The 288,358-nt window shown below is 43.8% G+C and overlaps 7 protein-coding genes across 16 annotated transcripts; 4 read left to right on the top strand and 3 right to left on the bottom strand.

Moving 5' to 3' along the window:
• Positions 1–36,079: 36,079 nt before the first annotated feature.
• LOC133135880 (dual specificity tyrosine-phosphorylation-regulated kinase 2-like) lies at positions 36,080–49,560 on the bottom strand. Of its 4 annotated transcripts, none has more exons than XM_061253206.1 (3): positions 49,506–49,560; positions 48,058–48,188; positions 36,080–41,521 (listed from the first exon to the last, which is right to left on the bottom strand). In XM_061253206.1, the coding sequence occupies exon 3, from the start codon at positions 41,498–41,500 to the stop codon at positions 39,926–39,928; it is 1,575 nt and encodes a 524-aa protein (XP_061109190.1). In that variant the 5' UTR covers positions 41,501–41,521; positions 48,058–48,188; positions 49,506–49,560; the 3' UTR covers positions 36,080–39,925. The 4 variants fall into 4 exon arrangements, with proteins under 4 accessions (XP_061109190.1, XP_061109191.1, XP_061109188.1 ...); XM_061253207.1 differs by lacking the exon at positions 49,506–49,560 and adding an exon at positions 49,275–49,313; XM_061253204.1 differs by lacking the exon at positions 49,506–49,560 and adding an exon at positions 48,926–49,014.
• A 2,241-nt stretch (positions 49,561–51,801) lies between these two features.
• Positions 51,802–58,000, bottom strand: LOC133135466 (zinc-binding protein A33-like). Its single transcript, XM_061252492.1, has 6 exons — positions 57,582–58,000; positions 56,731–56,826; positions 56,363–56,593; positions 56,146–56,168; positions 55,942–56,060; positions 51,802–53,370 (listed from the first exon to the last, which is right to left on the bottom strand). Exons 1-6 carry the CDS (start codon positions 57,987–57,989, stop codon positions 52,814–52,816), a joined length of 1,434 nt encoding a protein of 477 aa, XP_061108476.1. The 5' UTR covers positions 57,990–58,000; the 3' UTR covers positions 51,802–52,813.
• A 15,320-nt stretch (positions 58,001–73,320) lies between these two features.
• Positions 73,321–75,467, top strand: smim20 (small integral membrane protein 20). Its single transcript, XM_061252759.1, has 3 exons — positions 73,321–73,492; positions 73,795–73,851; positions 74,559–75,467. The coding sequence occupies exons 1-3, from the start codon at positions 73,384–73,386 to the stop codon at positions 74,594–74,596; spliced, it is 204 nt and encodes a 67-aa protein (XP_061108743.1). The 5' UTR covers positions 73,321–73,383; the 3' UTR covers positions 74,597–75,467.
• A 27,387-nt stretch (positions 75,468–102,854) lies between these two features.
• rbpjb (recombination signal binding protein for immunoglobulin kappa J region b) lies at positions 102,855–159,782 on the top strand. The gene is made up of 11 exons (XM_061252226.1): positions 102,855–102,940; positions 140,323–140,361; positions 146,366–146,461; positions 150,084–150,249; positions 152,778–152,952; positions 153,870–154,007; positions 154,845–154,957; positions 156,255–156,395; positions 157,582–157,737; positions 158,792–158,895; positions 159,407–159,782. The coding sequence occupies exons 1-11, from the start codon at positions 102,921–102,923 to the stop codon at positions 159,702–159,704; spliced, it is 1,446 nt and encodes a 481-aa protein (XP_061108210.1). The 5' UTR covers positions 102,855–102,920; the 3' UTR covers positions 159,705–159,782.
• An 11,205-nt stretch (positions 159,783–170,987) lies between these two features.
• cckar (cholecystokinin A receptor) lies at positions 170,988–176,619 on the bottom strand. The gene is made up of 6 exons (XM_061253037.1): positions 176,493–176,619; positions 174,672–174,923; positions 172,758–173,019; positions 172,099–172,226; positions 171,535–171,634; positions 170,988–171,495 (listed from the first exon to the last, which is right to left on the bottom strand). Exons 1-6 carry the CDS (start codon positions 176,617–176,619, stop codon positions 170,988–170,990), a joined length of 1,377 nt encoding a protein of 458 aa, XP_061109021.1.
• Positions 176,620–181,859: 5,240 nt separating this feature from the next.
• On the top strand, positions 181,860–207,067 carry tbc1d19 (TBC1 domain family, member 19). The gene is made up of 21 exons (XM_061250833.1): positions 181,860–182,043; positions 183,041–183,113; positions 183,676–183,721; positions 185,034–185,109; positions 187,032–187,106; positions 188,673–188,736; positions 189,414–189,460; positions 189,827–189,937; positions 191,020–191,092; positions 191,492–191,530; positions 192,735–192,847; positions 197,453–197,527; positions 198,360–198,422; positions 201,050–201,134; positions 201,264–201,308; positions 201,519–201,551; positions 201,859–201,968; positions 202,287–202,378; positions 203,815–203,930; positions 204,434–204,504; positions 205,635–207,067. The coding sequence occupies exons 1-21, from the start codon at positions 181,945–181,947 to the stop codon at positions 205,707–205,709; spliced, it is 1,581 nt and encodes a 526-aa protein (XP_061106817.1). The 5' UTR covers positions 181,860–181,944; the 3' UTR covers positions 205,710–207,067.
• Positions 207,068–210,061: 2,994 nt separating this feature from the next.
• Positions 210,062–262,127, top strand: stim2b (stromal interaction molecule 2b). Of its 7 annotated transcripts, XM_061252595.1 has the most exons (13): positions 211,180–211,260; positions 211,368–211,476; positions 238,308–238,438; positions 249,729–249,840; positions 250,262–250,373; positions 253,134–253,249; positions 254,129–254,306; positions 255,302–255,479; positions 256,538–256,699; positions 257,720–257,820; positions 259,896–260,134; positions 260,613–260,799; positions 261,314–262,127. In XM_061252595.1, exons 2-13 carry the CDS (start codon positions 211,455–211,457, stop codon positions 261,771–261,773), a joined length of 1,998 nt encoding a protein of 665 aa, XP_061108579.1. In that variant the 5' UTR covers positions 211,180–211,260; positions 211,368–211,454; the 3' UTR covers positions 261,774–262,127. The 7 variants fall into 7 exon arrangements, with proteins under 7 accessions (XP_061108576.1, XP_061108579.1, XP_061108580.1 ...); XM_061252592.1 differs by lacking the exon at positions 211,368–211,476 and having other exon boundaries at positions 210,062–211,260; XM_061252596.1 differs by lacking the exon at positions 211,180–211,260 and having other exon boundaries at positions 211,457–211,574.
• Positions 262,128–288,358: the final 26,231 nt, after the last annotated feature.

The raw sequence follows: 288,358 nt of genomic DNA, 5'->3' as shown, positions 1-288,358 counted from the left end.
GTTGTTAACCAACTGCTAGGTTAACAACTGAATGGGAAGGTGATATGGACAGCATTGTTAATGTATTTGTACATCATTAATTTATGTTAACAACTACATTAGTCATTGCCAATTCATATCGGAATATGTCAGTTAATATATTTGTTAATGGTTATTATGAGTTCTTATGTATAAATATCAAGTAACAAATACGTTGCTTAATTGTTAACAAATGCATTAGCTATTGAAAAATTTGTTCTCATGCTTAATTAGTGTATTTGTCCATTATTAATTTATTAATTCAACTACATTTGTCAATTCATGAACCTTATTGTAAAGTGTGATGTATTTATTTGCTGTATTTAATAATTTATATCATATTTATTCAATCAAAAAACACACAAATGCATTGCAGAGACACCATTGTCATTTTAAATGTTTTTCTGTATGGCCTATGATTAAATGCATTAATGTGAAAATATACTCCTGGTTGTGTTTGTGTGTACATAAGCCTGCTGTGTGTGTAGGAGAGAGAGTTGTGAAGAGATACATAATATAAAATAAAGACACATATGGCAGCAGGCCCCAATGGCATAGACAGTGTTTAGAAACTAGAGAAATACTGGACAACTGGAAACAAGATAATATTATATGAATATATAAAAAGGGGACCTGACAGATCCAGGAAACTACAGGCCAGTTAGTCTAATTTGCATCACATGTAAAATACCGAAATCTATCATTAGAGACAAACTGGAATGTTTTATTGAATGTAATAATCCTAAGGGATAGCCAACATGGCTTTTTCTGGGGAAGGTCATACCTGACTAAACTTTTGGCCTTCTTTGAGGAAGCTGCCAATAACATTGCCAAACAGGCGAATATATATAATAAACATAATTTAACAAATTATGTTTTACCATCCCTGTGGAAGGCGGCACAGACAGTGCAGTGGGTAGCACTGCCACCTCACAGCGAGGAGGTCCCGGGTTTGAATCTGGGGCCGGGGCCTCTCTGTGCGGAGTTTGCATGTTCTCTCCCACAGTCTGAAGACATGCAGGTTAGGCTAATTGGAGAGTCTAATTGATGATTGTTGGTGCCCGACAGGGTGGCTTGAGTATCTCAGAAACTGCCGATCTCTCTGGATTTCCATGCACAACAGTCTCTAGAGTTTGCAGAGAATGGTCCGAAAAACTAAAAAAATAAGCATCCAGTGAGCAGCAGTTCTGTGGGCAGAAATGCCTTGTTAATGAGAGAAGTCAGTGGAGAAGGGCCAGATGGGAAGCTGACGGGAAGGTATGCAGAAGAGCATCTCTGAACACACAATGCGTCAAACCTCTAAGTGGAAAAGCTACAGCAGCAGAAGAGTAGTAAATCTAAAATAAATGTTTTGGTTTTTGCCCATCTTTGCCCACCTGGTATATATCCCATCTTTATACCTGGACAAACAACACACACCAGACTCCTGCCATATATATTTTCAGCTGGGGAAGGAAGCTGGGGGGGGGGGGGGTGCACTCTTCCAAACAGAATGAGAGCAATAAATCATTATTGTTTAGCCAGTTCTCATCATTATCCAAATTCCTCTACAACTGGCGATCATTTCTAAATCTGCCATGAAGCCTGGTTGACAAACTGAAACCGAAACTATCTTGTTTCTAGCCTTTCTGTTATGAAACAAACATTTGATGGGATCCCCACAATGTGCTGCTGTCTACATGAAAAATCACTACACAGTAATTTACAACAAATGTATAATGTCGTTATTAATGATTAATTGAACATCTATAACTGCATTTAACAACTTATATAACACATATCGCAACATGGTTACAAAGTGCTTCACAAAATTAAAATAACAAAGAAAGGAATAAAGAAAAACCTGGAGCAGATTACAAAGGGGTTTATGGCTTGTGGTCCCGACTGGACGATGTAACGTCTGGGCAGAGAAATTGACTGAAGAAATGTTGCAGTTAGTTTTGAATGAATTGGTGTGACAATGAGTATCCAGTCCAAACTCAGTTCTGAGGGAAACCCATTCCCCTACTCCTCCTCCTATCCAACAGCGGCCAACCACCCTCTGAATTTTGTCTGCGACAGTGCACGTTGTTTGATATTGACAATTTCCAAATCCAGCAGCCGTACTGGTCTCGGAGGAAAACAAAGGAGAATTCTAGAATCCCCTGATGCAGCGCTACAGAGAGAAAGGAACCTGAAAGAGTTCTAGAACCCCCTGATGTTGCACTACAGAGAGAAAAGAACCTGAAAGAGTTCTAGAACCCCCTGATGTAACACTACAGGCAGAAAAGAACCCAAAAGAGTTCTAGAACCCCCTGATGTAGCAATACGGATAGAAAATAATTTGAAAATGTACAAGAACCTCCCGATGTAACGCTACAGAGAACACATCCACTTCTTCTGAAGCTCCTTACCCGTATCTACATGATTGTATTCATTGCACTTATTTTTATTTGCCAGCCACTAGAGGCAGTAGATTTCACTTTGCTTCAAATGCAGTTATAGGTTATAGGTAGAGGTTGAAAATCCAGTTTCAGAAAGTAAAAGGCCTCCACAGTATTTTGTTCCAGTCACCTGGATTTTCAATTATTGAGCACACATACCTCAAGTCAGGCAGCTGGCAGGGTTAATAGGTGGTACACAAACACTGGACTTACCCCTGGAGTTTCCACCTCCAGTTTCAGGTCATTGGCTTTATGCCAGGATTGAGTTCAATCTTTCAGACTGACACTGCTGCCATCTTGTGCCTCAAAACAAGGAGGAAATAAGGAGCATATGTCGAATTAGTTTGAAGTTAAATGGGTCTGTAGGTATGAGTGCATTCGATATACATAAGCAAGTAAATTTAAGCACACCAGTGGTGGAGATTCACTCACTCCAATCAGTCACTTCACTGCTTTAATTTGAAGAATATAGCTACAGGACATCTGTGATGCACGAAAATGATGAGTTGTCTGTCTTTTGCGATTATTCTGATGGTAGTTTCACTTCAGTGCGCCCCTGTGCTTCTGCTCAGTCTAGAAACAGAAGCTAATAGACACACCTCTCCTGCAAGACAGCAGTTGCCTTTTTTTTCTTTCTTTTTTTTATGTCCCGGAAACCCCCTTCCCCTCGACCTTTCTGGTAAACAGGGTTTGACTGTTTATGGTAAGCAGTGTAGTTCAGACTGAGCACCTCAGGCCCCGGTCTGCGGATGGCACACGGCCGTTCATGGTTGCTGCAGAGTTCCTAGAAACACTATTCTCACTTGGCCTAGACTGCAATTTACCCACCCTTACGGACTTCATTTCACACTCTACTTCACAAATATACCACCCATTCACACTGTAACTCTCAAACAGAGAGTGAAATACTCACATATATACTCAGGAAAGATGGCATACTGTGCATACAGTGGGATACAAAAGTTTGGGCACCCCTGGTCAAGCTACATGCAGAGCTGTATCTCTAAATGAACAGTAGTTTGCAACCTTTGCAGGGTACATCAGCCGGAAGGGCTATTTTTGCATCCACAAATATTTCAAGCCAAGTAGCTTTTGATCTGTTGGTTAGCCTCTCACAATAAATGTCATGACTGAGTATGATAAATTTACAGTACACTGTAAATGAATTAATGTTTTACTATATTGGAGACCCAGAATAACAATTTTTACTGTGTAATGTAAAACAATATATGATCACAAAAGCAACAGTATTCTTCAGAGGGTTTACAGTATTTTGACGTTTTTTCTCACAGTGCAATATACTGTAATTCAGAAAATAAAAATACAATACAATAAATTACTCAAAATACATTACAATCAATAACAAACACATAATACACAATATTTTCACTATATACAGTAATTCGCACATATATTGTCTGCCTATCAGTATCAGAAGTCTACTGTTGGCCTGACCTATCCATCCTGTCCTCTGCATTTGGCCATAGATTTTCATCAACATCACTCCAAATGTTATCTCTTGCTATACACCGAGGAAAAGATCTCTTTGCGTGCCTTTTCCAGCCCTGGATGTGTTCCACTGTTATGTCCATACACCCAGCAGCCATTGCATCTAGAAGTGACATCTGTTCATGTGGGTGGTGGTCCTAAACCTTCACATATACCTTCATAAACTTCATATTGGTATCTGAGTTCCTTGACACCCTCAGAATTCCTGTCAAAGGGGACAGTGTACAACTGTTTCATCCTGATCTGATGTTTCTGTAGCACTCTTGAAATGGTTGTAGCGCTTACACTGTCAATGTTTGGAAATATGTTGTTGTCTGCGATTATGTTGTTGCATATTTCTCTTAGCCTGATGCTGTTGTTGACAATGACCATCCCAACTATTGTATCCTCCTGTTGAGGCGTAAACATTCTTCCCCTTCCCCCTGTGTGACTGTGTGAGGTGACCGCTGGGTCCTGTAGTGAGTCAAAGACAAATGTGCACTGATACATCTGCTTTTTCTGGAGACTTCTCAAATCACAGTACTGCTGTAATATACACATCAATTGAACTCCTTCAGTCAGAATGCTGTAAATACTGTATAGTACCTGTTGGTTTGCCTGAACATCCTCAGTATTGAAGCCACTGTGGATCTAGGCAAGTTTGGTTGAACCCTCAACCTGCTTCCCTCAGGGACAGACCATGATTTACCACATGATCAATGACTATGGCTCTGATTTCATCAGACACAACTGTTCTTTCTCTTCCGCGACATCTTCTTCCTCTGCCTCTGGCTGCATCCATTTTCCCTACCAAGGCTAAAGAATGCAAACGGTGGCCCCTTTCATATATGTGGTAACGGGGCACAAACAACAAACACCTGGGTAGGTTGTTCACTGAAATGACAGCCAGGTGTTTCAACAGTACATATACAGCAGTAATAGTGGAAAAATCTCTTCAGTGACAACTACATCTAGATTTAATTTTACAGAGACATTTTTGTATTTAATTAAAAAAGTAACATATTACTGCAAGCAATTGACTACGTTTTACATAAAAACTTGATCAAGGCTGTCTGAGATCAGAAGCAAGGAGCCAACTAAACTCTGCAGAAGAACTGTGGCAAGTTCTCCAACATGCTTGGAACAACCTCGCTGCTGATTGTCTTATAGAACTGCAGGACAGCGTTGGCTATCGTGATAGCCAACGCGTTCACTTTGAGTGAACAGATTAGAATACAACTTGGTGAAATGTTAATGATGTGTGTGGTGCCAACTCACACAAACCACCAGACCTGCGCATTCTCTGTGGAATTGATGAGTAAGAAGAGGGCATGTGTTGAAGCACACTTGCAATAGCAGGAACAGGAGAGGAAGAAATAGCCTTTTTTTAAATATGCCACTAAGTATTTCTTTAACTGCTTTTCTGTTTTGTGTTTAGTCTGGATTTGCTGAGCAACAAATATATGCAAGTGAGAGATTTAAAGCAATGTGTCTGCTATCATCTAGGTGAGATACTCATAGACTGCCAACATACACTCACTGAGCAGTTTATTAGGAATTTTTTTGGCTTATTGGTCAAAAAATATTTCTCTTAGCCTGATGCTGTTGTTGGCAATGACCATCCCAACTATTGCATCCTCCTGTTGAGGCATATATATTCTTCCCCGTACCACTGTGTGAGGTGACCGCTGGGTCCTGTAGTGAGTCAAAGACAAATGTGCACTGATACATCTGCTTTTTCTGGAGACTTCTCAAATCACAGTACTACTGTAATATACACATCAATTGAACTCCTTCAGTGAGAATGCTGTAAATACTGTATAGTACCTGTTGGTTCTCCTGAAAATCCTCACTATTGAAGCCACTGTAGATCTAGGCAAGTTTGGTTGAACCCTCAAGCCTGTTTCCCTCAGGGACAGATCATGATTTACCACATGATCAATGACTGTGGCTCTGATTTCATCAGACACAACTGTTCTTGCTCTTCCATGACGTCTTCTTCCTCTACCTCTGGCTGCATCCATTTTCCCACCAAGACTAAAGAATGCAAATGCCAATCCAAAGATGGCCCCTTTTGTATATGTGGTAACGGGGCACAAACAACAGTAGGTAGGTTGTTCACTGAAATGACAGCCAGGTGTTTCAGCAGTACATATACGGCAGTAATAGTGGAAAAATCTCTTCAGTGACTATATCTATATTTTCCCTATATACATGCACATTTCAATGCAAGTATGATCACATTTTTGTATAGATGGTAACAAGACTGCTAACAAAAAAATGTAATAAACTGAATAAACTTTCTGCTCAAATCAGAATGATCTGTCTTACATATTTCAAGCATATAGTTTCATTTTTCTGTCAAAATGCAACATATTTCCATCCACAGTGATCAGAATTTTATTGGGTTTTGAACTGAAAGTTAACTGTTTTGAACAGAGTATCTAAATGTCCGCAAAATGTGCTGTATTTGTACAGACTCTTGCTGGTAGTGAACACTGACTGAGAGAGGTATTCATGAATTTTGGAAGAAGTGGTGATTGAATGCCTTTAGTATGAAAGCAATGCAAAAATATCCACAGTTTAGTTCACATAGTCTAATGATATGGTGAATGTGTTAAGTGTTTTGAAAAAGAGGACATGGTATTGAGACAAGTGTGAAAACGATTGTAAAAAACTGTAACAAAGCATTTTTGCCTGCAGAACTGGCACTCAATGGATGTTTTTTATTTTTCGCACCATTCTAAACTCTCAAGACTGTTGTACATGACAATCCCAAGAGATCAGCAGTTTCTGAGATACTTAAACCACCCTGTCTGGCACGAACAATCATTCCACGATCAAAGTCACTTCGTTTTTTCCCCCCAGTCTGTTGGCTGAGTTTAAGCCACAAACCACACAGACATGGTTTTATGCCTGTTTTCGTATGTCACATCTAGTAGCTCCCTGAAACGAAGTCAACAGCATCATCGGCTTTCATAGATAAGATAACCCATCTGTCGGTGAATAAAATTCTGCTTATTTTGCTTCAGTTTGAATATTTTTCATTTGTCTTTGAAAACAGCATTTACCGTCCACAGATGTGTTGCTTAATGCTCTGTCAATTGCTCAGGAAAAGGGTGTTGTTTAAAGCAAACTATGAAGACTTGTCAAGACAAATATTTGGTTATGCTGGTAAGTGTGACAACACTCGTGGGGTGTTATTAGTATTTGTGGTGGGAAATTCTTATCTTGTAGCTGTGACAAGAGATGCATTTAAAAGGTGTTGATTCGCTGTGAGGCACAGGAAACGTTGACTTTGTACATTGACAATGATTTTTTTTGTCAATGGCCCTTTGTAATGATGGTTTGCTGAATAAGCATGGCACGTGTTTGCAATCATATTCTAAATGGCAAAAGATACTGATATATGTCAAATATGGAAATGGTCTATTTACAGTTTTTTACAATCGTTTTCACACATGTCTCAATACCATGTCCACTTTTTCAAAACACTTAACATTCACCATATCATTAGACTATGTGAACTAAACTGTGGATATTTTTGCATTGCTTTCATACTAAAGGCATTCAATCACCACTTCTTCCAAAATTCATGAATACCTCTCTCAGTCAGTGTTCACTACCAGCAAATGTTTGTACAAATACAGCAAATTTTGCAGACATTTAGATACTCTGTTCAAAACAGTTAACTTTCAGTTCAAAACCCAATAAAATTCTGATCATTGTGAAAGGAAATATGCTGCATTTTGGCAGAAAAATGAAACTATATGCTTGAAATACGTAAGACAGATCATTCTGATTTGAGCAGAAAGTTTATTCAGTTTATTCTATTTTTTTGTTAGCAGCCTTGTTACCATCTATACAAAAGTGATCATACTTGCATTGAAATGTGCATGTATAAAGGGTAAATATAGATGTAGTTGTCACTGAAGAGATTTTTCCACTATTACTGCTGTATATGTACTGTTGAAACACCTGGCTGTCATTTCAGTGAACAACCTACCCAGGTGTTTGTTGTTTGTACCACATATACAAAAGGGGCCACCTTTGGATTGGCATTTGCATTTTTTAGCCTTGGTGGGGAAAATGGATGCAGCCAGAGGCAAAGGAAGAAGACGTTGTGGAAGAGCAAGAACAGTTGTGTCTGATGAAATCAGAGCCATAGTCATTGATCATGTGGTAAATCATGGTCTGTCCCTGAGGGAAGCAGGTTGATCCTAGATCCACAGTGGCTTCAATAGTGAGAATGTTCAGACAAACCAACAGGTACTATACAGTGAGAAGTCTCCAGAAAAAGCAGATGTATCAGTGCACATTTGTCTTTGACTCACGACAGGACCCAGCAGTTACCTCACACAGTCACACAGGGGGAAGGGGAATAATGTTTATGCCTCAACAGGAGGATACAATAGTTGGGATGGTCATTGTCAACAACAGCATCAGGCTAAGAGAAATATGCAACAACATAATCGCAGACAACAACATATTTCCAAACATTGACAGTGTAAGCACAACAACCATTTCAAGAGTGCTACAGAAACATCAGATCAGGATGAAACAGTTGTACACTGTCCCCTTTGACAGGAATTCTGAGGGTGTCAAGGAACTCAGGTACCAATATGAAGTTTATGAAGGTATATGTGAAGGTTTAGGACCACCACCCACATGAACAGATGTCACTTCTAGATGCAATGGCTGCTGGGTGTATGGACATAACAGTGGAAATTGTTATTCTGTGTTTCCAATATAGTAAAACATTCATTCATTTACAATTTACTGTAAATTTACCACACTCAGTCATGACATATATTGTGAGAGGCAAACCAACAGATCAAAAGTTTCTTTTGCTACTTGGCTTGAAATATTTGTGGATGCAAAAATAGAGGAAAGGGAAACACATAGTATATGTATTTAGTAATGCTCCATGTTGTTTGTGTTTTGTAGTTCATTGAACATTGAGTGACAAAGTAGTCTTATGGGAGAAAGCATGTGCTATAGTTATGGCAGCAAGAGTCACTTTTGGGTGATTGAAGTGTTTTGGTGGTTGAAGTGCATTTTGCACCAAATGTTAACTGATGTGCTCAGGTGTGTGTTTCAAAAGCACACTGTGTGAAGAGTTTTGAAAAAGTGGACATGGTTTTGAGACAAGTGTGAAAACGATTGTAAAAAACTGTAATGCAAATATTTATTCAGCCAATCATGTGGCAGCAACTAAATGCATTAAAGCATGCAGACATGGTCAAGAGGTTCAGCTGTTTCAGACCAAATGTCAGAATGGGGAAGAATTGTGATCTAAGTGACTTTGACCATGAAATGATTGTTGGTGCCAGACAGAGTGGTCTGAGTATCTGAGAAACTGCAGGGATTTTCACGCACAACAATCTCTAGTTTGCAGAGAATGGTGCCAGAAACCAAAAACATCTAGTGAGCAGCGGTTCTGTGGGCTGAAATGTGTTGTTAATGAGTGAGGTCAGGGCGAAGGGCCAGACTGGTCAAAGCTGGCAGAAAAGTGACAGTAATGCAAATAACCACACATTACAATAGTGATATGCAGAAGAGCATCTCTGAACACACAAACAACGCGTCGAACCTTGAATTGGATTGCCTACAACAACAAAAGACCAATAAGTCTAAAGAATAAATCAGTAAATACCTAATAAAATGCTCACTGAGTGTACAGCGTACAGCATAGAGTAAAGTGAGGTTTTTCTTTGCTCCATTCGTTAACTCCGCTCCTTTTCCAGAGAAGTAGAGGAGTGGTAGTGGGGGAGTTGAGTGAAAAATAATGGGACGAAACTAGTAGTTACATCGACTTTGCGTTGACATTTCACCGAGCGAGTCACTTCCTGCGGATGCTCTCGACATGTAGCGCTTGCAAAACCTCTGTGGTTGTGCATGCGGGGGTGCAATGGCAGCTATGAGTATGGACCAGAGAGACAGAAAACATGAAATTTGACTGTAGTGACTTGCGGAATGCAGAAAGCATTATTTTGTTCGACACAATGCAGTCACTCCACAAGAAATTTATTGCGGTTCAACTTTTGTTTAATGAAAAATAATAAATGCACACTATACTCATGTATATTTTGACATGAATAAAGTTAGCGTCAGAGGGAAACTGAAGAGGAGCTGTGGGGAAACACATCGGTGTGACGAGAAACGCTGGTGGCTGTGCGAGGGGAGGCGGGTCACACGTCGACCGCAGCGTGAGTCAGTGTCAGCACAGAGTGCAGAGGCGGGGGTCGTAGGGCTCCGTCTCTTCATCAGAATTTCCAGCGCAAAAAGCACACACCAGTGCACAGAAATGCCTAACCCTGGATTGATAAGAAATTAGTTGAATGCTTGGGATGCAATTGCTATTTTATTTTAGTTATTACATTAACTAACCCTCCCTCCCCTGCTCCCCCCTTCTTTAGAGGTAAATGTTATTTTTATTTAGACTCATAATTCACAAAAATCAGGGAATGGTGTCTATAACACAAAAAAACATTTCAGTGCAGACTGTGATAAAACTAGACTAAGTACAGACATGCACAGACAGGATACTAATGGCTAATGGGGAGACAGGAAAGGGGAGAAGAGGAGAGAGAACAAGAGGAGAAGAAGAAAAGCGGAATAAGGCAACCTGGGGCATATGTGTGTGTATTTCAAACTGTGTGTGCAATGCTTTCATGCTCAGTTTACATTTTTATATTGAATGTTTTCAATGCATTCTTCTTCTTCTTCTTCTTCTTCTTCTTCTTCTTCTTCTTATTATTATTATTATTATTATTATTATTATTATTATTATTATTTTGCTCTTAGCCACAAGGAATTTATACTCGTTGGGCTTTGCATGCTCAGTCAACCTCCCCTGTATAAATAAAGGTAGATAATCAAAAATAAACATTAATTTCCTGTGCATTTCTTTTTATTCACCCAGGATATTGACTCAACTGTCGATGTTGCGAATGGTGCTGACTGTAATTCCCATTAATATTCAATCTTCTGCAAATTAGTCAAAATTTGAACCAATTGTTGATCATTCACTTATTTTTTAAAGGGCCTAACAGCTCTGCGGGACTGATTGTGGCTATATTGAACCACCAAACTTCTGGGTCTCAATCAAGCACCTTAGCCAAGTGGTGACAGGCACCTTAGCCGCTAGGCTACAGACACCTTAGCCATAAGGCTACATGCACCTTAGCCACTAGGCTACAAGCACAGTCACAACAAATTCTATCTCCCTTACGGCACCATTGCAACAGTTGCCTGGATCTAATTAACATTTTGCATCTCTGGAAAAAGCGAATAGTTGTATCTTTTCGTGAGTCAAAGTAAAGCATACAAATAATTTGTTTGAATTCAGGAATGAGTAATAGGTGTTAGGTAGTGTTGATTATTCATTCATGACTCTCACTTTTGTAGCTTTCAGGACAATAGAAAAAGTGAAAAGACAACAGTAGCAGACAATGCATAGTGCCATGGCAACCTGATTCATTCTGAAAGTCTGACAGGTTTTTACATTTTTCAATTACTACTTAACAAAATGACTGCTTATGTATATTTCTTTGTCTGTTCTGATCGCACCCACCCATGACACATTACTTTTTCCCTGTGCCTCTTACTGCCCACACGACTTCAGGTTCACTCAGAGTATCATCTCTGCAAGGCTGGGCATGGTGAGAAGGAAGGTGGATCAGGCGATGAAATAGGTTCAAACAATGTGTGCTGGTGTCAGCTTCATAAACAAACACATTGTTTTCATCATTAGCATTATTGTCTTTGCTGCCACTCCTAACTTCACTACCAGGTCTTTGACTACTACTGAAACTAGCGATCCAATGCTAGCACGAGCTAGCTGTAGACCGGCTAGGTCACATGGCTGCTGAGTGCTGTGCAGGTTTGTTTGTATACACAATTTATCCAGACTAAATTACTCATTAACAGGATATACCAAAGCCATGGATTTTTACTTTTGGATTGGACAACAATCAACCAATTCACACAGGGACATTTCACACAACAGTGAGGTGGCCTTCATGAACTTGGAAGAAATGTTGTACAAATGCAACAACAGTAAATAAAGTAAAAAGTCATTTGGCTATGGAGACCTGGGGCCTGTATCATGAAGCAAGCTTACTAAGCTAGCTGTGCAAAACTCTGGAACATGTACTGGAATAAAAAGAGCGGTTCTGGGTTTTTCTCAGCGCAGTTATCCAGCTAACTCAGCAATCCTGCTTTGTAGGTTTTACTTGGTGCACATATCCAGCTAACTCAGTAGCCCTGCTCTGAGGGTTTTACTCTGACTTTGATGCTTTTTTGACAAGTTCTAAACTGCACACCCTGCCAACCCATTGCTTTCATGGTTATGTTTTTAAAAAGAGATGGAGGTGGAGGGGGAGGTGGGGACAAAGCATGTAAAGAGCGAGTAAACTGTGCTGTGGGAGATACACATTGGTGGTATTTGAGGTGAGTTTCATCCTCACCACTGTAAACAATTTGTGTGTCTAGAAAAGCACTATATAAAATATGTTTAAACTACACAATTCAGTAGCCCCATCGAGTGGAATGAATGGAAGAAACATTGTCAGCATAGAGTAAATCTATCATGGTGTCCAAGATGTGAAACAATAATGCCCCCTCGTGGCTATTGTGTGTGGGTCTCTCCAGTAAAATGCAGGATATTCTGTAGAATTAGTCACATGATCAGTTCCACTCAAACCGCTCATTCTGTGCAGCCCTGGAGCAACCCAGAAGACTCAACATCCCATAATGCAACAGATTTGAGAAGGAAGGCCTGCTATAAGAATGCATACAGCAAAATAATTAGATATAAATAACTAAGTAATGTTTGACTCATAAAGGTAATTTTATTAAGGGCCAAGGATAAAAAAAATTCTGATGCAATGCATCAAAAAAGTCAATCATTTGTTGCATTTCAAGTTAAGCAACCGAAACACCCATGCAATTATACTGCAAATTTAGAAGGTGTATATACACTGCAACTAGTGTGTACAGACAGTGGTTAGATCCAGCTTACCAGTTCCACTCCAACTGTAATCAAATGGGCTGGGAACATTAATTGAAACACAGTCTCAAAGGTAAAGTTCACTGTCTGTGTGGTTTTCTTTCCCTTTAATCATATGACTACAATCTTAGTTTGTGGTCTTTATTATTATAGAAAGTGGTGCAGTGGGTAGCACTGCCGCCTCACAGCAAGGAGGTCCTGGGTTCGAATCCCCGTCGGCCGGGGCCTCTCTGTGTGGAGTTTGCATGTTCTCCCCGTGCCTGTGTGGGTTTCCTCCCACAGTCCAAAGACATGCAGGATAGGCTGACTGGAGAGTCTAAATTGCCCTTAGGTATGAGTGTGTGAGTGAATGGTGTGTGTGCCCTGTAATGGACTGGCGACCTGTCCAGGGTGTATTCCTGCCTTTCGCCCAATGTATGCTGGGATAGGCTCCAGCCCCCTTGCGACCCTGTTCAGGATAAGCGGGGTAGGATAATGGATGGATGGATGGATGGAAATTGCAAAAAGTGTTCCCTATAAAGGTTAGATGGTGGAAAACATGTAAAATTACAACACAAGATGAGCAATGTACAAACCTACCACTAGAGGGCAGCAGATCATTCCCTCAGCCCCTATACTGTACAGTACTTTACATACCTGTATTCATTAAAACTCATTAACAGACATATTATGATATGCAATGATTCCAACCCCATAAGATACAGCTAAATAAAACAGATAAATGCATTTCCAGAAAATGCAGAATAAATGATACTGTACAGTATGTGCAATCATCCACCACACATTATGGAGCACTTTAAGTTTGATACCAGACTGCTGCCAACAGTTAGAAACTCAAACTGTTGAAGATTGTTTTTGAGAGAAAGGCCTTAGGCAATCTGCTGTTTGATTGGCTGATGAAGGAGTGCAGGATTTGGATGGCATTTTCATGACATTTGATCTTGAGAAAAAAAATACACTCTCTTTCACTGCCTGGTAACAATGCTGAATCCTCATTCAGTGCAGTCCTGTACAGAGGCCCAGGTTAATCTTGGCTTTAACATGCTGGTCAGAGAGGTTCAGGAAGCACTATCAAGGGTTTGGTACAGTCAGTTATGTCGTGCTTTTTCTCAAAGCTTTACAACGAATGCCTCTCCTTCACCCATTCGAAGACACTCGCACGCCAACAGCGATAGGCTGACCACGCAAGGCACGAACCAGATCGTTGGGAGCAATTGGGGGTTAGGTGTATTGTTCAGGGACACTTCGACACACCCACGGCGGGATCGAACCGGCAACTCTCCGACTGTCAGACGACCGCGCTAGCCTCCTGAGCTAACGAGGCCCCCCTCTCGAACACGGGGCGTACGAGCACAACACCCCCATCATCTCCCAGGACAATCACCTGATATAACCACCAACTCCATTGCTAGCTGCCGGGGACACACCCTCTCGTTGGGTGTCACAACAGGGACCAGTGCGATAACAAGGGGATCATTTGTCCTGACTCACCGCTGCACTGCGAGGCGTTACACAACCGCCGCCACTCGCTGTACGGGGAGCGGCTGGGCCTCAGCGCGGGCGAGGAGTCAGAGGACATTCGACACGGTCGGCGGAGCGGCAGGTTTTTCAGCGAGGAGTGGTGCCACGGGACGGACCCGTCTGACCCAACTAACTGACCCGCAAACTTTTATCGCCTGAGAAAGTCTCCAAATGATGATACTGCGCTGTTCATTTTTCATATGTTTAATTTGACCGATTTTATGAATTTGGATTGTATTATCATTGAACTCATTTTATGTTGTTTTGTAATTCCATGCTTGCGTTATATGTCCCCTTAGTCAGGTCGCTCTTGTGAAAGAGATTTTAAATCACACTGACTTTTACCAGGTTAAATGAAGGCATAAAAAATTTAAATAAAAGGGCACTGCAAGCCAAACAAAAAGTATCATATCACCAAGAATTTTGGAGCCTAAAAGAGGAAGGCACGCTGGGAATGTAATAACAATGGGCTGGCTTGGCTTTGTCTTGGAGGGCCATTGCAGCAGCTAAGGCTGTGTGGGACACAAGCAGCTGAGTCAGCCTTTCTGAGGCAGGAGCAGAACACAGAGCATAATCTCTTTCTCTGAACAGGCACAGTCAGGCACTTCTGCTCAATGAGTCAGATGATGGCACCAACTGGATTTCACTACTCTGGTGGACATAGTTCCTCGTCAAAGAGTCAAAGGCCTACTGCTGAGCAGGAACTTATGGATGGGATTCCAATTGTAAATGCTCTGTAAAATTGTAGTCATGGGTGTAGGTCTCATCACTGCTATGTACGTACATCTTCCATTGACTCGGAGGTCAGAGGAGTCCTATTAGCACATACCACGTCCTGTACACGGTACAGTACAAGGACAAACCTGAGGACTGAAAGCCGACCTCCGTGGGTAATGTAGGGGACAGTGACATGATGCCCAATCCAGCATATCAAAAGTGCATGAAGGTTGTGCTCTGAGCATCCTCTGGTTTCATTGAATTCTGCACAAAAATGCGTTCTGCAGAAGTGCAGATGGTGGAGCACAGTACGATCGTTCCCGTGCAGAGAAAGCTTGTATAGATATAAGCTGACCTCTGGCATTTACGGGATGGGGGTATAGCTTTCCGTGTCTAAATAAAGCGGCTGCATGTTTTCTGTACATACAGTACAGGTCAGACTGGATCTCGTAAACTGTGTGTTCTGCACAGTGGGGATACTCTACTGCCTACGCACGTCACAACACACCTCACCTGTACGCACTGCGTCCTCTAAAATCAAGCCATGGGCTTGATTTTATCTTGATGCAGTGGCCTGCATCAGATACCGCCCAAACAATCTTTTCATCATCGCATGAAGCAGTAGACTTTGAATGCGTTCAAATTTAAAAATTCAGAGAAGAGATTTTCAAAGACAATTTTATAACCACAGTTTAGAAGTATAACTGTACTGTAATTACACAGAAATGATTTTTTAAACTTTTCATGGCATTGCAGTAAAGCTGTGTAAGGATCCGGTCGCAGTTTTTTATTCCCATAGTAAGATGTAGGAAGGATGTGCTTGTTATCAGGATGTGCTTGGGTTAGAGTTTTTTGGCGAAATTGCAAGAATTCAGTATCCACAACTTACGACAAAGCTGTAAAAATGGTTGGGCTAGCTATGTGGGTTCGTACAACTAACACAATATAATATGACAGTTAGGTTTTTTTTCTCTTTATGTGGTCCTTCAGCTTATAACCTCTGTGGCATGAAGGGTATTTTGTTTACTTCTGAACAAAGTACTTTTGAAATTGTATCACTTCTGATTATGACACTAAAACTCCAGTCCTGGAGGGCCGGTGTATATGCAGGATTTTGCTGCCACCAATTACCCTGGCTCAATCAGCTAATTAGCCATATGCACTCTAATTAGCCATATGCACTTTATGCACTCATAAAGCAGTCCACAGCAAAGTGCTACAAGACAAGAACATTTATCAGCTGCTGTTTATATCACTATAAATGACAGATCACGTAAATGATTGGGCTAATTACATAATTAAGAGCAGTTGGTCAGAAATCCAGAAACAGATACTGCTCGCCTTGCCCATCCCTGAACTAAAGAGAATTTTGTTGTTGGAGAAAAAGGCAAAAAAATTTAAAAAATTAAAACATTTTAAAAAGCAACAGAAAAGCAGGCAAGTGTATGAGTTGGTTCAATATCTGATTTCAAACAAGCAACACAAAGGGCACAGAGAATGTGTAAACCCGTGTAAAAACAACAATAGCATTCCTGTAAAATGGAGAGTGAAGGGACATTCTCTCATCTGTAAATTAGTGCCCCAGGATGATAAATCTGTCCTGGCCTATCTTTCAAAGCTGCCTCTTAATCGCGGGTTAGTCTCCACAGCCAGCTTAGGTCAGGCGCTGTGGTTGCCTGGTAACGATGGCACAAAAAAAGCAAAAAAAAAAACACGATTGTCCGACCCCACTCAGCTCACAGTGTGATAATGTTGGCATTACACAAATCTCTCTCTCTCTCTCTCTCTCTCTCTCTCTCTCTCTCTCTCTCAGTAAATCTGATCATATTTACCTTATTTAGGAGGCCATTGAACATAACTATTGATGATTTGCTAAGCTGAAGGTGACTGTTATAAATGCTCAGAGCGATGACTCCCCTTCTGCTTCAGACTGGTGGCTCAGTCTCTCCTTGGAATCTAACAGTGCTGATTGGTCAGTTACCACTCCTCTTAATACTGGAAATGGAAGCATCACTGCTACAGGACCACTGGTCAGTATGAAGGACGTAATGATATTACCATGGCCTGGAAGAGATGTCTCATAGTCAGTCTGCACTTTGAGCTCTCTGCCACGGCTCCAGCCTTTATCCACGAGAGGCAGACTTACAGTAACGGAGAGATGCGAGATATCTCTGGTGAGATATGCCTCGTTGTCCACCGCAGAATTCTGGAAAATTCAAGCAGAACATAAAGCTCCATAGAGGATAAAGCCCCCCTATATCCATTATATAAGGGCAGCCATTTTGAAGCACACTCCTGACAAACCATATGCTAGCATTTTACATACAATAACTTTTCCCAGTGTTGTAACAGACATTCCTCTCTTATTACCTCAGCTTGGAGGAGTTAATCTGTTCTTCCTTGGCCCATGACCACGTTTCATGCAAATTCATTAATCATTTTGGAGATATCCTGGAATGGGACAAAAAAACAGCCCCCATCAATTATTTTGGCAACAGCAACAACATAAACAACATCATAAACAACTACAGCAACATTAAAAACATCAATTCTACTCAAAAGATGGTTCTTAATCAACTTCCGAGTTAGTGACACTGTGGTTTCAGTCTGCTGGCTTAGCAGGAAGAACGTGGGGGAAGAGCGCTTCCATAGGCTAGAATATCTAAGTTATCTATGCTTTTAGCCGTAGTGATAATGTGACTCCCACAGTGCTGGGTTTAATTAGGACCCAATAATTCAATTGCAATTAATATGTTTTGTGGACAATAAACAGAATCAAACAGCACAACCCAAATTAAAACAAATCAGACAACTATCTGATGCACCATTCCATGTTCCTTGTTGACTGTTCTCATTCCACGAACCCCTTTTGAGATACTGTTTCATAGCCCTCAGTGGAAGGAATTTTAGTTGTATAAGATGTGGGACTCTCAAAGGGTATGGACGCATTCTGTCAGGAAACAATGTGGGCTAAGGGAACTCACACACACGCACAGGAAGTTAATCTGAGCTTCTATCCATGGCTTCTACAATAACTACTGCCAGGGAGAATGCTCCCCTCAATCCTGGACCCCAGATTTACCCTTTGGATTGTACAGGTAACTATGCCTGTGGTTTGACCGTTGTTTTCCCTGAGAGGGCTGCCCAATCCCATTCCAGGAGATCTATCGTCATAGGATTCTTATCGCAGCTACATTGGGGCTTGAACCACCAACCTTCCAGGTCCCAGTCATGTACCTCAGCCAATAGGCCACACTCAATTTCGAGTTCGGGGGTTGGGAACCATGGGAAAAATGAGGGATAAAGTATAATTTTAAGAAAGTGTTAGCCAGTCAGGAGGCTGGAGGCCCGGCTTGAACTGTGTAATCAAGGTCACGAGGTTTATCGCCGAGTTGGGCTGGGAGGGCCAATCCTGGTTATCACGGCCGGTTATCACGGCCGTGACATCCAGGCACTCCGATCATCCAGCAGCCACCCGCAGCTCATTACGGCTCCAGTGACACGATAAACAAGCTTTTAAAAGTGTATTTCAAACCCGTGTGTCCTCCATCACCACACGTATGAGTGACACTCCAGTCCCAATGTGCACTGGCTGCCTCAGCTCAGCGTTAACTTCAATGCCTGAAGGACCTTTTGCCCTTTCTGCAAACGGTTAGCGTATCTGTAAAAGCTAAAAGCAGCCCTTTACTGCAGCTCTGTTACTGGCTTTTTATTACAGGTTAATTACATCTGATTACTACCTACCTACCATTTCGCAAAGTTACTAGACCGTACTTGTCTCTGCATTTAAATTACAAATATGGGAAAATGCCTAAGAAACACATAGCCCTTTCTGGCACCTAAGACAAAGAATATCTGCTCTTAAAAAATCGCAATATAAGGCAATTAAGTTTTCTTAAGCGAGTGTGATGGACAGAAGGGTGCAGAATCAGACGGCGTTAAAGATAGACTGCACCTGCTTCAGATACACAGGGACCGCGTGGTAGTGGTGTTAATGCTGGTGACAATATTTAGTTAAGCTAACTGGGTCACTTGGAAAAGGGTAAGTGCTCATGTCCTACCCATTGTAAGTAGGTCACAGGGTCTCTCCATGTGAATTTTTACTTTAGCTCGGGTCACTGGCTGGTACTGTGTCAACGCAAACGCATTCGAGGGGCAACGCATGCTCTTTGACCTGAATCCAGCCCACGGGGTCTGACCTACATACCCGATACAGAAGTACATTTTGACCACTGTATTTAAAACGAGCCATTGGAGTGTGAATTTCTACGTAAAATATATTTATAAGTGGCCAACAAACATGCGCGCACACACATATGTAAATCCACACATACGTGTGTACAAGTGAGTGTGTAATCACACACTGCAGCACGTATCAAAGCGGCGTCTTTTTATAACCTGAGCTTAGACAGGCCAAGGTTATGAGCCTGAGGAGAAGGGGAGAAGAACGTCTCTGAGGAGGGAGAGCTTTATGGCTCTTAAACGGGTAGCTGTTTATGTGGTGCCATAGGCCTGTCTGGGCCTGCCAGAAGAGCTGGGTGCATGAATAACAGCACTGGGCTCCGGGCCCAAGGCCCCAGTGCCCTGTGTGCTGGCCCACATGCACCCAAGGCATTCCTCAGTACGTCGTCGCCACGGCGACAACGGCCCGCTCCAATGAGCTCACACAGTTTCACTCCTTTAGAGATTTGCCAATTGGGGAAAGACACTATCACCTCGTATTTCAACAGACCAGTTTCGTGTCCATTTCGTGCTCAGAAAACACTGCGTAACAATCAACCCCGTGTCACAACAGACCCTGCTCTCCCCCTCAGCAGCGTCATTGCGGGGCCTAGCCACGCTGGGCTATTTGCATATTGCGTAATGTCCTGCCGATTAAAAATGACACCATTGCCATGTGATAACATTGAGTGTAATCATCTAATAAACATCATAAGTCACGCTGGATGAGAGTATTTCCAGCCATGACTGTGTGGGATAATGTTCAGGGACAATGACTTCTGTCACGCAGACAGAGGGACATAGGTGAAATATTTATCATGAGAAATATCCTGCGAGGATGTTTCTCATAGCACCGAGGGCACTGATTTGACAGAGCGGCCCTTGTTGAATGAGGCTTCTCCAGAACCCACGTGTTGTCACAAACCGGGCTCTCATCCCAGACCGCACCAGCACCAAGCTCATTCCAACCTGCAGCCATTCACGTCAAACAATACAGGAACAGGGCAGTTCATTTCCAACAGACAATGAGACATTCTGAGTATGCATTGAGTCGGGTTAAATATACTCCGCTCCAGCTATCCTGGAACAGCAGATCATTGTGGGCTAATCCCTGTACTGTAACCTAATGCCATGTCGGGGATTGACAGTATGGGTCTTACTGCGCAGAATCTTTTTGGTGAAACTTTTCAAGACATTGCCCTAGATAGCTTTGTAACTGATGCTGCCCTTAGTTACCGGCGTTTAATATAATTCAGACGTAACGAACCTGCATGAAATGTCTGGGGTAGATAACTGGGATCACAACTACTGTCTGTGAAAAACAAGCACAAAAGAGAGATTAGATTCTCAGAACCTGATATGAATCGAAGCCCAAGAAGAGCATAATGTCATCTTTATTTTGCCTGTGTAAAAAAAGAACTTAAATGCAGACAAAGTGCAAACCAAAGACCAGAACAGAAAACACATGCTTTCACTGTCTGCTGAATGTGTAATTATTTTCATTATATATAGTGGTACAGCTGAACATATTGCCCAAAATGTCACGTACATGGCTCTGTAAGACCACGGTGCTACATTGACCTAGTTCACTAACAACCCTTCATTAATAAACATTATCCGCCATGGAGCTGAAACTTATATTCTACCGACCCGGAATAACAGAGCACCCACTCCAGTGAATCTGCAACGATGCAGTGTGTTCTGTGACAGGAAGCTCATGTAGTACACTTGTCTTCTGCGATGAATGTACTATTTCTGCCCTCACTCTTAGGGAACTTTAGTGTGGTCTCTCGTGGCTTTCTGTTTCCCTGGGGTACACTAATAAGGTAACGCCTGTCTGGGGGCAAGGGGGACAAGGACGCAGTTGCGCACCCTGGGATTCCACAAGTTGAAAACCACTAAAATTGCCAAGTGATAGAAAGGGACAGGGGAAACACAAATAGAACTAAATGTTTATTAAGCGCTCCCCTGGCTCACTGAATGTTCTGTCAGTGGTCTATAAAAACAAGTAAGGAAACGCTGTTATGGTGTATCTAATAGTAATATTGATAATAATCTAATAATAAACTGAAAGCCAAAAAGGGCAACCAAGCCGTGTGCTAAAAAAATGACACGCAGTAAAGCAGGTCTGATGAAACAAACAAATGAGGCGAGGACAAACTGCCCTCCACCGAGCTCAGAATCGGTCCACTAGGAGAACCAAGGAAACAACGCCCAAATCTCGCAGATAGGATTGACATGGTAACTTCTGTGGACCTGCGTACCCGTACACACTAGAAGGACACCACAGTCTGCACTGGGCCCACTATTTTCTTGACATCAGCAGGAGAAGCGGAGGGAGGATTAATGTAAACTGGAGGCATTTATAATGTAATCCTACATCATAAAAACGCCGGGCTTCCTGGCACACTAGTTGACTGTCACACAGCACGAACATCAATATCAAACTCCCCAGCAAATATTCCTTATCACCTGGTTAAAGCCTGGAGCCGGAGATTTATTCCAAAATAAACTCTTCCTCCTACAAGGCCGCAGAGTGAGATGATAAATGACCCACAAACCTCTGAAGGAGTTTTCACATTGAGGTCAGAAATACGATCCCATCACAGCAGCCCAGTAAGAGCTCCCAGACACATGCTCAGCCACCATGTGCATATCCCAAAACCACAGTGCGGTTTGGGAGAAGGGCGGGAGCGGGCAGATAGGGGTTGAGATTTGAGAAAGAGCCTTCGCTAAACTGCTAGAGTATGGCTTGAAGATGGTGTGATGTGTCTTGTGAAATGATCAATTCTGTGCCAAATGCAGACCACAATCATTGGATTTACTTAAAAAAATTCTGGAGCAGTCATCTGGCAGTCATAGAGTTGGTTTGATTCCCACCCTGGGTGTGTCGAAGTGTCCCTGAGCACGACACCTAACCCCAAAATGCTCCTGACAAGCTGGTTGGTGCCTTGCATGGCAGCCAGTCGCTGTTTGTGTGTGAGTGCGTGGATGAATGGGTGAATGAGAAGCATCAATTGTATAGCGCTTTGGATAAAGGCGCTATATAAATGCCAACCATTTAGCATGCCATAACTTTACTGACTCAGCCAATGCTGACCTTGTGAACCAGACTTAACTGATAACTGATACTCAATGGGAATTGTACTTTATCTGACCTGTGTTTTGCATCTGTTCCAGTAACCTTTGGTCTGTACTCATTGTACGTTGCTTTGGATAAAACATCGACCAAATAAAATGTTAGGTAATGCAATATCACATTCATACCCACCCACACAGCCATAAGTACACTGCCACAAGCAGGGTCAGGCCTGGTGTTTGATATCAATTGTTGCTTGATGTCTGGGGGGTGGTGGTGCGAAAGGTGGGAGAGGTAGGTGGGTCCTCAGCACTCCTCAGGCCAGCCATCTTCTCTGATCCTCGACAGAAGTACGGCAGGTCATCCATCTTCTCTGATCCTCGATGGCAGTACGGCAGGTCATCCATCTTCTCTGATCCTCGATGGCAGTACGGCAGGTCATCCATCTTCTCTGATCCTCAATGGCAGTACGGCAGGTCAGAAGCAGCTGTGCTGATGTCCCCACCACTGGCAGGGCCCAAGATGAATGGAAACATGAAATAAACGCTGGGGAGAGGAGGCTCTTTCCATAGTTGTTCATTAATGCATTCATTATCTCAGCAGCAGTATTGAGGCCCTGTCCTCTTAGTCTCTGTAGGATAGCACAAGCAGATTTCATCCATTAGACAACATTAGCCCGTCCGGTCTGTTTGCAGATAAAATAAAAATAATTTGTCATTTAGTACTTTTATCTGAAGTGACTTACAGTTGACTAGGCTAAGCAGGGGGCCTGAACTACCAACCGGGTCCCAGCCATGTACGTTAGCCACTGGACAACAGGCTGCCCCCTGGAGCAGACCTAAACCCAGCTGCTGATATCTTCACCGTCCTGTACAGACTGGAATGGAATTGCTGTTCTGGTGTGGTGTTGTTCAGCGACCACTGAATATCTTCTTCTTATTCTCTCCTTTACCATGTGAGCAAGTTGGCCAGAGGTTAAGAACCATCAATCAAGACCAGGGCATCAAGGCTGCTTGGTTACCAAAACCCTGGCAACAGCCACTCGGAAAATGAAGAGTAAACACAAGCACCCTTCAGCTCTCTTGGAGGGTAATTACATGATGACCTACAGTATCTTATAATTTGGTATCATTATTACATGATGTCTCAATAGCTCTGACTGGCAGTCCATTATCACAAAACAGTTCCAGGGGGCCCTAGTGTCTGCTGGTTTTTGCTCTAGCCACGTACTACACCAGCTGATTTCAGTAATAGCCTAACTTCCTGAAGCAAGCAGGTAAAATAATTAGTGAAATCAGGTGGTGCGTTGGATGGTTGGAGCAAATACCTGCAGACACTGTGGTCCCCATGACCAGGTGTTGAGTAGGCCTGCTCTAAAGCTGATGTCATTACGCTTACACTTCAGGCTCACTGGTAAATGCCAGTGCTGGTTTTTGGTTTTTCTTTGTTTTGAATAGAATAGAATACTAGACAAGCCTTAAATTAGACTAGTGAAAGAAAGCCTGTCTGAAAAATATGATGCCTTCAGCACCCATAAGGGCACTGAAACTTGTTTACAGGAAATACTGCACAGCCCATGTCGTTCTAATTGTAAGGATCAGAGATTTGAAAACACGCATACATATTTATTGACAGGTCTGTTTGAAAACAAACAGAAATATTTATTGACAGGTCTGTCTGAAAACACACAGAAATATTTATAGCTGGAAATTATTTATTTATTTATTTTCCACAACAGCAGCTGCGTACTGTACTGTCTGTCCTTGGGCGAGGAGGACAGGTAAACACTAATTCCATTCAAAACAAGATTTCCATGGCGACCGGAACTGGCCAACTGCCAACTGCCAACTGCCAACATCACGGGGAAAACGTTCGCCCCGGGCCAAGATATCCAGACGATGTGGTGTCTGCAGCCTTTTTCACTCCCCGGCCCTGCGGCCAGCCAGCCTTGGGTCCATCTCTGGTGCAGCATCATGGTACATAAAGCACTCCTGTGACACTGGAATTTCTGACATCCGATGACAGACGGAGAATTTTTACAAGACGGGCTATCAGGCCAAATCTACTGCCAGTTGTACACAGAAACACAGCAACACTGTCCAAAGACATGCAGGTCAGGGACTACAGATGAAAATGAGCTCTAACTAACTCTGGCACATTTACACTGATGTGGAAACTTTAAATGTTGATTAATTGGCACTGTCCCGAATAAAAATGAATAAAAACAAAAAAAGGAACTGTGACCAGTGCCTGTGAAGTCAGACTGAGGATGTAGCGATGACATGGAAATTCAAAAGGTTTGACAAAGGTTAACTTGTTAAAATCTTTATTGGTAAATGGTAAAAAAGGAACACTACAAAAGCAATATATAAATATAAATGTAATGATCTATCTCTATATGAATAATTCTGTATGAAAGACTGGAGATCACGGCTCGTACAAAGAAAGGCCTGCCCCTTCTGCCCCTCGCGGTCACTCCAGCTCAGATGCCCCAATCCCACAGGCAGCTTGGACAGGTACAGGAACAATAATACACAGGATAATCCACTCCAAGGTGGTCTGCTATCAAGAAAGTAATGACCTCTCCACTGGTAATTATTTTTTGTGGATTGCCCCTTGCACAGTATACAGTCAGCTGTGTCTGCAGGTATTTGCTCCTACCGTGCATAACACCATCTGATTTTGCGAATTATTTTACCTGCTTGGTTCAGATAATAAGCGAATTATTGAAATCAGATGGTGTGGCGCACGGTAGGAGCAAAAACGTTTAGTTTAGTAGCACTGTAGTATGTAGTGTGAATGGATTCTAGTGAAAAGCACTGATCCTGGATCAGTTTATCTCACAGTAGAGGCCTCAGCTGGAGCCCACGGCAGGCATCACACACGGGGCAGGGGGGGCTAGTGTAGCGGGGCTAGCGTTAGCGCAGTTTACCGTGACAACACTCCCTGATGACATTACCCTCACATTCAGCTAGGGGCAATTTTGCCTTTGGTGACTGGTATCGCATTTGTCTAAGAACTCTTTGAACGAGTGAGAGACAGGGGTTCAGATCCCACCTCGGACTCCCATCTCTTCGTCCTTACAACGAGCCTTGAGATTTTTGGGCGTTAGAAGCCTTCTGTTAATGGCCATTCCACTGGAGATATGGCCAGTGGTCAGGAAAGGCGGATTCACAAACTGTCTCTTTGCGACAGGTTTTTGTGTGCTTTTCTCACTTTGAGCACCCACCCCTTCAAAGATCTCTGCAGTGCCTTGCATATTATTATATACTGTATAACCACAGTGTTAACATTGGGTTATACAGCAACCCAATTAAGCCTTCTCTCCCTTATATGCTAACGTAGCCATACTGATCTATAGAGGGGCTTGGACAATACAATTTTACACTGGACTTTTACAGTATGTAGAGAGTATGGCAAGTGTACCGAATTGTCGATGGCCCACGCAAGACTAAATTATTAATCATGTGTATGTCCTACCAAACCTGTGGGAAGCCTATAGCCTAGTGCCCCCTACTTAGCCTACTGAACTGTAAGTCGCTTTGGGTAAATGCAGCTAAATAACTGTAATGTAATGAAATAAAGAGGCTGAAGAAACCTACATAACCTGCTGCACATGTTGGGAATGTCTAGTGCTCACCCGTTCCCCTCTGTTCCTCCCTGCGCGCAGGGATAAAAATATCCCCCTTTCCACTCCACTGCTTCCCGCACCTCGCCCCGGTTTCCCCGAGGTCCTAGGCCTCACTGGCTCCTAACATCCCCCGCAGGCCGGTCAACTTGGCAGCCTCCAGATTAATGTGACGAGTTAACTATCTTGTCAGCACTCAAACAAAGTCATTCGGATTGATGACCCGAGAGAGAAGCGGATCTCAAGGTCCGCGGATCGTAACCCCGGTGTCGTTCTGGATTATGTGATAGGAGTATAACCACTTACACGCAAGGTGCAAGATTGACTTATTATCTCGCTGCGGTGCGATTATGAGAACCTGCACTGAGAACGCTGGACCTTATGTAGAAACACAAGGTATGTGTCCCAGTCAGGCCATTTGTTCATGGCCCTCACGAGAATAAATTATTCATTATTTGCATGTCCAACAACCAAACTTGGAGTAAAGAAATAAAACACCTACATGCGCAGGAATCCATTTTTATTTCAAGACTGAAGTCTTGCCTTAGCAAGAACCTTCAGAAACAAAGGCTGATGGCCTATTTAGATGATATTTATCCTTAGGTTAAATATTTTGTGAGAAAAAAAATAAAAATTAAACATGAGCAGTACTGTTTGGGTGTATAGAGTATACATGTGTACATATATTCACATTAGATGTAGGTTGCACATGTGTGACCACCTACATCTAATGCTTAGTAAGGTATTGACCTTTTGTTCGGCTTGGATTCAGGGCACAGCAGGGTGTAGTGCAGGGGGAGGTGTAGAATATTTTGTAGGCCACAGATCTACTCACAGCCCCCCTAACGTTCCCCTCCCTCCCCAGTTGCCCTCCCCTATGAGTGCAGCATTCTCACGTCAGCTGGCTACGTCAGGAGACCGCCCCTCCCGTCCTCTCCCGTACATTTCTCAATGTTTACGGCATGCCATCGGTAAGTAAAGCAGGGGGACTCTTATATTTGGAGTCTCTGTGGCTGGTGGCTGAAGGGGGGGGGGGATCTTTCTTCTCTTCCTTCCTTCCTTCCTTCCGTTGTAAAAACAAAACACGACTTGAAGGTGCAGTAAATGTGCTGTATATAATAATTGGCACTGTTCATAACTGCACATTGAAGGCTCTTTGCACTTTGTAGCTGTCCCTGAAATGAAGGCTCTTACCTGAGCTGGTCATAGGCTGGTCTAGCTGGATGTAATCTGTTCAACCAGCTAGTGCTGGTCAACCAGCTACCAGCTGTTTCAAGACATAGCTTGAGATGTTTTCTTCAGCAGGGAGCCCAACACCAAAGGAAGGCCGAACGCTATAGGTTGTCCAAATATTCCAGGCTGCCAAAACATTGTGGGTTGTCCAAGTTCTTTGACGGATTTTCAGTTTTTCTGCAAATCACGAACCATTGACCAACAGTATCCACCCGACACCTATGTCTCACTGATTTATGCCTGTTTAACATTTCATGAATAAAATGTTTGCATGCACAGATTTGGTCCTCAATTCAATATACTTGAAAATCAACAGACAAATTGAAATGTATGAACCTTGAAGCTGATGGGCAGACACCCCAGAGAATGCGTGCAAACCTTTCCTTCTGGCGAGGCAGCTGGACTTCAGGCTCAGCACATTTTTCAGATGTGTGACCATTTCGCCAATCCATTCACGTATGGAAATGTATAGGCTATGAGACCAGGCATGCATTAGATAAAGGAGATCGGTATTATACAGTAATCAAATATTCATATATCATACACGCATCAATACACCCAAAACCATGGTCTAATTCAATGCTGGTCTAATTGAGCACATGGTAGATTGAAATGCATGTAGGAATGTAAGGCTAAATAAATAGGGCAGGTGTACAATATATGTAATACAGTATATGTTTAAAGAATACACATAAAACTGAGAATGTGATGCATTGCAGAGGTATTTTCCATGCATTCTGACATGTATTTACACGTGTATGCCTCAAATTGTGGATTTAAGCTGTGTGTATACACCTATTGCATTTCCATGGGAGGTGCAAACTCAGATGAAAGAGAGGTGTTGTCTCTGCCAAGCCCTGTTTGGTTTGTAAATACCGCACAGATGTGTGGCAACCACGCACAATTCTGCTTGCATATCTGGCCCGTGTTTGCGGTTTGGAGACACAAGACTCAAATCACCTCCTATTGCTTCATTCATAATGACCCTTCTCTGAGATCAACAGCAGAGTCCCTGCATCGGGCTGGTGGATAGGGAGGGAGAATGCACACAAAAATGTAGCCTAGCCTGAAGAATACATTTTGTGCCAAAACAATTGGGAACATGATTAAATGGGGAAGCCTGTAACCTAGAGGCTGAGGTACATGACTGGGTCCCGGACATTTGGTGGTTCAATCCCCAGTGTAGCCACGGTAAGATCCACACAGCTGTTGGGCCCTTGAGCAAGGCCCTTAACCCCACATTGCTAGAGGGGCGATTGTCCCCTGCTTAGTCAAATCGACTGTAAGTTGATTTGGATAAAAAGCGTCAGACAAATAACAAATGTTATTAAATAAATACTGCAGGAACTAGTGTTAAGACAGTAATGCCAAGCTCATATCTGCCAGGATTGGGTTGAGCAGACTGACTGTTCTGGTTCCTGTGGCCTCTCAACAGACGTGCTCTTCAGCTTTGCTGCACAAGGCCAGCACGGTGGGGCAGTGGTTACCACTGATGCCTAGCAAGAACTGTCGGAGAAGTAGAGAAAAATCCACAAAGGCGAAAACAATAAACCGGGAAACCGAACCAGAACAGGAACAGAAGGGGCTGACGAACTCAGGAAGTACGAACAAAGACTAAATGAACGAAACACGTGGAGAATGAGGGGAACTAATAATCTACTTAAGACAAACAATGAGCTGTAATAAGATAGGAAGACAAGAGGGAAGAGCTGGCGGAAGGACCCAGGTGATCCCTTAAAGCAAGGGCTGATCCGTTTCAGGATTTTGTGCCAACATCTGTTATTCATTATTTAATTAGCTAAATCATATCTTGATGGGATATTTGTATATCCGGCAGCTACAGCCGCTCATTCCACATGTGTCCTAAAGATTATACGGTGCTCCTGCACAGGAGTGAGCCAGCATAGTTTATACAGCTCTGGGAAAACTGCTAAATGAAGGTAATTGGTTAGGGCGGCCTGTAGTGTAGTGGTTAAGGTACATGACTACGACCTGCAAGGCTACACCGGGGGGTTCGATCCCCAGTGTAGACACAATAAGCTCCAGACCCTTGAGTAAGGCCCTTAACCCTGCTTAGTCTAAATAAGAAAGTCGCTTTGGATAAAAGCATCATGTAATGTAATGTTGGAATGAAAACTGCCTCGCCGACCAGCCCTCCATGACCGGAGTTGTGCACCCCAGCCTACAAAAATTCTGCCCCTGACCCAGATCCTCTCTACATGGAGTTCGCATGTTTTCTACATGTTGCGTGGGTTTCCTCCGGGTACTCCGGTTTCCTCCCACAGTCCAAAGACTGCCCACACAGCCCAATTACTCTCCCTGGCTAACTGTTATTGAGATGCATTGTTCCAGAAAAACAAATAAAGAAGAAATCATAATAATTTGTTATTTAACTGACCCTTTTATCCAAAGTGACTTATAGTTGATTAGACTAAACAGGGGCCTATTCCCCCCTGGAGCAATGTGGGGTTAAGGGCCTTGTTCAAGGGCCCAACATCTGTACGGATCTTATTGCGGCTAAACCGGGGCTTCAGCCACCAACCTTCCAGCTCCCAGTCATGTACCTTAGCCGCTAGGCTACAGGCTGCCCCTCTTAAACTAAATCAGCAGCAAGCTTGGCTGGCATGTGGCATGTGCTGGGCTTGTGGGCCTGACAAGCTGGAGCAGTACAACCGAGACAGACGACCAATGCTCCCACATCCAGCACAACACCCCATGAAAACGTTGGGCACAGAGCTCTAATTCTGCACTCCAGTCTGTTCGCTCCTTATCAGCAGGCTCCAGGTCAGCCTGGAAGTGTGAAGTGATGAATGCAGGCCTCACAATCCTCTCCCCAATAAGCAGTTTCAGTCTCCACTTGGGCCCTCTTGGGACTATACAAGAGATTTAGGTTACGCAAAGACCTCTGCGGTCATGTAGATTGATCTCTCCCTGGAGTACTGACTCTGGATCAGTTTAAGCTCTTTCCACATAACGCTTAGGGTGAGGCTATAACAGGGAAAGCTTGTTTTGACTTTGCAAATAGAAACAGAGGGAGCTAGGTCCCTGTAGTCAGCCCCATGGGCTTGTTTTTTTTTTAATCCGGGGAAAAATTCAGGGGTTCAAAAACATTCAGGGAAATCTCACAGGAGAGAGGAGAATTTATCTGTGGTTCCGGCACTTTCTTTCAAATGATAGCAATTGCTGTTTACCTTGAGGTCTTACTGCTGATACCAAAAACTGTTTTGCGTCCTTCAGCTCTCACCTCTATGACAGCCTTGTTAGCCAACTTCAAAACCTCAGGGAAAACTCATCGACTTGGAGGACATGAACAGAAGACGTATTTAGTGATCCCAGGATGAGCTAAAGGCTGTTATCTAGCATTTCTCTCTGATTTCCTTGTTGCATTGCTGAAGAATATAATACTTCCCGTGCCTCGAAAGCTCAACGTCACATCATAGTGTAGCCTGGAACCATTTTCTGACAAAGGAGCTGGTATAGTGACACGCACTATGCAAGCAGAGCTGGCCGGGTATTTTAGGTTCCCGTCGCTGCCTGTTTAGTCAACTGTGGTTCATGTTAAGCATGTTAGGGAGTAGGATTGCGGGGTGTTGATATTATGAATGTGGTCCAACGTCCAGAGTATGGAGATGGTCTAAACTGGTCAACCAGCTACCAGCTGTTTCAAAACATAGCTTGAGCTGTTTTCCCAGCGGGGCATCCACCTGGAATAGGCCACGAAGACGTGAAAATGACTCACACATGCGCGCCGACCCTCATCCCGTCAGATGCTCGCTGTGTCTGCTGGCGGCACGTTCTAGCTCACGGAGTGCTTTAAAGAATGTTTTTGATGCGCTGACTTGAGAAAACGATCTCCAACATACCGTTCTGAAAAAGAATGCTGTCACGTTGCCATAGGCGACATCGTGGACAACGCGTCCAAACCAGAGCTAACCCAAACAGCTCCCGGCTAAACTTCTTGAAAGGTGTCCATTCACACACACATACACACACTCACGCACACACACATAAACACACACTCTCACGCACACACACACAAACATACACATGCACACACATACACACACACACTCATACACATACACACACACACACACAGCACAGAAGAAACCCCCACTGGTTTCCACACCGGGTTTGGAAAGATCTTGAAATCATATCTGAAATTTGCCTTTTCTGGAGGCAAGCTAATTATGGTTAGATGAGTATTTCATTTAATATGTGCTATTCTCTTCATTATATTTACAGTACCTATACAGTAGCTGACACTTTTATCCAAAGCAACTTACAGTTGACTAAACTAAGCAGGAGAAAATCCCCCCAGGAGCAATGTGGGGTTAAGGGCCTTGCTCAGGGGCCCAACAGCTGTGCAGATCTTATCGTGGCTACACCGGGGCTTGGTCCACCAACCTTCCGGGTCCCAGTCAAGTACCTTAGCCACTAGGCTGCAAGCTGCCCCTGTTGACCTTTTGTACTGTAAATGTGTAATCTGTGCCTTCAGTAACTTACACAATGCAGTGTTTTTCACCAGGCTGTCTGTAATGAATGCCAGCAGCTGAAGGAACACACCACCTGTGTGATCTTTTACCCTCTCCGTGGGCAACCTGTCGTACTACATTCTTGAATAACTGTTGTTTCTTTCCTGTTATGCTGTTACATCATTTCAGGTAAAATCACATATTTTATGTAATGCTCTTACATAATTTCAGGTAAAAGCACATACTGATCCTGATATTTTTAGAGTGCTCAATAGCTGCACCTGCAGCTTTCGGGGTGGCCTGATTGATTATCGTAGCCAAAATGCCTTTGACACAGACAAGAACTGCACACGCACTGCTTGGGTATAAATATCAACACAGTCTGAATTAAAGGTACAGCGGAACTAAATTGTATGGAACAAATTTGCCAAATGTACCCTGAAAGTACAAGTAATATTCTATTCGGGCGGCCTGTAGCGTAGTGGTTAAGGTAAGGTAAATGACTGGGACACGCAAGGTCGGTGGTTCTAATCCCGGTGTAGCCACAATGAGATCCGCACAGCCACTGGACCCTTGAGCAAGGCTCTTAACCCAGCATTGCTCCAACTGTACGTCGCTCTGGATAAGTGCATCTGCCAAATGCCAACAATGTAATATAATGTAATGTATTCGGGTATGAATAAGTATGTTTTACGAGCAAAAAGGTACCAATAAACTCTTGGAACTTTTTCAAACGATTTTTTTTCTGATTGTACTGTAGACATGCACTGGCCTGGGTTTAGCTTAGCGTTTTCTCAGAAAACAGTTGCTGTCAGGAATAGGTTTGGGTAAACTGATCCTAGATGGGTTGCTGGGGATGAGGAACTGCATACAAAGAAATCTGTGTGGGTAATCCTGGATCATCCCATGGACTTTTAACCTTTCACCCGAGGTTGAACTCTTCTTTCACACAGTGTCTGGAAATGGGGGTTTTTCCATGGTGGAAAGATAATCAGGCAATTTCAATCATTCTAAAGTGCGCTGGATTATATCCTCTGGGACTGGAGATGGATGAAACGTCCTTGGATTTACATACATTTTACATAACTCAAATCTTACCGTTACTGCTTCTGTCGCAGATGATTAAAACACATTTCACTAAGAATGAAGAATCTAGCAAGTGCAAATAGCAAGCTAAAACGATTCGTCCTCATAGGATATTGTAGGTAAATTCTATTCACAAACAGCAGGATGATGTAAATAATAGGAGGCAGCACGTAGCCTAATGGATACGGTACATAACTGGGACTCAGAAGCCAAGATAAGATACACACAGCTGTTGGGCCCTTGAGCAAGGCTCTTAACCCCACATTGCTCCAGGGGGGATTGTCCACTGCCTAGTCTAATCAACTGTAATTTTTTTTGGATAAAAGCGTCAGCTAAATAACAAATCATTAACATTATTATAAATAGTGATGGCAAAATTACAACACCTGCATGTATATAAAAATATATGAAACACAAAATAAATACATAATTAATGTGTTGTTGCAGATTGTTTTCATTACATTACAAGTCATTTGGCTGACGCTTTTTATCCAAAGTGGCATATAGTTGATTAAGCAGGAGACAACCCCCCCACCCCTGCAATGCAGGGTTAAGGGTTATTGTGGCTACACCGGGGATCAAACCACCGTCATGTACCTTAGCCACTACCCTGCTGGTCGCAATGATTGCAGATTTTCAGATTGTAAATGGGGCCAACAAGAAAGCCAAGGTTCAGTATCAATCCGACCAGACCGAATCTGAGTGTACTGTATATTGTTACAGTAATTCTGAGCGTAAAATAAAATCCCATGGAACCTGCTGGCAAGAAACAGTGGCCAGATTGTGTATCACCGTGGAGTCTGCCACAGTGGGATCAGATGCTCTCGCATGTGTGTACGAGGAAGAACAAACACAGCCGTGGACTTAGCAGGGGAGGAGCGTCTGATCGGCCGGGGGAAGGGCACCTCTGAGATTACCGTCTACACTGCGTCTCGTCTAAATAATAGATCGATATAGACTGACTACACACTGAGGTCCGGGTGTTTACTGTAGATCCCTGTTCCTCAAATACACGGTCCTCAAGAGCCAATAACTTCTGGTTTTCCGCCAACCCTTTACCTGGGAGTCAGGTGTAATGACATTCTGGCCAATGATTAGCACTAGTTGTTCAGTTAATTGCCTGGGAGGAAAGAAAACAAGGGTCGGATTTGGATTCAAGGATACTGCAGCTGTGAGCCACAGCTTTCAGTAAATCTCATAGCGGAGAATGAATGTCAGTAAATCTCATAGCTGAGAATGAATGTCAGTAAATCTCATAGCTGAGAATGAATGTCAATAAAACAAAAAAATGGACAAAGAGTTCATCGGTGACAGAGACCGTTGAGTCTCTTGTGGAAGATGCACTAATGAATGGAGACTGCATAGTGGTTGTGAAAATACTGAGTGCCCTCTATAAGGTTTGGCACAGACATATCTTTGTTAATTGTGAAAATCAAAGTCTAGAGCCAAATCAATGAGAGAAAATGTCTGTCAGGCACATTATGGAGGTTTACATGATTTGATCAGTGTTTACACAGGCGCGGTGCACTGACAGAATTCAAAGTAAAAACTTTGATAACAAAAGTCTAACTCTTTAATGTAAAATGGTAAATGGTTGGCATTTATATAGCCCTTTTATCCCAGGTGCTGTACAATTCATATACACACTCACATACCAATGGCGATTGTCAGGAGCACCAACCAGCTTGTCAGGAGCATTTAGGGGGTTAGGTGTCTTGCTCAGGGACACTTCGACACACCCAGGGTGGAATCGAACCGGCAGCCCACCTACTGCCAGATGACTGGTCTTACTGTCTGAGCCAAAGTCGCCCCCAAAATGAGTGTAACAGTTAGCCGGAATGTTTCATATGAGTTTACAGGAGTTCATTATGTAATCTTCAGCGCAAAACACTCAAAGTGGAATGCACTTTTTACTGATTACACTGGCGTGTTTACTGGCCGCACTGTTATTCTGCTGTGTTGAAGACGCCTATATTCTTCAAACAAGTTGGAGAAAAAAGGCCACTTTCATTCAAACTTTTTTGCTAGAATTAGTTATTCCCCCCTCCCTATCACTTTTTTTGTTTCTTTAGTGGAAAAGGTGAACACAGGTGGCAGACAGCTATTTCATTGCGTTTTCATGATTAAATAATTTCCAAGAAGCATGCCGAATTAGTCCAACCAATTCTCCTTGCTTAATTTGTCCAATCCATTATTTACTTGCACCTATCTATAATTAAACAGTTCTTAAGTAAAGTGGAGTGAGATAAACATTCCCTGGGAATCAACCCTCGGTCAGAGTGAGGAGCACAGGCGAGTCCAGACACATTCACATCACCCAATCACAGCGAAGAGCCCAGGAGAGCAGACACATTCACATCACCCAATCACAGCGAAGCGCACAGGAGAGCAGACACATTCACATCACCCAATCACAGCGAAGAGCCCAGGAGAGCAGACACATTCACATCACCCAATCACAGCGAAGAGCCCAGGAGAGCAGACACATTCACATCACCCAATCACAGCGAAGAGCCCAGGAGAGCAGACACATTCACATCACCCAATCACAGCGAAGAGCCCAGGAGAGCAGACACATTCACATCACCCAATCACAGCGAAGAGCACAGGAGAGCAGATACATTCACATCATCCAATCACAGGAGGGGAGAGCAGACAGATTCGCATCACCACTCACTTGGACTGCATTTCACACTGCGTTTCTGTCGTCTGCTGCTAATACATCTGTGCTACCGAACAAAACGCACTGTCAACAGCGACATCCATTAGCTCCCCTAACTGTCTGCAGTTAAGTTATGTTACTGTCAGAATTATAACAGTATTACACTGCACAGACATTTTGATGACACACTAACTTATGAAGCGGTAAAAGTTTACAAGGAGGCAAGTCTCACGGTAGTAAAATGTAACAATAAAATTACATCAATTCAGCTTCACGGCTTCATTTATCAACAGATGGCAAGCTTGGAAATGTGTGTAAACTGTGTTAATTCCACACCAAAACTGACTTATCAAAACTTGAAAATTGTTCAAAGGCAAATTTCAGATAAGACATTGGGCATGTGTACTGTTCAAAGGAAATCAGTTTAGGCTTATCGGTCCGTCTCAACAGGAAAACAGGTTTGACATTACTATCAATCTAAAGTTATTTATAAATAAAAAAAAACACTGGGAATATTGTATCTGATGGACATTAAAGTTTTTTATTAATATTTTCTGGCCACAGCGATAAATTTAACAAATGATCACTAGAAAAAAGTTTATACCATTCCATTAGCTGTACAATACATACAATAAAAATGGTTGCCAAAATTAAAAATGCACAACAGTGCATATGTAGAATTTTGAGCAGCATTTTAACCAGAGGGGAAAAAAAACATTACATACATATGTACACATCCACACAAAATCCTTTGTAAATTTCACAAAATGTACAGTACATGTCCCTGTGGCAGAATACAAATACAATGTGGGATTTGTTGCTCAGTTTATATTATCTTTATTTTTTAGTAAAAGTTTTTTTTATTTTTTTTTAGAAAAGGCATCAGGCCTTTTGATTTTTTTTTAAACACTCTTTTAACGGACAGCAGCTGACCTCCAAATATTATCAGGACTAATATATTAACTGGAAGTAACAAGAAGCACAAGCTTTGAAACTGCTAAATCTTTGCCAGTTCTTTAAACTTATTTAACCAGTTCACTACAGCTTCGCAGACAGAACTGTTGTGTACGAGCCAAATCCGGACTCTGTTCTGACTTGTGGGCAGTAGGTTTTCAGCTGTGTCCAGCTACAAGACTGATGATACGCTACATACCCCCCGCCCCCCCCCCCAAACCATTTTCACAGAGGTAAGAACAAAGCCCTAGACCAGCATACCAGCTCAACTTTCCTTGGTCTCCTGTTGTACTGACAGGGCCAGTGACTGACAGTAAAAAGTGGGTTGGGTGACACTTCTTCTTCAGGTACAAAAGACAATATGGGCAGGCTAACATTTCCTTGTAGCCACAGAAATACAAAGGAATGCACTTTCGTACCTACTGAATCCCCTGGGTTTTTAACTGCCGTAAAAATATCTCACAACAGTATTGAGGTAAAAAATTGCAGTAGCTCTTTTTCCCTTTGTACAAGTCATGAGTGAATGAAAGAATGAAACATGCCCCCTTGAATGGGCTGATGGTGAGACAAAAAGAATAGTGAAAAAAAAGTAATTTTTCACCCTGTTAGGACAAAAACATGATTAAAAATACATTTAAAAGAATACACTGTTAACGGAATTGTATTGTCAACAGAGCAAATGGCACCCAAGTGGTTCACATCACAGGGAAATGATCCTCTGTGTAGTCACTTCCTCTTCCTGTGCAGTCACTTCCTCTTCCTCTTATCCACCATTTTGTGTGTTATGGAGAGAGAATCTCTTTGGGTGCTTTACTGCAGGAATGTGCACTATATGTACTATGAGGAGCACCGGGGGGTCTTAGGTCACCGTAGTAAAGAGCGGCATTGAGAACCAAAGGCACATTATTTACCTAAGAGCAATATTTCTCCACTATGGTGAATACGCAAAATAACAACAAATAACACAAAAAGTAAAAAGCTTCCTGTTTGTGCGACCATGTATGAATGTGGGGGGGTGGGGGGGGGGCGGCAGTGAGCAGCGTTTGGCTATATCTTTGCCCTGAACAGGGTCAGACGGTCGTGTCAAAAGGGTTGTATCTCGGATTGTAATCTCACCCCCGCGTGTTGCTCGTCAATCAGGGAAAGCATTTATTTTTTAAAAAGAGAGCAGCCTCGTATAGCGAAAAGGCGGCTCTGATTCGGAGTTGTGGTTAGTGCGATTGTCTATCATGCAGAAGACCAGGGTTCAAGGCTCTCCTTTTAAAAAACAAATGATATTGGTGGGTGGGGAAAGGAAATATTAACTGAAATAGGTCCATTGGAGAAACTCTCAGTTAAAGGGCACAATGGAGTTCGCTTCGGTAGGAACAAGAAGCAAAAGACGACCGTGTTCCCAGGCTGCTGGTAAGGGCAGAGAAACGCATTGGGCGTGTTTGGCGGACTGTTTGCCACCCAGCACCACTGGGGACGGGGGCGGGGGTGAGGGGAGTGGAGAGGGACACAGGAATGCCACGCCCTTGTCGCTCCCTAAGAGGCCTTTCCTATCCCCACATGCATGCAGGTAAGGCAAGCGTGACTCAGTGGGTTCTTTCCCTTCTCAATAACAGAGTGGCCTCGGGCGTGGCACCGCCAGGTACTGTAGCCCTGCCCAGGATTCCGTATTCACAGGGCACACCTTGCGGTTTCCAGGCCAACGCACAACATTCAGGCCTCAAGTTTTCATATTAGCTCTTCACGAAACATTTTTTTTAAGGAAAATTTATAAATAAAAAGTCCCATAACTCCATATAAAGATATGTTTAAAATGCTCCTTCAATTTGAGGCTTGGTGGTCTCTGCCCGTTCGCTGATTCCTAAGGACTGGGTTTTTGGGTAAAAAAAAAAAAAAAAAGAGGTGTTTCGGTCTCAAGAATATCTTCTTTTTTTTTTTTTTTTACCTCCACCAGAGACAAACACTACTTTTTTGACCCAGCTAGGGAATATGCTCAAAGGTATTTTAACTCTCGACATACAATTACAGGCCCACTCCACTGCTCTAGTCAAGCACATGGTGAGAGCCAATGATACGGCTGCTAGTCAACATGTGAACCAATGACACAGCTGCTAGTAAACGTGTGAGCCAATGATATGGCTGCTAGTCGTAACCCGTGGAGTGAGTAATCCTGAGTTTGATTCTGATATACGCTACACTGGACAACTCCAGACACACGCCACTCTACTGCACCACTCCATCAACCTCCTTCCCACACAGGCTACGGTATGACACCTCCTCTAAAAACTGAAAATCACACCGCGCTCTTTCATTCATTCTCCATCCCTTCTGTTTAGCAACGTCTCTGGTCATATCGTTTGGCTTCTACAACGTCCCATAGTTCACCTGCCATGCTCCCTTCCTCAGAATTAAAAGTAAGTAATAAAATCTGTAAAAAAACATAAAGCACCATAGAAGTATTTTTCCTCTGACAGAAGGAATTTCAGCACCTCTACCAACTGACATTCTCAAGGTCACATGCCATGATTCATGATATGCACATTCAAACACCGATACCGTTCCTCTGAGGAACCCATGAATTAACCTGTGATGTAACACCTGAGTCCTCTCAGCTGTTACCTGTACAGGTAGAGTAGGTGGTTCCAAGCTCGTTCATTTCCTTCAACGAATAAGGAATGTGGAGAATTTTAGGCACGTGCCACATCCCCTGGGTAATCTTGCACAAACGTTCGCAATCTTTGCACTTTTCTCCTCGGTCACCGACTTCTCTGTTTATCACTCAAGACAACATCCTCCACATTTTTTGATAACATTTGATAACACAGACTTTTATGCTGTTGAGAGTATATTCATTGAAAAGCACAAAACGGCTATAAAATTGCACTGATACAACTCTGACCTCTCCTTATCGCACTGTTGATGCAGACCTGCAACACTGAGGCGAAGAACCAGAGGTCCCTCAGGTGCTTCTGAGAGTGGATATCTGTGGTCCATCCTACACTGCCTTCTACACTACAACACTCAAATGTGAGAATTATACGGGTTTCCTAATCTATTCAGCCAGGCGGCACAGATGTTGGCGACTAGCACGTTGTCCTGAGATAAAAAACCTTAGAGCACTGTTCCCTTTCTTCCCCATTTTGCCACTTCAACAAATTATATTTTCATATATAAATGCTTGTAATATTCTTTTACAGCATAAAAGTGATACAAAACCCAACAATTGTGTAGTGATTTCACATTTTAAAAAACCATAAAAACCTAAAAACCTTCACACTTGAACTGGAGCGAGGACGTTCAGCGACGGCGAAACCGTGCCACCGTTGCGTTTTGCACAGCCTTCTGATGTAGATGATCTCCCATTTTTTTCAAAAAACCATTTAAAACAACGGGGAAAGAAATTCCCCCGTCTGAGATCAGCTGACCAGTTTCGGCAAAACCGTCCTCTGTTGTAAATTCCCGTTGGCGTCCGTCATCTGCGCCAAGTTGGACCTCAGCTTGGAGGCCGAGCCGGAGTTCGGCGGCAATCTGGAGATTGACGTCAGGGCTGCGGAGGTGTCCGTGATGCGTTTGGCGGCGGGGGCGGTCTTCTCCCCGGCGGGGGGTTTGGGCAGGCGCCTCCGGAGCCAGGGGTGACGCAGGGCCTGGCTGGGGGTCATCCGAACCGCCGGGTCCCACTCCAGGCACTGCTTGAGGAAGTCCAGGAAGAGGGCGTCCTCGCAACCCTTGAGGGCCGTCGACAACTCCTTGCTGCCTGGCGGGCCCCGCAGCTTGCCCCTCCGCGACCGACCCCCCGTCAGTGCCGTGGTCCCGTCCGGCAAGGCCGTCACCGTGCAGTACCGCGGGTGGCCCTTGGAGCTCACAAAGTTCTTGGCTCTCTTGGAGGCTTCCAGAAGCTTCTGGCTCGGTACTCCCAGGAGCTCCATGATGCAGGCCAGCTGGTCGCCCTCGTCCTCCCCGGGGAGCAGGGGGTACCCGCTGAGGAGCTCGGCCAGGATGCAGCCCAGGCTCCACATGTCGATGGGCATCCCGTAGCGGCCTCCAAGGATGACCTCGGGCGCCCGGTAGAAGCGGGACTGGATGTAGGTGTAGACGCGCTGGTGCTCGTAGCAGCTGGAGCCGAAGTCGATGACCTTGATGCCGCTGCGGCCCTGCTGCTTCAGCAGGATGTTCTCGGGCTTCAGGTCGCAGTGGATGATGCGGCTCTTGTGCAGCGAGTCCAGGCACTGGAGGATGGAGTGGGCGAACTTGCGCACCAGCGGCAGGCTGAAGCCCTGGAACTTGTTCTTCTTGATGAGCTCGTACAGGTTCATGCTGAGCAGCTCGAAGGTCATGCAGATGTGGTTGCGGAAGGAGAAGTTCTCCAGCATGTGGACCACGTTCATGCCCGCGTCCTTGTCCTGCTTGCGCAGGTGCTCCAGGATTTTGATCTCCTCCGCCGCCTGCCGGTGGAAGCGCTTTTCGTTGCGCACCATCTTGAGAGCCACGTGCTGCTGTGCCTTGTGGTCGTAGGCCTTCACCACCTGGCCGAAGCTGCCCTTGCCGATGACCTTGAGGACCTCGTAGCGGTAGGCGACGTGGTCGTGGGGGACGTGGACGTAGGATCCCTGGTCGTCGTCGTAGCCGCTGTTGCTGGAGCCCCCCACCACGCCCGGCCGCTTCTTGGCGTTGGGACCGGCAAAGTAGATCTCGGGGTAGTTGTAGATCTCCTGGTGCTCGAACGGAGTCAGCTTAGACATGTACTGCTTCGTGGCCTGCTCAGGGGTCACGGGGCTGGGCTTGGCTTTGCCGTCGGCGGACTTGAGGGAGGTGGAGCTGGCCTGCCGGCCCTGGCTGCCATCCCGCGGCCTGTCGGGCAGCGGGAGACCAGGCCGGCTCGCCGGCGTCAGCCCGTTGGGCTGCGTGGTCAACACCGTCCGTTTGTTACTGTTCTCCTCGAACAGCTGCTGAACGTGGATCTGGTGTGTCCCTGTGTGCGGCTGCTCGTTCATTCTGTGCTTATTGCCTCCGAGCTGGAAAACAAAAGATAAAAAAAACTGCAATTTAGATTTCACCGCTTTTGAACAGTCGTTTCAAAGTCAAAACTGGGGAAAGCAAAAAGAAATAAATCTCACATAATAATTTGCTGTTGAGGTGAAATAAAGACAGAGATATATCAGTGATGCAAAATTGCTTGTGAACTTTACGCTCTAATAAGACTCTGCGCTATGCGCAAAATACCTGTTTGTATCCTGGACATAATATTGTGAGGCACAAAAACATTTGTTACTCATACTGTACTTGTTCTACATGCTGCTACATGTCACCAGATCAATGTGTGCATCAATATACACTCACCGAGCACTTTATCAGGAACACCTGTACACCTACGTATTCATGAGATTATCTAATCACTCAATTGTGTGGCAGCAGTGCAATGCATACAATCATGCAGATACGGGTCAGGAACTTCAGTTAATGTTCACATCAACTATCAGAATGGGGAAAAATGTGATCTAAGTAACCTTGACCGTGAAATGAGTATTGGTGGCAGACAAGGTGGTTTGAGTATCTCAGAAACTGCTGATCTCCTGGTATTTTCACACACAACCGTCTGTAGAGTTTGCAGAGAAGTTCTGCGGGCAGAAACACCTTGTTAATGAGGGAGGTCCGAGGAGAATGTTTGCAAAACCGTGGCTTTTTGCATGTTTGTTTCTCAACATTTATCAGTAGACTAGAGGCTATTTAGAGTACCAACCATAAATATATAAATAATATACAAAATGCAAAATATGCGGTAGAAAACAACTACAGGTTATCTTAATCCAGCCTTGGTTATAAATCCTTGGTATTCTGACCCATGCACAGAGGGGTGGGCTGAAATTCTGTACACAATGGGTTAGGTGATGTCCGATAGACAAGACACCTAAAGTATAAAATAACACAACTGTTATCCGATACGGTCAACTGTTTTAGATGAGTCATTCCACAGATGCTAGGGGAGATATTAATCAGGGTTTCAGTGTTGTTTTGTTGTTCATTGCAGTCAAGCCAACGGATTAAAAAATAAATAAAAAACAATACCATAAAAGATAAGCAGAAAAGGGCGGTCTTGTTCTATTGTTTCTATACTGCACGATTTATTCTAAAGTAAGTGGTGACACTGCATGAAATTTCGGAAAAACCTCATGCACAAGTTTCTGAACAACGAAAATCACACACAGTAAAATGTTCACTGTTAAATCAACTCCTGCAGAGTAACACAGTCCTGAATTGGACTTATGTACTCTGGTAGAGTTTAATTAGAGTTCGGAAGATTAGCGGTCACCAAGGCGTCAGGTAATGGGGATCCATTTAATAAACAATAAACAACGCTGGAAATTCTACTAGCAGCTAGCCTAACGTGGATGACTTTAGCAGTAAAACATCCAACAAAACCTCAGAAATCCTTTGTGGAAAACTATTTGTGGAAAAGTCCATGAAATTAAATAAGTTGATGAATGATAGAGTTGATCTATCAATTATTGAGTTCACCACATAAAATCTCTCTCACAGATGTATCACTGCTATATGCTACACTTTTACACGATCCCTGCTGACACTGAGCTGCGTGTGTGAATGAAAATTAAATATGGGGAATTCGCTGCTCAAGTTCAACACTGCTCGTCCCCTGAATGTGTAAATAATGAACTTTTGTCCTTTGATGAGAGTGTTTTTTTTAAACATCTCTCAGAATCTCCAGGACTCCACACGCGAGTCTTGAGTGCCCGTAAGATTCCACCAGTGGTGCCAGCAGAAAATATGGAAATATTTTAAACCCCTACATTTTTTTCGTCCGTGTAAAACCAAAGCATGTTTTTCCCGTTTTACTGAATCTTCCACTTCCTCAAACTCTAGTTTCTTGATGCTGTGATTATTATCTTGACTGAAGCATCTTGTTACTCCAGGTCAGAGTTTCATCCAAATAAATAATTTACAATAGGTACAATAGGTAATTTTGGACTTCTAATGGTCAAGAGAGTAATAGCAGCAACAAACACCTTCAAACCACAACACTGTTTATCCCTCCCTGTAAACGTGCTGATGTTGAAATGCCATTGGCTGTGCAAATTAGAGCCAATTGTCAACCAATGAGCTTGAAGTACTGTACATTTGTACAATGTTTTGGTACAGGGTGTCGGGCCATCAACTTTATATTTTGAAACCCAAATTTAAGGACTATAAACACAGGCAGAGGGTGAGTCAACACATCAGTGAGCCTTTTTCAATGATCGGAAGGATTTACAATTGTCTTCTAACAATGTTTTAATACAAAAGTCTTACCTATTGTACCTTTAAGTAGGCAGAATAATAAAGTACTACAAATGTCTGCTCCCAGTCTAGAGGGACAAATTGCTAAAAACTTCTAACGCTCCCAGGTGTTTTCAAAGAGCCATTTCATGTAGCTATAGTGGCCCTTTGCCTGAATACTTTCTGCATTTTCCCCTCTGAAAAGGGCCAAAGTGGGTGCCTAATTCACTGAAAGGTGAGGTCAAGGGTCAGCCTTAAGATTGGATCATATGTAAACATTACAATTAGATAAGCATTCCTGAACATAGCCACAGTCCAGTAACTGTGTAACTGTGGCTATGGTAAATAAGTATAGCCTAATTATAAAATTTCCTGTGTCTAAATACACATTTAGGCGAGTGAAATAGGAACAGAGCATAGCCTATAACACAAAAACATTTTCCCTGGCCGACCTTGGGCGTAGGTCGACTAAAGTAGGTGCTTCTCCGGCAAATTGCCACTGCCAGAAACCGCCTTTAACAATGTGAAGCCTGCTCCTAGCCAGTTAGGATGATCTTGTTGATACGTTATTGCCTATTTATGCCAAGCTGTATCACATCTGCATAGAAACTAGCGACAATCTCAACCATGGGCACATGACATTACTAACCGAAGTGGTTAGACCCTTAACTGAGCCATTTGCAGATTCAAACTCCCACCCACCCCACCGTACCCCATAACACCGTCTCTCTCCTTCCTAAAAAGAGCAAAGCATGTGGAGCCCAGCCTGTTACCAGAGTGCTGGGCTGTTGGCCCGCTAATTCAGACCCGGCGGAGGTATTAAGCAAGACCTGTGGGAGGACGGGGTGACAGACAGCCACAGAGGATGCAGCCAGAGCCAAATAAAGGCATGCACCAGTCCAGGGGTGGGAGCAGAGTCTCTTCAGCACACCTCTTGTACAGTCTGTCTCCTGCCTGTGGCTATAGCTACAGGGCAGCTGCTCGTGGCTGTTCAGCAAGGATCCTCAAATCTGGCAATCAAATCCAAATCCGGCCATGGTTTCCTTTTTCTCCTGGGTAATTACCTGAACAATTAGTGCAGGGGTCGGAAGGGAGAGGCGGTGGGTGTGCCGGTTTTTGTTTACACCTCAAAATCAGCAACCGATTCAGACCCAAGAAGCAAACTGAGGCGGGTTAACTGTGTGACTGCTTTCACTGATCAATTAAGTGCTGAGTAACAATGAAAGCCAGCACACCCTGCGGCTCTCCAGGACTATGGTTGCCGACCCCTGAATTAGTGGTACTGATTGGCCAGACACCTGACTCCCGGGTAAAGGGAGGGTGGGAAAGCAGCATTTCTCTGCCCTGGAGGACCGGGATTTGATTAACTTTGCAGGACAGCCATCCCCACCTACTGTACAGCCATCCCAAACACTTCTGGATAACCCACAGGACACTTTCTAAACGTTTTTTGTACTTGTTTACAAATTAGTATTATCATATTTCAGGTGATAAAAAAATATATACAAGGTTTCAGTTCAGTCAAAGACATTAATACATTATTTTTCCAAAGCTTACACTAATATATGAGTGACAGCTGTCAATATACAACACATAAATTGCAAAGAAGCCAGAATATGACTCGACAGAAGATAGGTACAAGGCCATAACTGACCCTGTTAATTTTATGGGCCCATTTACTACAGGGAATAAAGTTTGCTATCTTCTCAGCTGGATACATGAGACATGCTAGTTTATCACATAACCCCTGTCTTGATTTGATTACTGTTGGCTCGAAGTACATTACAAAGATGAATCACAGCCAACTTAGTAATTACAAGAATGCTTTTTCAAGAAAATGAGCATCAATACTCTTGCATGATGGATTTCTTTTAACAGTGAACTGTGTTATCCAAGTAATGTCCTTTTTTCACACTGTGTCCACAGAAGTAAACCCTAGTGAAAGCACATATTGACAAGTCTGGAGAAGTCACTGCACCTCCTTTAACAGTTGTTTGCACATCTTCTCATTTATGTTTTCTTTCTCATTTCAATCTTTCTCTCTGAAATAATCTGGTAGCCTGACGAGAAAGAAGTGCCCTCAAAGACCTGTGATCATTTGAAAGTTCCGATGTGTGTTCCAGCTGGAATGTATCTCAATGTGCAAAGATAAGATAGTCTCGCCTGGTCATTGTATGTTGGATGAAGTCCAAGTAAAGTGGAGCTCATTAGTGTCATTTGCCATTAAAGACATGAAATGAATGACTGCTTATTCTTGGTAATTCAGCACATGACTGAAGAAAAACATAAATTAAAATAATTTCTCAGTGAGGTAAAGCTGACCCCCAGTGATCCTTTTCAGAACTAGTCTTGTCTTCACAGAATGTTTTTGTTTCTTAAGATGAATTGGCTGGGGTGGGGATTGGTGTGCAAATTCAGGAGACTTAAATCGACTGGCGGCCTGTAGCGTAGTGGTTAAGGTAAATGACTGGGACAGGCAAGGTTGGGGGTTCGAATCCCAGTGTAGCCACAATAAGATCCGCACAGCTGTGTGTAGCCACAATAAGATCCGCACAGCCGTTGGGCCCTTGAGCAAGGCCCTTAACCCTGCATTGCTCCAGGGGAGGATTGTCTCCTGCTTAGTCTAATCAACTGTACGTCTGCCAAATGCCAATAGTGTAATGTAATATGGTTTCCCTAAATATTACCAGCACAGCTCAGTTCCTGAGAGCAACAGTTGAAAGAGCAGGGTTTTACTTTTTGCAGTTATCCGGCTAACTCAGTAGCCCTGCTTAGTGGAACAGGCCCATGGTCAACAGAGTTGCTGGAGATGGGCACAGATCTAGCGGTGGACACAAAAGGTAGAGTTCTGAGTGCTAGATAGGACAGTGTTGCTGTCAGGCACCATTAGTCAAGGTCCATAATGCAGTTAACCCAAATTCCCTCTGTGAAAATCCAGGTATATGAATAGATATGGATAAAGTATACAGTAATTACAAATTAACCACAGAAATATGTAAAGCGATGTCAATTAACATACTTGAAGCTTGAAAATTGTGATTCCTGATGACCAAGCTAAATTAAGACACATGGACATCGAGCACATGTTTCTGTTAACACGTGCCAGTTTGTTTACATTTTGATAGCTACTGTTCAGGGGGCACACAGGGAACAATGCTTCCATGTTTAATTTCTAACTCTGGTCTGTGGCATTTGTCATCCTTTTTGAATTAATATTCCACAATATATTTACTTTTTTTTTTAAGTGTAAACACTGCTAATGCAATACCAACATATTGTTTGGGAGTCAAACTATAATCACCACCTCCTAAGCATAAGCAGAGGAATAAGTGAAGCAAAAAATCTTTAGTGTCTAGCCAAATTCTAAATGCAAAATACACTCGGAATTAAGTGTATTTCTGCTAGGAGGTTTATCCAAGAGACATTATTTTAGAAATGTGTTAACTTCTCAGGCCAAACAACCATCCAGATTAGCCTAGTGATTAATGCTATTTCTGTCTATTTTTGATGTTTATCACATCGTCTTTGCTGGATCAAGTGCTGACAATCGCTTGTAATCACTTAGCCCAAGTGTGGTATAAAAAGCTTAAGAATTCTCTACATTATTATTATTACACCATGATATATGATTTACAAGAATCTATCTGAAAACACCAAAAAGATAAAGCCATTATCGCTGCAGGAGCGTGTGCATTAGTTGTGTGTGTTTGTGTGTGAGAGAGTGAAAGAGAAATATGATGACAAGCAGCAACTGACAGCAACTCGAGTTTGCGACGACAGACGCTTGTATGGTTTTGGTTTACCTGGGTGCCGTAAATAGCATAGCAGCAAACGTACAAAACACAATTTGAAAAAACAACCAAGACGTTTTTCCTGCCCCCAACATGACATACAGTACACGGCAGACACAGGATTAAATTAGCATCGTACAGCTGTACAAGCGCTATGCCCAAAACTGCCAGTCTCACGTGACTCAGACTGTGACAACGTGTTACGAAGCAAGTTACAATAACCCCGAAACAAAGAACCCTACGCGTGGGCCAGTGTCAGATATGCAAGCCGTAGGCTTGTCAAATCAAAAAGGAAAATGCGAACACGATTTGGTCATCGTTTTCGCAATGGCACAGTCTTTTCGGGTTATGGAATTCAAACGATAAAATGTAGCCTGCTCTGATTTAGCCACCTAAATCTGTAGGCTACTTACATGCGGGTTATTTTAAGCGTTGCCGGACTAAAGAGAGATCTCTCAAATTGCCATGGGCTACAGAAGCTATCTTACCGTTGGAGAGTTATTCCTGAGGGGTGGTACTGTCACGGGTGACGGTGGGTCGGACCCAGCTCCGTCTAGGGGACCCCCAACGCTGATTCCGGGGGAAGACTGTAGCTGACGAGCAACCTCACCCCCTTTGCCTACGATTTAGAAAAATAAAAGAAAAACAATCAACATATACATATAGCGTGACATTTCAAGGTTAATGATGAATGTTTAAGCAATAGCGTTATAGCTTACACCGGGTATTTGCAGCATTAAGCCCTTAAAAGGCACCAGTGGGAAAAAAAACAGTAAACTAGGCTAATTTACAGTAATGCTTCACGCCAATCCCAATTTGCAATTCATTTGCAAATAAAAGACAAATTGTCTAAACCAGAACATAAGTTGAATCAGTGCATTTGTTGGTTAACGTTACGTAAAACTGTACAAAGCACTCTAAAAATGCATCACAATAATGCAAAGCTATACGATCCGCTAAACGCTGTTGGCAGTAAAAAGCTATCAAACTGAGATGACACAAGAGACCGTTTAATGAAAAACATTGGCACGCCCTTCAACCATTTACACAAAATGTTTTTCTCAGAAAAATAGCAATCGCCATTAACAACCTACTGTATGTTCCTCAAATCATAGGTAGCTAACGTTAGCTTGTCTAGCTAATATGATATCTTAGCTACCCACACCATAAAAAACTACGGGATATGAAATTCATAAAGGTTTCGAAGATTAACGTTAGGCAACAGACTTACGATGCATACACTAAACTATTAGGTCCAGTTGAAGCACAATTAAACGCATGGTTATATCCAGTCGGAGACCGAAACTCATTGGGAAAACGCATTAAAAACGATTCCTTTGCTTCAGGTTTCCTTACCAGTCGGGTAGACGGCAGTACAGGGTTTCTTGGTTAACATGGCCGCGGGAGAGTCACACACATACACACACACATACACACAAACCCCACTTTGGATTCCTCCCTCCTCCCCTTTCCACTCGCTGATACCTCCAATCAGCTACATCAGACTTGGCCTCTCAACCTATGTCGCAAATTTAAGGACAATGTCCAAAACCACCCGGGAGTTCGCCTAGAAACGCAGAAGTAAATAGCAGGCAATACATTAGTAATACATTAGTCGGTGGTCCACAGAACTCCAGAAACTGACCCGTCGCGACATTCGAGCATTAACGGTTGTCTCTCGTTTCCATGCATGATCAGCCTATACCTGTACATCTGTGTCGCGTCTTTGCAGTTCTATGCAGCGTTGACTTTAACGTGAGAGAGTGGATAAACGTGTAAGACCAAAGCTACCGGACCAAAAACCCAACCATAAGTCAGTACTCGATGATGATAGGCTGATTAATAATATGCCTTATAATAATAATAATAATAGCAGCTAATGCCAGCCGATATTATTATTATTATTATTATTATTATTATTATTATTATTACTTACTTTTATCTCTTTTTTCATTCTTTGTCGTCCTAGGACTGTACGATGTTACTGTATGTCAGGCATCGCGCTATGGATTATGGGTTGTTTTTAAAGATAATAGTAACTTTCAGCTCTCATGTTGGCTCTCATGTTGGCCGAACAACCCCCTGGATCAGCGGTAATCATACACCCGCTAAAATTACCACATAGCTCCAAATCATAGCATACAGGTCTAGGAATAGAACCGCTGCAGTTTTCCAACACAGTCCACACAAGCACTTTTCCATACGTAGACTAACGTGTTCAGATGCGGTAGCCTGACAGGTCTGCAGATTAAGGCACGCAGAATGAGCAGAACGGATATGGTCTTTGAAATGTCTCATGTCAGGTGCATAATCGGACAGATGCAAAGTAGGCCTGCATTTGAGTTCCATTCAGATTTATGGGGAATGATCAAAGCACACTCATGTTTAAGCGGAACACTGCTGGCGGAACAGGTGAGACAGACGATGGCCATCGTGAGTTTTGCATTGGATCATGGGACTGCCCAATCCTCATTGTTGTGTAATCATCATAAACAAAGATATGACTTGTGCCTATTCTTTGGTGGTGTCTAGCTTTCACATCTGAATCTTTGAATTCCATTGTCAGGAATTGTGAATATTGCCAAACTAAATAAAAACATATTACTCTATCCTTGACTCAGATATGGAAACATGAATCTTGTAATTGAATATGGCTCTATTAAATTACAAGTTTTTCTGATGAAATTCGGCGAGACATATCAGGAGTGCTGCCCTAAATTGCCTGAACTATAAAAGCATGGTATCTCTAACAAAACATACCTCTCATGCCGCTCTTAATACATGCAAAATCTATTGATGTAAGCATTATTGTACTTCATGAACTAGATCTTCAGTATGTACCTATTATATTATTTGCTCATAATAACAACAAAAATAATAATACAAATAATATTAATACTACGAATATTACTACAAATAATAATAATAATAATAATAATTAATAATAATAATAATAATAATAATAATAATACATTTTATTATTATTTAAGAGTACTTGCAGCAATCTCAAATTCCTTTGCTGTGGGTGAGATAAAAAATATCTTGACTATCTATGGAAGTTTCAACTGCCAGTTTTACAAATTCCTGCCACACCTGTGACAAATAGCAGTGGAAACAATGCACAGTCATGGCCTAGCGGAGTGCTTGCTGTCCGACCACTGGGAGGATGAAAGTTGAGCAGTTGGTCCAAAACTTCTCTTGTGTCCTGTCCGTCCAAGATGTTTTTAGCAGTGACAGTAGGCACTGCTGAACCCACGTTAAAATTGATTTGTGGTTGGATTTGAATTCCTTAATTGAAATGAATCACTCTGAGTCAGTCGGAAGAGCTGGAAAAGCGGTTGACTTAGCAGGTGAAAGGAGAGTAATTCTGTCCTCGATTTGAGTCACGCTGTTTTCCTGTGGGCTTTTGCTATAGCACGCACTGCGACTGGGGGAAAACTGTTTTTTTCAGAAGTGCTGGAAGCTTTGAACTGGGAAGAAAGCCACAATGATTAGTTTTAGAAATGTTTAGAAGTTTCTTAATCTGTGTAGTACAAAGCATCATAGTATCAGGAAACAAATGCACTGCAAGTGAAATAATTGTATTGGAATATCAGGTATACCATCTCTCAACTGATGCCCCAGCAACCTAGTTGAGTGATGGCATAACTGATATTCCAATATAATTATTTCATGACTATAGAGGACTGAATGTTAGGACTTTTCAGGGTTTCCCTCAATATAATTACTGTACAATTACCACAGACTCCATCAGAGGGAATCTCTTCACTGGAAATGTATAATACTCATAAGCTATTAACTGTTATAAATAGGTGCCAGTCTTTCAGAGCTGTGTGATAATATGATAATAGATATGAAAACGGGTATGAAATATGAAGGTATGAAATGGGTGTGCAGTACGTGTTCATTAACACAATGCTCACTTTCTGGTCACCGACTGTCATCAAGTGGATGCCAAATGCCAATCAAGTCTGTTCTTCCCCCATGGACTTGGGACTTGTGGTTGCTAGGTTGCACACTGTACTTCTCTGCAGCCAAAATAATATAAATCAGTTAATACCGAGTAGTAAAATAATATAGAGACAACAAATAAAAAACTTTAACCCTTTCCACTTTGGCCCCCTAGAAGCCTATTTTGTACTAGTCCTATAAAAGTGTCAATATCTGAAAAACTATTTACTGCACACACATGATTGAATGCTTAAATTAAGGAAGAGGCTTGTACCATTCCATACCATTTGAGACAGAACACATTTATGTCAGAGCATGTACATACAGTGTACACAAAGGATACATACAAATGCAAAGCCTTATGTTTTTTATAGTTTTAGACTGATTATCTGGTGTATATAGTGGACTTGTTTCCCATACATCATCATTACATCCGACATTCAGTATAAACATATCATGCATATATGAAAAGAGTTTGAGACCAATGGCAGGTGTGCAGGTAAGGCTACTGAAGCCTCAGATGTAAATTCTACAGAGTGAACTTATTCTTCATTGCATCTGCAAAGTACAATCTGAAAAGAGCCCAGGAGACTGATGGAGTCAAACTAACAAGAGCTCACCATAATCACAATTAAAGCTTGTACATGGTCTCATGAATCCAGTTCAACAGGAATGACATCTATCAGGTATAAAATTGTGAGTTGATTTACCCACAAGAGTGCATCTGTTTTATGTATAAACACTACATGAAATAAAGTTGAAATGATTCAAAACAGAACCCAAAAGATACAGCCTGTATGTACATTACCAAAAATGCATGTACAGTTGAGTAACTCAACAAAATAATTGGTGATGAAAATAAAATGAATGAATTGAAATTATGAAATGCATATGACCTATAATACGCCATAAATGTGAAAGAATTTGGTCCTTTGTAAAGTAACATTTTTGTAAAGTAACAGTTTCCAAAGTTTAGATTTAGAAATACATTAACAAGAAAAAATGGTCTCCTTTACAGCATAAAACACACCAGGTAAAAGCAAATAACCAAATTGTCATTACTCCCTTGTGCCAGACACCCCCCTTTGTACCAGATTTGTGTCCCTTTCTAGGCACTGACAGTGTACATCTGTGTGTGCCTGCCTTCCATTTGGTACTGGTACACCATCAACCCCCCCGATCATCTCCAGCAAGTCTCCCACTGTTCAAGTCAACAGCCAGACATGCTGAGGCAGATCAGACACATCCTAAATCTCTGACTGCATTTCTCGTTTAATTTTTAAACAAACACCCTCACTGGGATGATGTCACTGTTACAGAGACTTTCACTGGGCAGATTTGCAGGGGTCCATCATTCTTACCGCCATCTCTCAAACAGGGACCAAAGTATGGGAACACCCTCTCAGTAAATGTGTCTTTAAAAGTGTGAATGAGTGACATGTCACTGGAGTTGAAGAAGGACACCTCCCCCCTGTTATAGTCCAGCTGCACCCTGATGATCTGGGGTTTCCTCGCCAGTGTGAGGTCAGCTGCTCCAGATGCATAGTACTCATCACCATTCCTCAACATTATGACCCAGAATCCTGTCTTTGGGTGGCATGTTATATCTCCCTTCCTGTTGACAGACCCTTTCACCACTCCTATAGTCCATTTAGGTTTATTCCCAACCTTCACCTCCCAGCTGTGTTTCCCTGAGGTAAACCCCTCAGATCCCAGCACACACGGACAGCAATTAAACCTCTCTGGGTTGTCAGGACAGTTCTGCACTGTATCTGTGTCTCTCACAGTGGTCAGATCATCAGAGAGAGAGAGATCGACACGTGCAGTGTTGGGGTCCAGCATCACAGGAGCTGAAATATCAAGAAGAGAGATATTTAAACAGCGAGAAAAAGAGGTACTGGAGAGAACACACGCACCTGGTGGAGGAGTGGACGTTGTGCCTCCTACCGTTGCTGTTAGGGGAGGTGCAACTGGCAGTACAAAATATACCGGCCGGGACCCTGGCCGACTACGCCATCAAAACAGACTGAGGGAACTTTCCTTTAAGGCAGTTATTCCTTTAAGGCAGTCGTGTAAGTGTTTGTCTTGTCTTGTTATTTGTTTCTTGAGTGAATATATTTCCACAATCACAGTGTTTATTATTTTTATATTTTATCTACAATGTTGTTTTTATCGCCTCACAGCAAGGAGGTCCTGGGTTCGAATCCCCGTCGGCCGGGGCCTATCTGTGCGGAGTTTGCATGTTCTCCCCGTGTCTGCGTGGGTTTCCTCCGGGTACTCCGGTTTCCTCCCACAGTCCAAAGACATGCAGGTTAGGCTGATTGGAGAGTCTAAATTGCCCGTAGGTGAGAGTGTGTGAGTGAATGGTGCGTGTGCCCTGCAATGAACTGGCGACCTGTCCAGGGTGTATTCCTGCCTTTCGCCCAATGTATGCTGGGATAGGCTCCAGCCCCCCTGCGACCCTGATCAGGATAAGCGGGTTCAGATAATGGATGGATGGATGGATGTTGTTTTTATAATTATTTGTAATTGCCTGAATGTTAAACATTTTGAACTACATTTGATGGATGATGTATAAATAAAGCTCATTATTATTATTATTATTATTATTATTATTATTAAACCGTCATTCATCCTGCCTGACGTCTTGTGTTTCTGTATCGTAACTCACCCCGTTCTTCGTATTCGTGTTGTTAAATGTTCCATTTCATGTTTTTCTATCACGTTCCATGTAATTTCCCTGTTTCTCCTTTTCTATGTATTTTGTGTCAATATTCCGTTCCATGTTTTCCCTTTCTCCTGATTACCTGTCCACGATTGGTTCTCACAACAACCTCGCTGTGTCCATCTCTTCTCTCCGCCCATGCCCTGTGACAGGTACTCAAATACTCTATTCACATTAGGTCCCATACACAGGAAATTGCATATACTAGTTATCGATAATAATATACTGTAGTTATAGAGATGTATATTTAAAATATAAAACCTATTTTCATTATGAAAATGAATGAATCAATGAATGCATCATAGCAAATTATGAAAACAATTCTCACAGCTAATAAAGGATATTATTCATGAGGTTTTACATTGTGTGTTGATTCTGTGTCTGCGTGTGTTTTGATATTAAACTGAGAGCAGAGCAGTGCAGCCCTTGGGATCTTCCTACTCTTGGAGGAAACTGAGACTGGATGACTCTGTACTTTTTATCTTCAGCACCATTTCAATATACTGTTATGTTCCTGTGTTCTGTCCTGTGTTAGTTTATCATTTTTTAAAATCATTATTCTTGTAATTTATTATTTTTCATATTCATGTCTGGTGTTCTGTTTATATTCATTAGTCTTTGCACTCGTCTTCCCCTGTGATGTCTGAGTCTGAATGTTTACTAGCCCAGTCACTCCCCTGTCTGTGTGCCCCACTATTCGGGTGTTTACAGTAGTTCCGGGGTTCAACCTTCCTTCCAATCTTGCATTCCTTACTTCCTGCTTTCTCTCCATTTCATGTTTGTACATAGCACTAATATACTAATCCCAACTAACATAGAAGTTGTACAGTACTGATTATACTAACAAACTAACAAACTAACATTCACTAGTTTTGGGTATTTGTAATTTAAATGACTTAACTAACTTACTAACGCATCTCCAGTTTCAATTCTGTTCTGTCAATTCAATTCAGAACTCTGCCTCCCTATTCTATCACTGATTACTTGCTTAGTTTCAGCGAAGTATTCGCACCTGTCTCTCCGTATCTCTGCATCTCCTGATTCTCTGCAATTGTCTACTCCCTCGTCCGGAGCCGTTTGTATTACATGTGTATCTTTGTGAATCCAGTCCGCGTTTTCGTTTCCCCCTCGTTATTGTCCTATTACCCTTTCATGTGTCTCACCTGATGTCTATTTGTTAGACCGCCCTCACTCCCATGCCCCGCCTAGTTTGTCTCATTCCCCTATGTATTTATACTTGTCCTTTTCAATTGCACCCTGCTAGTTTGCCTTGTCCTGTTTTTTGAGTCCCGAGCCCTTTTTTCCTTCCCCCAGTTCTAGCCTCCTTATCCCTGAGTCTTGTTTCCTGAGCCTTGTTTGTTTTCCCATGCCATGTTTGTTTGCCCTTGCCGTGTTTCTGTTTGGATTTCCATTGTTGGACCTCTGCCTGCCCCCCGGAGTCTTCTTCGGTTGTTGTGGATATCTGTACCTCTGCCTTGCTGGACTGACCCCCTGGTTTTTGACCCTGGCCTGTTTTTTGACTCTGCTCTGTCTGCCCCTGCTTTTGCTATTAAACCTGCCATTTTGTCTTCACCCCTGTCTGCTTTTGGTTCCTCTGTTCCCCCCGGAGTAACATATACAGCCTGTTTCTCCACTTTCATGCGTTCATTAAATATTTGTAAAGAACATGACTTTAGCATCTGGCCCAGATACTCACTGTACTGCACCATCCCCAGCATCTTCTCCCAGACTCTGAACTTCAGGTTGCCCAGGTGTTTGGCCACATCTATCAGCGCCCCTGAGAGCAGCTCTGGGTCTTGCAGTGTGCACTGGGCTCTGTAACAACAGGCAGGAGACAGTCAGGCTTGGTAACTGAAGAGACTTAAACACACAAGATGAAATGAGCTGAGAGTCTACATACCTTTCCTTGATGTTCTTGTAGCTCTGAAAAAACACATAATAACAACATAATTGTGAGTGTATAAATGTATTCAGTGCATTCCATTATGAGAAACAAAAAGTGAGAAATAACTAGAGCCATGTTAATGAAAGTCAAGCAGATGATAACAGTCAGTACACATGACGTTACTTTACTGAGGTTAAACAGTATAAACTCGGTCAGTAAATGAAGCTCCTACCTTTAAAAAGGAGGTGTCTTCGGTCTCCATGGCCGTCTCTATAGCAGTGATTTTGTCTGTAAGGGTGGAGATGTCTCTAGTGATATGTTCCAACTTCCTCTCCATTATCTGACTCTTCTTCTCCTCTTCCTCTTTCAGTGCAGCTAGTCTGGCCTCCTCTTCCTCACGCAGGAACTGGTGGAGCTTCTCAAACTCCACCTTTATCTGCCTCTCTGTGTCCTGGGCTTGACTCTGTAATTCAAACACAATTAGACCTGAAGAGTGTGACTAGACTTTGCTATTTATGTATGGCAGTCGGTGTGTGTGTTATCCATGTTACACACAACATAAATAAAAAATTGTATATATTTACTAATTGAATTACTCACCCTGATATGTTTTGCTGTGTTTTTACATCCTTGTTCAACCACATTAAACTTCTTCAGTTTTTCTTCAATAAGATTAAGTGCAGGCTTGAGTTCCTCCTGGAGTGATATGAACCAGTTATCACTTTTCACAAATAGCACAGTATTACCCCTGCTACAATAGTGACGGTCAGTGTAACTTTGTAAGTGTAAGTACATGGGAAATCTAGCAGGGAAAATACTATATCGGCTACCACCAGATCAGTGAAATATTCTTATAGGGCATCATAACATTGTATGTTATTGTGCATTTTCAGTTTTTTAAGGATTATAAAACTATTATTTTACTAGGTTGTACTTCATTTAATTTACAGCCTGTAATTGTAAGGAATGTTGAAGAATTCATAGAACTGTTTTGACTTATTGTGTTCGATATTAACACATCCATTTTGAAAGAGTATATACAGCTCTCTCTCCACTGGTTATACACTCAGTGTAGATTTCTGCACTTCCTGGTTGTTGCACAGTTCTCTTCTAAAGCATATAACAGTTTATATGACAGTAGTTGTATCAGATCTTGACCTTTATTTTGTTAGAGTAAAGGTCTTGTGTTATATTTGTGCTGTCAGTATCTAATCTCACACATCATTGCTATCTATGTATGAAATCACACTGTATTTCAATGTTGCATTTATTCACTACAAGCCGTATTCACGAGAAAAGGCCCACAATCACAACTGTGAATCAGGACTTAACCATGCCCACATTTTATTCCCCCTGAAATAAAAAATACTTGATGTTTTGAGGCTTTAAAACAAGACTTTCAGATACAATGCCGACTTGAATATTAAATTCAATCATTTAAAACAGAATACCTTCAGCTCTAGTGCAGCCTCTTCCACTGGACAGACCGGGTGGTTTCTGTGTTTTTTTGATGTCTGACAGATGACACAGAGAGGCTCTTTGTCATGTTCACAGAATAAAAGAAGTTTCTCCCCATGAAGGCTACAGCGAGCCTCAGTCTTGTCTGTAGTTTCTCTCTCAGTCTTCTGCTTTAAGTAAGTCTCCACAATGCTTCTTAAGGCCAGGTTTAGAGGTGGTTTCTCCATAGAAGCCTTTCTCCTGCAGATGGGACACTCTCGAGAGCTATTCTGTACCCACCACTTCTGCAGACACACTCTACAGAAGCTGTGGCTGCATTTCAGGAGAACAGGCTCTTTAAAAATGTCACAACATAGAGAGCAACAGAGATCGTCCTCAGGAAATAAAGCTTTAGCCTCCATGTTACAGTCTCTCAGTCTCTCGGTTTGATACTTTCACTTTCACTTCTGCTGAACCTTAGACAGGACACACTCTATGTACTTCAAAACAAGAACAAACCTACAGATCAGGCTTGTAGTTCAGTGGGAGATTCTTGACTGTATTTGTCCTCTCTTTCTTACAGAGATGGTCACGTGCCTAAACTGGATTGGATTTACAGGGTACAGTAATGTACCACTGGATCCATATATGTACCATTTATGAAAATAAATTAAATTAGATAATTTGAATAGCAAGTCCAATTCCATTGTTGTTGTAATACACTGAATACATTTGGGATTGAGATAAAAAGATGAACTAATATAATAATATACTGAACATAATTTCATTTTTTATTTCATGAGGAAGTTCCTCCTAATTAGTTTGGACGCCTTTCTCAATAACTTTTCAGACAGAATGTTTTTGTAGACTTCCGCATTCATCCTGCTGCTACCATCATGAGTTACATCATCAAAAAAGATTAGTGAACCCAGTCCATGCAGTATGCCAGCGGTTTATTTATTTTTCTTCGCAGGCAAAACCCAAGGCTAAAACCAAGAGTAGACATTCAGAACTATTTAGTCAATATAACAGGACACATCTGGGCAACAAGAAACACCTGTCAGTCACAATACTTTTGCTCACCTACAAATTGGGTGGTCTGATACAAAAGGTGATATGTTCTAAGTTGTTGAACAAATCTAGATAAAAAAATACCAGGAAATAAAAGCTGAAATTGGATCTGTCATCTCATTTACATCTGTTGACCTCAAACTCTATTGTCTTCAGTATATAAGATTAAGGTTTTAATGTTGAGTAATTAGCAATATCCTTGCATTAATTAATGATCGTTTGCCAGGCTGTGAGAAGATACACACCATGTTGGTGTGGAATTGATTTTCCACTATGTGAGAAATCTCTCTTAGCACAGAGCACAATACATTTCCACAGGGATTAATTCATTCATTATCCTAACCCGCTTATCCTGAGCAGGGTCGCAGGGGGGCTGGAGCCTATCCCAGCATACATTGGGCGAAAGGCAGGAATACACCCTGGACAGGTCGCCAGTCCATCACAGGGCACACACACCATTCACTCACACACTCATACCGATGGGCAATTTAGACTCTCCAATCAGCCTAACCTGCATGTCTCTGGACTGTGGGAGGAAACCGGACTACCCAGAGGAAACCCACGCAAACAGGGGGAGAACATGCAAACTCCGCACAGAGAGGCCCCGACCAACGGGGATTCGAACCCAGGACCTCCTTGCTGTGAGGCGGCAGTGCTACCCACTGCACCATCCATGCCGCCTTCCACAGGGATGGTAAAACATAATTTGTTAAAGTACATTGTAAGTAAGTATAAATTATGAGTATTAGCCGTAGTGCTTATGCAGCATAATTACCTAAAGGACACTTCAATGGGTTCCATGGGCGCATCTACCGTATAACTGACTACAGAATTACCCAGGGTTTGACTTGGCCAGGAATCATTACATCTTACTGTTAGGGGTTGACAACATACTAAATACGTGGTCACCAGTGTCATTAGTAAATGGTTAAATGGTTGGCATTTATATAGTGCCTTTATCCAAAGCGCTGGAAAATTGATGCTTCTCATTCACCCATTCATACATGCGATTGGCTGCCATGCAAGGTACCAACCAGCTCGTCAGGAGCATTCAGGGGTGTCTTGCTTCGGGACACTTTGAACCGGCAACCCTCCGACTGTCAAACGACTGCTCTTACTGCCTGAGCCAATGTCGCCCCTCTAAAACTCAGTCCATGGTTTTTTATTCAAACCTCTAAATATATAAAACATTAATATGATCCACATATTATGAGTCCTGTAAATGTCTTATGTATCCTCCATGTTGCTGACCCCTGGATTGCTGAATTTCCTGTCTGATTTACCAAATTTACCCTTGGGTACGAATAAAATAACCTTGAACCTTGAATATGCTGTAGATACAGTACATACACAAATACACCTTACACATGAACAACACGTACATACATACAAAAACAATGTTGAGTCTTCTGGTGAAATGGCTGTACAGATCCGCTGGTGAACATTACATTACATTATTGGCATTTGGCAGACGCTCTTATCCAGAGCAACATACAGTTGATTAGACTAAGCAGGAGACAATCCTCCCCTGGAGCAATGCAGGGTTAAGGACCTTGCTCAAGGGCCCAGCGGCTGTGCGGATTGTGGCTACTCTGCGGATCGAACCACCATCCTTGCAGATTCCAGTCATGTACATTAACCACTGTGCTACAGGCTGCCCATATAGCAGAAGTACAGAAGTGAAAGAAGTAGCAGAAGGCTTCATTTGAGGTAAAGCCTCCTGGACTTAAAACTCCCAACTTCACACAGGATGCTGCCATGGTGGAACAGGCATAAAAATAAGATTGTAAAATTATAAAATGGAATAACAAGTCCTTCATCATACACCATTTCCTTCAATACTGAACATATTTTGCCTTCATCTGGAGGTAGGGTAACAGCAGAAAATCTTGTTTTGTTACATAACGTAAAAAAGGTATGCAGAATCTGGACTGAGTGCAATTTCCTTTTGCGAACCCAATCCAAAGTTCCTTTTGTAAATGTAGCCATGATGTTTACATTTCAAACTTGGTTGAACTGTGATTCAACTGCGATATACCTGTCACAGGTAAGAGGTATTTCCAGAAAACTGATCTGAGAAGGGCCTTGACCCAGGATCCTTGAATTTTACCCTACTCATTGGGAAGGTTTTAGTTTCTGAGAAACCTACAAATTATCAGTCACATGCATTGTGCCAACCTTACCAAAACAGGACTAAGAGGCCTAGTAGAACAAGGCCTAACATTTTACCTCTATAGCTCTACCAGCTAACAGGGAATGTTCTGAGAACATTCAATAATCTTGTTAGAAGGTTCCACTGTAACATTAGAAAAATAACGTTCCTGGAAACGTGATTTAAGAATTATTTTATTTTTTTTACAATGTTTTTATAACGTTGTACAGAACTTTCCCCAGTTGCCCAAAAAAGAACATGTTCAGGTCACAGACAGTAAGGTTCATATAATACTGTAACATTGTGAAAACTTGAAACAACTTTACACACAAATGTTCTAAGAAAACTTTAAAACTTGACTCCCAGAAAACTTCACATACTGAACAGTCTGGGAATGACAACTAACAATCAGGAAATGTTCAAAGAACCTAAAATTGTCATATGGGCTGTAGCTACCAAGCTAACACATAGTAACAGAGTGATCAAGCATAAAATAAAGTAAATCATAAAGGTTTTTGCATATTGATGGATGTACTGCACTCTTGAAACCAGTCGAAAGATGTCAGCGGGGTTAGCATGTTAGCCGAGTTAGCGGCTAAATGCGCCGTGCTAATTTGGGACACAAGGGAGCAGTACATACTGTATATACATTGACGGTGAATAACATCCCCGGGCTATAATATCAGGTCTGGACTTCCCCAGGGTGGAGAGTACTACTTGCTGCAGGGTGCAGGCCTGTGTCTTGTCTCTGTGTGTGGAGGGGCTTTCCAGGCAGGGGACACAGGTGTTGTCATGTCTGTGCCCCTTTTTCTATTGTATTTCCTTCACTGCTTACCTCTCTCCCTATTTTGTGTCACCGCCCCCCACTCCTTATATGCATTTTCTTCCTGTCTTGTCCCAGCTGTTTCTCGTTATCTGTTCCCCAGCACTTACACCTGTTTATCGTTTAGTTAATTGGTTAATGTTTTGTTCTTTTGTTGCTAGTTCATCAGTTCTGTTGTCTTTGTGTGAGGTTGGTCTCTCTATTCTAGCCTCTTGCCTGTCCTGTTATCTGTTGGTTTTCTGTTCTGTTTTTGTATTTCTTGTTGATGACCCCTGCCTGGTATTTGGAATCTCTCATTGGACTGCGGTTTCTGTGCCTCTGCCCTGTCTTGACTGACCACCTGATTTTGGACCTCTGTTAGCCTGGATCTGCCTTCACTATTAAAGCCTGCTGTTTTTTTGTTACCCCTGAGTCTGCGCTTGGTTCCTCTGTCCTGCATACCTGACAGGTGTTCTGTGGAAGGGCCTAACTTATGGTCAGCTGGGATACTCCATTTTCCGCTGTCTCAGTACCATACTAATCAACCTCACCTCACCCCACCCCTCCACCCTCCACCCCTGTGTCAACCCGCTAATACCACTCTTCTAAGAACCACCCCCCAAGGGACCCCCCAAGGGGCCCTCAAAACTACAGGAATAGCATTGGTGGCCCATCTGTGTTTGTATGGGGGGGGGCTTCATTCTCCTTATGTTTATAGAAGTAGCAGTGTATGTATGGTTTCGCTAACCAAGTGGGTAATATTTATCAGCTAGTGTTCGTAGATGTAGTACTTGAAAAAAAAAAAAAAAAAAAATATATATATATATATATATATATATACACACACTCACAGAGCACTATTAGGTATTTATTATTAGTCAGCTTTGACCTGTCTAGCCATTCTCCTCTGACGTCTCTTATTAACAAGGCATTTCTGTCTGCAGAACTGCTGGTCACTGGATTTTTAAAAAGCTTTTTTAACCATTCTTTGCAAACTCTAGTCTGCGCAAAAATCCCAGGAGATCCGCAGTTTCTGAGATACTCAAACCACCCTGTCTGCCACCAACAATCATTCCACCGTCAAAGTCACTTAGATCAAATTTATTTCCCATTCTGATGGTTGATGTGAACATTAACTGAATCTCTTGACCTGTATCTACATGATTGTATGCATTGCACTGCAGCCACACAATTGGCTGATTAGATAATCGCATGAATAAGTAGGTGTAATAAAGTATTCCTGATAAAGTGCTGCTTGGTGAGTGTATATATATATTTGGCAGCTAGTTTGTGTAGTGTGGCGAGAAGGCTGATAAGCCCATCCAGCTGCCCCCCCCCCCCCCCCCCCCCCCACCCCTGCTCTTTTATTCTGGGGGGGTGGGATTATTTTACCTCCACTGGGGGGCAATGTGCTTCAGGCCATCTGATACAGAAGTCTCTGACAGTCATCCTCTGTGTTACAGGAGGGTAAACAGGGTTACTAGGGCATCCCAAAAATATTTCCCAAAAGACGTGCATTTATGAGCTGAAGCACTTCTCATTGGCCTCCACTGGCTTCCTATTGCCGCACGCATCCGATTCAAGGCCCTAGTGTTGGCATTTCAGGCTGCTAAGGGGACTGCCCCACATTACATACAATCCCTGATCACTCCCTACTCCCCAGCTAGACCACTCCGGTCTGCCAGCTCTGGTCGCCTTACGATTCCCTCTCTACGGGCACCTGGCGGTCGAGCTGCACGTTCACGCCTGTTTTCCGTTCTGGTTCCTCAGTGGTGGAATGACTTGCCTACCACTGTCAGGACAGCAGAATCCCTCCCCCTATTTCGACGCAGACTCAAAACACACCTCTTCAAACTGTACCTTAGTCCTCCCTCCTGATTTACCCCGCCCCCCCCTTCTGATACCCCTATCCCTGTCTAACCCCCCCCCCCCCAAAAAAAAAAAAAAAAAAAAAAAAAAAAATTGCACTTATGATGACGACTATATGTTTAGAACAGCAGTCCAGGTGTATTTTTCTAGTTCTGGATGTGATGCTTTGACTTGTGGTAGAACCTATGCACTTGTAAGTCGCTTTGGATTAAAAGCGTCTGCCAAATGACTAAAATGTAAAATGTAAATGTAAAATGTAACACTTTCTTATATTTACTAGGGAGAATGCACTTTAATAAACATTTTCAGTTTCCACTATGCAGAGTATATAAGAAGGCTCAAATAGGAATTCAGTTATTGTGTAGATTTAATTTCATAAAATCAACAAAATAATATTTTTTGCACCTTTTCAAACGTTTTTCCAGGTAGTGGAAAGATCTGAAAGATATTTTTGTGTTATTTTTCTAAAATCACAGGGATTTGAATAGACTTGAACGAATGAATGAATATGAACAGTCAGTTTCCATAGGGGAGAAAAGTTTTTCGACATGTTTATGCTCAAAAACAAAATGGGTTTTAATGCATGTGATTTACAACTTACTTTACATTTCCCATATGGTAATAGACCAGAACACACCAACGTTTCTCCTTCTAAAGTCTTCACGGATTCCATGGGCCTTTTTCCGTGGCTAAAGAAAGACCACTCTATCTCTTGTTTCCTTCTGGCTTTTACCAAAGGTATGATGGGTATTCCTGTAGGTTTCATTCTTTTCCCACCCATAAATGTGGTGCGCGCTGACCTTCTGAGATGTTGCCACAAGTGACACCTGGGGCCTGTATCACGAAGCAGGATCAATTACTCAGTTAGCTGGATAGCTGCACTGAGTAATACCGGGAACCCCTCTCAAATCTGGAACATGGACTGAAGTAAAAACAGCTGATCTAGGCACAGCTATCCAGCTAACTGAATATTCCTAGTTTGCGATACTGCTTTAGATTTGTGGGCTAAATGCATTAATAATCAGCCATCAAAGGGGCATTACAGTATGTGTACTGAATTTAATGAAGCTGATACATACAGTACAGTAAACTCTAAACACCACCGTTTGACCACCCAGTATGCACACCTCAATCATTTATCTTGTGTGATTTTGTGATTCTGAATATGAGGCTTTTATTTTGCTGTTTACAAAGCAGGTCAGGATTCCATTTGATCAATGCCATGGCGCATTCTTCATTAAGGTGGGGCTAGTATTTTTAAGTAAGGGGATCAGGGCAAGGAAACTTACAAACCTAGATACAGAATGTTAGAATAGAACCCATTCGAATCTCCCACGTTGTGGGAGGGCTGGCATCAACCGACAAATAGATATTCGGGAGGAGGACACTTGCAGTCATGCAGTAACATTGTTGAAGCTCAATGATTTTTTTTGCTGTGAAACCAAATTTTCAGAAAGAATATTTTTAAAAAGCTAAGGTAAGAAGCATGAAATTGGAAATATAATTTTCAGCGATGGTACCCTTTAACTATAAAAGCCTCAATTTTCTTTGGCACGCTTCTCCGTGAGTGTTTGTAGCTCCTCGTTATGGGCATGAATTAGCATTGACAAGTCTTGAAACGGCATGTTGAAACTCATGCTATTTCAGACTGGCACTGGCTGCTCCATCACTAATCCTGCAGTGAGAGGTGACGGGTATGTTCTCACCTGTCAGGGTGTGGAAGGGTGTCACCTGTTCTGTCGACAACGGCCACAGACGTGTGGAGGGGGGGGGTTTATTATGAAAGGTTAGCAATCTGTCAAGCAACTAATGTGTGTGGGCAGAGTGGATTCCTTGCATGGAAGTCCTGGCCACCAAATGAAGGGCTTCACCAACAATTAATTTAATTTATATGTAATAGCCACACTATATACAGTGGCGGGTGCCAAAAATCATAGAGGGCCCACAAATCATCTCTGCTGCCGTGTTAGTGTGTTGCTGCTATCCCTGGTACGCTAGGAGCAGGGCTAAGTTTGCTGCGGCTGTCTGCGGCTGGATGGTGTACATAGTTGTCAGTGTTTTGAAGGTGTTCAGTTGCCATTTTGATTTTTGATAGGGCCACAAACAGTCCTAATGTTTAAAGGGCAGCCAGCCTGACTCTAAAGAAAGAGCAGTTCTTTACGTTTCAGATACAATTCAATACTTGCATCTAATTTTCTGTAAGAAATATACAAAAAATACCCAGAGAAAGCATATAGTTGAAGATACCAAGGGACTTATGGTTGACTTATACATACAACTTTCCCCATGTCGTTTTTATGGAATCACCCTGGCATGAATAATGGTCTTTTATTCGTATTTTAGTTACAGTGTATACTACAATTGATTTTGGTAATTTGATGGATTCTGCCAACTTTATGTTAACTTTAACTTTTGTTCATGTGATTCCTGTGCAGTTCTGTCACTGATAGTCCAGCAACTACAACTGCAGAAACTGAAAAGCAGGTCTAGCAAAGGTTGTTGAATATTACGTAGTATCCTTTGTGATAATGGTTTCTGACCACATGATGTGAAATTTAAAACCAACAAAAGCAGTTGCTGCAAGAAAAGTATTCTAATAGGCATTTCTTATATTGTGTTGCTATGGTCAGGAGATGTCAGTGGCCACTGCAAAAAATTATTTGTTTGGTGGACACCTTAACAGTGGAAAACTCCTTCATGTGTAGCACAGTGTGTGATTTTCACTCTTATCTTTGTACCCCCCCCCCCCCCCCCCCCCATATGCACCAAGCTCTCTGTGCCGATGTTCAGGAAAGATGCTAAAATATTTGCATTTGGAATACAGCCTCTCTCCAAAACCAGGCCAGAGACCAGAAGCCATCAGAGATGACCCTGCAGGGTCAGTTCAGTACAGGGGGTCATCAGGCCGGTTTTAGCCCCTGGACAGAGTCATGCATGTGGGCTGACTGTGTGGAGCTGGCCTGGTTCCACCCAGCGGACAGGCAGGCCGTTTCCCCCGGCCCAGACCCTGGCAGCTGAGGCGCTCTGAGGCAGCTGCCAAGCAGAGAACAGGGGGGTCAGGCACAGATTCGATTCAATTCAATTCAATTCAATTCAATTCAATTCAATTCAATTCAATTCAATTCAATTCAATTCAATTCAATTCAATTCAATTCAATTCAATTCAATTCAATTCAATTCAATGTCATTCAGTTCAATTCAATTTCATTTGTATTGCCCTTTTCATAGAAGACTGTCACAAAGATAATTTACAGAGTAATAGGAGAGAGAGAACAAATGGGAAACACCAGCCCTGAGCCCCCAGATAGCACAAGGTAAAGCAAAAACCTCCCTAGTGGGGAGAAAAACCCTCAAACAGTGGCGAGAAAAAGCTCCCTGTGGGAAGAAATCGGATATAGAGGGGGAACCCGTGTGGCCCGTTAGTCACTGTTTACACACACAACACTTCTCTGGTCTGGTGGCTAAAGCTTAGAACTGGAGAGGGCAGGTAAATACGGCTCAGAGAACAAAACCAGCATCTGAAACCAAAGACGTGGCCTATTAAAGCTCAGACGCGCTGAGGTTGACAGATGTGGTGTAACGGGAGTAAGACGGACTAGCAGGCATACAGTAGATCACGTGTGGGGGCTGGCTTCACTGAAATAGCTTGGTGTTGGGTTCACGCAGAAGAGTGGAAATGGATCATGTGGGGAAGATGGCAGTATGTGTCGAGAACTGACCCTGGGACCAGAAGGTTGCCAGTTCGAGTCCTGTGTGAGTGAAGGTACTCAACCTCAGTCGGTTCAGTAAGTGTGCAGCTATAACAGTGGACTTTACCATTTTCAAAAAAGAAGTCACTTCAATACTAAAATACAAGTGAACCATCGTCCTTTTTTTGTAATTGGTCCCTCCAACTACATCCAACATGACCATAAATAAATTGGTTGACCATCAATATCAATAATGGCTGAGACCATTCCCTTTGTAGGGAAAATAAAATAAAATCGGTTAAATAGAATTTCCTCAACAGCAGGCCCCACAGTGCAGCAGGAGAGCTAGTGCTGATTAAGCTAAACATTCTAATGCTGATGTCACCACTGGTAGTTCTAGAACAGAAAAACTACTCATCAAGGGGTCAAATGAAATCCCTCACTGATCACAAATGTCGGATCACAAACTTCTCAATCTGTAATTCTTGACCTGCCCTGGTGTGGGACCCAGCCTGTTCAGATTTCTGCTGGGTGGAAGACTGTGTACTGTACACTTAAGGGATCATTTGTCCGTTATCACGTGTGTGTCTGTTTGTTCATCAGAAGTTAGATAACGTTGTTTTGCCCCGCCTTAAGATAAAGATGCTCAGCGTAAGAGCAAATTCAGCAGGAACTAAGAATGTAAGATATCTGCATGGCTGGATCAATAGAGAAAGTGATAAGAATGTACTGGAGTTTTGAGGTAAAACAGTGAGTAAGTATACTGTATATCAGAGAGCTTGCATGGGCGACAGTGGCTCAGGAGGTAAGAGCAGTTGTCTGGCAGTGTAGAAGTGTCCCTTAGCAAGACACCCCAATTGCTCCTGATGAGCTGGTTGGTGCCTTGTGTGACAGCGAATCAATCGCTGTTGGTGTGTGAGTGAAGGAGAAGCATCCATTTGAGAAGCGCTTTGGATAAAGGCACTATATAAATGCAGACCATTTACCGTTTGCTGCTTTGTTTCAGAGAAAGCACTGTGCTGATGTGTTGTGAATTCTCTCCATGCTGCATGTAATAAAGAGTACCTTATCACACACAGCATGGATTACTTCCTTGCCAATTTGGATCTTTTTTTTCCTCCACACATTCATCCTCTGAAGTTGGGTGTATACTATACCTTGCACTCAGTACCTCATTACAACAAATCAGGGCTACTCTTTAAGAGCAGAGTAATATGTCATTTAATGCTGCAATAATAGTTTATTTCTCAATTACACAGAAAGGCATTACCTGTAGCGGCTGTTATTCTGTTGTTATTTTATTGTGTGGAGGATGCATATCATAGGATTATTATACTCTTCAGATAGATGTAGTATGGGTGACATAACACTCACTGTACGATGTGAAATGTCCGGTGCTCTGGTGTCAAGCGCTGCAGAAATACTGTTATGAGATGGAGGAAGCTGGAGGGACCATGGTTGACCTTGGGAAGACTTCGGAATAACCGTGTTTCTCTCATTTGAGCCAGGCACACTATTCAGAGCGGCATTCTTGTATCGACGAGCCCATCATAAATAAGCTAAAGGCACCCATTTCTTGTTCAACATATCGCAACAGCACCCTCTCTTGGATGTGTGGTGAAGTTACCTCAAAAACTCAGACCTCTGCACCCGTACTGTAACAGACACATTACATTCATGGCATTTTGGCAGACGCTCTTATCCAGAGCGACGTACAGTTGATTAGACTAACCTGGAGACAATAGTGCCCAGGAGCAATGCAGGGTCAAGGGCCCAACGGCTGTGCAGATCTTATTGTGACTACACCAGGGATCAAACCACCGACCTTGCGGGTACCTTAACCACTACGCTACAGACCCCCCTAACAGATACTGCAGATGCACCTGCAGCCGAATGGGGAATAAGGCGGGTGGGATAAGGCAACCAGGTAAAGAGAAAGTTGCATTGCTGGGAACGGGGGAGTGCGGAGATGCAGGGAGTCATCCACTGATAAGGAGCCACTAGGGGTGGGTAGGACCATGTTACTCTGCAGCTGGAAACTTGGGTGAGTTGGAATCATCACATTCGTGCTGCGTGCACTGCCTCCCTGTGGCCTCGCCACTTCTAAGTTTGTATTAAAGTGTTCTTGGCGCTAAGACTGGTGCATAAGTTCCATTACGGAATGGGGATCAGCTGTCCCCCCTCTCTCCTGCAGGTGGCGTGAGACCAGCATCAGGGGGAGAGGAAAGGCAGAAACCTCTTCTGAAGCCCCATGTCCCTCAGAGCTCAGATTGGTGCTGCTGGCGAGGAAGGGGGCGGGGAAAAGCACTGCATGAAATACCATCGGCGAGGGGGGGTTCACCAGCGGTTGAGCACGTAGAGAGGTGAGCCTACGTGGCTGGAAGACGGGTGATCATTGTGGACACCCCCGGGTGGGAGTGGTACTACCCTCTCAACGGCGCGCCTGAGTGGGTTAAATGGGTTAGAGCAGTGGTGTCCAATCTTATCCTAAAAGGGCCGGCGTGGGTGCAGGTTTTTGTTTTAACCCAGCAGTAACACACCTGATTATACTAATGAACTAATCGTGGTCTTTAATCAAGTCCTTGATGAGTAGAATCAGCTGTCTTAGTCCTGTGCTAAAACAACAACCTGCTCACACACCGGCCCTTTCTGGATAAGATTGAACACCCCTGGGTTAGAGTCTTGTTAAGACAGAAAAATATATATTTTTTAAATTACAGAAATAAAGGAACTGAATCAATTGACTGAAGAGAAAGAGAACGAGCTCAATGACCTGGTAATGGAATGCCGCAAAAGTCAAGAGGAGGTGGAGAACCTGGAGGAAAAGAAGAAAGAAAAAGACTTAATGTTGGATAAAAAGAAAGAGTTTTATGAAGAGCAGAAGAGGAAAAGAGAAGCTTAAATCAAAGCATATACAGAAGTGTGACCTGGAAATAGAAGAATTAAAACATAGGAATGCTGCAAAAGAGAGAGAATTGTGTGACTTGCATCAGATGTGTAAGGACAAAGAGAAGGAGGTGGAAGAACCACAGCACGCAATATAGGTGGGAGAGCAAACCACCTATAGCGGGATTTTGAAAAGAAACAGCGACAGAGAGAAGAGGTATGGAGAGTGGAAAATGAGAAGATGAAGAAGCTTATAGAAGAGACAAAAGAGATGTTTGAGAAGAAGAGAAAAGGACGAGAGAAAGAGATTGGAGAGCAGAGGGAATATTAGGAGAAAATTAGATACATTCACACAGAAAATTAGGGGAAACTAAGAGAGCAAGAGTTAGCATTCAGGGAAAAAGAGATGAAAGACATAAAACATTACCAAATAGCATTATGAAGAAGAACTGAGGAGGATACAGTTGGAGATTAAACTAAAGGATGAAGAGAACAAGAGGGAGGCAGGGAGAAGCGGACAGGCTTTGGCAGAAAGAGAAGCACAACTTGAGCTGAAGGATAGACAAATTTCAGAGCTGATGCATCAAGCACAATAAAGAGCAGGAGCGACAGAAAAGAGACCGAAGGATGAAATGAGGAAAAAAGAGAAGGAGCTGGGGAGGAAAATCAAGGAGAAGGAGGTAGAAGAGATGAGAGAAGTATGAACATAGTCAAAGGCAAACAGCAAAACTAGAGGTCATGATTAAGCAGCTAAGGACTGATACCGCAGAACTGGTGGAGAGAATTCACATTATTCTGAAAGAGAGGGATGAGGTTATACAGCAACGTGGACAGAAAGAACTACAGAGGGAAGAAGAGATGGAGGGACTGGTCAGAGAAAAAGACAAAGAGATAAAAGACATGAAGAAGAAACTGAATTAATTACAGAAGAAACGATATGAGAAAGAGAGAAGTGGACAAACTGAGATGCATCGTTGAGGAAAGAGAGGAGAAAATATCAGCTTCTCTGCAGAAATATGAGGACGAACAAAAACAGAGGGAAGCAGTATGGAGAGATAAATACGAGAACATGCAGAATGAGATGGACGGTACAAAACAGATGGATGAGGAGAAAAGGCAGATGAGAGAGGCAGAGATAGAGTCAGTCCTGGAGGTGAAAGAAAAAGTGATTAAAGAACTAAAAACAAATGTATGAAGAGAGCAAGAGAAACTAGACCTTCCTTAGAGAGAGATATTAAGCACTGAGCCTGGAGAGTGATGGAGTGATTGAGGAGATAAAAGAAAATAAAAGTGTGAGGACTACAGGAAAGACCACAGGAAGGGCACAGTGAGGTGAGGTCAGGCAGCTGGGAGGCGGGTCGCTCTGGTCAAAGTGACACGGCCCAAGCGGTGCCTTGGGGATGAGGCCGCAGGTCGCGCCCTGCAGAGGGCAGCTCTGTGCCCCCCAGGCTCCCGCGCCTCCCTCCTGGTCTTCCCAGCATGCCTCTCTTTCACCGCCAGCTACGGCCAGGCAGTCAGTGCTGTTCTCCTGGGCGGAGGCTTTCGGGGGAGAGCATCGAGCAGCACATTCTGAGGAACTGAAGGGCCTCCGCGGGAACAGGTACCACACCCTACACAGCTGGCAGAATGCCAGTCAGGTCTCCCAGCTGCTGGAGAAGGTGGAGAAGATGGTGCAGGTTCTACAGCCGGGGGGGGGGGGGGGGGGGGGAGGAAGGAGGAAGAGGATGAGGAGGAGTCAGAAGGAAGAGCTGAGAGAGAGAACTGCACAGAAGCAGACTAGAGAGCCGGAGAAAGGAAGGAATGGAGTGAGAGAAAATAGGGAGAAAAGAGAAACAAAGGAAGAAACAAATGAGTACAGGAGGATTGTGGATAACTGAACACAAGTGTGGAACCAGAGACGCAAAAAAATCAGCAAAAAATCGGTTTCTGGTGTTATTGGTTAGTTTTGATACAGTTCTCTAAGATACTATGCTCAACCAATTTTAAAGCTCTATGTACTACAGGCTAATTTATTCAATTCCAGTTTCTTTCAGTGTGTATTTCTTATTGTTGCCAAATAATTGTATTGTTATGCTCATTGGTTATTTATTGTAAAAACTAAAGGATTTTTATTTTGTCAAACTGATAAAAAAAAACCCTGCATTATTTCTGTGAAGATCAAATTCAGAGATTGCATCCACAGATGTGGTAGCTCTTTGAATCAAGTGTTGTGAAACCAACAAAGCTAACTATTACCATCTCACTGAAGTTGTGTCTTTTCACTTACTGTAACCTGAAATATTTATAATTTCCGGGTGCAATATGAAATGCTCTGGCATTGTAACTACATACATAGTGGGGCTTGCACTGTTGTACCATTAAAGAAGATCATTAACATTCATTTCCTTGGTAATTATACAGCAGACAGTGTATAATTGTATTATTATTATTATTATTATTATTATTATTATTATTATTATTATTATTATTGTAGAAACAACAAATAACATTAAAGAAATGTAAAGTTTAAAAGTTTCCCTAGATAAGAATGCCTTCCAAATGAATAAACATTTGTTTGAGTATAAGACTCAAAATGTTGTAACGTTATTGTTTTTCAAGAGGAGTGGTTCAATCGGACACAGTACGGTCAGAGGCTCTAAGATTTTATGTGCAAGCAGCAAGATTAGACATGCCATTGCACATGGTCAATTATATGTTATCTATATTTAATAAAACGTAAATAACTAAACACACAATCTTATGAGAGGATGTATAATTTAAAATATGATTTTACTGAAGTTCAGGGAATATTTAGTCATTCTATTTGTAATAAGGTGTCAATATACTTCCTTATAATTACTATACGTATTATGACACAAAAAGACTTTGACTGTTTTGCAGCCTCCTACTCTTGGCCAGTTGTCGTCCTTCGTCATCCACAAGAGACATTTTGGGGGCGACATGGCTCAGGCAGTAAGAGCAGTTGTCTGGCAGTTGGAGGGTTGCTGGTTCGATCCCCCGCCTGGGCTGTGTCAAAGTGTCCCCGAGCAAGACACCTAACCCCCAAATGCTCCCGACGAGCTGGTCGGTGCCTTGCATGGCAGCCAATTGCCGTCGGTGTGTGAGTGTGTGAGTGTGTGTATGAATGGGTGAATGAGAAGCATCAATTTTACAGAGCATTGGATAAAGGCGCTATATAAATTCCAACCATTTACCATTTACATTTTCCTCATCTAAACTGTCCCTCATATCCACCACTAGAGGGAGACTGTAGCCATAGTGTGTGCACTTTTACACAGGAAGCAGTTCAGTACTGTCAGTGGTCGGTGCTGGTGTCCTTTGAACTACCACAACCTCTGATCAGGAAAATGTCGCGGAATAGGAGAACCGTGATAATATTCGCAGGTTTTGTCACAGCGGTTGCAGCCGCTTTCTATCCGATATTGTTTTATCCTCTCTCACACATAAATGAGTACAGTAAGTCGCCAATCTAAGTTACTAATTTAGTTTGTTGTGCTAATTTTGATGGTGCGCTTGCTAGCATTAGTAGTCATAGCGAGTGTGTTGTTTTACCCTTTTAGGCTATCCAGTTAGTGAACGAGTCAAACAAATAGCTAACCTGACATATAATTTTTCTGTAATCCATGTTGGAATTGATTAAGAAGCAGCCACAATTTATGTGATTTCTGGATCGCCAGATTGCTCAAGTTAGCTACCTGCCTGACTATCGTTCTATGAGTCCTCCCTAGCATGTGTGCTTTAAACCCCCTTGTAAACAGAACAAGTTCAGACGGTAAACCGAGCTGGGATCAATCAAGCGGATGTCCAACCTGTAGGTAAGTTGACACCTGCGGAGCCAACTGCGCAGTGACAGCACGAATGTCACGATGCAGCGCTGGTACAGCGTAATTTCACAAATTTGGTGGCCAGTGCTACGTTGCGTTTGGTGAAATTCACTTCAATTAAGTAGTGTAGTAATTGTTCTTGTAATCATTTAATTCTTCCCAGCCTTACAAATCCAAGTACATCACAACACTTCCACACAAAAGTGTTGGAATGAAAGCAGGCTATATGACATAAGTAGTGTTCGATCATGATTATCTGCAGGACAATATAGACAAATAATAACACAATCTTCAAATCTATGTATCTTATTAATATAAACCTGAATGAGCTGTTGCACTGATAGCTGTGCATCAGTGGAGTGTTATTTAAAAAGTGACCAGTTAAGGTATGCTCACATACATAGGTGTGTTTAATCAAAAATGCTTTGCCCTTGGGAAATCTCTACTGCATATCAGACCTACTCAACCCTATTCCTGGAGATCTACCGTTCTGTGGGTTTTCATTTCAACCTTAATTTGCCATGTTATGGTTTGCAGCTGAATGATATCTCTAGCTGTTGAATGAGGTGTGCTTTGTTATAGGGTTGGATTGAAAACTTTCAGGATGGTATATCTCCAGGAACACGGTTGGGGATCCCTGTTCTGGGCAGTAGGGTACTGGTCACCCACAGTCACCTCTTTGTATTTGTGTCGTGCAGGTGTAAAGATATGGTCTGACCCATATAAGACCAAGTGAAGGCAGCGATCGCTGGTGCTGGGATGAGGAAGAGATGAAGAAAGGCAGAAATCTGAGTGGTTGCCCGGTCTGTGTTGATTTTTAATCAGTGCAATGGTGCTTATGGGAATCAAAGCTCTTTTTTCAAAAAAGAGTCCAAGAGCCATGTTAAAAACAACAACTTTGTTTCTGCATCGGACTGTTTCAGATTAACTGTTTCCCAAGGGTCAAGGGGCAAGCAGAGGATCAGAAAATGGATAGATTGGTATTATAGTGTTTACAGTTTGTGGAGGGTGCACCGATTTAATTAGTTGTCCCTGTTCAGTAAATGATGGAATTGTAGGATTCACTACTTTCTCCAGTAGACTCACCCCTTTATTTGATTGTTTTAGGCTGTGACTGAGATGGATCACAATTTACTAAATACCTTGTTCTCGTGTCCAAATTCCAGAAATAAAATTTTACACATTTTAGGACACTGGAAATATCCCATAATCCTGTTATGAACAAAGGACAGTAGTTATAACATTTTATTCACTTCTCATGCCCATTGTGCTCTCACACACTGAATCAAAATCCAGGTTAAACATTAAAAGAATAAAACCGCAAAAATGAACCAAACAGAAAAGGATTTTTTTTTTAAATGTTAATGACAGAGATGTATATATTATCACAAACATGTTTTTTTCTGTTTTCACATAGTGGATGAAGAGATAACTGAAATCAAGTAGCTTTTCAGAATAGAAAGATGATTGTATAAGAAGTAATTAAATCCTGGTGTTGGCTATAACATACTCAGCCACCAGAGGGCGGTGTTTGACCAAAGATGCAATGGGATGAATGTTTGTCTGTTGTTGGACAAGGTTTAAATAAAACCCCAAATTATGGGTTACAGCTTTTTCCCAGGCTCTTTTCTGTTGCACTCCATTGTATTCCTGTATAAATGAAATATGCTACGAGTATGTGTTTAATCTTAAACTCGCTTCTCACATTAATCTCATAAAGGCGACTTCATATACCGGGCACGTAATTCATTGTTATATTTCCTGTCTGCTTCTTTTTATCTTTTCTCATGTCTGTCTTTTGTTTTTGTTCAGTTCAGACCAAGAAAAAAAACTCACAAACTCAAAAGAATGAAAAATGTCACAACCGTAACATGGCTTTAAATTTCAGTCACGGTTCAGAAAAGCGAGATTGAGATCTGTTGATTATTGCAAGCCTGGGGAGGTTTTCTCCAATTACTTCCTGTGTCACTCCTGGACCACCAGACACCCCCAAGTACCCCCCCCCCCCCCCACTAGCAGTGGAAACGGGGCCACAGGAGATCAGAATGGGCCCTCTAGAGAAACCCTGCATGTCCAGGAACTGACATCATACCTCAGCAATGCCACAACAAGGACATTCAGGGCTCAGCTGAACCTGCCAAAGACCCTTTCCTGAAGCCAAGATCCCTCAGTGTCCCCCCCCCCCCCCCCATCTGCCTGAGTGTTGTTTATGGGATGCTGTTATTGTTGGTTACGGCTCAAAAAACTCTGAGCAACGCAGAGACTTCCAAAATAAAGATTTGAGGTCCGGAGTGGAGGGAGGGGGGGGGGGGGTGATTGGGTCATAGAGATGGTGGTGGTGGTGGGGGGGGGGGCGGTGGAATTCTTTTCATACTCCCTTGTTTTCCAAATTATACAGCAGAAAGCATGTGGGGCTCGAGTGAAGAAAGGAATTTGCTATTTCAACGAGGAGAAACTGGCTTGCGGCGAAGATGGTCGCACTTTGAATCCGGTGTTAATTCCTGTGTTTCTTTGGGTACAAATCAACAGATCGTTACGGAGAGATTACAGCGCCGTTAGATCAAAGAGCGTTCACAGGCAACTGATGTACTGCTTGATGTTTGATGTGTTGTAACCACATTGTGTATTTTGCCTGTTGAAATTGATGAGATTAAAAAGCAAGGCATTCAATGCAGAACAAGTTGACTATCTGCAAGGGCGAAATTCAGAAGTGCTAATTTTATAATGCTCTTCATATTATTGAACATGTTTCTCTCACACCAGGGGGACATGAACTTATTTGTGATTCGGCTGAAATGTGTCTTGTTGCAACCAAGCCAATTAAATTTCTGTGTGTACAAGAGATGTAGGATCTGCTAGGGTTCTTAAGAGGGTTTTCAAACCGCACCAAAACCTTATCAGAGGGCTTATACGAGCTTGTATCACCAACAGCAGTTTGCTTAGGCGAAGCATTCCTCTAACAAAGATGGCCATTAGCATGTTTTAACAGTCTTTGTTTCCTCAATCCATTCATCAAACAGCAGTAGTTTCCAACTTGTTTGAGGGATGTTCTAAGCCAAGAACTTAGGACATTCCTAAGTGAGGCAGCGATACACTAGGGTGCTCTCTCTGATTGCTATGGGAACTGAGGCTACGGCAGACACGCCAGTAGGATTGTGAAACAGCAGGACGAATTTCAAGGCGGAAAAGGAACAGTGGAAAGTGGGGGGGGGAAAGTGTGACCGCTGAGAAGAAAGCGATCGTGTTTGTAGACTGTGACAGAAAGACCGCTGGATACATAAACAACAGCGCCGCTGAGGGCAGGTCGTGGCGGCGCTAGAAACGAGTGCGCTTTCAGAAGAGACATCGAGCGATAATTAAAGACAGGGAAAGTTACGGGGGCATGTCACTTCTGCTTTTATTTATAACCTTCTGCTCTCTTCTTCCTCTTCTTCTCTCTCGGACTGCGGGGAGCAACGGAAAGCCGACACTGAAGCTAGCAGGTCAAGAGGCGTCAGTGTAGCATAATGGCTAGGGAGTTGAGCTTGTAATGCTAAGGCTTCTGGGTAACAGTCACAGCTGAGGCACAGCCATTGTAGCCTTGTGAAAGGTACTCAGACTGAATTGCTCCAGTGAAGTAACAAGCTCTCTAAATGAACTGGACGTGAAATCTATTTAAGTTTCTCTGGATAAAAAGCAGATGGAGTGTCTGGTAAATGCTGAAGTGTAAATGTAAGACCAGATTGTTAGCACACATGATGCTAATATAGTTTCACAGACATGATACGACTTTGAAGTGGAAGAAATGGTTTACGCTCAACATCTCCCTGTATAGCCACATTACTGACTCAATATAAGGTGATAAGTAGGTTTTAACTAACATTAATAGCAGGTGTTAAACCGCTAATCTGGATATATATTACATGCCCCCGCTCACATGTGAACTCACGGTCAGTTCTACACAGGCACATAGAGCTGTGTGTGTGTGTGTGTGTGTGTGTGTGTGTGGGGGGGGGGGTAAGGTTGGGAGTGGAGGAGTTATATTCCTCTTCTCAAACATGCTTAATTCTTCCACTATAGAAGAAAACATTCCAGTGACGGTTGCATTCTTGGGTTACCATTGCCAGGGCTTTGGAAGGAGATAGCATAAATGCTCAGCAGTGTGTGGAAACGTGAGGAGGGGGAGGGGGGTTAGGGGTTGGGCAGCAGTTGTCCTGGCAGTGCAGTGGAAGCCAGAGCTGAGCTGCACGTGTTTCTGCATTTCATTTAGGCATACAAAATTAACATTTTTACAATGAGAAACCATTTTTAAATGGAGGTTTGTATATGTGTGGAGACCTGTGCCCATGCATGTGCCTGCAGGTGTGTATGCCTGCTTCTCTGTGCATCTATGTGTATGTGTGTGTGTGTGTGTGAGAGAGGCTAAATTGTAATAGCCAGGCAATGGGGAATCTGCTGGAGTAAATAACCAGGCTTTGAGCAGATAAGAGCCTGAGGTATTACATTTTTAATAAAATAGGTAATTTGTCAATTGAAGCGGTTGATTACAGTTCAGTAATTTTACCTGGTTTCCCTGTGGCTCTCCAGGACTGGGGACACCTGTGGCTATCCAGAACCAGGAATCAAGACCCCTGCTAGAGGAGATAACTCTGGAAATCTGGATCAGTACTGAATTCAGTACTCAGTCATTCAGCCGCCCACTGTAGTTCACTGAGCGCAATCGAGACAAAAGCAGGACAGGACAGGACAGTGGTGTCTCAGGACCAGGGTGACCAAACATTGCCTTTGACCCAAACCCTGCTGATACGAGGCTCTGGGCACAGTAAAAGGAAAAAGTTGCAGTTGTGTACCTTCTTGGGATTTGGATCAGGTGTAAATTTACCCGATAAAACTCGCCAGTGAACCCACACATTGCTCCGAATTTGAATAAATGTATTTGCTGGTATTTTAATATCTTGCTCAATTAAGTCTAATCCGAATTAGCTGTATTTTCATAGTGACTTTCATAAAAGAGATGGGGTGGCTAACTCACTTGAACAGCCACCAATGAGTGATTCAAGGCGGCCATTTTGAGAAGTTCTCGGTCCTCATGATTCCTGGCATAGGAGCAAGCTTTTAAATTTGCCAGCCACGCCCTGCCTCGGCCTGTGCAGGCATTATGCCACCTTGAGGTCATTCAGAACTTGGGTCTTCAATGAGGGACTGGCAACATGAACATTGTCCCTTCAGAGTGGACATTTTATAATAATAATAATAATAATACATCTTTATTTATATAGCACTTATCCAAACAAAAGTTACTTCACAAACAAAAAGTACATCACAGAGATACAACATCATTAAAATAAAATTAAAACAGCAAACAAAATAATCTAACAATATAATATAAAATCAAAGATGAAACAAAATAAAATACAGATGGTAAAACCAGAATGAGAAGACAACTTACAATTAAAATAATTTCAAAAGTTTTTCAAAATGCTAAACAGAAGCAGATAATGGATGTTGTTCCAAAGGGTGGGTACTAGAACAGCAAATGCACAGTCTCTCTGGGTGGCCTGTAGCGTAGTGGTTAAGGTACTTGACTGGGACCTGCAAGGTCGGTGGGTTGATATAGCCATGATAAGATCTGCACAGCTGTTGGGCCCTTGAGCAAAGCCCTTAACCCTGCATTGTGCCTGGGCAGGATTGTCTCCTGCTTAGTCTAATCAACTGTACGTCGCTCTGGATAAGAGTGTCTGCCAAATGCCATTAATGTGATGTGATTTTAGTGCCCCCTTTTAGGAGCTTCCTCACAGCCAACAACCTGCTGCTTAAGGGTGACGGTTGCTTTGCAGGACAGACTCCTTCCCTGTCCAACAGAAATGTATGAAGACTCAGTGTCTCAGTGTCTACAGTGTCGGGGTCAAAAAGTCTGAGACCACATTCAAAATCAGGTTTTTTAAATGTAATCCTGGAAATAAATAGAACGTTTTAGGATTTTGAAAATTTTTATACAAATGAAAGTTACTTCAAAGCTTTGTAAGAACTACCCAAAGACCAAAGAAGAGCAAGGAGTGCTGGACAATCCACAATCACCTAACCCCATTGAACATTTATGGAGGCACTTGAAGACTGACAAAAGCCAAGCATTCAGTAACATCACAAGATGCTCTTTGGAACATTGTCAAATAATGCTGGGATAACATGAATCATCAGGTTTTGCACACATTTCTGGAGTCCATGCCAGCTTGAGTGCACGTTTCCATTAAAGCAAAAGGCGGACATACCAAATACTAAGAAATTCTTCAACTTTTCACTCAAATTGTTATGCTGATAATATAATTAGTGATGAAAAAGGTTGTATTAAATAAGAAAATAATGTCAAAACAGAAGCATTTTCACTAGTGGTCTCAGACCTTTTGATCCCACTGTACATATTGTTTTGCATTCATGTGCTGTGAGTATTTTCTGAAGTGAGCTGAACATATTTCATATTTCAGTGATATGTGTCTAAAACACAGTCTTGGACAGAAATATTAAAATCATTTTTGGAACTGCACTGAGGAGATGAAACAATGCAACTGCAAAACTTGAAGCCGCTTACAAATATTTATAAAACAAGTCATTTGTAAAGAAGCGGAGGTTATGATTATTGGCCTTTTGTTCGTGCCTAAGAGGCTTGATTATGAAACGACTGGTATGAGTAATAATGTTAATTACTGCATGTTAAATCTGTCGACTTATGATCAATGATGGGTGACAATAAAAAATGCACAGTCCATGGCGTGAGAAAAATAATGAATGAAACATTTGCATTTAAGTAAATCATATTTATTTTGTCTCCACTTCCTCTACTCTACAACCCCCCCCCCCTCTCCTTGGCTTTTAGTTCCCTCTCTTGTATGTCTTCAAAGTATACCGAGTGTTAAGTTGGTGTGTATGAAACTTGGCTGGGGAAACAAATTCTGTAAAAGTAATGGAACTTGGAGCAGGAGATGGAACACTATCTGTCTGTTTAGCTTCCTCCAGGGAGAAGTCTGTCTTTATTAGCTAGTGGAAGTGCGCCATGTTATTTTTTTTTTTTTTTTTTTTGTCGAACCCTGACATTTGCCAGCCCCAGAAGACTCACCAACTGATGAGGCGTGGTCCCTGCATACCAGTTGGGTTTGGGTCATCCCGGTACTGACTTTGTGGTCCATAGTGGAATCGTGGGAGATTCTGTGATAGCAGAGATTTGGTGGACAGGTGACCGCATACACTTCTCCCCCAAAAAATAAAAATAAAACAATTATTAATAAAAACAGGAACAATCTCAAAAGGAGAAGTTGCAGTTCTGTCCCTTCTTCAGTTTTGGATGTACATTTGGTGTAGTATTATTGGAGTACATTTACCCAAAGAAGATTGTTAGGAGGTGCCCTGTAGCTTAGTGGTTATGGTACATGACTGGGACCCGCAGGGTTGGTGGTTCAATCCCCAATCCCCTTGTGCAAGCCAAATTACGTAATATAGCCAGTCAACCCACAGATAAACATTTATTTGCTCTATGCAGTCTAATCTGAACAAACTTTATTTTCATTGTGGCTTTCAAAAAAGGGCTTCACAGTATAGAGATGAGGTGGCTAACTCACTTAAACAGCCACTGATGAGTGATTCAAGGCAGCCATTTTGAGCCAGAACCTCACCATGGAGCAATTGGAGGTGGGAGGTTCAGGATTTATATATACAATTAAAACAAAGGAAAACGACTGGCCAGAGAAAGCCAGTTCCTTGATATCCCTGCTCTCACACCTAGGAAGCTTTTTATGGACGAAGTGTCAGGACCCTGGGTTAAGAGAATGGCTGGGTAATTTGTAAATGCCTTGGGGTATTTACAGGTCTCCTGGGTACCAGCCCTGGATTTCATTGTTGTGCTGAACAAAGTTTCTACATAGGTTCTCTCTCAGGTATATGGGCTACTCTGAAGCTAAGACGGGAAGGTGGTGAGAATGAGTGGATAAAAGAGAGGTTAATATGGAGGCAGAGAAGTAATTGGGAAAGAGAGAAGAGGTAGCAGTGGGGACAAGGAGAAGAGAAAGATGGAGAGATGAGGAGGACAAAAGGCAAGAAACAGGTGCAGAGAAAAACGTTTTTTTTTGGCGATTGTATTCATGAATTCTTTCTATTGCCATTTTGAGGTAACTATGTTACAGTTTCACTCTAAACCTGAATCTTCCCACAGCGTAACTCGATCATCGATTGCTTATTCCTTCATGTCACTTGACTACATTTCGAACGCAAACCTGCGCCGCGTGCCGAACGCCACAGATGCGCTCAGGGTGACACCCAATGCGGTCTGCCTCACAGTGCATCATGGGCCTGGCCGGGGAGCCTTTCATCGCAGACGCCAAGATCTGAGAGGGTATGCGGCCCAGCTGTGGCCAATCAGGCGGCCCCGCGCAACGGCCAAACATCTGTCGTAATCTCCTCCAGCTGTGTTCCAGACGCACCGGGGTACCAGGTGGCACAGGCATAGACCAAAACCCAAGGTCTCCCCTCTTCTGATTATGCTATGTTATATTGTTCATGTGCTGGTCCCACTTCAAACAGGGGTCCCACCTGAATGTAAGGTATACCAGGGACTCAAATAAAATAGAATCTGGCCTTCGAGGGCGGTATAATGCCCGTTTTCATTCTTCTCCGCTATTCAAGACTAATTGAATCCTGGGACACCAGGTAAGTCAGTGGCATTAATCGATCAATTAACTACCAGGCAGAAAAGAAAATCAGAAAGTCAAAGGTGGAAAGTCTAGGGGTCAGAAAGTAAAACTCCTGCCATGTGTTCCTCCCATGAACTCAGCCTGCTGATTTCATAAATTAGTTATACCTCCTGACTGAAGTATTGTGTTAATTAGCAAATTCAGGGGATTGGAACAAAATACTGGGCAGGACTTTTACTTTCTGAACCTGAATTTTCCACCTCTGAACCGAGTATACAAGGTGTAGATATTATGTATACCTATACATTATTCACGTTCTGTGTACTGGCGCGGCTATGTAGCACAACGGTTTTAGGGTTTATTTCCATGTTACTGCTTTCGAAAGTGTTTGAGCAACGGGCCTGCCTGGTCGCTTCAGTAAATATCAAGCAGTATAAAGAGAGTATATCTAAAGCGTCTGCTAAATTCCTGAAATCTGGGCCATTCTAATGTGTGTGCCAAGATATTTAGGCCCATTAATGGAGTAATGTATGTGCGACCAATGTACTAGTTTAATTTGAATGTAGTCATTTGAACCACTCTCTGGATCTGGCAGCCTTTTTTTTAAATCCCAAACTTTGGTGTGCAGTAAGCAGGGAAGGAGTCACTCTCAGGTATCTGTTGGGGTGTTATTACTGCTACAGAATTGAAACTAGTGTAAGGGGAACCTCCACAGCCTGCTGTATGGGCACTGTTAGCTGCCCTTGTGGAGAGGGTCTAGCTAACAAATACGAAATAATTGCATTCGCAGTGGCCAGTGTCAGTGGTTCTGGTTAACTTCTCTTTTTCCTCTCTCTCTCTCTCTCTCTCTCTCTCTCTCTCTCTCTCTCTCTCTCTCTCTCTCTCTCTCTTTCTCTGTGGTGTGTGTGTCTTTCTCTCTGTTTGCTGAGCCAAATGTTCTCTTGAGGAATTCGGAGCGAGGCGCATGGCCCACGTGGCCTGTTCTGCTGCCCGCATTTCTAAAATAACCCCCTAATTACAGAGCAGCGTTCTGGACAATGCTCTGCTGAGAGAGCCAGGAGGGCTGGAGCGATATTTCAGCCTCTCTGGAAAGCTGCGGTCTGTGGCTGTGCTGTTCGGTGTGTCCCATTCCCAATGCTCCACGGAGCTTCCTCTGCGCATGTCCGACGGAATTGCATAGCACCACCGAAAGAAAGCTAAAAGGTTTCTCTCCGCTTCTTTCCACAACCCCCCTCCTCCCCCCTCCACTGAGAAATGCAAAGTTTAGCTTTATCTTCAACTTGTTTCAAAGCTCCTTTGACAAAACTTCTGTTTTCTTTCCTCAACAGCTTGCTTACAGATGTTAATGAAGTGTCCTCCTTCGACTCATGTCTGTGCAAGCTTGGTGCTCAGCATGGCAACAGCAGTGGGAAAGAAAATGGTGGCTGATCGGCGCCTGTTTTGAAGGAGTGCGCACACTTATTTGCACTCTCCTCAACTGATATCAATGAGCATGGCTAGTGAATGTGATTGGCCATTTCAAAAAAGGGGGTTCAGTTAAGAGCTGTACGAGATGCATCATGCACATATCTACCACTTTATATCCTGTGTTGTTGCACAAAACTTTATTGTTAGTATTATTGCATAGTTCCAATACATAATATTATAATAAACATGTTTATATGTCCATTCATTTTTTGTGCTATGCTTTTGTGGGTCATGTCATATTGGTATTTCCTTCTCTCTCACCCACCATGTCACATGACTTTGACACCACAGCTAGAATGATCCTGCAGTTAGCCCTTTCTCCTGTAGAGGGCCACAGTGAGCCAGAACTAAGTCTGGCAAGTTGCAAGGAAATACAAGTAGAACCAATGACATTGTACAAACTCCTCAAATGCCAATCCAGACTTGAGTACCTTGGAGCTGTGAAGCAGGGTTACCCGCTGTACTGCTCTATGTGAAGTGTTCTCCAAAAAGGGAAATGGTGTCTTTATTTCAAACTGGTTTGAGTGCCGTATTGGGTTTTCTGGAGTATATTTATTTTTTTAAATGTCAACTATTTCCTGCTCTTTACTGGCAATTAGAGGGAATTTGAAAGTTCAATGTGGTTCTGTCATTATCTGGACCGATTATGCAGCTTGCATCATCAGAATGAGTAACGCAAACACCACAATCCTGGCTGACTATCTCACTGTTATCACCGTACTGGCTAACCTGGAGCCACACTTCCCTCCATGGGTGCTTGTGCCCTTTGGTGAGCAGAATCTGGAAAGTTCCCCGTCCTCTGTCCTGAACCAGGTCAAACCGGCTCGGCGAGTGACACAGTCCATTTTCACCAGAGGTGGAAAGTCCAGGGGTCAGAAAGTAAAAGTCCTGCCATGTGTTTCTTCTCAGCCAGCTGATTTCACTCAATAGTTTGACCCCCTGGCTGAAGAATTGTGTGAATCCAAGAGGTTGGAACAAAATACTGGGAGGACGTTTACTTTCTGAACCTGGATTTTCCACCGTGCAGCCAGCTTCAGCGAAAGACCAATAGGCTGCTGCACCGGGTTCTGGAATGTTCTGGGAAGAGGCAACTCAACCAACATCGGCCGTCGGCTTGCCCTCACCGCGTTGCGTAAGGTGAAATCCGAGCATCGCAAATGTATTTATAATGCAGCCGTTATTTATTTCCATAAGAATTGAATAATATTTTGGCGAAATAAAAAACTGATCTGTTAAGTTCCGTTAAGTTACAATAACAGAGATAAATAGCACTGGGGTAATTTTTGACGTTTTTGAGGAGAAGGAATCTGCCCAAGTAAACTGTTTGAGCAGAGTGGAATTGCTGTTGGAATGAGATGGTGTAATATGAAGACTGTTTGGGGAATAGGGAAGCGGAACAGGGCCTTGTTTCCCGGGTTGTTATCTGCTGGGCTACGCTGATTTACGAATCGACCCCAGAGGGCTCTGCTGGGGCTCGGAACCGGACGTAGGCCAAACAAGCAGTGAAAACACGCGGCCGTAATCACCTGCGATCTGCAGGTTTCTGGAACAACCTCTCTATCTCTCTTTATCTCTCTCTTTCCCTCTCTTTTATTCTCGCTTCATCTGCTTTTCTTTTTATTCCTTTCATTCTTTATCCCTCTCACTCTTTTTTTCTCCATATATCCCTCACCTCTCTATATCCCTTTTTCACTCATCTGTGTACCTTCAGCTGTCTATTTTTCTGTATGGACTGTGGGGTCATGTGGAGGTCAGTAAGTGGGGTACTCAGGTTTGGGCAGAGGGGCTGGTGGAGGGGGTTCTCACGTTTGTGGCAAAGGGGGTAGTAGAGGGTGGTCCCCAGGTTTGGGGCAGAGAGGGTGGTGGAGGGGTGTCCCCAGGTATGGGCAGAGGAAGTGATGGAGTAGATGCATTCTGGCAGGGAGGAGACCTAAACTCCAGATTTGCACTGGCTGTCTGACCAAAGACCCTGGTGATTCCAAGCCTGGAACAGCGACCTATTGTCAACTTGACACTGACTGCCCAACCTTTGTGTGTGTGTGTGTGTGTATGTGAGAGTGTGTGTGTGCTTGTGTGTGTGCGCACGCATGTGTAAAAAGTGAAATAATAAAATAAAAATGGTCTTCTTTTAAATGTATTAATTAAATAAAGACTTGATTATGCAAGAATGTTTATTTTGTTTTTGCGCCCAAAATTGGAGCCGATTGAAGGAAACAAGCCTTATATTTCATTAAAAGGAGGGAAACCGGGAAGAAATCCATTCCTTTGGCAGTGTTGGAATAGGCCTGTCATTTTTTCCATGTTATGGTTTACACCCCCTTCCTCTCTCTCTCTCTCTCTCTCTCTCTCTCTCTCTCTCATACACACACGCACACACACACTCACACATTTCTCTCTCCCTGTTCATCTGTGATTTCCCAAAACTTAGATTACTCAAAACAAAACATGAGCAGTATCGTTTTTTGTTACTTTTTTTACTCTTGTGTTACTGTCTTGTTTCCCATGCACCTGTGCAGTAGGCATCAATACCTGTTAAAGACTAAATTCAGTCATATGCTATATACTGCACACTCAGTGATCACTTTATTAGGTAGACCTAACTAAATGCATAAAAGCATGCAGATGTGGTCAAGAGATTCAGCTTTCAGACCAAATGTAACATTGGGGAAGAAATTTGAATTAAGTGACTTTGACCGTGGAATGATTGTTGGTGCCAGACAGGGCAGTTTGAGTATTTCAGAAACTGCTGATCTCCTGGGATTTTCACGCACAACAGTCTCTAGAGTTTGCAGAGAATGGTATGAAAAACAAAAAACATAAAGTAAGCAGCAGTTCTGTGGGCAGAAACATATTGTTAATGAGAACGAGCAGAGGAGAAGGGCCAGACTGGTTGAAGCTGACAGGAAGGTGACAGTAACACAAATAACCACTCATTACAACAGCGGTATGCAGAAGAGCATCTCTAAACACACAGCGCGTAAAACCTCAAAGTGGATAGGCTACAGCTGCTGAACACCAATAAACCTGAAATATAAGTCTAATAAATACCTAATAAAGTGCTCATCGAATTTAACAAATGGTACTGTGTGGCAGCCAATCACATTGCAGAAATGTCATGGTATTGCTGTATTATTCAGTTCAACTATATTTTATATTAAATGTGATTGTGAAGTCTGAATGCCACTGATTAAGCAGCAATGTAGTCGATATCTAGGGTTTCAGCTCAGAAATGGCAGTATTGATTCATTTGTATGGCATTGCTGTTATGTTCTTGAGCAAGGTACTTAACTCCAGCCACTACCAGCAGGGGGAGCGCTACATTATTTTGGGGGTAAAGAGACCTTTCTCATGGGCCTAGATATCATGGAGGTGAGTGGAAATGTTGAATTAAAAAGTTATGGTCTCTTATAAATGTGAATTTATTGACACTAAAAGTAATGTTGTGAACCCCTGACTATTCATCAGCTTACAAACATCTATCTATGATTTAACAGTCCCCGTTATCCAGAGAAATTGACAAAGATTACAATAAGCATATTTTCCATCCTTACCGCTGGATCTCCACTCCACAGGTTAAGAACCTTACTTCTGGATACAACCACAACATGCATACCAGGACTTGAACCTACCCCCGTGTGTTTTCCAGTCCCTTAACCGCTGTACCGCATTTCTGCGGCACAGTCCGTGCCAGAAAAAAAGGAACGTTCTCTGACACTTGGATGTCATCCATTGTGGTTTTTCTGAAAGAAGCCACTTAAATAAGGCATTACATCAACATGGGGCCAGCGTTTGGCTTCTGTCCACCGCACAGGCTAAAACCAGGAGCTCAGCCCCCTCCCCGCCGGAACGGAGATATAAAGAAAAAGAAAAAGTGAGGGAGAGATGAAAATGTGTTTTTGTTTAAGGGTTTTCTTTAGAAAAACGAAAAAAGAAGAAGAAGAACCGAGCGATCTCCGAACACTGGGGGGAAGGAACAGGCCACAGAGACAGGCCAACGCAGAAGGCTTCCTGTGTTGGTGTGCAGTAAACTCATCACTATCACACATCCCCTTCTGCACTTCTGCTGTGCACCTCCCTGCATCAGCTGAACTTTGTCCATAGTGCCAGGCACAAGGTGCTTCTTTGTTCAGCTTTGCAACTTAATAATTTCAGAGCAGTCTCTCCAGTCACATTTGGCCTTGTGCGAATTAGCCCGGCCTTTTTAAATCATGATAATATTTATCAATTCTTTCTGTCAACACTTCCATTTTGCTTGCTTTGTGGATTTTTCTTTCATTTTTGGCCTCGTTTGATACTTTGTGGAAGGTTCTTGGTCCCGGCTGACTTTCTGACAGCTGTCATCTTTATTGGTGGTTATCTTACTGTGTCAAAGGCCTTCCTTGGGTGAAAATGAACTTTCAGAGGAAAACAAGGCCTGCTTCTTCTTTCTCCATAGTAAAAGTCAATAGAGAGAAAGCTTTGTCTTCGATTTGGCAAAAGCCTGCTGTGCAATTATAAAATGGCAGAGAATGTGCAACCTGACACTGAACTGCAGAAAGATCGGATAAAACTTTATTAACAATAGTGTTATTATCATTACATTCAGTATTATTACCATTACTTTGAGTAGTAGTAGCAAAAGTGATATTAACAGTAGTAATAGTACTACTCATTTTTTGCTGTAATAAAAGCATATATACTTGGAGTACAGTATAAATGACATATGAATATGTCTAAAGCAGGATATTTACAGACAGTATTCAGGTTGGACAACTATGGCTGCCGAACACTTACAGTATGAATCAAACCTGTCATGATCTGGCTAAGTGGCCAGCTCCCCTGCACTGCCCCAATGCCAATTACAAAGATGTCATTAGCATAGCCAGCATTTAGATATCCTTCTGGCTACGTTTGCCAATCTCGATAACCCTGGCAGTAAGAAATAATAAACATACAGTAAATATGCACAATACATTGTTTAATACAATGTATTTTACAGTTCTCAGTACAGGTTTCCTGCCATGAACAGCCATTTGACTTGCTTATACATATATTGTATATTTACTTTGTGTTCACAGTGTTAATAATTAGACATGATCTCATAGTATTGGAATTTGTTTAAATATATACAGTAAGTTCATATGTGTTGAGACAAATAAATATTCTTTCAGAAATTGGCTCTGAACTGATTTCACCATGTAGACATTATGTCACTTTTTATACAACATGTCTGTTCCTTTTGGCCTCCATGTGTTGCTCTTGCCATCATTATGATAAAAGTCAATCTTGGTCTCATCTGTCCACTATTCAAGAACTATTTGCTGCAAACTAGTGTGTTGCATCTTGCAGGGTACCCTCTGTATTTCTGTTCATGAAGTCTTCTGTGGACAGTAGTCACTGACAGATCCGCAGCTGCTTCTGACCCTCACCCCCTACTTACTGGAGTCCCGCAGGGCTCAGTTCTTGGGCCTCTCTTCTTCTCGCTATACACCATGTCTCTTGGTTCTGTTATCTCTTCCCATGGCTTTTCTTATCATTCTTACGCTGATGACACCCAACTCTTTATTTCCTTCCCCCCCGACACCCAAGTCACCACACAGATCTCTGCCTGCTTGGCTGATATCTCTGCGTGGATGACTTCCCACCACCTGAAGCTCAACCTTGCCAAAACTGAGCTTCTCTACATCCCTGCTAAGTCCTCTCCGTCAGTCGACCTCTCACTGACTGTTGAGGACTGAACCTCCTCCCGTACGGCAAAGAATCTTGGGGTGACTCTTGATAACTGCCTCACCCTGGCTCCACAAGTATCCTCCACTGCCAGAACCTGCAGGTTCTTTCTGTATAATATACACCGTATCCGTCATCTCCTGACGGAGAAAGCCACCCAGCCACCCAGCCCAGCCACCCAAGGCCCTAGTGTTGGCATTTCAGGCTGCTAAGGGGACTGCCCCACCTTACATACAATCCTTGATCACTCCCTACTCCCCAGCTAGACCACTCTGGTCTGCCAGCTCTGGTCGCCTTATGGTTCCCTCTCTACGTGCACCTGGTGGTCGAGCTGCACGTTCACGCCTGTTTTCTGTTCTGGTTCCTCAGTGGTGGAATGACTTGCCTACCACTGTTAGGACAGCAGAATCCCTCCCCCTATTTCGACGCAACCTCAAAACACTCTCAACTCTACCTTAGTCCGCCCTCCTGATTTTCCCCCGCCCCCCCTTTCTGATATCCCTACCCTTGTCTAACCCAAAAAAACAACAAAAATATATATATATTGTACTTATGATGACGACTATATGTTTATAGTCGTCATGTGTATTTTCCTAGTTATGGATGTGATGCTTTGACTTGTGGTAGAACCTATGTACTTGTAAGTCGCTTTGGATTAAAAGCGTCTGCCAAATGACAAAAATGTAAATGTAAATGTAAATGCCTTGTGTAGACTGGTGTTTTGGGAGTTTCTTCATTGTGGTGATAATTCTTCAGTCAGTAACTGTACATGGCTTCCTTGGCCTACCAGGTTCTTTGCGATTGCACCAGCGCTGTCTTTCTTCGACTGATTGTTCAAAACAGTTGATTTTGGTAAGCCTAAGGTTTGGCCTATGTCACTTTTTTATTTCTCAGCTTAATAATCAACAAAAAAGTCAATTAAAATCATAAGTCTACCTATGAAGTAGGAATACCTATGAAATACCTATGAAGCCATTTGTCCAAAATATTATGGTGCTGTGTAGAGAAAGTGCTATAGTTTCTACATGGTGAAGCTAAAATGTATATTAATACTAAGCTGACAAATGAGAAATTATGGTTCTGTATAACATATTATTCATGTTTCATATATACAGTTAGTAATATTTTTATTTATATAGTTTCTGTTGAGCATATTAAAGTAAATTATTCAAATAATCATAAAATATCATAATATCATAATAGACAATAACTGGTCACAGAACAGGAGTGAGACTTACATTTGTGACAGTCCAGACAGATTTTAGAGGCTTATTCTTAAGCCTATCAACATTTATGGTCACAAAAAAATGAATATGAAAAAAGCTTCAAAATGTCATTTGGCCCACATTGTTAAGGATGTTAATCTTCAGATTAAAAATGGGAATAATTGCAGGACCTGACAGAAATTCAAGCAATAACTTGCAAACAATGAAATGAACATACAGTATAATAAACACAGTTACAGTATACAGTTTTTACCTCATTTTTTATATTTATTTATCATTTTGGCTCAGAAATGTCCAGCTACCTTCGTTTCTGTGGTTAAATTTCCACAGCAGGTCCCCTTCCTTCTCAGTTTAGATGGTCGCAGTGCTACCCCTGCCCCCTGCTCACACACGCAATCTGCTACTTTGACATATCAACCAAAATGAATATGTTAAATCACATCAATGTAAAAAAAAGAAGAAGAAAAAAAACCGTCAGCCTCCTTGCTTCCGAACCCAGTGTGCGTGCAGAGGGAAATGAGCAAACGGAAAGCTCAAACACCCCCCCACCCCTCACACACCATAAGCCCCCACCCCCACCCCCCAGCCCAGCCACCCCCCCTCCACCATACTCAGCGTCACAGCCTTTGTAATGTATATCCCTTCTGGAGCCTTTTAACCTGACAGTGCATTGTTCCCGGGCTGCGTGCGCGCTGGGGGTGGCAGGTTGGCTGCATTGTTTATGTAAATGCGCGCAGGGCAGGCTGGGTGTCTGCGGGGACGACGCCGACCCCAGCGAACGCTCTGACCCCAGCAGATGGCCGGGCAGGGGGTCTGCTGAGCCAGAACTAATGACGTGTGCCATGTCACATTGTCTGAGGCGGGCGGGCAGGGCGGGGTCCTCAGCTGGATGTGCGTGCAGTCTGTGCAGGCCTCAGCCGCGGACTGATTTACTCATTCACACTCTCACTGAGTCACTCCTATAATCGCCTACAAACTCATTCACTCACACACTCACTAACTCACACACTCATTCACACACTCACTGAGTCACTCCTATAATCGCCTACATACTCATTCACTCACACACTCACTCACTCAAACACTCATTCACACACTCACTGAGTCACTCCTATAATCGCCTACATACTCATTCACTCACACACTCACTAACTCACACACTCATTCACAAACTCACTGAGTCACTCCTATAATCGCCTACAAACTCATTCACTCACACACTCATTCACACACTCACTGAGTCACTCCTATAATCGCCTACATACTCATTCACTCACACACTCACTAACTCACACACTCACTGAGTCACTCCTATAATCGCATACACACTCACTCACTCACACACTCGCTCACTCATTCACTCTGCCACTCACTCGCTTGCTCACTCAGTCACTCTTATAAATACTCACGCACTCACTCACACACTCACTCACTTGCTCATTCTGTCACTCCTATACTAATTCACACATTAGCTCATTCATTCAGTCACTCGCTCACTTTTCGCTCACTCAGTCACATGTTTAATCACTTACTCATTCACTCACTCTTATACTCATTCACACAGTACCTCACTTATTCAGACACTCACACACTCATTCACTCATTCAAATACTCTCTCAGCGACTCATTCACTCAATCATTTATGTATTCACATGTTCAGTTACATCACACACCCAATCATTCACCCAATCATCCACCTCTATACTCATTTAGACAGCCAATTTAGACAGTCATTCACATGATCCCCATTATTTTATTCACCTACTTTCTCATTCACACACTCATTCTATCCTTCATTCACATAATCACATACATATTCATTCACTCACTCGCTCATTCAGATTTTCTGTCCCTCATGTCTGTTCTCACTCAAATTATATTCACTCCTTAGCTATTCTCCATCTTTATTCCATTCCACACACATCTCTGGCCACTTGGATTAAAGTTCATTCATCGAATATTTGGAGAGATATGACTCCTCTGCTTGAACCCTTGAGTTTAACATTCAACAGCGTTTCATGGCTTTTTGCTTAACCCTCCCCCCTCCCCCCTTTCCCTCGGGGGAGTTGTTTGATTTTATGTACTCTCTGCGTGTTCTTTCTATTTTAAAAAAATCCAGGGGCCTCAACAGAGCTGCAGACTGGCTGCCAAAAAAAGAGTAGGGGTCAAAGTCTAGCCACCCCGAGAAGAGAGCAGTCCCACCATCCCCTTCTCCTCCCTCTCCAAAGAGCTTATTCCTCAAGCCACAGGCCTGGTCAGATGTGCTCTTGGCTGAACCAAACTCTGTTTCACTACAGAATCTGCTGCAACAACAGTTTAAGCCACATATGTAAACATTATCTGCAAGGGACAGGAACTATGGCGGGGGTTGACTTCCAACAAGACTTGGAATTGTTCTTCTGGGCTTATTTTACCTCATTTTACGATTGTTTTCTTTAATGCAACAATGTTGGTTACGGGTTTAGTCGTTAGATACACAGCGCTCCTCTGAACTACGGTAATGATACATTTTTGCCGCATCCACTCAGTTTCCCGTCACTGTTCCGCATGAATACATCCGGCAGAAGGATTTTGTATTTCACCTCTCAAGGAAGGCTGTGGGATTTTCGTTAATTGAGACAGTATTGACTAACAGAAAATAACTATTTTTATAGCATTAACGTACTCAGTGCAGTCGGTTTTATGGGGGTCAGAGAAACTGGCCACAGTTAGAAAAATAGTCATATTTATTAACATGAATGCTTATTAAATGTCAAACACACGACATGTTTTATGACGGTCCATAAAATTCAGTCTTTGCTGTCAGTGCGCACTGACAGATTTGCTGTGGCGGAGGTGACATATCGCTGAAGCGTGCGGTGATGTTTATACAGGCTGGAACGAGCTGAGACAGAATACCGCACTCTAATCTAATGTAGATTGCTCTGAGAATCAAATGCAACATCTGACTCCTGCCTTACAAATTGCCTGTCTTGCCTTTATAGGTTATTTTGCTATTTGTTTGGCAATGCTGTATGCATTTGCTTATTTTTTTCTCATCATTTTCTGAAAGGCTTTTAAATGTAAATGTGCTGTTTGTGTATCTATGCGAATAAGGTCACATCAATAGAATACAGATACAATATTTCTGACGTTAACTCAAACAAGCTCTTCACAAAAGCAGGACAAAGCACTCTTGATGACAATGACAATGACACTCACAACAATAATATGATATGAACTGATAGAATATGATAGAATATAATATGGTGAGGGGATATTTGTGTATGTGTATGTGTGAGCATGTGTGAGAATGTTTAACATTGATCACTGTCATGCACCAATGGCACTACTGCAAGGCACTGCTTTCCTTTCACATATGCACAAAAGTGAGTGATGTGCAGACAAATTGATTAATTGATTACACTGCAGCTTAAACAGCATCGAAGTGAAGCTCATTGGAGAAGCTCAATTTTTAACAGGCGAATGTTTGAACAGCAAACGTAACTCACAAAAATCGAATTATACAAATGAAGACCTCTTCCCATCAACTTGACAGGCCTAAACCAGCCGAGAGTGATTCTCAGGGAATAATTCACCATCCCATTACACACGCAGACATGTCCGGGCAGGAGGGCTCCGGCACGTGGAGACCAAAACGTACACGAGCGCCGGCTTGCCCTGATGCTCACGCCACAAGGTGAGCGCCTGTGTTTGGACCTTTCAAATTTGCACCCACATCACAGCATTTTCTGACCAGCTTGAAGGAGGCTTCCTTTACATTTTCAACTGCTACAAAAGACCAGGAAAGATCGGCCAATGGATTCCAAGTTAATGTCGCAGTAACTGAGCTGACATAAAGCTGAAAGGCCTGTTGCTGCTAAACTATAACATGTAGCTCAAATACTCCACAGCCCCTGATTCATCCGTTTGGTATAAAAGCAATAGCACGTAGAACCAGGAAGAGACCTTGGCACTGTATTTGTCATCAACAATGAAAAGCCTGACTAAAGGAAAAACCCATCTTAGTGATGTCACAAGTGAAGTGACATATTCAGGCTGATGGAACCAATGGACTGCAAAAAACAACCAGCGGCACTCCTTTGTCTAAACCCGCCCTCTACCAGAGACCTGTCCCCCAATGAGGACCCCAGGGAGAAAATGAACCCCCGTGCTTTGGGTTAGATTGACACGTGCCACATTCCTGTGAAATGGCCATTGTGTCTTTGTGGCATGCCTCCATAGGTGTGATGCATTGTTACCATGGAGATCACTAGATTGGTGAAGCAGATATTACGCATACAGTGTTTGGGAGGGGGGGGACGGGGGGGATGTGTCAAAGGAATGTCACTCTGTGGGTTCAGGCCCTGCCTGTGCTGGAACTATTCACCTATGGAGCCAATCATATTTTTTTGCTGTCAGGAGCAAATAGGTTTGATTGGTTCAAACCCTTCTGTGATTGACAGCAACTGTAGTGTTACTCATTCATTACAAGGGTCATGAAACTGAAAATCACTTAGCTTGGGCTAATGCTGAGTGACTGCAGCCATCGATGACATGCTGAGGCAGTTGAATGAAGGCACCGTGTTCGCATTTCACTCCGCAGCTATGAAGGCTGTTGCGTTTCTGTCTGTTTGCCCACTTGTCTGTCTGGTGCCCTGCAAATCTTTCTTACTGTCTTCCTACCTCTGTGCCCTCCTACGTCCTATGCAACTAAAACCCCCTTGGATTAATCACAAATGCCTGTCTGTCTGGCAAGGTCTGCCAAAGCTCATGACCTCTAATGTAGTTACCAAGCTGGTTTTAGCCCCCTCCCACACAAAGTGAAACTACAGTCAAAACTGGAACCAATATATACACAAACACCAATCTTCTTTCTGGAATTTCCTTCTTTTTTTTGGTTAACATTTTTAAAGTTATGACAGTTATTGTTATTGACAGTAATGACATCACAGGTTGGAAATTAAAAAGAAAATATTTTTTGTGATCAGGCAATTAGTGCCAGTTAAAGTAAATTAAAAGCAGTCAAATACTTAAGTCACAGCACCTGCTTTTGATCGCGTTTTTATTGCTGGCCTTTTGGTTTTAAATGACTTTTAACTAGCCACCTTGTAACAAATCTTGTTTTAGGGGGAAATGTTTTTTGGCTTTGCTACAACCTTAGCTAATGCATATGACCTTGTCATGTAATGTGCTCTTTCTCCCCTCCATTTTCTCTGCCTCCATTTAATTGGTACTGAGTTGTATTTACAGGCATCCATAAAACATGTGCTTATTTTGATAAACTGGTCAAACCATTGGTTTGCACTGAAAAAAATAAATAGTATGATGTCATACTGTTTTTATTAATAAGACTGTATCTTATGATGATGGTTGATTTGTGCGGTTCAAAGAATTCAAAAGTCAGGTGAAGGCAATGGCAAAATATATATATTTTTTGATATTCCCGGATTCGTTGGGATAAAACTGTTCTTACTGTGGCCAGCTAAACTAAACCCTAAGATTTACTACCATGACGTTTATTTTAAATGAGGTCAGGGGGATACAGAACAAATTTTAAGCTTGTTGCAGCCCTCACATACATATCATAATTCAGCCTTTAAGGCAGACTTTGTACTATTAGAATTTCTGCAGTGGCTACAAAACTATCCCGCATTCTAGCACAAGTTCATATGAGCTCTGAGATGTAATGTAGCTTGATATTTATCTGGTGCCGGTAAGAGAGGACCATATTTTGTCATATTTTCTGTGTCAGAGGGGGAAGTAATTTCCACATAGCAGAGTAGGGTAATTTGATTGATTTAAATTGCTCTCTTAGGTTATGCTATTCATATTTTTGCCTTCTCTTTCTTCATTAGCTCAGAACTGCTGCAGTAGTTCCATACACGTTTGTTGCCAGGTCCAACCGGTCATACATAAAGCGCATCCTAATAATGTAAATAAATAATAACAGCAACAACTTAATAATAATAATAATAATAATAATAATAATAATAATAATAATAATAATATATTATTATTATTATTATTATTATTATTATTATTATTATTATTATTATTATAACATGTGCTGGCAATTAAAGATGAAAACATTGCATACACATCAATATAAATCAAATAAATCTTCTTAGTATAACATCCTACAATTAACAATTAAAGTGTGTTATATTTCTGAATAAGAAATGGAATGTCTGTTGGGTTGCAGCATTTGTAATTGTTTAGCATTACTAACCAATCTTAAGGATTCAAATGTTCGCTCACCCTCTGATTGGATGGCCACGTGCCAATAATTTAGATTTGGAAAGAGAATTAGCTGTTGCAGTTTTATAAAGCTGTTCCAACTGGTCCAGTTGCCTCCGCTCTCTGCAATACGGCAATGACCCCACAGGGCAGGACACAAAGCCAAATTACCGACTGGAATCCGCCCCCCTCCCAGTTTCCTCACTGCAACTCAGAGGCACTCATTACAATCAATGTGCAGAGGCAGTGACAGATTTCCCACTAGAATGTAAACACAGGTTCACCTACAGATGGTGTCATATGTATGCTTAGTGCGTGAGATACATAAACAGTACGGTGTTCAGTCTTAAACAAACATTTACACAGCGCATTATTGCCCCAATTGGACTCATATGTACTCTGTTAGAGTAGAATTGACACTGGACGTTGTATTATGTATTAACTGGTCTTTTATAATCGCAGGTGAAGGATGTCGCTTGTCCACTCATGTAGCAAGAAATGTACACTCGAGCTTCAATGCTGATTGAACAGGGGAGCTGCCCACTGCTTCTGATTCCTCTGTCATTGTGCATACATTATCTCAGTTTAGGGCATGGTTGTCGCCATAAATATAGCCAGGTGGTAGAGGGCCCTTCCACAGCTCATAATTGCTTTTTCCTCACGCCAGGTCTAGATACCTAAAGAGCCCCATGGCACAGGCCAATCATAGCTTTATTCATTATGAAAGGCAACTGCTCTCTCTCTCTGTTTTCCTTATTCATGACTCATCCAGCGAAGCCATAAAAAATATATTAGATGATATATTACATCTGCTTCAATATTTATATAATCTCCCGCTGCCTTTTCACTGTAGTTGAAACCCTTATCAATTGCTACACTCTTTGTCTGTGACTCACAGATTCATACCACATCAGTTGTGTGAGTAAACGTGAGAAAATTTGGCCTTAGTATACATGGTGTCAGGAAGCAGAGAAGCAATTAATATAAAATTGCTTTGCAAATATAAACTATGTATTTGCCAAGCAGATGTATGTATCCAAGGTTGCACACTGTAATGAGCATGACGTGTATTTGAATGCAACCTGCGCATACAAGAATCCTGTGTTGTGCTGGCTACGTGTGTGAGGGGTAGTGCGTAATGGTGGACGACTTGTATTGTGTAACACATAGTTATCAAGCTCCCAATAAAGTACCTATTGCCAAGCTGCCCCAAGTTTGTGTTCATCTCCTTTTATGTTGGTAGTACTGGTCTAGTTACTCCACATCTCCTCATCACCCTACACTGACGATCCAGCTCGCCACTTGCGTAGTGGTTAAGGTACATGACTGGGACCCACAAGATCGGTGGTTCGGTCCCCGTAGCCACAATAAGATCCGCACAGCCGTTGGGCCCTTGAGCAAGGAGGATTTTCTCCTGCTTAGTCGAATCAACTGTACATCGCTCTGGATAAGAGTGTCTGCCAAATGCCATTAATGTAATGTAAGCCCTTTCTACACTTCTAAACCCAGGCCCATAGCCAATCCTCACACCGTCACAATGCACAATGTCGGAATAGGCATGACAAGGATTCCAGACTTTGGGTGCAATAAGGATGTATTCCTCGTAGACCAGGGATTCACCTGGTCAGAACTTGTGTTTGAAAGGAAAGCTACAGGGAAAGTGGATGAGAAGGTTATTAGTCACCCACTGTTTCAGATTTATCCTGTAAATGAACAGGATATGTATCTTTCCATGTTTCAGTCCATACAGACTGGAATATTGTGAAGTCAAAAAGTGTTCCCAGTGTTATTTTTTAATTCCTGTAATAATATGAGGTACAATACATAATGGTTGCTCATTATTCAGTACAATAATACAATATATATTTATTCTAGCATTATTTTGTGTTAGAATAAGTAACCACTTGCTCAATGATGTAAATTTAGGACTATGTGTCTCAACAGGATTTTTTAAGATTTGTCAGTTTTTCCATGAGGGTTCTTGTTCAATTTCAGATGCTTGCACTGTACAAAAAGGATGACTCATGACAGTCCGCACTGCCCATCTGTAAAATTAACCCAAAACAAACACAAAAAAACAGAAAATGTGGATGAATAACAAACATGTTTTCCATCTTCTTAAATTACATTTTGTTTTGCTCAGTGGCATTTTTTTTCTTTGAAAAGATCTGACTCACAAGATTGCACACATGTCTCCTTCCTTCGTTTCTGGGCCTTTGAAGAGTACTTATCTTCTGATAATTTTACTTTAGTCTCTTATTCATTTTGAAACAGCTAACACCCCGAGGCCTTTGTGTTCCGCAGCACTGAGATCATTGAGGCCTGTAACGAGTCGTGCATATATGGACACGTCACACAAAATTTATGGGGAGAGTACTTGTGGCTTGGTCGTGACTGCATGAATTGGCAGATTAATCCCTCTTTTCATTGAGCTCTAGAGACAGTTCTTTTCCATTAAAAATAATAATTTAATTACTAGAGAAAAAATAATGGCTTACACTCTCTCACATTTCCGTAACAGGTTTCAAGAAAAAATTTGAAAACAAGAACTATTCTTGACCAAACTGTAACTGCTTTTTAATATATTTTTTATGACCTTAGTCTTTTTCAAATTTTGATTGTATGTATGATAACCTCAAAATGTGACAGTGACAGGTGAAATATGAGTGAGATTGTGAAAGGAAATTTTAAATCATCAGTGAGCAATTGTTAAAACGTTATGAGTTTTGTAACTATTCTAGCTGCCAACTGTGGTATGCTAGTTTGAAAGTTGATTGTACTCTTCAATGGTTCTGATTTTCTGTATGTTTACACTAGGACTCGGAACTGTACTGTCCTCTCAGGTCCTCTTTGCACTTGTTCTTGTGTTTGATTTGCACTTTGTTGTATGTCGCTCTGGATAAGAGCGTCTGCTAAATGCTATGTAATGTAATGTAATGTAGTGTAATGTAATGTAACACTATGAGGTCAAAGGTTAGCTCCAGTTTATAAACTTTCAATGCCCCACTTCAACACTTAACATGCCACCATGCTTTAATAGCCATAACTTGGTTTATTTTATTTTTCCTGTTGCCTTTATATGTGAAGTTGTAGTATTTTATTGTTTATGGCTGTAAAACATTTAAGGACATTTTATGCCTCTTATAAAATAATCTCTCCCTCTCTTTCTCGCTCCCCCCTCTCTCTGCAGGGATGGAGAGAATGTTTTTGTGCTCTCACCTTACCGGCTTTCAGCCAATCACTTCCTGATGCAAAGGTTGCCTTTTTTCTCTGACAGATTTGTGAAATGCTAATAAAAATGAGTTACGCAGCTGAAGGATATGAAAAGTGTGGATTTATAGGGCACATTGGACGGGTTCAGCCTGGAATTTGTCTCTCTCTATCTCTCTATGTGTCTCTGTCTCCAGGGACACAAACAAATCTTGAGACCTGGAAAATTTACTCTGCTCTCACTCCTAACTGTACACAACACAGAGCCAGTTGATCCAGCTCTCTCTCTCTCTCTCTTTCTCTCTCTCTCTCTCTCTCTCTCGCTCTCTCTCACACACACACACACACACACACACACACACACACACACACACATACAGACCTTACTGCAGCCTACTCCTCATTATCATAAGCAGAGGAAGTGAGAGAGGCAGCTGTGATGTAAAACCACTGCACTGAGTCTTTGAAGTTCGGGAAAGTACAGGCAGTCCCAATGGGAGGAGGGACAGAAGCACAAAGACATTTAAACACCTACTAGAATGAGAGTGCCAACAAGTCCACATCCCTCTTTTATTTCAGGCCAAATATGTCACATGGGCTTCAAACTTTAAAGGTCTTTTTCCTTGTCTGCCCTCAAACACAGCACTCATATTGCAGCAGTTCTACTGTGGGAAATTTGTCACCATTAGAAATATGTAATGCTTTATATGAAAACAAGTGTTATTATTGTCGTTGTTAAAGTGGTCACACATCAATGAAATACAGTTTACACTGACATGCCTAGTTGTATTTTACTGTGAGTCAATGTGGCAGGGTAAACCTCAGCCAATGAGGCTAACCACCTGCTCATAGGGTTTATTTCTAAATATCTGAACAGGGTCAGTCAGTGGTTTCTCTGGAGAGAATGGATTATACTTATGGACCCCACATATAACATGTATATTATACAAGGTAAAATGGCTATGCTTGCTTTCAAGAACAAACGTATAATTTCATGTGAGGAAGTCCTTAATATCACGCAAGGGATGGGCAATGAGCTTTATTCTGACTGTGCTGTTTTGTAAGCTACAGGATAAACATGCCTACTTCCATTTAACTTGCCTGGGCTCTGGGCCAACCCACTATTGAATCTAAGCATGAGCAGCCTACAGTCTGCCAGGGCCAATGTGTTAATGCCTTCAGCTCAATTCAGGTACAACCGGGTGACAACAAAAGCAGGTCACTGGAAACATAGCCGTCAGCCCAAAATATCCGATCATGGTGGACAGAACTGACAGGGGTGACACTCCACTTACAGGTCCGTTCTAGGTACAATCATACCTTCTGCGGTTCATAATTACTTATTTGTTTTGTTTTCATTTTTCATATTGCCCGTTTTTAGGGCTGGCAATTTATCTTAAATAAATCATGGTCTGTTACTTTTCTTCAGCAGTAGGGCTACACCTCCAGCTGTCCTAGTACAAACCCAGTTTCTTGACTACATGGCTGGCTGTTCCTGACAGGCAGATTGTATTGTATGCTTTTTTAAATCTTGTATTGTAAGACAGTCAATTGTAATCTGGCAGCATGAGGTGGTTTTCCACAGCAGATCACTCTTCTTCCTCCTCCTTTTGGGGTAATTACAATGCCCTTGTTACACCATTGTTTTCATACAAGGACAAATTCTGGCCACAACTTTTCCTCTATCCTGTCTTGGAGCAAATCAAATTTGAGGAAGTGCTACTTCACACAACTCTGCAAACCATGTCTGATTATTGTTATTGGGTTACATGTATTATATTATTTAGAATGATGTGGATTTTCCAAATACTACAGTCAGGGTGCATAATAAGGTTTACATGAACGAGCAAACAGTAAACTGGAATAAAATAGCAAAAAAGTGTGTCAGGACATCGCAAATGAGAACATGAAACCTCAACGTACAAATGTTGTTATAGATAATACATCGCAACCGATACCTTCTTGTGTTGTCTTATTATAACCATTAGCTAATAATAATAAGCAGTCAATACGAATAATAAGCAGTAAATACGAATAGCGCGTGAATATATTGTTTAATCATCGACTGAAATTATTAGGCGAAAACAAATTTAAGCCGTCAAGAAAATGCGTGTATGTTCTCAGTGTATTGTCTGTGTTTGGCCTGGGAAAAAGCAAGCTTTTTCGCTGCGTTGTGCGAAATTTCGAAGCACACTACGCCCAAACAAGCGTTGTAATTTATAACCGAGTAAACACGTGGGAATACAATTATAGCACCATAAAATAAGCGACAACTACGGTGTGCGCACACATCTCGCGATGGGACGAGCCCTTCTCCATTCTTGTCTATTGTGAGAGTTTTCCTGTTCTCGCGTGGTTTCCGAAGTTTCCCACGCCTGTTGTTGTGGCGTCTGCCCTTTTCTCTCACTCTCCCTGCCCGACGCCCCCCCTCCTTCCTCCGTCTTCCTCACCCGCCCCTTTCTCTCTTTCTCCCTCGCTCCTTCATCTCCAGTCTGCTTCTGTTGTCTCGGCAGCGCGTTGGTCTGGGGAGGAAGGATCTCGCGAGAGTTGGAGTTTTGGTGAGAGTTTGTGGAAGATGGCGCCTGTTGTGACAGGGTAAGTCTGAGATTCAGAGCTGACGGTGGCCGAAGAGTTAAAGTGGAATTTACTAATTGGAGTTAGATTAAATGCTTTCTCTTGGGCTCAGACCAGTTGGCTTCCATGCGCCTTTTAGCCTGTTTTTCTTCATAATGGTTGTAGGCTTCCCCCTCTCCTATAAATGTATTGTGTGTATTTCACTGTATAGACTGTGCCGTGTTGTGGGTTTTTTACGGAGCCCGACGCCAGTCCGCCTGCACTGGAGTTCAGCCTGGCGTCCACGGCTCTTTTTGTACACCAGACAACGACACGAATGCAAAAAAAAAAAAAATCACTGTTTGTTTTTCCCCCTTTTTGTTAACCGTTTGGTAGTTAGCCAACAACAATGGGTTTTAATTTCAATTGATTAAACGACGGGAATGTTTGTTTTAAAAAACATTGTTTTTTTTTGTTTTATAGATGGCCAGGTTTTCCTTTTTTTTTTGGTCATTTTTTGAAGTCCCAGTCGCTTTTTCTGTTTAAACTTTGCCTGTATGCTCATGGTCTCTTGCCTGCTCGCTAGCTAACGTTAGCTAGCCATCTTCTCATCGATTGTGTGGGAACTCTTGCATACGTTTTCAGAAACAGTGTTTTGACACGCGTGTGTTTGTGTTCTCCAATGTTTAGCTAGCGTTGTTTACCAAACAATCCCTTCGCTTTTCGCTTACTGCTTTCCTCGTGAACGGTGCAGACAAATTATTATTTAATGAGGAGTGCAACTAAGGACATTAGCTAGCTAGCCAGCTAAACACAAAGATGCCGAGTCGGGCTGGAGGGTTTTCGTTATTGTTATAATAAATATGTGTTTTAAGAACATAAAAAAAGCTTTTATTAAATGAAACTTGAATTCGTATAAAATGTGCACGTTTTGTTGGATGCATGTAGCTTGTAGTCGATTACAGAATAATCTTCATGTTAGCTAGCCGACTTGATGGAGGAAAACCAAAGTGCACAAAATGTGAGGTTGCTAGCTAACGTTAGCTGTTTTTGGAAGCTCGTGTATCTTGGCGAGATAGCTACGCTAGCCAACTGGGTCCTGCATGGCGGAATAGTAGACTATAGTCAGCAACAGTAGTTGGCGAGCTGCCTAGCAAACGGGCACGAAACGTAAACTCGCCAAGTAAAGTTGAAACCTTGGCAAACGTGGCTAAATGGCATTTTTTTCCGGCAGTCGTCTGGATACTAGAAAGAATTCCCGCTGGAATTTGGTACAGATGGCCGTTAACGTTGCACAATATATTTTACTTCTGTCTTTCTTTGACAGTGGGAGATCAGAACGGTTACATTGCTTTTAACCTACAACATAACTAAGTTTGCTTGCATCCAGAATTGCTTATCTTTTTCTTTCGAAATTGTTTCCACATTTCATGAAAAGTATGTGCGCAATACTTAAATTTAATTAAAGTTGTCCATCCAGTCTCATAATGCCATTATTTCAGAATTGCATCGTTTCTTCATGTTATGTCGAACTTATATTTGTGTGTATGAAAAGTTATATTTGGTAAGTTAATGCTATGCACAGTTTACAGCTGGACTAATTATTAGCAAACTAAAATGAATACCATCAAGAAAACTCGTTAAAGGTTTGAGTGTGGTGGGTTGGTAAATATGTGATTAGAATAGACAGCTCAGTGGGTGACGGATTCTTTTTTTTTTTTGGGGGGGGGGGGGGGTGAATGAACATTTGGGGGCTTTCCGTGGGGATAGGATTGGTACTGTTTCGATAGAGAAATAACGAGCTGGCTGCCTGGCCACCTGTCCCGATAACTTGCTATAGTTTTGGGGAGTAGGGAGTTGGGAGAGGGGCGGTAGAAACTGCCATAAGGACGGATAATTGGCACGTTGACGGCTGCGGTGGAGATCGTCAGTGTCAACGGTGGCAGCTAAAAATCGTTGACCTACTGCTCACAGCTGTAACTCCATCTCCCGCAGCGCCAGCACAAACTTACTATGGACACTTCTTAGGGGCAGAGGCTGGGGCCTCGACCCGGGCAGGTCACTATGAAGTTGGGTTGGGTACATGATACGTGCGTTTTGTACTTCTGTCCAGAAGATCCATGGTTAAATTGCAGAGTGAGTTCTGTTCGTGTCTTTACATCAGGTGGACCTGTAAAATGTAATTTGCATTAAAAAGGTCAGGATTAATTTTCTGTGCAGTGCTGGTGTTCCATGCGGTAGGATATTTGTATAATTTTAAATGTTTTCAAAATGATGTCAGTAATTTTGTTTTATTTTTATAAATGTGTATTTCAGTAGGCTTATTAGTTTTTTAACATTGATTTTTTTAAGTGTTTGAGTAGTATGGGTGCACGTCCCTCAGGTGATTCTGGTCTTGAATCATGTTGGATTGACTTCACGCCCATGTTGAAACAACACTTGGCTACATCATGAAGAAATCGGGACAAAAACTATACCATTATGTTTGCTCAGCTTGGCAAACCTTCACTTGCCCTAAACTGGGTGTGTGTCTGTTCAGAGTGGGGGTTTTTGTACTGTAGCAGCACAAAGCACAAGACCTTTCGCTCCATGGTCACTCTTCATTGGTCATCACCACATGAGCAGAAGCCTGTGCTGAAATCAAGGTTTCGGGTTATTCATTTTTGGTTTGGCGGTAAGGTTGGCAGGCTCCAGTAGCTAACACTGGCATTCGTTTGCTCTCCATAAATTTCCCATCCTTGCGTGCCAGTTCCACGCCTCTCTCTTGAAAATAAATACAGTCCGACTTTTTTTTTGCATTGTAGTCGGATCGAGAGCCGAATCCCGTGTGCGCTTTTCCCCAAACTTGTACGATTCCTTCCCCTTTAAGATCCCTCCCCGGCGCGGTCGTTCCCGACGAGTTCCGTCGCTCCCCTTTTCCCGACGTGCCGGAGATTTATGTCAGCGGGAGCGCCTGTGCCGAATGGGGAAGACGTAAGCTTGCGGGCAGGGACTCTGCCAGAACGCGCTGGCTCCCGGAGAATGAGCTCACGGCTCACCTCAACACGCCGCCAGACCGCCTCACCAGGGGTCGAACGGGGCCCTCGGGAACAGTGCCTCCCGAATTGGCCCCGTCCCTTGATTTCCCCGTGCCGCACTATTTGAAAATAAGAGGGAGAAAAAAAAGGTGAAAAGTATATGCTGCATGAACCTCTTTTTAAAAGGGGGGGAAAAAAAAATCCCTGTGCTGATGCCAGGACTTGCAGACTCGGTCAGGGGTTGATGGGTAATGAGTGTATGGAAGTGAGCGCATCCATACTTGGGAGGATAGTGGTGTGACTAATGCACTCAAACTGGTTTCAGCCTGGCCCGCAGGATAGGTTTTTATTTTATTTTATTCATGTTATTTATTTATTTATTGTCAATTTCCCCCCCCCCCCTCCTCCTTTTTTATTTGTCCTGCCAGAAAAGGATGCGCCGCTCATGCGAGATTGAGAGCAGAGCTGAAGCAAAGTCCCCAGTGCGTGTAATTACGCCATTAAGCCTTCTTATTAGAGAGCGGGGCTTCCCTGGGAAAGAGACGAGCCGTTAAATGCAGGGTGGCTGAGGGGATGTCGCGTTAAAGGGCGGCCTGTAGCGTAGTGGTTAAGGTACAGGACTGCCATCCCCGGTGTAGCCACAATAAGATCCGCACAGCCGTCGGGCCCTTGAGCAAGGCCCTTAACCCTGCATTGCTCCATTGGAGGATTATCTCCAGCTTAGTCTAATCAACTGTACATCGCTCTGGATAAGAGCGTCTGCGAAATTCCGTTAATGTAATGTAAAGGGAGTGTAGGTGGATGTAGAGATGTCCCATTAAAGGGAGTGTAGGTGGATGTAGCTGTGTCTGGTTAAAGGGGGTGTGGGTGGATATAGAGATGTCCCATTAAAGGGAGTGTAGTTGGATGTAGGAGTGTCTGGTTAAAGGGGGTGTGGGTGGATGTAGGAGTGTCTGGTTAAAGGGGGTGTGGGTGGATGTAGAGAGGCCCCGTTAAGGGGGGTGTAGGTGGATGTAGGAGTGTCTGGTTAAAGGGGGTTTGGGTGGATGTAGAGAGGTCCCGTTAAGGGGGGTGTAGGTGGATGTAGGAGTGTCTGGTTAAAGGGGGTGTAGGTGGATGTAGGGGTGTCTGGTTAAAGGGGGTGTGGGTGGATGGATCCAGGGTGGGAATGCAGCTCTGTAAAAGAACCCGGCTCCATCCCTCCAGCCCTTTATCGGACAGAAATGAGCAAAATGTAAAATAAATTCAGAAAATGCGGTCTTCCAGGACGTCAGATGGGAACAGCTTGTGCCGCGGCCTTTTCTTGCCTCGTCGAGAAAAGCCTTCTGGTCCCTTGTGAGCGGTACAGCGATAGCCTGGCTGTGCTTTGAGCTCTTTCGCTGGGGTAGACCGTGTTAAACGGGAAGTTTAAGTGCAGGAGACAAGCCAGCGGTGGCTGCGTCTTAGAGAGGCGCTCCCGCTGATGTCATGTCTCTGAAACACACAGCCAGAGGCGGCGGAGGAAGACGGGAACGCTTGTGTCGCGCTGGTGTTAACTTCGGTCAAACCATGAGAACTTCATCTTTCACTCGGTCTTAAAGCCACAGTCCGACACGGGGGGTATCCCACGCCTTAAGCTAGAGTGCACATGTGTGCACGTGTGTGCGTGTGTACGTGCGTGTGTACGTGCGAGTCTATATGCGAGTGCAGGTGTATCTGTGCGTGTGTACGTGTGTGTGTATGTGTGTGTCTACGTGCGAGTGCAGGTGTATCTGTGAGTGTGTGTGCGTGTGTACGTGTGTGTGTATGTGTGTGTCTGCGTGCGAGTGCAGGTGTATCTGTGAGTGTGTGTGCGTGTGTACGTGCATGTGTGTGTCTACGTGCGAGTGCAGGTGTATCTGTGAGTGTGTGTGCGTGTGTACGTGCATGTGTGTGTCTACGTGCGAGTGCAGGTGTATCTGTGAGTGTGTGTGCGTGTGTACGTGCATGTGTGTGTCTACTTGCGAGTGCAGGTGTATCTGTGCGTGTGTACGTGCGTGTGTACGTGCGTGTGTACGTGCGTGTGTACGTGTGTGTGTATGTGTGTGTCTACGTGCGAGTGCAGGTGTATCTGTGAGTGTGTGTGCGTGTGTACGTGTGTGTGTATGTGTGTGTCTGCGTGCGAGTGCAGGTGTATCTGTGCGTTTGTACGTGCGTGTGTACGTGCATGTGTGTGTCTACGTGCGAGTGCAGGTGTATCTGTGCGTGTGTACGTGCGTGTGTACGTGCGTGTGTACGTGCGTGTGTACGTGCGTGTGTACGTGCGTGTGTACGTGCGTGTGTACGTGCGTGTGTGTGTCTACGTGCGAGTGCAGGTGTATCTGTGAGTGTGTGCGTTTTTACGTGCGTGTGTACGTGCATGTGTGTGTCTACGTGCGAGTGCAGGTGTATCTGTGAGTGTGTGTACGTGCGTGTGTACGTGCGTGTGTGTGTCTACGTGCGAGTGCAGGTGTATCTGTGAGTGTGTGTGCGTTTGTACGTGCGTGTGTACGTGCATGTGTGTGTCTATGTGCGAGTGCTGGTGTATCTGTGAGTGTGCGCGCGCGAGGATGCGTGTGCAAGAGCGCACGTTCATCCGTGCCTGTTGCTCATTTTCCCCTCAGATGCCCCTACCCACGGGGCTGATCTGACGTTTCTCGCACATACCCAGGCAGGCAGCTGCGTATTTACCGAAGCGGTGCAGGTTAAGTGCTTTGCTCAGGGATACGGCGGCACCTGGGAATCCTCCGGCCTCTGGGAATCCACGGCAAACTCCCGCAGACGTGCCTGGCTCCGGGAAGGCCGCTCCGCGTCGCCCGCGGTGCTGGCAGCGACCGCACAGGCTCCCCGTTACGCGTGCCGGCCAACGCAGAGGGGACCGGCCGCAAGATGAACGCGCGAGATTAACCAGCACATTTTTCAGCCGTTTAGTTTGGCAGGCTGGGAGCTTGGCAGCCGTGGCCTTGCTGGTGCTTGCGACACTGTGTGTGTGTGTGTGTGTGTGTGTGTGTGTGTGTGTGTGTGTGTGTGTGTGCGTGTGTGTGTGTATATGATGTACATGCATGTATGTGCGTATGTGAGTGTGTGTGTGTGGGTACATGTGTGTGTTGCGGTGGGGGGGTTTGTGGGTTATGAGTGAATCGCTATTTTTTCTTTTCAGTGTAGTTTTTGCAGGGGATTAACTGTCATTCTCTTGATTTTGGGACAGCTAGTCTTTAGATATTTAAAGTTTTAATGAGGGATTGCGGTTTGTCGATAAAATCATAATTGTGTTATTTTTTTTATTGCGGAACAATGAAGAGACTGGTTTAAAAATGACGCATAATTTTCCTTCCCTCCACCAGCACAGAGTATTCTTTATTTGGTGGGAAGGCACTGCCAAGCTGTCGGAGATGAAAGAAGTTCTCACACAAACTGTTGACCTGTACTTTTGGAAGAATCTTTTCAATTCCTGATTGAGAGGTTCTAAATACTTTGTGGAGGTTGTGACTTTGGCTGTCCAATTGGCTTCCAATGAATACGGTGCTCAAGGTTTGCTTACGCAGGGTTTCCTTGTTCAGGGAAGCCATGCTCTGTTGTTGATAGCGATTGCATTATCGTCAAGGGAACGCTTGTGTGTTTTTTTTTTTCTTTTCTTTTTTTAGTTTTTTTTTCGGCAAGCATCAGCATTTTTAGGTTTCAGGATGTTTCATTGAAAATATGCGGGCGATTCCATTGGCTAATTCTTCTGTGCTTTCATTCAGCAAGTTTTCAGCCAAGTGCAGTGTTTTACAATGTGTACAGTGGTGGGCAAAGAAACAGAAACAGAAAAGAAAAGGAAAGGAAAGGAAAGGAAAGGAGAAAAGCTGTTGAAACCTTCATGAGTGACACTGAATTTTTCTCTCAAATTTCTGTTGGAAGAAGCGGGGGGGTGTTCTCCAGGGGTTTTTTTGGAGGGGGGGACTAGGAGGAATTAAACGGAGAGGGTGAGCGAGAGAGAAAGCATCGCTGTGGTTCGTGAAAAGTGATATGTGCATTTTACAAACTGCAGGAATGGTCTTTTGGCGTCCGGCCCACCCAGAACTGAGCTCTGCGGTTATTGAGCGATCCATGTTTCAGGGTGGGAAGGGGCCTCGTTGTGGGTGGAGCTATGTCCGGTGATGTCACCCGCTGCACTGGGCTGGTTTGAGCTCACCGGAGACGGCAGAGGTCTGTCTGTCTGGACCTGTTGGACTATCGAGTGAGGGCCAATGAGCTACCCTGGGGAAGGCGAGATCCAGCTTAAACCAAAGAAAATGCAGCTTCCCCCTACAGAATGACACCATTTCCTCAACCAATCGCCACTCGCTTTAGCAAGCAGACCCATCGCGCGTGTCACTGAGTGGATCAATCACCCATCGCCGTAGTGTCTGACTATAACAACACTTCAGTCCGTTCAAGTGTTGCCGCCTGAAGCATCTCACTAATCTCCACCCAATAAATAAAAAAAACAATCACGGTAAAGGGTAGAACTAGGAATGGTTCCAAAACATTTGGAAGAAGGAGCTCCTACCCGACAACATATTAAATTACATTACATTAGTATGAACAACCTGTTGGCATATGCCTTTATTCTTGTCTAAAGCCTGCATGGTGGTGATAACTTTGTTTAGCTTTGTGTTGCTACATTACACGACTTTGAGTGAATCATGTTGCTTTGCCTCCCAGCTGTGCTTTTTTAGCCGCTGATTCATGCAGGTGAGCTTGGGAGAAAGGCAGGTTGTTGTTTTTTTTCCCCTTTCAGTGCTGAGAGGATTCGCCCTTGCAGCTGCTGAGCTGCAGTTTGTCTGGAAGGAGAGGCTGGGTTTGTTAGCTTTGGTTCGCCTTCTCTCCCATTTCCTTCAGTGGGCCAGTTCCTCTTCCAGCTAGAGCGCTGGTTCAGTGCGGGCAAAGCACCTTGTGATGTGGTTTCGAATCCCAGCCACATCAGCGCCAATTGGCCAGAGGCCCAGCGGGGCGGTGCACGATTGGCCGCGGTGTTGCCCGGGGAGAAGGCGTTTCAGTCCAGCCGCGACCGACCCCATTTTCACAGCACACCGTTGACCCAGGCAGGGCGCCTTCGCCGTATTCCACCGACGCGGCGACCACGCGGCGCATTCCCGCACTTCCGTGGCAACCGGAGAACCTTAACGCGGAGAGACGGGCCTTCAGATATCACCGGCTGCTCCACGTCGGGAGAGAGGGCGAAATCGGAGATTCAAAAACGGGTTAAAAAATATTCAGCTGGTTTGTGTGCGTACCTCGCTTCAGTGCAAGTTTGGGCAGATTTGGCTCTTAGATGCGTGTAGATTAATAGAAGATTTCATCACATGACAGTGGGTGCAAGAAACAAGGCCTGAGGAAATGGGGAAACTCAACAGTCAGAAGTTTCGGTGGAAACTTGACTTCGGACGGCGAGCTTGATCTGATTTCAGGGAGAGCTGAACTTGCGGTTTGTCGCGGTGTGTTCTGGTTACGCCGCCACGCTGGCTGGTTCCTCTAAAAACACTTTCAAACGTGTGTAGGGCAGGGCTGGGTGCAGGTTTCTGTTTTTGCCCGACACTATGAACATTGGTTCTGCTTATCTAGGTGTTGATTGAAGACCATGATTAGTTATTTCGCTAAAGCCAGTGTTTTAGAGCAGGGCTTTACCATGCACAGTGTACCATGCCGTTTGCCTATCAGCTACCAGGGACTCTTTATGGGGAATGAAAATAAATATTTCTCTATATCTTTACACAAATGGATGTTTTTCTTTTTTAATCTGCCGGTTATTATGCTTCATTAAATGATAACCCACTGGCCATTGGGCCCCGTCTCGCCTTATCTATGAGAAGAACCCACCGCAGGAATCCCACAGCTGCACACACCCAATAGATACACCTGTAGGCCATCTATCCTTAGCCTGTGTCAATGCACACCGTAAACCATTTGCAAGGGAAATGGGACATATTTATTTTAAAAAGAACTCAACAGATCATTGAAGATTCATCGCAGTGTTTATGAATAATTCACACTTCGCTTTATCTCTTGGATAGTCAGATTTGTCCCTTGAGGTAGTACTGCTGGACTGATTTAGACTGGTAGAAGCTGACATTAATGAGTCACCCTAACTATGAGGTAGAAATGAAAACTGGAGGTATTGCTGGCCTAGGGGATCAGATATGGGAGTCCCTGCTTTATATATTTTATTTGACATTGTGCAGGTTAATATTGGAAAGGGGCCGGATGTGTGTTCTCTGATAACCTTGAGCCACGGTTGCTTCTTGCATGCAGTCCCGTATATAAAACAGACCCACGTCATTTGTCTTTTTTTTTGGATTCAAATGCTTTTCTGTGCTCGATTGATCTTGCCTGGTCCAATTGAGTTTGCACTTTTTGAGAGTATTTCATAGGTTTCAATCCACCAGACAAGCTCAGTAAAGCATCAAGTTTTTGAATGCAAAACCAGTACTTGACCCAGGTCTGATATAGAACACACTGCAGTGTAATGGAGAAGGAGGTACTGTTAAAATGCTTTACATTAGCGCTACTCAACAAGCAATGCCTGCAGGTATTCGCTCCAACCATGCGCTGCACCACCTGATTTCACTAATTATTTTACCTGCTCGGTTCAGATAATAAGCTAATTAGCGAAATCTGGTGGTGTGGCGCACGGTTGAATCAAACGCCTGCAGACACTGTGGCTCGTAGTACGTGGAGTTGAGTAGCGCAGCCTTAAATATTGTAGTTTTGTGTGCGATTGTTACTTATTTGTGTGCTGACAGGTTCATTGCCGGTATATTATGCTTTCGGGAGCAGGAGTGCGTCTTTACTGCGTTGTGCTTTAACGGAGTTCCCCTGCCTGCGGAATCTGCCTTTTATTCTCTGGGCTGAGCACGATAATTGGGTCTGATCGAGCCGCGATGCCTTTTGGCATCTGTGGGTTTAATCCGCCGCGCGGCGTGAAAGGAAACGCACTGTTCCAAGCCGTTTCGTGCTAGCGTGCTAACGTGCTAAGTAATTTATTGAGCTTCTGTCACGGTTTTCCCCTCGACCAGTTTCATGGACGCTGTTTCAGTTGAGCCTAATTTGCTGATCAATTGATTGTTCCAGGCCCCATCGAACAATAATTAAGACCCCTCATTCATTAGAGGTGAGCACCTGCCTATATTTTACTAATTTGTTTGCAGATGCAACAAATCGAATCGCCTTCGAGAAACGGATATACCTTGGCGCCCGTTGCTTTGACAGGAGTGTCCGCTCTTTTCCGAAATCTAATCTCACGGAAGTTGCGCTTGTTCTAAGCCATCCGAAGAGGGCCGATGTGGGTGTATGTTTTTATATAAGCCCAGCACTACGGCACTGAACTCAACAAATTAACTAATCATCGTCTTCGGTCAAGACCTTGATGAGTAGAATCTGGCGTCTTAAAAAAAAAAACCTGCCCCCACACTGGCCCTCTTTGGATAAGATTGGACACCTATGGCTTAGAACAAGCACGACTTCCGTTAGAAAGAAACCAGGGCTCAGGGATCTTTCCACAGAAAGGGCGCAGCAACACTGTTTTACAGAGACACGGCTTAGGACCCGTCTGTTGAAATCTGTTTGCACTGTGGTGTTTATTCAACGGAAAAGCCCTTGCTTATTGTGACTTACCGCAGATAGTAGTTATTACTATGGTTATTTATTTAATTATACAACTGCCGTCCTCTACCTGGGAATTTAACCTGCTGCCTCGGGAATACACGCAGAGTTCCCTAACCGTCATAATGACCTGGCAACCTCGTTTTCCCTAACCGTCATAGTAACTTGGTAACCACGTTTTCCCAAGCCTTTATATTAACCTGGCAACCCCATGACACTTACAGGGCCATCATGTTACTTGAGTATGCATCGTATTGTCAGGGTGTGGAATTAACATCGGCCGCCAGCCAAGCACTGGACACAATTTGATTGCAGCTGCTAAGGTTTTCTTCTCTAGCAGCCACTTTGGCAGGTAACCAACCAGCCTCTGCTACACTGCAAAAGGTACTGCATCTGGTAAGCTGTCGAAAATAACCGGTGATCTTTTTTCAAGAATCCACAAGCCACTCTGCCCAGCGGGTAAAAAAAAAAAAAAAGTTAATTTAACGCCCTGGATCGTAAAAGCGACGCGTGAAGTGACGAAAGTCGACGAGTAACATCGAAAGGGCTGGGACAGCGGCCTAAGCGCTGCCGTGCGGATTGAAGAACGTTCCAGACCGTTTCCAATCCCCTGGAGCTAAGTATCTGCCAAGGAGGTGAGGAACGAGAGAGAGGAGCTGCAATAAAAGGTGGGGGGGGGGGGGAGCCCAGGGGTCTGTAACAGTGCACGGCTGGACTTCCCCCGCTGGAGGAACCAGAGAGACAGAGGCAGAGGCCCGGGGTGTCGCTCGACGGGGGCTGCCGATGCGTCACGCCTTCCCGCTCGCCGCCGCGCCGTTCTCAGAAAGCGGTGACATACACGGTGATGTCACCGCCCGGCGAGGCCCTCCCAACCCCTGCGTCGATCTTAAAAATGAGAAGAGGTTCCGCCTCGTCGTGTCGGTCGCTTTCTGAAGCGGGCGGCGGGTCGGTCGTATCGTTCCTGTCGGTCGCTTTCTGAAGCGGGCGGTGTGTCGGTCGTAACGTTCCTGTGTCGCCCCCCCCCCCCCCCCCCCCCCCGGCGGCTCGCTCGTGTCATCGGGGTGAAGCGCGTCGGGGGTGAGAGGTTTCGCGACCGCGTGACGGTTCACACCGCGTCGTGAAGCGGGCGCGTGCCGCGTGGCCTGCCCTGTGTGACCGTGGGAGGGGTTCCTGGATGCCCCCAGTGTGTGAGTAAGGTGTGCCAAACACCCCCCCCCTCTCTCTTTTACCCCTCCCTTCCCCCCAACTGAGGTTTGTTTTATCGCATTAGAAGTTCAGAAAGCGGGTAAAAGACCTGTGTTGTTGACGCACACGATGTGGATTTCACCCACACAGTCTCGCTCGCACACACACACACACACCCACACACACACTCTCGCTCTCTTTTCTCACATACACCACACACTCTCGCTCTCTCTCACATACACAGCACACACATACTCTCTCTCACATACACAACACACACCCATGCACACACACACTCGCTCTATTTCTCACACACATACACACACACACACACACGCGCGCGCGCACACTCACTCGCGTGCACACACTCATTTCCCACCTTGCCGGTGAAGTTCAGAAGTAGGCTAAAGTTCATGGACTGTTTCAGGGTTTCTCATTAGCACGTGTGACTTTGCGGGACGGTTCTGTGGAAGGACTGGCTTAAGGTCGCCTGGCCGGCTCTGCTCCGCATGTGGTTTGGCAGTTCTGTGTGTACGGGCGGGTGGGCGGAGACTCGGTACAGGAAGAGAGAAGCCGACCTCTGACCTCCCGGAGGATTCTGGATGGATGAGTCAGAGGCAACGTGGCCGGGGAGCAGGGAGTTTACAGAAAACGATGTTTCTGGTCAGGCTTTACTCAGCCAAAAGCTGAACGGTTTGATCTCCGCGCTAATGAATCATAGCTTCTCATCGCTGCTAATGACTCACTTGCTGACCCCTGTCATGCAAGCGTAATACAAAAGAATGGCAGGAGTTTTCAGGCAAGTCTTCACACTGTGCACACTGCTATTACTGAAGAATAGAGGAGTTATTGGAGGCTGTTTTATTAATAAATCAATCGGAGCAGTTATCTCCGGCCTGTCATGTCTGGAATTTGTCACGGTTACACGTTTAAAAAACACCTCCAGAAAGGAGCGGTTGGGAATAGGAAAAAGGAGGGATGAAGAGGTCAAGGGGGAGGGAGCGAGGGGGGAGGGAAATAGCCGGTGCCTGAAGCAGGTGGCCCATCCCCCTCTCTTCTCCTCAGTGTTTTGTCCCAGTCAGGGAACCGTTGGGGTTTTGGAGTGTGAGTGTGAGTGTGAGTGTGAGTGTGAGTGTGAGTGTGAGTGTGAGTGTGAGTGTGAGTGTGTGTGTGAGTGTGTGTGTGTGTGTGAGTGTGTGTGTGAGAGTGTGTGAGAGAGTGTGTGAGTGTGTGTGTGAGTGTGTGTGTGTGTGTGTGTGTGTGTGTGTGTGTGTGTGTGTGTGTGTGTGAGTGTGTGAGTGTGTGAGTGTGTGAGTGTGTGAGTGTGTGAGTGTGTGAGTGTGTGAGTGTGTGAGAGTGTGAGATACAGAGCGCTTTTAAAATGGCTTTGAAGAGCAGGGAAGCCCGGGCCTTTGTTCTGCAGGATCAGCGAGCTGTTCCCTAACGGTGACTGCTGAAAGGCATGTGGAAAAAAAACACCCAGAGCAGGTCAGGAAGACCAGCTGGGCACCGCTGTGACTGTCTGTCTGTCTGCGTGTGTGTATGGGTGGGTGTGTGTGTGTGTCTTTGCACACGGATGTGTCTGTCTGTCTGTCTGTCTGTGCGTGTTTGCACGTGCTTGTGTGCATGTGTAAGGCCCTGAGCCTGAAATGCCTGGCTGTGTGAACACAGCTCCATCTGCACTGGAACTATAAGTGACCACAGCCATGTCTGCTGAGAAATAAGTAATAAAAAAAAATACAAAAAATGCAAACGCAAAGTCACCCAGTGGGCCGTTGCAAAACAACATAATGGTATTGATCACAGTAAATGGGGAGTACTCCCATTGTACGCTCCTATGTTTTTTCCCCTGCATGTTTGTAGCAGGGATCATCAAAACACAGTCCTCTGGGGCCAGGAACTGCTGGTTTCCCACCCTCACCTTTGCCTGGGAGTCGGGTGAGAAGACAATCCACAGCACAATCCACAACACTAATTGTTCAGGTTATTACCCGGGGGAAAAGAAAACCAGGGCTGGATTTGGATTCGAGAGCCAGATAATTCCTGGTTTATAGCATTGCCGCGTAAAGCTACTTCTCTGTTTTGAAGGGTCAGGTCCACTCTGAGCGGAAGGGATGTGTTATAAATGCATAATAAAATCCAGTTTGACTGCATTCCAGCCCTGCGATTTGTGCTAGTGTGCATCTGGTTTGGCGCCTGTAGTGAACTTCCATTTTGAAATGGGACCCTGGGAACGGTCGACGTTGGCTCTCACCTCCGCATTGACACTCATTTATGCGCAGACATTTAAAATAAGACTGATGCTGCGGACTACTGTGAAGCCTGGCAAACTGTGTGTTCATTTCCAGCTTTTATTTTCACACCCCTGGTGTGTAGTGTATACTACGGACCAGTTTCCTGCTAATGACAGAAGTGTTTTGTCATGTCCAGATATCTTCAGTTTCTGAAGTTCGCATGCGGGTGTGCGTGTGTGTGCGTGCATGCATGCGTGTACAGTGGTGTGAAAAAGTGTTTGCCCCCTTCCTGATTATTATAATATATATATATATATATATTTTTTTTTTTGTCACACTTAAATGTTCCAGATCAAACAAATTTAAATATTAGTCAAAGAGAACACAAGTAAACACAAAATGCAGTTTTTAAATGAAGGTTTTTATTATTAAGGGAGAAAAAAAATCCAAACCTACATGGCCCTGTGTGAAAAAGTGATTGCCCCCCTAAACCTAATAACTGGTTGGGCCACCCTTAGCAGCAACAACTGCAATCAAGCATTTGCAATAACTTGCAATGAGTCTCTTACAGCGCTGTGGAGGAATTTTGGCCCACTCATCTTTGCAGAATTGTTGTAATTCAGCCACATTGGAGGGTTTGAGAGTATGAACCGCCTTTTTAAGGTCATGCCACAGCATCTCAATAGGATTCAGGTCAGGACTTTGACCACCATATTTTACTGTTAGTATGATGTTCTTTTTCTGAAATGCGGTGATACTTTTACGCCAGATGTAATGGGACACACACCTTCCAAAAAGTTCAACTTTTGTCTCGTCAGACCACAGAGTATTTTCCCAAAAGTCTTGGGGAACATCAAGATGTTTTCTGGCAAAATTGAGACGAGCCTTAATGTTCTTTTTGCTCAGCAGTGGTTTTCGTCTTGGAACTCTGCCATGCAGGCCATTTTTGTCCAGTCTCTTTCTTATGGTGGAGTCATGAACACTGACCTTAACTGAGGCAAGTGAGGCCTGCAGTTCTTTGGATGTTGTTGTGGGGTCTTTTGTGACCTCTTGGATGAGTCGTCGCTGCGCTCTTGGGGTAATTTTGGTCAGCCGGCCACTCCTGGGAAGGTTCACCACTGCTCCATGTTTTCGCCATTTGTGGATAATGGCTCTCACTGTGGTTCGCTGGAGTCCCAAAGCTTTAGAAATGGCTTTATAACCTTTTCCAGACTGATAGATCTCAATTACTTTCTTTCTCATTTGTTCCTGAATTTCTTTAGATCTCGGCATGATGTCTAGCTTTTGAGGATCATTTGGTCTACTTCACTTTGTCAGGCAGGTCCTATTTAAGTGATTTCTTGATTGAGAACAGGTGTGGCAGTAATCAGGCCTGGGTGTGGCTAGAGAAATTGAACTCAGGTTTGATAAACCCCAGGTAAGTTATGTTTTAACAGGGGGGGGCACAATCACTTTTTCACACAGGGCCATGTAGGTTTGGATTTTTTTTTTCTCCCTTAATAATAAAAACTGCATTTTGGGTTTACTTGGGTTGTCTTTGACTAATATTTAAATTTGTTGGATGATCTGAAACATTTAAGTGTGACAAACATGCAAAAAAAAAAAAAAACCTTACATAAATAAATAAATTATCAGGAAGGGGGCAAACACCTTTTTCAGACCACTATGTGTGCATGCGTATTTCTGGTTATGTGTGTGCACGCATATACGCGCACATGTGTTTGTGCGCATATGTGTGTGTGCGTATGTGAGTGTATTTGTGCGCTGTATTTCTCTATGTGTAGCCGTAGTAGCGATTGCCGATAAGTGATCAACCTGCTTGAGCCGGACTGCTTCACTTTGCATCGTTACAACAGGAAAACCACTGTGTGTGTGTCTGTGTCTGTGAACCACCAGACTCCTGAGGTTATCACGCATATAATCCTCAAGCAAACATGCCAAAGCCAAAGAAAACAAGTTGCATTTTGAAAGTGTAGTCAAATGCACTCATGGGAAATGCTGCCCTTGGGAAACTCTTCAGTTTATAGTACTTTTATTTTTTCACCCGTTTAAGTGCTCTGAACACTGTAAATATTGAACTGTTGTGTGTGTATGTTTGTGTTTGTGTGTGCGTGTCCCTCTGTTACATTTTTTCAGTTGTCATTTGGCAGACGCTTTTAATCCAAAGCAACTTAAGTGCGTAGGCTCTTCCACAGGTTAAAAGCATCAAATCCATAACTAGTAAAATACGCATGAAGGGCTCTTCTAAACATAAAGACAGTCATCGTAAGTGCAATTAAAAATGTTTTAGTAAAGCAATGCATTGTGAACCAGGGACCTCTAGCAACCCTTATTGCGTCATCCATTCAGGATGATTGACAGGCAGATTTGGAAGAAGTAGAATGATTGAAGTATGGCCGTTGTTCTTAATACAGCCGGAGTTCATGCCAAGGTGCTGTTACACATGCACTTTCCCTGTTATACGCACTCACATTTTAAATCAAGGGGAAATCAACACGGGTTTCGTGACTCACCCTGAGAAAAAGAATCCTCTCCCTGCTCAAAACTAAACAGACGGGTAACGGGCCGACGTTTCAGGGGAGCCAGAATCACACCCTGCAGCCGGGGCGATTTTATCTGAACGTCACATGCCTCCAGTTCGCCTTCAGAGATTCACACCTCGGGGGAGCCAGTGTTTTTACTGAAGCGCGCCGCGGCCCCGTTTCCTTTCAGGGCTTTTATTAGCGCCGCGCAGATGCGCCGCAGGTGTAGCAGACGGACGGCAAGCCGCTCGCCATCGTTTACCGGCGGGGTCACCTGTTTGATGTCGGCGCTCTATCGGCCGGCCCGTACCGGCTGTAAACATCGACGGGTCTGCGCAGCATATGCGCGAAAGCATGCGGAGCCACTCCGTGAAAACAGTCAAAAAAATAAAGCAAATAAATAAAATTACGGTCCATCGGTACTCCGTAGCTCTCAAAACTGGACTCTGGAGCCGGTGTGAGGAGGTGGCGAGTCGGAAAACGTAGTTTTCTCTACCCGTATCTGGGCAGGCTCGGGATTAAGAGAGGGCAGGGCCAGGCAAACGAGAGGGTTGGAGCCACCCTGGTCTCGGAGAGAGGCAAAACAAGAAATGAAAATGATTTATTAAAAGGGGTGAATCGGTTTGTGTTTCGCTTGTTCCGTAGCAGTTGGGGCAGGGAGGGAGGCAGTGAAAAGAACGGTTGCCCACCTACCCGAGTGCATTTCTTTGTTCAAATGACCCTCGATTTAAAATGATTCGGTATTTTTATGAATGAGTTGGAGGGTACAACCCAATGAAATACAAAAAGGTGGGTGGAGGTGGTGTCTTCGTAGTAAACTTCAGTTCACTTTGCATTTTTCAAAAATATTATTTCAGTTTCGTTGTGTCTTTGATTGGCCCAGACCGTTTTAGAGCATGGTTTCAATTGGCCCAGACAGTTTTAGTGTGTGATGAAGGATAGTTTGAGATTTTTGGAGAGGCTTCTGGCAGCCGGCCAGCTTTACAGGGCCGGGTATCGGGACGTTTGGGGGTTCATGCTCTATTGCTAAAAAACACACTTCAACGAGCTGCAGAGCATTACGCCAGCAGAGGCTGTACGTGCGTGTTGTACCTGACTGTTCTTCAAAAGGGTGCTTTCAATATTACTTTTTGGTTTGAACTGTTTTGTATGGGGCGCGCAACCTGAGGCATTGTTGGCGCGTGCCGCATTGCAGGTTGGATTCATCGGTGTGCAGTGTGACGGAACAGCCCTGTAGTTGTCCAGTCTGTATGGTGCGCATGCTTTGTTGTAAGCAAATTAGTGGGTACGATAAAAAAAATACCTGTATTGCTTCAAGTCATAGCTTATTTCATCATGTCTGTTCCACAATGTACATGCAGAGGGTTATGCAGAAGTGAAGTTGTGCCCTTTCTGTGGAAGTGAAGTGAAACATGCTGCCCGTGGTTTATTTTAGTCTTTTCCTCCCTGTAGCTGAGTTGCAGGGAGGATGCACAATGAGTGTTTCTTTTGCTAAAGATCGAATGTTCAAGAGGGGCAGAGTGTGTGTGTGAGTGCGTGTGAGAGAAAGACTCCGTGTCTCCGCTTGTGTATCTGTATCTGCAAGTTTGGTGCAAAGCGTTTGTCGGAGGATGTATGCGTGTGTCCTGTTGGTTAGTGTTTATCTGTGTGTGTGTGTGTTTGTATGGTGCCATGTTGGTTTGTGTTTATCATTGTGTGTGTATGTGTGTCATGTTGGTTAGTGTTTATCTGTGTGTGTGAGTAATGTTCTCGGCCTGTGTCCAACAGTAAGCCTCTCCAAACGACTCCATATGGTGGTCAGATAGAACCGTATCTGCTTCTGCCTGTGTGTTTAAAGCAGATGAAGTGAAAGATCCAAGTACTGCTTACTTATGGGGACCATGCTGGCCCCATACAACCACCTGATGACTATCTTTCAGACTCCCTTCTCTCTCCCTTCTCCCTTTTGCTCTCTCTCACTCATTCCTTCTTTTTCTCTCCCTCTCCTTCTTTCTCTCGCTCACACACACACTTTCTCTCTCCCTCTCCCTCTTTCTTTCTCTCGCTCTCACTCTCGCCGTACGCAGTTTTATATGTCGTGGCAGGCGGAGGCGGTGGGAATGTTTTCGCGCTGGCGTTTCTGAGCCTCAGAAATGTGATTGTTGGCTCTCGCTCGCCCAGGGGGCGTTCACACGCCCAGCTGATTGTGCGCGCCCTCGGCGTGAATGAAAAGGTACCGACTCGGTCGACGCCCTGCGTTTTTGTAACAGTAAAAGCGAGCGCCTCTCTCTCTCCGGAGTGACCGAGCAGGCGGAGACAGTGCGTGGTCTTACACCGCAGTGCCACAGAGAGCCTTTATTCCAGCCTCGGGGAGAGGGAAACCGGGCCAGGATACTGTCGCACGTACGCTAATTTATCGCCTTGGCGGACGCCGTTATCCTCAGCGACTTGCGGCGCTTATGTATCACGCCTTATCAGTTTGTACAGCTGCATATTTAATGCCCTGGTCCCGGTTAAGCACCTTTTTCCATTGGTTGTGAGGGCGGTCCTCACAAGTGGGGCAAAACACATCGCACACACATTAGGCTGTGTTCGTTATGCAGAGCTGAACCCTGCACACCTCCTGGGGTTTGGGGGTGGGTCTCTGGGTCAAAGACTAGAGTCACACAGCGACAGCGCTTCAAGCACTGCCTGTGGATTTCCTCTGCATACAGTGCTTATTTATTTCAATGCGTCCCTCACGCGATACTGACATAGACCTGTTTGCAGGAAATGGCTTTTTGCTTCTTCGCAGAGAGGGTGAATACATTGCATATAAATAGGTTTCAGTATATTTGTATCCTTATCAGGCTTCCTGGCTGTCTTTGCTCATGTTTGACATGTTGCCCAATATAACAGAATGGTTCAGGTTAAGACCCTTGCCCAAGAGAACAATTTCACAGTGTCTCCATCTGGGAATGGAATCTATGACCTTCTGTTTAGAAGCTCTGCTCATTTAGCCACTTTGCTAACATGCCACCTGAAGTTCTGGAACACCTTTTCTCAGCTCCATGGTGACTATATCCCGATGATTAGCATTCTGAGCGGGGCTGTAGTGTTGTATGAGTTAGCCATGCTGTATTTGGGGCTTGTAGCTGTCGTTGTTGTAGCTGTGGGTGTGTTTACTCTTCTGTAGATGGAAGGATAAGCCTATGTTCAGCATGCAACTGTTAGCTGTGCTCCATCAGTGTGAATTAGCTGTGCTCCATCAGTGTGAATTAGCTGTGCTCCATCAGTGTGAGTTAGCTGTGCTCCAGCAGTGTGAATTAGCTGTGCTCCAGCAGTGTGAGTTAGCTGTGCTCCATCAGTGTGAGTTAGCTGTGCTCCATCAGTGTGAGTTAGCTGTGCTCCATCAGTGTGAGTTAGCTGTGCTCCAGCAGTGTGAATTAGCTGTACTGTGACTATGTATTAGCAGTGCTGTTGTAGTTGTAGTGTAGGTGCATCATCCTGAACAGCGGCAGGAGCTGTGGGCTCTGACTTTCGGAAGGTGACATCAGTCTCCTGGTATTTCACAATAAGGTGCTCATGTAAATGTAGCTACTGCAGTACTGGGCCCTGAGGTGTCTGTCTCACACACGCACACACATACACAAACCACACTTCACCCTGCACACATGCACACACCACACACACACACACACACACACGCACACACACACACACACACACACACACACACACACTACCCCCAGATCAGAGGAGTCTCTCTAAGTAACCAGGGGTGATGTCATCAGGTGCACCCGATACGGTTTTATGAGGGGGTTGCAGCAATGAGATCAATGAGGTGCCGAATCCACCCCCACCCCTGTTAAGATGATGAGGCCTGGAGGGCACGTGGGGTGTGAGGGGTATGGTGGAGGAGGGGAAGCTCAAGCAGGTATATAGAAGGTTTTTCGCCTCGTTCATTTCCGGGGCTCTGTTTGCTTTGCATTTTACCGCAGGGCACCACAGTGGGACAAGATGATTCTCTGAACACTTGGTTGCTGTGGACTGGGGTTTCGCCGGTAGGGTCCGTACTGCGATATACTGCGGCATTTGCACCGGAATGGCGGGCACGGTCCCTCTTTGCGAAGGGGTATTTAGTCAAACCGTCCTGCAGTTACTCAATACCCTGGAGAGCCGCAGTGCCTGAGTTTCCTTTCAATAAGCAGATTCGATTAAGGTCTCGAGAACAAGGTGTGCGGACTCCTTAGCCAGTCGACGACTGGGAGTAGTCGCTCGGGCTGAAGAACCAACGTAGACCAGCCGGCACGGTTTCACACCGCCGCTGTATGCAGAGGAGCCCGGAGCTGGGCTCAGAAGCGTCTGCGGTTCTGCCTGCCGGAACAACAGAGTAACCCGTCTCCCAGATAACCCAGAGTTCAGTGGGAATGAAAAGCAGATCCCTTCCCGCCCTGGGGGCGCTGAAACTGAACACCTTCTTCCCCCCCTTTTTTGCTTTGCTAATCCTCCTTTACTTTGGAATACCCCCACCTCCTCCCCCACCCCCTCCGTCCGTTCCTTCTCTGAACCGTCCGACGATGATGTTACATGTTTTGAAGCGGAGCAAAAGGCGGTTGTGTAACGCCGTCCAGGTGCCTCCAATCAGTGCGGCGGAATTTGACGACGGATAAAAAAAAAGATAAAGAGAAAAGACATTAACTTTTGGGCCAGCTCAGCGTGAATGTGGAGGGCAGGCTGAAGTGTTGAGTGTTGAGTGTTGAGTGTTGAGTGTTGAGTGTTGAGTGTTGAGTGTTGAGTGTTGAGTGTTGAGTGTTGAGTGTGCGTCTGTGTGCGTCTGTGTGCGTCTGTGTGCGTCTGTGTGCGTGTCAGAAACAGCCCCGGCCCCGGCCCCTCCTTAGCAGAACTGTCTCTATTAGCCCACAGGCTCTCCTCCTCTTCCCCCCCTGTTCTGGAATGACCATTGAAGCACATCCTATGGTCTCCTTTATCCATTCTTCATATTCGCTCTGAGGGTGGAATGACGCTAGTTCTTTTTTTGGGGGTGGGGGGGTGGGGGGTAGGTTTAGGATGACTGACATTCCTTGCTGTTATCCAGTTTCTAGTACAATGCTTCCTGTCGGGACTGTTCATTAGCAAAATGACATTCTCCTGGTTTTGAGGTCCGACTGGTTTTTCTAACTGCCCACCACTACAGACTTGTGGAGTCATTTCATACACGCTTCATTTTACTCTCGCTCATGGATTCAAGAGTTGGCTTTCTATGCATTTCCTGGATGGTTACATGTAGCTTTGGCTTTGGTGATTATGGGGGGTGTGTTTCTGTTGGCTCGACCGCTGTGGTTCTGTTCAGGTCACGCTGAGGGATGGGGTGTTTTGTACCGTCCTCAGCATTCATCTCTTCTGCCGTCATGAAGGGAGCTCACTCAGTTTATCATTTTCATTCACACTTTTAAAATGTTTTTAGTGAAATGTTTGCATTTGTTGAAAGCCTCAAAAGACAGGAAATTAAATTGATCAGCCCTAAGGCTAACATCAGCCTGCTCTCCATGAAGGTGTATCAGCACAGATCTCTGACAACATGCTACAGCCATGTACAATCTCTACTGTACGTCGAACAACATGTCCTTACGGCTGGGCAGACTGTTTTAAGATTCAAACCTCAATGATCTTAGTGCACTGGCAATTTTGCATGTTAACGTTAGAGGCAATATACTTCATTTGCATTTTTGTAAAGCATGCTTATTTCCAACATTTCCAGTGTGTCCTATCTACCATTTTTTAAACATAGTAAAAACTGGTGTTTTGCAATTCTTTAATGATAAATTAAGTTCTGAACTAAAGGTTTTGTTTTTATAGCTAGAATGCATAACAATGAATGATTTAAAAGTATAGTCAGCATCATTGTTTTCCATTTCAATTATAATTCTGCTGTCTGATCGTATCATTTCTTCAGTCAAATCTTAAGCTGACACCCGTTGTCTGCCATCAACACGGTATTTGCACAGTATCTTGCTAGCGATAGTGCATGTTCCCATGTCATGTGCAATGAGACATATCCTATATGAGCTATCCAGGTAGATCGCAAACTACGAAAAGCCTAACTATGGGTTAGCTAATTAACTAGCTAGCATTAGCTAACATTGTCACTGCCATTGTTCTGTGTAGCTAGAGCTAGCTGGCCAGCCTAGTGAACTCACTTTGTTCACTGAAAAGGCTGAAAAAATAAATCCCACAGTGATTGGTTTAAGATGGCCGACTGCATTAACCATGGAGCATTGTCGTCAGGCAAATACGGATTAGTTTGGGCTGTGAAATCTAGCCCCAAAGACTTAAGTCTCAATTTTTGTTTGTTGTACTTTCTAACTCAACTGCTGTACGAGAGACGTGCCCGCACGCCTTGCGCTTCGGAAACGTTCATTCGCAGTGTAAAATTGAAAACCCGCCGGGAGAAATTAAGTGAAATATGGACAGGGTTGCATTTTGTGTGTGGCTGGGCTTGAATGGAACTCTTTGAGGGAGAATACAATGCGGGAGAAGGATCTCATCCATCTCCCGGCTGACCCTTGTACATGCGTATATGGGCGTAGTCTGAAAAGGTAATACAGTTTGGCTCCATAATACAGTGTAACTTGTGACCGTAAGTTTGTGGGTTTGATTCCCGATTGGAGCATCGCTGTAGAGTAGTACAAAATGTTAAGTTGCTCTAGTGAATATCCACCTAATAAATATCCAGCTGTTTGAATATGTAAATTGCACATGCGTTTTATCCAAGAGGCCAAAACTGGGCTTTGTTGTTGAGGCTCAGTTCCTGGTCTTGTTGAGAGATGCTGAGATGCTCACCAAGCGTACTCAGTCGACTTCATAGAGGTCCTCCCTGGCTTAGAATTCTACAAAATGGCAGCACACCAAAACCTCACTTTCGGGATTTCAAAAGCCCACGGAAGTTCATTGAGCTACGTCACAGGCACTCTGTACATATTTCTTCTACAGTCTATGGTTTCATCCTGCCAAGCAAGTCTTTACACACGAAGTGCCATAAAGTGTATTAGCCGTGGGTTTTAGTTCAATTATTTAATTAAGAAATGTCAGTGTAACTAATACAGCCTTGTGTCTTATCTTACGGATCTTGCGGTAATTACACGCTGGTTTCCTGAACAGTGTAATTGTGTGTATTCCCGTGTGTGTTTTGTCCTCTGGCTCAGGGACCTGAGCTGGCGCCTCAGTTTTACATGCATTTTGCAGGAACACACACACAATTATGTACCATTATGTATATATAGTCCCCTCCAAAAGTATTGAAAAAGCAAGGCCAATTTTTTTTTTTGCAATACACTGAATACAATGGGGGTTGAGATAAAAATATGACAAGAATTCTGAATTTCAGCTTTTATTTCCTGGTATTGGTAGATGTGTTAAACTAATTAGAACATAGCACCTTTGGTGTCAGACCACCACATTTTTAGGTGAGCAAAACTATTGGAAAGTATTTAAGTAAATGAAGGTGAATAACACTTAATATTTGGTAGTAGCCTATATCCTTTGCTTGCAGTAACTGCATCAAGCCTGTGACCCATTGACATCACCAAACTGTTGCATTCTTCTTTTGTGATGCTTTTCCAGGCTTTTACTGCAGCCATCGGTGCCTTGGGGAGATTGTTTATGATGTCACTGACTGATGTTTTGGGGATTTTTCTTCACAGCTCTCACAATGTTTCTGTCTTGAACTGTTGTTTTTCTTTGGTCAACCTGTTCGATGTCTGTTGCTCAGTCCGCCAGCGTTTTCTTTCTTTTTCAGGGCATTCCAAGTTGTTGTACAAGGCTTGCTTTTCTCCCAAAGACATCTCTCTGGTCTTCATGTTGGTTTATCTTTTCTTACAGACTGCTTGTGCAGTCTTCCCAAGCAAAAGCCAAGGCTAAAATCAAGAGTAGACATTCAGAACTATTTATTGTTTAACCAATCAACCAAACAGGACACATCTGGGCAACAAGAAACGCCTACAAACACCAAAAAAAATGTGTGATCTGATACAAAAGGCGAGATGTTCGAAGTTATTTAACAAATCTAGGTACAAGAAAAGTTCAGATCTGTCATCTCATGTACATCTTATAATCTCAAACTCAACTGTCTTCAGTGTATAGCAAAAACTTAAGTAATTGACCTTTATGTTGCAATACTTTCGGAGGGGACTGTAGGTGAATGTATGGCTCTGTCCAGGCCATAAATGAAGAGAACTGAGCGACAAGTAGCGCTAAAAAGAATTCACTGCAGTGGCCCTGTGTGGGGAACTGGGCGGCAGTGTGACATGCAACAAACAGTCTGTTCCTCTTTGTGTGAATGGTGATGGCCTTTGGGAGACGGGAACATCCGTCAGTCGCGTTTGCTTTTGAAAAGGGAAAAAGGTGAATTTCAATTGTCTGATTTATTGTGTTTTTTGGATGGGAGGAGGGTGGTGTTGTGGGTGAGGTAATGTTTTGTGATGTCGCAGGTAGATTTTTGTATAATGCGGTAAGCTTAAAACACCGGTAACTGACGGTTTGTTTTTTTAATGTGGTTTGAGATAGGGCTGCACGAAATGAGGAAAATATGCGATATGCCATAACGTTCTTGACTATTGCGATGACGCTATGACTTGCGGTAAATAAACAAATATTAATTTATTTTATAATGTTTCTTTCTGCTTTAGGTACACTGCTAACATAGACCCCGGACAAGGAATAGCCTATGCCCACTGAATGCAAATAATGAAATGCATTATTTCCAGCATGCTTTTATTGAACCAATTGCACATGAACAGCCAATCAATATAACTGAACATCAATTTGAATGCCGTTCAAGTCTTTTGCGATGTGTGTATCTCGTGTGTTCATATCTCGATGAGGATAAATATACGATATGTCGTGCGGCCATAGTTTGAGGTTTGAGACTCTTTCGATGACAGTCGTGTGTGTGTGTGTGTGTTCATGTGACGGTTCTACGGTCGGTGTGTGTCCTGGGCGGTGCTGTTTCTCCTTCGCCTCAGTGAGCGCGCTCATGGGCTGATCATCCTTACGGCCCTTACTCACGCCTTCCTGTCTCTATTTCAGCTCATTTCTGCGGTTTACAGAAAAGGTTCCTGTCAAAGTTAGCGTGAGTGTGTCTGTCAGCTTGTGTGTCTTTGTGTGTCTGTGTGAGACTGTGCGTGTGTGTGTGTGTGTGTGTGTGTCAGAATGTGTGTCTGTGCACGCCCGTGTCTTTGTGGGTAACTTTGCGCTCGTGTGTGTCTATCTGTGTGTGTGTGTGTGTGTGTGTGTGTGTGTGTGTAACTTTGTGTGCATGTGTGTGTCAGAATGTGTGTCTGCGTGCGTGTCTTTGTGTGTAACTTTGCGCTTGTGCGTGTCTGTATCTCTGTGTGTGTCTTTGTGAGACTGTGTGTAACTTTGTGTGTGTGTGTTTGTGTGTGTGTGTGTGTGTGTGTGGAGACTTGGACTAATTCCTCTCTCTTGAAATGAACACCCCGTATGATGTTGTATTTTGTCGATGCGCCAGCTCGTGCTGTGAGCCGCATAGCAGCTGTATGTTCTTTGAGGATGTTTCCCCTCAGGGAATCTGAAACTTAATTTAGCACGTCCATCTTAATGAACCCTGTACTATTACACTGTGTATATGGGCATTCCTCAGTAATTAAGGAGAGGAAAAAAAAAGCACTCAACATATTTTTCCTGTCTTAGGATTCAACTTGGAACCGTACTCGTACAAAGAGTACCGAAACAGTTTGCACGCGTCTGATTGGCTAGCTAAAGCCTCGAAGGGGACGGTTGTTTTAACCGCAAACATCGTTCGTTTGAATCGCGTGGTAGATTGAGCTGTCGGATCGCTAAATGTAGGTACGTCTTTGCAGCACGCTTCTATTCACTCAAAACTTTTTTTCCAGACTGTCAACTTGCGGTTTGTGAGGCTTAGTCCGTTCTTATGAATATGTTCTTCATTATAAAAGGGGAAGTATGACTGATATTATTCAAGGTTTTCCATGTAATTAAACTACAGATAGTCATATTATAATACCCCAGTAGTTGTAAAGTTAATTGTTCACATATGTCTGGCACGCCGGCTGAGCTTTATTTCTTTTCGAGATGCGGTGCAGCGTAGCGGAGTATAGACCGCGCGTGGTGAAAAGGCCCAGGATTCACGATGCAGGCTGGCTGGTCTAGATTTAGTTAAATCTGTGAAATTATGTTACGGGGTCGTGAACTCCCGTGACAGAGTGGCCTGTCACAGGTGGATCGGTCTGGAGCGTTTCATACACAGTTCCACATGCACACAGTTTCAGAAACGCTGACCGTTTTTTCACCTCATACTTTCATACTTTCAAAGTAGCTAGCGTTTGCTCATTTGCAAGCATTGGGTTATCAACTGGTAATTAATTATTGGGAAGCCCATGTTGTACTTGATATCCCTGCTGAAAAAAAAAAACTGCTCAAGCTAGGATTGAAACCGCTGGTAGCTTGTTGACCAGTTCAGACCAGCTCCCAGCTGGACATGGTTTGACCAGCTCAAGCTACGTTTTGAAACAGACCGCTACCAGCTGCTTCACCAGCTCATACCCAGCTAGACCAGGTTATGTCCAGCTTGACCAGCTCAATTTTCTGGCTGGTCAAGCGGACATAGTTGCATTTTACAGCAGGGATGTCTTCCTGGATGAAGTCACTGTTCCTCCAGTCAGTAGACAGTCTTGGTTAGGAACTCAAACACTAAGGCCACATTCACTGTAAGTAACGTGTTGAAATGGAAGACCGTGGCTGCGTTGACCGTATTTGAACCTTATACCCTGTGGTAACGCAGAGCTACACATACCTTTAACCATGGCAGGAAGCGACAACTCCCCTCAGAAGAAAGAATACCACGAGTTCCTGTTGTTTTATTTATTTGCCTGCGAGCACCAAACAAGCATTGAGCAGATGCTCTTATCCATTGTTTGAATTTTTAAAAATGTAGTATCCGTTTATACAGTTGGAGATACACTCAGTGAGCACTTTATTAGGTAGACAGGTTAAGCATCTTGCATAAGTGCCAAGGGTGCAAAGACTGTGTTCTACTTACACTGCTACCCAGTGGTTATGATTTAATAATGGTTCATTGTGTCATGGTCAACAGTGGTCACACTATACACGAGACTCCTTACCCGGAAAATCACAGGGAAATAAGAGATGGCGGAGCATACTTGGCTCAGAGAAATGCACTCTGTTTAATGTAAGACTGATGTTTCAATGTCAAACGACATCTTCCTCAGAGTCAAAAACCAGTGGGCCTCACTTTGCCTGTGTGTTGGAGTGTCAATCTCCAAACTTTAACTACAGTCTTCGTTCACTCTCAACGCCAGACACCTCGCCGTCATTGAGGTGAATGGCCACTTGCATCATAACTGGGGGGCATCCAATCTTTTCTTAAAAGGGCCGGTGTGGTTGCAGGTTTTTGCTTTAGCCCTGCACTAAGACACCTGCTTCAACTAAATAACTAACTGTGGTCTTAAATCAAGACCTTAATGAGTTGAATCAGGTGAGTTAGTGCTAGGCTAAAACCGAAATATGGCCACACCAGACCTTTTGGGATAAGACCGTACACTCCTGTAATTATGAGCCTGTCTGTGGGCCCTGTCCAGGAGAGAGAGAGGCCACAATGGTCTTACAATAGTTTTTCCCTGCTGGGGTGCTAGGGGGCGCACAGCATGTGCTGGAGTTAATTACCGCTGAGCTCTGTATTAATTAGGCTACGCTTGACTTGGCGGCTAATTGGACACTGATTGGGATTTCATATCAGTTAAGGAGTTGGCCCGTCAGGCTCATTGTTACAGTATCTGCCGTCACGCATTTGAGCAGTCAGGTATTGAACATTATTTGGAGTAATTAGTCGTTTCATGTGGCCACAGAACAATTAATTGAATTACTAATTAGGCTTAATTGAGGCAGCTGCCCCTTATTTGTGTGAGTGGCAAATTGATGAAAGAAAAAACCTGAGAGAAATGCACCATTGCTCATTTCTAAGAGTGTGCCGTAGATGAATGTGGACTTGTCGGTTAAAGGTTTACACTCGGTTAAAAGCTCAAGCTGCCATAGTTGATTTTATGTAAGCTCTCAGTCGGAGTGGAAACCAGGCAGTACCCATAATGCCCTGGGACCAGGGAGGCCAGCGAGGACCCGCTAGTATGAGAGCATCTACTTGGTGGTTTTTCTGTCCAACTAGCTCTCAAGATCTTAGTGCTGCTTTTAATGCTCAGACGCTCCTCAAATATTCATGTAAACGTTAATGTATTATTTAGGTTTGAGATGTTTGGTCTCTGTGAGCTCCCTGACTGACTACATTCTGTTTGCAACTTGCAGACACCGTTCTCTAACTTGCATTATCGCATCACTATCTATTAGCTTCTTCCAGTCTTCAAGGAACACCGATGTTCTTGATGCTATCCGTCTGCCCCTTAGCGATTGAGATTTTTCGCTGGTCACGGGGCCTGACTGTGCACTTTTAACCCTGACACGGGAGACTCTGCCCCTCGCCCTTTCAGTCGTAATCTTCGCGACTGATCTCAGGAAGTTCTCCTGCATCGACACAAACCTGGTCTTCTCTGCCCAGAATATTTACCTTACATTAACAAGAGGCTGCCTGTAGCCTAGTGGCTCAGGTACATGACCGGGACCTGGAAGACCTGCTGTAGCCATGATAAGATCTGCCCAGCCTTTGGGCCGTCGAGCAAAGCCCTTAACTCTCCACTGCTCCTGGGGGGATTGTCCCCTGCTTCGTCTAATCAACTGTAGGTGGCTTTGGCTAAAACATCTGCTAAATAACTGTAATATAGTGCTGAAACACTCCCATGTGGCAGGCTCATCGGCCTAGCCCCGGAGCAGAGGTGACCACGTAGAGAAGGGCTTAAAGTATGGCTTTTTCACGCCTGCTAATTTGTTCCTCTTAAAAAAAGCTAGCGAGTTAGCTACAAGGAACATAAATCCTCAGTGTTCAGTGTCAAAATAAGACTTTGGATACTTGGAACAAGGGACCGCAGAGATCATAATCACTTAGTTGGATCAAGTATTTGAATGTGTTAATAAAGATGGGGTTGAAAATTCCCAGAAGTTTCATTATTTCTTTGGGAAGGCTCAGGGAGACATATTTTTAAGTGAGATAATGGCCGTTCATTGGTTTTATTAATTTTTCTTGCCTGACAGTAAGTGAATGCAGACCTTTCTCTCTCCAACAGGCCATTTTTTACACAAGCATCTTTTTGAGGCGGAGGAAGAAAAAGATAAAGCTGGATTTGATTGTTTAAGTGTGTGTCTCTCCGTCCGCGTCTGGAGCAACGTGTGCAATGTCGAGTATATGTAACAGCAATCTATGTGTATAAGTAAAAATCTACATTTCGTTGTGAAATAAAAATCAGAAAGCGGCCCGCTCGCCCATGTATTGCGGAGTGTCACAACAGCTTTTGTTATCTTGACATTACTGTATATTGCGACACGTACAGGGGGTGAGGGTTGGGATGTCAGATGACGGAGACCGCGTGTCTCTGCGCCCGCATCCGAGCCGCGCCGCCCGGCCCTCGTGGTCCGGGGGTCCGGAGTCAGGCCCGAGGACGGAGTGGGCGTCGGAAGAGGAGGAGGAAGGGGGGGAAGGAAGGGAAAGCAGATTAAAAAACCGAGAAAAACAGATAAAAATACGCCGCTACACGACTTCCTTTTCCTCTATTGCGGCATTCGCGCCGGCGCTGAAAGGGAAACGTCACCCCCGCCGCGTTTCTGCTGAAGTCTGCGTTTGTTTCGTCGCCTTTTTTTCCCCCCCTCCGTTCTTTTTTTTTTTTTTTTTTTCGTTGTGCATCAGGGCGCTTGCGCAACGCGTCGTGTTGTCGGCACTCAAAGTTGAATTGTTTAAAAAAAAAAAAAAGGATCTGTCAGACAATATTTTTAGCACGCAGGCACTGCTGGGCCCCAGAGGACATGAAATTGGCTGGCCGTCGTGCAGAATTCTGGGTATCATCTTCACACCTCGTCTCTGGGCTGGAGATCAAAGTCTGCGGCCAGTTGGGGTTGGCCTGGCAACGCAGACGAGCTGTCAGCGGCTTCTTTCTTTTCTCCCCAACTTTTATTATTCTTCCCCTTTTATTACCCCCCCATCCCCCCCAGAGTCATTCAGTGCCCCGCCCTCTGTAATCCCAGTTCAACGTTTCCCTTCTCTGGTCATAGAAGGTCAGGAAGTTTATGGTCTTCAGTTTTGGTTGAGCACTGAGTTTCTGTTCCTGAGCCACAACATTTATTTTCCTCGCTTCCGCGCGGCGTCAGCTTTGCCTCGGACCTTCATGTGCCAGCATGCTTGTCGCCAAAGCAGAGCTAAACCGATATCGGTGACGTCAGAACCTTAGAGAGCCCCTGCCCGCTGTGCGCGGTTGCGGTCGGCTTTCATCGGCCTGGAACGATTCATTTCGGTTCAGTTCAGCGCGGTTCACTGAAAACGTAGCTAGCGACCGACTGACATGCTTGCTGGTAAAGTACGCTCCAGGGCCCGTGTTCATTAAGCGTTTCAGAGGATGACCGCTGATCTCGGATCAGTTTTGCCGACCGGCTTATATGAGTTGGGTGTGGATATGAACAGGAGATGCCTGACCCTAGATCAGCGTTCCTTCGCTTCATTGGGTACGCCAGCAGCGTCATCACTGAAAACGAGGGGAAGCACTCGATCCCTCGGGTGCTTTGACTGTAGGAGAATACGGGGTAAATGTGTATATGAGTGTGATTTTGTAGAATAGTGTGTGAATGCGGTGACAAGGCTCTGGATGCTCGAAGCGCAGAAAGGCTGGGGTGTTGTGGTTTCAGCGCACAGTGGCTTAGGTGTGGAAACCAGCCAAACAAACAAACAAGCAAACGAACAAAAGAGCGCGGCCTGAAAATATCCTCCCTCTGCGAGCCTGGGACTCATTTTAAGACGGTGGTCCATTTTTATTTGGCTTGAAATGTTCGCAAAAATGTGAGACATTGTTGGTTTTTGTATCTCCCAGGGATCTTGAGGCAATGAAAAATGGTGAATGTCCTTGCTATACTGTTCCCTTTATTTCAGCAAAATTAATTGAATTTGCATCTCGCTGGCAAATTAAATTATTTTTCTTGTCAGTGTCTTGAGTGCTTGGAATTTATGGATCCGGTCCACGTAGAAACTCATGTTTTAATTCGTCACAGTAATCAAGAGTCTTCAACAGTCCCTTCTGTTGTAAGTTGCAACCGGATAGAACGGAGACTTCTAGAACAATCCGCTGTCATCGGTCCCAGACTGTTTGCTGCTGCATCTTTAAAATGGCCCCTGCCTCTCCCTCGCTGCCTGCTGGGTGAACGTTTTAAATCCCAGGTTTTTTTAAACCAAGAAGCTCCGCTATAACGGTGCGCCTTGCGAAAGGACCAGAGTGAAAAGTTCACTCGCAAAAGAATTCCTAAAACGCCGTTACCAACATCGTCGAGCGAGATTGCCCTCCCCGGTTGCTACGGCGATGTTTGTCTGCTTACTGGAGACCTCACAAATCGGCCGGGTTCAGCACAGGTTGCTACGGGCAGCTGATGACCTATTGTGACTTCTGAGTCACTAAATTTACACATTGGCGGAGGTTTCCGTGGTAGGCCAACCGGGCACTTTCTGTGTGGAATTCGTCAAGGGGATCCACTTCGTCTTTATAGTTAAATTGGAAAATGGATCGAGTGTGCTGCGGAGTTATATTTAAGGTTTCGAAGCGCTGCGCACTGATATCCAAACAATGCGCTGTTTTAAAACGGGGTTTCAAAATGACAAAGATAGATGGTGAATCATCTCTGTCTCTCATACGCCCTCGGTCTCTCACACTCTCTCACACACACACACACACACACACACACACACACACACACTCTCTCTCTCTCTCTCTCACATTCTCTCACTCTCTCTCACACACTGTCCCTCACACACTGTCTCTCACACACTATCTCACACTGTCTCTCGCACTCTCTCACACACTGTCTCTCACACACTGTCTCTCACACACTCTCACACACTCTCACACTCTCTCACACTCTCTCACACTCTCTCACACACTCTCTCACACTCTCTCTCACACTGTCTCTCTCTCATACACTCTCTCTCGCACACTCACACACTCTCACACTGTCTCTCACTGTCTCTCTCTCACACTCTCTCACTTACTGTCTCTCACACTCTCTAGCACACTCTCACACACACACTCTCTCTCACACACACACTCTCTCTCACACACACACTCTCTCTCGCACACTCTCACGCACACACTCTCTCTCACACTCTCACACTGTCTCTCTCTCACACACTGTCTCTCTCTCACACTCTCTCACACTCTCTCTCACACACTCTCTCACACTCTCTCTCACACTCTCTCTCTCACGCTCTCTCACACTGTCTCTCTCTCGCACTGTCATTCACAATAAGCATTGTTGTTATCATATTCGATGGTAAACACCTCATATGGATATAAACATGGAGGTGTGGTGTAAAACCAGGCTTACTAAATGACCGCTCACCGAACAGAGTTGACGGCAGGACCATACAGACGCGCATTTCGCTGCGAGGCCTGTTTGATTTGGTGGCGTTCCGCCGCCTCGGTCCGCCGCTGCCTGACTGCAGGAGGCGGGTATTCTCCGCTCTGAGGCGGGTATTCTCCGCTCTGGGGCGGGAGCAGAGCGCATGCGGTCATTCGCGGAACCGGAGGCTGGCTTTCTGCTCTCTCATACGCGAGGGGAGCGGGGACTCGTACGCGGCCTGATGCGGTTTTGGGTTTCCCAGCTTTCCCTGCGCTGGGCCTGAGCCTTTCAACACCGAGCAGCAGGGAGAAAAAAAAAAAAAAAAGGTGGTATTTTTCCATCTGTTCAATCCCCAGTCCTTCATTATTAAATAGACTTGTGGTGTTGAAGTGACTGGAGCTTTTCTCGGGCCGGTTCGAAAAGGCGCTGGCAACAGAAGCTTCGCTGCTGCCTGTGTGCGTTTTTAGTTTTCCGTGGGATTTGTGTGGCAGATGATCAGCGGGTGAAGCTGACGTTCGCATGGCAAGATGGAGTCTTCTGGAGGTGGACGGCTTTGTTGGAATTTATGCGGAGTTAGGGAGGGAGGGCCTGGTGGGTTTCAGCTTCCGTCACCTGCTCTGAGGCTTTCCATCAACTCCCTGTCCTTCAGCAACTATTCTGAACATTACAGTCCTTTCTATTTAACATGGGCGCCTTACATCACTTTCTTCCCTGCTTAATATCAGTCTGCTCCAGAGATCAGTCTTATGTGCTTAAGTCTTTGCTGCCATATTGCTATAGAGGAAGGTCTTCATGGTAAAGATCACACTCTTCACTGTAGATCAGTGCCCTAGATGAAGGTAAAGATCACACTCTTCACTGTAGATCAGTGCGATAGATCAAGAATGTCATGGTAAAGATCACGCTTCAGCGCTGTTGATCAGGCCTATAGATGAAGATCGTCACGAAAACAATCACACCCTTCCCTGATCTAGATCAGTCGGCTGTTGTCACGACTGCTCTTCATCAGTGATCACTGTCTTCACTCCTCTAGATGACTCCTGCAGATCTTATCAGTCATTGCTGCTGAAGTCATCTGACGTAGTTGACATTCGCCACCGCTGTAAGAGACGGTGCTGTAGATCACCTGGCACATCACTGCTATAGATCACCGTCTACGGTGCTGTTGATATCCTGAATACAGCAGGCGGCCATCTTGAGTGCCGTAGGCCAGTGTTGTGTGTAGATCTCCGTTGTCAGCGCCATAGCGCAGTGCCACGTGTCACGTGGGCGGCCTGTAGCGTAGTGGTTAAGGTAAATGACTGGGACTGGTTGGGGGTTCGAATCCCAGTGTAGCCACAATAAGATCTGCTCAGCCGTTGGGCCCTTGAGCAAGGCCCTTAAACCTGCATTGCTCCAGGGGAGGATTGTCTCCTGCTTAGTCTAATCAACTGTATGTCGCTCTGGATAAGAGCATCTGCCAAATGTCATTAATAATAATAATAATAACATAAATGGATGCCCGTCTTCATTGGCGGGGATTTCTCGAGCGCAGTCGATGGCCGTCTTCAGCGCTGTGCATCAGCACTGTGCCGTGTTCTTCCTCAGGCGGAGCTGACTGTAATCATTATCCTTCCCGACCCGATGTTTCGCCGTGGGAACCGCATTGATTTCCTTCCTCTGTAATTATTTCCCCTATTTTGGACAAGCCTTCTTTTACTCTCCATTACAGTCCATTGTAGGTGAACCTGCCTTGCTTGTTTAAAATGTATTCTTCTCATCTTTCGCCACTACGTGTTACGGTTGTTAAGGCTGCTTTGTGCAAAATTTTATTTGTCCTGAATTTTATTAATACAACGTGTATTTTCAACCAAAGAATCTCTACAATCAAACCATGTTTATTGAAGAGTAAAACAGTTTGGCTTCTTCAAGCCAGACTGTGATGGAACGCTAACGTTAGCATCACCCACGTTGGCACAACCCAGATGAAGAATGTTACCCGATCCATCCCAGCTAGTTAGGAGTTGTGCAGCTCCCAGAGGCAAACTCTATTTCTGAGCCCTGTGTCATGGTCAAGGGCCCGGCACGAAGGGCATAAACCTGACATAAATGTCTTCCGGAGTGGGAGGAAGCCCACGTGTGTACAGGGGGGGGAACGTGCCGAGAGATTTCGGCTCGCCCGGGAGTCTGACCCAGAACCACACCGACATCGATAACCACATTGCCACTGTACCACTGTAACCTGGCCCCATGTGTTGCCAGAACCTCGGTTTCCAGGAGAGAAGATTCTCAAAACGCCAGCGTAGGCAGGAAGGGAAAGTTTTGCTGTGGCTTTGACGTACGAACACTCATTCGGGGACAGTTATCGTATGTGACCTTTTCCCCACTGTCTGCTTGCGTTCATTTTTACACGACGCCGGGTTGAAGAGAGCGGAGCATAAACGTGTATTGGTGGAGGTGGGTTTGTTGGCACGTCTAAGTGGGTGTGCTTTAGTGCGATGAGAAATTGGGACTTTCACATCAATTGAGCGCTATAAAAAGCGACTTTATGCTGTCCATACAGTTAAAACGAGAAAGCGGTGAAAAAAGGGAACTCCAATTGTGTCTATCGATCTGCTTCTCGTGAAATTAAACCGTTAAGTAGCGTCGAGTGGAAAGCGGTATTTTTGACTGCGCAGACTTCAAAGCTGCGCCGAGCAGGAGCTGATGGTGCTCTTCCTCTGTGATTCATCTGCTCTTCAGACTGCCACTGGCAGCATTCTCTGCGGGTTTCCGAGAGACCGACAAACACTACTGCTACCGAGAAAGCGGTCGGTTTTCCCAGAGCGAGACTCGTCTTTTCATCTGGAATTTCACACATTTCACTGTATCAGAGTTTAGTAAATATCCTCCCCTGGTAACAGTGAACTTTTAAAATGAGAGGGTGTCATTTAAGCTGCTTGTGCAGATTTGGTCACGCACGATGGTCTTCATCACGCTGTCCGACACGCAATTGTGACCTCTTTGAAAATGGCAGTTTGTGACAGTCGGGGCAAATACTCTGTCGCAGTTCCTGTGACCTTCATACTCTCTCTCAGACTCCGTGACTTTGAGACTGTTGGCTGTAATGGGCCACATCCAGCTCTGCCACTGTCAGACATTGCTGCACGTTACAACACTGTTGTAACTTCGGGGCACTTTGTCTGTCCATCATTGCTACCAACGGACACATCCTGTCCATCCCTGTGACTGCTGGGACACTCACAGAGACTACAGAGACTACGGGAGCTGTGACCATGAGTGACCGATCTTCTGTGATACCACTACTCGCATCCGTCAGATGCTGTATGCCGCCCCCGGGTGGATGGATGTCCTTCCTTACTTTCTTCAGTTTAACTATGGCTGAGTGCGAATGCAACAATGCTTGAATTGAGTTTTGAAATTGAGTTTTTTGTTCATTTAGTTATGACAGTGATGGAGGGGAGAGAACTGGTGAAATCGCTCTTCACTTGCGTGACCCCGTGGCCTCAGTGGCGATTTTGCTAGTTTGTGCAAAAAACGGAGATTGCCAAGCGATAAGATCGGTCTTATTTTTTATTTCTGAAACGGGAGGTTTAGGTTACCAGATGGTGTTGGGGATATCTTATCATGCCTCAGTGTGACGGTCAACGAAAATATTTCTCAATCCCATCGAAGGGCTTCCTCTGTTTGTTTGTGTGATTGCAAGGCAACCACTGTAGCTACCAGCTCCTCTTCATGACACCATAACACTTGTGACCCGGCGGTATCAAACTGTAATGTGGTTGCTGTGGCCCATGTTTGGTTGTGAACGGCAGTTAATCTCAGAACTGAGATGCTGAAGCTTTGACAGGGTGTGGTCCACATCTGTCATGCAAGAAGCAGGAGTAAACCAAACTGCTCTTCTGTGTGTGTGTGTACACTTGCCTGTGTGTGTCTTCAAGTTTGCAGTGTTCCTGTTGTGTTACCAAGAAAGCAAGAGTTCTGGGTTCTTTCTGTCTCTTATGTCTGCACGTGCGTACTTGTCTGCGAGTGTATACGAGCATGAGTCTCTGTGAGTGCAAACTTTAGCCTAATGTGAGTATGTCTGTTAGCGTGTGTATGCTAACACACATGCTCACAACATACGAGCATGAGTCTGTGTGAGTGCAGACTTTAGCCTAATGTGAGTATGTCTGTTAGCGTGTGTATGCTAACACACATGCTCACAACATACGAGCATGAGTCTGTGTGAGTGCAGACTTTAGCCTAATGTGATCATGTGTGTTAGCGTGTGTGCATCTGTGCGTACGCGCGTGTGCATTACATTCGTGTCTCTCAGAGTCGAGAGTCGAAAAATCGAGAGTAAACTGAACTCTTTCTCTTTTGTTTGTCTGCAGGAAGTTTGGGGAGCGCCCTCAGCCACAGCGCCTGACGAGGTAAGGCCGCGCCCTCTCGCCCTCAGGACGAGCCTGCGCTCTTAACACCCCCGCCGCCGCACCCAAACACCTCTGCAGGCCTCAACACGGTCGCTTAACACCCCGCTAATGTCCCTTTAAGGAGCCTGGGTGCTCTGGGACACCCCGGTGTGAAACGGCACCGTATAACATGCAAATGGAATTGATTCATTGATTGATGCCCAACACATGTCTGACACAGATCTTATAATATCACATCTCATTTTAGATGCGTCTCCATGTACTTGTATGCCAAGTCCCTCACTACATTGCAGCCGCTAATGGGCGTTTCGAAAAAGGTTACAGGCGTTGAGGTGGGGGGCGTTCAGACTAGGGGTGTTAATATTAAGAGGTCTTGTGTTTGAAATGACTGGTAGTTGAGCCTCGTCTGTAGGGTGCTGAAGTTTTGTCCCGCCTGGTAATTCAGGGGCGTCATTGGCTCAGGCGGTAAGAGCGGTCGTCTGGCAGTCGGAGGGTTGCCAGTTCGATCCCGCCCTGGGTGTGTCGGAAGTGTCCCTGAGCAAGACACCTAACCCCCCAAATGCTCCTGACGGGCTGGTTGGTGTCTTGAATGGCTGCCAATTACCGTCGGTGTGTGAGTGTGTGAGTGAATGAGAAGCATCAATTGTACAGCGCTTTGGATAAAGGCGCTATATAAATGGCAACCATTAGCTGATGTAGCTAGTGATTCATTCCTGCTTGGCGATTTGAGCGTTAGCTGTGTGCGGACATGACTAGCGTGTTTTGGGGTGCGAAACGGAGAACGTGCGCTCTATTAGGTGCTCCCCCTCACGCCTACAATCCCCTTTTTTCCCACCTTAGGGACGTCAACACCTTACCTTAGGGAGGTTTGATGTGTACTGCTCTGTGTTCTTTTTGTGTGTTTTTTTTTTTTTTTTTGTTATTTTTTTCATGGGGGCTTTCTTGTGGATCTTTTGAAAGCCACTGCAGTCATTGGGAATTTGTGGGGAGTCTGTTTAGAAAGTGCTCCACTGTAAAAGTTTGACTGTCTGCCGATGCATGTATGTGATGTACACTGTGTGTGTGTAATTGTGTGGTACACTTTATATTTCTGTGGTGTACACAGTTTGTGTGGTTGTGTGGTATTCACAGTTTGTGTAATTGTGTGGTACACCATATTGTTTTGTGCTGTACACTTTGTGTGGTGTACACTGAGTGAGGTGTACAGAGTTTGTGTGGTTGTGTGGTCCACTGTGTAGCTGTGTGGTGGTCACGGTTTGTGTAATTGTGTGGTACACTGTATAGTTGTGTGCTGTAAACTGTGTGGTGTACACTATTTGTAGCTGTGTGGTGGTCACAGAGTTTGTGTGGTGTTCACAGTTTGTGTAATTGTGTGGTACACTGTATAGTTGTGTGGTGTTCGCTGTGTGTGGTGTAGCTACACTGAGTGTGGTGTACACAGTTTGTGTGGTTGTGTGGTACATTGTATAGTTGTGTGGTGTTCGCTGTGTGTGGTGTACACTGAGTGTGGTGTACACAATTTGTGTGGTTGTGTGGTACATTGTATAGTTGTGTGGTGTTCACTGTGTGTGGTGTACTGAGTTTGTGTGCTTGTGTGGTATATTGTATAGTTGTGTGGTGTTCGCTGTGTGTGGTGTTCACTGTGTGTGGTGTACTGAGTTTGTGTGGTTGTGTGGTACATTGTATAGTTGTGCGCTGGTCACTGTGTGTGGTTTACACGCCGTGCCTCTCTCTGTGTAGCCTATATGTTCAGCAGTGAACTGTGTCTTCTGGTTCTCTTCTGTATGGGAAGTGATACCTAATTTATTAAGATAAGTTACCAACCATAAATATGACAATACATATTTACAATACAATGTGTGGGGTGTGTTTGTGGTGTGTTTGTGTGTGTGTGGTGTGATTGCATGTGGTGTGTGTGTGTGTGTGTGTGTGTGTGTAACAGGAGTAGAGTGACCCTGTCCCTCCTGGGTTCATTGGGGGTGGGACTTCTGCTCCCCCCTCCCTAAAATTCTAGGACCTCTATGCTAAAGACGCTGCAACAGATGCCCTTGGCAGATGCCTGTCTGCCCTGTCTCTAACCCCCCTGTGCTCACACACACACACACACGCGCGCAACACACACACACACACAGGATAATGGGGCAGCTGCTGAATTAATGATAAGCCTCTATCTCTTTTTGTCCGTCTGTCTGTCTGATGCCCTTTTCTCTGGATCCGAATGAGGCGTTTGTGACTCCGTTGAGCCGGTTTCAGTCTGACTGCGGACCGTCCCTATATGAGTGCGTTAGATGTGTCTGTCTCTGTCTAAGTGAGTTAGGCGTTTCTGAATACGCCTGCCTGTTTGTCGGTCTGTCTGAATGCGTTGTTTCTGTACTCTCTGGGAGTCATAGTGGGTGCCCGTGAAATGCTTGTTTCCCTGTCTGTCAGCTGTGCTCACATACAGTAAGCACCATAACTCCTTGGACAGTGACACTTTTTTTTGTTATTTTGGTTCTGTACTTTAGGATTCAATGATAATAAGGTTGAAGTGCAGACTGTCAGCTTTATAGGATGGCGTTGTGTGGTGTTGTGAGCCGTTTAGAAATTATGGAACCTTTTGTACATGCCCCCCCTCCATTTTTGGGCATCAAAAATATTGAACAGTTGACATGATGTAGAATCAAGTAATCATCTTAGGTATTTGGTTGGATATCCTTTGCATGCAATGACTGCTTTGCAACGCATGGACATCCCCAGACGCTGGGTATCTTCCCTGGCGATGCTCTGCTAGGCCTGTACTGCAGCCATCTTCAGTTCCTGTTTGTTTTGGGGACTTTTTGCCTTCAATCTACTCTTCAGCGTGTAAAATGCATGTTCAATTGGTTTCAGAGCCGGTGATTGACTCAACCAGTCAAGGATTTTCCCCTTTTTGGTTCCAGAACTCTTGTGGCTCTTTTAGGTGCTTTTTGTAATCTCACCTTTCTGTTCTTCAGGCTTATCAGTGGTTTGTGTCTTGTAGTGTGCCCTCTGCTGGTGTAGGCTTCTATGAATGGTAGACTTTCATGGACACTACAACTGCATCCAAGAGAGTGTTTTTGATCTGTTGGGCCTAGCCGTCAAACGGCTCTCTTCTGCATTCACTGACGACACAAATAAATACACCTGCCTAACAAAACATCTGTGAAGCCAATTCAACAAATACTTGTAGTACCTTAAAATGGGGGGACCATGTACAAAAGATGCTGGCCTTTGTAAACGGTTCATCCGATATGGATGAACATACCCTGAAATTAAAGCTGACAGACGGCACTTCAACCACATTGTCACTGTGTCCTTTCAAGCTCAAGGTGCTAGACTACAGAACCAAAATAACAAAAATGAGTCACTGTCCAATGAATTATGATGTTCACTGTAAGTGCAGGAAGTTTAGTAAAAGCCAGTGGCTTCTGCTGCCTCCCCTCTCTGTAAGCTGGAGTCAGGTTTTTCAGTCTCACAAACTTTGCCCATTCCTTTGACCCATAATCCAGTGAGTACAGGGCAGTAGAGAGCGATGAAAACCCTGCCAACTTTTTAGAAGTAAACTCACTTTATATCTAACCTTGCCTCCTCTTAACCATGTAATAGGCACAAAAGCATTACTGGTCCATGACTGATGCCATTTAGTAATCTAGTAATGTGCGGCTCTTAAGGTGTAAAATAGTCACTGGATCTCCTGTAGTACTGTGTGGCCTGCAGGGTGTAAAACAGTCACTGGCTCTCCAATAGAACTGTGTGTGGACTGTCGGGTGTATAATAGTCACTGGCTGTCCTGTAGTACTGTGTGTGGACTGTCGGGTGTATAATAGTCACTGGCTGTCCTGGAGTACTGTGTGTGGACTGTCGGGTGTATAATAGTCACTGGCTGTCCTGTAGTACTGTGTGTGGACTGTCGGGTGTATAATAGTCCCTGGCTGTCCTATAGTACTGTGTGTGGACTGTCGGGTGTATAATAGTCACTGGCTGTCCTGTAGTACTGTGTGTGGACTGTCGGGTGTATAATAGTCACTGGCTGTCCTGGAGTACTGTGTGTGGACTGTCGGGTGTATAATAGTCACTGGCTGTCCTGTAGTACTGTGTGTGGACTGTCGGGTGTATAATAGTCACTGGCTGTCCTGTAGTACTGTGTGTGGACTGTCGGGTGTATAATAGTCACTGGCTGTCCTGTAGTACTGTGTGTGGACTGTCGGGTGTATAATAGTCACTGGCTGTCCTGGAGTACTGTGTGTGGACTGTCGGGTGTATAATAGTCACTGGCTGTCCTGGAGTACTGTGGCATGTTGGGTGTAAAATTGCACCCTCTACTGTGCTAGTGTTGGCATTCTAGGCTGCTAAGGGGACTGCCCCACTACATCCAGACTTTAATTGCTCCCTGTACCCAAGCAAGGCCCCTCCGGTCTGTCAGCTGTGGTCGCCTTGTGGTCCCCTCATTATAAGCACTAGGTGTTCAAGCTGCACATTCTCTGTTCTGGTTACTCAGTGGTGGAATGACTTGCCTACCTCTGTCAGAACCACAGAATCCCTCCCCATATTTTGACGCAGGCTGAAAACACACCTTTTCAGTCTGTACCTTAGTTCTCCCTCCGGTTCCCCCCCCCCCCCCCCCGCCCCACAATATCCCTCTTGTAAGCATCTGCTTAATCACTACAATGTAGAATGAGGTATGAGGTATGGGGGTTAGGGTAGACTGAGGTAGGGGGCTTAGTTTAGTCTTAGGTAGGGTGGTTAGGGTAGACTGAGGTAGGGGGCTTAGTTTAGTCTTAGGTAGGGGGCTTAGTTTAGTCTTAGGTAGGGCGGTTAGGGTAGACTGAGGTAGGGGGCTTAGTTTAGTCTTAGGTAGGGGGCTTAGTTTAGTCTTAGGTAGGGCGGTTAGGGTAGACTGAGGTAGGGGGGTTAGGATGGTCTGAGCTAGGGGGGGTAAGTGTAGTCCATTTTCCATAACAAAAGGCAGTGTGAAATGTGCGTGATGCTAACCTTGGCTGAGCGCGGTGGTGTGTTGGGGGGGTGGTGTGTTGGGGGCGGGGGGCTCGAGGCCTGGCCTCACTCCGCGTCCCTCTCCACCAGTGCATCGTGTCATGTGTCACCGACATCTGCGCTAGCGAACCGTTTCTCCCCCTCCCCTCCCCTCCCCTCCCCTCCTCTCCTTCTTACCCTGGCCAGTCTTGTGTGACCCTTGACCCCAGCCCCGCGGGGTGTGGATAGCACGCCGCTCGTACCAGGTAGCGCAGTGAACGCTGCACACAGCCTTACCGCACCCTCACTGCTGTCTCCACTCCGTGTGGGGGGACCCGCTCTGGGTGTTGCCTTTGGAATCGGAGCCCGCAAGTCAATCAAGCACTCATCAGCCAATGAATCCAAATGGAAGCCAAACCCTGTTTTGCTGAAGTGATTTGAAAGAATGTCTTTGCTTTTTTTTCTTTCTTTTTTTTTTAACTCGTCTTGCTTGCCGCTCGGTTCTTACTGCCTCGACTCTTACGTGGGGTTCTGTTTATTTTCCCCCCTGTGCCGGGATATTATAGCACTGCAGATGAAAGCAGTCCAGTTTAATTAATCGGGTCTCTTATAGCGCAGGGCTTTGTCCATTAATGACTCGGTCAATTATTGTTCGCAGTGAAGGTTGTTTGAAAGGCAGTCTATCATACACACACACGCACATGCACGTGGTTGCGTAGAGCCACACATGTACACACACTGTACACACAAGTGTTTTAGTCTTGTAATGAAGCTTAAAATCTTTTTTTATTAGAATTATTAGAATATTAGCTTGTTTTAAGTCATTGAAATGTTCTTTTCCCACTGGCAAACGCTGAAATGAGTCAAACCGTCTCACTCCGTCGGCAGCGATTTCGTCTTATTTAGCGAAGCAGTAACAAAAATAACATCTAAAACGTCTGAACAAACAATTGCTAATGCTGGTTATTATACAGTTGATTCTCAACGGTCCATTCTCTCTCCATCTTTTCTTATTTCTCTCTCTCCCCCCCTGCAGAGAAGCCATGCGGAATTACCTGAAGGAGAGAGGGGATCAAACAGTACTAATTCTACACGCCAAGGTTGCACAGAAATCTTACGGCAATGAAAAAAGGTAAGAGGCTAACCACCGCTCACCATATTCCCCCTGAATTCAGTCAAACCACAGACTCTTTCAAAATATCTCTTTTGCTTTCTCTTTCAAAATGGCGTCACTTTGGCGTCACATCTGCACCGCACGCGTTCAGACCGGGGGCGTCCTGAATGTTATCGGAGAGATTCTGTAAAACCAGCTGTGGGGTTTCGATTCCAGCACTGTCGATGTTTCTTACAGACCCGGGTCAAATCTGTAATTGTTTTGGATTCAAACACGTCTCTTTACTGAGCTCGCCTGGGGACTCGGAACCTTTGAAACCCTGTCCAAACAATGTCTTCCCGTTCGGCTCGATCGCGCCAGACAAGATAAATCGAGCGCAGGAAAGCATACCGATCCAAAGAATGACGTATTCGACCCCGGTCCGGTCTCTTATGACGGCATCGCGGCCTTCGTTTCCGCTGAAGGCGAGGTGGGGGAGCGGAGGACTTGGGGTTTCACTTCGCCGTCCGGTCGGACCCTTTTTCGGGGTCGTGAGGGTAGTAACGGGTTTGGGAACACGGAGTCCGGTTGGGCCCCCCTGGAGGACTCCCTCTCGGAGTGCGCGGTCCGCGCCTCCTCCTCCTCCTCCTGGCCCTGTTGGAGGGGAGCGTGCGACGGCATGGTGAATATCTCCCGCTAGATCTGTGTGGCCGAGCCAGACTTGGATGCCTGTCTCGTTTTCACAGAGGGGGGAGAGAGAGGGAGGAACTCTTTCCCTCCCATTTAGAGTCAGTGAGCCGCACTGCTGCTCTGGGTAGAGTCTGTCTCTGTGCAGCGGGAGGGCTGTTAGGGGCAGTCAGAGAAGAAGCCATTCTGCTGAAAGCCTGAGGAACACTACTGCATGGACACATACGTACACACACACACACACACACACACACACACATATACACGTACACACACACACACACACACACACACACACACACACACACACACAAACACACACACGTACATACACACACACACACACACACACATGCACAAACATCACACAGACATGCACTTATGCATGCACACACATGCACACACATACACACACACACACATACGCACACAAACATCGCACAGACATGCACTTATGCATGCACACGCATACATACGTACACACACATACGCACAAACATCGTGCAGACACGCACTTATGCATGCACCCACATGCACACACGTATACACACACACACACACACACATACATATATGCACACACACAGACACGCACTTATGCATGCACACATACACCATTGTACAAGCAGACACACACACACATTCACGTGTACATTCAGAAAATGAACTTGCACTCACCCATACTTAGATGATCACACTTTCTCTTGCTCAACTTTTAATGTGATGCTGTGTTTGTGTGTGTGAGTGGCTGCATGTGTGAGTGTGCATGTATGTGTGTGTGGCTCTGTATGGTTGTGCATGTGTGTGGCTGTGTGTGTGCATGTGTGCACAGCTGTGTGGCTGCATGTAGGTGTGTGCATGTGTGTGCGTATGTGTGTGTGTGTGTGTGTGTGTGTGTGTGTGGCTGCATGTGTGTGTGTGTGTGTGCGCGTGTATGCGTGTGTGTTCATGTGTGTAGCTGCACTTGGGTGTGTGTGTGTGTGTGTGTGTGTGTATGTGTGTATGCATGTCTGTGCATGTGTGTGGCTGCATGTGTGTGCGTGTGTGTGTATGCGTGTATGCGTATGTGTGTGTGTAGCTGCGTGTGTGTGTGTATGTGTATGCGTGTGTGTTTGTGTGTGTGTACGCGTGTGTACGCGTGTGTGTGTATGTGGCTGCATGTGTGTGTGTGTGTGTGTGTGGCTGCGTGTGTGTGTGTGTGGCTGCATGTGTGTGTGTGTGTGTGTGTGAGGTGAAATCACAGTGAGGGTAAGAGGAAGCTGTCTGATAGCCTTTTGATTTGGCAGCACAAGCAGCATTTGCGTGGCGTGTGCTTTTAATTTCCTGGAAAAGCCCCGTCAGAGCCGGCATGATGGAGAGAGAGGGGGAGGAGGAGAGGGAGGAGAGGAGAGGGGGACAGTGGACAGACTGAGAGTTAGAGAAATGGGGGGATTGGAGAAAGAGAGAGAGAGGGGTAGGCTGTCTTTCCCTCTCACTTCAGGATGTGAAAGCAGACAGGTCTGTGGAGATGATCTGCAGTTCCTCTCCTGTCTGAAGCAGGGAGGGGAAAAAACCCTTCCGCTAAATTCATCACCGAATGACAAATCAAACGCCGTGTCTCAGCACTCTTTACTTTCCAAAGAGGGGAAAGTCAATGGGCCAAATCGAGTTGCGTAGTTTGGTTTGTGGCTTTCTTTTTCAAACGAGTTTAATGCACGCAGTTCATGTCCCCCTCCCAGTGCCTCACGTAACGTGACTAATATCTGAACCCCCGAGATGATTCGCCTATTTCTGGACAAGGGTGGATGAGTTAATTCCCTCATCAAAATACCCCCCGCCCCCTCCCCCACCCTCGCCCCATGTCCAGCTCCCATTGGCCGGGCGGAACGTCTTTGTGAATCGAGCTCAGCGGTTTGACGAAGGCAGGGGACCCGTTCAGTTATCTCATTCATAGATAAATCATCGCGTCTGCTTGTGATTTAGAGGTTTTCCCATGTGAGCGTGTACAGTGTGTAATGCTGCCACCTGGTGTTGGTCCGGAGAACAGCACGGTGGGGCGCGCTGTTTGTGCACTGCTGAAGTGAGCTGAATAGTGACAGTCTGTGTTTTTGTATAAAAGCTGTCTGTGAGTGGTGAGGTTCCCACAGTGTCACGCCTCTCAAATGTCTTTGTGCCGGTGTCTCTGTGAGTAGAGCTCTGCAGAATTATTGTGTGTGTCTGTGACTGACTGAGACGGTGAATGTGTGTGTGTGAGTGCCTGTGTCTGTCTGTGTGTGTGTGACTGACTGACTGACTGACTGAGACAGTGAATGTGTGTGTGTGTGTGTGTGTGTGTGCGTGTGTGTGTAATGTGTGTCTGACTGACTGACTGACTGATTGAGACAGTGAATGTGTGTGGGTGAGTGCCTGTGTCTGTCTGTGTGTGTGTGTGTGACTGACTGACTGACTGAGACAGTGAATGTGTGTGCGTGTGTGTGTGTGTGTGTGTGCGTGTGTGTGTAATGTGTGTCTGACTGACTGACTGACTGATTGAGACAGTGAATGTGTGTGTGTGTGTGTAATGTGTATCTGATTGACTGACTGACTGACTGACTGATTGAGACAGTGAATGTGTGTGCGTGTGTGTGTGTGCGTGTGTGTGTGTGTAATGTGTGTCTGACTGACTGACTGACTGATTGAGACAGTGAATGTGTGTGTGTGTGTGTGTGTGTGTGTGTGTTTGTGTAATGTGTATCTGATTGACTGACTGACTGACTGATTGAGACAGTGAATGTGTGTGCGTGTGTGTGTGTGTGTGTGTGTGTAATGTGTGTCTGACTGACTGACTGACTGACTGATTGAGACAGTGAATGTGTGTGTGTGTGTGTGTGTGTGTGTGTGTGTGTAATGTGTGTCTGACTGACTGACTGACTGACTGATTGAGACAGTGAATGTGTGTGTGTGTGTGTGTGTAATGAGTGTGTGTGTAATGTACTGACTCTGTGTGTTTGTGCAGGTTTTTCTGCCCCCCTCCCTGTGTGTACCTGATGGGCAGCGGTTGGAAGAAAAAGAAGGAGCAGATGGAGCGGGACGGCAGCTCGGAGCAGGAGTCTCAGCCCTGCGCCTTCATCGGCATCGGGAACAGCGACCAGGAGATGCAGCAGCTCAACCTGGAGGGAAAGGTGCGTACAGACACACTACACACTCTGAGGCCTGCAGGCTACCAATATACACACCCTGCTTCAGTATAACAGGCTACGAACATACACACTCTGCTTCAATACAGCAAGCTAATAACATACACACACTGCTTCAATACAACAGGCCACCAATATACACACCCTGCTTCAATACAACAGACTAATAACATACACACCCTGCTTCAATACAACAGACTAATAACATACACACACTGCTTCAATACAACAGGCTACCAACATACACACCCTGCTTCAATACAACAGACTAATAACATACACACACTGCTTCAATACAGCAAACTAATAACATACACACCCTGCTTCAATACAACAGACTAATAACATACACACACTGCTTCAATACAGCAAACTAATAACATACACACACTGCTTCAATACAGCAAACTAATAACATACACACCCTGCTTCAATACAACAGACTAACAACATACACACACTGCTTCAATACAACAGGCTACCAACATACACACCCTGCTTCAATACAACAGACTAATAATATACACACACTGCTTCAATACAACAGGCTACCAACATACACACCCTGCTTCAATACAACAGACTTCCAACATACACACACTGCTTCAATACAACAGGCCACCAACATACACACACTGCTTCAATACAACAGGCTAATAACGTACACACACTGCTTCAATTCAGCATGCTACCAACATACACACTCTGCTTCAATACAACAGGCTACCAACATACACACTCTGCTTCAATGCAACAGACTTCCAACATACACACTCTGCTTCAATGCAACAGACTTCCAACATACACACTCTGCTTCAATGCAACAGACTTCCAACATACACAGTGCTTCAATACAGCTGGGTACCGACATACACACTGTTAGCGCAGTGTGTCCTGAAAAACACATATTGTTAACACAGCTGGGTCCCAACGTTTACACTCTGTTTGCACAGCTGGTTACCAACAAACACGCTCTGTTAGCATAGAAGGCTGCCAACAAAAATGCACTCTGTTAGTGCAGTGGTTCCCAAACTTGGTCCTGGAGTACCCCTGTGTATGCCATTCCAATTTTGACAAGCTTATTGTTAATCTTTCTTAATTAGGTGCTTTTCATAAGAGATGGATTTTTTAGCGTAAATGATATGACAGAAATTGCTTTGCAAAGGCATGAAGAATACCACTATGTTCCATGTTCTTGTTTTGCATATTGCACGATCTTGCAAACAATTACATAAGAAGAGGTAACAGATTAAAGACTGAGGTTAACTAATAGGCTCGTAATTAGGTAATTGACCACGCGTTAAATTTTATTTATGATGTTGTTCCCTTGAACATATCAACACAATGCTGGTTTGTCTTATGATTTTCTTTGCCTTTGAATTCTTTGTTATCTTCCAAATGGTTTGTTTTGCAGACCAAGTGTCTGCACTTTCACCAATTCAGAGCCTACTGATTCACTTTAGTCTTTACCTCGATCAGTTGAAAAGAATTTACCTTTTTATATCATTTTCTGAATAATGTTTGCATTGTTTGCAGTATAGCATAATAAGCACAATAGAAACATGGGGGTTTTATTATTTATGCTATGCATAATGTGGTTTAAGAGGGTAATGCATGAAATGAGAATTAAATGAGAAAATGTACAGCTTGTTCAAATTCTTGGATTGCAATTGTGACTGGAACGAAAACCAGCGTGCACAGGGAAAACTCCAGGGCACTGTGTTGGCAAAACAGGGTACCAACAAACACACTGTTAGCTCAACTGGCTCCCAACTCACACACACCACAAATACACAGCTGGCTTCCAACAGACACACACATAGCATAGTAGGCTACCCACAAAAATACACACTGTTAGCCCAATAGGGTACAACATACCCCCTCTGTGTCAGATCAGCAGGGCACCAGCATACACACTGTTGGCACAATGTGAACAACAAACACACTGGTGGTATCCCAGAAGGGTATCAACATTCACACTATGCATCAGTACAGATTCACTCTCATTCACTCAACATTCGCAGGTGCGTACAAACATGTACAGTGTGAGGCTACGTATGTCCCAGCATATGCCCTCACTATTTGCTAAGCTATAGCCTACTCAATGTGAGAAGAGGCCTGTGCCATAGTAGACACAGTATAAAGCCGATCAGTAAATATAAAATGCAAGGAAATTGAGTCCTGTGTTTCCTTCAACCTGTTCTTAAAGCCTCTAATTTACTCCTCAATCGACAAGACGCCGATGCGGCCTCCTGACGAATCCGGCTCATTAAACGATCATTAACAGTGAGCCCACCGCTGCTAACGAATCCCATTAACGAATCCCCTTGCAAATCGATTCATTGAATCACTGAACGGTGACCGCTTCCCGGTCGCCCATAGCTGCACTAGACCCTTTAGAAGTGTATATCCGTCTTCATTTGAGTGTGTGTGTGTGTGTGTGGCTTGGCTGAGAGCCCGGCTGCGGTTTTGGCTAATCGCTAATCGTCTTCCTCACGCCGTTCCACCTGCAGAACTATTGCACAGCCAAAACTTTGTACATATCGGACTCGGACAAGAGAAAACACTTCATGCTGTCCGTCAAGATGTTCTACGGCAACAGTGCGGACATCGGCGTGTTCCTCAGCAAAAGGATCAAGGTCATCTCCAAACCTTCCAAAAAGAAGCAGTCCTTGAAAAACGCAGACCGTAAGTACCCCCGTTTCAGCCTTTCCTGTGCGTTCAAATGCGGACTGTAGTCCCCGCTTTTACTATCTGCTGTTGAATGTAGATGGGGTGCGTTCCTGCTTTTATAGTCTGATTCCCATGGGTTAAAAGGAACCAATAAGTGTGGATGCTGGACTTTGCATCCGGTTACATTCGTTAGCGTGACTGGAGCTGTCCTACGCTGCCGAACGTTAGACCCAAGCGTATGAAACAACTTGCCTCACCATGAAAATAGAACACAAAGGAATTTGTATGAAAGGACTGTCTGGTCCCCTGGGCGCGCTTCCTCTCCGTCATGCTAGAGGGCGCAGTGGTTCAAAACCTTAACGTCCCAAGAACTTCAGCCCAAATAGTATGGATAAATATTGCTTTAGCCTCCGACATATTTACATAGATTTATTTTCACTCTCTCGGTTTTATTCTTGTATATTTAAGCACCATCTTATCATGGAAGTTTGAAGTTTCGTTTTATTAGAGGTGTGTTTGCATTCGGCTAAAAGCGACCTGCTAATCTCTCTGCTGTAATCCCAGCTCTCATTGAATTGGTTAATGATTTAACCTGACGAGGGCGTATATCAAAAAGTTTCATTTCCTTCAACAACCGAGATAAAATACTTTTCTGAGATGTGATGAACAGAAATGAACAGTATATCACCGTGGCCCTTTTCAGTTAGATAATAAGGGAGTTAGCCTTGCGTTACCTTTGCCATTCACTTGAACTGCCATGTATTTTGTATGTATAAAGATGTACAGTAAGCTTGTATGTGCTGCATGTATGATTATTCTCTCTCTCACTCTCTATCTCTCTCTCCCCCCCCCCCCCCCTCTCTCTCTCTCTCTCTCTCTCTCTCTCGCTCTCTCTCTCTCTCTCTCTCTCTGACTCTCTCTCGCTCTCTCAGTGTGCATTGCATCGGGGACGAAGGTGGCGCTCTTTAACAGACTTCGCTCTCAGACCGTCAGCACCCGCTACCTGCACGTGGAGGGGGGCAACTTCCACGCCAGCTCCCAGCAGTGGGGGGCCTTCTACATCCACCTCCGTGAGTGTACCACCTGAGCACTTCAGAGAATAAAGTGTACACTTTACACCCCGCCCTGTAGTGTACACTTCACACCCGCCCTGTAGTGTACACTTCACACCCGCCCTGAGGTGTACACTTCACACCCGCCCTGAGGTGTACACTTCACACCCGCCCTGAAGTGTACACTTTATATCCTCTCCTGTAGTGTACACTTTACACCCGCCCTGAAGTGTAGACTTTATATCCTCTCCTGTAGTGTCCACTTTACACCCGCCCTGAAGTGTAGACTTTACACCCGCCCTGAAGTGTACACTTTACACCCGCCCTGAAGTGTCCACTTTACACCCGCCCTGAAGTGTCCACTTTACACCCACCCTGAAGTGTACACTGTACACCCCGCCCTGTAGTGTAGACTTTATATCCTCTCCTGTAGTGTAGACTTTATACCCCGCCCTGAAGTGTACACTTTATACCCCGCTCTGAAGTGTACACTTTATCCCCCGCCCTGAAGTGTCAGTCCTCCAAGTGAGACATTTATTTTTCTTGACTGTGCTAGACAGTGTGCTGCCACATTGCTTACGGCTGTATGAACCCTAGAAAAGCTTTAATGAGTGAAAACTGTGCTGCCAGGCCAGACGTTATTATTGTGCCAGAGAACCCCCTGCCCTGTCTACACTACAACAGCTCTGCACTGCAGAGCACTACAGGGGAACCGCAGGACACAGCACAGTCGTGCTTTAATAATGCAGCCACATAAAATACCCCCTCGTATTGTCTGAAGACGTACTGCGTGTAATTAACGGTGGCGTGCCCGGTCTCGTTGGCTCTCCTCTGAAACGTGCGTGTCTTCCCCAGTCGACGACGAGGAGTCGGAAGGCGAGGAGTTCACCGTACGAGACGGCTACATCCACTACGGCCAGACCGTCAAACTGGTGTGCTCAGTCACCGGGATGGCCCTTCCCAGACTGGTACTGGTCCCTCTCTGCTTGCCACCTCTCTCTCTATAGCTTTGGGTATCTGGGCAAGTCAATGGTAACCGACAATACACCTGTACGATATTTGTGTGGTAAGGTCCAATACAGCCACATACTTTTATAAACCTTAGGAGGAGCTGACTCTTATCACTCTCATTATGTAGCTGTTTTGGGCTTTACCTAAATATCCCGCAGTCGTAACATCAGTTACAGTGAAATGTGCTTTGTGTTTTGTGGTTTTCTATCAATATTGAGGCTCATATTCAGATGACCTCTAGGGCTGCACGATACGTTTAATCACGTCTTATCAACCCCCACTAGATATCAGTGATTATGTCTCTTCCCGGAAATATTTCACACAGTCCCTGATATTGAGTTGTTTTCCAGACCAAATACGTAATTGTTTTGGATTCAAATGCTTTTCTGTGCCTGATAGATTTTTGCCTGGTGCAATTGAGCCAACCAAGAGGACCAGAAGGAGGGCTTTGCACTTTTTGACAGTATTTTATAGGTTGCAATAGGCCAAACAAGCTCAGTAAAGCAATACATTGTTTGAATCCAAAACAATTATGTATTTGACCAAGGTCTATTGTTTGCTACCTAATCAGGGATGGTTAAAGAAAAAAGACATGCAGCCCTCTCTCAGCCACTCTCTCTCTCTGTCTCTCTTTGTGTCTCTGTCTCTGTCTCTCTCTCTCTCTCTCTCTCTCTCTCACTGTCTCTCTGTCTCTCCCTCTCTGAATAACAGTGTCTTCTGAAATAGTTCTGAATAAATGAGCTGGGGCCTGCACAGTTTCTGTGTTTGGGGAACAGAACCGGGGGGCTCTCTTGCTCAGCCCCTGTACGCATGCTCACAGATGCAAGCGCTCTGGCCTAATGTGCCATTTGTATCGGAGAGCAGCTCCCACTCATCATTTTTAAATTAATTATCTATTTTATCTCTGACGCATCGCAGAGAACCCCGGGGCCGATAAATCACTGGAGCGCTTGGCAGATAAACTTTGCTTTTGTTCTTTTTCTTTTATTTCCCCTCGTCTGTAACCAAACCTCTTAACCGTTTCACTGCCAAGCCCAATATGAAGTGTGGTGCCACCCGAACCCGGGTTTCGGCTTCGGGTGAGAAGATTGAGAAAGTAGCGAATTTTGTACGGTTTTAACAGGGGCTCAATTCAATAGTATAGCAGTCATTTTGATAGGTTAAAAAGGTATAAGGTTTAGAGCACCATATGGGACTGAAAGGGTAAACCTTTTAACATTTCTGTAACGAAAGCCCACATTTCTCCCGCCGCAGATAATTCGCAAAGTGGACAAGCAGACGGCCCTGTTGGACGCGGACGACCCTGTCTCCCAGCTCCACAAGTGCGCCTTCTACCTGAAGGACACAGAACGCATGTACCTGTGCCTTTCCCAGGAGAGGATAATCCAATTTCAGGTACGAAATCCGCATCATATCGAACAACAAAATGCCCAAACCGCAGCTATTAACTAAATGCTTCTTTTTTTAGTGCGGCATTGGTAATGCACCGACTTGGTAATTCAATGAGATTGATGTCGTGCTGTCGTGAAATAACAGTGATGTACGATGTGACCTGTGCAGAGGCACTTTCCTGTGCTTTTCTTGCCAGTTTATTTGAGGTTATTTCTGGTTTTCTGGTATTGCGTTTTCCTCATCCGAGCTCCGGAGTCGGTAACTCGATTATCAGAGCCGTGCAGTCCTTTGGTAGAAAGAGTGCGTTTAATCTTTTCTTCTGCGCTCGTGGAGAAAGAGGAATCTAAGTTTTAGAGTTTTTCGTGATGAAGGGCGGGCAGTTGCGCTGCGGTTGTTCTCAGTAGATCGACCGCCCGTAGATCCGGAACATCTTGATAGCGGGCGGCGTGCCTTCAATCATCGTGTGGGTAAACCAATTTGCCAGCGTAGGGAAGTGCGTCCGCATGCTGGTGACCCGGTGGAGGGTATCTCTCCATCTCGCCCCCCCCCTCTCGCTGTAAAGAGGGGCGATTCTATCTGGCGGAAGCATGGAAACACGGAAAGGAAGCCGCGAGTCCGTTTCGTGTCCGGCGAAAAGTGCGTATTCATTCGGAAGCGTGACTGTGCAGGATTTGTCCGCCATTTTGTGGCAGTTTAGATTTCTTTCCTTCTGAAATTGCAGTTGCAGAATTCACCAAACACGGCCCATGATTGACTTTCCCAGTTTGGAATGGCCAATCATATTCTCACTGGTTACTCTTACTGCTGAAACCTTCCTTATAATTGGCCTTTTGACCAAACTTTTACCTTTGACTGTGGGGGTAAAGGCACCATACTTAACTATTGCTTCGTGGGGCCCTGCCTTTTAACTGAGATCAGTCAGTCATACAGGCCAACTATACCTTCACCAAGTTTGAAACTTGCTTAGCATTCAGTCATATAGACAGAGTTGCCATGTTCATCTTTTGATTGGCTGCTGTTTTTTGGTTGTGATTGGCTGCCATTTTTCCAGTTCTGATTGGCTGCCTTGTTCAGGTTCTGATTGGCTGCTGTGGTCAGGTTCAGATTAGCTGCCATATCCCCATATTTATTAAGATTCTGACTGGTTCAGGTTGCGATTTTCAGGTTCTCATTGGTTGCCATGTTTCAGGCCACTCCATGCCCAAAAGAACCAAACAAAGAGATGATTAACGACGGTGCCTCGTGGACGATCATCAGCACGGACAAGGCAGAGTACACCTTCTACGAGGGTATGGGCCCCGTCCAGGCCCCTGTCACGCCTGTTCCTGTCGTGGAGAGTTTACAGGTAACCCTACTGCACCACAAAAGCTGTGTTATGTTCCACTGAAAACGCATCTTTGGTCTCCAAATCATTTCAGGGGTACATACTTCAATTATCATGAGGTATTGACTAAATTCTGACAAAATGTTGATAATGTTGACAAATTAAAACATTTTTGTTGGAGTCTATAATCTGAACCATGTAAGATATTGTTAGAATTCTTTCAGATTCTAAATAATACATGTTTGAAGAAAAATTATGAAATTTCAGAATCCAACAATGAGATTGGATGCCTATGCACTGAGAAAAATGGTTCTGTAATATCCTCCAAAATCAGGTTTTGACTCCAAAGATAGAAATGGTAAATAATTATACCAATTTCACTATACACATGGCTTAATCATTCAAAAGGTGGTATCCTGAAAGTTGAACAGTTAAGGAATGTTTTGCAGCAGTAAACAAAAAAAGGTATATTTGACAGAAAATTAGGTCCTCCCATGGGGCTACTGTTGGCTGGCTCAGAGCACTGCTCAAACTTGGCCTGTTCCTGCTAATAATTCTCTGGTTGTTTCCGTTACGTTTTAAATTCTCCATTCCTAATTAATCCTTGTTTTGTTTTTAATTAGTCCCTTCTGGGTTTATTTCAGGCGATATTTTGTACACGCTCTACAGCAGCAGGGGAAATTAAGAACGCCAGACCTCCAAAATTAGAGGCTGCTGGAGAGAAGAACGCTAATTAGACCCCCAAACCGCCGTGATTTTATTTGCGATTTAGCTTTATATTTGGCTTTTACGTCTGAGTGAATTCGAGTTTCGATCTGGCTTTTGCGTTTAGTGGTATTCTTTCTGTAATCAGTCACGTATTGAGATTAAGAGTTTCAGCGTACAGTGTTTTACTCTCCATGTCTCCCTCCATCTCCCGCCCTCTTTCTCCTTCCCTCTTCACCCCTTCTCTCTCTCACCCTGCCCTCTATCTCCCTTTCGTTCCTTCTCTGCCCTCTCTTGTCTTCTCTCTCCTCTCTCTCTCTGCCTCCCTCTCCGCCTCCCTCTCCCTCCTTCCCTCCCTCTCGTCCGGCAGCTAAACGGCGGCGGGGACGTGGCCATGCTGGAACTAACTGGGCAGAACTTCACTCCAAATCTCCGAGTTTGGTTCGGCGACGTCGAGGCTGAAACCATGTACAGGTAAAGCGCGCACGTTCCCCGTCTCTATACCGTTGATTCACCACAACGGCTATATCGCCCAGCCCTACTCACCCATTAACATTAACATTACATTAATGGCATTTGGCAGACGATCTTATCCAGTTGATTAGACTAAGCAGGAGACAGTCCTCCCCTGGAGCAATGCAGGGTTAAGGGTCTCGCTCAAGGGCCCAACGGCTATGCGGATCTTATTGTGGCTACACCGGGGATTGAACCACCGACCTTGTGGGTCCCAGTCATGTACCTTAACCACTACGCTACAGTCATGTACCTTAACCACTACGCTACAGTCATGTACCTTAACCACTACGCTACAGTCATGTACCTTAACCACTACGCTACAGTCATGTACCTTAACCACTACGCTACAGTCATGTACCTTAACCACTACGCTACAGTCATGTACCTTAACCACTACGCTACAGTCATGTACCTTAACCACTACGCTACTGGCCGCCCCTATCTAAACCCGTCCTCCGTGTACCCCCAGGTGCGCGGAGAGCATGTTGTGCGTGGTCCCGGACATCTCGGCCTTCCGCGAGGGCTGGCGGTGGGTGCGGCAGCCGGTGCAGGTGCCCGTGACGCTGGTGCGGAACGACGGGATCATCTACTCCACCACGCTGACCTTCACCTACACGCCCGAGCCGGGCCCTCGGCCGCACTGCTCCGCCGCGGGCGCCATCTTACGAGCCGGGGGCTCCACCGCCGAGCCCAGCGGCTACGTGGGCACGGCCGCCAACCCCGCCAACGTCACATCGTCCTCGGCCGCGGCGGCCGTGGTGTCCTAACGCCAGCGCTAAAGACTGAGCGGACTCAGCGGCGGAAAAAAACGCGCCGGAAAAGCGACAACCAGAGAGACGACAAAAAAAAACGAGAAAAAAAAAAACTGCGATCTGTCTTCGGCGCCCTCTTGTGGTTTCTTAAGGGACATCGCCTCGTCCTGGTGTTTCGCGGATTTTTTTTTGGGCGGCTGGGGGCGGGGAGGGGTTCGATTTCTTTGTCTCCCCCCTCCCCCTCCCCTCCCCCGGAGCGTTACCATGGACGACAGGCTAGAGAAAAGGAGACCACAACAATGATACATCAGCCATGTATAAAACTTTATTCAAAGAAAAGTCTATTTTTTTTTCTTCTTCTTGGTTCGTTTTTTTTTTTTTGGTTCTTTTTTATCATTTTCTTTTTTTGGTTGTTTTTATGTTTTCTGTAAAGGGGCGAGATGTATTACTGTGGGTGGACCTGAGGAGTAGATAAATGCATATAAAACGTGATAACATAGTTTTTATGGACCAAGGATATTGTATAAGCTTTAGTAAAGGTACATTTTCTCCATACCTTTTTTGTATTAAACATATAGTAAGTACACTTTTGTTACCAAATAGTTTCTATTTTTCCTCTGAGCTTGTGCTCTGAAGTATGCCTTGGGTTTCCATCCCGACCTGGCTTGTATATTATAGCTACCTTACGCTTCCGACAAAAAAAAAAAAAAAAAAACCCTGCATTTTTGTACGGAACTTTTTCATTTTTAAGTATCTTTTTTCATTTTTTTAAAAAGCAAAGTCTGATAACTTTTAGTTTTTTTTTTGTGTTTGTTTTGTTTTGTTTTTTAAAAGACCGAAGGTGTTTAATTTCCATTTGGGAGAAGCTCAGAGGGCCTGTTTTTATTGTTCATTTATATGAAGTCTTTAAAAAGAAAAGCTTTAAGCAACACCTCTGCCTTGCCTGCAATACCCAATGTGCGCTACGTTTCCTTTAAAAACAAAAATAATGTATCGCGAAAAGGAGCCATAGCGATTTGTGATCATTCTTCCATTTTGAAGTGCTAGAATTCTTATACTAGTTAAACAAAACAAAAACAAACAAAAAAAAAAAAACTACATACAGTCAAAACATTTTCTGGCATTGTGTGAAAAATGTCTATAGAGGAGGTATTAGTAGCTATAAGGTAGCGGAGATAGAGGAGACATAAGATAGAGGAGTATCAGTGTATCACCCAAATGCGAAACTGTCAAATTCATTTGGCATATCTAATATCTTGACATTTTCGCAAATAGCTTTCATCACTGTAATTATCTGGCTTTAGGCCAGCTTTTGAGAACTACAGCTGTCGATAGGTTGCATCTTCTCCTGGTCATTTTGTCTTCCAGATTTGCCGTCATCACCATAACCCCGCCCCTTTCTTCTAAGAGAACGAATCACTGAATGCTCTCAGAACTAAACTGACAGTTCAGTGGGATGTGGCCTTAATGCGACCTCAGTGTCAATTGCTTTTTGTTTTTAAATGTTTCGATTTTAATCGTTGCCTACAGCCAGTTTGCTCTTCTCTATGTTTGCCTTTTCTTTTTTTAACAGGTGAATTACCCTTTTTTTTTAAACGATTGCGTTGTTACATTGGTGTATGAAGATCTGCTGGAATGTATCTCCTGAAAAAGCCGCCACGTGGGTTTCTCCCCATTTTTTTCTAGTACCTTCCATGGTGCAAAATCTTTCCGTATAGGTGAAAGCGGTAAATGTTTTGCAGCCGCTGAGCATGCATCCTCTTGGAAAAAAAGGAAGTTCAGCCCTCTATACCAAAAGAACAGGGGCCCAGACCCAGGAGACCAAACAAGCGCAAAGCACTGACTCCAGAGAGTGACGTTACCTTTTCTTTCTTTTTCTTTTTTTCTTGTTGCGAATGCCCGTACCACGTTAAGCCCTGTTACACATGCGCACTATGTGGGTGTGCCAGGTTACAGTCACTTGGACCAATAAGTGTGGCCGACACAAAAGTTCCTCCATGTCATGATTAAAGGGAATGTACCATTGGCTGCCGCTGCCTAACTGTGAGGTCACTTCCTCACCCTGGAGAGGAAACGGAGCTGGAAAGCTGAATCTGGGAGGTTATCGTCTTTTCTGAAGATAACCGTCCTCCTCTACCACGTTAGCTTACACAAGTCGGTACCGCGGCTGCTAAGCGATGTTGTTTATTAGCTAAAATCAGCAATTATTTGCATTATTTTGCAAGTGAAGTAAAAGTGGGGAAAAAAAGCTTTTTTTGGGGAAAAAAACTACAAAACAAAATCTGTTCACCAGCACTTATCTTGTACTCATATGTTGTAACAGGTTTGCAGATAAAAAAAGGATGACCTTCTCGAAAATGTATTGGTGCTGTATTACCAGATTTCAACCTGCTGTTACAATGTTAGGAACTTTTTATTTGTACGCCGCACTTATTTGTCCTGACTCCGTTATGTTCTGAGGTTCAGGGGTGTTAAAATGGGATTTTAACGCAGGCTGTGGGTGTGTGTCTTCACTGGCACCAGTACAGGAAGTTAAACGGGGTCACTCTGGTGAATGGGCACATCACGGTTAGCGTTAAATCTCCGTTTTAATACCCAAGGTCCCGGAAGGTCCATCATCACTCGTGTGTGTGAGTTGAACCTGCAGTTGATATGCCGTTGTTGTGAGTAAGGTTTTTAGTTTTTTTTTTTGTTTTTAGTTTTTTTTTTTACTTTTTTGTTTTGTCTGTTTTGTTTGTTTTGTCTAGGTTTTTTTTTTTTTTTGTGAACTGGAAGTGACCACTGTGCGGCAGATGCTGGACTCTGACCCCACCGCTGGTCTTTCCCCCCCTTGGGGGGTGGGGCGACCGAATGGGGAAGACCAGACTAAGTCCGCTGTGCCCTCACTCTGTGGCTGATCGCTCACACTGCCCCTCCTGTCCATCCAGATTAGTCTTCTAGTAACTCACCTCTTAATAAATAACCATTTGTTTTAGGCATCGAACTGTCCTCTTTTTGTCAATTACATGAGCTGTCCAAATACTTCATCCATTTCATCATGAATAATGTCATTATTATTATTACTATTATTATTATTCATTGAATTACTTGTTTTTTGGCACTCAGTAGTGTGAAGATAAGTCACTCTTACTCTCGAGTGGCCTGTAGCCTGTAAATCGTGCATTTCATGTTGAATATTAGGAGGTTATATGTACAGTGTTTAGCTAAAGAATAGCTATTTTACCTGTATCTGTCATGGCTTCACTCTGTCTGAAAGGCGATGTTAAGACTTTACGAAATGGGGCTGTTTTCTATGGAAAATGACAGTTGCATTTTCTGAATTTGGGAGTTCTGAACAAACCGCTATATTGAATGCAAACAAACCTAGGTCAAGTCAAGTCTGTGTGTAGCAGCAAGGCCATTTTGTTCACCTGTCTGGTCTTAGGGTGTAAAAGACAGAACTCGTGTCAGACCTTCCTGTTGAGGTTCTCTGTGTCCGTTTCATTTATCCTTGCCGGTAACTCTGTGTGTTTTATGGTTTTAAAGTGTAGATTGTAGATGGTAGATAACCTTGATTCTGCACTGTCTTCCTACATTATCAAAACAGTGGCTTTACAGCAGGGTGTACTCCATAAAGGCAATACATTGGTATGATTATAATAGAAGTGTGTACCCTCGCAAGAATAACTAATACTGTAATTTGAATGTCTGCAGATTTTTTTTACTCCTCCCAATTACATTTTAGAAAACCTACCATTGTGCGAAAAAAGGGTTGCTTTGTAATTTGTAACATTTTCCTCCTTTGGCAAAATAAGGGCAGGAAGGAAAAAAAAAACAATTTGAGGGATTTCTTTTTTTTTTTTTTTTTTTTTTTTAATATTTTGAACTTCATCCATGTATATCCCCATTATGCGGTATAATATTGTATTTTTTTAAATTATTGTTGAAAATGTTTACCCTCTTGTGTGTTTTGTCCCAACAAAATAAGTGCATTAAGCCCCTGCTGCCTCACTGGGCCGGTTGCCACGGTGACATGCATACCACGGAAGCGGGCGTGGATGGGCCCACGTTTCATAGCCTTTGCGTTGAGCTGCATGAATATCACGAGTGAAATGGTTCAGTTTTTTGAGAAAATGGAGCGAAAGAAAGAGAGGGAAGTACCAGGTCTTTCTGTGACCTAGGGCTGCCCAAACCTGTTCCTGGAGATCTACCATCCTGTAGGTTTTCGCCTGAACCGTGAGAAAGCACACCTCATTTGACAGTTAGAGATCTCACTGAGCTGCTGGTCGAATCCGGTGTGCCAAATTGGGGTTGGAATGAGAACGTACAGGACTGTAGACCTTCAGGTACAGGGCTGGACAGTTTAAGCCCCTCCTCTCTCCTTTTCTCTCGCGGGTTGTATTTTTGGCCCGATAGCGTCGCTGTCTCGGGACAAATCGGTGTCCGCGTCACTAACTTCCCCCGCCCCGTAAACAACACTGGGTTGGTTCTGAAGTTCCCTTCACCCCTGAGGTCTGAGATGTTCGACTCATTATTCTTCCATTTCCGGTTCAGTGCATTTTCTCGGTTTCTACTTTCAACGCTAGGGGTAGGGGGTGGTGTTCATAGTGGGGTTTTAATGGTCAGGGCTGGGGGTGGTGTGGGGTGTATTGGTACCACACCTGTTTTCGGAGTAATGGGGGAGAAAAAAACGACAAAAAAAAAAACAAAACATGTTTTCTGACATATCTGATTGACAATCTTAACTGGTTTGACTGTTTACATGACACTGTGGGTTGGGAGGGGGGTATCGAGGAGGCGGGGCAGGGCACAATGACCTTAAGGTGGGGTGCTCAACTAGTCCTGGGAGGCACCGTGGTCCAAAGTACCAATAGTAGCTTTCTACCAGCCTGTGTATGTTTCACTCAGTTTGGAAGTGGGGCAGGGTGAGGGTGGGGTGGGACGGGTGGGTGCGAGCGGGAGGGAGGTATAACGATGTTACAAACCTTCTTAAATATCTGATGACACGGTGACAAAGCTGACAGAACAAAGACTTTCTACTTCTGTTTTGGGATAGGTTCCTTTTTGTAAATGATGCTTTTTCTAATATGCTTTAGCGGGTTCCATTTTGTTTCGTTCTTTTTTTTTTTTTTGTTACTTCCAAAAGCAGCTGTTTTTTTTTTTTCTTTCTTTTTTTTTATGAGCTCTGATCAAAATGTGTATGCTCTACTCTGCCAAATTGCTGTCGTTTTGACGTAGTTTTCCGCAAACTGCTCGCCGAACAGAACCGAGAGAGGGGTTAAGCGTCTTTAGAGCCTGCAGTACGTGCAGATTTCGCTCTTCTGCTGATGTGTCTTCGGCCATTTTACTTTACCAAGACCATTGGCTATCTGTGTAACCCAGCACTAACTCTCTCTCACTGTCTTCACACTGTGCCCCATTTTGATTCTTACCCAGCCTCTCCTATCCTCACTCTTTCTTTTTTTTTATCCGTCTCTTCTACTTGCTCTCTACATTTTCTTTTGTTTGAACACGAGAAGCCAAGGGGAATGAGATCTCTGCTCCAAAGTGGCTGTTCACTGTCTATTCACTACCGTAGAGATACAGATGCTGGATTGGCGGAAGGTTCTGGTAGACCTCCAGACAGTTGCTCTATCATACGGCACCCTGACCGGTGGTAGCTAGACCAACTGTTAAATTGAATTTGAAATCACGCGGCAGTTGGAACAAGCTGGGAAAACAATTGTGGCAAACCACTGGTGTGGAAGAGTTCTCCAACAGCTTGTTGCTAACTGCTGTTTTCTTTTCTCGCCAAACTTTTGCTTCAAAGCCTTTTGTTTGCAAACCTCGTTGGAGCAAAGACTCGGGTTGCATCCTACTTTAACCTGGCTGCGCGTATTTTGACTTTGTTTTTTCTTTTTTTTTCTTTTTCTTTTTATATCAAGTAGAGCCATTCTCGTGTATAATGCATTTCTGTCCTCTCCACCAAAGATGGGAGAGGGGGGCTTCATTCAACAACCCCCCCCCCCCCCCCACCCCTGAAAAAGTAGAATGGGGCGGAGGTCACCCGTTTGGTCCAATCACAGTGTTCTCCTGTGGAAAGGCGGGTCTTGATTGGGCTGGCTTTGCTGGAGTTGATGATTGACAGCGCCAGGAAGCTCGGCCCCCTGGGTGGAGTTGGTGAAGCCTCGCTCTCTCATCCCTGCTCTCCACAGTGTGTGTGCAGATGGCTCTCATGAACAATGGACCTCTCTCCACTGTGTGTTTATATACATAAGCTGAAGTGTCTGTGTAGTAGTGTTCTCAGTACTCAGAAAGGGGGGGCCGTAGAGAGGTAGGACCTGTGCAGTTGTAACATTTTAGCAATAACGTGAAACTGGGGGTGGGGCAGTGGGGGGGGGGAGGGGGGGAGGGAGAGGTGGGGAGATGGGGGGTGGAGTTTTTTTGATAACACATGATAGGGTTTTTTTGTACATATTGCACCTGCTCAGTTCCATATTACATTAAAGTAAAAAAAAGAAGAAAAAAAAAACTACAATATTGGCAAAAAATAAATAAAAAATCAAGAAATAAAAAGTCCAGTGTAAACTGTGTTGTTTGTTCCACTTGTTCCTATACCTTAACATCATCTGCTAAATTACTCATGACACAAACTGTTCTGTGCTTCCTACATGCCAAAAAAATATACACTGCATGCACACTGTCACTAGTGCAAGGTGTTGGGTGCTTAATTAGACTGGTGTTCCCAGTGTATTCCCTACAGTAAATGGTTTCATGTTCCCCACACAGTTCCCTTACCCACAATTTAGGAAGCACTGCCCTTCGCTACTGTGTAATCTGCCGTTAAGAGTTTTTGTGTGTGTGTGTGTGTGTGTGTGTGTGTGTAGTGTAAACTGCATCTAAGAAACTATGGGCCAATTTCACAGACACCTTGGGCATAGTCCTGACTTGAGTTTTGTATGGAGAATCTCCTTTTAAAACTGAATTCTGTCCAGGGCTAGGCATAATCTGCAACTGTGAAACTGGCCATGAGAGAGAGAGAGAGAGAGTGTGTGTGTGTGTGTGTGTGTGTGTCACTTCTAAAGATGTCCTAGAATGGTGATGAAGTCGGCCTGTAGGGATATGTTAACTCAATAATGGTTCAGTAATGGAATTGAAGTGCCAGAGGTGGAAGTTGAAAAGAGATGGCCTCTGGGGGGGGGGTTGCTGCTTGCGCTTTAGCCTGGATGAGCCGGGGGGGGGGGGGGGTGCGGGGCTTCAGGTGGAGGGATTTAAAGTGCCTGGGAGACGTAAACCGAAGAGCCGGCGTCTCTGGAAGATGTCAGCGTCGCCTTGTCGTCGCCGCCCCCGCCTTGGTCTTTTCAGCTGTTCCTCTGCGACCTTCATTGTTAAAAGCTTACGGATAATCCCGCTTGATTCAAATAAACAGCGGTTATGGGCTTCACTGTACGCATGGGCACACCGCGAAATGACAGGTCGTGTTTTTATGACTTAAAGGATTGTACAGCATGGAATTGCATAATAGTTACGTTAAAGAAAGTGCCGAAATAATGACGAGTCAAATGCATATTAAAACCAGTGATGGATTATCAGTAAATCCATGAAAAACATTGAGATTTGAGCATTCCACACCAACATTCAGTTAGGCTAGGGTGGGATCTCTGTTGGGACACTGATATTGCTATACTGCAGCCTAGAGCAGGGATCATCAAATCAGAGACCGAGAACTGCTAGTTTGACACCCTGCCTTTACCTGAGAGTCTGGCTAATTAGTAGCGCTAATTGTTCAGTTAATAAACTGGAAAAAAAAAGAAAACTAGGGCCAGGTTTGATGATCCCTGGCCTAGAGGTTTAAGCCTGGGTTGAACTGGAATACTAAACTGCACTTCCACAAACTGGCACGTGAGGCAGGCTTCCTTTCAGAGCATTTCTCACAATTGCATCTGGGGCTCATGAACACTGTTCACGGTAAGTTTCAGAAACTGAGTGGGATTGAAATTGTGAAACCGTACCTGGTACCTGGTTGCCCTGGAGACCGGATGTATCAAGGTCTTCTGGGTAAGCATGGTTGTCGCATGGTGTCACTTGCTGAAAACCAGTGCAGCTCTGAAAAAATTAAGGGACCACCCCTTAAAGAAATAAATATTGAGGTTACTCTGCTATGTGTTTATTGATCAACATTTCCTTCTTATCTTTATTATTTATTTCTGGGTATAAACTTGTTTACTGTGCAGTATTCAATGTAAAACAACACTGTAATTTTAGTATTTTGACCACTTGTTATTTTCTGCAAGTAAGATTTTTGTTTGGAATGAAAATCCAATGGGGCTAATGTTACATTACATTACATTATTGGCATTTGGCAGACGCTCTTATGACTAAGCAGGAGACAATCCTCCCCTGGAGCAATGCAGGGTTAAGGGCCTTGCTCAAGGGCCCAATGGCTGAGCGGATCTTACTGTGGCTACAGTGGGATTAGAACCACCGACCTTGCATGTCCCAGTCATTTACCTTAACCACTACGCTACAGGCCGCCCATAATGTACATATAGAGTCCCCCTATATGTACATTAGCATTACATTAGTGTTCTCCAGGTTAAAATAATGTCAACGATTGCAAAGCAAGCAATCTTCTGCCCCGGTGAGGGATGTTCTGGTATGAACAAGGGGATGTTTATGGTTGCATTTACATCTATGCAAACAAAAGAAAGTGCAAGCACTTGAGCAGAGCAGACTTTAACAATAAGAAGCTATCATATAGCTGACTTGGCCTCTTCCCAAGTTAATACAAATGAGATATTAAGAGTTTTTAGTCACTTCCATGTGCTGTGTTTACTATAGCCTACTGCATGAAGTCCATTTGTATGGGCATGTTGCTGATTCTGTGGCTACTCCGGTCAACCCAAGCTCAAGAGAACTGGTATCCATGACATATAAAAACTAAAGGAACCAGTGTAATTTTTATGGAGAAGTTTCTTTCATACTGCATAAACAATCACCAAGACAACCTCATTCTGGAAGGGGTAAAGATGATCACAAACAAATAAAATGGCTGGGTTTTCTTAAAACACACGTATATATTCATGTATGGTATCACAACATACATTTTATTGTCATCTTTCAAGACAGATACAGAAAGGTTAAAATTCAAATGTCCCCTAAAATAGAAAATAATATGAATATAGTATTCTGCTGAGTCATAGGAAGCAATGCTACACACCCCATGAGTATACTTTGAAGTGGTTGGACAAAAAAAAACGAAGAAAAAAATGAAATGCTACATTAGGCCACCTTCCGTTTTTTGGGATCGATAAGGAGCAGATACGAGTGGTGTGCTTCACCGACACGGCCCTTTGAAGGCAGAACAGGTGCAGAACGTCCCACACAGGGAGAGATAACAGTAGTTTGGTAAAAGAACAAACGCCATGTTCGTAACGGCACATAATGGGTCAAGGTCAAGCAAAAACAAAGAATACGAAAGCAAACAACAAACTAGCACATCCGTAGAAACTTCCCGTGAAAAGAATACGACCCCAGTTGATCGATACACTTGTTTTAGCGCATTAGCTGATGGGGACTATGGCCTCGATCGGCAGAGCGACATTGTTACAATGACACACGGCAGCTAGGCAGAATGCATTAACTGCCTCTCATAGCTTTGAGAGAGCTTTCAGAGGCCTAAGCTTACTGACATGGGGAAGCGATTCTGTCCAAGACTGTCCTCTGTCAATGCAGAGAAAACCTTTGTACAAACTGCTTGTACCTCTGTCCTGCTTTTTCTCCTGACAGTTATTTACATGACACTTGCCAAGATTTCTCACTAACCGGCAATGTCAGACTACTCTGGAAAGCGCCTTTCAAGTGATTTGAGTGATCTGGGCACCATCAAAGCAGTGAATGCTGAACCAGGCTGACCAACATACGGGCCAGTTTCAGACTGATGGAGGAAGGGGTCTTAAACTGTAGGACCCATTAAACCTGGTGGTCATCCATTGCAGGCAGGAACCCCCCTCCCCAATCTAGGAGCTGTAAGCTCCATGGCAACATGGTATGGTAGCTGCTAATGTAAACCACTTTGGAGAATGTAAACTCAAAGCCAGCATTCTGTAGCAATGGGAGGGTGAGACTTTGTGACAAAACCCTTGACCAAAACAATGGTCAGCTGTCATGTGCTGTCAATCACTGAGGTATTAGAACATGCTCTCCATGAAAAAAATACAATGCTTGGTTTCTGACACCATATGACAGCTCCACCTATTTTGGAGTTCACTAAGCCATGGCATGCCAACGCTATTTTCAATTTTGAATATTTGTCAGAAGGACTGTGTGGTTACCATAGATGTGACATCGGCAGGTCATTAGATGGTCTTTCTTTGAGGAAGCAGATGCAGCTGGTAGCAGAATTGACTGCGTTAATTAGACCTGATGAGTGATGATAGTCCCAGAATCAGGAGCTGCATCAGAAAACCCTAGGAGCCGCCTTCAAGTGCTAGTATCTGCCTTCTAGTGTCTCTCAATCACTTTCTACCAGAACACGCTCCCATCCCACAAAAATAGGACCTTGGGTTTGAAGGGGTTCAAACAGTCGAGAAGGTAAAAAAACAGTACAGGACCTACACTGCCTGATACACATAGCTGTCTACCTCTGTGTTACGTCTACTGTGTCAGCCTCTGTGATGCTGTTATGACCGTGCATGTCTCAGCATCACGATTACTCGATCACACGGCTCTCGCTGTCAAGAGTCAACCGCTGGAAGTCCTCCCACACACAGTTCAGTGTTTCAAACAGTCAAGAACCCGAAGTTCACTTGACAGGGACACACACATAACACTGATAATTCATTTCACAGTGACACACACGTAACACTGGAATTTCATTTGACTGCGACAAACACGAAACACTGAAAGTTCACTGTGACCAAGACATAACACTGAATAGCTGAATATCTCTCTGACTGGTCTGCGGTTCTTCTCTGCTTCTCCAAGCTCATTCCTAAGAGTAAACAGCACGCCCACTGGCCTCACACTTCTCAGGCTGAGCACTTCACAGGCATAGCACTGCCCTTTAAAGCATTGTGAAGAGCTAATGCACCCCTTCAGACATCCAGTCCTGCCACAGCTCTCTGGCCCAGTCTTTCCTTAGAGAGTTATCCAGACTCACATGGTACTGCACCAACGGCATTTCTGAAAGCCAGCTCATGGGGGCAGGCATAGCGGTGGAGGGGGGAGGCTAGGACTGGGTGCTCATACTGGAGAAATGGGCTCTCTCCTACACGAGAGGGTCGGTTTGGGGGGGCAGGGGGGTTGCGGGCGGGGGGTGCGGTTTTCAGCGGTGCGGGGCTACGCCTGGGCGGAGCCACGGATGCTGCTGTAGGTGAAGCGGGTGAGGGTTCCGCCCGAGTGGTTGTGGCCGTCTTCCTCCCCCCCGGAACCTCGGCAGAGGCAGCCGTTGCCGCGGCGACCGCGCGCCCCCCCTGGCCCCCGGGTCCCGGCCCGGCCCCTGCAGCAGGCGAAGGTGGCCAGCATGCCCTGGCGGAAACGCTTGTTCATGAAGCAGTAGATGATGGGGTTGACGCAGGCCGAGGTGTAGGACAGGAGGTGGATGAAGGAGATGGGCGCTCCCGAGAGCAGCCGGGCGGCCGAGCGGCGGTGGAAGGCCCGCCAGGCGTTGACGCTGAAGACGGGCGTCCAGCAGAGGAAGAAGAGGCAGACGATGACCAGCAGCATGCGGATGACGCGCTTCTTGGCCATCAGGTTGGTGGCGGAGCTGTTGCTGCTGACGCGGCTCAGCGTGGCCTTGCTGCTCCCCCCGACGCTGTTGCTGCTCACGCGGCTCAGCGTGGCCTTGCTGCTCCCCCCGACGCCGCCGCCGCTGCCCTGCCGATGCGATCGCTGCAGCTGCTGAAGCTCCAGCTTCCGCTTGGAGGGCTGGAGGTAGCAGCCGTCTCCGTCCACCGTCCTCACGCTGTTGCCGCTGGCCTCTTTCTCTGAGAAGGCAGGATTCGGGATCATGGGAGAGCACACGGTGTGTGTGTTGAAATAGTTTAGGATTAGATGTGTTTCACAATGGACGGTGAATATAAATATGCTCCGACTGATGATAGATATTTCATACATTTAAAGCCATTGAGGACAGAACAAAAACTGGCCCTGTTTCCACTAGACCAGGAGTCTCCAACCCTGGTCCTGGACAGCAGCAGGCTCTGCTGGTTTTTCGTTGTCTGCATTTAATGAATCAATTAGAGCAGTTGGTTGCACGGTTAATTCATTTCACCCAGTTACTTGGGTCTAAATTGGATGCTGATTTTTAATTGAAAACAAATACCAACAGAGCTTGTGGCTCTCCAGGGTCATTCTTGGTGTGGAAGTGTCGTTCTGGGTGTGGAAGAGTCATTCTGGTTGTGGAAGAGTCATTCTGAGTGCAGAAGGGTCATTTGGCATGACGTCTTACCTCTACTAGACTTTCTGTTGTTAATTTCAAACTTAATTCCCCTGTAGAGCTCCAGTGAAATAAGACCGTATGCTGTCATCATGACCATCCCGGGCACCAGGAACAGAAGCAGTAACAGGAACACGTACCTGTAAAGAGGAATTGAGATGAGGTTTCTGAATAACAGCTAGAGATCACCACTATGCACTTCTGAAATAGACATCAATGTGCTGATTGTTTCTTGCTGGAACTGCTCAGTGATATCACCATGTCAGTAAGTAAGTAGCTGAGAGATTTTAACAAAGGCAAAAACTAAACATTGTTAGAAAGTAGCATTCTGATTGGTCCTTACCAGGATTGCTCAATGACATCTCCCTACCAATAAACACATTTCAACAGGTGAAGAAAAGAAAGGTAGAAAACATTCTGATAGGTCGTCATTAGGGCTGCCTTCTGACCTCACCCTAGACGTCACTTACATAGGGGATAAGGGATATGGGGGACACGTCCCCCCCAATATCTGAGAAAGCCTTATCTTCCCCCCACAATGTTTCACCCCCCCCCCTTCCGCCGACACCCTTGGACCTCACCATGCCAGTAGGCAAGTTGCTTATTTGCTGAGTGGCTTTTAGCAGTTTCAGAAAAGGAAAGCAGGAAGGAGCATTGTGAGTGGTCCTCACCAGGACTGCTGGATGACGTCGCTGGGCCAGACCAGCCTGCACATGTTCCCGGTGGTGTTGTCGTAGCGGGTGAAGGGCACCAGAGTGCTGGCGATGGGGTACGGCAGCATCAGGATGAAGGACACCACCCAGGTGGCCGTGATGACCTTAGCGGCGTGTGACTTGGTCTGCCAGATACGTGAGGTCAGGGGGTTGCAGATGGCGCTGTATCGCTCCAGGGAGATGGCCACCAGGTTAAAAGTAGACACACTGACTGAGACGCCTATGGAACAAGGGTAGATGTTGAATGAGACACCTATGGAACAACAGTCTCATCACCAGTAGGGGTGCCCTGTAGCCTAGTGGCTAAGGTGCATGACTGGGACCCGGAAAGGTTGGTGGTTCTAGCCCGGTGTAGCCACAATGGGGGTTGGGCCCTTGACCCTGCATTGCTACAGGGGGATTGTCCCCAGCTTAGTTGCTTTGGATAAAAGTCAGCCAAAATCTGTGTATTCGTATAGACGTTTAGTAATTCCGGTGTTCATTCTGAATATAATGACCACTGATGCTATATGGGATAGGGGGAGTTAGGATGTGTTCCAGGGCTATGACTGATAGGAAAAAGTGTGCTGTATCTGTACAGAGATGGAGATGTGGTGGGACCCAATGTGAGATCATCTTTAGTGAACCAGCTGCTGTTATTTTCAGGTTTTGTACTGGTGATTAGTGTTAGATGAGTCATCATCTCCAGTTAATTCAACTTCTATTTTAGTGCCTTAGCTAGATGGCATATTTACTACATGTGCTTCTGAAATTCATGGGTGTCTTTCCCCAGAGATAAGTTCCAGTACTTCAGTCATTTATTGTGCATCGTCTGTTCCTCATAAATGTTTGAGTCAGAGCACCCTAACAATAACACCTCTAAACATGTCAAAATTATCATAAAGGTTTAGCGGTCTGGCATATTGAAGTGTTTTCAGCCATTATAAACATGGTGGCAAAATAAGATGTTGAAATACAATGTCATGCTGGGGTCATGAATAAACAATATCAATTAATCAGACAGCATTTCCAGAGGCATCTACAGTCCCCTCCAAACGTACTACTCTTGGTTTTGAAGACCAGAGAGCTGTCTTTGGGAGAAAAGCCATTTTGAAGCTTAGAAAAGAGGGGAAATCGACCAGAGCCATTACACAAGCATTGGGGGTAGTTTGTACAACAACTTTTTTTTTGTTTACAATTTGCAACAATCTGCCAATTTACAGAGAAATCCATCCAAACCAATTGGGAGGAACTTCATCATGCAGCAAGACAATGACCCAAAACACACTACCAACTCAACAAAGGACTTCATTAGGGAGAAAAAAGTGAAAGGTTTTAGACTGGCCAAGTCAATCACCAGAGCTTAACTCAATTGAGCATGTATTTCACCTCCTGAAGAGGTGATTGAAGGGAAAAAACCCTGAAACAAACAACAACTCAAACCATCACTAAAGAAGAATTCAACAATTTTGTAATGTCAATGGGCTTGATGCAGTTATTGCAAGCAAGGGATATGCTACCAAATATTAAGTGTTAATTACTTTCATTTACTTAAATACTCTCCGTTCCAATACTTTTGCTCACCAAATCATTGGGTGGTCTGATACCAAAGGTGCTATGTTTAACACATCTCGGTGTAAATACCTGGAAATAAAGCTAAAATTTAGAACTCTTGTCTTGTGCTCATCTTTTTTACTTTTTTACTGGCAGAAAACCAGCAGATCTTGGCCCTCAAGGACCACAAGTTGCTGATCCCTGGTCTGTGTGGTCTATGCTAAGAACTGCCCCTGCTCTGGTCTAAGAGGTTATCTGTTGTGGGAAGCTGCAGGTCGAGCCAAACTGAAAGGAGACACAGACACAAATGTACATCCCAGAGACACCTTTCCCTCTCACCCATAAAATACATGGCTCCCTTGCAGATGCCAGGGCCGAAGATGAAGTCCTTCATGAGGTTAGGAATCAGGGTGAAGGGGATGCAGAAGAGGCAGAGCATGAGGTCGCTGGCGGCCAGTGATAGCAGGAACAGGTTGGTGACGGTACGCATGCGCCCGTTCCTGACCAGCACGGTGATGATGAGCGTGTTTCCCAGAACGCTCAGCAGGAATATCAGGCTGTACAGGAAGATGCGGACCGTCCAGTTCATCTCTGGAAACAAAATAATAAAGCAAAAATTGAATGAAGCAATACAACATATTTGAGGGCACCACCTTGGATTACGGCACTCTGAAGTTAAATCTGTTTTTTCTAGGTCTGAGATGTCAACTGTATTTCAGAGTGGATTTCTCCATCAATGCGGTCATATCATAACAAGGCAATAGCTGTAGAGCTGTTGAGTGTCAGCTCCTACCGTTCACATCCTGTGACTTCTGAACCTAATGGATTATTTATTTTGATTGTGCAATTGGCACATAATCCTGCATGAAATTTAAAAGACTCCGACACGGTTTCATCTCCCTCCTGAGACATAACAATTGTGCCAAAATGCCATTGATTGTTTGACTGATGTGGAGCAGAGAGACGTATGGTTTTTTGTATGAAAAAACTTGGTCTGCCTGACTCAGGGAGAAACCTGTGAGCTCTGGTGATATGGAGCAGGTCAATGATGTAATCTTCTGGTGTGAAGTCACATGCTGCAGGCAGCACATATATGCTATGACCTCATATTTACCATATGACCATGGCCTGATATGGCTCCAGTTCTTGCGATATTCTGGCACAGACACAAAGACATCTATTTGTTTCTACATGAACATCCTTCTGAGCAGCTGAATATATTTTATGTTAGGAAATAAATGTTCAACTGTATTAAAAGAAAAAATATTCAGAAGAAACAGAATCCATTAACAATCGCGGCAATTAATTTGAATAAGCTTAACTGTTTTCATTTATTCGTTAATGAAAGCTGATGCACACTTTAGCTGTCCTTTAGGGTTTTCGTGGATCTAAACAATAATGTTTTTGTGGTCTCAAAGTGCTTCAACATAAAAATAATAACAATACAACTTTCGGGTTTGGGATTGTGCGGCCAAGGGATGGTTGGGTCCAGCGGCCAGCTCGACTTCAGCGCTGCACACACGTTCTATAGGATGCAAACTTTGTTTTTAACCGGTGCGCTTGAATCTCATGTCAGTCTCATTCTTTCGGAAGAGCCGGCTTGTGTACTTTCGCGAGAAGTGCCGTTTTCCGCGCACAGAGGGAGCGCAGCAGGAGCGCTTCTTGTCTGTGTATCATAATTGTTTGTACATGGATAGTCTCTGAATGACTTTAACGTTACTTGTTAGATTGCAGATTTAGTAGTAACTTAGACAATGGAAATGTATACTGTAGAAATGAAAACTTGATAATCTACCTCCAACTGTAAAGTCGATTAATAATTAAGCGTTACAAATGTTGTTTCTATTAAGAAAACAATAATATTATCTCTTCTAGGCCTACTTCTAGGCCTAGGCCTATTGTTTTGTTAATGGTTGAAACAACAACAACGATAATCATAATATAATATCATTAATATAAATTAATATATTACATATATTAAAATATATATGTTGTGTCTAGGGTTCAAAATCCTGTTTTGGTAGCTATATCGGATGCATGTTCAAGTAAACCTTTATAGCAATAATGTGTACAGACAGCGTGGGAAATGGCAAGATACAGTACACATTACGCGTTTTATTAGCCTAACTTTATGTATAAAAGGGTGAAGTGTACATTTACCTTTAGGCTCCTGCGTGAAGTCCATTTCATTGTCGCAGTCGGAATCGTTCCTGATGCCAAGTCGGCACAATAGTTTGTAAATATCAGTGGAATTTTTTAATACATCAGGTATTGTAAAGGTCTCCATTTTCACGTTGTTCTTTTTCCAAACCAAATTTAAACTTGAATAAAGTATTTTAGTCTCCGCTCATTTGAATCACTCCCAGCAGATGTAAATGGTTTTAAATGACGTGTCATTTTTTTAAATAAAAAAATATGCCTCTACCTAAAAATCTATAGTATGTCTTCTCTAAGCAACACTTGTCTTCAAATAATTTAACTGATTCACATTTTCCACTGAGTTCAAGTTTCCATTGAAATAGCTTTACACTAGTTTCATAAAGATAAATATGAATGTTCCGACTATAAATATATCCAAATTGCAAAATAGTTTCGTATCCAGTGATATTCCTGCGGATTGCATCTCAATGCTCCGGTCTGAGTCTTCCTGCGACCGCAACCACCGCGCATTTGCAGTTGCCTGGTGTGCGTAAGCCTTTGAGACTCCAGTGAGCGTGGGGTTGTAGCCCACAGAAGACTGGGACAAGTGACCACGCCTTTCCCGCGTTTGAAGGTACATTAGGGGAGACCGTGCATGGTTTCAACAATGGGTTAGTTGTAACACCATCAATTTGACCAACATGGGATTACTTTTGTCTGTACCCACAATAACTTTTGAGCTCACAGGAGAAGTTTGATGATTCTTTATTAAATATTGAGTGTTTTGTCATTTTGAGGTACGAAAGTAATCATTCTCATCGCATCTATTTTTGGTTTGGCAGTCACAATATTGTCTGTAAAATGGTTTAATTTCGGTGGCAGTTATAAGCAGTTTCTCTAGTCAAATGTGATGCGCCAAGTTCATGCTAGCTTCAAACCCACATGCCAAAATATGTAATGGCTGTCTGGTTGGGGATAGTTGTAACACTTCTTATGAATGAAACAATTGTTTTTAGCATTTATTGGAGGAGGAAAACAGGGTGGGCAGGGGTAGTCAGCTAACATATTCACTCACACATGTACACACACGCATACACACTGTTACAGTATATAGATTTGGAAATACAGTACTGTGCAAAAGTTTTAGGCAGGTGTGAAAAAATTCTGTAAAATAAGAATGCTTTCAAAAATATAAATGTTAATAGTTTATTTTTTTTAATCAATTATCAAAATGGATGAACAGAAAAAGTGAATTAACAGAAGAAAAATCTAAATCAAATCAATATTTGGTGTGACCACCCTTTGTCTTCAAAACAGCATCAATTCTTCTAGGTATACTTGCACACAGTTTTTGAAGGAACTCGGCTGGTAGGTTGTTCCAAACATCTTGGAGAACTAGCCACAGTTCTTCTGTGGATTTAGGCAGCCTCAAATGCTTCTGTCTCTTCATGTAATCCCAGACAGACTAGATGATTTTGAGATCAGGGCTCTGTGGGGGCCATACCATCACTTCCAGGACTCCTTGTTCTTCTTTACACTGAAGATAGTTCTTAATGACATTGGCTGTATGTTTGGGGTCGTTGTCCTGCTGCAGAATAAATTTGGGGCCAATCAGATGCCTCCCTGATGATATTACATGATGAATAGGTATCTGCCTGTACTTCTCAGCATTCATTCTGACAAAATCCCCAACTCAATTTGTAGAAATGCAGCCCCAAACTTGCAAGGAACCTCCACCATGCTTCACTGTTGCCTGCAGACACTCATTCTTGTACCGCTCTCCAGCCCTTTGGCGAACAAACTGCCTTCTGCTACAGCCAAATATTTCAAATTTCATCAGTCCAGAGAACCTGCTGCCATTGTTCTGCACCCACGTTCCTGTGTTTTTGTGCATAGTTGAGTTGCTTGGCTTTGTTTCCACACCAGAGGTATGGCTTTTTGGCCGCAATTCTTCCATGAAGACCACTTCTGACCAGACTTCTCCACACTGTTGATGGGTGTACCTGGGTCCCATTGGTTTCTGCCAATTCTGAGCTGATGGCACTGCTGGACATCTTCTGATTGCGAAGGGAAGTAAGCATGATGTGTCTTTCATCTGCTGCACTAAGTTACTGCGTCTACGGTCCTCAACGTTGCCCGTTTCTTTGTGCTTCTTCAACAGAGCTTGGACAGCACATCTGGAAACCCCTGTCTGCCTTGAAATTTCTGCCTGACTGATGCAGTATGACTACCTTGTGTCTTATTGCTGTGCTCAGTCTTGCCATGGTGTATGACTTCTGACATTAAACTGAATGTGGCTGTTCCTGACCAAGTTTTAACCCTCCTACACAACTGTTTCTGTTTCAGTTAATGATTGTGTTTCAACCTACATATTACATACTACATATACATGATCATTAGCTCCTGTTTGGCATAATTGGTTCATCACTCACCTGACTATATGCCTACAAAATCCCTGACTTTGTGCAAGTGTACTTAGAAGAATTGATGCTGGTTTGAAGGCAAAGGGTGGTCATACCAAATATTGAGATGATTTAGATTTTTCTTCTGTTCACTCACTTTGCATTTTGTTAATTGATAAAAATAAACTATTAACATTTCTATTTTTGAAAGCATTCTTACTTTACAGCATTTTTTCACACCTGCCTGAAACCTTTGCACAGTACCATAGATCTTTAGAAATAAAGCTCTTTTCCATTTATCCATTTATCCTGTCACGTTTCAGGTCTGTCTCGCCATGTTTTATGTTTATTCATTTTGTCTTAGTCTTGTATTGTCTTATCATGTATTATGTTAGTCTAGGTTCGTCATGTTGTTTAGTTTATTTCTTGTTCCGATTTATTTTCTCGTCATGTCTAGTTATGTTTCGTTACGATTATATTACCTTGTTATGTTGAATGGTTATCGTCTTAGTTTCGTTTTGTGTTATGTTTTGATTTATGTTTATTTTTACGTAGACTGGTTACTGTTTAAACATACACTTTTACATGTCTTTCGGCAAACCTTGCGTTCCGCCTTTTCTCTCTCTCTCTTTCTGTCATTCACTCCCTAATTGTTTCCATTTGTCTATTTACTAAAACTACTAACGCTAGATCAGGATTGGGTAGAAACTAACAAACTAATCATGTGTTCATGTTACCTTACGTTTCTCGTGCATGTCATTTACTAATTTACTAATGCTAGGGCAGGATAGGTTTATTACTAACGATTACTAATCACCTTGTTAAACTTGTCATCCATCGCACCTGTTTTCCATTTCCTTGCTCCGCTCTAACTAATTGTCTACACCTGTCTACACCTGCATTTATATCCCAGTCGCGCTACTGTTCACTGTGAAATTGTCTGCCTCTAGTTTTACTACGCAACTCTTGAGCATTAGTGCGGATTGGTTCATGTTAAGAGCCAAGCCTGTTTTACCGACCATCGTTATTGATTTCTGTTTCGTTGACCATTGTTTGTTTTTTGACCACGTCTTCGCCTACCGTTTTGTACCTTTGCCTCGCTGATTGTTTCATGGTTTCGACTTCCGCATCGCCCTCAACTACGACTCTGCCTGCCGTCCGCCTGTACTTCTGCCCCGCTGACGGCTCTCCTGCTACCGGACCTTCCTGCACGTCTACCGACTACGAGCTTGCCTCTTCCCTCGGCACCGTGCTTTTTGTTTGTTTAATATTTGTTTGGCTGGATCTACGTGTATGGACATTGCTTGTTTTGACTACGCTCCTGGGATTCGTCCCGAATAAAGCACTGACGGGACTTTATCTAACCATTGTTTCTGAGTCGTGCATTTTGGGTCCAACCCCCACGCACCCGTCTCATATCCATTTCCATGGAAAAATATCGTTTTGAATAGGTTGGAACAAAAGCTTTTTTTATGTTAGAAAAAAACATGTATATTACAATTACTAAAATAATAAAAAGGAAACTTGCATGTGCATTTGTACATTTTCCACAATATGGAGATAAAGGACATTTACGATATTATAGTCAAATGTATTTCAAAGTTTTCAACCACATATAAATCGCTTGCCATGGTGACACAAATTATGATACTTGACAAAATAAATAATGGAATTAAATTAAAAGAATAAAAATCATTGAAACCGATTAAAGGCTTTGTTTCCTTTTGAGAATAATTTGATATTCAAATCTTGATAGTTGGCATAATAGCATTTCAGAATCGCAGTATTGATTAAAATAGTGTTATGTTCCTAATGTATTTATTTTATGGCTTTAAGTTATTTTAATATGTATTTATTCAGGGGGGGCACGGATGGTACAGTGGGTAGCACTGCCGCCTCACAGCAAGGAGGTCCTGGGTTCGAATCACCGTCGGCCGACGGTGCGGAGTTTGCATGTTCTCCCCGTGTCTGCGTGGGTTTCCTCTGGGTACTCCGGTTTCCTCCCACAGTCCAAAGACATGCAGGTTAGGCCGATTGGAGAGTCTAAATTGCCCGTAGGCATGAGTGTGTGAGTGAATGGACAGGACTGGCGACCTGTCCAGGGTGTATTCCTGCCTTTCGCCCAATGTATGCTGGGATAGGCTCCAGCCCCCCTGCGACCCTGATCAGGATAAGCAGGTTCAGATAATGGATGGATGGATGGATGTATTTATTCATATCTATATATATATTTTTTTAAATAAAAAATAATTTGAACATAGTACTGTCTCCAAGAAAATTAAGTTAGATAGATTTGTGATATATTATTTAGCTAATATTGTTTCTGTATTTTTAAATATTTTTTCATACAATCATAATACACCAGGGATCAATGCCAATATTAATCTTAAAGGGAATTTGCTATAATAATCATGCAGATAAGATATCATTATTAACTTATGGGCAATTTCCTGCTTTGTGCAGTACAAAATAAATTTATCTTATTGACATATGCATGTCTGAATGTTGTCATCCATGGAAATTAACGCTAATGTATCAGGAGGGGGAGGGAATAACACAACAGCAACTACTACAACTACTACTCCTACCACTACCTCACGCTGCTACTAGATGGATGGACAATGGTTGATTCACTGGAAATTGTGAATCATCCTGTGTTTTATATTAGCAGGGTGTTATTGATTCCATAATTATTATATTATGAAAACCTTGACATTAAAAATGTCCATGATAAAATATAAAATAAGAAATAAGATGAGAAATGAAAATACACTTCAGAAAAGTTCGATTCATGGCTTAAAATGGTAAGAAACGGCATGGCATGGTATTCTTAACTTTAATCGACAAACCTGGATCGAGAGTTATTGTATAAATTAATTGGAAATCGACAAATAAGAACAGGGGAGAATACAGCTCTTGGTGGCACGAGGAACTATATTTTCTGTAGCTTGTTTCCTTCAGGGTTCTTTAATTCTCGTACAGTTGCTTAGTTACCACCGTAGGACCTGCGGCGAATGATCCATGATTCCTTAACAAATTGTCAGAGGTAGCTTGCAAAATTACTTCTGCAAATGATGGACGAAGGATCAGAACTCTCAGTGACAATAGCCCAGGTCGTCCAACGTTTGAAAGGAACCCATTTACATTCACAGCTGGAGAAACAGGCCAAAGTGAGTCAATAACTACTTACTACGACTGGAGGATGGGACTGTGGCCGTGTGCAACGCTCTATATTGTCTTTCAGCTAAATTAGGTACCAACCGGTACCGATCTACCTGGCAGACTACATCATCAGTATTTAACGTTAGTACAATTGAAACCGCACGTTCAATTGTATGCAATGGCTGGGGGAAGTGGTATTCATTATTCAGTTTTAGGAATAGGCTAGCCAGCACGTTGTTAAACATGACTAATGTCATGTTTAATATTGTCCTATAACGGAGCGTCTTGATTATGTCTCATTTACGACTAACTAATTCTGCTAGTTTATACAGATAACATTTTAAAGCGGTTTTAAAATTAACTGCAGATTTTTCCGTAGAGATTTCCATCGCATTGTGTAGCCTACTGTGAAATCGAATGGACTGTCCATACAGAAATATATTTATTACTGTAAGGTGGTTTGCCGTGCGCTTGATAATTAACATCAGACTAGAAAAAAAATCATTTGAGTGAACAAGTAAGATATTATAAAAAATCATGGCAAATTATTATGAATATTGTAAAACAATTTTTGAGCCCGACCAGCACATATCTAACCTTGTATGACATGCTGTTTTCCAACATTTTGGGAAAATCATGCAGCCTGGTCAGAGAGATTAGACTAAATGAAATAAATTAGAAATAGCCAAATTAATCATTCATTTTCACTTGAAAAAAGAGACTGGGAAAGGCTTATGGAGATTACTGAAGATTGATATGATTTTCAGCAAGATGATACTGATGTCACAATGCCCAGTCATGCTGCAAGGTGATTGAGTTACAGCAGCTATCTCTAGATAATCAATGGAGTCATCCAGGGAAAGACAATTTTCCACCATGCCAATGTCCCCATCTCACAGCAGGCTAAACTGATCCATTCCAAATGAATTTAGACTCATTGCTGGTCTCTTTTTATTTTATTTTTATGGAAATAAGCTTTGACTCTATGTCTTTTTCCCCCATCAGGAGTGCTTGCACAGGCCAGAGATTAAGCTTGAATGTCTCAAAGAAGATGTTCGTAATTTCTTAAAGAAATCAGGTAAATAATCTCCATCAGTTTGATGACATGTTGCGATGTGATTGCCCCATGAGTCACCACAACCCTCTGTGTGCTTCCCTCAGTAACGCAGTGCGGTTAGTAGAGGTCCATAGTTGGATGAGAAGTGGTTCCCAAACTGCATTAAGACTAGACAATGCATGCAGTAAATGCACTGTGTAATTTGACTGATTGTTTTTTCTTTCTTGTGTGTATTGTGTCTCACCTCAACCACTTAATGTGTGTGTTAAATGCTGCATAGGATTGTTGGGTGTTCAATTTTGAACCTACAACTTAGCTGTAGCTTTTTGTTCTGCTGTGGTACCACTGTTCTTCCAGCACTATAAATGGATCTGATAAATGTATGATATGTAGGATAAATTAAAACAGAGGTGTCTAAATTATATGTAACCGATACACTAAAAGAACTGAAGGCCTGAAATATTTCATACGTTTCATATGATTCATTGATTTATCTGAACTTCCATCGTACCCTCTACCCTGACCCTGTGAAACCCAGTTCATATTTATTCTGTTTTATTTGTATTATTTTCTTCTCTGTCAGGTTGGGAGAGGAAACTGCAGAATGCGGTATATCGGGAGTTACATGTGTGAGTGTCCCCTTTCCCCGAAACGCCCCCCCCCCTTTCCTCCAGGTTTTCTGCTCTTTTTCAGCCACACGTGATTAAACAAAAAAACGACCAGCAGGTCCGGTTCAGTGGAACTGTGATTTTTGCGGTTTTCACGTCGGTATGTTTAGACACTTCTTCTTCACCCATAAAGTCTGTTTTAAAACGCCAGGGTGATAAAGTGCCGTGCTTTACTCTTGGCACGGAGAGGCTCTCTGTGGGATTCCTGCACTGTTCCACATTAGCTGGACGTGGTGGTGCGCAATTCGGCGGACAGACGGACGTGCTTGTGGGCACTTGCGCTCACAAAAAGCATCAGGGCAGGTTTATTTGCACAGCTTTACCCCCCCGCTCGATCAATACGTGCTATGATACAGTTATCTTATAGAGCAATGCATTCCGAGTGACATCATCCATATGGAGTGACACATTTAGAGCGAGAGTTGGCACTTCTCACACCTGCACAATGATACAATGATAAAGGAGAATCTGTAAATCAGAACATTCTAGAGCTTTAAATTCATAAAGAGTCATCCTTCACTGAGATTGTGCTTATTGGGACACCTTATTTACATGATTTTCACATGAATAACAGTTCTGGATTTGTTCTTCTCGTAGCTCTATTATTATTAAAGTATTAAAAAAACAGTGGTACATTCTGCCATCATTTCTGGTGAGATTGTACATCGCTGCGTCAGATTATCATAGAAGAAGATGTATGACAGGAATGTTTAAGAAAATACAGAAAACGGAGGAAGCTTAACAATTTACTGTTGCACGAGACATTTGTCCAAGGCTCTGAACCGCGTTCGCCTGTTTCTTTAACTACGTCCGGTTTTATTACCTGTCCATGCCGATATTAATGACTCCCAGTCTGGCTGCTACATAAAAAGTGGAATTATCCCTTCCTCTCTCCCTAACACAAGTCATCCGTACCTTCTTTTTTAACCTGGAATGTTTACACGGGAGTGAGTGTTTTATGACACCAGACAAGTTTGAGAACTTGCTGAAGAGGTATAATCCTGTTGAGACAGACAGAGTCATTAAGTTGGATGATAAGTGGCCAAACGAGGCAGGGAGGGAGAGGGAGAGAGACCGAGAGAGAGGGAGAGATTGCAAGAGAGCGAGCAAGCGAAAGAGAAAACAGTAACTTTTCACATTTACATCTGTTGTCCTGTAAGATGGGACTATGTGTGACCTGTTCTGATATGGCCAGTGTAAATAGAGGCCCAATGGGAAGCTAAAGAAAGAGGAAGTGCTATCTGAGGTATTTCTCTGTTTTTTCTGTGTTTAGACTACCCCCGCCCAACCATTTGGCGGTGCCCCCCCAGCACATGAAGGAGCCACTGGCATACATGCGCAAAGCTCAGGTGGGGAGGGTTGTGTTTTTATGCCCCATTTACAAATAATGTTTTTTGCCTTTTGTGAATACGAGTATCCGTTTGCTGTGACAAAATAAGTCTCTTGTCATCTGTGTATACAGTACGTAAAAAGAATCTGCCCCATTCCTGATTTCCTCTATTGTTGTATATTTGTCACACTGGAAAAAGTCATATTTGACAAAGGGAACCTGAGTGAACAAAAATATTTTAATTATTATTTCATTTATTTAGTCATTGAATTAAGTCATTGAATTTTTATAATACTGCTGTGAAAAAGTTATTGCTTAAACGTAATAACTGGGTGCACCACCTTTATCAGCAATAATTGCAACCAAATACTTCCTATAGATCAGTCTTTCACATCGCTGTGGAGGATTTTTATCCCACTTTTGACTTGTGTCTGTAGAAAGTCATCCCAAAAGGCTTGGGGATTATTTAGATGTTTTTTTGCAAATGTGAGATGAGCATTGATGATTCTCCTGGTTAGCAGTGGTTTTCCGCCTAGTTATTCTCCCATGAATCTCAGTTTTGCCCGGTCTCTTTTGAGTTTTGAAGAGTGGGCTCTGTTGTGGAAGACTCATTGATCAAATTGATAGATGTTTGCTTGCAATTATTGCTGATACAGGTGGTGCAACCAGTTATAACTATAACACTTAAGGGGGCAATTACTTTTCCTGGGGTGATATGAAGGACTACAGTATTTTAGAGCCTCTAATCTCAGGTCCTGAAGGACCACAGTATGTTAGAGCCTCTAATATCGGGTCATGAAGGACCACGGTATGCTAGAACCTCTAATCTCAGGTCCTGAAGGACCACGGTATGATAGAACCTCTTTTCTCAGATCCTGAAGGACCATGGTATGCTAGAACCTCTAATCTCAGGTCCTGAAGGACCACAGTATGTTAGAGCCTCTAATCTCGGGTCCTGAAGGACCACGGTATGATAGAACCTCTAATCTCAGGTCCTGAAGGACCACAGTATGTTAGAGCCTCTAATCTCAGGTCCTGAAGGACCACACTATATCAGAGCCTCTAATTAAAGTACATATTCCACAATCAGTGCCATCCCACTTGAGGAAGGCACAGGGGAAAGGCCCCAAAGTGTTTGTCTTATTTGTTTGTTGTGTGGATTTCCACGTTCAGTGTTTTGTTTTTTTCTGTATTTTTTTTATCTTCAATGTGTTGTCTTTATAATTATTTGTAATTTGCTTAATGTAAAGCACTTTGAGCTACATTGATGGGTGATTGAATTAAATAAAGTTTATTAATATTATTATTATTATTTTTTCATTCAGTAAAGAAAATTGTAATTTCACAAAAAGTGTTGTGTTTACCCAGGTTCCTGTTAAATGTTATGTTTTTTCACAGGACAACTTTAACGTACAACTTTCTTAATGTTTGGACAAATATACAAATTGTGGAATTGCAGGGTAATATTTGTTGTTGTACTGTCTCTATGGATTGTACTGTTTTTCTGTTTTTGGTTATTCATAAATGCCTGTCTTTCATAATTTAAAAAATTTGTATATTGATTTTAAATGAGAAAATGTTCCATTTTGTATGACTTGTAGAAATCGAGGTCCTGGGGAAAGAAACTGTGGCCAACCACTCCAATTTGATTGTTGAAAAAAATTTGACAGGCTATCTTACGGTCTCCCAGGGTAAAAGCTCTGGGTGGTGCACTTCTACTCCGGTAATGGGTTGAAAGCTCTCAGGATCAGAGTCCTGTCCCAAGATGTCAGAGGACAGTGAAAAAGTGCAATTCTGGAAAGTTGAGTGTCTGCAGACCACCCTTTAAATATCAAGCTCATTGTTTTTGACCTTTGACCTTTAATCCCCCTACCATCTCCAGATGAGGGCTGTACTCATTAGTATAGCAGATTGATGGTGTATGTACCTGCTCCTCCCCAGGCCAGCTGGGAAAATCGGATCCTTAAAAGCTTGAACAGCATGTGCACGGAACTCGGCGTCCCTTTGGCCCACAAGGTAAGACATGAGTGAATGGCTTGTTACAGAGGAGTGAAAATATTCCATAAATGCTCTTCAAACCAGGTTTAATTGGGCTGCTGCTTTATGCCTGCAATTCATTAGGGCCTCTAATCTCTGGTCCTGAATGCTCAGTGAGCTTCTACTGTCCTGAAGGGCCACAGTGTAGTAGAGTTTCTAATCTGAGGTCCTGTAGGGCCACAGTGAATTAGAACCTCTAATCTCAGGTGCTGTATGAATACAGTATGTTAGAGCCTCTAATCCTAGGTTCTGAAGGGCCATGGTATTTTAGAGCCTCTTATCTCAGGCCCTGAAGGACCACAGTATGTTAAAGCTGCTAATCTCAGGTCATGTAGGACCACAGCATGTTAGAGCCTCTTATCCCAGGTCCTGTAAGGACATAATATATTAGGGCCTCTCATATGTTGAGTTGTCAAGAAACAGTGCTGCAGATCTTCCATCATCTCTTACAAGACCAGGATGGAATTATGATTTCAGAGGAATCTGCCCAAATACCAAATGTGGTTTCCTGATAAATCGGTGGGCGATAACTTCTCCTGATGTCTCATGATCTTGTATAGGTTGGGATCCAATTGGAGATTCAGCCCAATGAAACCTTTGACCAATAACATTATGCTAGCTAGTATATAGTAGAACAAATCATATTTCTGGGAAGAAGTCTCTTAATCTGTGACTTCCAGATGCCCAGGGGTGAACACTAGTTCAGTTTAAACAGTGGAATGACACTGAAGTAGAACTAAAGCAGCCAAACACCAGCTGGCCTCCAGTATTGCACATCAGTATCCCTGACATGTTACATGAACAATAGCAGAACTGGAGAAATGGGCCTCATGCAAGAACCACTCGTACAGTACGAACAAACTTGTTCTTAAATCGCTTGTATGAAGGATTCACCAATTTTCTTGCATTTAGAATTTTTGTTTCGGCAGGAACATCATTTATTAGTCGTCCTATATCCTACCTGTCCTACAAGTCATGCAAGCATGCATTCTTTTCATTTCATACTGCAGTGCAAAACCTCAGATAAAACTTTCAAACTCGGCATATGGAGTAACTGCTTTGTTTATTTCTTGCCTGAAATGTTTTCCGAAATGTATTTTAGCAGACTGTTGGAGTAGTAAAATAAAGTTTATCAATGGTCCACCATATTATTATGTTTTTCAAAAAAATCAATGAACAGCAGTTTACCCAATCAGGTACCGACTACGTGAGACATCCCTTGTTCTTGTTAATCCCGTTGGCCATCTATCCCATGGAATCCACCTACAGTACCTTATATACTGTGGTTAGAAAAGTTAGAAGCGTTTATTGAATCTGGTGTGGCACACAAAAAGTACAAAAACTAAGAGAAATGTATGATACGAATATGTAAATGTTCTTGCAAGAGGCCCAATATGTTGTCTATTCATATATTGTAATTCTTCTCATTTTTATTCTCCGAATTATTCAATTCAAAGATTTCCTGTGTGTTGAGAATTTTGTCTAAATCTCTGTCCACTGTTGTCCCCACCCCCAACTCTTAATACTGGCAACTCCACCAATCAGAGATCTGCCCAGGAACAGAAGGAGCTTATCAACAAATGGAATGAGATGGGGACAGATGAACCAGGTATCCGCCCACTTGATTCATATCGAAACACAGAATAAGAGGAGCAAATGGGTGGGGTTTACACTTTTAGCTTCATTTAATTTGTTCAAATACACCAGACAAGCTTAATCAAATGCAGAAAGGTGTTTGGATCTAAAAACAAATACTGTTTGAACCCAGGTCTGCTCATTGTTTGCCCATGAGAAACGGTGTTTATGTGTGATGATGACATTTATCGGTAAAGGGGCATGGTAACGTTTACATGCTCTGTGGAAACTGGAGATAAAGGGCTTTAGCCAGTTTAAAATACATTTCACAGACCTCCTGCGGTCTGTGAAATGTATTTTGAATGGTCTGTGTTTAAGCGGATTATGTACACCCACCCCCCACACCACTCCTCACCGTCTCCCCCGACACTTCCTCCTGCAATATGCTTTATTAATTTCTACCAGACTGTGGAAGAAATGAATTCAGAACTCAAGGACAAACGCATACATCCAGGCCGATCTGATTTAATCTGGGTAAACTCAGTTGGCAATACAATTCCCATCTATAATGAATGGATGGTTGTGGCCAAACTTTGGGTTTGGAGATATAGAAACTGTTTATTCTTGGCAATCCCTCCCACCACACTGTCAGTCAAAGGAACTCTCAAAGACCTGGAATTAACCACTCCTCTTTCTCTCTGCTTTTGGCAGATCTGAAGCATTTCAGGCCCGTGTATGCCCCTAAAGACTTCCTAGAGGTAAGTTCACAAACACCTAAGTGTTTGGTGTAGCCTGCTTGTAGTTCAGGCTTTATAATTCTGTACTCAGCATAATGTGTCACCTGTCCAAGGATCTGAATAGTTTCACAAGGCCGTGTGTACTGGTATATACAGTGAGCTCCATTCGTCTTCATGTTCATTCACTTCTTCTGTTCATGCATTTTGTTCATTGATAAAAATAAACGATTAACATTTCTATTTTTGAAAGCATTCTTATTTTACAGAATTTTTTCACACCTAAACCTTTTGCACAGCACTGTAGTTTAGCAATGCCATATATATGGGAGCCTTGGAGGCAGAGGGGTCCTCCAGCAGATGGCAGACCTGACGATCTTGTGCTTCCAGGTTCTGATTGGCCTGCGGAACCCGAATCACGACTGCAGCGACCGAGCCGGCTCCCGCTGCCACTGGGGACTGATTCAGGTGCCGCTCAACGTCAGAGGCATCCAGGAGATGGTGAGATGCCTGCCTTTAACCCTTTGAAGAGTACCTCTTCTGGAATGTTCTAGAACTCTTCTTTTAGTAGACCAACCTGGAAGTTTCTTCCGCCATAGGTTCCTCCAACAGATTTCCAATTTTTTCTTTTCACTTGGGATTTCCATTTCTGCTGTAAATAAGGTCAGACTACAAACTCGATTGACGGTAGTAATTGTTGCATTAGCATTAGCATTAGCATCACGTATTTGTCCCTAAAAGGGTTAAACTCCGCTCTGTCCTGGAGGCTGTGGGAGATCAAAGCAATGGCACCGCGGGTGAGTGGATGGGTGGGCTGGAGGGAAGGTGGGAGACGGGATCCAGGGCCCTCGTATCTCAGTCTCATTGGCTTTCCCTGGCCTGCCTCAGCGGTAGATAGCTGCAGGTGTTTCCACAGCAACCCAACTCAAGTCAGCAGTATTTTAGCCGAACCCAGATAGGACGGCGGGTTTGTTTAGAGCCTGCCGGATGAGCCAAGCAAGCGTTTGTATACAGTGTTTATCTATAATCCATAAATTCGCAAGAAACTAAATAAATGTTCCGACAGCCGGGGCTTACACCCAGTCGTACGATGCATTCCGTACATACGGTCGGTGTTACGTGCCAGACTCTTCCCTCCCGTGACCTCAAAGCAACGATAATGAAAGCTGAATGAAAGGGTTTCTTTCTTCGTCTTGAGCTAGACATGTCTGTTGAGTGTCAGTCATACATCTACAAAATAAATAATGCAAACTTGACATTGTTAGCATAGAAAGGCACAATGGTAAGTTGAGCCATTTTAATGCAGGCTTATTGGGGCAATTAGATTTGAGATTTTGCGACTAATTGAAACACCTAGACCACAGAACTGTATTGAAACTAGTAGTACCTGGTCCAGTTACCATGCAGTTCTGCGGTCTAGTGGTTTAAACCTGAGGTTTGAATTCCTGTAATTGTGTGTGTGTGTGCGTGTGTGCGTGTGTGTGTGTGTGTGTGTGCATGTGCGCGCGCGTGTGGAAACTGAAAATGAATTATTTGGAAGCGAAAGTGAATGAACAGGAAATGGTGGATGTTGTTTATTTTAGAGAGAAGCTTTCCCAGAACTGGGCTTGATGGCTGGTCAGCTGGGGGTTGATGATCACACTCTTGTTCCCCCAGGTAGGAAGTCCCCCTCTTCCCTCAACAACAAAAAAACATTCTCACAATGTTTCTTTTATATTCATCTTTAGGTTATCTATCAATCAGGTTGAAACAGTGTACAGTGGCCCTTACAGAATTACTCTGCAGGTGCAAGTGCTAATTTAGCAAACATAAAAAAATTGACATTTTGAAATGCATAGTGGCTTTCAAGATATGTTATCATCTGATAACGACAGTCATTGGGTTTTTCCAGAACAGATACCCGAGTCTCCAGGTATTCAAGTCAGTAGTGGATTGAAAGTGTATTTGTTGTCATAGTTGATAATCTGACAATTCTTTCTAGGTAAACCTTTGTGGAACACCTTCTATGACAACAAGTTCATGTCTCTCTCTCTCTCTCTCTCTCTCTCTGTACAGATTTGTTTGAAACTGAACACGTTCGCATTGGAAAAAGAGGTAAGCTGAGGACAGATGCTTCCAGGTTCGTCTGACGCGCTGAATTCAGCCCCTGCCTCAGCGTACGTCAAGGCTGCCTGTGTGCTCTAACGGGTTTTCCCCCGCTGATGTAAACGCTGAACCGTTCATAAAGGCCCTCTAACAGCCCCCCCCCCCCCAAACACCCCCCATGCACTCATCCCCCCCTCTGTAAACTCGCGCTAGCCCCCAGCGCTAGCCCCACTCAAGCTTGAGTGGCGTCCCAGACCCTCGGGTGAATGGGCATAGAGGTTTTAACGCGGCTGTAAATTGAGCTCAGTGTAAACACGCCGCAGACTGATGGAGAGGAATCCGTCTGCTGGCCGGCCGGTAAAGGGAGGGAACGTACACAGCGTTAAGAGCCTTCGCTCGCCACTCGCCCCCGTTTTAGCGACCGCGCGTCTGTTCCTCAGCCCAGCGTTCCCTAGAGGTTGGCCTTCCCGGTCCTCTTCCCCCACAGAGGAGAGATGGGGAAATGACTGCTTGTTTTGCTTCCGATGAAATCCAGTTGAAAGTTCAACTGTTTTCACAAACTGTTTCACACACAGTAGAATGCAGGGTAGTTCTGTCATTTGGAAAGTGTATTTTTCTCACTTGCTGCAAGTCCTTTCTTGCAATTATTTTTGTTGCAGTCTGTACTGTTTACTTACTTTGCATCACTCTCTCAATGGTCAGTGGTCAGTAATCTCTCTCTCTATGGTCAGTGGTCAGTAACCTCTCTGGTCAGTGGTCAGTAACCTCTCTATCTCTCAGTGGTCAGTAGCCTCTCTCTCAGTGGTCAGTAACCTCTCTCTCAGTCGTCAGTAATCTCTCTCTGTGGTCAGTGGTCAGTAACCTCTCTCTCAGTCATCAGTAATCTCTCTCTGTGGTCAGTGGTCAGTAACCTCTCTCTCAGTCGTGAGTAACCTCTCTATCTCTCAGTGGTCAGTAACCTCTCTCTCTGTGGTCAGTAACCCCTCTCTCTGTGGTCAGTAACCTCTCTATCTTTCAGTGGTCAGGAACCTCTCTCTCAGTGCTCAGTAACCTCTCGCTCAGTCGTCAGTAATCTCTCTGTGGTCAGTGGTCAGTAACCTCTCTCTCAGTGGTCAGTAACCTCTCTATCTCTCAGTGCTCAGTAACCCCTCTCTCTCTCTCTTTCTCTCTCTCTCTCTCTCTCTCTCTCTCTCTCTCTCACTCTCTCTCTCAGTGGTGAGTGAGCAGGACTGTGCAGCCGCACAGCAGTACAGTCGGCAGGGCTGTCCTACAGGACTGCGAGCTGATCTTTGGGCCCTGATCCTAAACTCAACCAATGAACCGGAGGTGAGAGTAGTCCCACACACACACACACACACACACACACACACACACATACACACACACGCACACACATGCCAGAGCTGGGTCAAAATGTCATTCTTTTGGATTGAAATGTGCTGGTGCCTGATACAATTGAGCCAACCAAGAGGACCAGAAGGCAGCGTTTGCACTTTTTCTGAGTATTTAATTGGGTACAACAGAGTATAGAATTATTTGAATCCAAATAAATTCTGTATGTTTTTGGATTCAAATACACACACACACACACACACACACACACACACACACAGATATATGCTGGCACACATGCACACATAAACACACACACATGCTCAGACTCACTCTCTCTCACTCACACACACACACACCCTGTGCCCACAGCTGCCGGGGTTCCCATGTTCTCTGTGTTCAGATCAGATGTTACAGTTGCACTGCAGTTAATGATTCTCCTCTTACTTTCATCTCACTGCCTGCTTATGGTTGGCTGGGCCAGGCTGGTCTGCAGCTTATTAAACTTAGTTTGAAATGTCTTCAGTGGGTATTTATACATATTTATACATTTACACATGCATGGGTATGTGTGCATGTTTGGGTATTTACGCAAATTTATACCTTTTTCGTATTTATGGATATCATGTATGTTTTTATGGTTATGTTGTGTATTACTGTATGGATATTCATGCATAACTATGCTTCCGTGTATTTATGAGTATTTGTACTTCTATGATGTCACCATTTATAATGTCAACCATGGTCTCTGCCCCCCCAGAGGCAGTGCATCACTACTGCCATACGCTATCGAGGGAGCCTCTCTCCCAGTCAGTCAGTGATGGCGGTGGGACGCAAGGCTGCTTCCTACAGGCCCTGCCAGAAACCTTGCTGGGATCTACTTGGACTTGTTTAGATCGTAGTAATAATAATTTGCATTTATACAGTGTTTTTCTCATACTCAAAGCACTTTACAGTGATGAGGGGGAAACTTGCCTCAATCACCACAAATATGTAGCACCCACCTGGGTGATGAAAAGGCGGCCATTTTGTGAGGGAGAGAAAAATTCAGGTGGTTTATTCCACCTAGACAAATGCAGTTTTTAGTGCACCCTGAGATCCAGTGAGGGGTGCTCCCAGTCAGCAGTGATGAGTACCTACTGACAGTGGTCCAAGGAGGGACAAACCACAAACCGCCGACTGGGTGTTAGATGCTTAAGGCTCATTGATTCACGAGGGCAATGAAGGCTATCCTGTCTGATTCTCTGGGAAATGTTCTGCTGTGAAACCCTGGGTCCGGGCATTAATGAGGACGTCATTTTGACTCATGCCAACTACCTAAACATCATTGGGGACCAGGTACTTCCCCAATGGCAGTGGCCTATTTCAGTAGGGTAGTACGTGTGGCCCTGCCACACTCCACAAATTCTTTGGGAATGGTTTGAGGAACAAGTTCAAGGTGTTGCCATGGCCTCCAAATTCCCCAGATCTCAATCCGATCAAGCATCTGCGGGATGTGCTGGAACAAGCCCGATCCGTGGCAGGTCCACCTCGCAATTTGAAGGATTTAAAGGATCAGCTGCAAACATCTTGCCGCCAGATACCACAGAGGACCTTCAGAGGTCTTGTAGAGTCCGTGCCTCAGCTGGACAGAGCTGTTTTGGCAACATGCGGACCAACAGCATATAAGGCAATGTTTTGGGTCATATGTGTATTTTCACTATATTTTCTGTATATTCTGTTTCCATGGTTTCTGAACTTGCGTCGGAGAACCAAACTTGAGCTGAGTGCTTGACCCCTCTCCCTCATAGCTCTTTTACATAAGGGATGAGCAGGCCTGCATTCCCTGAAGCCAGTTCCGAAGGACGCGTCTTCACCATAAATTAGCCTTAGCCGTGTTTACAGGAGACCGCAGTAACCTGTCTCGTGGCCTGGATGCCAACATAATCAAACGGAGGCCGTTTAGCAGAGTGTCTGAAACACAAAGGGGGTTTGCTCCATGTGTGGCGAAGGGCCCATCTCCCTCTGTGTTTGTATAAGGTAGCAGTCAGCACGTTCAAACACTGCCTGCGGGTGGGTAAGATGGATCCCCTTGGAATGTTCTGGATCGAAACGCCGCCAGGACACTATATCCTCGCGCAGTCACAGGAAGAACAAACACTGTCCCGTAACCCGTGTTTTAAAGCCACGGCGGAAACCTCCCGGTTTTAGTGGAGTTACGACCACAAGGCAGAAACCGTCCCCAGATGTGTTGTGTGTTGAGATGCCACTCATCATCGACGTGTAATAGCTGTTAAGTATGACGGTCCTTGTCACATTTCCGGAAGGTTCTGGAAGGCTTTCCCTGACATTCTGCTTGGCCTTCATTTCTCTCCCCGTTTAAGCGGAGTCCATTTCACACAATTCTTCATGTTTATCGAGGTCAGGACTCTTTAACTGTGACGTTCTAATGGATTAATGCTCTAGAATGTTCCTTGCCTGCTTGAAAAATGGGTTGTGAAGAGATTTTTCTTCCGCAAAAGGAGGCCATATGCCCCTATCAGACTGCCGGTCTAGTTTACTTCCCAAACAAAAAAAGTGACACACGTGTCCTTCTGTAGGACAACACTGCTCTTTTGTCAGCAAAGTCAAGTTTGCAGTCATTACTTCATTAACAATGAGCAATGTGACTTCCTGTAGAAAATCATTTGTAATTTTATTTTTTTTAAGTTTGGATTTCAAAATGATGATGAATTATTCAAGTTAGTGTCAGAGAATTTATGACACTGCCTCAGAATGCTTAAAAATTTTTAAAGGATTGAAATTATAATGTCATTTATTTTCTGATATGGTTGGTTCGTGGTGATACTGTATATGAATATGAAATTAGAAAGCTTAAGTATGTAATTTGATTAACTTGAATCGTGGCTGCTGGGATTTTCTGTTCATCAACAGTCAGTTGAGTAGCTGTTTGTTGTTGTGAACTCCCTTTGCCAGGTAAACCTGATTGACAACAGGAGTTTACATATTAAACATTATTATAAATGGATGTACATGGAGCAAGTTGCCCTCTGTACTTCTTTATCTGCTTAAATTAACATTTCTTTGCAATGCCCTATTCTATTTTTTTATCAGCACATATCAGACCTGGGTCAAATATTAGTGAGAGAAGAGATGATTCAAATCCAAGTGGCCAACTGAAGTCATGAATGAACGGCCACTTTGCTTCTCTGTCAGTTTTGGAGAGCACAGAAAAGAAAATAATCTAGACAGACTATGCGGGGACCAATCTCCCCGGAGCAATGTGGGGTTAAGGGCCTTGGCCAAGGGGGCACTCATCTTATTGTGGCTACACTGGGGCTTGAACCACCAACCTTCCAGTTCCCTGTCAAGCACCTTAGCCACTAGGCCGCCCCCACTCTCACCTGAAAAATGTGATGATGCTGCTTAGTTTCAAAGTTCACTGGTTAAAGGAAAACCTTTCGGGAAATATACCTTTATATGTGTTAAGACTGTAGGAGTCAGTAGCCTACCTCCTTCAAAGTGAAGAAATACACCTTACATCAACTCCAAAGCTGCCTTATTTATACCTTATGTAAATGTATTTACTGTAAGGTATATTTCTTCACTTTGAAGAAAATAGGCTACTGACTCCTATAGGCTTCAAGTCTTTATGCTAAGCTAACATGTTATGCTAACCTGGAAATTGAGCCAGTGAATGCACAAAAATGAACATGGTCTGGGTAAGTCGGAAAAAAAAGAAGAAAAAAATGATTTCCCAAAATGTTGGTGTTCGATCTTGCGTAAACTCAGTCGGGAGTGGACGTTCATGCGCAGTGTGTGCAGGCAGGCTTTGGACACCCATCTATTGACCTGCCTACTGAGAACCAATTTGGGCCAATCACATGGGGGGGGGCATCCACATAGTAGAGCGATTGCTTAAGATGAGCAGCCGTATTTTAGCTGCAGCGGCTGCTGCGGTCCTGCGCCCTGTCGCGTTTGGCGAGTGCTGGAGCACCCTCTCTGCTCATGGTTTGTCCCTTTTGAACTCTGGGGAAGTGTTTTGATTACCCGTTGACACAGCCCAGACGTGTTTAAATCCTGCTTTTGTATCTCAGTACGTCTGGAGGAGTTTGTCTCTCCGCCCAGGCCTGTACATCGGTCATCTGTCCGTCCGTCTGTCCCTCTCCCCGCCCTTCCCCTCCCTCTTCCCTTTCCCTCTCTCCTTCGTTTGTTACGGTGTCTTTTTCCTGCCGGGGTCCTCTGTTCTTTCTCACTTCTTCTGTGATTCTGATAGCCGGGCTAATCTTCTTCCGAGCACGGAGTGAGGGACTTTGATTTATCGTTGCGTTTCTTTCCCTCTACCCGTTTAAATACCGCACAGAACTGAAACCCCGCTGGATAAACTCACTGTTGGGTCGAAATGACGTTTTATTCATAAAGCGTGTTTCATACATGACTGTATACCAAATAAGAAATGGAACAATAAAAACCAAAATAATTTAGGGATGTGCCGTACAGAAACATGTTATGCACCCACCCCCCTCCTACAAAGTTATTTAAATATAAGTATTAAAGTACAAGAATCCACTTTACGAGGTATGGTTTCAGTGTGTGAAGGCTGTTATGCTGTGTTCTCAGGATGTGATGCATTACGAACAGCTGAAATCTGCAGTGATTATTCATGACCTTCTGGTGGACAACTTAATCTACAAGGTAAAATACCTCTTTGAGAATCCGCTCATTCATAATTAGCATTCTCATATAGCAGTATGCTTGTTCAAGTACGTGAGCATTCATCCTTCATAAACTCATATGGTGGAAGGTTTTTATTATTATATGCTTGATTTATTTCTTTATTTTATGAGCTGGAGCCGTTTTAAATAAACGGCTTGTTTGTGTACCTTTGTGATGACAGATTATACTTCCAGGGGAAAATGCATCCCACACCTCACCTCCTGATATTTCTGTTAAAAATAAAGCAGAATAAGAAATTATTTAATATAAATAATGCAGCACAATATAATGGGCCAAGTGCTGATGCTTAATAGTGGGATGCAATATTAATGTAGGTCTGTTTGGTTTAACAAACCAGTATCAATTAATATTTAGCTGAATGATTTGGCTCCCTGTCTCTGTTGAAAGACATTTGTTTGGCTGTGGTAGCTTGCTTTGTGTGGGGCATGTAAATTGCTCTTCTGGTTCAGGGTTGAGGGCCTTGAACAGGGGCCCACCGGCTGTGCGGATCTTATTATGGCTGCACCGGGATTAGAACCACCAACTTTGCGTGTCCCAGTCATTTGCCTTAACCACTATGCTACAGGCCGCCACCGGCTGTATATGTGATTGTGTGCTGATACAGCGATATTTGTGATGCTGTGGCCTGCTTCCTGTCCTGTAAATATTTTTTGTTATGAAAGCCCTCGTTTCGTGAATATTAATCAACCAATATTTGTGAAAAGCATGATAACTGTCCCCTCTGGTTGAGACTGCTTGTTCATGTGGAATGCACTCCAGTTAACATGCACTCTCTCTGCCCCTTTCTCAGGATGTGAAGCTCACAGCCAGCAATGACGACTACTACTTTGTGTTTGAAGACTACTTGTATCAGGTAGGTGTGCAACAGTGGTTCCTGGCAGGCCGGGTTGAATGTGTAATTGTTTTGGATTCAAATACTTTCCTGTGCTCGATTGATCTTGGCACATGCGATTGAGCCAACCCAGAGGACCGGCGTTCGCACTTGTATTTCAGAGGTTGCAATCCACCAGACAAGCTCAGTAAAAGCTCAGTAGAAAAGTACTCGAATCCAAAACAATTATGTATCTGACCCAGGTCTGTTTTGTGGCGATGTTAGTATCTTTCGATCACTGTTCTGAAGAGGGAAAAAGAGATAAAATGCTGATTGAATCCTCATAAACCGGACAAGCGATTTGAAAGCGGGGCAGCTGCAGCTCTGAAGCTCGTATGTCTTGCACATCTCCGAAGCCCCTCTTCTAACCAACGTCCAGCCTGTAGAGGACTGACCGCATGCTCATTACGAGCCGCGACGTCGGCGGTTCGAATCCGACCGTCTGACATTTGTTGCATGTCTTCCCCTCTCTCTCGCTCCCATTCTTCCTGTCTCTCTATACTATATACTGTCCAATAAAGCTGAAAAAGGCCTAAAAAAAATATTTAAAAAATATTTTTATACGAAGAGTAACAGAGAAAATCCGCTTTCTTGGCTTTTTAAAGCGAGTGTCGGATGTTCGGGAGTTACTCCGCCACGCGGTTCCCGTCCAGTGCGCCTTTCCCTCGCAGTTTCCACATGATAATGTGCAGGTTTGTTCGGGAACCCAAATGATTTACGCCCGAGTGTGTCACACGTCTGGATTTGCGAGGAAGCTGCTGGCGAGGGATTTTTGGGAGGCGCGGGTGCTATTGCAGGAAGAGCAAAAGGGCTTGGAAAAAAAAAAAAAAAAAAACACAAAAAAATTAACTGCACTGGCTTGATGTATGGACATACATACACACGGGCAGACTTGAAGTCTGCCTTTCCGCTACTAACATGGGCCACGATCAACTGAGCCAGTGGTCCGTATACGTGATGCGTTCAATTCCGTTTTGCGTGCTAAAGTCGCTCCGCTGGCTCCCAGGATCAGATTCAAAGTTCTGACTCTGGCCTACGCTGCAGCCAACAAGACGGCCCCTCCCTACCTACAGGACATAATTCAGCCCTACACACCAGCTCGACCACTCCGCTCTGCTGCCACTGGCTGTGAATGGCTCTCGCTTGTCCTGACTGGAGCGTCTCCGCCCTAGCTCCCCAGTGGTGGACCGACCTCCCCACCCCCATGAGAACTGCTCACTCGCCGCCAACCTTCACGCTGTACCTTAAATCCTTTGCGGCAGTCCCCTAATCTATTGTCTGTTATTTTCACCTGTCTATCTTTAGCCCTGGTATTTTGTACCTTAATCTAGGACTTTTTAATTTGTATTTGTCTCGGTACTGTTGTTCCTGAAGTTGTAATGTCTTGGTATGGTGCAGACTTGGCCTATCTACCTTGTGTACTGGACTTATGTTCTGGACTTATGTTCAATCGTACATGATTTGTACCTTATCTGACGTGTTCGGTCCTTTGTTCTATGACCTTGATTTGCACTGTTCTGTGCTTCGCTTCGAATAAAAGCGTCTGCTAAATACCATGTCACGTAATAAAATGCATGTGCCGCATGAATTTACCTTCATAGCCTTGTTCCTGAATTAATATTGCTTATAAATGGGATAGTTCCACTCCTGGGTGCTGATGAGTGAGCCTTTCTTGCTTTGCTGCTTTTGATGTTGATAGCATGGTTAAATAAAGTGTTCACACATCATTTTAATATCACAGCGTCTCCCACTAACATAAGTATCCCCACGCAGTCACGCGGTGCTCTGATGCAGAGGCAGCATTGGACAAATATGGTGGGATAGGAGTGATGCAGAAAAAGCCCTTCTAGGGACAAATATTGGAAAGTATTATAAGCTACAAATATTATATACTATGTTATTATAATACTACATTATTTTGGCTGCCTAGTAGTTGAAGAATTTGGTAAATATTTTGTGTGCAGGGTCTGACTCATCCAAGGCTGAGCCTGTGGATAACATTCTCAGTGAAGCAGAATAATTTATATTTGTCTGAGACCTGGCCCAGGTGGATTATGGGAAATGTATTTTCTCTTGATTTCATGCACAAGCAGTCTGTTAAGGCTTTTGAATCAGCTCCACTGATTTATTCCGTGGCAGATTTTTATTTATAGTTTATTTTTTAATATCAGGATTCTGGTTTGAGATGTACTTATTTTCAGGGATTATGTTTAAATGCTAAAATAAGCAAGTAATTTGCCACTTGTAAAAGACGACATGTAGTATATAGTCTAGGTGCTCCACCTATTGCAATAGGTGGTTCTGTTTCCGCTTGTGGGCAGTGACATAAAATAAGTAGGAACCTGGGTTTGTAACAGAGGTTCCAGGTTCATTTTCCAGCCTTGAACAAGGGTACCTGAATTGCTTCAGTCCAGCTGTTTAAATGGAATATGTAGTTTAAAAAAATAAAATCTATATGTCATTCTGGATAAAAGCGTTTGATACATGGATAAATACCATATAATGTATTGTAATGTAACACAATGTAATGTAATGTAATATAATATAATATAATGTAATGTAATATAATGTATTGTAATGTAATATAATGTAATGTAATGTTCTGACAGGTCCTGCTGTGCTTTTCACGGGACACTGCGGTGCTGGAGCACTTCAGCTACAACAGTGCCACCCCTCCCAAATCTTATATCCGAGGTAAAATTCACCTTACATTATATATACCGTACATAACCTTTATTATGTATACTTGGTAGTGTAATACCATGCATATATGAGAGGACCGGGACCATGGCTGCCTGCTATTAACACTGTGATTTCTAACAGAAAAGCTGGGGAAAGAAGACTATGCTGTAGTTTATCCTCCAAATGGTAGGAGTGCTGCTCTACTTTCTACTAACATTGAGATATATAAAAAATACGACAATACATGTGCCATTTATACTTTAATTAACTAAGCATGTACCAGATAAGCAATATCCAGATTGATATGCAAATAATACTATCTTTCTGTAATTAAAATAGTTTTTCATGGTTACTTCAGTGAAAACATGCTGTTTCTATTTGGGGTTTTTTTTGTAGGTGTCATACCTTTTCATGGCTTTTCAATGTATGGTGAGTCTGCATTGTTCATGTTCTATAGAATATAGACTTTAGTAAAAGTAATTGTTAAACTGTAAAATTTAATAATCCCACACAGTGGGATCCTTACAGTAATGTGTCTTCAATGTTTTCCCTGCATGGGGTCCCCAAAGTGATGTGTATGTTGAATGAGGACCTTGTATGGGGTCCAGAGAGTGATGAGTGTGTTGAACAAGGTCCATATATAGGGTCCTCACTGTCTGAGGTCCCCATATGTGGTCAACCACAGTGATGTGTGTGTTCAATGAGGTCCCCACAATGACATGTATTTCCTCTCCAGTGGCCCCTTTCTGCTTCCTGTACAATGAGCCGTCCAGACTGTACAGGGTCTTCAGAGAGATGTACATGCGCTACTTCTTCAGGCTTCACTCCATCTCCTCATCACCCTCAGTGAGTACAGTGTGCTACTCGGAGAGAGGCTCAAATGCATGTGAGTGTGTGTGTGTAACTGAGCTGTATCCTACAATATGAGGCATAGGCATAGGTTTCATTTCAACTTTGGAGGAGACACACTGCTCGACCACCTAGTCTTATGGAGTCAAGCATGAAGTCTCACCAGCTTGTCTAGCAGTGAAGTCATATGAAAATATTGGGGGTGACATGTCTCCTTGTCCCCACCCAAACCTATGTGCATGATATGAGGGCATTGGAAATTGTGTAAAATGTGTGTGTGTGTGTGTGTGTGTGTGTGTGTGTGTGTGGTTGCAGGGGATTGTGTCGCTCTGTCTGCAGTTTGAGAAGTTGCTGCAGACACACCTTCCTCAGCTCTTCTACCACCTGCGTGAAGTCGGAGCTCAGCCGTGAGTTTACTTGTCTGCTTTTTACCTGTATAAACTCACCTCCCCACGCACACACGCGCAGACACACACACACACACACATGCACAAACACACACATACACACAGGCGCAAGCATAAACACTCACACACATGTTTAATTAATTTCACAGATCGTTTTAGCCAGAGCAACTTACAAGGCTTTTGTGGCAATGTACACATTGTTAATGTCTTGAGAGCATTAAGAACACACACACAAGTATAGAACTGTAAAACCTGAGAGATTGAGTGTATCTCCAAAGCCATGACAAGTGTACACATTGTGCTCGGAAATGTTTGCAAAGGAAGATCTTACCTTTCGTAACATAAATAGAGAGCCTTGCCCTGACCCATATGAGTAAATAGTGTTACCTTACGTCATACTTACACATATGTAGAGTGGCAGTGTAACACAGTGGTACACAGAAGAACCGGGTCTCTGACTGAACTTGCAGGGTTGTTTCACTGGAGGGGCACAGCCATTTTACCCTTGAGCAAAGCAGTAAACTTGAATTGCTTCAGTAAAATATCCGCCTGTACAAATGGACTGTATGTAAAAACAATGTAAGCATAAGGCATAAGTCATGCGGCATAAGAGCATCTGCTAAATGCCTCAAATGTAAACTTGTGCCCCACAGCACTCTGTAACACTATATCAAAGTCCATCAGGGTATAGAGTGCGGGGTGCTACTTAACAGTTGAGGTCCTCCCCATACATGGAGTGATATGTCTTACATAAGTGAATATCTGTGTGTTTTTAACAGCTCAGCCACAAAAGAATAACAAAATAAAAGAATTTCCCTTCCTGAATAAGAACCAATCTTGGCAGTCGGCTTTAAAAGTATTTCAGTGATGCGGCGCCATCTAGCGGCATCTTAGCCACATGTACACTTTCAGAAAAGTCCCACCTGATGTTTTACATGAATATTGATGATAATGCACCTCAATGCATGCAGCAATTTTAGTTTGTATTAACCTAAAGGTTGAGATCAGTAATGAAAAGTAATCCAGATGTGTATTAAATTCAGTAACATTGTTCAAATTTTATTGTAACAATTAACAAAATTGTCTCAACATTTACAAAATATATGCACAATTTTATTTTGTTAATGAAATATTAATAAAATAACAGCAAAGGTTAAGGAAGTTTCCTACATATTAATTTGGTGGCTATATTTTGTGTGCTCTCCATATAGCCTCTAAATTCTCCTATGATGCACTTCAAGGATGAGCTATATAAATGCCAACCATGAGTGTTTGTTTTTGACATGTAGTGCATTCTCAGAGAAGGATAAAGACTCTAGGTTTAATTCTGTGAACGGCACATATTACATTTTCTTTAGCATTGTTTTAAATGAAAGTTGAAAGTGATGGTTTGGGATTGTGACTGAGTGTAGTTTCTGGGTGCTGGTCTTCCGCAGGTTGCGTATTGCCTTTAAGTGGATGGTGCGGGCCTTTTCTGGCTACCTCTCCACCGATCAGCTCCTGCTGCTGTGGGACAGGATTCTGGGATACGACTCTCTGGAGATAGTGGCAGGTGGGCGTACTGTCACCTTTCACCTCAGCTGTGATTGGCTGGCTTCCCTCTCTTTTTTATTTGTCTTTTGCCATCATGCGCTTGTTCTCTTATACAGGATATATTTTTATTTGTTTAGCATTCAGCGCCATTTGCAAGCCTTGTGTAACTAGTGTTTGACGTATTAGCCATTTGAATATGTCTTGAGGAAACTCAATGATCCCATGGATTCACTGACCGAGGTGAACATCCTGTTTTCCTGTTTAAAAACCTGGTTGCTGGACTACGAGATCACTTCACAATGTGGCCACATAACTAAGTCAGCAATAAAAAAAGAAGTAATTTTTGTATTGCAGTTTGGTAATGGAGTTATTGAAGCTGGCTCATTAGGTAGGTCCACGGTAGTGTGGCTGTGTGCCTGTTGATATGGCCTTGGTTTGTTCAGGAAACTTCATCCCTTGAGCAGCATTTGCCAGCACTAGCTCTGTAGAGGTGCATTATGGGTGATTGTATTCCTCTCCCAGTCCTGGCGGCGGCTGTTTTTGCTTTCCGGGCGGGGAACCTGATGGAGGTGATGTCACTGGCTGCAGCTGAGGTGAGTGTGTGTGTGGTACTCCCTGTCCCACCAACGCAGTGTGTGTGTTCCTCACTGTCACATGTGTAGAGACTGTTGTGGGGTTTCCATCCAACTGTTATTATCCAAATTTTTTATTTGCACATTAGAGAACTGCAGTGAAATTTGAAAAAACACAGAAATCTTGCAAACAAATCTCTGCATTTAACTTTCCAAAATGCCCCACCCCAAACTGAGAATTACATTAATACAGTATGCATGTGTGAACACATGCCCGTGGGTCTCCATAGCTCTGTAATCCACAATTTTAGATTTGTATTCAAACACTTTGTGGGAAAATATGAAAAAATATAGTTTTTGTTTTTTTTACCTTGGTTTCACCATGCAGAAACAGCACTTTTTATACATCGACCCCACATTTCAGGGCACGATAGTCTTTGGACATATAAATGCTATGTAAATGAATGTAGTCATGGTATATATACATACAAATTATAAAAATTGTTAGAATTCTTTTCAGTCCTCTCTTTAAGGATATTGGAATGAAGAATATCACGTTTTCTCCCTTCTTCCGATACTTCCCTGAGTGCTCTTCTGAGAGCTGTGGCATTTGGGACGAGGGTTTCCAAGGCTGTGAATGTGCTTTACAAAATGGCTGCTCTTGTCCCACCCTCTGCCCTTGACTGACAGCTGTGGTTTATGTGAAGCTGAACTAGGAGTGTGATACTGACCCTATATCGAGGTGCTGTCAGACATTATTTGCTTGCTCATGTACCACCTGGTTCTCTGGAGAAGGTATCGTAACATGGCTTTATTTTTAGCCCTGGGCCGGGGTGAAATCGTAGACTCCTTCTGTAAACATGATAGGTCACTAAATTTAATCCTTAATCCCGAAAGGCCAAGGCGGAGAACGGCGTATTGGCTACTCGGTTGCCAGGACGAACGCGTATCACTTCAAAGCGCGATCAAAAAAAAGAAAGTTTCTTGGTTGAGGAACAGGTCTTATCTTTTTTTAAACGCTCTGTTGATAATCGCATGCATGTCGGACGGGGCGGAGGGAGTCTTGGAAGTGCGTGCGGGATTCCTGGTCGTTTCCGAGCGGGAGAGTAACAGCCGGGCGTTTCTCCGCTTCCCCCCCCCCCCCTCTGCAGGCGGTCCTCGCTGACCTTTCAACCCTGAAGGTCATGCCTCTGCTCCAGATCTTCCTGTTCGCCACGGCCACCTGAGGGGCGCCGCGGAGCGGGAGGGGTGCCAAGCCGTTCCCACGGCAACGGAGCAGCCGTCCGTCACGACCTCCGACCTGTCTGGGATATAAAACACGCACATTATTACTTATTTATATCTGTGTATCCATGTCCCTGCTCAATCGAGGAGAGTACTTGATCATATCCACCCAGCATGGAATGTAAAATATTCCCTTATATACCTCATAGTGTATACAGTATAAATATACTTCAGTATGTAGTATTCCTACGTATAAGCTTGATACATAACCCTCCCAGAGAGGATTATACTGTGTAATATATACTACATAATTGCCAATGCTTGTAGCTCCAAAGTGTGTAATCGAAACAGAATTTGCATGGGACACTGTATAATGTTACGCTGTGGCTATTGGCAGGACCTGTGTGCGGAAGATTCTCAACGTTCAGCGTTAATGAGGTGTGGCCATTAGTCTGTTCTTACCACTAGCGGCCATTTAGCCAATGCCGAGTCGGCAGAAGAGCATGTTTCATTTATTTTCTAGTGCCAGACTCTTCTTTGTTTATCAATCTAGGAATGTACAGTATGTTTAACTTGCATCCAATCACTGGGAAATAACTGTCGTTTTCCTCGTTTTTATTACCACTTTTGAAAGTGTTTTATTATTTTTATTTTTATTTTTGGTAATTGAATAAATTAATAAGATAATAAAGGACAAGAGGTGATGTTTTGAGCTGAATTACCCAGTAGTCCCTGGTGGTCCTTTCTCCGTGATCCTGGGACTCACACACTAAGCTCATTACAGAACAGAGGAACAGAGGATTTGGAGTCTAATTAGTTGTGTAATTAATTCATTTAAATGAGCCCAAGTGGGACTGAGGCCCCACTCAAGTCTGGCTGTCCAGCAGGGGCTGCGAGTTTGGTCGTCTCTTCAATGGAACATTGCTGATCTGAGAACAGGGGGCGTGCCAAGTTGCCTTATTACAGTCTGCAGCCCCCACCCTCGAGCACTGATCCAGGGTCAGTTATGATCTGCTGGATTTGCGAGGCCACTGCCCAGAAAAACGCTTCCCAGAGACTTCCATGGTCAGCTGACTAAAACCTTTTCAGACCCTGTTTCGCTGAGATCCGATTCTTTCGATAAAGATTGTGTAGATGAGAAGCTCATTTTGTAAATTTAGTTTAGCACATCCTGTGTAGGTTTTCCACTAAACAGCGGAGATACTTCGATTTAGGACATGTCAAGGATTGGTGATGTACTGTATGTGCCACATTTTCAGCACCGTACAGGAGCTCTGGGGCTCCAGTGCGTCTTTATGGCCTGTGTTTCGATTGCATCAGTGAACTCTGACCTTTCTTTCCGTTCACAGACAGTGTCAGAGACGAGTACGTTATGAAATAGGTTCTTGTTTTTATTTCCCAGGAGAAAATAAACACTTGTTCCACCACAAACTCACAAATGAAAACAAATTGAAGGCCTCTCTTTTACTCACAGTCCCTTGTGAAATTACTTGACTCTGGCTCTACTTTTTGCAGGAAACCAAACGGATATCTCAGCACTGTATGTCAGACTGCCAGCTGTACTCCACAATATACAGTCTTTGTTCATGGCTAAGTAACTAACACCCATGCTTTTGTTTAGATGCTGAAAATGATAAGACTAATGGATGTGAAGTTTCAGGCTCACTTGCTTATTTTATTTCCTAAGTTTAGTTTGCAAAGCTGTCTGTCTCAAAAGAAAGTAGTGTCTACAGTCGATGGATGGAGCCACAATGTCTCTCTCCTGCTCGTTTTGGTGCGACCCCGTTGTCCAACTGAGCTTCTCTGGACATTGTGGCAACCACCCAGTCTTGTAGGTTCGCCCTTCACAACATCAAAATAATCTAGCCCTTCCTCACCCAAGAGGCTACAGACAGTTACTTGTGCAGGCCCTTATAATCTCTTGTCTGGACTACTGTGATGCCTTGCTGCCTGGCCTACTGGCCAGTGCAACTGGTCCAGCATGATGTTGCTCACTTGGTGTTCAACCTGTGAATGTTCACACATACTAAGCCACTTTTAAACACCGTCAACCTTTGCTAGCTTGAATTGCCGTCTGCATTCAATTTGAAATCTCTCACGTTGGCACACCAAGCTGTGCTTGGCACTGCCCCTTCCTATCTTCTGACAATGACCACACCACACACTGCTCAACTCAACGTTTCTATTTAACTCAATGTTTGTGCCTAAAAATCAGCCCTCTCTCTTTGTCAAGCGGGTCTTGAAGCACATTGACAGAGGCCCTTAAATGACTGTAACTGTAGCTATCCCATAGCTCCTATGGTGTTTGCTTTCCAAGTGAAATGTACTTATGTAAATCTCTTTGGCTAAAATTATTTTCAGGCCTTAATCTTCCTATGCACTAAGAAATTATTTGGTCAACAAAGTCAAGGAGCAATTCAGATGTGAAAATACGAGTTTACAGCTTGACACCTGGTATTGAGTGATTCCCGAAGCTGACCTGGCATTGGACCACAACAGCAGATCAAGTTATTAATGAGAAATTGATTTGTGAGTCGTAATCTAATTAACATACACTATATGACTTGTTTTTTATTGCTGGACTGTTCTGACTGCAGGCTTCTGTGATGATCAGAGAGTTTGATTTGACCGCTTGATTTCCCAGGTTGGATCGAGAGTTTATTATGCTGCTCGCTGTTACTCATAGCCTACTTTTTGAAGAAAGACTGCTACCCCAGCAGTCTGACCAAGGGTTTGAGTTCTGCCTCTGATCCGTCTACTGGACAACTGGTGACTGTTTCTCTCTGCCTGTCCTCCGTAGGCTCATATCAAATTATGCTGCTCATGTGTTTTTCTTCTTTTTTTTTTTCTTCCCGTCTACTTCTCTCTTGCCCCTGCTGGTCTCCATGGCCCACGCAAGCCTTCCCCCGACTGCCACCTGTTTACCAGCGCTCTCGCACCCCGCTAACCACCAGACCCGCGTTCTCCCTGCCTCTTACGTTACAGTACGGCATGGTACACCGCTGCGTCTTCAGCGCTTAGCGCCCCTTGTGGCTGAAGCGTCGCACTGCAGGCAGAGGAGCTTGACCGTCACTCGTCACTTTGAAGACGCTAGCTGCTGAAAGGTTTCTCGTAGATGAAGCGATCATATTCCCAGGCCGACTTGTTGCTGGGCAGTCCAAATTAAGATTCCTGTATGAAAATGTAAATGAATAGGCTACATAGCAAATATAATAATGATTTCCAAAATAAGAATTCTCTCTGAAAACGAATGTAGCCTACATTAACAGCTATATATAATAGCTAAATATAATAATAATAATAATAATAATAATAGCCTAAAGTAAAGATTTGGTGATTGTCACTAAACAAAGTATGACGTTAGGTTACATAAGTCTGTACATATAATCAGTTAGCAATTTATTAGGTCGACCTGTACATCAGCTTGTTAATGCAAATATTTCATCAGCCAATCACATGGCAGCAACGAAATGCATAAAAGCAGGCAGACGTGGCCAAGAGGTTCAGCTGTTGTTCAGACCATAGTCAAAATAGGGAAGAAATGTGATCTAATTGACTTTGCCGGTGGAATGATTGTTGCAGCAGTTCTCCGGGCAAAAACGCGTTGTTATTAGAGAGGTCAGAGGAGAATGGTCAGACTGGTCGAATCTGACAGGAAAGTGACAGTCGCGCAAATAACTACGAATTACAACAGTGGTATGTAGATGAGCATCTCTGAACACACAAGGCGTCAAAACTCTAAGCGGGGCAGCAGAATACTTCAATCGAAAAAAAAGGTCTAATAAATAGCTAATAAAGTTCTCACTGAATGTATACTTCAGTGCATATCCTAGGGCCTAAGCTATTTACAACACAAATTAAAATTATCGTCAGAATTCGACTTTGACTCATTTAAATCACCCCGCAGTTTCTTTCCCGCTTTTCGTTTTTAAATGTACAACAATGAAACCACTGGCAACCAATTGCGTCTTGCCATGTTGAGACAATCTAGCCAATGGCAACATGCAGCAAGGAGGAAAACATGGATGTACCATCGATCGGCATTACATGCATGAAACTACCATAAAATCTAAGATATTGATAAGTATTTGTGCATTTTCACGAGAAAAGGCATTACATTCAGCTAAATTAAGTCTTTGTCTCTGAACATATCATCTCCTGATTAATGTGTACGGTTAAAAAAAAAACGAGGCTACATACACTTGCCGCAGAAGACACAGTGACAAGATACAGTAGGCTACCCCACACAGCTCGGGATCAGTGTCCAACCCAAGGACGGCCTTTACAAGAAGTAAAGGGGTAGAATAATTTGATGTCGCTGATGTCAGGCGATTTGCATACTGACTTCCGCCCCACGGTTTCAGTTCTGCATCAGGCAGCCAGTGGACGAGAGAGGGACAAGATGTGTCACTCGAAGATATGAAGACGTGACATTTAACTTTCTCCGCCAGAAAACTGGGTGAACGTGTTGGATCACTGCCTCGGGACGTAGGCTACGGTTCGAAAATATCGGACTTGGTCTTGAAGAAATAATTACCGTGTTGGCTTTAACTCTAACAAGCTAGCAAGCTAACTCCTTGCTCTTTGCTGAGGATCCGATACTTTCATTTGAGGAGGCGGACCTACACCATACTGCGTGCTCAATATGCTAAAAACACCTCCAATGTTTGCATACTGTATGTGGAAGTACAGATACTATTTTGTCTTAATCCAATCCTAAGGACCGATATTGCACTTTAAACCGGCTTGGATACACAATTTCTTGACAGCAAGCAAATACGTTTTTTGTTTTGTATTTTGTTGTTTTTTTAGGCTGGGAATTCCAAATTATTTTTGCACTTTTCATTTGGAAGTTGAGTGAGTTTTGCCTGACCGGTTGCCCGACTCGAGCGGTCTTAAATCCCATTCTAAAATCTGATATGAACGAACTCGTTTCGCTGAGACTTTTGGAGTGACTAATACGCCGCAGAAGTAGCCTATGAACTATGGAGTTTTAAAGTCTTAAATTGATTTTTTTTAACGTTCCGAGCTCATAAACTTGACTCGTACAGATAAACATTTTTTAGGTATTTAGCTAAGGTGTTTACATTGATTAAACTTTTTACTCGTAGCCTATGTAGGCTATATAGAGATACAACTATTTTCATATTTGTGCAGTGGTATTTTTGAAATAATATTTTATTAATTTAATATTTTTTTAACTTAACATCGGTGCATTTTATGTAACAACTATTGTGTCCGACGTTCCAATCTTGTGATTCGACTCATTCTTTCTAAATATCCTGGCCAAACCGCAATCGATGAACGCATTTTGTTACTGCACCGGGCAGAATCCACGTTTGTAAAATATTGCTTTGGTTTACGTATATTTTGCTCGCTTCCTCCGACTTGGAAAGGATTTCCAGGCTTCCCCCATCATGACTTACTTCTGCCGGGCTGTGGCTCTTTGGGTGCTACGTGGACTCCTAATTTGTGCGGTATTGGGATTAGAGAGCAGCTATCAGATTGATCTGGGGAGTCCAGCCACTTCAGACAGCACCTTTGCTCATACAGGTAAGCACAGTTCTGTTAATATCCGCATTTATTTTGCGTATCGCTTACACTTCTCTCTGCAGGAGCCATATATTTATAGGCTACTGGTGACCATATGATCTTTCTAGAACACACAGGTCGGAACGCGTGCATAGGCTACGTAGCCTGCTGTAGCTACCGGATTTGCAGACCTTTTTTATGTGTATTGCTGTGGAATGTCGGCACGCGAGGAGCACAGTAGGCTAACCCCCGCCCCCACCAACCCTACACACAAACATCCCTACGCGCACAGACACAAAGAGATCGAGCGGCGCATCTTAATGTAAATGCTGTGTGTGAGTAAATTGAAGTACGTTTGTAAGTATGCGTGTTTTCTGTTACGCGCCTAACCAAACTGCTTATGATTTGAGAATATGCGGCCTTGCACGACTCTTTTTACAGCAACAAGTATGAACGGCTCATTGATGACAGGATCAAATGTCCACGACGGACGGCCAAAACCCGGTATTCCCTTCCTAATTCAGGACGCTTCACCGATTGGTGAAGCAAAAGATGCAAGGCCCACTTTTGATGATTTGAAGGGGGTGGGGGTGTTGCTGCAACGCCATGACTTTGCAAGTTGGGCAGACTGGAACGAAATGTACAGTCTTTGCTGTGAATGAGTAGTTCGTAGCAAAGAAGGTGTTGAAGATTTTGTTGGGAATATTACTTGCCCTTATGTTTTTCAGTGTATTGTTAATGAAATGAAGACCAAGAACGTAAAGCGTGGACACATAGACCCTTGCCCGAGGTATAGGACCTGTGTGTGTATGTTGTGTGCATGCTAGGGGAGAATCCTGACGGGATCCTTCATGCTCTTCAGCAGGCTGTAGCCATGGTTACTGTATGGGACAACTGTGGAATAGGAATGGGTCACCCAAGTCGGGAAATGTCAACAGGATATGCCACCCATTCATCGACTTGGAGGAAGAGAAGAAATGTAATTTTAATTAACCCTTTAAGTTGTAAGCCTTTCAGTTCTTAACTGAACATTTTAATGCTAATGCATGTAACAATCACTAGTGGTAATCGAAAGCAACAGAGTTCTAGAACACTTGTTTAGAATTTAGGGGGGGAAAAAGGCATTAAAAAACATACTCTTCAAAGGGGTTCAAATAGGAGAAAAAAAAACCCATCAGACTGTTTCACTGATTAGCCTACATTTTGTTGTTTCATTTGAGTAATTATATTTTGTGTACATATTTCCATGATCAAGGTGACTAGTCACAGTAGCTGTCAGAGAAAGACAGGGTGCTCTTTGATATGGGTAGGTGGATTGGCTATACCTGAGGCGCTGTGAGCAGTTCCGGGGTTTGATTCAATCCGCCGTGCGCAATGATAATTACTATGACAGCTAGCCTTACAATGATGTAACTGCCGGACATAAATGGTAGCGCAAGCAGCAAACTAGTGTATCCGCCACGGGCTGTGTGCAGCCGTAGGCCCACCCTGGTGAGACCGGTTTTCTGCACAAAAGCCTTCATGAAGCACGTTGGTGACACTGTAGCGGTTCTACAGAAACAGAGCGGACGTGAGTGTTGTAGCTCGACCCATATCGCCTCGGGTACGGGGCCAAGGGGACGAGCCGGTTCCAAAGCCAGCAGATGTGCTTTTGGGTCCTGCTCAGTTACTGCTAACCTTTGAGCCAGGCGACTCTGGGCTCCTGGAGGGCTGCAGTGTCTGCCAGTTTGTGTGGTTCTCCTTTATGTCAGCAGCTATAGTTTAGGTCTCGGAAGACGGCGGGTTCACTCTTCAGCTAATTTGTTGGCAGTTAAGCATGTATGTGGGGGCGGCCTGTAGCGTAGTGGTTAAGGTAAATGACTGGGACAGGCAAGGTTGTTGGTTTACATCCCAGTGTAGCCACAGTAAGATCCGCACAGCCGTTGGGCCCTTTAGCAAGGCCCTTAACCCTGCATTGCTCCGTTGGGCCCTTGAGCAAGGCCCTTAACCCTGCATTGCTCCAGGGGAGGATTGTCTCCTGCTTAGTCTAATCAACTGTACGTCGCTCTGGATAAGAGCATCTGCCAAATGCCAATAATGTAATGTGCTAAAACGCACACACATACAGACACACAGAAACAGCCAATATTGCAACCCTCTAGGACTGGAGTTTGAGATTTCTGCTCTGGGCTGTTGTTACCTTACTTTGTATAGCATTTGCACCTGTATTGCATGTCCTCCCCAGCAGAGTCAATGCGGGTTGGAGGGACACTGGATTATCCTGGTTTTGCATGCTTCTTTTTTGCAGACTTCTGTACTTGAATTTCTCTGGTTAAAACCTACTTTTAAGTGCTTTCCGGAATGTTCCATTTGCACACATAATTCACAAGCAATGATAGCTTCAGTAAACCCAAAATAAGAGGCGCTCTGATGCAGCCAATGATTCGGCTAATCATTTAATTTTGGTATGAAGAACAAATTATTCTGCTTGGTGAAAGAAATCAATACAGCTCATTGTCTCTCCACTCTTTACAATGTTCACTCTCACATCACCATGCTGCCTTAGTCCTGGAAAAGGTCACCTGACCAGCTGTAAACTTGTATAGGACAAATGCAAAGCTAATGTAAATCACATGCAGTGATGACTCCAGGAAGCAGTGATCCTTACTGGCTCAGTGTGATGTAACACAAAGGAGGAAAACCACTTAGCTTTCATAGGGGGAGGCATTTGAAGCCAGTGGGATGACTCAGTGTTGCAGGACTAGGTTTTTGTATAGATGTCACGTTTATCTGCCGGACAGCTGGGTGTCTACAACTTTTGTGAATGATTGTGTCCAAACTGAGAGATTTCAGGAAGCTGTTTGCCTATTGTGCTTAATCTTATTAGGCCGATCACGTCCCGACTTTGGAGAACTGGAACAACTCGTACGACAATGCAGTGTCCCACAAGCCTGTTTTCACTAGAACAGTTTTCTTTGAAAAGTAAGGCAGAATGAGCCGTTCAGTCAAGCACTTTGGTGCTGCACCTTAAACTTAAACTCAGTTATGTACAGAATGTGTGATCTGCACTTTGTCAGTTCTGTGTGTATATCACAAAGTTTAAGGGTCAGCGAAAATAAATAACATAAATGCATTTGGTGGCACTTTCAATTCAGGGTTTACATAAGAATTACATAAAGCCTTTGTAAGCAGGGTATACATCTTCATAAACGTTCATGTCAGTTGACACTCTGTAGACGGTAAGAGGGTATGCTGTGTCACTGTGAATATTATAAGAGATGTGTGACATGCCATGATTTGTTTTATTATGCCAGCATCACTCATGATATGGAGACTCATAGATGTCAGTGCTTATGATAGTGCTCCTGTGTTTAACTTTTTGATGAAAATTAATACTTCCAGGAATTTGTTACTCAAAGTTAACTATCTCTGACAGGTGGTGGTAGTTCCATTCATCTTTTCATCTTTAAGCGTACTTGATATGGCACCACATCTTTGGTGAAATTCTTCCAGGGGAGAAAAAACATCACTAGTATCTATTCAAAGTTGGTTAACCTACCTATTAGATTTTAAAAACACATTGCTTATGTTTTTATCCTAGTAGTCATCTACCACATGGAAACAGCATGGCCCTGTTGCTGTCATTTCAACATTGAAAAGATACGAGTAACATCCCCCCCCCCCCCCCCCCATTTCACTTTGACTCAGAAAATTGGAGGTGGAGTGATTAAGAAGTCTAACACCGCATGCCGGAGGTAGTCGTTACTGCGCTTACAAAAAAATTGTTATACCGCGATGGCTATATCGCCCTACAGTATGGGGGAATGCATCTTTAGGTTATCATGCATCTGACTGAGTAACTCATTTTCAAGCCTTCTGGTCAATGTAAAGGTCTTTTGTTTCGTCCCAGTGATTTAGTCCCAATAATGTTGGAATTTCCTGCTTAGCTGATGAGTATAGCATCTGTCCTGTGAGCTAATGACCCAGAAGGAGAATGGAGATGTTGGAGTTGCTTGCAGATCCTGCTGTGAACTCGTTCTGAGATGTGCTGGTCATGGCTTTTTCGGAAGTGGGGACTTTGTTGTAGAAGATAAGGTAGCTCAACTTGCTAACTAAATGTGCAAGCCACAAATTATGTGTAATTAGCCACGATTTTTACCTTGTGTGCTCATACTATGTGGAATCGTGCAAGTTAATTGATGAATGATGTGTGCATATTGATGACTTTCATATTGATGACTTTCGCACAGAAATCCCCATACAAAGCTGAGCAGTAGTATAGCAACAGTTAAATCCTTTAGATAAAGTGGGTAAAACTGCTTAGAATTATTCTATTAAACTCCAGAGAAAACCCTCCCTTGATGCGGAAGCCCTGTGAGACTTGCAACAGTCTGTACCCACAATCCCATTCTTGTACAGACATGGCTGTGGTCAAGCGGGCAAGCCGATTCCAGTTCTCCAACCCCAGTTTTCTCTTTTTCATTCTGTGGTTTAAAAAAATTTAACTTCAATTGAGGATGAAAGTGATAGGAAACAGAGGGACAGAGATTACCTGAGAGCATACAGGTTTGTTTGTACTGGCTATGGAATACTAGCCGCTTAAATTGAGGTTTCCTGAAAGTAGCTAGGTCTGCTTGAGAGCATAGCCTAATAGTATTTGTGGTGTCAATCACTCCCTCCTCATTCAGGTATCTACCAGAGCGAGATAGCTGCTGGTTCAGTACCGATTACTGTATTTATATGGCATAAAATTATTTTAACTGAATACCTAATTCCTATATAGTTTGCTAGCCGTAACCAGCAGAAAGTGTGGAGCAGGTTCAGTCGACCAGCAATTACATTTTCTCCATACATTTTGAGTGATGAATGAGGTGTTGTGTTTTGGATTATTAAGAATCATCATTTGCAGTTTGTATTTAATAACGTTTTCCATTGGTTTATAAATCCTTGCCGTACGTGATGTATGCTCTAAAGTGCAGAAACATCAAGCTCTTAGAAGGCCACGGTACATTCAGAATGTTTAGCAGCGCTCCTGCAGGCTTGCTGGAATTATGTTAAATGGATTCTCCAAGACAAAATGTTCTCCATGTTTTTTTTTGTTTTATGTGTTCGCTACAAGCTTAATCCTCCTCACATTTTTCATATGCTAATGAATACACACACACACCAAAATATTGGCAGTCTCTGAAATGAACAAAAAAGAGGATGTCTGTATAGGAAATGCAAAGAGCAGATGACGGCTTTTCTCAATGGGCCTTTCTCCACCCCAGAAAGGGCATTTTTTACATTGTTGCTCATGCTAGTGGCACATGGTAGTAATTGTACTGTCACCTAACGGTAATAAGATATGCTGTATTTTTCTGGAACTTATTGTTAAGTCGTTACATAACATTCCACTCATTCTTCTGCACGGTACACCTTTCCTTCTTAATTTGTCCACACTCACAATAAAGAGGTTGGGCCTTTTGTGTGAGTTTGGACTGTAAATGTGGTTCTATTATGAAGTTTTATGTATGACTTTATGTATATTTAGAATTTAACTGAATACAATATAGATAGGACTGTTAGTATAAGTTGCTGTAATAAGTGTCCCTATGTGTGCAGTCTGTGAAGATGTGTGTGTGCGGGGGGGGGTTGGGGGGGGGGGGGGGGGGGGGATTGTGGTTTGGTGTAAGTAGCACAGTGAACGTGAAGTTCTTCATGTTTAATGGGCTTGTGTATTTTGTTTGTTTAGTGTTTCAACAAACACACTTGCTGAAAGCCAACACAGAGAGAGCCAGAGGAATTAGCCTGGAACAGGGCGATCTCAGCGAAATCTCATCATTTCAACTTTTATTTTCTCTAAAAAGCCCGCTGTCCCTCCAGCAGATGAAATGCGGGGCTCAAATGTCGAAGATACACAGAAGGCGAGGTGGAAAAACAGTACTTTGCTGTTAGTTTGTGAGTCAGCCTTATTATGTGCTTCCAGTGAATTCAATTCACCATTGAAACCTGTGGATCCTGAAGGGTGGCCTACATTCCAAAGGATAATCTTCTGTCTAGTAACTGCTTTTGATCCCCTAGTAGAACTTAGCCTTTAGCATTTTGCCCCAGATACTCCACTTCATGAGTGAGAAGGAGGGAAGGCGAAGCCGGGATTTCCCTCATTTAAACAGCGCATGGTTGTGTGTGCAGAGGCTGTGTGTTCACCTGCGCAGATTTTAAACTCACCCTGCACAGTCTTGCCTTTCTCAGAGGTCAGTTTCAGCCTCGGTGCCTGCGCAGATCTCAGTCTTAACCTGCGCAGATGTCAGCTTCACCCTCGGTCTGCGCAGACGTTAGACTCAACCTGCGCAGATCTCTGATGTCAGGGAACTTCCAGTGTCATTGGTGACCCGTTTCACTGTAATTAAGTGCTGGTATGATTGTACGAGCTTCTCCATCTTGCCCACGTCTGGAAAGAGCTTGAAATAACGAGTGCTGTGAACACTGGAGGGCTTAGCTCCTTTGGGGTAAGATCACGTACCCTGGTAAACGTTTGAATTTGTGGATAAGCCACGTCGCTCTGTTTGAGTGCCTCGTCATGGGATGCATGACAAAACTGCTCACTTGGACTTGCTTTTATGTGCTTTTGTTTTTGCAATTCTTTCAGGAATTGTGATAAAGTCTTTAAAAAAAAACTTTAACTGTCGGGTTCCTTAACATTTGACTTTTTAGCAAAAATAATTGTTCTTAAGGATATGGAAGTTTCTGGCAGGTACTTGCAGCAGCACTGACTACATTTTTACTACTGTTTACTACGACATTACTAAACACTTGGGTTTTCAACAGGTAAACCCAGGCAGTTTTTCTCAAATGTTGATTAAGCCCATTTCATCATTGCTCAAGTAATGGACATACCCCCCTTAAAGCAGTAATCTGAAGATTAAATGCAGAGGAGAGTGTCTCAAAATTCTGTTTTTGTGCGGTATACTGGGCTATTTTCCTCTGTACTTGTTGGCTATTTTTGTCTGTTTTTGATTGGGCCTTTAGTTATTTTGGTCTCAAGGACCTGGCATACCCGGTGTGTAGTCAGCAGGTTTGAATTGGATGTGTGCGCTGGTGAAATGCTTCCCCCTCCCTCCTCACACCCTCGCGCACACACATTGAGATTCAGCTCCACATTGGCTGTCTCTCATTCAAGAAGGCATTGAATGCTGTTAGTCTGGAATGTCAGAATGCAGGGACAGCGTCTGAATATCGGACTGATAGAGCTGCAGAATGTTAGACTGACACAGTGGCCAAGTGCATTACGTTGACATTGAGTCGAAGCCACTACAATAAATTCAACTTTCAGTGCAGTTGTGTTCTTTGTATTCGTGTCAATTGAATGACAATGGAGTTATTTTGAAAAAGGGAAGTGTCAACAAACCAAGACATAGTGGCATTTTAGTTTGTTTGGTTAACCCTTGTGTAGTCTTAACATTCTGTGTACTCCCCTTGTCCTAAGGGTAAAAAAAGACCCATTACATTACATTAATGGCATTTGGCAGATGCTCTTATCCAGAGCGACGTACAGTTGATTAGACTTACATGTCTAAGCAGGAGGTAATCCTCCCCTGGAGCAATGCAGGGTTAAGGGCCTTGCTTAAGGGCCTTGCTTAAGGGCCTTGCTTAAGGGCCCTGTTCAAGGGCTGAACAGCTGTGCAGATCTTATTGCGGCTACACCCGGATTCGAACCGCCGACCTTGCAGGTCCCAGTCATGTACCTTAACCACTATGCTACAGACCCACCTTCAAAAGATCATTTAGAGGGTTTTCTCTGCTGTTAAACATAGTGGTGGGTCATTTTTGACCCTTAAGACAACATAAGGGTTAACTGTGCTATGATCATAAGATGTACAATGAGTACATCAAAGCTCTTAAAAGCCTCTCTCTGTGACCTTAGAACAAACAAGAAAAGGGGACAGTTTGTTCTAGTGCCATATGCAGTGCTTTTATCACACACAGGTTACTGATAAAAGTCAAACTGTCAAAAAACTGTCAACCCGGCTATCCATCAACACAACCATCTGACTCGGACGGTGAGAACTTCTTCATTAGCACATCTAATGAGTGAGTGATCTGGGCCCGGTCACTGTCTGCATCTGGTATGACGGCCCTACCGCCTGACTGATTTAAGAGACAGCCTCTTTCCCAAAAGGCACAGGCCGAGCGGGGGAGTATTTTTAAAGTCTCTGGTAACCTTTTCCGGTAATGACTGGTCATGGTCCCAGGCTGGGAGACCTCCTGTGTGGAACAGGAGCCCACCGGGAAGCTGCTGTGACCCGGGCGTGATGTAACCGCAGGCTCCGAGTGTCCGTCATAGCAGCGCCGTGATGTCACTGCACGTGGAAACCGATCAGGCCTATTTTCTCTCTCTCTCTCACTCTCTGTGTGTGTTTCTCTCTCTCTCTCTCTCACTCTGTGTGTGTCTGTCTCTCTCTCTCGCTCTGTGTGTATGTCTGTCTCTCTCTCTGGGTGTCTCTTACTCTCTCACACTCTGTGTGTGTGTGTGTGTGTGTGTCTCTCTCTCTCTCCCTGTATCTCTGCCTCCCTCTCCCTCCCTCGCTTTCTCTCTCTCACTCTCACTGTCTCTCCCTCGCTCTCTCTGTCAGAATGTGCTGCTGTGTTATAACCACTCTGGATGCCCCTTCTCCCTCCATCTCTCTTACTCCCTGCTCGCTTCTGCCTTTTGCCTGCCATCCCTCTGCTTTCTTTTTGTCTCTGTTTGTCTGTCACTGTCTATTGTCCTCCCCATAATAATAATAATCATAATAGTAGTAATGCTAATGATCATAATCATAATAAGTTTGATCATTATAATTGGAACTGATGAGTTTGTTAGTGATGTGTAGTTATTTCTTAGGGTCCTTTGTTGACAAGGATGCACTCATAGCAGGGTTTATAAGGGTACTGTTTTCACTGAACATCCCGACAAGAGTCCGACACTCATGGCTTTTGTTTTAAAGCAATACCTTCAAATATGTCTGCCCCTTTTTTCTGGACGTTTTTTGAGGCTAAAGGCTTTCTGTATGCAGGATCCTGGCATAGTCACTGAAACGGGGTCTGGATTTTGATTGTATGACTCCTGAGGCATCTTGGATCTGGTGGAACCGGTAACGAGAATTGGCATGCAGGCAGCGGCGACGTCAGGCGTGGATCCCGGATTAGCTGCCAGTTTTCTCTCCTTGAATTCACCCCCGGGCGGAAATCTCCGGAAAGCCACTTGTTGGCCGCGGCCGGCGTTTCAGGTGGTGTGGGAAGAGGCCTCTGTGTTCTGGGCTATTATGGGGAGAGGAGATGGGAGGTGATAATGCTCTTCCTGGGCACAGAGAAACAGACGGAAGCGTATACCTTAGAATGCTTCCCTCCACTCAAGGGTAACATTCTATTACGGATCAGAAGGAATGCACGTGAGTGTTTGTGTGTGTGTGTAGGTGTGAGTGCATGTGAGAGTGAGTGTGTATGAGAGAGTGTGTATGTGTGTGAGTGTATGTGTATATGTGTGTGTGAGTGTAGGTGTGAGAGTCTGAGAGTGTGTGAGTGTGAGTGTGTGTGTGTATGTGTGAGTGTGAGAGTGTGTGGGAGAGTCTGAGAGTGTGTGAGTGTGAGTGTGTGTGTGTGTGTGTGTGTGTGTGTGTGAGTGAGTGTAGGCGTGTATGTGTGTAGCCTATGTGTTAGAGTGTGTGTATGCGTGTGAGTCTGCATGTGTGAGAGTCTGACAGCGTGTGAGTGTGAGTGTGTGTGTGTGTGTGTGTGTGTGTGAGATATGACCCTTCATTGTCAGCTGAAAGTGAAGAATCTCACAGCTCTCTGTAGCCTGTCCCACGCTCAGTGCGCTTTGAAGGGGAAAGTTCTGCGTCTTGCATTTGAGTGGGCTCAGTGGGCAGAGGTAATAAGTCACTCATTAGTCCTTGAGCTCTTTTTACATTTCCTGTAAAAGCTCTATCTGGAAACGAACCCCCGGGAAACACGTTTCATGCAACAAGTAGATACTCTTTGTGATAATGGCTGGTAAATACTTTTTAGTTCCACCCGGATTTCCTAGGATTTGGTTTTTCATTTAAAAACACCCTAAGGTGCCTTTAAAGGGTAGTAAAAGCCGTGAGCTAAATGTTTAATGGGTCTGATAAAAATGAAACCAATAAACATTCTTACTTACCAAACTCCAGTGCTGAATGTGAAAATGTGAACAGGTTTTTAAAAAATAATGCTGGTGAAACTATGCTGAACATGTAGTTATCTACCCAGTCATTAGTATTAAGCAAAAAGGCAGGTTTAATTAACAACAAGGTGTGGGGTGGATTTTGACCGAACGCCCCAGTGATGATGTCAGCTCACCCCGGGGCCTGGTGTACAGAAATTCTCTTTATGCTTACACGTCTTTATAATTAAATATGACAGCGTCTAGCCTTCAGAAAAATTCTGCTACCCTTTAATTCCCCTGGGGCTAAAGGGCGGCACTTAGTGGGTTTCTTTTTCTGAAGGCTGACGCGTTCTGCGCGCCGTTCTCCCCCGTTAATGAGTTCTGCAGATCAGAGGAACGCGACCGCGCCTCCGCTCCGTGGGGGGTTCAGCGCTGGCCCGGGCAGCGGTGGGAAGGCCTGCTCTAGGCCGCCCGCCTGTCGGGTCTTCACACGTTCTTCTGTGGAGCTTAGCGTTTCCTTCCGTTGTCAGTCTGTGGGCTTTGAACTGGTGAAGGAGCGGTGAGGTTATTCTGGTAACTCCTCTGCCCTGAGGTTACCCATCACAGGCTGATGTTATCTGTGACGTTTAAGCGGCAGGTTTTTCTGCTCTGTGCATTTAAATTACATAAATTTAAAACATGTTTAAAGAAAGTCATGCATAATTCATTACTGACTACAGAATAATCATTGTCGATTAACTTTACCCAGAGTAGCATAGTAACTTGGTAGTATTTTACACGTTATTCTGCTCTTTGTGCAATTAGATTGGTATTAGAACTACGAAGATTCCTCACGGTATGCACTCCGCCTGTGTCACTCATATGATCTGTATTCAAAGTATTCGAAACACACCTTCCTTTCTTCTTCCTTTTTTTCTTTCCCTTCTTCAGTTCTGTGTTTCAGCAGTGGATGCTACAGCAGCCTCCATTCTGCTGACTGACTGTTAAGTGAAACAGGCCTCCCTGGTCCACCGTATAAAGTTTAATGTCATCCGCAGGCACCAGAGGCAATCAAAATGGCCGCCGGGGAAGATCAGGCTGCTAACGTGATACTTGACGGTCAGCTCTGAGCTGGCAGGGACCTGTTCCGCTGGACCTGGCTGGGGTCCTGTGCTCAGAGGCTTGGGTTATACTTTGACAGGAAGAGCTGCTGAGAACTTTGCTTTAGTTTAGAGCCTGACACGTGTGTCAAAATAATATTTGGATTAATGGATGGAATTTTTATGAATGCGGCAAAACACTCATATAAACAGGCTCATATGAACAGTTGGATAGTGTACACATTGTGTATAGTGCACAGTGTATAGTGTACACATTGTGTATAGTGCACAGTGTATAGTGTGCACAGTGTGTATAGTTGAGAGAGCGCGCAACGGAAGGAGTGTGTTTCTCGTCTCTGCACACAGGTCTGAAAGACTTGCTTGCCTGTGTTTGTTATCTGTCCTTAGACTGGGGTGAGGACAAAAACATGACTTTGTCTGCTCTATATCTACATCTTAAAGGACAGGAGCACTGGCCAGACGTTCAGGCTGGCTGTGCAGGGCAGGGAGCTGCAGGGCAGAGAGGGGTGTTGTGGGGCAGGGAGTGGTTGGTGGGGGCATGGAGTAGCAGGGCATTGGACCAGTTGCAAGAATTCTCCAAGCCCTCCGTAGACTGCTGCAGGGTGTATATCTCAGGCACCCCACAGTGTGTGTATTACTAGCGTATTTAGCTAAGTATAATTAATTTTTCGCATTAACACAGACTTCATGTTCACAGGCCTATGGCACAGATCAAGATGAACATGCTCTTTCAGCTAATGGAAGTGACGGTGATTGTAGCATAATGGTTATGGAACTATAACTGAGCTCTGTTCTGTTTACAGGTAATTAACCTGAATTGCTTCAGTACATATTCTCCTGTATCACCGAATTATATGATGAAATATATGCTGTGTGAGTTGCTCTGTGCGAGTGTCAGCTACATGCCAACAGGTAATGTCAAGTATAATGAGTCATTGATCACCCATAAAGATAATATTAGTTGTTTATTATACTTTTAATTGACTGAGGTGTAATTTCTTTATCTGTTACCACCCTGCTGGAAAAAAACAACTGGTTGCTGGTAGGTTTTGAAACAACTGGCAGCTGGTAATTTCATGCTGGTCATAGCTGGATTTTACATCCGTGGATAAATCCATTGCCTTTACATAGCTATGCATATTTTTGTCTCCTTTTCCCATCTCTCCCTCATTTTTTCACGGAACTCTTTTTACCTCCCTGCGGCCCATGCTATCTTCAAAAGGCAAGCAGATTTTAAAAAATGTCAATCGGTTGAGGTCCATTTGCACCTCATTGGTGAGTAATGTGTTCCCATGGCCTTTCATTCACAATCTGTGACCTCCGATGAGTACCGTAGATCGTTGGCTAACCAAAGTGACTGCATGTAGCATATGTAAAGAGAATTTATTCAGTGGATTTCCCCATGGAGAGCTTTTTGAAGCCACCGAACGTTCTTCTGAGAAATCAGCCAGATTGCGTGGTGATGTAGGATACAGGATGTAGTGATGTGGGCATGAAATGTGCGATGTAGGTGTAGTTCAACATGAAACTCCTCATGTTGATGGTGAACAGTGATCGGTTCTTGTAAGTCAGTGATTCTGACAAATGATTGGATGTGTAAGCCTGAACATGTGGCTTTCTTTTGGACCTTAAAACCCATTTTACTCATTCAATGTATACTGATGAAGTATCATTCAGGCTACTGTGACCTGAATTGTTGTGGTTCCATTTTGTTTAAAATGGGTGTACCAGCAAGTTCCATGCAATATACACTGAGTGAACGTTATTAGGTATTCATATAGACTTGTTGCTTAGACTTATTAAGTCTTCTGCTGCTTTAGCAGTTTGATGCTTAGAGGTTTGATGTGTTGTGTGTTCAGAGATGCTCTTCTGCATACCACTGTTTGGTTATTTGTGTTACTGTCACCTTCCAGTCAGCTTTGTCTGGTCCTTCTCCACTGATGTCTCTCATTAACAAGGCGTTTCTGCCCACAGGACTGCCGCTCACTTTATGTTTTTTCTTTCTCTGCATTCTCTGCAAACCCTAGAGACTGTTGTGCATGAAAATCCCAGTAGATCAGCAGTTTCTGAGATACTCAAACCACCCTGTCTGGCACCAACAATAATTATATGGTCGTAGTCACTTAGATCACATTTCTTCTCCATTATGACATTTGGTCTGACAAACGTCTGCATACTTTTATGCATTTAGTTGCTGTCACATGATTGGCTGATTAAATATTTGCATTAACAAGCTGGTGTTCAGGTCTACCTAATAAAGTCATCACTGAGTGTATAGTATATAGTACATATGTTTCAAAATATTTTCTCTAAGATTAGTAATATGCCTTGCCAGATTATAATTTCTTTGATCGGGATATGTTTTTTCAAAGTATTTTTACAGGTCCGGTTTGTGGTCCCAAAAGGACAATATACTGTCCGGCCTGAGCGAAAGCTTCCGGCTTATCCCCCCCTCCCCCCACTCTGCCAACCGTAGCTGAGCTAGGTCCTCTTCTAAAGGCCAGCACCAGTGCAACACTGGAAAAACAAATCACTTCCTGCTGTCCAGGAAGTGCAAGACACAAACAGGAAGTATGGTCTGAAAGCATTGAGCAGGTGAGAAACAGGCTGTCACCCACTCCTGTTGGATTGTGGCAAAATCAGAATGCACACAGAATGACCCAGCTACACTGCTGTGTATTTATTAGGTGGGTGAATGCCTGTGTGCTTCATTCTTTCAGCTAGCTTCTCACGCTATTTCCATGTCGGCACTATCAGACAGCATGGCACACTGCAATAACACAATAACATCCTGTATTTTTGCCTATCTTGCTTCAACTGCATCAGCCTCTCAATGGCATGAGATGGACCGCAGTAATTGTCGGTTGAATTTTACCACCTTGCGGTAGGCTTCAAGGTTTATTTTTTGGCCTATTCTTGGGTGCCAAACACAGTTTAACCTCCCCCTGTTTTGACTGACCAGTAGCACGATGTGAATATGGACACATTTTCACCAAATTGAGCACTTGGACTGGCTTTCCCCCAGGCATTAGTTAGCCTTCCTGGTAAGGGCCATTGCACCCTTGAGCAAGGTAGTCAACCTGAACTGTAAAATATCTATTTGTTTAAATGGATTGTATTTAAAAACAGTATAAGCTATGTAACTAGATCTGGGTAAGGATATTGGTTAATGGCTAAAGTGTAATGTAATATATGTGTTATATGTGTTATATAATATATGTCTCATTCTTTTTGAAGCATTGGGCCACTTCAGTAAATAGTTTTTGGTCTCTGAATGAGTTGGCTGCGCAGCCAAGCTGACGCAATAAAAGGCAGAATAGATATTAATTAGTTCAGTGCAATCATAAGAATGTTTGAACAGGCTTTCTATAAGTTGAAACATCCCTAATGTACCATAGGGTGACATGAAATTGGAGATTTTGTTGCCCAGGGTATGCTAGTCCATAGCATGAATGTGGCTGTTCCAAATTGGTGCACTGCAGATGCTCAGTCTGATTTTGGGCCCCAAATAAAAAAAAGTTAGGACACGTGCTTCAAGTTTAGAATATGCCACTTTGTGGTGACTTTGACCTTGTATGAGTGAAATCGATTTTAGTGAGATCTAATACATGAGCAGTAATCCTGTGTGGGCCAGATTTTATATCTTAAATGTTTGTCAGACATTTGGACTGCCATTGAACTGAAAACTGAAAGACCAGTCTGTGGCTGCAAAGTTTGAGTATTGAGCCACAATTTCACAATTTGCATTCACCCAATTCATGAGAAGGCAGTTAGCACTATTCACTGTAGGTGCGCTCTTCTCCACGCATTGCTTCCGGTTTCCTGTTTCCCGTTTCCTGTTTCTCTGCGGATGGCAGAAGAGGGACATTTGTTTTTTCCTTGTGCCACTCAGAGAGGAGTGTGAACACAAAGTGTCTCTGCTCCTCTGTGGAAGGTAGGTGGGGAACACCCAGACATGAAGAGGATGACACAAGAGGAAGCAGTAATTTGATGTTAAAAGTCATGACAGATATTGCTCATTGGAGGACATGGACTTTTGGTGCTTGTGCAGTGAGCAAGAGATATCTTTTTTAGATAAGTGATGCACTTCCGCGCCACACAACCGTGAAAGAAGAAGTGGTGTTGTGTGTGTGTGTTCTTGTGTGTGTGTGTGTTTGTGTGTGTATGGAGGGTGGCCAGGGGGATTGGGCAAAGCTGATTAAATGCGTTTTCCACCTCTTCTGGCTGCAGGCCAGCACACAGATCCTGTTCCTGCTTTGATCCGTGCATTCCCGGGGCACACGCCGCCCCGTCTCTCCTTTTCTGGAAGTTTTGACTGCGGTTCGTGCCCCCTTCTGCACTGAACTTCACCTCACTCTCTTCCCCTTTCTCCTGCCCACTGTGTCCCAAGCAAAGGATTAGTGCCCTTCTCCTGTGGACCTGTTGTGTGCGTGTGTGTCTGCATGTGTGTATGCGCATGCTTGTGTGTGTGTGTGTAGGTGTGTGTAGGTGTGTGTGTGTGTGTGTGTGTGTGTGTGTGCGCGCGCCCGGGTGTGTGCATCTGTGTGTGCATATATGTGTGTGCGTGCTTGTGTGTGTGCGTGCGTGCATGTGTATGTGTATGTGTGTGCGTGTGCGCATGTGTATGTGTGTGCGTGTGCGTGCATCTGTGTGTGCATATCTGTGCGTGTTCGTGACGGCGTATTTATGTATGCATGATATATGTATGATCTGTGTAGGGCATCAGTTGGTGTCCCAGCTGTTTCTGATTAAATTGCTTCCTTAATGCGTAATGAAGTAAGAAAGCTTTATGTGTCTAGTCTTGATTCTAAGCTTTTGATTGCCTTTGGAGTGTGTAATTGTTGTTTGTCAACACAAGGATGACAGTTGTGCCAATGGAAGTCAAGAAAGCCATTATGAGGCTGATAAATAAGAAAAAACAGCCAGAGACATAGGCCAAACGATAGGCTGTGTAGTTTCTACATGGATCACCCAATATGGATGTAAAAACCCTCAGATTAAAGGTGACAGTCTGCACTTTAATCTAATTGTCATTGATTAATTCAAGTGCTGGAGTACAGAGCCAAAATAACAGAAACTGTGCCACTGTCCAAATACTTACAGACCTCACTGTATCTCAAGGTCACAGGACTCCAGTGAGAAGTTTTTCAGATGCACCGCAGGAAACTGCGGTGATGAAGCAAACGCTGTCGGCCATTAGAGTCGGGTTTGAGATACCAGGCAGATGGCTCTGACAGGGTCTTGGCACAGAAATTCAGCCCCATTGCAACCCTGAACCCCATCCCCCTAGGGTAGGGGTCAGTTCTGTTTCAATTCAGCCACTTCAGGAAGTGAATCAAATTTCAGTTCACGAATAAATAAAAAAATCGTTCAGTGTTTTTTGAGGATCTTTCAGCGAATGACCTCAAACGGAACCCCCACCTTGTTAGAGAGGCACGATGACCTTTTCACTTGGTAGCTATGCGTTCCCATAAGTTGCGTCACACCTGTCAGCTTGTATAGTACAGGCAGGGAATCAATCGCGTTTCCCACTCTGCTGTTTCGTAAGAGCCGGAATGCTTTTGTGCTGCCACTGGCGCCAGTTCCCCTGAGCGTGACGTGCCCCCTCCCCTTCCCCGGAAGTCCAGAGTGTCCCCTTGTTATGTAATCTTTCCCCCGAAAATTTAGCAGCCATTTTACCAGAAAGACATTAGCTCTTGCTCAACCTATGGGATGAACTACAAAGCATTCCTTCAGCAAAATGCTGCACTTTTTTTGTAGCGTTACCCTCACGCTTACTGGTTGATTTGTATATCTTCCATGATGCTTAGCTTTGTTCTGATTTTTCTGAAATTTTATAAAGTGATACATGCTTTTAAATTCTTGCACAGTACTTTTGGGGAATGTCATTGCCTGATAATTATTCGAATTAATTGATACAAGTACTTAACTAAATTAAGGCAAACAGTATAGTAGAATTTGTAGCACCCCACGAGTTATGAAAGTGTTTTATTAATTTAATAAAGTTTGTGAACTTCTGGAGTTCTATAGAGTGTGGAGTTACCTGATAACTGTGCGACACAAACTTAGTGATGGGAAAGTGCCTTTGGAAGGGAGATCAACTGCAAACTACATACTAACAGTCAAACCAGCTTCAAACAAGTAATCAATTAGCTAATCCATCAATCAATCAGTCAGTCATACAATCAGACCACTAACAACAAATCGATCCACCAGTCATCATGCTATAAAACTGGATCTGATATTATCATTTTTAATCAGCTGACAAAAAAGTAGACCTGTTATGTCAGCCTTTGAAATTCTTTGATTAGGCTAACCTTCAAATTTCACTTCAAAGGTCTTTCATCACTCTGTTTTTAAAGTAGTAACATGATTTTTCTGTTGCAGTGCCTATCATAACATTTTTGGATGTGTAGTGATGAAAAAGAGTGATGAAGCTGTTCTGTTCCCTGTATTGGTGTGTCTCTCTACCTCCCTCCCTCCCTGTCTACCTCCTCTCTCTCTCTCGTTCTCTCTCCCCCACTCCCTCCCCCAGGGCTACTGCAGTAAGGATTGATATTTGCGTCTTAATAGCTGCTGATGAACTGAAATACTAGACCCTTGAGAATCTTTATTTACACTCTTTTATTAGTTGAGCGTCCTCTTGAATTATGACTCCTCCCCTCAACCCCCATGCCCCTCCCTCCCAGTTGGGTACAGTTAAAGGGGAAACGCAGCTGACATCACACATTATCGATGGCAAACAACTGCATTCGTTATCACCTTCTTTGAGGCTGGGCCCAGCCGCATGCAGTAAGGTGTGAGGTCAGGAGTTCAGAACCGCAAACCCCAGAGATGAAGGCAGCTCTGGACAGGCCTTGTTTCTGGTCCTGAATTCATTAATTAAATACATTTATTCATGAAATACATTGAATGAATGAATGAATGAAGAAAATAAATAGAGAGAGAGAGAGAGAGAAAAAGAGAGAGGGAGAATGTGTGTTCAGAGATGCTCTTCTGCATACCACTGTTGTAATGTGTGGTTTTTTGTGTTACTGTCACCTTCCTCCCAGCTTTGACCAGTTTGGCCATTCTCCTCTGACCGCTCTCATTAACACCATTTTTAACACCATTCTCTGCAAACTCTAGAGACTGTTGTGTATGGAACTCCCAGGAGATCAGCAGTTTCTGAGACACTCAAACCACCCTGTCTGGCACCAACAATCTTTCCACGGTCAAAGTCACTTATATGTCTTCCCAATTCTGACATTTGGTCTGAAAAACAGCTGAACCTCTTGACATTGCCTGCATGCTTTTATGCATTCGGTTGCTGCTGCTTAAATATTTGCTGGTGTACAGGTCTACCTAGCGATTGCTGAGTAGGCCTATACATTCATTTCATGCGCTTATGAAGAAAAGTAAAGACAGAACATAAAACTGAATGAAAATGTGGTGGGACTACCCCCCAAGAACGGGCACGTGGAGGTCTTCTCTCCTGCATGCCTACATGCAGACGCCCCGCTGCGCTTAACTCCGCACGCAGGGCGCTGGGTCACCGCACAGCCGTTCAGCTGACGCACGCAGTCCGGCAGGCTGCGTGCGTGTCATTTTCCCAAATGTTTAAACATGCAAAGCCAACTCATGCTCTACTGAAAGGGAAATGTATGCTGAAAGCGTGTTGAGGCTTTTTCACTTTTTAAAATGGCTGCTGCATGTTTTAGTTAGGCTAGTTAATCCAGACAAGTTAAGTCACTTCAGACATGTCTGCCAAGTATATAAATAAATAAAATGGACACAGTTTACTTTACTTTATGACCTTGTGATTTTGTTATGAGACGGATAACTCTGTAATAAAGCTGTAGTCCAACTGCACCGCCCCCATAGAAACCAACAGAAGCTGAATTATACGTGAACTTTCAGTGAAACTGTATTATTACCAGACTGGGTCAGATACATAATTGCTTTGAATTCAAATATTTTTCTGTGCTTGATTGATCTTGCCTGGTGCAATTGAGCCAACCAAGTCTACCAGAATGCAGGGCTTGCACTTTCTGGGAATATTTCTTAAATTCCAGACAAACTCATTAAAGCATAGAATAATAGAAGTATTTAATCCCAAAATAATTAGATATTTGACCCAGGTCTGCTTATTACTTTCGAAGAGTTGAGCTGTGTAAGACCTTTCCCCACTCTGTGAAGTTAAGTTGAGTTTTTGTTTGTTTGTTTGTTCTGTGTTCTCTGCATGGACGGCGATGCGCTGTGAATGAGTCAGACGTGAGCGTGAGGTGTGTTTACTGCTTCAGCTTCGACCGCACCGCTCATCCTCTCTCTCTCTCTCTCTCTCTCTCTCTCTCGCTCTGTCTCTCTCTCTCTCTTGCTCTCTCTCTCTCTCCAGCTGAGCTTTACTGGTCCCGTATCACCTTACACCTCAGAGACACCCTGGTGTCTCACATGGGGGGTGTTTGGGAGGGGACATTATTGTCTCCCGACAGGCTCCGACTACACTGCGGTCACCACGAAACACCCACCCCACCCCCCATTCTTCCCACTCTGAGCTGGTGGCATGTTTTAGTCATTAATGTTGGCTTTCTGAATTCCATGCAGTCTGCCCCCCCTCCCCCCCTCCCCCTCTCTGTGAGGGAGTGTCTTCTTACTGCGGGGTCAGGGCATGTCTCTGCCAGGGGCGGGGCTGCGGGGTCGTCTCAATCCTGCTGTGGCACGCCAGTCAACAGTCTGGATTTGTGCCCAGGAAGTTGCCAGCTTGAGTCCGACCTGGCCACTAAGTAGGATTCTTGCGCCCAGCTGTATAATCAATATGGGAAATATAAGCCATCTAAGTGAACTCCTGGTATAAGGGAGGCTAATGTGCAGTAAACACAAATTCAAACAAATTTAAACCACCTCATCTAAGTTTGCAATCATCTCTGTGCTTTATTCGCAATAGTAAGGTATATAATAGGTACATAATAAAAGAATATAAAAAATAAATAGTGCATTATAACATTTTGACAAAGCAATATTGTTTACATTTAAACAATTTTTGTATGTTTTTAAAAATGTTAAAATACCATAATGACATTTCTGGGACATACCATTCACTAGCAATTTGACAGTAAATACCGGGAGTGAAATGCTAGATTTAACCCCGTGTGTGGAGTAAAAACTAACATGGCGGGGGTTCACTCCTACCAGTTTTAATAGCTTTACAAGTTCACACAAAGTAATGTAACTCATACAATTTGATGGTGTGGGATACAGACACAGTCTTTAATGTATTATTAATTGATTAATTGATATGTTTTTTACCCTACCTATGTCAGTGAAAATCTATGTACATTAAGACTAAAAGACTGTAATCTACATTATTTTCAGTCGGTAACGAAACAGTTTCATTTTCAGTACGCACACTGAGACAGTTACGCCTTGGCAAAAACTGTTCTTGAAATTTTATGGCCAAAGAGGTTGATGTTTTACAACAAATTTGCGATGCCTACGTCCAAGGAATCCCTTGTCTCTCTTGCCTCGAGTATTCTCGAGTGAATATTTCTGAGAAGACCTTTGGCTCCGCAATAGAGGCCGCAATGGCTCATCATCGTGACCCCATTTTATATCAGTGATCATTTATATACATTCTCAAAATATTATATTATTATAAATAAGGAACAAGCCGGCTTTTGAATAATGAATAGCGTGGTATGTGTTTGACTTGTTGATTGGGGTTGGGTATTTGATATAAATATAATTCGATGGACCTCCATGAATATATTAGTATACAAGATGTTATTATTGTCATTATTGAGATCATTTTTACAATCTTTTTGACCTTTTGCTGTCTGAGAAGAGCACAAGGAGAGGGAGAGGTAGGGGGAGGGTGACAGGTGGGGTCCAAACACAAATTCTTTTAGAAAACTTTAAGAAGCAAAATACAGTATTTGACTAATTATACAGTATTTGTCATAAGATGCATCATACTATTTAGAATCCATGTGTCCTTTTCGAGTTTTCAAATGTCCTTTTTGGAAAACTGCCTAGACAGCTTAGAAAAAACAATGCATTTTTGGTGATTTTTCTCATAAAATTTGAAAGAGGATTTGTCCAGTGTTTTGGCTGTGGCTCCATTGTGTTTCTAAGTGTGCCAGGCACCGGCACCATAATCTGTATCCACTTAAAAGCAGAAAATCATTCATTCTTCCACTTCCACTTCCAAGCTTGTGTTAAGAAAAGTGGTGATACTTAAGAGGTTCAGCTAGCCTATCTATTCTGCATTGTGTAGTTATGTGTTTGTTTTATATTTTGTCATTTTATGCTGTTATAGCCTATGTTGATGCTTCATAAACAAAGATATTGGGGAAAATGTTGAATGCTCATGTATTAGGCTTAAACCGCACATGACAAAAGCAATTTTAAAATACGCAATATAAGCTGTTGTACATCATCTGATGCAGGCTAACATTCAGTAATTGCTCATATGACTATTTATTCGCTTTGTACTGTTTAGGCCTAATAAATCTAAGCTTAGGTCCTACTTCTTCAGCATTCAGCGGCTTTTCATATTCTTTATTGTATTGACTTCCTGTTTGGGAAATATTGGCTTTACCCCACTTTCATATGTGTAGCCTTGAGAAATAACGGAGTCTATTACATTCTGGCTTACACATACACCTGCTGTCATTGGTGGTATAAGTAGCAGCATATTGCTACTGTTACGCTACTACTGTTACCCTACTGTTACTCTTTCTGTTTTGTTCATAAAACAAACACTGTTAGCCCACCTGGGGTGTCTGCACTTTTGCGTGGCTAGCAATCCTGGCAACCTAGCATGCTATGTGTAACGTCTTAGTGACTAAAATACTTTTTACGATCACCTACATTTGAATTCCTTGGCATACACACACAATGCAGTAGCAAAAATACGCTTCCGGTAAAAAAATGTACTTGCAGGTCGGCAAAACAGACTTTTGGCAGGCAGTATCTCCCAAAATATTTATAGAAATCTCCCGTCATTCATTGGAGACAAAGAGATGGTAATTCTGCATGTTGAAGCTGAAATACATTTCTCAAACTCAAGAGTCTGTGTAACTTTTTGCCCCGTGCTAGATTTGGCCCTGCTCTCCCTTACAATGTAAGCACAGAGAGAGAAAGAAATGTTCATATTCACAGAGTGAGAGAAACCAAATAGAAACGTTAGAATGAGAGGGTGTGAAAAGGACAGAGAAGCAGACAAATATTGAGTTTGTTTGTATGCGAGAGAGATATGTTTTCATTGATTCTGTCATTACTTTGGAGTAATTAAAATACTTAACTCGCTGTCAGACAGCAGACCGCTTTGTGTCTTCCTTTCACATCACATTGTCAAGTAAACTACAGTGTTTATGTGCATTTCTATTTTTAACAGCCTGCTTCACAGACAGCTACTTTTATTTTCGGGGAGACTTTGGTGCGCATTCTATTGAGGTTTTTAACGTGACGTTGTCATTGCCACGAATGACCCCTGCCATTGTTGAACGTCTGCGGGATAAACCACATCCTGGAGACATTGGCTATTAATAGCGACAGCAGGACTAATCTTACTCATTTTTGTGCGTTGTATACTCTATATTTAGCTGCCGCCCCCAGGTGATGTTTCCGTGCGTGTTTCCTGTCAGATAGACAATTGCTGAAAGTACATGAAGCCTGTTTCTTCTTTCTTTGTCATTCTTTCATATAGTTACTGTCATTTTTTAAAGAGAGACCCATGACGTATCATGACAAATATGTTTTGACATTTTAAAAGTCCTGTATCTTCTATTGTTTTAATTTTTTAATTTTATTTTAAGATTGTAAATAATGTTTTGAAAATCACAGGTACAGAATGGGGCCAGAGGAGGGCAGGTCAGCTGAAATTCAGTGTTCTCTTCTCTTCTTTTGTCCCTATCATTGTGGCTTTTAAATAATCCTCAGTGATGCTAGTGAACAACCGTGTTTAAATGAGACGGGACACGTTGGTGAAGTGGCAGATCACATCAGCCGCTGTATACGATCCTACGGTTGGCAGGGAGCAGCACGGCTGTTGTTCAGTTGAACACAGTCAACACTTTTGTGCTCGGTCGCGTTCCATCGCTACACTTCGATGTGGCAGTTGGGAGCTTCAAACCACAAGGTTGAGATTCAGATTCGCGGTGGGCTTCAGGTGCTTACTGCTGCAGCACAGCTGTACTGTAAATAATGGTTTGTTTGAGTGGCAAACGTGTAACACATTCACTGTGTTGGAGGCACAGGAGTTTTTGCCAAGTATCAGCTCCATCTGTTCCACGGTGTTTGTTTCTAGTGAATGAGATAAATTCCCTGCTGGATGCTTTCTGGGATCCCCTATGTAAAAAAAACTGGTTTCTCATTTAACTCTTTGGCTCTGTTTTCGCCTGAGCTCAGATCAGTTGGGGGACAGGGTCACTGATAGTTTCTTTCTTAATTATGCGTACCCTTGCTTCTGAATTAAACCTCAGACTTGTTTTCTGTAAAATGTACCAACTGTTAGTCAGGCCTGTGATCCTAACCTAATTGATGTTTTAGTAAACAAATCTTACATCAAAACTTATAAACAGTCCAGGCCTACATGGGCTTAATGGATGTTTGGATGTTTGCTGCAGAGATATAATTTTTTCCAACAAGGGGAAATACCGTGGGTTTCAAGGAACAGCGTTTAAAGCACTTACTCATAAACAGTTTATCTGAACGCCAGAAGTGTGTTATGAAATATGGGTTTTCAGATAATTGTGCTTTTTAAACTGTTGCTACAGATGGTGCACACACATTTTCAGCTTCATCAAGCAACTGCCCTCTCCTTTTCTGACGTTAGCGACTGTATTTGTTTTTCTGTTTATCTCCTTTTGTATACTCGTGCATGTCTCCCTGTCTATCTGTCTGTTTCATGCCTATGTCTGTTCAGCAGAACCTTTTCAGTTTTATTTGCTTGGCAAATGCCCTCATCGGCGCCTGACACATATTATGGATTTATTCAGCTGGCTGCCCCTAAGCAATTTAGGGTGAATACCTCACTCAAGGGATTCAGTGTTTTCTGATAACATCTTCTGAGATGACTCACCCCCTCCCCTTTCAACAAGGTTCTGGAAACATTCCTTAGAGATTCTGGTCCATGTTGACATGAGAGCATCATGCAGTTGCTGCAGATTTGTTGCCTCCATATTCATGCTACCAATCACTATTCATTGAATTGAGACCTGGTGACTGTGGAAGCCATTGTACACTGAAATCATTGTCATGTTTGTGGAACTAGCTTGAGATAACATGTGCTTTGTGACATGCCACGATATCCTGCTTGAGGTAGCTATCGGAAGATGGGTAGACTGTGGCCAAGGTCAGCAACAATATCCGGGTAGGCTTTGGCATTTAAACTGTGCTCAGATTTGTATTAAGAGGCCCCACTCCATTACCCCACCACCATATATGCAGCATTGTTTTGGCTCGGTACTCCTGTACATTGGATTTAGTATTTTCATCAATGTCAGGTGATCCATGTAGGAATTACAGGCCTTTTTATACTAACATAACATAATCTTAGTGTTGTCATATTTAGTACTTGGTTGCAAAAGGTGTTAGCAGTGCTGCATGTTCACTTATGTGAATGCAGAAATGCTGTTTTGGTAAGCAGATACAGTGTCAGAAATTTGTATGTGGAGCAGATGCAGGGAGTCAGAAATGAGTATCGACACCCTGAAGTATGATGACCTTCTTAAATGGCCACAGACAGCTAGAATAGAAGATAGAAGATCATTCCTTCTGTCTTCCCAAACAGACACAGAGTTCTAATATTACGGTTTTCAAACTAACTCATTTGTTATTTAGCTGATGCTTTAATTTTGATTAGACTACACTGGAGACAATCCCCCCTGGAGCAATGAGAGCTTAAGGACTGCTGTTGGGTTGTGCAGATCTTATTGTTGCTTGAACCACCAACCGTCTGGGTCTTAGTCATGTACTGTAACCTCAAGGCTTCAGACAGTGATCAGTTTGAACCTAAACCAGAGGTCTTCATTCCTGGTCCTGGTAGGCTGCAGGTTCTGCTGGTTACTTGGTACTCAATTGATTCATTAAAGCAGTCCATTACACAGTTAACTCACCTCACCTGGTTACTTGTGTCTGAATTGGTCGCTGATATTAAGGAAAAACAAAAACCAGCGAATCCTCTGGCCTGCCAGGACCAGGGATGAAGATCCCTGCCCTACACCACACTGCTCCTCCTATTCATAGGTCTTCATATCAACCTCCCATACATTCTAGCAGCTGGTCCATGACCGCCATGCTGTGGGAACTGAGGTTAATCTGAGATTAGACCGGGCTGCGGGCCATAGGTTTTTGGCCAGATGTGCCCGTCAAAGCCCTGCTGTCTGCCGGGATTGATATATTCCTGGCTCTGCCTTTACCGGGGGCATGGAGCCACGCACCACCGTCAACATTTGAACAGGACGAACGGGGTCAAGACAAATTTACGAGCCGGGATACTGGGGACATGTAAATATGCAGGCCACGTGGAGCGAGGAGGGAAATGAAAGCATCTCTTTACAGGAGAAAGCCACACTGGCGCGACGTCAAGAGCTTGAGGTTATAGCCTAATTAAAAAGAGGGAAGTGTTAGCTTGAACATTGTTTATATTAGCCTTGCTGCTGTTGAACGAACGACCGCGGAGGAGTTGGTGTAACAGAATATGGGATGGAAGTCTGTCGAGCCTTTGGTATACGTGCCTTTTAACCAGACTCTCCTTTTATATGTGATTAAATTGTAGGAGGTGTGTCCTGCCATTGGTGGGAGCCCTGTTTTTTTTTTCTTCAGATTTGAAATGTTTCCTCTTTACAGTTCATTGTCTCAGCCAGCCTCGCTACACTGTAGGCTAGGGCTGAAAGATTTGTGAAAATAATCCAATTGTGTTTTTTCAGGCCAATATTGCGATTGTGATTTGATTTGCAAATCTTTCCACTCCCTTTTTTTCCAGTAGAGCTATTTGTCATGATGAAGAATGCATCAGAGCACAAAATGTAATATTTACAGGTCCATAACTTTTTGAGGGAAAAGCCCTAAGCCTGTGATTTATTTTCTGTTGAGGAGATATTTTGCCCTTTTTTCACTGGGGACCAAATTTGAGGGGTCATATCTCAAAAGTAAATATATTTTTATCATCGTTATATTTGTAAATGAGAGTCATCTGCAAGCACTTTTTCATTGCCTGAAGACATTGCCATTGTTGGCACATTTAGACCTTTTCTAGAAAGAATTAGCTTTGGTATTCTGGACTTTGTTTATACAACACTTCCAATTACTCTACTCCATGATTTTGGAGTAGATTAATCGTTCAGCCCTACTTTAGGCCCAAGCCAACAGGTGTCGGGCAGTCAAACGGACATTTTGTGTTGGGTGCATTGTTGTTACTTGTAAGTTGTAGTTCCATTGTAAGTGATGGCACTATCGGGGTGATGACATAGAGGCATGCCTGACATGATGAATAATGGAATGCCCCTTTGATGTTGGGATTTGTCTGAATAGATTGTCTATAACACAGGGTTTATAGCCATGGTGGTCCTCAGTGATGATGTCACAGTTGGCCCACAATGCTGTACTGAGGCTGCTTGCCAACCTGCTTCAGTTCAGAGCTGGCATTCATTTAAATCTTTTCTCCCTCGCCATGACCTCCATAGCTTTTCCAAAGCCAGAACATTGTGTTTTGACTTCTGTTTGCTTTTAATGTTTGGTTTAAATTGTCATTTTATTCATATTACTCATCGGTTTTTCACGGCTGTGTTCCATCACAGGATAATGTGGAATATGTGGCACTGCTCCTGGATGACCTTTGACCTTTGACCTTTGACCTTTAGACCCCTGCCTTGCTGTGATTCCGCAATGTGTGGGCGAGGCGGACCGGTTCAGCCTGGAGGCTCTACGACACATTCACAAACAGCTGGACGATGACAACGATGGGGGAATCGAAGTCAACGAGAGTGTCGAGGTACATGTCTGTCACTCTTTTTCTCTTTTCCTTCTACTACTTAAAGGTACAATGGGTAATTTTGGACTTCAACTGGTCAAGTGAGGAATTGCAGCAAGAAACACTCAAACCACCACACTGTTTATCCCTCTCCCTTCTCTGTGAACGTGCTGACGTTGAAACCCCCCCCCCCCCCCCCCCCCCACGCCAGTGGCTGTGGCAACTTGAACACATTTTCAACCAGTGAGCTCGAATTATTGTACAGCTATACAATGTTTTGGTACAGTGTCAGTGCGACAAATGTGTATTTTGAAAAATGAATTTAAGGACTACAAGCACAGGCAGAGGGTGAGTTAACATGACAGTGTGCCTTTGTCAGTGATAGGAAGGGATTTACAATGGTCTTGTAACAAAAAACTTACCTATTGTACCTTTAAACTATGGTGTTCAGTGTTCAGTGTACAGTGATGAGTCTGACTGTTCAAATTCAGAAATGACAACCAAAAAAAACAAAAAAACCTTTCAGTTATAGAACTGAAGGCATTCAGTGGAAATGCTGGATATAGAATGTAACAAGTTGTATTATTTCCCTAGTTTGAGTCAGAACATTACAGCAGCTGAGTGAGATATGTTAGTTGAGATGCAAGCTGAGTCAAGCTCATCCAAGCTTTATCGGAATACATGAGCGTCAAACACAAATGTGTCACAAGTCATTTTTAACTCCTGCGGGGCAGTTATGTGTCACTGGACCTTGTGAAGTCCTGCAGTATGTTTATGTGAGTAATTTAGGATTTCACAAGAGGTGTTGGTTTTTGGACCCATCTCATGACAGGATATGGAAGTGCACCCCAAATTGGAGTTGTTACCTCTTACACCAGGCGTACCTCAGTTCAGACTTTATAAGGCAACAAAAAGCAAGCAGGCAGTGAGGATTTATATGATCACTGTAAAGTTGCTTTTGGAGTTACCTTCTCTGGGTCTCTTGCAATATTTTTGACAGAAAAAACAAACGTTATTTTACCATGATCCTGAATGACATTTGTGCTCTATTTTAAGTACTTTTAAACATTTTTGTTGGCGTACGTGATATTTGGTGGCATTGAAACTATTATTTGTTTTACAGTCTGTTGTTCTGAGTCCACTCTTGGTGGAGCGTGTCGGGTGTCCATTCCAGATTCACAGAGGCTTCTAGAAATTCTGTGAAAAAAACATTCTTCTTTAAACTCAGTGCTTCCATAATTTATGCCAGTCCTGTATATTGTGATCCTTGTACCGTGAGCTTGAGGAACATGCAAATACACGGATATTTTGATTCTGAATACCAAAAAGGCTGACACAACACTGTCATGCACACAACGACTGTTATACTTTTATCAGTACATTTTATGACCACAACATCTGTCATAACATTTACAGATAAACGTATGACAGTCATTTGAGATCAACTGACATCATCTGTTATGCCATCTTGTGACAGCTTTTATGTCGTGTATGACAGTGTTATATGAGCAAGGGGTTCAAGTAAAGTGTAATCAAAACAGCTCTTAGAAGTAAGAAACTAATGCAAAACCCTTTTTGTATTCCTATTCAGTATTCCTTTTTGGTAAGATACATAATATTTATAAAATTTCTGCATTCATATAGCCCCTTTATCCAAAGTGCTGTACAATTGATGCTTCTCATTCACCCATTCACACACACACACACTGACACACCAATGGCGATTGGCTTCCATGCAAGGTACCAATCAGCTTGTCAGGAGCAATTGGGGGTTAGGTGTCTTGCTCAGGGACACTTCAACACACCCAGGGTGAGATCGAACCCAGGGCGGGATCGAACCGGCAACCTTCCGACTGCCAGACAGAAGGTGCTGGTAGTTATTAATAGTGCAATTCTTCAGGTGACTTAAGCCCCTGTTTAAATGAAGGTTATGTGTTAATTAGCATGTCCTTTAAAATGTGACACACATCAGTCAGTTGAATTCTTAGGGCTTTGGTGGTGAATTTGCGTGACAGTGTCTGCAGTTGGTCAGCATAACTGCCACTGTCCACTCAATGCGTTTTGAATGGAGACTCAACAACCCCTACAATGCATTGAGATAAAGAATATAAAAAATTAAACGTGTGGCAAAAAAAAAGGGGGGGGGGGGGTTATAGCCTATACTGAAGTATTAACACATTGTAAGTGGTTATTCACTGGAAAAGTGGTACTTTTAATCATTATGGTAACCATTTAAAATAGTTTTATCTGTGTTTCTTTTTTTCCGCTTAGGCAGAATGAAAAAAACTTTTTGAAGGCAGTTCAAAGCAGGACAAACCATGAAATTGTAATGCACTGTCTTGTAGCTTACTTCATGTAATTATGCATATCTTTTTGAAAATATTTTTTGCTTTAAGATTCAGCTGTTTTTGCCTTATAACAACCCTGTAACTGAGCCTTCAGTACTTTTGGAATACACAGAACTGGGGCCCTCTAAAGACATGGGAGTTCAGGCACAAAGTCTGCTTGCTAGCTTAGCAAAGTTTCCGAGTACAATTTCTCAGTCACAGTGAAAAGGAATTATAATTATTTACTGTAGTTTCACTGCCTGATGTGGTTCAGCCCACCTTTTGTAAAGGATATATTGGCACTTCAGCGCAACCATATGTGATGCAACTGCCAGGACTACTATCCGTGAATACAAAAATAAATAGTTGCCTAGGTAACCTGTGATTAACTCGATAAGATAACCAGAGCTGGGGCAAGCAGTACTTTGCTTTAATAACACGTTCTTTCGTCATGAGTGCTAAAATGGCGGTGTTAGCTGTTTGCTCATTAATTATTCTTTAGGGTAAAGCTCTGTACTGTCGAACTCTGCATTTACTTGAATTTGTCAGTAAATATTTATTTTTGTGTTTGAGTTTCAAGTGACGTAAGGATCTCGATAAAGGCTCCCGGTTCCTGTCGCTCGACGATTCAGAAACGAGCTGTTCGATGGACAACATTGCATGCCCTCTCTCCACAGTGGTGCAACTGAGGGGAGGAAGAGCCCTCTCTGTATGTGGGTCAGGCTGAAAATGGCGGGGGTGGGGGTGGGGTGCCGGTGAGGAATTGGGGGGCTCGCTCACATCTGGTGAAAGGCGTGTCGCCGCGTATGTGGGCCACAAGGTCAGCGTCCCGTACGAAAGCTGAAACCGCCACCCTGCATTATATCATGGCTTCACAATCCCTCCCCATACCCTGCGTGCGATTCACAGGCGCTTGCGTTCTTTATATTTAGAACATAATGTTAGGATGTATTAATTTTTTCTTTTAGTGCATTTCAGCCATTCTTCGACGGTAAGTGTACATGAGGTTGATGAATGAACATGCAGTCGGATGTATGCCGAGGTACGCATATACAGCGCAGTCTATAAATATATGGACGGCGGTAGAATTTCTGTTCTTTTGGTTCTGTGCTCCAGCGCATTGGATTTGAAAGAAAGAAAAGAATGAATGGGAGGTGAAAGTCACTCACTTTTAATTTGAGGGTATTTTCATTAGGTGATCCGTGAAGGAATTACATCCCCTTTTGCATGTATTCCCCCTATTTTATTGGACCAAAAGTAATTGGACAGTTGGCTTCTCAGATGTTTCTCATTAGTGTATTTAATTGCTTCCATAGTGCAGGTATAAGAAAGATTTCAGTATCTGGTCTTGATTTTAGGCTTTTAATTGCCTTTTGAGTCTGTTATTGGAGTTTGATGAAAACTGTTGAGCTGTGCGGGCATATATGTGGCTTCTCTGCTGCTTCCAATGGCCCACTGAAGAATCCAGCTCCAGATTCTGAACTATACCTGCCACTACCACATAGCACATTAATGCCTTCATTTCAAGACAGAGGGATGTAGCATTTTAAGTTTAAATAAGTGGGGGGGGGGGGGGGGGGGGGGGGGGGCTGTGACAAATGTAAATATACCACATACTGTATATGAGTGGGAATATATACAGCCCTCTGAGAAAAAGTGCCCCATTCCTGATTTCCTCTATTATCGCATATTTGTCATACCTGACAAATCATACCTGAGTAAACAAAAATCAATTTTTCAATCACTATTTTATTTATTTAATGAAAAAAGTTATCAAACACCCATAACACCCACGTAATTGCCCTCTTAATCTTTATAACTGGTAACACCACCTGTGGCAGCAATAACTGCAATCTGACACTTCCTATAACTTGATATCAGTCTTTCCACGGCGCTGTAAATACAGAAAGTAATAATACATATCCGATTTTCTGATTACATTTTTGTTTTCTTACTGCTTGGGAATCTGCCGGAACCGTTCCTCCCCTGGTGCTAACGTAGCCTGCCTTCGATCAGCTGCGCCGCACTTGAATACGTTTACCCCAGCTTCAGGCTCAACCGCGCCATTTTACCTTACCGTATGAACAGCTGGGCTGGTATTTCTCTGCGGACACTTTCTCCGCGGGCTGATGGGCATGCTCTTGGCACCCTTTACCTGGCTGCGTCTCTGCTGCCATTGGCAGCGTCCGGCTCCAGGTGTACCGCAGCACCTGCGCTATTAACGAGCTTCCCTTTCGGGAGTTCTGACACGCAGCGACCCGGCGGACCTCCGCACCGTCTGGATGGGCTAACGGCGGACGCAGGTGATCGCACAGGTGCGTCCATTTACCGTTAGCAAATAAGGTACCTTTCTGAAGGACACTGCGGTGGGGCTCCCCCCCCTCCTGGGATCATATCCCACAAATCCCTGGGTGCAAGCCCAGTTCCTTAACCACTCTGGCACGCGACCACGGCGATTCATCGTTCTTTTCCTAGGACCTTGTTTGGGCTTGGCTGCCCTCCTTTCAATATATAAATCCAATTCCGGAAAATCCGCAGGAAACTAGCATGGGCAATTAAAAGACTTAAAGCGGGACTAAAATCGTAGATCACAGAAAGCGCTCTCTCGTGCCCAGTCCGTAATGACACGCGGAATGGGTCTTCCCTGGAACCGTGCCCCACACAGAGGAATTTCATCCACTGGAGGATAATTACACAGTTTTATTCACTTCAGTCCAAAATGTCCCATATTTTGGGAAATGGTAGCTCCCTTGCTATGTGGATTATAAAGGAGTTGAAGGTATAAAAACACTGTGAAAGTATCAAAATGCGCAATCCACACGGTCACAGGTCAAACAGCCTGTTATTGGTAAAGCTCATGAGAGGCGCTGGAGAATGGACATGTAAAACTGGATGGAGGTACTTATAACCACATAATTCAATATCCATATTTTTACGGATATCAGGATCTAAAATAAAACACCAGAAGTGTACAATATAGGGCCTTTAAAAACATGCCGAGAATGTATGCTCTAGAGTGCTGTTAATTTCGCACCAACTCTGGTGGAGAAATGACTTTATGACCCCTGGAGTTGTAATGTAATTCATTTTAATGAGAACAGTTGGGAGTCAGGTGTGAAGTCAGGGAAGTCTGGCCAATCAGTAGCACTAATTGTTCAGCTAATTACTAAGAAGAGAAGAAAACCAAGGCCAAGGTCCGGATTTGATGATGGCTGTTCTATAAACATAATTACAGTTTAACGAGTGATCACTTTGCTAGGTATTAGACTTATTTTTAGACGTATTGGTTTTCTGCTGTAGCCCATCCATTTCAAGGTTTTTAACGTGCTAAGAAATGCTCTTCTGCATGCCACTGTTGTAACACATGGTTATTTGAGTTACTGTCCCAATCCTGTCATTCTCCTCTGACCTCTCATTAACAAGGCTTTTTTGCCAACAGAACTGCCGCTCATTTGAATTTTATTGTTTTTTCGCACCATTCTCTATAAACTCTAGAGACAATCCCAGGAGATCAGCAGTCATTGGGATCCTCAAACCACCTCTTCTGGCACCAACAATCATTCCACAGTCAAAGTCACCTAGATCACATTTTTTTCAACATTCTCATGTTTGAACTGAACTGAACCTCTTGACGATGTCTGCATGCTTTTATGCATCGAGATTCGGCCACATGATTGGCTGATTAGATTGCATTAAAAGGTGGTGTAAAGGTCTACCTAATAAAGTGCTCACTGAATGTGTGTGTGTGTGTGTGTCCCTTCCTCTTTTTTATTTTTTATTTCTTATAGTGCTACTCTGTTTTAAATATCCCCTTCTCTCGCTGTAGGGCCCTTGGGTTCATGATATCAAAATTGACCTTCATTTTATAATTTGAAATTTGACAGCGATGTGTTGAAAGCCTCCGTGGGAGAGGAATCGCTCTTTGATAATTAGTGGAAATAGTTACGGTAGCCCTGGAACATTGCTCTCTTTGCATGCTTGATTTTGATGCTTAAGATTCATTGTGCGTTCTCTCATGCCTGGGCAGTTGCTTTATGCCAAGGAGAATGCATGAGAAGAGGGTCCACTTACTGTAGGGTATATCATGGCCTGCTGGCATCCCCCCCCATAAACAACAGCAGCAACACAGCACTACCACCACTTCTAATAAGAATAATGATAAGAAGAATAATAAAAATAAGAAGAAAAATAATAAGGATAATGATAATAATAATAAGAAAAATGATAAGAAGAAGAAAAAATAAAAATAACATAAAATAATGTTTCATAATTATGTTCAGGCGGGTTAAAAATGACGGTGTACAGAAATAATAGCTGAATTTATGCTCTTAACCAGTAATGCACATGAGTGGTATTAAGGAGGGATTAAAAAGGAACAGCTGTGTAAAGGGCAATAAAGCAAAGTAAGAAAAAAGGGAACAGCTGTGTAAAGTGCAATATAACAAAGTATGTTATTGTCCTATACTGGGGACCTGAAATTATCTCACACCACCAGGCCTCTCCGTCTTTGCACAACTACTGCACAGTGTTTTTAAGGGCCCCTGTCAGTCAAGCCCTAGTCGTCAAGTCGTCCTAACCCTCTCGGAACCGTTCTAACCCCCCGTGGCGCCCCCGGTCCTATATGCAGTATTACCGGGGCTGTCTGGGAAAAGGTCTCGGGATTAAGGCGGAAGTACAGAGACACGACGAGGGCAAAAGAGGGAGGGAGAGAGAGAGAGGCCGGATTTCTAGAACGTTCCCCTCTAGCGTCAGGCTTCTGACTGAGATGGCCACACATTTTCTTCTCATCACATGAGCGCGGGGCAGGGGAAGAGGGGGGGGAGGTTGAGGGGAGAGTATCTCCTTTCAAGCTGCAGCACATTTTTTTCCTTTTTTTTTTTTCTCGATCAGGCCGGGCAGATGCCGAGGAGCCTCTGACCCAAGCCCCAAGCGCGTTGCTAAGTCAACACATGACCCCCCGAGCGAGAGGGGGGGGGGGGGGTTGGGGGGGCCGAGAGTTCGCGGAGAAATAAGAGAGGCCCGAATATAAGGAGCTCATTCATGTTCTGTCCTTCGCGACACACGCACTGCCCCAACGAGTCTCTCGAGTGTTTGTTTTCTGGCCGTGCGTTTGGTTTTGGCGTTCAGCGTTTTGTGTTCGAAAAGTTCAGCGTGTGTGCGTAAACGCCCATTTGAAATTTCAATTGGTGTGTGGTCATTGTGTGGTGACGAATGTGTGCACAGTTGTATGGGTGTAGATTAAATATTTGTGCAAGTCCCTTGTAGTTGTTTGTGTTGGTCTTGTGGAGGTATTTGTGTGGCCCGTGCATAGGATTATGTGGGTGTCGTGTGGGTATAGACATTTGAATGCTTGTTGTGTAGGCTTACAGTATGTGGATTTTGAGTAGAAATTTGTGTTGTTATTGGTGTTGGCCTGTGTGGATTTTGTGTAGATTTTTTCGTTGTAGTTGGTTTCTCTGGGTGCGGCGGGGATATTTATGCATCCCTTCTGTAGACGGATTTGTCAGTGTTGTGCAGATGGCCTGCTTGGTGTGGTGTAGATGGATTAATCACTGTCCTAGGAGGAGATTAGCGACCGAACGCACATCCGCCTTTGGGTCCGGTGATGATTCTGCTCACACGTCCCGCGGACAGAACATCCTCAAGAACGGAAACGATGGTGCTCTTTGCAAGTTCACGAGGAGACAGGTCGTCCGGAACGTTCTCAGAACAGACCGAGTCTTTGTTTGGCTGGTAATAGCCGTGCAAAGAGGGGGCGCGTCACTTGGCGTGTGTGTCCGCCCGTGGCTTCTACATCCATTCAGCTGCAGGGCACGCTCTCTGCAAATTAAAATATTGAGAGTTGTTTTTTCATTCAAAATGGGTCCTTCAGACCCCATTCACTTCCTCACATAAGTGGATATGCCCAACACTTATGGTGCATTGTTTTTGACTGATGAGGACTTTCTCCTCGTGAAGCATTCTAAAGACGAGAAGCTCTGTTCATGTTAGTCGTGACCTTGCAACTCTCCTGCAAGGCTTTCCTTTGCTCTTTAATGCCCCTAGTGGTGAACTATCATTACTGCACGACGTGCTCTCAGTGAGAGAGAGAGAGGGAGACACGTCACCAGAGCAGATTTCTGCTGTTGGAGCAAAGACAAAATTAAGCACTGACGTTTCCCTTTACTCAAGAGTGCAGTAACTTCAGATTTTAAGGTCACACTAGTTTTACTTTGTACAGTTTTCAATAGTTTTGAAATGACTATTTTTATGGTTGTATATCGGTCCTCTCAATTGAAAGTGGCAGGGCTGCTACTGCAGCAACTCCGAGCGGTACAGTTAACATTCATTAAGGTCTCCTCTGCAGTGGACCTTCATGTCTCCTGAATGATAGAGCAGAAATGACCAAGGAATTCCCTTTTCTATACAATACAGAATATAAGAGTAAAAGAGTACTGAGTACAGAAATGGGCCAGAATGTTTTGAAGCTCACATCCCTGGGTCCGTTTGCGACTGAAAAACTTTATTGTCAAACGTGGAGAGACAGAGCTTGTCCGTGTATTCGCTTTTTAGTCCCATAAGGCATCATAATCAGATGCATGTGGACATTCTGTGCCGGGGTGGCCCCAGCGGAATCATGCAGAACTGATTGTTTCCTGGTTTCTGTACCAGGAGGAAGCTCCCTGCAATGCTTCCTGTTACCATAGCAGCAGTGCAGAAATCCCCTCTCGTATGTCATCACGGCAGCCCTGGCTGGGGGAGCTGGTCAGATGACATCATCAGATGACATCACCAGGTTCAGATAACTATATCTATGACCAGTAAATATTCAATTTATTGTATGATCATTAATAATATGTTCTGTTATGCACATATTACCTAATTTAATATTTATTTATTCTACTGAAACTCAGAAGCATTTCCCCAAAGTCATGTTTTATCATTATTGGAGATGATTATCAGAAATAAATACATTTCCTAACTAGCATTTTTCTGTCCTGTAATAAATTATACCCCATTCATTTGAATGGCTTACAAAGACAGTTATAAGTACAAATTTGCTTATTCTGTTTGCACATACATTCAAAGCATTTCCAGTTGAGGATTTCATTTGTCTCCCCTATTAGATAATAATAAGATTAAGATTAATAAGATAATAATAACTTGTTATTAGCTTTGCAGACATTCTTTGTGAGTGCCTAAATTAAGATTTTGGATTTAAGATTTTAAGATTTTAAGATTTCTGAATTTGAATTACCAGAAATAAAATGTGTGTTTTTGTGTTTTGAATTAAGATTCACTTCTGGATCAGTTGCATCATGCATCCCAGTGAGACCTTGTATGACATGGAGCATGAAAGGTGTGTGTGTTGTAACCATGGCAACACTGCCTATTTGGTTTTGTTGGCAAGGTCTTCCCGGCAAAAGTGCGATTAGGATGTAAATCAGGCAGTAATCCTTACTGCTATGCACCTATGGGTGCGGCTGTTTTTTATGTGTGTCTGTGTGTGTGTGTGTGTGTGTGCGAGTGTGTGTGTGGGTGCACATGCCTGTGTGCGAACATATGCCATATAGCCTATATTAAAACAAATAAAGCAAAGAAAAAATGACCAGCATGCCTTAATGTAAATGTCACAACTTTAACTACAGACTGCTGGACATCTCTGAGCACGATGTCAATGTAAATGTAAATCTTTAATTTGGCAATTAGGCTATTATCTAACTACTATCTGTTTATATTTAAATTTTTAAGATGGCCCAAAATAAAGTTTGGAAATGCTATACATTTTTTGTCTGTAGGCTACTCCAGTTTATTTATTTTTTTCATAAATACATTTTCAAAAACCGATGATTTGTCACACATACTGTGTGTGTATGTATGTGTGTGTGTGTGTGTGTGTGTGTGTCTGTCTCTCTGTCTGTCTGTCTGTCTGCGTGTGTGTTTGTGTTTGTGTTTGCATCTCCCTACCCTGCTCCCTTGAGGAACAGCTCAGCCTGGTTAGGTGCACACTGCTTCTCTTTGCCCCTTGTCCATAACCTAAAAAGGGAAAACAACATGGGAGTGTCTCAAACGAGTGGTCCAGATCTCCTGACCAGGTTGACCGCAGTACCTCTGGGCAGATAGCAGGGGCAGCGCCAGCTATCTAACGCTATAGCTCAGACACACGGCACAGTGTTCTCGATGCGTATGGTTTATACAATATCTGTCTTCTGAAACAGAGTCCTTTCATACGGATACTCACTGAACCAGTTCATGTGAAGCGCTTTGCTCAAAGTAACTGCAGTAGCACCCAGTTTAAAACCGGAACCATCTGGAAACAAACTTAACCACAAAGGCACATTGCAAGCACGCACTTTGTAGCGGCTTCAGTACTTTGTTTCATCAGGTAAAAAAAAAAAAAAGGAGCATTCGCATCGTAAGAAACGTCGTATCGCTCAGGGTTTGTGGGATAGCTTTAGATGCGTTAAATTACAGGGGGATGTGTGAGCCGGTGAGATGTGCTCAGCAGATCAGCGATGAGAGCCTGTGGTCTGTTTCTGCCTACGCAGGAGAGAGAGAGAGAGAGAGAGAGAGAGAGAGGAACAGATAGAGAGGAAGAAAGAGGCAGAGAGGAAGTGTCAGAGGGCACAGACCAAAGGGAAATCTTTTGAAATACACAGACACAGGGCTCCCTATTGAACATTATTATTCCGTTTCCCCTGGATATTTACTCTCTGCCAGAAATGGAACTCGTGCGAACACGCTCTTCAGCTTATTGCACTACAGGTGCACTCTGTGTGTCTGTGAATTAAGTGTTTATACTTCCGTTACACGTTGGTCATGACATTTGAATTGTAGCCTGATATTGGCATCGTGTGCTGCCTGATGGCCCTGTGATTAGTGTGCACTTGTCTTACTGCTCCCTATCTCTATCTACATTTTACATTCTTACATATCTACATATCTTTACAGCTTACATATCTCTCTCTTTCTCTCTCTCTCTCCCTCTCTCCTCTTCGTTTCAGTTCATCATAGAGGACATGAAGCAGCAACAGACAAACAAGCACAGCAACCTCCACAGAGAGGATCAGCACATTACAGTGGAGGAACTATGGAAAAGCTGGAAGACTTCGGAAGGTACTGGAGAAAGAGCAGGGGGGAGGGAAAAGACTACAAGTCCCAGCACCCTTCGCATGCTTGCTGGCTGAAGGGAAAGCGTGTCCTGTTCTGAACTGTGAGAGACATGAACAGCTCCAGTGATTAGTATGGGGTCGCAACACCACAGGGGTTTAAGTGAGACAGATTAGCTATTAGATTCTGACTAAACTGTGTCAAATTATGCATCAACAGCACAATCTCTCTTTCTCTCTCTCCCTTTTCCTTTCTCTCTGCCTCCCTCATTTTATCCGCTCTTTTCTTTTCACTCCTGCTTTCTTTCTCCATTCATACTTTTTGTTTCTCGCCCTTTCTTTCATACCCTATTCTTCCCCTTCTTTTCCTGTTTCCATCACTCAATGTATTTATCCTTAAACGCTCTCACTCCCTCCCTCCCTCCTAGTGCATAACTGGACGGCGGAGGACACAATTGAGTGGCTGAAGGAGTCTGTTGAACTACCCCACTATGAGAAAAACTTCCGGGACTTCGGAGTGAATGGGAACACACTACCTCGGTGAGCTTGACCCCTGACCTTTACACCGCGGTGGATTCGTTTCACCAAATTCCCATATTGTAGCCACCATGAGATTCCGACTCACACTCTGCCCCATTCTCCATTGCAACAGAAAAAAAAGGTTCAATTGCAACAGAAATAGGGTATATTTCCTCTGAAGTAAATACAAATATTCTCCAGTGAACTTAAAATCAAAGGAAGTCAAAAGCACAGCAGTCACAATTAGTCACAATTAGATAAGCGAATGTGTGAAAAGAGAGAGAGAGGTCAAAAAACTACGTTGCTTCCTCATGTAGCTAAGGCTTCCCACCCAATCTTACTTCCTTCATGATATCCTATCTGCCGTGCTGCAGTACACAGAAAGGGCAGCAGGGGGAGCCTAGCCAGTGTTGGTATTTTTATCCAAAAAGGTTAAGAGGTAATTACCTTAAATGAATAGGCTAATGCTACTCAACACCGTTTCTGGAAGGCAATACACCATATGAGTAACCTGATAACTATTGTGTCGTTTTAAGTTGTAAAGACATAAACATATTTGGAAAAAGCCGTTTGCTGGAACCCCCCCCCCCCACATCCTTTTTCTGTTAAAGATAAAGTACCTTCACGAGCTGCATTGGTGACTTCATGCGCAGATTAACAGTCTACGTTCAATTTATCTCTCTTCAAGGACCATTTAAAGTTTGCCAGTGTGTAATGTTCAAATCTGTTTCTTTGTGGGTTGGTGTTTTATCACCTTTCATAAGTTTCAAAACCAATATAATTCACTCTCGTCTCCAGAGCAAAACAAATCTGACACTTTTGCATTTACAGTGCTGTATTTATATAGTGCATAATCTCGCTCGCTCAAGAAATGTATTTATCCTTAGCTCAAGACTACCCTCTTCTGGTTTTAGGAGGAAATTATTTTTAATGCCACGTGGAACAAAGATGTAACAGAAATGACACCACTGTGTATTATATATTTTGAGTAACATACCCCATGTTGGTCTGACTGCTTGACAGTCAGATTAGATGTTGATTAGATGCCTTCCTAAATGCAGAAGGATTATGATGTAGTAACACATATTGAATCTATTACCGTGAAGCTCCACTTTACCGGTCACCTTTCGAGTGCCGAACTGAAGTAGTTTACTGACGTCAGGAGGAAAGCGGGGCTACGTTTCGGGAATGAGACGCCCGCTGCTCATGGGAAAGGCCACGTTTGGGAGAGGAATGTGCTGCTTTTGGGGGGGTGGGGGTTTGAGATGGGGTCATGTTCCCCCCCCTCAGCCCCAGTTCACTGCTGGCTCAGGGAATGATGTCACAGCAGAATTCCACCTTCGCTCTGCCTGCACACTGTGCAGAAGATCCCGCGCGCACACACATGCACACAAACATGCATGCACACATGCAGACACACACCAAATTTACACATGCATACTGGTAAACATGCAGAATCACATGCACATACCAACAGGCCCAAATGCATGCACACGCCTACGCAAACACATACACACACACTCCACCAAACCACCCCACAACCGCACTTGCTCATAGCCAGAACCATTTCCCTGAATGCATGTACAAATTTGCACACATTCCCACATGCACACATATATCTACACACATACATACTGCATATCATTTACTCAAACATATATGCGTTCACATGTGCTTGCATACATATGCACGAACATCCATATAGTACATCTAGTCATACACATATGAAATACATACACATACAAAAACTTTCCAGTTACTTTCCAACCAAAGGCTAAAGCAGGGAATGCACCAAGCCAATGGACCCCCAATATTCAGCTGGCAACAAGGGGGGTCTCTTTGCCCCTGGTCAGGAGTGATCTGTTCCAGCTCTCTGACTAAGTGTCCTCACTGCCCTGAAGGCCGTCTCCCCGTTTTCATTCATTTGCATTCTTCACCTCAGCGAAAGTCATCATTTAGCCTATATCGCGTATATTGGGTTCAGAGGGAGTGTCACCTCTTTGTTAATCCCTTTCTCTGGAAAGGAAAACTTTTAAAAAAAGTACATTTTAAGTACACTCCACAGTGCAGCAGAGCACAAAAAGCTCTGCCCTAGACTTGTTTATTGTAATTTATCCACCTAGGGAACACACCACCACCTAGCGTGCCGGTTCTAATAGCTTAGGCTACTCGCAATCATTTCAGGTTTTGAAAACAGTACCAGCAGTGCTTGAAGTGGAAAAAAATAAGTGCCAGTATTCATTTGAGCGAAGGTCCCAGTTTCTGAGCCAAACTAACATTGCAGAGGCAGCCTCCGTAGCAGCTGCAGGTTCCAGCTGCCAACATTTACAGTACTATACCGTTGGGTCAGGAAAGTCGTTTAACAAGTCATTTAGCAAGAGATAATACAGTATACCATTTTACAAATAGTTTGTAAATAACATAGGTGCCCTGGGAGGTGTCAGTTCTTGTCAGAATTGACCTTTATTTTGGTAGTAAAATTTTGCGAATGGCAGCGAATTGTTGTTGTCGCCTTCCTTTTGTGCACCATGCACCTTCTCCCATGTCAACACTGCACGCTGATTGCCTTGAAGAGCTAACCGATGAGCTCCTATTGTCATTTTTTTTAATCGGGACGCCAACGAAGAAGGTCAGCCCTTGAAGAATCCCGACATCTTCTTCAAGGGCCGACCACAGCCGACACCGGCTTGGTGTATTCCCTGCTAAAGAGTTAGCAAAAAAGACAAACCAACCAGTCTCAAGAACAGTTCCTAATCCTGTATTACTGTCGTCCTTTTACAGAATAGCTGCTAACGAACCGTCCTTCATGTCACTACAATTGAGAATCGTGGATCAGCGGCACAAACAGAAGCTCAATCTGAAAGCCCTGGATGCAGTGCTGTTCGGACCGCCTCTGCGTATGTACACGCCCCCGCACACCCTCTGAATGCCTAAAAACCACAGTCTATGGAGGCCCGCAGAGGACATTTACAATGTAATTCTTATTCAGGGTGATTTAGACAGATTGCTTTCTTTTTATACGAAATCCATTTATACGGCTGGATATTTACAGAAGCAGTTCAGGTGTAAGTACCGTGACCAAGAGCCACAATGGCGGTGCCCCACCTCTGTACATACACCCCCCCCCCCCACCCGCACCCTCAGAATGCCTAAAAACCACAGTCTATGGAAGCCCGCAGAGGACATTTACAATGCAACTGTTTAGCAGGCAGAGTTATCCGGGGTCATTTACACAGCTTGCTTTCTTTTCACATGAAATCCATTTATACGGCTGGATATTTACAGAAGCAGTTCAGGTTTAAGTACCGTGACCAAGAGCCACAATGGCGGTGCCCCACCTGGCAATGAAACCCAACAGCTTTTGGAACTGAATACCCAGTTCACAAACCGGTATGCTCCATTATACGACCCAGGACACGCTCTACATTCTATCCGTCTCAACACCTGCACGTTTAGTGCTGTTATCCAGGTTCAGCCCTGACCCCTGACCTCTCCACCTAACACCATCTCCTTCCACGCTCAGCCCGACGATGTGGGTCACATGACACCTGCACGTATGCTGTGATTCGTCTAGAAATAAAGCGTCACAAATGTATGCTAGTTCTGTTTGTTACATGCGAAATGCGCATCGCCACAACACTTGGACACTTAACAGCTTGACTCCCAGCCCAGCCAAGCTGCTTGAAATGGTGTTTGTAGTGAAATGTCTCCGCGAATGTGACTCCACCATCTCCCTAGTCCTCCTTCCTCACTTAATTCTTTTTCTTCTTCTTCAGGCCCGCATCATAACTGGATGAAAGACTTCATTTTAATGGTGTCCATCATCATCGGTGTTGGGGGCTGCTGGTTCGCGTACCTGCAGAACAAGGCGTCCAAGGTGCACGTCTCGCGGATGATGAAGGACCTGGAGAGTCTTCAGCACGCCGAGCAGAGCCTCATGGAGCTGCAGGGCCGGTGAGCGGGCTTCCGGAAACTTCCGCGGTTACCCAGCGGCTTTCCGTGCTGGGCCCGAGGGGGAATTTTATTCCATACACTGCTTCAAAGAAATTTTAAATCTCTGAACTAGGCTCAGTTGTTCATTCACTGTCTGTTGGTGAAATGTTGCGGGCAGAATGGGGGTGCAGTGGGTAGCACTGTCGCGAGAAGATTTCAAGTTTGAATCCCAGTAGAGGGTCTTTCTATGTGGACTTTGCATGTTCTTACCATATCCGCCAGGTACTCCGGTTTCCTCCCACAGTCCAAATACACAAGTTAGGTTGATTGGAGACTCTAAATTGCCTGTAGGTATGAGTGTGTGTGTTTGTGTGTGTGTGTGTGTGTGAATGCTGTGTGAGCCCTGCGATGGATAAGTGACCTTTCTAGGGTGTCTTCCTGCTTTCCACGTGCTGCATGCTGGGATAGCCCCCCCCCCCGACCCTGACCAGGAATAAGTGTTTTAGAAAATGGAAGGATGAAATGTTGCCCAGTGCTCATTGTTACAATGCAGTGAAAAAAAAGGAATGAAAGGAATGAAAAGGGAATCTCAGGGATAAAAATAACATAATAAATCAATGTTATTTGGTTGACACTTTTATCCAAAGTGACTTACAGTTGATTAGACCTGGGGCAATCCCCCCCGCTGCTATTTGTGGTGAGCTTTGTACAGAGTGTGAGGCAGGAGTGGAGCTGGAACCTGACTGCTTCTGAGTCCGTTCGCATTTGAATGACTGATTTATTACTGGATATGCGGAGTTCGTGGGCTGATTTTACCCAGCAGATGACGGACGGGCTAATCGGCCTCTCTCGTCTCGGATTGATTTTTATCGCTTTCAGGATGGCTGGAGGGAAGAAGGCACGGTTTTTGGCTACAGCAGTAAAAGTTGTTATTGGATTTGAGTTCTGACTGAGACCAAATTAATTTAACTCGGTGCGTCCGCCTCCCCTCCACTTCCCCCTCACCACCGTCGCAGTCTGGAGAAGGCCCAGGAGGAGAACCGGACAGTGGCGGTGGAGAAGCAGAACCTGGAGCAGAAGATGAGGGATGAGATAAACGGAGCCAAAACGGAGGCGCATCGGCTTCGGGAGCTGCGGCAGGGGGCAGAGTCTGAGCTGAGCCGTCTGAAATACGCGGAGGAGGAGCTGGTGCAGGTAGGGGCCAGCAGGGGGAGCTCCTGCTCTGTCTCCGACTTGCTCACACGTTCAGCAGACAAGTGTGGGGCCTTTGCTCGCTCACCGGTGCGTGCGCTTCCTCGGTGAGACCAGCAGGGGGAGCTCAAACTCCATCGTTGGCTGTTGCAATGCCCAGCCAGACCCGCAGGGGGAGCTCCTGCTCCACCGCCGTACACGCACCTCCAGATTTTTTTTTTTTTTTACACTTTATATTTGCTGAACAGAATTCTTATTCACAGTCATTTTCATGCCATATTTTTTCCACATGTTATCAACACGTACAGCTGGATATTTAATGATGCAATTTGGGTTTAGCGCCTTGCCAAGGGTCCATTGGAAGCCTTCATTTATGAATGAAATCTGTGACCTGGAGGGTACAGGCTCAGCCACTGGCCCTTTGTGCAATGTCACTGCCGGACACGGGATTCACTTTTAATGTGGGCTAAATCTTTCTGAAGGTTACCGGGGTTGGCTCCATGCTGTGCGAAGTGTGAAACAAGTGAAGTCTTTCGCTTCTTCCTCCTCCTCTCTTCCTCCGTCTCCCTCTCCGTTTTTGTCGCTTTCTCTCGCCCCCTTTCCGCGTTCTGTTTTCCTCAGCCTCCCTGTTGTTCTCCTTTGCTCTCCCTCCCCCTCCTCTCTCTCAGTTCATGTGAAGAATGCTTTATTGGCACATCATTGTGGAATATATTGCCAAAGCCTTACATAAACAAACAAATATTAAACTCCGTAACAATATGCATAAGTAATAAACATAAGCAAACACGTTTAATGTCTCTTTCTCTCTCCCCTTTCTCTGCATCTCCTTCTCTCTGTATTTCTCTGTCTCTCTCCCTCTCTCTTTCTTGTTGCTCTGTCCACTCTCTCTCTCTCTATTACAGTGACAATCTTTGCTTCATTGGCATTTCATGCAATATGTGCACATTACCAAAGCGTGAACTGCAGTCAATGACCGTCCTTAATACAGCAGTAAGGGTATTTATAGTTCTGTTTAGCAAGGTGTGGTTAAGCGCTCCCTCCCTCCCTCTCTTGTTTCTCAGGTGCGTGTGGCCTTGAAGAGGGCAGAGAAGGAGATGCATGCAGGTTGGTCTGTCCCAGAAGCCCTGCAGATGTGGTTACAGCTCACACACGAGGTGGAGGTCCAGTACTACAACATAAAGAAACAGAGCGCCGAGCTGCAGCTCACTGTCGCTAAAGACGAGGTGAGAACGACTCCCTGCTACCTCACTTCCTGTTTTACCTTAACCTGAGCTGCAGCTCACTGTCACTGAAGACTAGGTGAGAAAGACTTCCTGCCACCTCACTTCCTGTTTTACCTGAACCTGAACTGCAGCTCACTGCTGTTAAAGACACATTGAGAAAGACTTCCTGCCACCTCACTTCCTGTTTTATCTGAACCTGAACTGCAGCTCACTGTTGTTAAAGACACGTTGAGAAAGACTTCCTGCCACCTCACTTCCTGTTTTTAACCTGAGTGGCAAGGTGGTGCTGACTGTTTCTTAGGGAAAAGATAAAGATATGATGGTCTGCAGGTCAAATATGAGCACTAAAATGCAGGGCCTATATACAGGTTTTGATGGTAGCAGTGTGAGTCTTGCTCTGTAGGCGGTTCCAACTAGTCAGACACATTTGAACTTTTCCTTACACACGGACACACACACACACACACACATGCGCACATGCAGACACACACAGTTTTGTTTTGCACTGAAGCAAGGTCAGTCATTTTTAATAATATAAAAATGATTTATAATATATATTAAAAAAAGTATCTGAACACATCTGGGGAAATCAAAACGCTAAATTACAAAACCGCATTAATGCTGCTAAGGCAGAGATACGTGTCACACATAATAAAACAAGATTATATAACTATGAAAGTGCGCCTGGAAACTACTGATGGCTCATTCTCTCAAATATGGTATGATACCCTTGCTACCTTGAGATATCATTTGTTATACTTAATGTTTAGTTATGTAATGAGTAGTTGTGAGTTACTGTTTGCTCCAGCAGTAATATGCAGGACATTGTGTTCTACTTCCTGTCATTTTTATGACTCCTAAACATTTCCTACGTGACCGATGGCAACAGTGCCATTTTGTTTGCAGTATCGGTGGCAGAAATGATGGCAAAACCGAGCGATACTCAAAATAATGAAGCGGATCGAGGTCGGCTGAATGGGTTTAATCTGTGTGTGTGTGTGTGTGTGTGTGTGAGAACAGGCAGAAAAAATAAAAAAGAAGAGGAGCTCAGTGTTCGGGACCTTGCACGTGGCACACAGTTCATCCCTGGATGAGGTGGACCACAAGATTCTGGAGGCCAAGTAAGGATTTCACACACGCTCACACACACACACACAGGCACACACATTCACACACGCACACACACATACACGAGCACACGCACCATCTGTTCAACGTTACAGATAACGACGGAAAATACAATTTTTCATACTTGGGGAGGTTTTTTTTTCATACTTGGCCCTGTCCCTTTCTGACCCCTACCGGATGAATTCCGGCTCCTTCTCAATTTTCCTTTTTTCCTAAAAAGTGTCTATCTAACAGTGTCTCTGTAAAAGGCACTTTACAAAAATTCAGAATTGAATTGAATTTGAAAAGGGGGCTTCAGGAACAGAGCAGACAGAGATACTCCCCCAATCAGATTCTGTGGCCCCATACGCGAGGACCCCGCTGATTTTGGGGTTTGCGAAGGCAGGCTCATCACCGGTCGGAAAGGCTGGCTGAAAAATAGAAAAGCGACTCCATTTTATCTCATTTCACTGAGCTGAGACGTGCTAACATGCATCCTGAAGTAAGGACACCTGAGCCGGTGTAGACATAGCTCTACAAATAAAGAGTAATTGACACTGATGTCAGGAATAGAAAAGCGTTTATTTTCCAAGATATATTTCAACTTATTGTATTATGTATTTATTTTAAGCCTTTGAATGTCTTCACTGTGCGCCTGATCACATCAGACTGTTACTTCTTAAGCTTAGATCAGTGAAAGAGGTTTAGAGATGTTAAAGCATTTGCAAACATGAAACCGTATACTCTTGTCTGCATAAATGCTTGATTTTTGTGCGGTTGTTGTAGCATTACATTGACACGGCGGCAAGAATTTTAGCACAACACAATTTTCTCTGGAGATTGAAATCTGGCAGACTTGCATACTGACCAAGTTTAAAAGTATGCACACTCGGAAATAGTTGAGTATTGGAAATGTGTGGGTCTCAGAAGTGCTTTCTCTGAGTGGCCTCCATGGTGCTCTGTGTATGTCACTGGACATCCCTTTTCTGGGTGGTTTCACTTCAATTCGGTCTGATGTGTACTGTAATTTTCGTGTTTGTCCGAGCAAAGCTCCAAAGATTGCTTTGTAAAGATTGTTTGGTGTGTGTTTATCATAGTAATGCTTTCTCTGATTGGTGGACAGGGTTCAGTTGTTTGCGTCACAGTAAACCTTTCTCTAATTGTTCATAGAGGTTCAGTTATTTTTGTGGCAGTAATTATTTCTCTGATTGGTGGACGAGGATTTGTGCCACTGTAAACCTTTCTCTCTAATTGTTCAACAAGGTTCAGTTATTTACGTCACAGTAATTTCTCTCTCTGATTGATGGCTGAAGTTCAATTATGTGTGTCACAGGAAACCTTTCTCTAATTGTTCAAAGAGGTTCAGTTATTAATGCCACAGTAATTTTCTTTCTCAGGTTGATGGATGACTTTCAGTTATTTGTGTCACAATAAACCTTCCTCCAATTGGTCAATGAGTTTCAGTTATATCTGCAGCAGTCAGTATTTCTCCGATTGGTGGATGAGGTTCTGTCTGATTGGGAGGCGTGGCGCTGTGTGTGTTTGCGGCAGTTGATATTGGCTCAGGCGGTAAGAGCAGTCATCAGGCAGTCAGAGGGTTGCCGGTTCGATCCCGCCCTGGGTGTGTCGAAGTGTCCCTGAGCAAGACACCTAACCGCCAAATGCTCCTGATGAGCTGGTTGGTGCCTTGCATGGCAGCCACTCGGCGTTGGGGTGTGAGTGTGTGTATGAATGGGTGAATGAGAAGCATCAATTGCACAATCAAATTTAGGTGGCACATTGGTGTGCTAGGCTGTAGGTGATAGCCCTGTGGTGTTAGTATTGGTGTGCTAGGCTGTAGGTGATAGCCCTGTGGTGTTAGCATTGGTGTGCTAGGCTGTATGTGATAGCCCTGTGGTGTTAGCATTGGTATGCTAGGCTGTAGGTGATAGCCTTGTGGTATTAGCATTGGTGTGCTAGGCTGTAGGTGATAGCCCTGTGGTGTTAGCATTGGTGTGCTAAGCTGTAGGTGATAGCCCTGTGTTTCTAGGCCTAGGTTTGGATGAAAGCGCTATATAAATGCTAACCATTTTCCATTTACCATTTACAGGAAGGCCCTGTCAGAGGTAACGGCTTGCCTGCGTGAGCGTCTCCACAGGTGGCAACAGATCGAGAAACTCTGCGGCTTCCCCGTGGTCAACAACTCGGGCCTGCCCAACCTGACCGCCACCCTCTACTCCGACCACAGCTGGGTGGTCATGCCCCGGGTCTCCGTGCCCCCCTACCCCATCGCCGGAGGGGTGGACGACCTGGACGAGGACACGCCGCCCATCATTCCGCAGTTCACCTGTACGTAGGCCGACGCTCCGGAACTCTCCGGCTGACATACAGCGTAGGTCAGGGATCGTTAACTCTGGACCGCGACTCCAAATCCTGCCCCGGTTTTATTTTCTCCCGGGTAATTAATGCCACTGATTGGCCAGGCACGCCTGACTCCCAGGTAAATGGAGAGTGGAAAACCAGCAGTTCTTGGCCCCTGCAGGTCCACGGCATAGGTCACGGTTAATCTTGCTTTAGGTTTGTTTTGTTCGCTCTGTCAGATATATGGGTGCAGAATGCATATAACGCTTCATTAAGCAAATACACTTTTGTACATCTGGCCCACTTTGATCCTCGGAGCTTTCGAGAGTGAACTATTTCTGTTGCTTCTGCCCACACCCCCTGGGCGCCAGCAGAGATGCTGGCAGAACGGGGAAGCGCCTAAGTTTGACTCCCTCCCCCTCTCTCTCTCTCTCTCTCTCTCTCTCTCTCTCCCTCCCGCCCGTAGCTTCGATGATGAGACCCCCCCTGTCGCGCAGCAGCAGTCTGTGCCGATCCCGTCGCAGTCTGCTGGGCTCCCAGCCCCCCGGTTTGCTCTCCCCCGACCCCGACCTCCTCTCCATGGCCAGCACCCCGCTGTCCCATCACCCCGAGGAAGAGGAGGACCACATCTTCTTCAACACAGAGCGGAGGGGGTATGTCCTCGCCGAGTCACCCTCGCATTTGTAACAATATTATTATTGTTATTATTATTGGTAGTAGTAGTAGTAGCAGCAGTAGTAGCAGGCCCCCCGTACAGGACAGCTTATGTCGTTTCGAGAAAATACAGAGAACTGTGGTTAAGCAAGTGCAGAACAGACAAGGTGATGTCTTGGCTGTAGGTGATATCCCTGTGGTGTTAGCTGTAGTATGCTAGGCTATAGGTGATAGCCCTGTGGTGTTTGTGCAGGTGTGCTAGGCTATAGGTGACAGCGCTGTGGTGTTAGCACCAGTATGCTAGCCTATAGGTGATTGCCCAGCAGTGTTAGCAGTAGTATGCTAGGCTGTAGGTGGTAGCCCTGTGGTGTTAGTGCAAGTGTGCTAGGCTGCAGGTGATAGCCCTGTAATATTACCAGTAATGTGCTAGGCTATAGGTTAAAAGCCCTGTGATGTTACCATTGGTCTGCTAGGATGTAGTTGACAGCCCTTTGTTTCTCTCTCCCTCTCTAGGGACAGCCTGGACACGTGTTCGGACACAGAGTCTCTCAGCTCGTCCTCAGGGCGGAGGACTGGGGGCCAGGAGACCCCCTCCCGAAAAATCTCCAGGGAGGAGGCTCTGGGTCAGGAGCTGCAGGCGCTGGACTCGCGGGTGGCCCTGGAGCTCGCCCACAAGGGCTCGCCTGACCTGACACGGGCCCTGACGGAGTCTCAGAGCATGAGCTTTAACCCCATGAGCAAGGTGGTCTACAACGGCATCCTGGAGAAGTCCTACAGCCTGAGCCAGCTTCCCGCCAGCCCAGCGCCCGGGTCTGAAGCCCGCTACCCTTCCCTGACCGGGCTGGACGAGCACGTCAAGGTAGCGAAGGAAAAGATGCACTCCGTGTCGTCTCAGGAGCCTTGCGAGAACTGCGACAAACTGAAGAGGTCATCGTCATCCAAGATAAAAAGCTTGTTCAAGAAGAAAAAGTAAAGTGAAGAATGTTGGGGGGGGTGTTGTTTAGCCTTAAAACGGACTGTCGACAAAAAGCCAAAATATATATTTTTTTGTGATCTTTGTGATCTTTTTTTTCCCCCATCCTTTCTTTCACTGGAACGTCGCTCTGTCTGGTTCCCCTAGATCAGAGGCCATTTTGTTTTCTTCAATGCCTTTTTTGTTCACTCATAGTCGCACAGTTGACAGTTCTCAAAGGTCAAGGGTCAGTGCCAGCCGCCACCAAGACAACCAAGCAGTATATGACCTGTTTACTGTTTTTTGTTTTCTTTCTTCCTGTCTTTTTTTAGTTAGAACCAAAAGTCACTTTTTGGGAGGAGGGGTGGGGAGAGGACAGCGGTTTTGGGGGAAGGGGCGGGTGGGCGGGATATGGTCATCGAGCTTTAACTGAGCTCTTGTTTACCGAGGGTACAGAGCTCATATACTTGACGATTTTCCTTTGAAAAATATCCTGCTAAGGTCTGTTGCACTACTGCTTTCCTGTTGAGGAGAGAGAGCCGCTGCTTGCGGTATTGTCAATAAAAAAAAGAATAATAATTTGTAGAAATAAGATATATATATCTCTATACATACTATGTTTTTACATATAATGTTCTATTAGAGGTTTTTAAATAGAAATGTGATTTCTATCGGCGGGTTTTCACAAAGAGAGACTGATTTTTACTAAAGGAAGGAGCGAATTATGCAGATTTTGTCACAGCAGCAGGGCTGGGTTTCGCTGTGCTGCCCCCCCAGGGCCTGGGTCTCACTGTGAATCCAATCTCTCCCGAAAGCGACCCTCTGTTTACCACGCGCCTTTGTAATGTCGACGTAACTGTGGCGACGTCAGCGCAACGTCGTTTCAACGTCGTTTCAGCGTTGTTTCAACGTTGCGGGAGCGTTTTTGTGCAGCTGTCGAGAAGGCGGCGGCTTCCCAGCCGTGCATACAGTTGTCAGAAGTACATCACTCGCTGGCAGACAAAATGAAGGAGAAGAAAATACAAATAAAAATTCTGTTTCACGGGCAGAAAATTGAATTGTTTACAAAGTGTTAGGGATTTTTTTGAACATTTAGTGTGTGAAACTTTGTATACTGTAGAGTAAATTAATAAAAATGGAGGCATTATGCACTCTGTTGTGATTCGTTTTTATTCGGTATTTGCGAATCTTATTTATCTCTTGTTTTGTTGCTCTCCTCACCTGATCTTCTACATTTACATTCCCTCTGCATTTTCTCAGAGGGATTTCAAAATCAGATATTCAACGTGCCATTTCAGATTTTGTCAGCAATGCTATAGACGCTACATTTCCTTTGAATTGACTGAATTACTTTGGTTACATTTACATATTCTATCATCTGTAATGACTACCTTATCATAAGTAAGAGCATTTTACAACTTGTGACAGAAGTTATAACACTATCATATGCATGACTGTCTTGTTATACAGGTGTTATATCATGCTTATGACAGTGTTATGTAGGCTGTATGGCAGATGGTACAAATGTGCAATTATCCAGCTTGTAGCATTATTACTGTTTAACTGAAGGATGAACCATATCAACTTAACTTAATATTAAGTGCAATTTTCAGTTTTATAAGTATAATAGTTTATGGCTGTGCAATATTTAGCAGGTGAGCCTATTCATATTTATTTGTCGAATTAAACATTGGGTTTCATTGACCTGTGTGGTGCTCTTGAATGTGTGAGGTTTGCAGTGACCTTAAACGAGGTGCGGTCCTAAATCAGGCTTCTTCCGAAGCCCTTTTGTACCAGACCGAATTAGCTGCAAACCGGTGTGTAAATATTGTGTATGACGATACTTTGAAGTTGTGTTTTTATTTGTAACCCGTTGCATCATTGTTAGCTTGTTTCATTTCATGCATTGGTGCCCTGAAATATGTGTTTTGTTTTTATAAATAAGAACATATGAAAGATAACTATAAGGAGAACAGACCATCCTGCCCATCTTTGCTCTCGATTTGCCCATATAGCGTTGCAGTTTAACTTAAAAGCACATCTTTCTCCGTAAAAAGTAACTGCTGAACGTGTAAAAGGGTTAGAACTGTAAACAAATCTAAATTATCTGTCAAATCATTTCATGAGTCACTTGTCTGAGTCGATCTTTTTTTTTTTTTTTTAACTCGGAGAAAATACAAAATATAGATATAATTGTGATTTCAGTCAAAGTAGCATCTAACAAGTAAAATGTTGTGGTATTTGCATAGGAGGGCGATCTCATTTTCTTCGTATTTTGACTTAAGTAGTTATGCTGACAGAATTGATTTTCTTGAAAACCAAATCAAATGTTTAGTAAACTACTAATAGGACAATAATCCAACATATTTCACTCTGGCTCAACTAGAAAATAGACTGCCCTGGACATCTCTCTGGAAAATTCCAGCTGAGACACGTTTGGAATCTAAGATGGTTTAAAATGGTTGCAGGTGTAATAGCTGGTCTGTGGCTGGTCTCTAGCTGAACAATGGTTAAACTGGAAGATGGTGGTCCAACTGGTGGACTAGCTAACTAAATAGACTGGTGACAGATTAAATCATCTTGACCAGTTTAGGCTGGAATTAACCTGTAATTTTCAGCAGGGGTTGTCTTTTTATTTTTTAATTTGAATTCTGTACTATATTTTATGAATTTTATGGTTGTTGGCATTTTTATATTTTATAATTAAAATCTGTGTCACAGATTCTTTTAAAGTAGTGCAATAAAAATGTCAGTTATTGAAAAGAGGCAGAAGATAATATCTCAGTGGGTGTCCATGACAAAATATTTTAGCCGAAGAGCTGTTTACAAAATCCACAAGGCATTCACTTATGCTTGCCCCCCATAAGCTGGACTGGAGTGGCCTCGTTTGTGCTGAGGAAAAATAGCTTTTTATGAGAAATTTGCACAAGGAATGGTAATAAAAAGAATAATCCCAATGCTAACATGAACAGGAGGACAGGTCCATAAATAGACAATGCAAGGGTGCTCTGCTTTTGAGCTAATCTCTCCCTTTTTTTCTGGGGAAATGTTTTTTATTTTGCCCTTCAGGTAGCAACACTTTAGTTATGCCCTTCCTCTGTGTGTGTGTGTGTGTGTGTGTGTTTGTGTGCGCGTGAGCTGCTTTCATTTTAACGTTTGTTGTATTTATTACTCGGAATATGCTAGCCTTTCATGTCTTTAAATTAAAAAATTGAAATATAATTTGTCAAGAGTGCGATCTTGACAAAACCACAGGTGATAATATTTCCCCGGGGGGGAGAAAAAGCACAAAAATAAACCCTAAGCCTGAGGCGGCATGACCTCCTGTTTCCAGTTGAATTTGCTGTGTTAATTAACAAACCGGCGAAAACAGCGGCTTTGTAGGAGTCTCGCAGAGGTCATTCTGAGAGGCCTGAATCTTTAACGAGACAACCCCTCCAACCGCCTCCCACGCGTGGCCTATCCCCCCGTCCATAGTCTCCGGCCTCCTCGCCTCTGTGCCTCTTTCATGTCGAACAGAGGGGCTCGATCGATAACCGCCTTTGTTGCGCGCTGGGACGCCGTCGTCCGATTGGCCGAGGGCGCTTAGCCCCTCCCTCCTGCTGTTCGATGGGCCGTAGGTTGGCGGTTCTCGGCGTAAGGCGGTTTCGGCGGGGCTGGAGGGGTACTGGAGGGACCAGCGGCAGGTCTGTTATCTACCTTGTTCCGTTTGGGGGATTAAACGCGGAGGAGCTGTTTGAGGGCCGCAGACTGAGCGCGCCTCACTTCTCCTACCGCTGCGCTGTCAGGGTAGGCGAATAAATGAGACCTTTTTAAATCCAAATGCGTCCTGTTTTTTTATTCTTTTATTTTATTTTTTCTCCTCCTCTACCCGCAAACAGCAGGCGTTCGTCTGAGGAATCCTGCGGTCTCTTTCGTTGATGAAATGCGATGGCTTGATTTAAGTGCGCGTCAGTCGGATTGGTGAAATGGAGTAAGCAAATGGAGGCTGTGTTTTTGTTAAGTGCGCGGTGGCAGGTTCGGCTGATGCTCTGTCCGTGGTGCCCGTGGCTCTGTCTGTCTCGTCCTTATTCTGTGGTGGCGTCCTGTCTCCATTGGTTTCCGTGGCCCGTTCGGCAGGTAGGGTGATTGCTATAGACCGGCCTGCGACACAATCAGTGTGCTGTGGAGGTGCCACTCACGGCCATTAAAAAGAGTACAAAGACAGCAGAGCCAAAATGGGCACCTGACCTAAAACAGATCAGCAATTAACTATCCCCCCCCCCAATATTTTTATTTTTAGGTGAGTGGTGAAATTGCCTTTTTACGTTTATTACAACAATATAAGAAAAATCACAGTATTTTTTTGTCATATTTTACGTAAACTGCCCATTACAGCGTAGAATACTGATACTCCAATCAGAATCCATAAACATTAGTCTTGCCGATAATAATTTACACTAAAGGCCATTTGGTTCTGGCCACGGTTCACTTTATGATAGATTACGCCAGCTGCTAGAAGCAAATATAAGATTTCCTCTGTTTATCAACCAAAGGGTTCTGCTATCATAAATCAGTCCTGTTTTCTTTTTTTAAGCCAGCTAAAGGAAAATTGTCTTTCCTCTATCTTTACGGCAAATATTAACACCGCATACTGGTAAGTGAACGTAATGCTTAACAATAATGATGATGACAACGCTGATGACAACAGGCCGCAGTTACTCAGTATTATGGATCTCAAAGGGACTGAAGTGAAGAGTGACTCATTTCAAGCACTGCCACTGTGTAAGCCTGTCTGATGTGCTGTGGCCATTTTGCAATAGAATTCCCATCATGCATCAGCTGAAGTAGAGAAGAAGGGAGTTATTTCACTGACTGAAGTTAGCCATTTTGAATTGCCCTTTATAGGTACTATAGGCAAGTTGTGACAGTGTTGTGGTTTGGGGGTGTTTGTTGCTTCAATTCCACTCTTGATCGTTAGAAGTCAGAAATTACGCCAAGTGAGCAAGTCTGTTTTGGGGGTTTGTTTGTCGAGAGCGCAGAAGACACCGAAAGAAAAAGCCGCTGAAAAGCTGGGCCAGCTCAGAGCGGTGAGCCGAAAAGCCATCGCGCTGCTTTGCTTCCTTTTGTCTTTGTTGTTTTAGTTTGTTGTGTTAGTTTGTTATTTTTGCCCATGAGGGGGGAGGGCCAAGGACTTTTTGTCATTTGTTTTGTGTCGGTGTGGGTGTGCTCTCTCTCTCTCCATGCGGAAAATTACGGTGTAAACCCAGAACTGCCGCGTCTCCCTCCCAGGAGTGTCACACGGTGTCTCCTACCAAAGGGCAGCCATGGCTTCCCTGGCAGTCCACCAGCATTGATGTTTTATGCTTGGACCTGAATAATAAGCGCCCCCTGTTGGTACACCACCACCACCACTTTCAGCAGGGAATTCTGCTCCACTCCATTGCCCTCCCTCTCATTGCACTATCCTACACTGAAGAATTTAGCAGACAGACATCTGTTCATACGGCTGCATACATTCTGATTTAATTTACTGAGCAAATGCACTGCCGGAGGGTACAACCACAGTACCCCACCTGGGAACCGACCCGACGACCTCTGCTTTAAAAGACCAGACCCCCAACCATTTTAACCTGCCCACACATGGGAGAAAGGTCGTAGGTCACTGGCCTGTACAAATCCCGCTCTCCCAATCGAAGAGACGCTCGCCCACCAACGCTGTGGCACAAGGTGCTGAGTTGAAAAGACTAGAAAAGGCTTGCACGCTTGATGTCAGGCTCCAAAAGTTTTAATCCAACACTAGGGTTGATGTTAGGCTATACGGATTCTATATGGTATGTGTGTAATAATAATAATCCTGTTGTTGAATTAAAACTTTGATTTTGAAGCATTTCATCAAGTCCTTTATAGCATAGTAAGCATACATTAACATACACAGTATATAAAAACCCAAAGCATATTAAGTGTCTTAATTTATTTGTCAAGTGTTCCACTTGGGGACTCAAATTCATCATCTTATACATCACATTACGCCAGACCTGGGTGTGTATTTTACATACTGTAATTCTGTAAATGAGAGTAAAATATGAAAACACTCCCTGAGGGGTTTTCAGTGAAACATGTTCATAACCAACACATACTGTACAGTCATGAACAAAGAATTTGGATGGAGCTACACACTAGCCTCAGATCAATGTAATCATAACACAAGGCTCGTGGGTTTGATTCTCAGCTGGGGCACTGCTGTTGTACCCTTGAGCAAGGCAGCATGGTGGCATAGTGGATAGCACTGTTACCTCGCACAAAGAAGGTTCTGGGTCTTCCCATGTTCACGTGGGTTTCCTTCGGGGGCTCCAGTTTCTTCCCACACCAAAAGACATGCACGTCAAATGCACTTAAGTCACTTCACAAAATGTCCGCCTGTATGACTGTACAAACAAATAGAAGCTTATGTAAAGAATACATTATTGTTAGTCTTTGGATTTGAGTTTCAGTTAAATACCTAAAATGTAATCTGTGTAAGTTGTTCTAGCTAAGAGCGTTTGGTGAACACAGAGATGCAAGTTTGATTAAATGAAAGTTTTCCATAGTCCTCATTTTCTTAAGTAGAAAAAAACTGACATATGGTTTATTCTGAAATTTGAAATTGATCATTTAGAGAAAGCAACGCATGATTGCTCTGTCGATATGAAGTCAATATGATGAAATTGCATTTGGCGATCCAATTGATTACAAAGGAATATGTTAGGGGCCCCTTTTGAAATGAAGGTCTTTAATACCACAAAAAGGAAAATAAGAATTACATTCCTAGTTGCCATACCGTTTGGCAATCCGCAAATATGAAATACTCACACTGCCCACAAGATGTCAGATGTCTGTAAGGAGTAGAAAAAAATCCAAATAGTGGTCACACTACATGACATAAATTAGATTGACAGGTGTGCGTTTACCGATGTTCGTTAGCTGTGTGACGAATGCAAAAATGTGACTTGGCGTACCGCTGTGATCTCGGTCAGTATGATAGCATTCGACAAAGACAGAGACAGGCCTGCCCAATACACATGTAAATGGAGGCGAAACAATTAATCTTTTAACCCAGTGATACTGTTTCAGCATCCCCAGCTTGTTGCCACTCTTCGCGTAGGAGCAGAGAGTGCGTAGGAATTACCAGCCAGTCCCACTGCGGATTTGAGAGGTCATGGCTCATACAAGCCTTGGCTTTTTATTTAAAAAAACGTTGGAAATATTTTACGACCACCCCCCCCCCCCAAAAAAAAAAAAAGCCACACTGCTACCATCATGGCAGCCATATCTCTACTGTTCCGCTGCAGAGCAATGTTCCGCTTGGTCGGCACCGCATTCATCGTGATATGAAACTCGTATAAACTCATTGGCGTAATGAATGGAGACCCAAACGCACATATATCCCCGCTCTTTTAACCGGCCCTGAGAGGCCGTGCAGCCAGCCTATACATCTGTGCCTAATGGGTTTATTAGTGTGGTTAATGCACTGTGACCCCTAGGGCCAGACTGCGCTCCCTCTGCAGCCTCTCTGAAACCCAGTGGGGCTTAGCCAGATGTAATGACGTCACTACGACGGTGAGAAGGTGAGTCGCCATGGGAACCTCGGAACGTAAAGTTCTATTGACTCTTCTACAAACCAGTTGGGGCTAACCCCCTGGGCTGTGGGGGGTGACTCATGGCGCTCTTTCAAATTGCTTATTTTTCAGCTCCTTATTCCTTTCTTTGCTCTTTTTCTTGCTCCTAGCTCCACCCGTCGGAAGAGGCAAGAAAAAGAGGCGAAAAAAGGAAGCGAAGACGAGGAAATCGAGAAAACATGAATTAGGGAAATGGAATGTGCTTGCTCCTTCAAACTTCAGTTCGAAGCCATGTCAGTTACAGATGGTTATCTATATTTTTGCCTGCAACAGTACCCTGCGGGTAGACAGCCTCGTCAAATGGGTAATCTTGTGCCTGCATGTTTGCTAATCAGTCAGGGAAAATAAAATGTAAAAAGAGAGCAGCCTGGTAGACCGAAAAGTCAGCTCTGGCTCCCAGATTTGGTCTTATAGTTGCGATTGTCTCTCATGCAGGAGACTATGGTTCAACACTCACCTGTTTATTTTTTTCCTCTTTATTTCGCTCACTTTGAAAAAAATTATACAATAACATTATATTTTTCAACTCAATCCATGGGGTTTGGGGAAAGCAATTTTTCTGAAATAGGTCTATTGGAGCAATTCTCTGTTTAGAGGGTAGAACAGAGTTACCTTCAGTAGTTAAAACAACCAAAAATGTCACTCATTCTGAAAATAAACTTCCACAAAGGATCCGTTCATGTTTCCTTGCTCAAGAAAAGTTTGGAGCGTCCTAACCTCTAGCTTCTAGTCTTAGAAGGAACACTTTTAACGGGTTGAAATTTCCTTAAAGATGGTGGACCTCTGGACCTTCTGGGCCAGGCAAAGAACAAGGAGATAGGAGGTGAAAAATAAAGGAGTGGAAAGAGCCTGTAGTCTGAGGAAGAATTGGAAGTTCCTCAGGGAACTGAAAGTATATTTGACCTTTTACCCTCTCAAACAGGACTGTGCAGGAATAAAGGGTGACAGACAACACACCTGCCATTGTGGGTCAGGTGAAAGCCGAGGACCGGATTCGATCAATATTTGCCGCTAACTTTTACTCAGTGAGCCAAGCTCAAGCTTTCATTTTTATTTCCAACAATCATAGAAATTAAGTTAATGTGAAAATCCCAAATCTGCTGGATTAATTCTGCATATACAGGGCATTCACTGCAACATGGTCCACCACTGTCTTACTCTAACCCTACACTGACACATATTTGACCTCTGGAATAAAGGTTGCTGAATATACACTCAGTGAGCACTTTCTTAGGTATTTATTACTTATTATTTAGACGTACTAATCTTCTGCTGCTGTAGCCTATCCACTTAGAGTTATGATGTGTTGTGTGTTCAGAGATGATTTTCTGCATACTACTGTTGTAATGCGGTTATTTGCATTACTGTCGCCTTCCTGTCAGCTTCGACCAGTCTGGCCCTTCTCCTCTGACCTCTCTCATTAACAACGCATTTCTGCCCACATAACTGCTGCTCACTGGATGTTTTTTGTTTTTCGCATGATTCTCTTCGAACTCTGGAGACTGTTGTGCATGAAAGTCCGCAGGATATCAGCTGTTTCTCAGATACTCAAACCACCCTGTCTGGCACCAACAGTCATTCCACGTCAAAGTCACTTTGATCACATTTCTTCCCCATTCTGACATTTGGTCTGAAAAACCTCTTGACCATGTCTGCATTTTGTTATGCATTCAGTTGCTGCCACATGATTAATTGATTAAACTATTGTATTCATTAATATAATATATTACATTAAACTAGCTAGTGTCCAGGTCTACCTAATAAAGTGCTCACTGAGTGTATAATTAAGGATGTTAGGGATGCATTCCATAATGTATTTCCCATATTATGCCCTCATACTTAATTGTGATACAGTAATACCATGGACTGTATAGACTTTCTTTGGATGTGTTATTCCATAATAACAATGTGGAATAATGAGTCAATAATGTCAATAATAATAGAAATTGTCATCTGCATCCTCCTCCTCCTACTACTAATAATAATAATGATCATATTAATAATTATAATAATAATAAAGGCATCAGTTGAGGTCTGTGAACAGAATCATGACAACACAACAATCAAGTCAATGGCGTCAAATAAAAAGTAATGATTGTGGGAAACATTAATATTTTCATATACCGGGAGTTCATTACATGCACAATTACCTTGATTTCATCATCATTAGTGGAGAGAAATGATCGGAGCGGTGCGACCGTGGGAAGGATGATGAGTCGGAACTTGCCGTTCTTCAGTAATTATTACGCAGCTCGGGTTTAGAGCGAGGCCAAAACAAACGTGACAAACTGCTGACTGACCACAGCGCTGATTACATTAATGAGTTTGTCTCCCTTATGGAGGCGATGTTTGAAACTTTCACATGTCGTTACTGTATTGAGTAATGTGTAAGTGGTAAACGCTTCCCACCAGAACTGTGTCTTCCCGCCTCTCAGCCGACGCTCCTGTTCCAGGCGATATTTAATGCGTGTCACATTGACTTTGTGAAAATGTAACGGTAATTCCGGGTTGGCCTGTGGATCGGTGGGTGGAGATGGGCTGCATTTGTATGTGGCATGGGCCTAAAGAACCACGCCAGGTAAAAGTGAAGCTGTCCATTGAACAGCTAATACCTCTTCAATCAAACAGTCTCAGATTGCAAGGCAATCGGGCGTTAAAAGAATACACAAACATTTTGGGACGTATACCTTTTTTCCGACTTACCCAGACTTAGATGAGATGCTTGATTTCATTTTAATTTTTGTTCATTCGCTGGCTTGGTTTCCATGTTAGCATAACGTGTTAGATTAGCATAAAGACTTGAAGCCTATAGGAGTCAGTAGCCTACCTTCTTCAAAGTGAAGAAATACACCTTACAGCAACTCCGAAGCTGTCTTATTTACACAATGTATCATGTGTATTTGAAATACATGTGCAGGAATTTTTTTTTTTTAATGAGAGACTTCGAACTTTAAGTGCTGAACAGAAGTTATATACTAAGCTAGATACATTCAGAAGGTGCACGGATCACTGCGCATAGCTAGCAGAAGACAGATGAAGGATGTGTTCAGCGGTTATAGTTCCAACAGTCTAACTTCTCCAATGCTATGTATATTCCATGAGACTAGGCTGAGAATCTTGCATATTGCCACTTTAAAGTCCCATTTTTTTGTCAAGGTTATTAGAGGAGTGTGTTGGCCAAAAGGGAGGGGGGAGGGGGGTTGGTTGGGGTGAGTGGGAGAGAGGGTTGGGGGGGGGGGGGGGGGTTGATCCTGAGCCTTTAAATCGCCCTAACCGAAGATTAGGAAGAGGGAAAAAAAAACCCATCATGGGCTATTTGAACGGGACATTTGGTAACAGGATCACACAAATATGGATGAAAGACTGCAACATTAATCTTACAATCAGTGAGACTAGAATAAATTTGTACAGCGCTGTGCCTTAATCTGCCTAAACTTCAGGCACGGAATCTATTCCGGCTCCAGTGGCTCTGCTGTGCAGGGCCGTGTTTCAGCCTTGGGCCTCGTTCAGGCACCAGTCTCCTCTTAAGCCGTGCCTACGGAGCTGTGCGCATTAAACCCAAGGGGAAGGAAATCTCCATGTGTGAGGCCTAGGGTCACGAGATTTAGATTTTGAATTTCTCGCAACCCGACAACATGCACAGCTGGAAGCATAATCATGAACAAGGACTGGACCACAAACTGGACCTATACTAAATCATTTTAAATCAGGACAGACTGCATGACAGGAAACCCTTTGCGAGGCCTAAATCAGCGTTCTTCCCGGATAACAAGTGACGCTGGACCGGATCTGTGCCAGTACTGGTTGACTTCGGGCCACAATCGGGTCATATCCGACCGAGAGTCGGGTTATCTGGGTTGTCTGTACCGGGCAGGAATAGGCGCTTCCATCCCTCCACAACGAACATGCCCACACCCAAGCATCACAATTCACAAGGTAATATTGTGTCAGTTTTCTTTGTGGAGCTACATTCATGTACAGCAAATTTGCATATGAAAGGGACAACTGCAGACCAGCATATAATGGCATGCTGTAAACACAATGCAGATCATTTGAAGGGATCTTGGTCTTGTTGTCCGGGGGTCTAGGCCATGAGGGCTAGACTGTTAACAACAGCCTTTGTTAACCTCTGACTGTTAACACCGACCAATTAAAACAAAGGTGGAGATGCAGAGAGTGTAAGAGGGAGAAACAGCTGTTCTGTACATGCATTTAAGTGATGCCATCCCTATATGTCTATATCTGTAGATGTAAGAGCCATCTACACCAATAGATACATCATACGCAGCAATAGAGTATGTGCATTTTTTTCCCCATACTCACAGGAAAATAATTTACTCTCACAGTCAGGTCTACAAATATTTGGACATCAACAAAGTTATTGTTATTTTAGCTGTCTACCTCAGGCTATTGGAGCTGTAAGTAAATAATAAGAATATGATCTCATGCGACTTTCAGCTTTAATTTGAGGGTATTTATATCTAAATCGGGTGAACGGTGTAGGAATTTCAGCCCTTTTTATATGTAGTCCCCCTAATTATAGGGGCTCAAAAATAATTGGACAAATTTACATAGATTCAATTTTTATTGTTTTTATACTTGGTTGCATATCCTTTGCATGCAATGTCCAAATATTTATGGAACTGACTCTATATGATGATTTTCACTGTAATTCTTCCGGTTTGAACCAAACAACATATTGTAGAATGAATGAAGTGACATATGCATAGAATACATTAAACATTTCTTGGTCACAATTTGCAATAATTCAATGAATTGACATGTTATTAGTTGTTAGTTGTTAACCAACTACTGCTGAGAAGTTAATCTGTACAGCTCTGTTAATGTCTCGGTACATCATTAATTCATGTTAACAACTACACTGGTTAATTCCGGTTCGTGAACCTTCTTGCAAAGTGTGACCCATTTCTTTTTTTCCGGAACATTCTGGGCCTGATGGCAGAGCTGAAATGTTCCAGAACATGGGCTGTGGAATGTGAGGCGACGGTTACACAGTGAGACAAGCCGCCTCATCCGCCCGCACGTTCCAGGAATTGAGGTTCATTCTCCTTCTCGTTCGGATTCGCGTTCCCGCGTTCCTCTTTGTATTCCGCCAAGGATCCTCTTCAGCGTGGCGGGTCGCGGCAGCCTCCATATTTTCACAAAGAAACTTTTTCCTCTCTATCAAATAAATTCAATCAATTCCATATGTGTCAAACAGAGGACTTGATCTCTCAAACAGAGAGAGCTGAATTTGATTTGAGTGAATTTAAGAGAAGTGTGGATGAATAATACATGCTGTTCCTTGAAGTAACGCTCACTTATTAAATCCCAGGTTCCACTGAGCTTCGCATTGGCTTGAATCATTCCCGAGACGCGGCTAAGGAAATATCCCTTATCTGTTTGGCTGTCCTAGTGCACGTCGGTGCATCCTGCTTGGATATTCCCACCTCTGATATGAAGCAAACTGTTTCCGTAGACGATCGCATTAGCCGCATAAAGCATTTGAACACCGATGAGATGTAAGAGCGGAGGTACCACAAAGGATTTTTTGGGGGAATGATGAAGTTCAATTTATACCCAATGAATGTAAAATTCAAAATGGAGTCTGGCTGTTTTAAATTCAGTCTGATGCCAGAGGTGTTATATACTAAGCTGTCACTGCCAAAAAAAGTGTCTGTTCTGTCTCTGGCTTTGCCTTTTGAAAACTGAAAGCTGTCATTCATTGTGATCGGTCTTTATTGGTCCCTGCTCGCAGATATACAGTATGTTTAAGCATGTGAATGGGCAGATGTATGTATGCATGTGCATGCATCATGTGTATACACTCAGTGAGCACTTTATTAGGTAGACCTGTACACCAGCTTGTCAATGCAAATATTTAATCGACCAATCATTTGGCAGCAACTAAATGCATACAAGCATGGTCAAGAGGTTCAGCTGTTTTTCAGACCAAACATCAGAATGGGGAATGAATGTGATGTAAAGGACTTTGACTGTGGAATGATTTTTGGTGCCAGGTGGTTTGAGAATCTCAGAAACTGCTAATATTGTGGGATTTTCACATACAATGGCCTCTAGAGTTTGCAGAGATTTGCAGTTCTGTGGGCAAAAACATGTTGTTAATGAGAGAGGTCAGAGGAGATGGCCTGTTCATCACTATTTGTGTGTGTTCATTGATTCAGTGTGTGCATAGATGTGTCTGCCTATGTGCGTGTGAGTTTGTGTATGTGCATTTGTATTTGTATAGGTGTGCGTGCGCATGTGTATGTGTGTTTCTGTGTCTGTGCTTCTGTAGGTGAGTGTGTGTCTGTTTATATGAGTGTGTGTTTGTGTTGGTGAGATTGTGTGTGTCTGTGCTTGTGTACACATGTGTAAGTGTGTTTGTGTGTGTGTGTGTGTGTGTAGGTGAGTATGCTTGTGTATATGTTTGTGTCAGTGACTGTATGTGTATGTGTGTTTGTGTAGTTGAGAGTGTATGTGTGTCTTTCCTTGTGTCAGTGTATGTGTACTGTATGCGTGTTTGTGTATGTGAGAGTGTGTATATATGTTTGTGTAGATGAGTATGTGTGTGTGTGTGCGTGTGTTTGTGAAGGTGTGTGTGTGTTTTGGTGAGTATGCTTGTGTATATGTTTGTGTCAGTGACTGTATGTGTATATGTGTTTGTGTAAGTGAGAGTGTGTGTGTCTGTACTTGTGTAGGTGTATGTGTACTATATGCATGTTTGTGTAGATGAGTGTGTGTGTGTGTGTGTGTGTGTGTGTAGATGAGTGTGTGTATATGTGTGTATATAGATAAGTGTATGTGTGTGTGTGTGTAGATGAGTGTGTAGATTAGTGTGTGTGTATATGTGTGTGTAGATGAGTGTGTGTGTGTGTGTGGATGAGTGTGTGTAGATGAGTGTGTGTGTGTGTGTAGATGAGTGTGTGTATATGTGTGTGTAGATGAGTGTGTGTGTGTGTAGATGAGTGTGTGTGTGTGTGTGTAGATGAGCGTGTGTGTGTATATGTGTGTAGGTGAGTGTGTGTGTGTGTGAGAGTGTGTGTGTGTGTGTTTGTGAAGGTGAGCGTGTATGTACATGTTCAGTATGTGTTACGCGGGCTCATTGCTAAGTCAAGGCATCCACTCCCCTCAGTAGATGGCAGGCTTGCACTGTGGAGCCTGGATCAGCTTGTAGACAGCACTGGCCCGGCTCCAGAATCCATAATTAATGCTGCTGCTGCCTCTGCTATCCCTGCCACCACTACACTGGGCCTGCAGCATGACAGAATGCCTTTTATGGTGTAGGGTGACACCATGACCCAGCAGCACACCGAAACAGCAGCTCAATCTCACCCAGCTGAGCAAGGTAAAATACCACTCCATTAGTCCTGTTTGGAAATCTGAATGTCTCCTCCGGTAACGACAATAAAACCAAAAGGGGGGAGAGAGAGAGAGAGAGAGAGAGAGGGGTGGACAGGGTGAGATGGGGAAAGAGAAGGGAGAGAGTGAGAAGGATGGATGGAGTGAGAGATAGTGAGAGAGGGAAGGAAAGAGGGGGGAGATTGAGAGAGCAGCAGAGAGAGAGATTCAGGGAAAGGGGGTGAAAGAGAGACAAAAGGAGAAGGAGGGGGAGAGATAGAGTGAAAGATGGTGAGAGGTGTTTTCAGGGTGAGATGGGGGAAGATTGAGAGAGGGAGGGGGAGAGAGGGGAGAGAGTGAGAAGGAGGGATAGAGATAGAGATAGACAGGGAGGGAGAGAGGGGGGAGAGAATGACAGATAGTCAGTGAGAGAGCAACAGAAAGAGATATTGAGAAAAAGTGGGGAGAGGTAAAAAGAGAATGAGAGGGAAGGAAAGAATAAGAGATTGTGAGACAGGGAGGGAGAGGGGAAAAAGTGAGAGAAAAGGGGAAGAGAGAGGCAAAAAGAGAATAAGAAGGATGGATAGAGTGAGAGGGAGGGGGAGAGGGGGTAGAGTGTGAGAGACAGTGAGAGAGAGAGAGTGGGAGGGGGGGCAGAGAGATGGTGAGTGAGAGAGCAGCAGAGAGAGAAAGAGAGAAAGGGGGAGGAGATAGGCACAAAGAGAATGAGAGAGAGGGAAAGAAAGAAATTGTGAGAAAGATAGGGAGAGGGAAAGAGTGAGAGATAGTGAGTGAGAAAGAGCAGCAGAGAGAAAGAGTGAGAGAGAGCAAGAGAGAGGGTAAGAAGGAGAGTGAGTGTGGTGTATTAATGTGTACTCTGTACTGTCTGCATTGTATCTACTGCTGCTGTGACTCACTGTTTTTTTCAGCATCCCGGCTCCTCTGGAACATGTAAATCTCAGTTTCCTCCGCGCATTTCCATGGAGTTTGTGGGGCCGCAGCATTTGCAACTCTTTGGGCCAGACTGACCCCAAACAGACTCAGTTTGTTTGCAGAACCCAGCGAGAGAACATCTGGAGCTGAGTGAAATAACATTTCGTTGTTTTTCACCGCTTCCAAATTTATGGCAACTCTGGTATTATGAATGCATAACTGGATGTTAGCATTTCCAATTTCCATATGTCTCCTGGTTGCTCTCAATTCTATCACCGGATCTGGTGATAGAGAAAATATGAGATTTTGCTTTGCTGAGAAATTTGTCACAGTCTCCAGCAAACTGAAATCCCTAACCTAGAAATCCTAGTCTCAAGAGATAAAAAATGTCTGTAAATAACAGAAATGCACAATGGTTAGGAATTCTAGGCTAGTGGTGGCTCCACACCTGTGTTCTATCTGAATTTTAAGCGCTAAATACGCAATACCTTTGAGCCCTTAGGTCTAGACATGGGTCAAATCCATATTGCATGAACTCTTTGAATACAGACACAATTTTAAAACGCAGATCTCAGCAAAACGTTGCTACCCAAACCCCATATGAAAGAAAAATGTTCAATTCAATTCAAACTCTATTTCCGACTCAGAGTCCAGATGAAAGACAAGACATAACATACAATGAATTACATACAAGAGGTCATAAAAAAAACAACATCATCCTTTAAAATATATATTAACATCTTACAAAGAGACGCTTGTACCAATGTCTCCACAGCTGGGATTGATAACGTGTAGTGCTAAAACCTTATGTTTGATAAGACCGGAATTATTTCATTTTCAGAGTCATTAAGCCGCCAAATAGATATAAACCAATCGCTAATTTCGAAATCACCTGGAATCTGAAACTAATTGCGCTGCCGTCAAAAGGTTTAAAACCACTCGAGGGATTACGCGACCCACATTTGCTTCGGTCATTTCCAGAGCTGTCCCCCCCGGAGGTCGGGCTCCACAGGACGTCTTTAATGCTAAGGCCAGGGGACTGAACCACAAAGGAGCTGGGACGTCTGTTTACAGGCCTGTGTCACCGCCTCGGGATGCCCTGCTCCACTCTCTGCAACGCCGTAACCGCCGTTGAATTAAAGATGAATGCCACCTCCCAGAGCGCCGCCGGTTTAAACGCGCGACTCCAGAAGCTACGCTACGTGATCGCCCGACGGAAGCGCTCTCAAAAGAAGCGCCGCTTCCCTCGCCCCGCTCCCTGTTCTTTTTTTTTTTTTTTTTTTCGCCCCATAAAGTTTTTGAAAGGCTGAAAGGCCTCAAACATTTTTTTTGCCCCGTCTTCTTCATCTCGGGCGCGCCGCGCTGCCGGGAGAGCGATGCTAATCGCTAACGAGGGCGGCGCGGAGAAAAAAACACGGACGTTTCGGCCTCGTCTTTACAAAAACAACAGAGGGAAGAGAAAAAAAAAAACGGCAGGCGCGAGTGTTTTCAGGAGCTGAGGGTTGAGCCTGAAACAACGGTTACATTTCTAATTAAAAAAAAGAGAGAAAGAGTAGAGGAGGAAGAGAGAGATACATGGGGTTGGAGCCACCCAGCTGTGGGCTCTCCTCTGCTTTCCGTAAGCTGTGTGGGAGTAGTCTCCCGTCTGCTGGAAGCCGCTAGCGCTTCCGTACCCACGAGCCGCCGTTTAGGGCCTGCACTTTGTTTAGCGTCGCGTTCAGTAAAAGCGCGATATCAAAGGACAATATGTAAAAGAAGCGGCCCGGTTACCCAATGAAATAAATAAGTGCGGCGCTTCAAAGGAGAGGCAAGGTGAGTAACAGTGAAAGTAGCGACAGCGTCGAGGCTCCATTGTAACGCGGTTTGTTTGAAAGGCGAAGACGGAATATGACAAATCGCGGCGTAATTATTTATCGTGTATCAAAGCTAAATGAAGTACAAACAAAAGGATTGATTGGACGTGATCAAGCGCGAGTTGTCATACCCAGATCTCTGGAACGCCGGGTTGATGCGACGCGTCTCAGATCAACTGTTTCAAGTTCGACAGAACAAAGGAGAGAGAAGCTAATGTTGTCGCGACCCCCCCATCCCATCGCACCCCTGCCGCCCGTCCTCCGCCACTCGTCACTCATGCTGTACGCACGCACCTACACGCAGGTGCCGTCACACATGCAACCTGATATGAGTGAATGTGTGTTTGTGTGTGAGTAAGTGTACAAAGCAAGTGTATGCATTTAGTACAGTATTGTGTGTTCCTGTGTAGGGGCGTGTATTGTGAGTGGTTGCGTGAGTGTGTATGGGAGCACGTGTGTGCACATGTGTCTGTGAGCTTGTCTGTGCGTGGGAGTCTGTGTATCTGTGATTGTGTGAGCGTGTGTGTGTGTGTTTATGTCTGTTCATTTGGGGCGGGTATGCATTCGTGTGTGGGGGGGGGGGGGTGTGTCTGTGTGTGCATGAGTGTGTATGTTCATTTGGGGGTGTGTGTGCATGTGGGGGGTGTTTATGTCTGTGATTGTGTGAGCATGTGTGTGTTCATTTGGGGGGGGGGTGTCTGTAAATGTATGAACATGTGTGTCTGTGTGTGTTCATTTCGGGGGGGGGGGGGGGGTGTCTGTTAGTGTATTTGCAAGTGTCTGTGTGTTTATTTGGGGGGGGGGTGTCTCTGATTGCGCAAGCATGCGTGTGTGTGTGTGTGTTCATTTGGGGGGGGTGTATCTGTGAGTGTGTGAGTGTGAGCATGTGTGCATGCGGGGGTGGGTGCTGATCAGTATTTGCTGCAGTACTTTTTTATGTTTCCTCTGATGTGTTTCATTTGGGCCTCTGAAGCAGAGCCATAAAGCACCCTGAGAAGCAATAAGAAACAGGAAGCAATTTGGATAGGGACATCATTTAACTGATTTAAGTAGTAAGCACTGACCCTGGCAAGCCTGAAGCCTTCAGTAGTGTGCACATTGTGTCCTGCTATACTCCACCTCATGGAAGTGCCTCTCACCTAATGAAAGACGAATGGGGTATGTTTGGATATTTGCTGGTCTGCACTGCATATATACCCTGCTGAAAAAAAAAGAGTTCAAGCAAGGTTTTGAAACAGCTGCTAGCTTGTTGACCAGTTAATCCAGCTTTTTACTCAACGTGGTTTGACCAGCTCAAGCTATGTTTTGAAACAGCTGGTAGCTGGTTTACCAGTTAGACCAGCTTTATACCACAGGCTATTGAAACAGTTTGTCACTGGTATTTCAAGCTGGTCGTAGCTGTATTTTACACCACGGTAGATGGTCCTAGAAAGTGCTTTGTGTTTTATTGCTTATATACAAATCTTTCAGAAAAAAAGGTATTCGTTTAAGACATGAAAAACAACAACCCAAAACAACAAACACAAAGCCTTACATACTGTACACAATGTGAAAGAACAACAGTCATTAAAAGATAAAAGATAGTTCTGGAAAGTAGCGACTGTGTGGGTGCATGTGCTGATGTTTGCAGTGGAGTCACTTTTCAGGGTCATGGGAGTGAGAAGCTAGCCGTCAGCAGGTGCGTGAGCTGCAATCGCGTTTTAACGCAGAAATCTCCACGACGATTGGCTAAATGGCACATCTCCAACCTTTTATTTAATGAGGAGAAAAGAGCCGGACTGTGCCTTTACTTTTTTATTAAATTATGTATGTAAACAGAATTGTCAAATAAAAATGGGACAGGATATGAGAAGCTGAATAATGGAAGTGTTTCTATACAAGGTTGAAAGGTCACAGAATGTGTCACTCAGTTTAAGAAAATGCTGAAAGATCTTTCACAGAGAACTCAAATGCTCACAATGTTTTTTCACACGTCATCTTTGTTCAGATGATTTTGTATTTTCCTGAAGAGGAAGTGTTTGGTGTCTGCATGTGATCTTGCATATCCAAGCAGTCACATTAAAGAAAGTATACTTGTACCTGAGAGGTTGCAGGCACCGATCTCAATCTTGGCACAGTTAGATTTACACTCGGGGAGTGTGCCAATGGATAAACTAAAAAAAAAAGTTTTTTGGGATCTTTCAAATAACAAGAGAAGCACTCAGTGCATTTTATCTGATTAAACTTAAGCATTGCTATTTAGTTGACCTTGTCTTGAACTGAAGACTGGGGGATAAAAACTCTCTAAAAACTTTATGCTTGTGCAAAGTAAATCCAGTCTATGTTTGTGGTTAGAGGACATTACCGGAAATGGAAGGTCTACTGTCATGGTAATGTACTGGATTGCGCCCAACTTTTATTTGGTATATCTCCCTTTGCCTGATTAGTTAGCTCTTAATCACGATGTATTACATTGTTATGCATTCAACTAGAGTAGGGAAAGAAAAAAATACTGGCTTTCAGTGGAATTTCGGACTACAAGATCCAGTACCCAAAAACCGAAAAACTCAAAACACATTCATTATATAAACTTCACAAAGAAACAGAAACACACACACACACACACACAAGTACACAAACTTAATCAGACCATCTCTGGCATGGCATCTGAGTACGTAGCAGGGTTATTACCGCTGCCATGTTTGGTTTAGCGAGATAATAGGGCAATTTTAAACCCGGCATTGACCTTATGGCTGAACAAGGGTCAGCCGTAAAGTGGAATTTCCGTATGCGGAATGACTCTAAGAAGCATCTGCACTCTAATTTGGGTGACTTTTGGATCAATACTTGAGCTTTAAAGGCTCTTTGCCTCCGAACTGCTGAAATGGGAACACAAATAACAGGCGGCAGCAGCACCTATACCCAGCTAAGACCCGTGCGAAGGCAAATCTGCGTTCTTTACTGTTTTCATTGTCGGCGACACATAAAATATCCTTTAAGCCCATAATGCTACTGGATGGCTTTGACGCACCCAATATTTCAGCAAATTAAAGCTGATTTCCTTCAATAAACACTGTTTGATCACGTTGCTGCTCACATCTGAAAATAGTATTTAGTTCAAGCTATTTGGAAGGGCTCCAAAAGTGCTTTAATTAACTTTATGGTAATCCTAAATTAGACCACGGTGTAGGGAGAAGATGGGTTTTCCTTCAATGGGCTGTACACATTTACTTGATGAAAACAAAATGGGGATACCGCTTGTCCGTGGGTGGCCTTTTAAACCAAGGCAAAAGTGAGAGAATATGAGAGAAAGACAGAGAAAGAAATAGGGAAAAAGCAGGAAATAGAAGTGGGGAGAGCAAAATGGAAGCCAGATAGAGAAAGAGAGAGAGACAATGAACGGGGCGAAGGAGAGAGAAGGAAAAAAAATTGAAACCTCCAGAAATAAATGAGAGATGCGGGCTCTTTGTTTCGATGTGTCCTGAACCCCTTTGCCGTGCTCCATTCTAGTCGCTGATATATGGGCGCGGAGAGCTCATGACCTACAGGGGTTTTGGCTCTCTTCCTCAGCATGCTAACTAGCGGTGGTGCGATAAAAACATTCATCAGCGCGCATGCCTCTAAGGCGACTGCGCCATGTGGCGCTAAACACAACAAGGCATACGTTTCGTCTGCTGATTATTCACGGAAAGGGCCGGCGACGGGAATAATAAGGAAAGCGGTTCTGGAGCGTTCGCTTTCGGAGATCACGGAGCCTGGCGTCGCGGCAGCGAGGCGGGGAAACGTCCCGAGATTTACGGCGCCGTCGCGCCGTAGAGGGAGGGGAAGAGAGAAAGAGCGAACAAAGGGAGGAGAAACAGGTATTTCATTGACAGGGATGTATTGGCATTAGCCCGCGAATGTTATTTACGGGCGGGGTGAGTGTGTCGGGGCTGTGGGTGAGTCACGCACTGCGGTGTCTGTCCAGCTCGACTGTGCGGAGGGGGTATTACCAGAGAGCGTCACTCCCAATCCTCATAGCACTCATTCACCTGCCACCCCCCCCCCCCCCCCCCCACTGCCCCCCGCCCCGCTGCCTGCCCTGGCCTCTGTCTGCGTGCTGTGCTGCATAATGCTTCTACCCGTAACCCCCCGCCTTTCCAACTTTTCATGTTTTTTCACCCTTCTTTTTCTCTTGGAAGTTTGAAAGACGGGTTGAATTTGTTTTTGAATGGAAAAAGAGGAGCATGTACACATGCACACACGTGTACTCACACAAAGACACACACATGCGCCCTCACATGCACAAAGTGCACTCACATGCACAAAGTGGACTGACACTCACACACATACAAATGTGCTTACGCACACACACACTCAAGCACATATACACACACAAGTGCACACAGATTCACAGCTACCCACTTAGAGTACAATCTGCATACTTGCATACACACATAAGCTCACTACACACACACCTGCACACATCCACACTCACAGACACACGCACACGCACACACATGGAACCATGTGCACATACAATATCTGACCTCTTCAGCAGAGAATACTTAGCAAAATTAAATTATGTATTCTCTCCTATTAACCCATAAAATGTTATTATGCATTTTATTCAGTTTTATAAAGTAGTATTACGAATAAGTAATCTTGTTTTAATATCTGTCTATTTCAAATAAAAAATACAAATAAAAACAGCCTGGCTCTAAAATAGACTCGGTATTCCATCTTCTTATCCCTTCCCGACGATAAATACATCAGCAGTTCCCTTTAATGAGGTTAAAACAACCACGGCGCACAGGTGTTTTAGAAGAGTTAACATCTACATTACAAACAAATGAAGGTACGGCGTGCTGTTTACGAGTGACCTGGAAGGCAAGCCTGCAAAATTGATCTGGCACCCTATAACAAAGTCAATGTTAAATACAGGCCAGGATGCGGCTAACAGCCGTTTTATGAATGCCAAACGGGCTTGGAGAGCCGCTCTCTGACTGTCCTCGTCTCTACCCTGGCTCCTTTTATGGGAAACAATTTCTTGTCCATCACTCGTATTAAAAATCCTCGGCGGTGAAATTGCTTTCACCGGATCTGAGGTACGTCCAGGTAGTCGCGCGCCGTTTGCTTCCTTCCCTCTGCGGATTCTTCTTCTTCCTCCGCAGAACGTGTGCAGTGTGGTGTCTGTGGACGTGCGTGGGGGTATAGTATATGGTAATGTGCTCTCAATGCATATCCCTCTCCCCTTGTGAAAACGGCTAGAGGAGTGCCATTAAATCCTTTTGGTTGTTACGTCGAGTTTGCTTCGCAATTCTACCTGTCCAAGCACTCTCCCTGCCACCAGGGAAAAATCGCTGAATTGCCTTTATGGTTAGATGGTTTTTAACACTCGTTCACAGTGTTTCTAGGTTTGGAGGTTTAATCACTTGCTAGTAGGTTTTTCTAGGTCACTTCATAAGCCTGAATCCTTTGTTTTTACCAAGGCGAGGTAATGTTACATGGACACAAGGGATTTCTAGGCTAAGTGATTTAAGCACTTGACACCAGTATGTGTGGCTGTGAAACTTTAAGCATTCTGTGACAACATTTCTGAGTTTAAAGCAGTTTAAGCAGTTGTGTTAGGGAACCGATCCGAACCAAATGCAGACCCCAGGGTGGAGTAAATGGCAGGCTTTATTCTTTGCATACAGAAACAGATCAATCTCCAGCAATCTCCAGCAATTACAATAATGCAGGTCGAGCAGAATCGTAACCAAGGCCAGGCAGGGGTCCAAGTCCAAGCAAACAGGGCAATATGGAGATGGCAAGGCGAAGCCCAGAACTGGGCAGGAATCAGAACCCGAGATCAGTCAGCAGGGCAGGAGAACAGGAGGGTGAAGGGCCAGAGCGGGGTTTGGATGAGGAGGGGCGGACAAGCAGGAGACCTGGAGCAGGAGAGACAGACAAGGCAGGCAGGAGAACAGAGGCAGGACAGGACTGGCAACACAGGACTGGAGACGGGAACCCGGAACAGGTACAGGACAGGCAGGCGATAACTGCTGGAAGGTAATGACCTCAAGCACAAGGCAGGGCACAAGTCAATCTGGCACAGAACAAAGAAACAGCTTATATGCAGGACTGCTGACAACGAGGAACAGCTGAGAAAATTACATTTGCGTGGGCACGTAATAGGGAAGACGGAAAGCGTGAAGTGGAATCCAAATACAGAAAACACAAACGAAGAAACCAGAAAGTGAATCATGACACAGAGACACAGGACGTGACACAGTTGCAAGCAGAATCCTTAATTGGTATTTTGAAAAAAGAGGAATTCACTCAATATTTTTTAGGCTGGATAATATATTAGCATGATAGCAGTATAGCCTATTTTATTGGGAGATTTCTAGCATTTACTGAAATTCTTTCTAGTTTAAGTGATTTAAGCACCACCTGCAGCATTCTCATCTGTCTTGGAGCAGAATGACCTTCAATGTTTATAACACTGTTTTGTACTTAAATCTGTTTCTTGGAGGAGAGCGATAACAAAACCAGATTATGCTTCCCTTTTAGAACTGCTGCAGCAATCGATAGATTAATCTAGAAGATTAGCCAGCTGAAGCTTTGCTTTTTAAAACTTGTAAGCATTTCGCATTAAGATTTCGCCGTATATAAAGTGCAGAGATATTGACGGGCGCAGGTTTTTAAATGCTTGTTTTTAAGGTGGTCTTTAAAACAGGTTCAAGGGTGTTTCCGGTTTGGCCAAGGTGCACAGCAATCTCACAGCTATGGTAACTCTGATCTAGCAGGATCATTCATATCTGTTCTATTCATATCTAAAATGATTTTTCGGGCAAGGATGTCAATCCCTGTCAAATTCGGGGAAATATGATCTGAACTACAGTGCAGACAGCCTTGTCACCTTTATAACAGGCACAGTATTTTATGAAACAGGTTTATTACATGTGTGGTGTATCAGCTATTAGGTAAAACGGACTGTATTACATTACATTATTGGCATTTGGCAGACGCTCTTATCCAGAGCGATGTACAGTTGATTAGACTAAGCAGGAGACAATCCTCCCCAGGAGCAATGCAAGGTTAAGGGCCTTGCTCAAGGGCCCAACGGCTGTGCGGATCTTATTGTGGCTACACCGGGATTAGAACCGCCGACCTTGTGTCTCCCAGTCAACCGCCCCAGGTTATTACAGGTTATAACCTTGTTTATCCGAGTTAGGGTTAAAACCTCTTTGTTTAGAGGCTAGAGCAGGTTTCCCAATCATGTGCGATGGAGGTTTTCATTCCAATCTATCAGTACACCTGCTGATTTCACTAATTAACACACCTTCAATCAGAGGAGAGGGAACTAATTAGTGAAATCAGCTGGTGTAGTGATAGATTGGAATGAAAACCTACATACTCTTGGCCCTCCATGGCACATGATTGGGCACCCCGCACTAGAGAAGAGACCGGAAAGAATGGTTATTTTCTTTAGGAGAGGCTACATGCAGAAACAGAGCTTTGGGATGAAGCCAGGCGTGTGCTGCACACAGACAGCTCTGTCTGACTGAATACTACATGGGCCTGGGGTGTGGGGTACAGATGAACTGTCAATCTGAGGATGGTGGGAATGTTTTTTTATCGTGCAACACATTATTGATTACTTTTCTTTCCTTTGCCATGTAACATTCACTTGTTCTGGTAATCTTATCTTCTGAACGCCATTGATCAACTTCAGGGAGTTGTATTTCCAAAAAGGATATTCTGGTTTCAATACACTACTACGGAAAATATATCTGCACTCTTAACGTTACAATATGACACCCAAGCGCTACACTTGACAAAGGGAACCTTTGAATCTCCTTAATGTGGTATGTTTGTGATATGTTTGTGGTGCATGAGTAGAACATATTTTGAAAAATACAATGGACAACACTGACAACTAGTTGGCAAGATGTATGTGTTGGTACAAAAGTTGAAAATTGCCAGGGTTGGGGGTTGGGGTGATGTGCATTAATTATAATAACTATGATGTTTTTTCTTGAAAGATGGTGTGAACATTACAAAAGCAATAGTAAAAGGTCTTCAGGGGTCAGGTTGAATATATATTTCTTGGGCCATTACATTATTTATAAAGATTTTTCACAGATAAAACAAGTTTGCTGGTTTGATGATTTTGCTCGTTTATTAACAATTTCTGCCATTTTTGCTCACGTAACATTTGACTTGTCTAATGTTATTTTTTAATCTATGGATCATTGTTTTTTATCTTTAGTGCTGCACAGAAATATTCCTTATATTTAGCCTTATTAAATGTCAAAGGCCATAGAGATTCAGATTGATTTTGACCCTCAGTATTAACAATATGTCAGGAAGAGATTTGTTACCTTATATCTGCAATTTTAAAGCCATCTCAGACAGTGAACTATCATTTCAAAATGAGGAGAGAGTTATATAACACACATATTAAGATTAATGGGCATTTTAGGAAGTCTGCCATATTCCATGAAGTTATCCATGTGAAATATTTAATAACAGGACCTCTGAGTGTCACGCATAAATATTATAAATTGAATTTCTTAAAAACCACTGCATAAAAAGCAGAATCCATTCTGATTGCTTCTGAATGTGGTTAGTATATAAAGAAAATTAGCATTTTGGTCCAAACAGTTTTATGCAAATCATTCTTAGAAACAAAACCAAGCAAAACAAACACAAACAGAAAAAGCATTAAGAAAAATCATCTGAGATATCCAGAAGTGTGTGTGCAACAAGGTGAAAACCTCTGGTGTAAATGATTAGAAATTAAAAGATAAGAAATGTGTACAGCAGTTTGCAAAAAGCAAAAAAAAAAAAAAAAAGGATAAGTTTGTGTGCTTGTGTGTATGTCTGCCAGGAA

This window comes from Conger conger, chromosome 8 (genome assembly GCF_963514075.1).
Source record: "Conger conger chromosome 8, fConCon1.1, whole genome shotgun sequence".
NCBI classification, from domain to species: Eukaryota; Metazoa; Chordata; class Actinopteri; order Anguilliformes; family Congridae; genus Conger; species Conger conger.
The sequence above is the reverse complement of the archived record's forward strand: the minus strand, read 5'-3'. Positions and strand labels throughout refer to the sequence as shown.

Coding starts and splice junctions, on each gene's coding strand:
- LOC133135880 (XM_061253204.1), bottom strand. CDS start 48,965: ATGTTAACCAAGAAACCCTGTACTGCCGTCTACCCGACTG. Junction 48,189..48,925: donor TACTGCCGTCTACCCGACTG/GTAAGGAAACCT, acceptor TCTAAATCGTAG/GCAAAGGGGGTGAGGTTGCT. Junction 41,522..48,057: donor TCAGGAATAACTCTCCAACG/GTAAGATAGCTT, acceptor TTTGTTTTCCAG/CTCGGAGGCAATAAGCACAG.
- LOC133135466 (XM_061252492.1), bottom strand. CDS start 57,989: ATGGAGGCTAAAGCTTTATTTCCTGAGGACGATCTCTGTTGCTCTCTA. Junction 56,827..57,581: donor AGGCTGCACTAGAGCTGAAG/GTATTCTGTTTT, acceptor ATATCACTCCAG/GAGGAACTCAAGCCTGCACT. Junction 53,371..55,941: donor GCTGGGGATGGTGCAGTACA/GTGAGTATCTGG, acceptor TTGATATTTCAG/CTCCTGTGATGCTGGACCCC.
- smim20 (XM_061252759.1), top strand. CDS start 73,384: ATGTCGCGGAATAGGAGAACCGTGATAATATTCGCAGGTTTTGTCACA. Junction 73,493..73,794: donor CTCACACATAAATGAGTACA/GTAAGTCGCCAA, acceptor CCTTGTAAACAG/AACAAGTTCAGACGGTAAAC. Junction 73,852..74,558: donor AGCGGATGTCCAACCTGTAG/GTAAGTTGACAC, acceptor TGTGTCGTGCAG/GTGTAAAGATATGGTCTGAC.
- rbpjb (XM_061252226.1), top strand. CDS start 102,921: ATGGCGCCTGTTGTGACAGG. Junction 154,008..154,844: donor GGCCTTCTACATCCACCTCC/GTGAGTGTACCA, acceptor TGTCTTCCCCAG/TCGACGACGAGGAGTCGGAA. Junction 154,958..156,254: donor GGATGGCCCTTCCCAGACTG/GTACTGGTCCCT, acceptor CTCCCGCCGCAG/ATAATTCGCAAAGTGGACAA.
- cckar (XM_061253037.1), bottom strand. CDS start 176,619: ATGGAGACCTTTACAATACCTGATGTATTAAAAAATTCCACTGATATT. Junction 174,924..176,492: donor CTTCACGCAGGAGCCTAAAG/GTAAATGTACAC, acceptor TTTTGTTTCCAG/AGATGAACTGGACGGTCCGC. Junction 173,020..174,671: donor GGGAGCCATGTATTTTATGG/GTGAGAGGGAAA, acceptor CTTGTTCCATAG/GCGTCTCAGTCAGTGTGTCT.
- tbc1d19 (XM_061250833.1), top strand. CDS start 181,945: ATGATGGACGAAGGATCAGAACTCTCAGTGACAATAGCCCAGGTCGTC. Junction 201,135..201,263: donor TCCCAAATCTTATATCCGAG/GTAAAATTCACC, acceptor GATTTCTAACAG/AAAAGCTGGGGAAAGAAGAC. Junction 201,969..202,286: donor CCATCTCCTCATCACCCTCA/GTGAGTACAGTG, acceptor GTGTGGTTGCAG/GGGATTGTGTCGCTCTGTCT.
- stim2b (XM_061252592.1), top strand. CDS start 211,125: ATGACTTACTTCTGCCGGGCTGTGGCTCTTTGGGTGCTACGTGGACTC. Junction 255,480..256,537: donor CGGAGGAGGAGCTGGTGCAG/GTAGGGGCCAGC, acceptor CTTGTTTCTCAG/GTGCGTGTGGCCTTGAAGAG. Junction 256,700..257,719: donor TCACTGTCGCTAAAGACGAG/GTGAGAACGACT, acceptor GTGTGAGAACAG/GCAGAAAAAATAAAAAAGAA.